This window comes from Zootoca vivipara, chromosome 5, assembly GCF_965207765.1.
Source record: "Zootoca vivipara chromosome 5, rZooViv2.hap1.1, whole genome shotgun sequence".
In the NCBI taxonomy this organism is placed as follows: Eukaryota; Metazoa; Chordata; class Lepidosauria; order Squamata; family Lacertidae; genus Zootoca; species Zootoca vivipara.
The window spans coordinates 5,681,203-5,969,560 of NC_142588.1; the positions used below are offsets into that span (position 1 = coordinate 5,681,203).

Here is a 288,358-nt window from a genome sequence, read left to right on the forward strand (position 1 = left end):
GGACCGTGGAGCAGAACATAGAACAGGGCCGTTAGATAGGAGGAGATAGATACTGAGTGTTGCTCAAGTGCAGTTACAAATCATAGCATAGTATTATGGTTCTTTTTACCTTTCGTTGCTTTTGATTGTAAGATGCTTTGGACTAACTCAATAATATAAAACAGGACAAACTGTGAGAATCAAGCTGCCCAGCCTTGTGGAAAGAGACACCAGCTGGAAATCTTTGTCAAGCATAGGTTTGGGGTCTCCTGCAGTGGCCCAAATGGGTTTTCTGACTATTGTTAATGACAAACCGAGAAAGATACTAACACCCCTAGATTTTGCCAAAGTCGCGCTAGCAGCTGGAACTTCCTGGAGACTGGGGAAGAGGACTTGGCAACATTGCTGTCCCCAGCTTTTTTCTTTTGCTCAGGGCCAGCCTACCCATGAGACAAAAGTGAAGCAAATGTCTCAGGCGGTAGGGTCCACCTGGGCAGCAGATCCTGATGTCATGGAATCATAGAATTATAGAGTTGGAAGGGAATCGTGAGGGTCATCTAGTCCAACCCCCTGCAATGCAGGAACTTTTGAACAAAGTGGGCTTGAACCCGCAACCCTGAGAGCCTCATGTTTTACTGACTGAGATATCCCTATGTTGACCTTTCTTCCCACCTGGTCAGGGCCAGCTCTAGGGCAAGGCTTGGTGGCGCAATGCGCCAGGGGCGGCGCAGCGCTACGCCCGCCCGCCAACCACAGCCTTGCGGTGCCCGGCACAGCCTACAGGCGCGCTGAGCGCGTGCCCCCGGCAGAGCCCACAGGCGCGCTGTTCCCGTGTGCCCGCCAGCCAGCCAGCCAGCAGTGCGGCGCCCTCTGATGTTCTGTGCACTGTGATCCTGCCGAGAAAATTAACCCAGCCAGCCCTCTGTCCCAGCCAGGATATTCTGGAGGTCCAAGAGAAGCAGGTCTGAGTCCCTGGAGTAGCAGAAAGCAAGTATGAGCACAGCTGCTCGGAGTAAAAAATGCTTGGCTTTTAAAAAAAGAAACAGCAACATGATACAAGGCAGCCTCCCCCAAATTAGTGCCCCCCTGGAAGACTTGGGGTACAACTCCCATCAGACCCAGCATCATCTGAATGTGTTATTTGGAGGGCACCAGGTTGGCAAAAGCTACTCTCGGGCTTTCCCAATATTTTACAGTGTTTTGACGCGGAAATTTTCTTTGCAGCAGTTACTTCTTATTTTCTGCATTTGTTCACTTAATATTTGTATGCATGGTACACTTGTAGTGTAGGTGCATTTATTTAAAAATGACTTCCTATATTTCACGGGATTCTCCCTACCTAGTAAACCTTTTTGCATCCCGAACCTGGCATCAGTATGTGTAAATTTTAAAATCATTTGAATGACCTTAGAATACTGGGCAGGGCTGTAGCTTAGTGGCCAAGCATCTGCTTTACATGCAGTAGGTCCCAATCTCAATCCCTGGCATCTCCAGGCAGGGGTGGAAATGTCACCTTTATGAAAACCTGCCGGTCAGTGTAGGCATTACTGAGAGATGGACCAATGATCTGACTTGGTGTAAATGAACTTCCTATTGTGTAGAAATGACTGTATATATTTGGAGGAAGGAATGTAGCTCAGTGGTTGAATATCTGCATTGCATGCAGAAGGGCCCAGGTTCAATCCCCAGCATCTCCTGGAAAGCCGCTGCTGAGAAGCATGTAGATATGTTTGTCAGTCATTTGGTTTTCGGTATAAGGTGGTGTCTATACGCCCATCCTGTATTTTTATAGTAGTGTCCAAAAAACGTATTTCTTGCATAGATTGGTTCATAGTTAGGTTGATGGTGGGGTGAAAGTCATTGAATGTCTGGTGGAAGGTTTCCAGGGTCTGTTGACCATGTGTCCAGATAATCAAAAATATCGTCAATGTATCGCAGGTACAAGAGAGGTTTGAGTGGGTAGGAGTTTAGGAAGCGTTGTTCTAAATCTGCCATGAAGATGTTGGCATACTGTGGGGCCATGCGGGTGCCCATGGCTGTGCCGCTGATCTGGAGGAACAGGTCATCACCAAATTTGAAGTGGTTGTGGGTAAGGACAAAATGGCAGAGTTTGGTAGCAAAGTCCGCTGTGGTTTTATCTGAAATGGTGTTCCTTATGGCTTGTAAACCATGTGTAAATCACAGGCTTGTATGTGTGGAGTGTGTTTTACTTTGATGGGTGGTTTGGGGACCTCGGCACACAATAAACAGGCAACAAAAATAGTTTGTTTATGTTTCCTGTTTTCTTTCCCCAAGCAGAGATAATATGTAAGTGTGGTGTCAGCTCCCTAAAAAGGTCAACAACTCTGGGAAATATGGGGGGGGGGCGCCGGAGGGATCTTCGCACCACGGCGCCAGATATGCTTAAGACGGCCCTGCACCTGGTTACTGTTGTAGACCCTCCCTGATCCCTTTTACGCTGGTGGGGATGGGGGTTCCATTTTGGGGGCCACCTCAGGAGCCAAAATGTCTTCTTGGGCTGGGTCTTTTGCTGCTCTCAGCCTCCTCTGAAGGAAAAATAAACGGGGGAACCCACTGTATGCCATCTAGCCTAGTGAGAGGACCCCATCTCCTCTGAACTGTATTTAAGGCCAGGCTGCTGAGGCCTTTGAAGTGCAGCAAAAGTAGCACCTGGAACTTAATTGTCAGTTAACTTTCATTTTAAACTCACATATTTAAGTCTAAATTCTTTCCTTTGCAATGCTGTATTTCTTCCATGCTTGCTAAATCATTGGTTGGTGTTCTTCTTGAATGATGGATACGTTTTGCAAAACACACTCCTCTCTCTCTCAGCCCAGTGCTTGTGTTATTTTGATATTTTGAAGTTTGTGGCGGGTCTACACAGGGTGGGGAGCAGGGCTGGGTGGCTCATGGCGCTCGGAAAGCCACGAGAACCGTGTCACCAGAAATAGCCCCACACACCTGCAAGCCCCACAGCCCTGCCAAGGGCCAGAAGACATGACCAGGACTGATCTGAAATCATGCCTGGCCTCCTGTGAGCCTTCAAGGAGCCTCCGCACCCATTGTGGGGTCCCACGTGGAATTTCCCTCGCCCTCAGATGTCTTGTGCCAAGGATTGGCTTTCAAAGGGAGCTGCTCTGCTGCATACAAAACACTGACACAGAACCAAGCTATCTATGGGCGATTTAGCCATTGGCTCCCCATTCACATGCAGTGTGCTGAAGGAAAGAGGTGGACTCTGTCTGGTATACTCCATTCCTGAGATAAATGGCTCCCTCTCCACCAGCAAATAGCTTCAAATGCACATTTCTGGACGAATCTACAAACTACTGATTTGGATGGGGGACCCAGGTGGCGCTGATCAGAAGGTCAGCGGTTTGAATCCCTGTGACGGGGTGAGCTCCCATTGCTTGGTCCCAGCTCCTGCCAACCTAGCAGTTAGAAAGCATGTCAAAATGCAAGTAGATAAATAGGAACTGCTACAGCGGGAAGGTAAACAGCGTTTCCGTGTGCTGCTCTGGTTCGCCAGAAGTGGCTTTGTCATGCTGGCCACATGACCTGGAAGCTATATGCTGGCTCCCTCGGCCAATAATGTGAGATGAGCGCGCAACCCCAGAGTCGGTCACGACTGAACCTAATGGTCAGGGGTCCCTTTACCCTTCACCTTTTTACAGTTTTGGATAAACCCTACATTATTTGGAAAGGGGTGTGGAATCAGTTCCAAAGGTTTGAGAAGCACTGAATTAAATGTAAGACATTTAAGAATATGCACACACGCTGACCTTGGAGTGCTTTCAACATCCTTCCTCCCCGTCCATGTTTCTCCCGGTTCCAGATTACTTTCTTTCAGGAATGGGATCAATGTGTTAGCAATATTTGGATCCCAGATTTTGTTCAGGCTGCCTGCGGCTCATGCACAAGTTTTCCAGCTGCAGATAAGAGTGCTGAAGTGCAACAGGGTGTGGGGTTGTGATCGCATCGCAGGAAAATGTAGCGTGCCTGCATTTAATACCAAAGCAGTTGGAAACGACCGGATTGCAATTAACCGCTAGATGGCAGTGATGCACCTTTAAATGTTCTAAAGAACTTTTCCTTCCTTCTTTGAATGTGCAAAGAACCTATGCTCGCTTGCCTCCAGATGGAGTTTTTCCCCCCTTGATATGCAGGTGCACTTAATCTTTTGAAAATATATGAAAGACCCATAAAACCCTTCTTTGCTGCATAAAGTCTAGCACATTCCCTGGAACATAATGTGTACCTAGGAGTACTTTAAGGCACCAGAAGAATTATATGCTGAAAGACGGAAACCTTTTACCCCGAAGGAGCAAGGAGATTTGTCCGTTGTCTCCTTCAAACCCTGCCACCAAGCAATTTCCTTTTTCCTGTTCCGCCGTTTAATGTATGAGCTCCAGCAAGAGAAAAAACATGCTCTTTCCATTAAGGCTTGGGTAAAGATATTATGCCCCAAAGGACTTGAGACATTTAATCCTCACTAGTCTTCTGAGGTGGGTTTCTACAATTCCCGTTTTACAGAAGGTCATGTCCGCAAAATGAAAGCTGGCAAAATGGATCGCAAGGATGTGCTCTGCAGGGACCAGTCCATTGGCAGACCTAGGACTTGACTACATTTGTGTTGTTGTTTTTTTAGGCGTTTTAAATGCGTTATAACACTGTGACACCAGGTGGCGCTGTAGAGTTTGATCCTTCAGCAACGTGATTTCCCATTATGAGCTCTTCAACTCGTTTTCCTGAAATGTTTTTTTTGATGTGTCTAGATCTACCCCAACTCTGTTTTACAGTGATGTCTGCTAACATGACAGGAAGGCTGGCAACATTAACACTGCCATGTGCGAATCCCTTGGAAATGACCACAATGCCTGGAGACAAACAGTCAGGTCAAACACCCACAGCAGTGACCGGAGGAGGAATGGCTGCTGGTAGGGACCCAGGTGGCGCTGTGGGTTAAACCACAGAGCCTAGGGCTTGCTGGTCAGAAGCTCGGTGGTTTGAATCCCTGGAACGGGGTGAGCTCCCATTGCTCGGTCCCAGCTCCTGCCCACCTAGCAGTTCGAAAGCACATCAAAGTGCAAGTAGATAAATAGGGACCGCTCCGGCGGGAAGTTAAACGGCATTTCCGTGCGCTGCTCTGGTTCGCCAGAAGCAGCTTTGTCATGCTGACCACATGACCCGGAAGCTGTCTGCGGACAAACGCTGGCTCCCTCAGCCTATAGAGCGAGATGAGCGCTGCAACCCCAGAGTTGGACGCGACTGGACCTGATGGTCAGGGGCCCCTTTACCTTTTTAATAATAATAATAATAATAATAATAATAATTAATAATTAATAATTTATACCCCACCCATCTGGCTGGGTTTCCCCAGTCACTCTGGGCGGCTTCCAATAGAACATTAAAATGCAAAGGCCTGTGCAGGGTTTCTAAGCATGAAATGGGACTGGCCCCTCCTGCAGATTCTGCACCTGGAGGTAAACAACAACAACAACAACATTTATTATTTATACCCCGCCTATCTGGCTGAGTTTCCCCAGCCACTCTGGGCGGCTCCCATCAAGTGTTAAAAACAATACAGCATTAAATATTAAAAACTTCCCTAAACAGGGCTGCCTTCAGATGTCTTTTAAAGGTAGGATAGCTGCTTATTTCCTTGACATCTGATGGGAGGGCGTTCCACGGGGCAGGCACCACTACCGAGAAGGCCCAGGAGGAAGGAGCAGAACCACTGTATAACAGTGCCCCCAGCTCCCAACCCCTCTAGACGGTCCAGAAGGATGTTATGTTCAATGGTGTCAAAGGCCGCTGAGAGATCCAGCAGAACCAGGAAACAGCTCTCATCTTTGTCCCTAGCTCGCTGGAGATTATTGACCAGCATGACCAAGGCAGTTTCAGTCCCGTGGTGAGGCCTGAATCCCGACCAGAAGGGATCCAAATGGTCTGCTTCTTCCAGGCGTGCCTGGAGTTGTTCACCAACCACCCACTCAATCACCTTGCCCAAGAATGGACGATTTGAGACTGGGTGATAGTTGGCCATATTGGCTGGGTCTAAAGATGTTTTTTTAAGAAGTGGTTTAATGGCCGCCTCTTTCAACAGGTCTGGGAAGGCTCCCTTGCAGGCTATCGGTGGCTGAAGCCAGAGCGGCTATGTTCTGCCTCCAGAGATAGGATACTTCTGAATGCCTGTTTCTGGAAACTGCAAAATGGGATGGTGCTGAGCTCCTATAGGCCTCTGGTTGAACACTCTGCATACAGGATGATGGAGGAGATGGGCCCCTGGCTGGATCCAGGAGCCCATCTTATGTACTTAGGCTGTGCATTTTTCTGACTGAGGCAAAGGGGGAAATGCTGCTTAGAACGTGGGCTGAGCAAAGATTTCACTGCCACAGAGTGCAAAGCTGCTGATATATGAAGCGCAACATAGTTTGCAGTCATTTTCCCTGGCTTGGCTCCTTGGGGGTGGGGGGGGGAGGCTAAGCACCGCCGTATATCTCTGTGGTGGCATGTATCAGTCAGCCATAGTAAAACAAACAGCTGCATCAGCTTCGTGCATTATGAAAAGACAATGCAGATTCTTCCCACAGGGAGTGGCAGAAGGTCACTGAAGATATCGCAACTGATTCTTTACAAAATGCTATTCCACACACCCCTCTCTCTCTCTCTCTCTCCTAATTCTTTGCACGCAAGGCAGCCATAAAGTGTGTGTGTTGGGGGTGGGTGGGACTGAGCTTATCCTTCCATGTTGTGATTGACAGAAAGCAGTGGGAGAGCCTTGTCATCCAACCGTGAGGAACAACTATATGATCATTGTGGAATTTCTAAGCAGAAACGACTTCTGTTGCTTCCGATGTGCAAATCCACTTGGACACCTGACTTTCCCCTTGTGAGGCTCCCATCCCTTTCTCTCCTCTAGCTGCCTCTGTGCAGCGCGCACACACATCCCCGGCAGAAACTTGCAACCCCCTCAAGTGCAAACCAAGGCATATGGAAAAATCATATTTCTCCTCCGTTTGATCAAACCTCTTTCTCGAGCCCATAAAGTATGTGCAATATAAGGAAGGAGTTGGCCAAGGCCCATACCACAAGTCATTTCTGCCATGGAACATGATAGCTTTCAAACCGAGTAATCATACCAAATATATGAAAATGTAGAAGACATTCATACACACACACACACACACACAGAGAAAGACTTTAATCAAATGACCTCTGGCATAAAGCTTACCTGGCTTGATATTAAATATATTGTCTTCAATACATATAACACATACATAGTCCTATGATTTATGAATAGCACATGTGTGCAAACATGTGAAGTAAAATTGTAATATTCTCTGCTCATATCAAAATCTCCACTGCTCCCCCACCCTTTCAATATTTCCGTTACCACCATAGCCCAGTTAGGCAAGTGCGGTGGGGCTGTTAAACTGGGAACTAGAGGGACACAGGGGCCTTTATTTATCTGCCTGTTTAAGACCACTTCCAAACTGCTTCATCTCGTTTTACAAAACCCTGAGCGGTGTACTGCAAGGGTACTCGATGTAAAATAATTCCATCCACACAGACGTCAAAGGCGCAACACAGGATCCTAAAATACAAGAGAGCAGGGTCCATCTTTAGTTGTCATGGGGATGCCTGAGGCAAGAGGAACATCTTCAGAGGACATCTGAAAAGCAGGCAACTGATGGGACTTCCCATATTGCAGGTGCAAGAGAATTCCAAAGGGCAGGACAACAGCAAAAAAGGCTCTTCTTTGGTTCACCGACATACAATGGCCTGTAAGTGTTGTCGTTTAGTCATTTAGTTGTGTGCGACTCTTCGTGACCCCATGGACCACAGCACACCAGGCACTCCTGTGCTCCTGCAGTTTGGTCAGACTCATGTTTGTAGCTTCGAGAACACTGTCCAACCATCTCGTCCTCTGTCATCCCCTTCTCCTTGTGCCCTCCATCTTTCCCAACATCAGAGTCTTTTCCAGGAAGTCTTCTCTTCTCATGAGGTGGCCAAAGTATTGGAGCCTTAGCTTCACGATCTGTCCTTCCAGTGAGCACTCAGGGCTGATTTCCTTCAGAATGGATAGGTTTGATCTTCTTGCAGTCCATGGGACTCTCAAGAGTCTCCTCCAGCACCATAATTCAAAAGCATCAATTCTTCGGCGATCAGCCTTCTTTATGGTCCAGCTCTCACTTCCATACATCACTACTGGGAAAACCATAGCTTTAACTATACGGACATTTGTCGGCAAGGCGATATCTCTGCTTTTTAAGATGCTGTCTAGGTTTGTCATTGTTTTTCTCCCAAGAAGGAGGCGTCTTTTAATTTCGTGACTGCTGTCACCATGTGCAGTGATCATGGAACCCAAGAAAGTAAAATCTCTCACTGCCTCCATTTCTACCCCTTCTATTTGCCAGGAGGTGATGGGACCAGTGGCCATGATCTTGGGTTTTTTTGATGTTGAGCTTCAGACAATATTTTGCGCTGTCCTCTTTCACCCTCATTAAAAGGTTCTTTAATTCCTCCTCACTTTCTGCCATCAAGGTTGTGTCATCAGCATATCTGAGGTTGTTGATATTTCTTCCGGCAATCTTAATTCTGGCTTGGGATTCATCTAGTCCAGCCTTTCGCATGATGAATTCTGCGTATAAGTTAAACAAGCAGGGAGACAATATCCAACCTTGTTGTACTCCTTTCCCAATTTTGAACCAATCAGTTGTTCCATATCCAGTTCTAACTGTAGCTTCTTGTCCCACATAGAGATTTCTCAGGAGACAGATGAGGTGATCAGGCACTCCCATTTCTTTAAGAACTTGACATAGTTTGCTGTGGTCGAAACAGTCAAATGCTTTTGCGTCGTCAATGAAGCAATACACCGTGCCATTAGTAGCTGAGATTACCGTACTTGGGGATCTCTTATCTACCAGGTCTGTAATGGGGCAAATAACACCCAACCCTAAGGCTATTGCAGTAGCCCAATCTCCGAAGCAGCTGATATTTAGCAACAGCCCTGGCACTGTATGCAGGGTGTAAGGTCCTCTCTTTTTAAAAGAGGAATCTGTCCTCTGCCCTTTTACCCTGGGCTCGCTCTTGGTGCACATTCCTGTGTTCCCTCCTAATCCAGGCTGAGCACCTTGCATGGATAACTTCTCCAGATATAAATAAGTATGTGTTTCTGTTCCTGTATTTAATAGATTTATACCCACCCCCTTTCTCCCTCTACAAATGGGTCACTCAAAGCAGCTGAATAAGAAGCAGCATAGAAGCAACAACAATCTGACCACTAAAATGAGCAAAACAAATGAGCAAAACTGACAACAGCAGCAAAAGCACAAAACACAGTTTTAACCTGCCCCCTGCTAATGAGCAACAAAATCCAAATGCCAATTGTATATGTAAGTTTGTGAGACCAAATTGCACTTCTAAGCTTGCAACAAGATTTGGAACACCTGTTTCTCCTGTCCCCATTTGGATGTTAAATATATAGGAGGATGAGACTCAAGAAGCTGCCTTATAGTCAGCGAAAGCGCTGGTTCAGCTGCTTCAGTCCTGTCCACCCCACGGCAGTGACTTCTGGGGTTCTCTCCCAGCCCTATCTGTGGAGGCCAGGAATTGAACCTGGGACCTTCTGCATGCCAAGCATTTGCTCTAGCAGCAAGCCACCACCTTTTCTCTAAATTGTGAATGAAGGAAAGGAGAATGTCTTGGGACTGACCTCCCTCGCCCAAGGCTTCATTTGCCATCCACTGTAATCAGGGCCGGCTCTAGGTAGAGCCCTGGTGGCCGGGCTGGTAGGCAGGGCGCTGTGCGAAGCTGCGCGGAAACCATGCTGCGCCCTGCGAGGGCGGGGGCGCCGGAGCGATCTCCGCCCCTCAGCGCCAGGGCGCCCGACCTGCTCGAGACTGCCCTGACCGTAATAGCTGGCAATGCATTGGCTATGAGCACTGGGCACACTAGATTGGCAGCTTGGCTGATGCAATGAAGGAACAACTAATGCACTTACATTTCCATCAAACTAAATGTCAGGAAAGAAGTTAAAAATAAACCCCACGTTGGCTTAACATTCAGACCAAGCCTTTTTATGAAAGCTCAGATTCCTAGAGGTGTTGGTATGGAAACCTGATTACTCCATGCAGTTTTCCATGGCAGACATACCTGCGTCTTTGAGAGAGGCCACCACAGATCTGTGGAAGTAGAGCAACACTCTCATTTGCCCAGGGCAGTCTCGAGCAGGTCGGGCGCCCTGGCATTGAGGGGCGGAGATCGCTCCGGTGCCCCCGCCCTCGCAGGGCGCAGCATGGTTTCCACGCGGCACCCAGCCTACTGGCCCGGCGCCCTGGCACACCGAGCCACCGGGGCTCTACCTAGAGCTGGCCCTGCATTTGCCACAGCAGGAGATGAGCGTTGCAAATACTAGCATTTTTTTGCATTTGGGCTGGAAGGTATATGACGAGGAGACTGCAAATGCCACAGTTTTTAGTTTTTTAAAATATTTTTATTAAAGATTTCTTGAATTACAAAGGTGTGTGCAGTGTCTCATATTTTAACATGTATCATTTTTGCAAATCAGTTTCATTTGTTAAGACACTAAGAAGAAAGGGAACACAAGGTAGATAGGGGATGGGAAGGTGGATGGGGGTGAGAGTAGGTGACAATGATTCTGTTTTGTTTAATATATGTAGGGCTTGATGTCAGCTTTTTTGTGTTGGTACTCCTTTATTCGCTTGTGTTCTTTTGATGGTGAGAGAGATTGGGGTTGGCCAAGGGTGTGGTTGTTCATTTGTGATTGGTAACATTTATGGTTGCTGAAAGTAGGTGGGTTATGGGGTCTTTGTGGTCTAAATGAGCATTATTATCCTGAAAGATGTTAAGTAGGGCCAATTCTGGGGTAATTTCTAATATTTGTCCGGTTATTTTACATATTTCTCGTATGGTTGTGGCCCAGAATAATTGGATTTTGGGGCATTCCCACCACATGTGAAGGTATGTACCTGCTGAAGTGCACCCTCTCCAGCATTTTGGTGAGGTTCCTGGGAGTATTAGTGCTAGCTTTCTTGGTGTTAGGTACCACCTGTCAATGAGTTTTAAGGTGAGTTCTTTTCTTTTCGTTGATATAGATTTAAAGGGGGGGGGTTAGACCACATTCTGGTCTATTGGGTAGGGTTGATTTCATATCCTATGTCATCCACCCATTGCCTTTTTATTGTGTCTAGGGGGTTGGTGGGATTTTGGAGTAATATTTTGCATATTGCAGATACCATTCCTTTGCCGTGTCCTTTTGTCATTAGGAGGAGGTTTTCGAAAGCCGTCAGAGGTCTAGTTGTTGCTAATTTTACTGTTGGGTTATTTAGAAAGGCATGCAATTGATGTTGTGCTAACCAGGGCATTGGGATATCTTCTAGTTTGTCCTGTATTTCTTGTGTTGACAAAGTTTTGTTGTTTTTATAGAAGTCTATTAAGCGGTGTAAACTTTTGGTTTGCCAGGTTTTTATCTGGAGGTTTTGTGCTGCATGATGAAATAAAGGGTGGTATGCCAGGGGGATTAGTGGGGATGGGGTTGGGGAAAGTTTGCTTATTTCTGCTTTCCGTGCTTTGAACATGGTTTGTGTGTATCTGTTGGATGTTGTGGGAATCTTCCTTAGTTTGTTCGGGAGGAATGGGTATGCTGTGGTGCAGATATTTTCAATTGAGTCCCTCTCTAGGTGTACCCATTGTTTTGTCTTGTCTTCTAATATATATGGGATTATATGGCATATTTGGTTGGCGTTGTATTTGTTTCTATGTTGGGGATTCCCCAACCTCCTGCTGAGGTGGGGAGGTGAAGGTATTTGGTGCTTATTCTTGGTTTTTTATGTGAGAAGTGCAAAGGCCACAGTTGAATAGGGGTATCAGGTATCTTCTCTCCTCCCCCTGGCCAATCTCTTGAGAAAGTTTCTCCAATGCAATTCTGGAACACCTTCAGCAAGATCTTATCCCAAGCTACCCTGACCAAGCTCTTGTTTAAATTGGCTCAAGTCACCTCAAACCACATATTTATTTGCATCTATAATAGTTATTCAAGCAGAGAGCTCTGTGATGACCACTCAGCCAATTCTGGTCTACACATGTGGCAGAACGAGATGCAAAGGAGACTTGGTGCCCTGTGCAGCGGGAACTGCCCACTTTGCCCTCAATCCGGTCCTTAGCGTAGGCACAGAATCTATTCGGTCTCAGACATTCTGGAGTTGGATCTTGAACCAGAATTTGATATGCAACCGATACTGAATCCGATGCTGCTTGGGGTTGGCTTTATTGCCCACCTGAATAACAAATAGAACCCTTGGCAAGATGGCCTGTGAATCCAACCTCTTTTTAAAAAAACTAACCACTGCATTCAGCACAATATAATGAAGACAGGGGTCACATATGAACAGAACCAGCTATTGCTGTTGCAAATGTAGCACACGTTATTATAATAAGTTGCTACACCAGGACCACATAAGAAGATAAAATCTGGATTAGAATGTGGGAGTTCTCGGTTTAGTGACGCTAGACCACTATTCTAAATATAATCAACATAGAAGCGAAAAGCAAACACTTTTGGCTTAGCGAATGGAGAGTTAAAAGAAAAGTGACAGGCTTATATTGGCAGTAATGCACCCCACACTTCCATTAGGTTTACAGGGAATATTTCCATGTAAACAGTCAAGACAGCCAACTTCAAATATTTTGAAGAAATGTTTATTTAACAACTAAATACATGCTAAAAGAAATAATTTACAGCAGCAGTTTCATTACATTCCCTCCCTCTCACTTTTCTCCAGTTTTCTAGTTCCCATCTGAGCTGGAGCAATATAAATACAGAAGTGGCATTGTTTACTCGGAAGGAATGCACCTTGTGGAACGGACCAAAGCGGCTGTGATGTCAAAGCCGCCCTTTTCCTCGCTGGAGGGGCAAGACCTTATGTTTGAGCCTTCTGGCAAATCTTGTTGGAGAGCAATGCTTCTTCACGCGGTGCCTCCTTGCTTGTTGAGAAGGATTTGCATCTCTGCTGGCTAATGGGTAGCTAGCAGAGACCGAATTGGTAAACTCATTCAATTGCTCTTGGTAAATATATATTTGTAGAGAAAGGGATTCCTAGCTCAGTATTCCTATGCATCTATTTTGCTTTTGGGATTTTTAATTAATATAGTGACACGATCCAGTTTAGCGGTCTGAAACTTTTCACATTTAAGATTGCAACAGGAAGGTTGTTAACCAAACCATCTCTCGGGGAAAAATATGTTGGTGCTCAGTCCATGGTGAGACACCCCCCCCCCCGGTTATGTCTGCTCTTTTTATACCATCATGGAAGCAGGACGGGGTGGGGAGTTTCTTGGAAGAGTCCTGCAGGATCAGGTCAGTGGGGCAGCTAGTCCAGCACATAGCTGCCAAGTCTCCCGTTTTCCCTGGGAAACCCCCGTTTTTCCAGCTGTCCCCAGCTGAAAAAATGGATTTTTTTTGTTTTTCCCCGGTTTATTCTGGCGCGGCAGCCATTTTGGAACTGGGCGGAGCATGCTCAGAAGCGACTTTTGATGCTGCTCTGCCCAGTTCCAAAATGGCTGCAGCGCGACTTCTGGTGTGGTGGCCATTTTGGAACTGAGCACAGCAGCATCAAAAGTCACTTCTGAGCATGCTCTGCCCAGTTCCAAAATGGCCGCTGCGCTACTTCCGGTATGCTACTTTCGGTCCGGTCCCTTATTTTTCAGAGAAGAACTTGGCAGGTATGGTCCAGCAGCCAGCTCTCACGGTGGCCAACCAGATGCTTGTGGGAGAGTGGCAAGCGGAACCTGAGCCCTGGAGCCCTCTCTCTTCCTGGGGTTTCCAACAGCTGGTAATCAGAAGCATTGCTGGCTCATATTGCGGAGCCACAGCAAAGACACATTGGCCTAGTGGCCATTGATCGCTTTCCCCTCCATGGATTTCTCCAGTCCTCTGTTGGAGCTGTCCAAGTTGGGAGCAAAGATCCACAGTTTGATTCTGCTTCACTGGATGCCCACAAGTTCTAGAGTCTAGAGTGAGGGAGAAAAGCATTTTTCTACCCACTTTGCATGACCAGGCGGCGACAGCCCCAGCCCCCAGGGATAATAAGGAAGGAATAAAGACTCCTGACAACATTATATGGCATTAAAATTAGGCCACAACTTTATTAAACTTCCGAATGTAGGAAGACCTTGGCTTAGGCCTTGGGTATGTATCCCTCCCAGCCCCCCAGCTGGGGGGAACTGGGGCTCATCAGGGTAAATGGGATATGGGGGTGCTCTGCGAGATGTAAGTGTAGCAGGCAGCCAAGCCCATATCCCCCCAAGGGTAGTTCACTGACGACATTTCAGTGTATGGCCAGTGACACCCATATATATAACCCCTTTAAGAGGGGGACCCTGGAATCGCTGCTGCAGGGGGGTGTCACCACTTCAACACCCCCCCCCCGGCATATAGGGAAGAAAGGACTAAAGGATTCCACCCAAGGCCATAACTGCCAAAGTTATGACCAGTTGCTACGGGGAAGACAGAACCTGCCAATGAAGGAAAATTTCTTCCCTGTCCTACAACAGCAACCAGTCAAAGACCATAGCAGCGCCCACTAAAAATAAATGAATGAATGAATGAATGAATGAATGAATAAATAATATTTATACCCCAGCCACTCTGGGCGGCTTCCAACAAAACATTGAAATGCAATAATCTATTAAACATTAAAAGCTTCCCTAAACAGGAAGAAAAGAGATAACCTGCAAACAAGAAAACATTAAGCTAAGGGAGGGTTGGGTGAGTGAAGCTCCTGAGCCGACTGCCTGGATACTGTCGGCTTCAACCCCTTATATACATAGGGCTGCCCCCACCTCTCAGCAGTGAAACTTGACTACTGAGGCTGGGCGTGAACCTCCAAAATTAACATTGAGAGGCACTGTTTGCCAGTAAGTTCCCTGGGAAGTGTAGCACCATGTGTGATCCAGCGAAGGGCACTCACAATGTAAAGTGTGAGTGCTCATTCTCCATAATATGCATTATTTTATGAACTTCTATCATGTCTCCTTTGACTCACCTTCGCTGAAGCGGCTCAATCTTCCATCTGAGTATCTATTATCAAAGGCAGGTTAAGATGAAGAGTGAGAGAGTTATCCTGTCAGAGGGTCGTCGTGGCTACTCTAGGGTAACTCCGCCTGAGTCCAGTTTGTCTTTAAAGAAGTTTATTGTGCTATCTATTTACAGTGTAGAGACAGCTTAAAACATGACCTCTCATCCCGAATCAGAATCCAGCAATGGTGTACGTCTGTTCCTATGCCAGCAAAGTAGTCTGGGCACCCCAAAACACCGCCCCCTTGACCTGCGCTGCGGTGCTCTCCTCATTTCTGGCGCCGGAAGGAGCGATGCTCTTTCAGTTTCCTCCCTCAGCAGTCGGTTCCCTGGCTCTGTAGTATCCCCAAGCGTCTGCCTGCATCCCTCCGCCTCCGAGTTTTCCCATTGTTCCTCACTCTGATTTCTCTCCCCCTCCGAGTCTCTTCCTCCCCCTCTGGTTGCTTCAGAATCACTGGTGCTCTCCGTACTTGATGAGGTGGACGTCAGGATGATGGGGGCTGGCTCCCTGTAGGGAGTCCCCCTTACATATCCTTATTCCATAGTGGATGTGTTTAGGATCACAGCTTGTGTGGGAGCTCACTATGAAGTTGTTACAGTAAGTCACAGGGCGACTGGGGCAGCCCTGAACAGGTGTCAGTTTGACAACGGCTGCGTTCACCACCCGCGGAGGTGCTAGAAACTACAGCAAGCCATCTCCCTAGCTGGTCTTGGGGTTGCTCCTGGTTCTGGTGCAGATCAGATAAATGCAACCCTCCCTCTCTCAGGTGCTTAGATTCAGGTGGACAGTTGGGTGTCTTGGAAGGTTCCTCGTGCAAATGCGCACATGTGCAAAGGTAGAGGCCTGGCTGGACAGCTTAAAGCCTGCTGCTGCACAGGAGATGTATTAAAGAAAAGGGAATACGAATTGGCCCTGTCCCTTAGCACGGCTAGGTGCTAGGACTAGGTGGAGTCATAGATCTTTTTAAAAGTGTAGACTTGCACATGCTGGCCAGCTTCTGTTTTGACTTCATATGTGTAAGGGGGAGAGATTATAGAGAACCTTCCCCTCTCATAAGGAGCAGTTCATCCCTGAGCAGCCATGAAAGCGCGGGGTCTGAAGGGGCTAGTCAGGAAACGGAGAGAGAGTGCCAGGTCTCTGGCAACATGGGAGAGCCCCTGCTCCACAGACGGGAAGAGAAAGAGGCAGAAAGGGGGGACAGGGAAAAAACAGATCGTAGACTCTTTCCCCCGGCGCTGGAATTAAGGAGGAGGAGAAAGGGGAGGAGATTCACTGTCCCGCGGCTTTTATGTTGGTCAAAGTCGCGTAAAGGGGCAGTGCCGGATTCTGGATCAGAATGAGCAGACACGCACCCAACAGCTCATTACACTGTAAATAGAGTGCACCAATAAAGACTGTTAAAAGACAAGCATGTGGAAAGTCGTTACTCTAGAGTAGTTGCAACAACCCTGACAATATGTTTTGGGCTTCTCAGAAGTACATAAAGGCAAGAAGCAGGAGGGGAGCGCTGGCCCACAATGGCACCCCCTTGAGAGGTGCCGGAACTGCTCTCTCGAATGCTCTGTCTGAAGAAAAGCACTGGCTGTCATGCCATAATTTCCAGAGAGGCAGCCGTGTTTAGTCTGTTGAGGTAACACCACCGCAAAGATTCTTGTTGTGTTCGAAAACTACCTTCCACATAAGCTCATGCCACAAGTCTTTGAGGTGCCGCAAGACTACGTCTTCTTTCTCTTATTGACGCAGGAGACAAACTAATAGGGGAACTTCGATGTTCATGTTGAAATTCAAAACATGTTCAGAGAGTTTGGGGTTACAAATAGTGCACACTTTAAAGTTCAATGTAGTTCAATGAGAGAGAGAATCATCTAAGTACATGCTTAACCCTCAGTGAAATAACAGGGTCATAAAATGTCTTTGGCCTTCAGCAGCTAGAACATGCCCCCCCCCCATTTCATTTTGCTCTTCTCCATAAATTGAACATGAATCTAGTGATGTCTTACTAAACTGCAGCTGTGCCTGCATTTATCTCAGCAAGGGTATCTTCCAAAATCTCATAGCTGCTGGGAATTTGTGTTCTTTTGGATAATGTGAAATACTCAGTGTGCACACAGGGCATTGCTCCTCCCACCTGCAAAACAGTCCTTTGCTTAGCAAATGTTTGGAAGCTCCAGCATTTGAGAGCCAGTGTGGTGTAGTGGTTAAGAGTGGTAGTCTCGTAATCTGGGGAGCCGGGTTCGCGTCTCCGCTCCTCCACATGCAGCTGCTGGGTGACCTTGGGCTAGTCACACTTCTCTGAAGTCTCTCAGCCCTACTCACCTCACAGAGTGTTTGTTGTGGGGGAGGAAGGGAAAGGAGAATGTTAGCCGCTTTGAGATTCCTTAGGGTAGTGATAAAGGGGGATATCAAATCCAAACTCCACTCCCCCCCTGACTGCCAACGGTGATTGTGGGAAAGAGACACGGTGTGCACAAACCATTTCTGCACATGCACTGTTCTCTTCAATCTGCACTAGCAGATTCAGTTAGCTGCTGTGAGAGGGAAAGATACCTTGTGTCTGATGCACAGGGGCGGTTCTGGTCCAGGGATGCAGAATTCTTCTGAGCCTAGGCAGAATTCTTCTGAGCCTAGGCAGGCACTCCTTCCTGTTAACTCTTCTTTAACTGGTTAATCGAGAACAATTCTAGCTGATTAATCTTTGAGGGTTAATTTTAAGTGGCAAATATAAATAACTTGCACTGAAAGGGCATCCGTGGCTCTGGCTGTTGTTATCCATCGGGAATTAGAAAGAAATTAAAATACAGCTTTTACTCATTACATTCTAACTGATATTATACTTCAGCATCTCCAAAAAAAAGACACCAATATAGAGGCCTGGGTAACATTCCAGTTTATTTAAACTACCAGTGTAACTCTAGGCCTCAATGCTCTGTGGAAAGTCCCTTTGAGTTCAGTGGGGTTTGATTGACTGAAGTCCGTGGGACATACTTTCAAATAGGTCTGTGCCAGACAATGCTCTAAGTGAGTCAAGGAATACCTGGATTAGTTTCATAAAAAGGTAAATGGACCCCTGACCATTAGGTCCAGTCGTGACTGACTCTGGGGTTGCGATGCTCATCTCGCATTATTGGCCAAGGGAGCTGGTGTACAGCTTCCAGGTCAGGTGGCCAGCATGACTAAGCCGCTTCTGGCGAACCAGAGCAACAGAAACGCTGTTTATACCTTCCCGCTGGAGCAGTACCTATTTATCTACTTGCACTTTGACATGCTTTCAAACTGCTAGGTTGGCAGGAGCAGGGACCGAGTAACGGGAGCTCACCCCGTCACAGGGATTCGAACCGCCGACCTTCTGATCAGCAAGCCCTAGGCTCTGTGGTTTAACCCACAGCACCACCCGTGTCCCGGATTAGTTTCATGGCAGATGCTAAATCAACTAAAGCTAAAATCCTTTAACTGGTTGGCAGCTCTAGCTTAAAAGTCACCTTTGAAATGAAAGAAACAGAAATTGGGTGATGATGATGAGGCAGCTAAACCGTTTCTGTAATCTTGGTTAAGTGTTATAACAACAGTTTGGATAGGGAAATAATGGTTTGTTTTTAATTTTGAAATCTCTTAGATGTAGTAATGTCTGTGGCACAACTGTGTACTATAGCAGTTCAATGGAAAGATGTGGAAATCCTCAAGGACTGGTGTGGCCACACAAATAGCAGTTTTATAGCCTGAAAACTAAAAAGGAAATGGAAAGTAAGTGTGTCTATAAGAAGGTGCTTTAAGGGAATGTGGGAATTGCAGAAACATGCAAATGAAAGAGGGGGGCCAAATCGCAAAATAAGTTATTGCTAGCAAGAGCTTTTGCGAAGCCTTGAGAAAGATTTATGCCAGTATTTTTTGATGTTTGAGGAAGAATACGGTATGTAAGTCAGAAGAGGGCACTCTTTAACAGGGAAGCTAGTCTGTTAGGACCATGATTAATTCTTACTTCTATTGTCAGTTTTGGATTTGATGATTAGTAATATTAATTATTAATTATTAATAGGACACGGGTGGTGCTGTGGTTTAAACCACTGTGCCGCTTGGACTTGCTGATTGGAAGGTTGGCGGTTCGAGGCCCTGCGATGGGGTGAGCTCCCGTTGTTCGGTCCCAGCTCCTGCCAACCTAGCAGTTCAAAAGCACGTCAAAAAGTGCAAGTAGATAAATAGGTACTGCTCCAGCAGGAAGGTAAACAGCACTTCCGTGCGCTGCTCTGGCTTCGCCAGAAGTGGCTTAGTCATGCTGGCCACATGACCCGAGAAAACTGTCTGCAGAAGCGGACAAACGCCAGCTCCCTCGGCCCGTAAAGCGAGATGAGCGCCGCAACTCCAGAGTCATTCGCAACTGGACTTAACTGTCAGGGGTCCCTTTACCTTTACCTTTAATATTAATTTCAGAATGTTTGCAGTCATTTCCCTAGCTGCACATCAACAAAGAGGTTAAATGGCCTGGAGCAAAAGGAGTTCTTCTTTTGTCTACCTGGAAACTTTGCTCTTCTTTTGTTTTCAATTTTCAAGGAATCCACAAAGCCATAGATGGGTGTGTCAACAGCATGAGCAATCTCTATGCAGGTCTGAAGAATGGCTATTGGACCAAGGAGGCACAGGTGAGTGTCTTCTTCCCACGGAGGAGCATGTGCTGCAGGAGGCTGTGCTGATTTGGAAAAGCGCTTCTTCTAATTAGGCAGTCTCTAATATGCACATGTGGGATGCGGGTGGCGCTGTGGGTTAAACCACAGAGCCTAGGGCAGGGGTACCCAAACTAAGGCCCGGGGGCCGGATGCGGCCCAATCGCCTTTTCAATCCGGCCTGGAGACGGTCCGGGAATCAGCATGTTTTTACATGAGTAGAATGTGTCCTTTTATTTAAAATGCATCTCTGGGTTATTTGTGGGGCATAGGGTTTGTTCATATTTTTTTTCAAAATATAGTCTGGCCCCCCACAAGGTCTGAGGGACAGTGGACCAGCCCCCTGCTGAAAAAGTTTGGTGACCTAGGGCTTGCCGATCAGAAGGTTGGCGGTTTGAATCCCTGCAACGGGGTGAGCTCCCGTTGCTCCGTCCCAGTTCCTGCCAACCTAGCAGTTCGAAAGCACGGAAAAGTGCAAGTAGATAAATAGGGACCGCTACAGCAGGAAGGTAAACAGCGTTTCCATGTGCTGCTCTGGTTTTCCAGAAGTGGCTTTGTCATGCTGGCCACATGACCTGGAAGCTGTACGCCGGCTCCCACGGCCAATAATGCGAGATGAGTGCACATAGATAAAAGACACCACTGTCATTCATGCATCTGGTGCCTCATTTTGGCTTTTTCAGGGCACAGGTTTGACTAGAGCAAGACACAAATGTTGAACGTAGGGGCCATGGGCCGTGATCCCTTTCCAATGCCACCTCCAAGTTTCTGAGACCCTTTCATCAGTGCACAGTTTCTGTGTTGGCTGGTTGACAATTTTAAAGCATTTATTAAAACTGGGATAAAGTGGAAGATCGTGTTCTAAAATAACTGATTATGGAGGTAATTAACTGAATAGTTCAAACTGGAGGTATTGCTATACTTTCGATTCAGTTTAATAGAGTGCTTTCAGATTCCAGTTTCATATCTGTGCAGGCTTCGGGCAGAAAATCTAGAAAGTGCTAAAGTTTTATCAATTGCTTAAATGCCAGTGAAGTCAAATAAAATTGATTGAACATAAGAGTTAGCAAAGAAGATAGAAATCGATGTCTTCTTTAAAACTGGGTAGAGAACTTCTTTACTGATTGAGCATCATTATAATACAAATAGCCCACTTTAGAAGAAGAAAAAAAGAGCATTGGTGCAACAAAAGGATTTGACTTGCCTTCGTGAAAAAATGTGTTTGTCATATAGACTTATATTTACTGCATTGTTATGAGTCATGGGGAAAATGGATTATGGAGTGTCATAAAGTCCATCTGATGGGATTGTATTGATTTATAAAACTGTACTTGGCAAACAAAAATGCTTGCCGGTGCACATTTTCTTCTGCAGTATTACATAGATCAACCTTACCCAATGGTTGAAATGGGAATGAAAGGCCATTGTGTGAGTGGGGCAGGCGAGGGGATGAAAGGGGCCCACTCTGAATTATGCCAGAGCCCAAGAAACTCCAGAGGGCAGCTCCCACCATTTCCTCCCTAGGCGTAGGAAGAGACCAGCCGGGCCTCCGATCTACCAAGAGGCCGGTAGAGGGGCGGCATGGGGTGGTTCTGCCCAGGAGGCAGCAGATGTGACCTACAAGGGGGCAGTGTAGCAGTGCCATCGGGCAGTGTATTCCTTGGAGGCTGGATCTGCTGCTTTTGTGGATCCTGCCACCTGAGATGGTCACCTCACCTTGCTTCATGGGTGGGATAGCCCCACATACTACATATAGTCTATGCACCCTGAATTCTCCTCTGCTCTAGCCTCCTTTTTCTAATAGCCAGCGTGTTCTATAGCCTGTCTATCCTCACAGCAACCCTGTAAAGTAGACCCCAGATCCAGTACTAGCACCTTAAAGGTAAAGGTAAAGGGGCCCCTGACCATCAGGTCCAGTCGTGTCCGACTCTGGGGTTGCGGCGCTCATCTCGCTCTATAGGCCGAGGGAGCCGGCGTTTGTCCGCAGACAGCTTACGGGTCATGCGGCCAGCATGACAAAGCTGCTTCTGGCGAACCAGAGCAGCGCACGGAAACGCCGTTTACCTTCCCGCCGGAGCGGTCCCTATTTATCAACTTGCACTTTGAAGTGCTTTCGAACTGCTAGGTGGGCAGGAGCTGGGACCAAGCAACGGGAGCTCACCCTGTTGCAGGGATTCGAACCGCCGACCTTCTGATCAGCAGCCCTAGACTCTGTGGTTTAAGCGACCGGCAAATTTATTGTGGTGTAAGCTGCCTTGGGCTGGAATCTTTTTTATCACCCATTTCCACCACCCCTCCCCACCCTTTCTCTACATATAAGCGTCTGGGGACTTCTATTTCAGTGTATCTGATGAAGTGTGCATGCACACGAAAGCTCATACCAAAATAAAAACTTAGTTGGTCTTTAAGGTGCTGCTGGAAGGAATTTTTTTATTCTGTTTCGACTACGTCAGACCAACACGGCTACCTACCTGCAACTAGCACCATTCTTGGTAAGCCATGCAATATTACATTTGCTAGGGTTTAAGGTGCTGCTGGACTAGTATGTCATTCCTAATGTAAAACCATGGCTAGTTGGAAATTCTGGGAATGCAAAAGCTGGATGTAGATGGCACAAATTTGCCCATGGGAATTCGTTTGCAGATACCAGTAGGGATAACTAAATAGGGATAAGAGACCCCATATCCAGGAATGGAATATTGCAAAATCCATTCTACTTTTTAATTGAGTGCATTCTGTACTGCATATATCTGTGTGGGCTTGTGTGTGGGTGTACACAGTCTTTTGGTACCCCTGTTATTCTCTGGATAAATGCCAACACTTTGCTAATCCAGCAGTTTTCAGACCTTCTTCTTTGGGGCATTATTTTCACATTAACTTGAACACCCTGGAGGCCCTGTTGCATCAAAGAGATTCTGGGGCATGTTCCAATTTGTGTTGTCCACACAACAACCTGGCTCAAGTCTGTTAGGCTTCATGCTTGCTTTCTGTGTCATACGTATCCAATATTACCCAGGTGCTGCAATGGTGGACAGGCAGCTCTTCTCATTGAGACACCTTAGACATCTCCAAAGAATACCAGGCACTGCCAGAATGCCATCTGAAAACCACGGCATTGACTGTATGAGCAGATCAGATGGAATCTGCATCTTACAGTGTTGAGTTTTTGCCATCCACATAATGAGGTCATGAGCAGAGGAGATATTTTAATGCTATTCACAGTCTTTTGAAATTAAAAATAAAATATACAGCTTAAGTCAACCAAGTTTCCCTTCATTGCTTCAATCCATTTCTGTTTTGTATCAAAGTATTATACAAGCTGAAGTCTTTCATACTGAACAATTAGGGAGAAAAAGAAAGAGAGAGAAATCTGTCCATGCAATACAGACTCGTTTTGCCAGAAAAACTTGGTTCGGAAGGATAAATCAGGTTGGAAGTTACTCATCATAGAGAATGTCTGGCAAGGAGCTGAGTTTGCTGACTGTGTTGAACAAATGTTTGATAACAGACATTTAAAATTGAGCAACAGAAACCTTTGTTTTCCCTGTTTAAAATAATTAAAAATTAGAATATTAGAATATTGTCAGACAAAAGCCTATTCTATTTCCTCCCCCACCCACCCACCAAGAGCTATCTTTGACTGCATATTGGTTGTGGTACATTTAAATAATTGTTTTAATAAAATACATCTTTAGGTCAAAGGTTAGGGGTGTCATCAGTAGTAGGTCAGAATGTTCCACTTGCTGCTGCTTAAGATAATTATTGGTTCACGGCGCTCTGACTTCAGTAAGCAATCAAGCACAGTATTGATTTCCTTCTTCCAGTACATATCTAAACAAGAGGACTTGTAGACCAGAAAGGAGAGGGGGAAACAAAAAACAGTCATGTGTACAACCAAGTGGGAAGGTGTTCATCAGCTGGATAAAAGGTCCATGCAAGTTTTTAGTTAAGTTCAGGAAATTAGCATGGCTGATAAGAGCTGTTCTGCACCTCCCTCTTTTATTCCTTTTTCAAAATGGCAGAATGGCAGGTGACACTTTTATACCTCACAAGTCCAAAGGGGATTGCCGAAACAGCCTTGCTGCAGATCCCATGAAACAATAAGTTAGTTTTGGAACAAGCTTATGTCCCCAAAATGCTGGAGAGTAGAGGTCCAGTGGTTTGGTTTTTTTTTTTTTTAGCAAACAAACCGGGTTCATTTCAAACAAGATGGAAATTTTGTTTGAGCCTCCTAGCTCTTTGTAAACATCCACATAAAATGCCATGGGGAAAGTTCACATATATTGCATTTTATTTCCAGTTATCTTGTCCATGCAAGTTTCTACTTGGATGAAGTTCCTAGAGGTAATTGAAGCTCAGACACTCCGCGGCGCCCTCTCAAACTCATGGGTCCTCCTATTCCTGCCTTTCTTGTTCTCTTGTAGATGCTTCCACTTGTTTGTGTTCACCTGGGCATTGGCGGGCCTCTGGCGCCGTTGCTTGCGGTCCCTTTTCCACACCTGCTCACAAAACTCATCCATGGTGTTGAGGTTGGGGTGGTTGATGAGCTGCATGAAGTCCCTGTACCAGACCTTCTGGCTTGGGGTCATGCTGTTGGAAGCCTCCTTGATCTTGGAGGTCTCTCCCTCTTCCTCTTTATGAAGCAGCTCTTCAAGGTGCTCCGTGTCGATGATCTCCAGGGTCACCTTGAGGAGAGTTTGCATGAAGCCGTGCTCCACAGCGTGGCAGAAGTAAATGCCCGAGTCCTTCCGCTGCAAGCTCCGCAGCAGTAGACCTTGCTCTGTCCGGATCAGGCGATCATCTACTTTGATCTGTCAAGGAGGCAAAGAAAAGGGTCACTGTTCTCAATAGTCTTCTCCGGCTCTCTCACAAAGCCTCAACACCGTGTGCCAGCATCGCGTAGTAGACTTGGATAGCAGAAGACTGGGATTTGAAACTGTACTCAGCCATGAAGCTGACTGAACAAGACTTTAGTTGACTTAGCCTCAACTACCTAACTTTGATAGAAAAACGGAATGCTACTCTAACCTTTTTGGAAGGGATGGGGATCTCATTATGATAAACGCCATGCTCTCTGAAACCATTCAAGAACTCGGTAAAACAACCAAGCGTATTATGAGCCTGTTTGCCCTGAAATGGATTTTCCAGCACACCTCGTCGTATGCTACAGTGTCAGAAATGGAGGCAAAAATGTTACAGGGCAGAAAAAAAATGTTAGGATATCAAATGGCTACAAAAATGAATCTATGGGAATCAGGGCAGCGAAAGAGACCTCCATGCATGCAGCTTTCCACTTCAAAAGTTTAAGCGGAGCTTAGGAGTTATGGGGCAGGAGTAGGCATCCTCTGGTCCAAATCTAGGTCTCTAAGTGAAGCCGTGTCTCCCACTTCCCCACTGCCAATGAAGAAACAAAAGAGCTTTTCAGCCACAGCTTGTGTAGTAATGATACCTGGCCAAAGATCCTTTTGGGAGACAAGGGCTAGTGAAGATGCCCGCCTGCCATCTTCCATTTCTTTGCCAAAGGGTATTGTGTATGTGTGTACACTTTTATAAATAATACACACATTGGCACAAACACTTTGGCTGCAATCCTGTGTCCACTTACCTGAGATTAAGTCCCACTTAACTCAGTAAGCATGAGTCTGAGTGAACATGTGAAGGATTCCACAAATGATAAAATCCACCAACTTTATCCATGTGGCTAAAGAAGGGCAAATGCCAGGTGCTATTTTGTACCATGAGAGGTCATATAGAGCTGCGATCCTCAACCTTGGGCCTCCACATGTTTTTGGCCTACAACTCCCATGATCCCTAGCTAGCAGGACCAGTGGTCAGGGATCATGCGAATTGTAGTCTCAAAACATCTGGAGGCCCAAGGTTGAGGACCACTGATATAGAGCATGCTCTATTCTTCCCACTCCCTTTTTTGGGGGAAAAACCACCCAACCCTCAAATAATGAGCTTTTAGAAACTTAACTATACAAAACCTCTAGCTGCGGCCTTGGCAGGTATTTTTTCACCTGAATAAAATATGTCCCTTGGATTCTTCATGCAAAATAACATTTAACTGTCTTTCTTTCTTTCTTTCTTTCTTTCTTTCTTTCTTTCTTTCTTTCTTTCTTTCTTTCTTTCTTTCTTTCTTTCTTTCTTTCCTCTCCCCCACCCTCAGGTGGCATCTAGCCAGCAGGGGAAAGGTTATTCTGTTAAAAATGAGGTGATGAAGTGGCCTTCCAGACTTGTAGGATGTCTACATTCCTACTAATCCCCCAGAGCACCTGGGGAAATGAAAAGCACAACCATATTATTATATAGGTAACTATGCAAGGGCAGGAGTGGGGACACCAAACTCCTCACTGAACCATTTCAGTCTATAACAACCAGGAAAGCATTTTCTTTCCATCAGGATTACTTCAGAAGCCATTCATCCTCATGAGGGTCTCAGGGCCTCTTTGCTGCTGTTGCTGCTGCTGCAAGGTGCAAAGATAGTGCAGATTGAGGATACGGGAAAGGCATTGCTTTGAGCTCCTGAAGTGAAGATCATCATGGAAGCAAAAAACAAATGGCCATCATGGAGGGATTTTAAGAGCTTACACCAGGCATCCCCAAACTTCGGCCCTCCAGGTGTTTTGGACTACAATTCCCATCATCCCTGACCACTGGTCCTCTTAGCTAGGGATCATGGGAGTTGTAGGCCGAAACATCTGGAGGGCCGCAGTTTGGGGGTGCCTGGCTTACATTAACAATGGGTTTAGCACAGCAGCTGAGTCCCTGAGCTCAAGGAGATCTATTTACCTCCTAAGGATGGGAGAGTCTGGCTCTCTAGACATCTTAAAGCTGGTGCCCATCTAATCACTGTTCCTTATGAGGTAAATATTGGGCCTTGCGGCAAGGATATAGAGGCTGCCACTTCCCAAATGCCTCCACAGTCACTCCTAAGGCTGGCAGGTTTGGAAGCAGCCCAATTTATTTGAGATGCTTCCACACCCAACTCTTCTGCTTTTTTAGCGGGGGGAAGCAAGGAAGGACCGGGGGGAGCAATAAAACTACAAACTTGTGTCTTGGTCATTTCAGACAGAAGATGGAGCCCCACTGTCTGAAATGCAACAACTGAAAGCAACAACTGAATGTTGCTTTATTTTTATTTATTTAAAGTGCCCTGCAATATGTTAGGGAGAAAGCTATACTATAGCCTTTCTCCCTGACATCTCATCTATGTGGAGGGTGTTGTTGTTGTTGTTGTTGTTGTTGTTGTTGTTGTTGTTGTTGTAAGCAGGAGCATTTAATCATGTGAGTCCTGCCCCTACAGCCCGAATTGGTACAGCTGAGACCCACGTGTCCCAGATTCTTGAGAACTGGGCCAGAGAGACTGAACATATTGAAGCAGAAAGTCCTGGGATGCACTTTCAAGAGCCCATACCTCTTCCTTTCGGTCATCATTTTGCTTCTGGAATTGCCAATAGACCAGAGCACGCTGAGATTTGGGGCTGCATTCCAGGAAAGTGCTGCTGTTCTCCACTCCATAGATGATCTTCTCTTCCAGCCCATGTCCACTTGGATTATCTGCAGGGAACAATGAACATCTAAATGTTACTAGAAGAACTGAACGTAAGGCCCTGCATTGACTCTGCCCACCCAGGCTGGCTGTTGCATCCTTCTGGGCAGGAAAGAGTAGAAAGGGCTTCCTGGTCCAGCTGAGACTTTCTTGACCAATGAAGACGTCTGGTGAGCCCCTGTCTTTGAAGAAGGGCTGCAGCACAGTGGGAGGCACAAGCGCCTACGTTCTATCATCTCCAGGTAGGGCTGAGAGAGACACCCACCTAAAACCCCGCAAAGCCACTGCAGATCAGAGCAGGTGATACGGAGCGATATGGACTGACAGTCTAACTCAGGATATGTACAGATTAGCGGTTCAAAACACAGCAATGCCGTTTCCCCAGCTACATTTCGAGTTGCATTAGCCTGCTGCTGGTGTGTACACCAGAGAGGGGATATCTCCACCTGGTGCACATTACCTGCTTGGTTCCCCCACCCCTGTAACCTCCCCAGCTGTCACCTGTCCATGGACAGTGACTGTCTCAAACGTACACACCTCGGCTTAACAGGGAACATGGCTTGAGTTTCCCTTTTGGGTTGAAGCTGGTTTGAGGGAAAACACCTAAAACAGTAGTATTTCTTAATAAACTACAGTGAAATGTCATGTGTAGACCAAATCCTGAGCCAGCAGTGGGAGCGGACTGGAGCCCAGGGGGAAAGGCAACATGGGAGACACCTGGCTTGAGAGCAGTACATGTGAAAAGGATCTAGGAGTCTTGGTAGACCAAAAACTTGACATGAGTCAACAGTGTGATGCAGCAGCTAAAAAAGCCAATGCAATTCTGGGCTGCATCAATAGGAGTATAGCATCTAGATCAAGGGAAGTAATAGTACCACTGTATTCTGCTCTGGTCAGACCTCACCAGAAGTACTGTGTCCAGTTCTGGGCACTACAGTTCAAAAAGGATACTGACAAGCTGGAACGTGTCCAGAAGAGGGCAACCAAAATGGTCAAAGGCCTGGAAACGATGCCTTATGAGGAACAGCTTATGGAGTTGGGTATGTTTAGCCTGGAGAAGAGAAGGTTAAGGGGTGATATGATAGCCATGTTCAAATATATAAAAGGATGTCATATAGAGGAGGGAGAAAGGTTGTTTTCTGCTGCTCCAGAGAAGTGGACACGGAGCAATGGATTCAAACTACAGGAAAGAAGATTCCACCTAAACATTAGGAAGAACTTCCTGACAGTAAGAGCTGTTCGACAGTAGAATTTGCTGCCAAGGAGTGTGGTGGAGTCTCCTTCTTTGGAGGTCTTTAAGCAGAGGCTTGACAGCCATATGTCAAGAATGCTTTGATGGTGTTTCCTGCTTGGCAGGGGGTTGGACTGGATGACCCTTGTGGTCTCTTCCAACTCTATGATTCTATGTGCACAGCCTCCGTCTTGTGTAGCTTCTTGGTCTTGCTTCTTCTTCAGTCCTGACTCGCTCTTTGGGCCCAGCTATTGGCTTGTCAGAGCTTCTGGTCCTGGCTCACCTCAGGCTGCTTGCTACCATGGTCGAGCCCTGACCTTCCTGAATTTGTGTCCCAGAAGGGAGAGGGGAGCGAGTGCATGATCCCAGAGGATATTTTAGCTCATTTACGTATTACTAAACCATCAGGAATGACTGCACTAGTCCTAGGCTTGCTCTTTTCTTAAATGGGAGTCAATTTTATTTACAGTGGTACCTCGACTTACGAAGGCGATCCGTTCTGCGGCGCTCTTCGTAAGTCGAAACCTTCGGATGTAAAAGCGTCCATTTTGCGCATGTGCGAAGTGCAGTTTTGCGCTTTGCGCAGGCGCAGACCGCGCACACGGCGAAAATACTTCTGGGTTTGCCGACTTCGTAAGTCGAAACCTTCGTAAGTTGAGGCATTCGTAAGTCGAGGTACCTCTGTGTGTGTGTGTGTGTCCCACATACTTGGGCATTAATTAATTATTATACGGCAAAGATTTTTTAAAAAACAAATATATTAATTCATGGCACAAGTTGACTCACTTTATCCCTTTAGCTTCATTTCATTGGCTTAAAAGATGAGATATTTTTCAAATGGGTGAACAAGTTTTCAATAGTTTGGGTGTGGTGTCAGAAGATCTAATTGTGCCTCAAGAGGTCTATGATCTACTTCAACATAAAGCCATAAAAATGTAAGGCTTTCAAAAATAAAATAAAATACCGAAGTGTGTTTAGGTCATATGGCACTGCAGTTTGCTGCAGCAGCTGTTAATGACCAGAAATCTTGTTTTTGTGGAAACATTATTCAATTAATCATTTCCTCTTGTAAGCTGTAATAATTTATGGAAACATAACAAGCCTAATAAACCAGACCTTGCGGACGAGTGAAAGAAAGTGAAATAAATTACTTCCTTTTTGTAACAACATTGTTTTCAAGTTATCCATCAATTTGCAAGAATTGTTGGCTAGCCTTTGGATTTATATGGCAGTTGCTTCTGCTGCAGCCCCACAAAGGCATTAAGGTCTAAGATTTCAAGACTTCATTTCAACCGCCCCTCTCCTTTTAAAATGGGATTTAAATTGCAATGGTCCAATAACTATCGGGAGCAAATACACAAGAAAGGATAAGCAAAAACAGAAAGGCAGGTTTACACCGTGTGCTGTATGTTTTTCTACTTGTGAAATAGGTTGCCCAAGAAGCAGGACAATTTCCTCCATATGCCAAAGCATGAAAACTGCTTCCGAGTCCACAATACTAGCCCTCTTGGGCAGGCATTTTGAAAAGGTATTAATGTTTATTTTCCTTCTGCTCATGGCTCTTAAGCTGCCACAGAGGACACATTGTTAGACGAGAGCCTAGGAAAAAAAATGGATTACTCTAAAGAGTGTCATGGGATTGCTGAACATCATTATTTTTTCCTGCAACGGGCAACAGCCCTCAGCAATGTCCAAGGGTGTTTAGATCGCACAGTGTTACTTTGATTAAGATTGGTCTTTTTGGTGGTGGGGTTTGCTTGAATCTTTACAGAACCCCATTTTTGTTTGTTTGTTCTAGAAATGAGGGATATGTGACCAAGAGCCTCTTGCAGTGCAATCCATTGTCAAGTCTTGTTTGACTTCATGTTGGCTGTGTACTAACCTAGCAAACAAAAAAGCTGTTTGCTAAACTGTGGTGCCAAGAAAAAGAAAGCTGGCAGGTCAGTTGCTCTGATGTTGACACAGGAACCGTACATTAACGACATGCAGCCATCCAGACGCAAGTGGGGATATGTGTGAATAAAATGAATTCTTGCCACCCAGCGTGTAGAAACGACATATCAAGTCATCAACAGACACCAAATCAATAAGAAAAATGAATTGTTCCAGTTTTCTTTTCTCTTCGGATTGTGATAACTCGATTCCCAGCAAGTAAATGCAACACTCCCTTAATAGGGGGATGAGCAGAGCGACTTTGAGTTTCATCTTAGAAATGGATCTACTTGAGAAGCATTGTGTCAGGGGATTGGGAATGAACAGCAACATGGAAAACTTTATTTCTAATGGCAGCAGAACAAAGTCTTATTGGGCTGTGTACACACTACAACTTTAAAGTGCACATCCAGAGCACATTCTCCCCCTCTAAGAATTCTGGGCCCTGTAGTTTGTTAAGGGTTGCAGGGAATTATGACTTTGTGACCAGATTTCTTTGAGTGAGTGGGAAGAGTGCTTCAAATGTGGTTTTAAAATATTGTGTTTACATAGGGCCTGGTTGTCTACCCATTCCTGTTTACTCTGTATCCAGCGTTCCCCCTCTCTCGGTTTGGGAAGTGGTGTGCGCAAGACATTAGCCACAATCCATGCCTATGGTGCTGGAGGAGACTCTTGAGAGTCCCATGGACTGCAAGAAGATCAAACCTATCCATTCTTAAGGAAATCAGCCCTGAGTGCTCACTGGAAGGACAGATCCTGAAGCGGAGGCTCCAATACTTTGGCCACCTCATGAGAAGAGAAGACTCCCTGGAAAAGACCCTGATGTTGGGAGAGATGGAGGGCACAAGGAGAAGGGGACGACAGAGGACGAGATGGTTGGGCAGTGTTCTCGAAGCTACGAACATGAGTCTGACCAAACTGGGGGAGGCAGTGGAAGACAGGAGTGCCTGGCGTGCTCTGGTCCATGGGGTCACGAAGAGTCGGACACGACTAAACGACTAAACAACAACAAACAACATATCTATCCTGTATCTGTCTCGTTGTTGTTGTTTTTCTAACGCCTGCATATGAAGGATTATCTAGTCAGACCAGGATTATCTAGCAAAAAACCAGGAATAGCTGCATCTCTCCAGTAGAGGGCAGTGCAGCATAAGATCAAAAGCTGTGTTTTCCACTCTCATACTGTACTGGAATGTGAATAATTGCTGAACTGGGGGAAATGGTTTATGTCCCATCCTGTTGCCTGGCCTGGGAATTTTAAATCAACAACCATATACTTTATAGTGCTATTTAACTGCCCCAATACAAGCAAAACGAAGAGAGACAAGCAGCTATCAATCAACAACCAGAGTGAACCACTGTTGAACCAAAACAAGGTTGTTGGTTGGTTTAACCAACTCGCCCCAGTTAGGCTGCAACCCTCTAGGCTCACTTTCCTCATTGAATTCAGTGGACTTAACTTCCGAGTAGGCAAGCACAGAACTGCGCTGTAAGTGATTTCACATGGCTTGGTGGCAAGCAAGCTCATTTTGAAGGGGACCATCTTGCTTCCTCTGGGGAGGAAGGTCTGGCTGCATCATTCAGTCCCCCACCTTTTCCAGATACGAAGGGTGCAAGTTCAACATACATTGTAGAAGGCTTGCGTCCACAGAGCCTACAGACATGCAAAGCCTCCTTCAATGCCAGGTTGGGCCACTGGCCTCCTGCAGCCCAGAAAGAAACTCTCATGCAGAGATCTTTCCCATCCTTGCCTCCTTTTCACTGGAGTTGCCAGGAGTTGATCCTATGACCTTCTGCAGGCAAAGCATGTGAAGGAACTTTGCCACTTCGTAGTCTTCCATCAGGCAGCGGGGCTCATTTTAAAGTCAGCGCTATGGCTGAACATCATGAACTACTTCAAAATCGTTTCCTCATCATGGGCTGCAAATCAGCCTAACTCCTTAATAATGCAGAAATTAGGTAGCGCGGGCACGGGTGGCGCTGTGGGTTAAACCACAGAGCCTAGGGCTTGCCGATCGAAAGGTCGGCAGTTCAAATCCCTGCAACGGGGTGCGACGGTCCCAGCTCCTGCCAACCTAGCAGTTCGAAAGCACGTCAAAGTGCAAGTAGATAAATAGGTACCGCTCCGGTGGGAAGGTAAACTGCATTTCTGTGCGCTGCTATGGTTCGCCAGAAGCGGCTTAGTCATGCTGGCCACATGACCCGGAAGCTGTATGCCGGCTCCCTCGGCCAATAACACGAGATGAGCGCCGCAACCCCAGAGTCGTCCACGACTGGACCTAATGGTCAGGGGTACCTTTACCTTTAAAGCAACATCTTGAGCAGTCAGGGCAGCATTTTGGCCCCGTGAATAAAATCCACAGAACATTTATGAAAATTATTAATATTTCAGCCATAAAACGGTGAAAAATTCTGGCTTTGGGGCTACAATACTCTGGTTATACCACTTTAACAAAGTTCAAGATTTTTGTGCTATTGGCCTATAACTAAGGCGACTGAATAAAGCAGACCCCCATACCCAGCATGTTTACTTGGAAGTAAGTCCCACTGAATTCAGTGGGGCATATTCCCAGATATGCATTGAACTGCAGCAACTGAATGGACTTACTCCTAAGTAAACACAAACCATTTCTCCACATTGTAATGCAACTCCTTCCACTTTGCATTTATCGTATTAACCAAAAGATACATACAAAATTACACGTATTAGGGAAAAGCATGCCGGGGGCGGTGGGAGTAAAATGAATGCGCAATAATTTAGTAAGGTGTAAATCAGGGCGCAGACAGTTCTATCACTTACAGCACAATAGTAAGTGTGTCTACTCAGAAGCAAATTCTTCATCTCCATTAGGAGTTATTCCTACATAAGTATATCATAGAACCATACCGTAGAATTGTAGAGTTGGAAGGGACCCTGAGGGTCATCTAATCCAACCCCCTGCAATGCAGCCATCGCAATCAAAACACTGCAGCCTTAGGCTACAATTGTACAGTTGAGAGCAGTGCTTTTTTTCTTTCTTTCTAAAAAATGTTTATGGGTACTCCATAGCTGCCAAGTTTTCCCTTTTCTCGCGAGGAAGCCTATTCAGCATAATGGAAAATCCCTTAAAAAAAGGGATAACTTGGCAGCTATGGGGTACTCTCAGGGCCGGATTTAGGTTTAATGAGACCCTAAGCTACTGAAAGTAACGGGGCCCTTTATATGTCCAGCTGTCCTTTGTCAACAACAAATTGTCACTGTTTTTTGTGTTGAATATATGCCATATGGTAGTTTATGGGCTTAATAGGTATCTAAAGCCATTTGCCCCTGTTGCTGCATGTAGGTTTTATTTTGTTTTTTTAATCTTATATTTTGGAAATGTACATCCAGGGTTTTTTCCTTTAATTCCCCCCCCCCAAGAGAGTGGGACCCTAAGCTATAGCTTGTTTAGCTTATACGTAAATCTGGCACTGGGTACTCTCATTTTGACTCAAGGAAATCACCATTTTATAGTTTAAATCGGGGAAAATAAATACAGTGAATGGACCAAAGTACAAAGATTCACAAAATGTTTACCCCTGCGTCCCTCCAGAAAAAAAAAGCACTGCTTGAGAGTAAACCTTTTTGAACTCAGTGGGCTATACCTCCAGGTAAACATATATAGGAGGCTGTTATTATGCTTGTTTTCCTAGAGGTAAAGAGGAATAGATTTGCTCTGGTTCCATTCCTGACCCTTTCCAAGGTGGCTGAGTCAGGATCCACTTACCATGATGCTGTAAGTCAGAGCAGTGAGTCAGGGGGTCACCATTTCGGATGTCTTGTCGTCTAGTGCGTCTAAAGGAAACATATTAGAGACACCAGTAAATCTCTATTGCATTCATTCACTGTATTTTCAACATATATAAAGGGGGGGATACTTTAGAAGGGCAGCCTGACCCGCAGAAACTGAGCTGGTGAATATTTTCTTGGCTTAAAAACAATTTGGGGGAGTTTCTCCTGCTGCATGCCTCTGTCAGGAAAGCAAATGGGTCAAACCGGCAACACTAGGGAGATTATTAGTTATATTCAGAGAGAGGTGTCACCCAAAGATATGGATGCTTGAAGGAAATGATCCATTCCTTTTGGGAACAGCATTCCAAACCATTTTCTGTCAGCGTTCGCATTCAAAATTCAATAATTCCAACCAAAGGGAGCATTGTTGTTGCAGTAGCCGAGGCCCTGAGGGGTATTGATTACAACTAAATTAAGTGTCTGAGATGCAGGCAGTTTGATTCAGGAGAGTTCGGCGTGCGCACCAGGGAGCCATAGCTTCCTTCAATCTAGGGTACGGCCATGTGCACACAATGCCATTAAAACACATTCAGAACACATTCCTTCCCTCCAGTAATTCCCCTCTCAGAGTTACACCTCCTAGCAACCTGTATCAAATGACAAGCACACAATTCTTTGAGATAAATAACACGCTTCAAATGCGCTTCCAATGTGTGGCAAGTATGCAGCCCAATCTCAAATGCTGCATCTTCTCAAGAGATCAGCCAAGATGTCTCTAACCCAGTTTTCTTTAGATTAGATTATTTCATTTCCCCAACAGAGGTATCCAGGCTATGGGTAGCTAACCCCTGGCCCTTTGAAGATCCACTCCCTCAAATAGTTTCCCCCTCCTTCTTGGTAACCAAAACCCCACTGGTTTTGATGGCAACAAAATCTTTTAAAAAATCAAGTAGACAGTGCAAATCACACCTCCCAATGACTGGGAAGGGGGCAATAACTGTCCTCCTCAGATGATCTGCATGGATCAACTGGGAGTTGGGGGGCTGTGAGCCTGTGTGGGACACCCACACTTGCTGCTGTCATGTGACCAAGGGAGGCTGCAAAAAAGGGCTAAGGTTCATACCTTTAAAGCATGCCTCAACTGTCGGGGGGGGGATACACATAAAAGTTATGAGTTAATAGTTATTCAGTATAGCTTGGCCACCAGTTTGGTGATGCAGGACAATGAAGTACTGATGACTAGAGTAAGAATTAAGTAAACCTCAGGTGCTTGTTGTCTTTGTCCCTGGAGTTTTCTTGGCAGGGATACTGGAGTGGCTTGCCAGTTCCTTCTCCAGGTGGATCACGTTTAGTCAAAACTCTCCACTATGACCTGTCCATCTTGGGTGGCCCTGCACGGCATAGCTCATAGCTACTCTGAGTTATCCAAGCCCCTTCGCCATGACAAGGCAGTGATCCATAAAGTGAGAGCTGGACCATAAAGAAGGCTGATCGCTGAAGAATTGATGCTTTTGAATTATGGTGCTGGAGGAGACTCTTGAGAGTCCCATGGACTGCAAGAAGATCAAACCTATCCATTCTGAAGGAAATTAGCCCTGAGTGCTCACTGGAAGGACAGATCCTTAAGCTGAGGCTCCAATACTATGGCCACCTCATGAGAAGAGAAGACTCCCTGGAAAAGACCCTGATGTTGGGAAAGATGGAGGGCACAAGGAGAAGGGGACGAGATGGTTGGACAGTGTTCTCAAAGCCACCAACATGAGTCTGATTGCGGGAGGCAGTGGAAGACAGGAGAGACTGGCATGCTCTGGTCCATGGGGTCACAAAGATTTGGACATGACTAAACAACAACAACAACAGGTGCTTGGGTTAAAAAATCAAAAGCAATACTTGCCACAGAATAGGATGAATTATATGTGTTGGTTAGAACATTAGGTTAAAAACCAGTTAGTGGGTTGAATCACTACCAAAATTATTATTACAACCCATAGCAACATGTCTTTAAGCAATACCAAACTTTCCACTGGCTCTCTCTTTATTTGCTTTAATAATGTTTTGTACCTTTTCAATAAGAAAATGTGCACTGTAGAAAGCAGAACTATGCCTGTGTTTGCGTTGTCCACTTCCTTTGTATCAAAACAGTAGTGGCAAAAAACTCCCTGTTCAACCCATGAAAAAGAGAGGCTTTTGAGCAGAAGAAAGAACAGGGCAAACAAAGATGTTGTGAAGAGGCTGAACACTTCGCTTGGAGAAGAAAAGAAACAGCGAAGTAATGAGAAGTCAGGCAAGTGGGTTGTGGGGGAGAGAAAAGAGGATTCGGTGCCTGAACAATGATGGAAGCTCACATGCTCGCATCACGGAAGCAGGAGTCAAGGAGCCAAAACAAAAAAACAAAAACCCTCACATTTTTCGCCCCGGCATCTGTTGTATTCAGTGAAGCTTCTTTGGTTTTAGTCAAAATCTAAAAGATATTCCTCGGCCGTAAAGCCCCCCCCCCAAAAAAAAAAACCCACCATTAGGCTGTATTCAGTCTAAGTACTACTTAGACCCACTGAAATTCATAGACATGGCCAACGTAGGCCCATTGCTTTCAGTAGGTTTGCCGTTGAAACTTAGCTGAATACAACCCAGTGGCTTTTTACATCAGTGAGCTAGGGTTATACCCATGGATCTAGTCCCACTCACAAATATGGGGGAAATTTATACTAATTAGAAAACCTGCTAATCTAAAGTCATTTGTAGGCTCAATATGAACAGACAAACTGCAACAAAACATGTCTCTCCCATATCGGTCTCTACTGATACATCAGGTGCTGCAACCTCCCGACAGTTTGACTTCACCCCCGAAGGCGGACTTCTCCATTGTCTCTCAAGACAGACGGATGCCACCATGAATGGTGTGTTCAGGAATTTGCTTCAGCACAGGAAGGCTTTATCTTTGCGCTCAGGGACGTGCATGAGGGGATTGGTCCAATGTCCTCAGGTGCAAAGGCTCCTCTCCAGATAGTTGTATGCTTAGGCCTGAAGATGGTTTCTAAGTGAAAAGTACGAGTGACCTGGAACCCTGACTAGACAGGACTCCCAGGTGTCCAACAGAGCATGCTCAGAAACAGTCTTCAGACCTTTGCACTAAACATGCAAAGCCCTGAAGTGGAGCCTGCCCAGCCAGCCTCATTGGCGCAAGACTTCAATGTGCACCCCTGCCTCCATTCCCGGGTAAAGCCTTCTTGTGTTCAGGTGAACACCTGAATGTGGGCACAGTCTAAGCCAGGAGTTCTCAAATTGTGGTGGTTCATAATGTGTCCAGGGATCTGTGGTTGAAGATGCACACGAAATATTTACATTGATTAACTGCATGTTCACCGTGTTACTTATTTCTATGCATTCTTCTGCGGAATTCCCGTTGTGGCGCAATAGAATATAAAAAATAAAAACCGACAATTTTCAAGTGGTCCGCAGGGGGAAAGTTTTAGAGCCAAGGGTCTAAGGCAGGCATCCCCAAACTGCGGCCCTCCAGATGTTTTGGCCTACAACTCTCATGATCCCTAGCTAACAGGACCAGTGGTCGGGGATGATGGGAATTGTAGTCCAAAACATCTGGAGAGCCGAAGTTTGGGGATGCCTGGTCTAAGGAGAACCTGGGTATCACTTGAAACCAGTAGTGGAAGATGGGGCAGCAGCACTCACCTGACTGCTGGTTACAGGGCTAAGTGGTGGTCAGGTGGACAGCCTGACGGATTGTCTCCACCCATTGCATTTGCCTCATGCCACCCCCACCCCCCGGAGCGATGCAGGTGGTCGACAGGCGTGCACTGTTGCCACTAGTGCTTGAAACCGTCACTTAAGGAATCTTGTGAGGACCTTGAAGGAGAAGTGGAAAGACACTCAAATCCAGCCTTACCTCTTAGCGGTGGGAAAGTAACGAGAGCACGAGGCACCATCCCAGGCGCAGTATGGGTCCCTAGCAAGGCAGCACTCGGCACATGCTTTACCATACACATCACAGCGGTGCAAGGGAAGCTGTGAAACGCCGACAGCTGAGCCAATGTAGAGCTGTTGCTGTTTGTGGCAGGGGAGAGAGAGAGAGAGAGAAAGAGAGAGAGAGACATGGTAAGTAAGCCTGCTTCATTCAAAAAGAACCTCCGTCATTTATATCTCAGCACTTTTGGCCCATTCAACATGCAGCACAAATTCTAAAATTCAGTCTCCTTTGACTCTTGTTTCTTCTCTGTGTTATTATGACAAGAAAAGGAAGAGGGTTGGTTAAGAAATTCCATTTGTGTAGATTCCGATGTGGACCGACCTGTCTCACTCCTCCCGGACTAATGTGCAGACCACAATTCTTGGCTCAAAAAGTTTTAGGATTAAACATATTTAGAAATGCACCCATTAAGATAAAATTATTTCAATATGTGTTCTGCAATGAGAACTGTATTTAATTACAATTACAACTGTATTTGAACTGTATTTAATTTTTTAAAAAATTAAATAGGATTTTGCGTGCATTTTTTTAAAAATAAAAAAGGTAAGTTGTAGATAAATACAGAAACAGGGTGGAATGGACTTTTAGGAACAAATATATGCAAATTTGATACAGACCAGAATCCATCAGTCTTTAAAAAGGAATCTCCCAAAGGGAGAGTCATAATTTCCAGCTGTGTCTAAAGTGCTGCGAGGCCCTTTTTGAACATTACATCATGCAGCTGAACATGGGAATGTGGATTCCTGTACATACCAGCTCCCCACTCCACATTTCCATAGTCCACACCTGCCTATCTGCCTATCCTCCCTTCCAGATTAACTGAATCCTGAACACCACCTCCAGCCTGTCAAATCAAGGTTCCTCCTGCACAGCAAGGCCATTTGTTCTTGTACCTGAACTATCACAAAAGTATCAAGCGCTTCATAAACTTCATTCGTTTGGAAGGTTAACTAACAAGCGGCTGTAAGTTTTTGCCCCACTGCGACACTCATTTCCTGGGACCATTTTAATTGGGTCATTTGTTTATATTGGCAAGGTCCTAGGATGTTACAATTAATTATTTTAGTTTCCAACTTTAAGTTGATAGACAGCAATAAAGGTTGATGATCGCTTTCAGTACGCATTCCAATTTTGAAATCCGTGATCAAATTTACAGTATTATAAGGGACAAGGATATAATCGATTACACTGCATCCTCGGGGGGGAGGGGGGAAATATGTGAATTCCCCACTTCTATCCCCTTTTGTTGAACCATTCACAATCTGGAGATTAAAGTTGTTACATAGCTCAAGTAGGCATAAGCCTTCCCATGGTGGAAATGTTGGATTTTGCCTGTCTGACATTGATCATAAGGTGACTGCGGGAGTAGCTGAGTTTTTGGCAGCAGTGTCTCAAGGAGTAGTTTAATAGGAAGAAATCTCAGATTATATATATATATATATATATATATATATATATATATATATATACATACACACACACACACACACACACACACACACACACACACACACACACACATACAATTAGTATATGCAGTTTACTGTTGCCTCTTTGTATGCATTTTAAATACTTTTGTATGTGATTCTTTTTCTTGCGATTCTGTTTGTAAAATGCCTAATAAAGGTTTGATAGTTAGTTAAACTAACAAGCGCCTTCTGCCACCACCTGATTAAGCAGAAAAACAGGGAGAAAACCACTCTGCCTCGACTTTGGAGGTTTGCAACTGCCCCTGTGCTCCCACAGAGCATCTGCAGGCACAAACTCCTCTGTTTGGTTCAGTGGGAAGGGAGGCAGCCAAGGGATGAGTTTTGGGAGGCTGCTTTGATTGTTATCTTTTGCTCTGCACGGGACATAAAGTTCATCACGTCACTCCATGAAAAGCCCCAATTTCACAAAGAACAATGCATTTGATATATAAAGCTGGGAGTGCTCAGGAATCAGGAACCAACATGCTCTCAAAAACGCCTGTAATTCAAAGATGCAATCAATGCCAGAAGCTTGTCATAGTGTATCACCTACACGTATTGTTTATTTGCCCTCCTCCCTTCACTTGGGGCTACACCAACACTTTATAGGCTTCACTTTACGTGAATAACTTAGCTGGAGAAAACTTTTAATATTGTAAATTTGTTTTCTGAGGGATCAGGGAGAATTGTAATCCCTCCTGAATACATAAAGGGGCCTTTGATCGAGAAGTCGTGCTTAAATGCATGGTTCATTATACAGTGTAATCTGTGCCTTTAAAAAGAATGTACTTGTAAAAATAATCAAAAGCAGAGCATTCTGGTACCATATGAACACACACATATATATAACTTGACAGCTTTGTTTTGAAAATAGTTTTCTCTATAATAGCACATTCTTTTAAATCTCCCCCTACCCCTTGTTGTTTTAGGTGATACTGTGCGAGCGAAGTGGCCCCAAACAAAATATTTCATGTCAAACTCATCCATTTTAGGCAAGTTTCCAGTACTCAATGGGGTTCCTAGCTGGACTGCCCAGAATTCTGACTATTGAGATGGCTTTACCCCTTTCTCATCAGAAGCTATATCAATGGATGATATGATACACATCTGTTTTCATCTTCCTTAAAAAAAGATGAACAAACATATGCATCTGAAAGATTTGTTATAAATTTAGAAAAGTTACTTAAATAAAACATGGTCTTGTTGTGTATCTGCAACTTGCCTCAAGATGTTCCAGAAAGCACACACAAAAAAGGCTTCCAAACACCTATTGACGTCTGTCTCACAAGTTTCATTTTTACAAAATGTGTCCATTTCAGCCACCATTACTCTAGTTCTTGTAAGAAGACCCTGCGCCCAAGTGTGATGCTCCTTATTTATGTTAGAGACTCAGTACAATGTCTCCAGCAGCAAAAGAAGACTAATTCCGATATGTAACTGTACGCTATAAAAACAGCCCTGTACAAAGTCAGACCAACAGTCCACGGTTTCAGACAGTGAGTCTGCTGGACCTTCCTGGAGATGCTGGGATTTAACAGGAGATTTTCTGCACGCAGAGCTAAGCTATGGCCCTCTCTCGTAGCCTTTTGCCAATAAGGCTAAATTTTAATGCAGCTTCATCTAATGGATAAGATAACTCTCACATTTTATCCCCAACAGATTCCATGGTGAGCGGCTTTAGAGACAGGCAGCTCAGTCTTCCCATGGTGCGGAGGGTCCAAAGAGAGTGGCCTCACTCTGCAAGCGTGCTATGGGAACCAAGCCCTCTGGGTTCCTTTACCAAAATGGCCCCTCTTTCATGTCTTCCCTTCATCATCTCTGAAGTGCCTCCCAAATTCTCAGAGCCAAAGTACTGTTATGCATTTGTGGAGGGCCACATTCTCCTATATTCCTGAGTCCAAACGAACTAAGACTCAGTCAAGGTTGGAGGAGTTAAAACTGTGCCAAACAAGGAACCCCTGAATGTAGCATGTTGAAACACAAGCCAGGCTGGCTTCCTGCATCCTGGAAATCACCAGCTCATGGTGGTTCCAGATAGGTAGCAATTGCTTGACTTTGATAGCATGATGACTCCCACTTTGTATAAAGCAGTTGCTATACACTGAACACTTCCATTGTGATCAATGGGTCTTTGTAAAAGTGAATTTTGCACATTCATTAGCCCCTAGTTCATGGGTAGGCAAACTAAGGCCCGGGGACTGGATCTGGCCTAATCACCTTCTCAATCCGGCCCGTGGACGGTCCAGGAATCAGCGTGTTTTTACATGAGTAGAATGTGTGCCTTTATGTAAAATGCATCTCTGGGTTATTTGTGGGGCATAGGAATTAGTTCATTATCCCCCTCCAAAAGATAGTCTGGCCCCCTGCAAGGTCTGAGGTACAGTGGATCGGCCCCCTGCTGAAAAAGTTTGCTGACCCCTGCCCTGAACACTTCCATTGTGATCAATGGGTCTTTGTAAAAGTGCATTTTGCACATTCATTAGCCCCTAGTTGGTGTTATAAAGGAAGAAGCAGGTGAGAAGAAAGCATGGAAGTGATTGTGCCAATGCTGGAGAACAGGAGATTTGACCCACATGACCTGCAGCCAGTGACTCCTGCGGATGCAACATCTCTAGGATCTTTGTTTCAGAGACTACTTAGGCAGTTCATTTCCACTTCATAGCTAGCGAAGCACATGTCAAGACTTTCCCTCTTCTTTGTCTGTCAGAATTTCCATAAGAAACTAGAAACATTTATGAAAAGGAACGGGAGGCAGCTGGCATCAATATCTTTTCAGGCAAGCGAGTCAAGATCTCTGAAACATGGGACCCAATAAATATTTAAGAGTCTCAAGATTGTATGTACAGTACCTGCTTTGTGGAAATCTTCATGGCTGAAATAGCTGTGGGCTCCTGGAAAAGAGAGTTACAAGTTAAGGCAAAGATGCTTTAAATAGCTGCTTCCCTTAAGACGATGAGAACTGGGTGCCTCGCCGTGGATTGTTCTTACTGACTTTCACGCTGAAACACCGTTGTTGCTATGGATGCATTCAAATGCATTTGTGCCTGTGCAATTGTGCATGTTGAAACTCAACACAAGAATTAATCAAGCATGCATCCTACAAAGGTCTAGCGGAGGCGTCATAGCAGCCCTCCAAAAATAGCGGTTTGCAAATTGTGAGCCAGCTTCAGGAATGCACACCTACGTCTCTTTCTCAGTGGGAATTCACCCCCCCCCCATACACACACAACCATGGTTTAGCATCATACCGAAGCTAACCAGGGTCCCTCTTCTTCAGGGCTTATCAACTGCTGTGTGATTCCTTTGCTTCATAATATTAGTAACTGCTAGTGGGAGAGGGAACTGCAGATCATGATGATGTTGCCATACCAGTAAATATGCAAAATGGTGTGTAGAGGGGGACAACTCCGAGCACGGCTGCTATTTCTAGTAGGAATTCCACACTGAGGAATATGTGTAGATCTATCTTATGGATTGTAGACCTTTCTGTATTCTTATAGTTTCCTCATATTGGTTCAGTTTCTATCAAGGTATGCTGACATAGCCTTCTTCAAGCTTTCACACTTCACCCCCGGCGAGCCCACAGAGAACTGGATATGGCTCAGTGGATGCTAAGCATGCAGACTCTCCAGTGCAAATGGGTTATTAAACTTGGTATTGGAAGGCATCAATTACAGGCCTTACCGAAATGTTTGCTCAGCTGTTCAGGGAGACACTGCACAAATCAGGTTAAAAAGGCATTTGTTATCAGTGCAATACATCTGGAATGCCTTCAGTTTGGCTGGAGCTGTCAATGGAAAGTGTTGTGTTCGGCATACTGCAACTCAGGCTGTTAAATTCATTCTTTGGTGACATAAAATTAGATCCACCCACCCCAGGGATATGTGAAAACTCAAAAGTGATGGGTTGCATTGAAACTTCGTATCAGATTTCTACCTAGGACTCAATTCCTTTGGTGCATAAACCAACCCCCTTTCAAACTCCAGCTGCACCTGCAAGGAGAATGAGTTCAGCAGTATTTTATGGCAGCCGATAAGGAGCTCTTGGTCATGCTGAATGTTCAGGCGTGTGCATCCCCAGGCACCTGCACACCAGGATGTTCAACGCGGCAAGGGAGCAGAGGAATTTCAATGCCTCCTTCTAACGGTTTCTGCTGGTCCCCTCTTCCCACCTTTTCTTTTTGCCCTTCAAGGGCAAAGCAAGGGCAAATCTGCAGTGCCAGGCCAAAGAGCACCTTTGCCAAGCCTGTCTTTCTCCTACCACTTTCTCTCCTGATTGCTAAGCCGCTTTGGACTTTGGAAGTAGCTTGGGGCAAGCGGAAAGCAAGAGACAAGGAGGTAGCTAAGCACCCGTCCTCCTGCCCACATGTGCAACGGCCAGGGTGGAGTTTCAGCCTGAGTGTCAGCTGTCAAAAATGGTTTTCTGTCAGTTCCATCACTGAGTCCATCCGTTTCTTTAGCTAAGGACTCACCTCGCCAGATTCTGCCAGCCTCTGTTTCTGATTGATTGGATACTGCTCTGGCTCTGCCCCAGATTTGCATGGGTCATCTACCAGTCACAGCTCCATGCCCACCTCAGCACAGGTGGTGGGACACAAAACCAAAAGTTGGAAACTGCTTTTTCAAGGCTGGAGAATGTGATACAATGGTCCCCCCCCCCCACCGGAGTCACCATAGCCTACCTCTAGGCATATGAAGTGTAAGGCAAAATACTCCAGGACAGAAGACATGATTTGTTCCAGAAAGTGAGACAAAGCACCTCTCCATTTAGAAATTAAGCTCTAGGCTTGTCTCTTTAATTTTTGGCTTAACGGAGCATGGCGTTCATTTTGTTTCATTTGCAGAAGCTCATGCAATGGCCAGGTCCCTAGATTACGGTACTTTATACTATAAGTAGGTGATTTGCTGCAGGCAACAGAGAAAACAACCACAGGCCACCAGCTACTCTTGTGATTTCATCTCATGCCTTGAAATTTATTTCTTGTTTAAAACCAGGGGCTCAGATACCCACTACTGTACACAATTAATCAGAGCCTGACAATGAGGCACTCCAGTCTCTTGGTCAGTGACTCATTCAAACGCAGGTTATACTTCCGATGTAAAGCCCAGAACGCTGCATGCAAACAGACCTGGAAAACATGACCCAAATAACATGGTGCCTATTCATCAGGCAAAGCAAGCAAGTGTTGGGATGGGTGGAACCCAAGAAGTCTCGCTTTATAGGATGCTGCTTCTAGGACAGTGATGGGCAACCTTTTGAGCTTGGTGTGTCAAAATTCCCCCAAAACCGAGCTTAACTCGGGTGGTGTGTCACTTCAAGAAAAAAAACCATAATTTTGTGATATTTATAGTTTAAAAAACAAAAATGTATAATTGTAATATATAACTGTATTCAATAAACCAAAAACTATTTGTATTCAATAAACCAAAAACTATTTAACCAAACCAAACCCAAAACCGCTTTTTTATCACAAAGTGCCCAGAGTTGTTGAGCTTTTTTGGGGGAGTTTGTTGAGTTTTTAGGAGGTTTTGGGGGGGGTGCAAAAATTGCTTTGCTTTTGGGGGGATTCCCCAAAGCTGCTGCGTTTTTTAGGGGTGAAAGAGAAGAGAAATAAATGACGAATAATACCTTCGCTGGAACTAACACGCAGCACCGACATAGTTTGCCAAAGTGCCAAAAAACCCAGCACAGAACGGGTTAAAAAACCAATCTCTGGCTACCAGCAACAGCGGAGACAAGCTGTAGCAGAGACAATCTGGAGGAGTGGGAGAACAAATGGGGGAAAACAACAACAACAGCGTGAATGGGCCGATGGGGTGTGTGCCAGCAGTGAGGGCTCTGCGTGTCACGTCTGACACACATGTCATAGGTTCACCATCACTGTTCTAGGAGAAGGGAAAGCTTGACATGGGGACAGCCTGAGAGGATTTGTGAATCAGAACAGGGCTGTCACTTCCCTTTTAAAATCTTGGCCAGTTACATTTTAACAGTGACAATTAATTAAAATTTACAACAATTTGCAGATGAAATTGTTACAACAAGAATTTACAACAAGAATTCTGATGAAACATAGGAAGCTCTCAGACACTTGGTCCATCTAGGTCAGAAGCATCTGCAGCAACTGGCTGTGGCTCTCTAGGGATCCAGGCATCACACCTGAGCCCTTGAATCCCTGTGATCTACCACTGAGCAAGAAAAACAAACAATCCCTTTGTTTCTAGACCATGCTTCCATATGCTGCAGTTGGCATCATCTTTAAAAAAGGCATCCCTTGCTGCGTAAGAGAGATGTGGAATCCCACTTCCAAGATAATTTGTAAATTCTTACATCAAAGTAACTCATTTTTTTAAAAAAAAATCTGCCTGACTGACTATGGAACAAGTTTTTAACTGATCAAAATGTTTATTGAATCAAGCTGATTAATCGGCAGTACAACTCAATCTCAGCTTTATCTTCTCATTTTCTTCATACTCCCCAGGATGGCACGAGATCAGAATCCATTTAAACAAAAACATGCATTGGAAATCAGCTCCTAAAACCATGCCAACTTTTGCCTACATTGTGTACTTTTCATCAAAATTATTCTTAATTGTCATGTCATAGAAACCCTCAATGTCAGATAACAGACTTTTCACTACGCCTTTGTCTTCATGTCATATGCCCAGATGTAGAATTAATTCTGTATATTTTTCTGGGGAGAAGACAGGCAGCAAGACCTTCAAATGTTACAGATGGTTTTCACTGTAAATTGCAAACAGTCAGATCTATTGGTTTTAGCGGCCCAGTGAACAAGGGAAGAAAAAAAAGGAGGGGAGGAGAGTCAGCAATATAATTTTTGCTATTAGCTCACAACTGGCACTGAAAGCTTAGAGGTTTATTTTGACTAGTGACTGAATCTCTAATTGAGAAGCTAATTAGAAAGGTTTGCCGGACTCTTCCACAATAAACGCCGTCTCTGCAGCTGCCTGCAGAGGCTGGCAGCGCAGCAGCAGGGGAGCGAAAACAGATAACAAATTTTTCAATTACACTCACCCGAAAGACTGTCATTTCTTCCAGCAAAACTTCCTCCAAATCATGCCAGGTCTCTTTAGGGATAGAAACTACTTTCAGAACTGTCCCAATATCTGAAATAAAGACAGATACCATTTTCCCCCTTGAGTCCAAAGGCAGTCCAATCTCAGATCTACAGAAGTTTTATGTTTCCCACATTACAAATTATCGTATTTCAAAAAGGGGATTATACAGCAATGTGTTCTTTGGAGTCGGCTCCATAGAATACCCACTTACTTTCAAAATGATCTCAAAAGTTCTTAAAAGTTTCCAAAGGAGGATTATACTGAAATATTTTAATTGCAAAAAAAAAAAACCCAACCCAAAATCTGAACCCTGAACCCATTTTAGCTGACAGCAAATGAACAGGGCAGTGTAATGTTACCAGTGAAATGTCAGCTGCCACAAATGTGTATTTAAAGCCAGGAATACACTGGATCAGCCAGGGCTACATTTTATGATTTATTCTCAAGTCCAAAGTATTTCATGTTTCTTTTTCCTTTTTTAAAATAATAATAATAATAATAATAATAATAATAATAATAATAATACAAGGGCAGATGTGAAAGTGAGACTTCATGGGGACACACAGACAGCTGGAGAGATACTGACAAATTAACTAAGTTGTCGGATCTTTTAGGAATCAGCTGGTGATTCCGAACAGTACAGAGTTTGAGTTGAGAGTCCTGCATTGCAGGGGGCTGGACTATATGACCCCTGGGGGTCCCTTCCAACTCTACAGTTCTATGATTCTTTGAGATACAGCAACCAATATTGATGCTGCATTTTCTCAGAACCTTATCAGGCATAGTGGACATCATCCCTGGAAGATAGTTGTTTGTATGTTTGTTTGTTTGTTTTCTATACCACCCTATACCCGAAGGTCTCAGGGCGGTTCACATAAAATATAAAATACATAAAATCAAAACAAAACCAGCAACCCAATAAAAAAACAACCCAAAAGAGCCAGCATTTTAAAACAGGGTATAGGACGTAGATCAAGTCAGGCAAAGGCCTGGTTGAAAAGGAACGTTTTTGCGTGTTCAGACCCAGAGACCTCCCCCCATTTGACTCAAATTTTAGTTTTGTTTTTTGGCAGAATTTAGGCCACAACTGTATTTATTACAGAAAAGTGAGTGGTTGCATAGGCTCTGGTTCGACTAGCTCCCTACACCCTTGCAGGTAGCACTGACTCAGAGCTCTATCATAGGTCAGCCAAGGGTGAACACCTGATGAAGGTGATAAGCCTGGGAGCAGACTCTGTTCACTCCCCAGATGCTCCCCTGGACTCAGGCATGGGCACAACCCCTTTTCAGGGGTTGACCAAACCAAGTTGAGTCCCTGGATTCCTTTAACAGAATACCCTTCCCATAGGGATGGCGAGACCGTTCTCCCATCCCTATCACATGAACCAGTGCCTATCCGCAACCTTACAAGTTGTGACGAATTGCTACGCGACAGGCGAAATCCAAATGGCAACAGCCAATCAGCCAAGTGGGGGAAATTCCTGCTGTGCCCCTGTCCCAATGGCAGACGACACATGACGGCATAGCAAGGTTAAGCGCAAAAAGCCCTAAAATTAGGGAGAGGTGGGCGGGTGTTCCGATGCACGAACCGAAAGTGGAAGCTCTGGGACACGTGCATGAGTTTATATAGGTCCCTCGATCCATTTAGACTGCGCCCCATTGGCCAGATTACACCCAGCAACAAGGGACCTACCAATCAGGTGTTGTGGCTATCCAATAGACCCACCCACAACCAGGAGGTCAGTCTCCAGGTCTCACCGCAACACGTGCCCTCTTTTAGGGAGGACACGATTTGCCTGGTGCCTAAAGGTGTATGGTAAAGGTGCCAGGTGATAGCTAGTCTGTTGCAGGGTTGCTGAGAACTGTTTGCAAAGGGCAAACGAAAGAGCCCAGAATTATAAGGGAAATCATTTCCTTTGGGTGTGCTTTAAATGTATCCTGTGTGTGCACAAATACCGACTTTTGGCCTTGCCACTGATCATCTGTCTCCAACAGCAGCTTTTCTTTTTTCTTTTCTTTTTTGGCAGCCAGTGATAACATTTCTCCCTTTACTATGAAAAGCTTCCCTTGCTGTATTCAGACAAATCACTTCACCCAACACTGCAGAATAACTGACCTGCAAATTGTCAGTTTTTCTTAACGGAGTATTCCAGGTAGAAGAGGGGAAGGGGATAAAAAACACTTTACTAAGCTTAGAAGTTGCGCGGGGATGCGGGGGGCAAAGGATGTCATTTGGAAACTACCATTTTAAACAAAGTCTATATCAATTTTGTCAGCATCAAAGACTGGAAGATTTAAGTTTTTTGCAGCAGGAGGAGAGAACACCACAAAGAACTGGATTATTGCCACATTTAAAACATTTTGAATTCTACATTTCAGGACAACAAAGGTTTGACAAAGCCAAAGAAGTCAGCCTAGCAGATAGCCACAATCATTGCATTAAATCTTTAAGATAAATAGTTCTATTTTAAGAGGAACCTGCCCCCCCTCATTAGTGGTTTGCTGCTCTCTATAGCCTCTGAGGTCAAATGCACAATGTGTTAAGCCCTACAGTGTCTCAGGCATCCAAAGCGAAGCTTTATCTGTACTCAAGATCAGCCTTACTTGGAATAATATTTCAAACAATTTTACACAAAGTGAATCAGGCCCTCATTTCAGATCAGCAAGCTTTGCTTACAAGATAAAATTACTGTTATTAATTCACGTTTACTGAAAGATGGACTCGAGACTGTGTTAAACGATCCGCTCCTGCCCTCAAGTCAAATTACGAGGGCAAAAATAGGCATTTTGGTCTGCTGGAGAGGGACTGAAGTGAACCATTATTGAGGTGAGAGAGCAAAGTATCCAGATGTTTACTTAAAACAGCAACAATGCTGAATTAATCACATTTCCTTCCCACTAGGACCCAGGGAAACAACACAACTTACTTCCTCCTTAACGTGCACTAGACCTTGGGAAAACATGGTGACATTTTCATTTAGCATTTGTTTTCATTTAAGTGATGCTGCTGTGGCCAAAGCAACCCGATAATCCCTTGCTATAGTGGGAATTATACTCTCACTCTCTGAGATTATTCAACCAGACCACATTGCCACATTGTCAGACTCTGATGAGATTTAAGGTAGAAGCCTGTTGGCGCTCCTTGTGAGCATGGGCGTAGGCAGGGGGGGCAGGAGGGGGCAGCTGCCCCCCCTAGAAGCAAAAAAATTAATGTATTTTACAGACCATAACCAGCACTTTTCCCCTCCAAAAACTGAAGTGGAAAAGGCTTTGCTTTAGCAAGAGCAGCTAAGTCTCCGCTTGCTGGGGGGGGGGGGGACACAGCAGTAACAAAAACACATCAAATAAATAAAGCAAAGTGGCTATCAGTAGTTAAGCAGTTAAGACAATGGAGCATATATCCCCAGGCAAGATTTGATAGCTGACCATTTCACCCTATTGTTCTTAAGTGGGACTTGTTAATGAGCATTCAGGAGCATTAAGAGTTCTATTGGCGATTTAATGAGGGTGCAGACTCAGAGGATTCAATTTGACTAAGGTGGCTCTGCAAGGCTAAAAGGAAGTGAATAAGAAAGGGGGGGGCTGTAGCTTTGACAGACACAGTGATGTTTATAAAAAGCATTGGTGTTCCAGTCTGCCCCTCCCATAGCTGCCAAGTTTTCACTTTTCTCGCGAGGAAGCCTATTCAGCATAAGGGGAAATCCCTGTAAAAAAGGGATAACTTGGCAGCTATGGCCCCTCCTCCTGCATCTGTATACGTAAATCAGGGGTGGCCACCTCCCAAGAGACTCTGATCTACTCAGAGTTTAAAACTGGGGGTGATCTACCCCCTTTTGGGGGGTTCGGGTCAAAGCTGTTGAGTTTTTTTTAAAGGAAGGGAAGCCCTGTTTTTTGGGGTTTAGGTCAAACTTGTTGAGCTTCTTTTAGGAGGGAGGGAGGCCCATTTTTGTTTAGGGCTTCAGGTCATAGTTCAATTTTTTTGAGGGAGGAGGAAAATTTTGGGTGAGCTTTTTTTAGGGGTGCCAGTGACCTACCAGTGATCTACCACAGACATCCAGTGATCTACTGGTAGATCACAATCTACCTGTTGGACGTGCCTGCTGTAAATCAAGCAGAGAGAAAGCTGCTTACAAGGCTCCTGTACATGCAGAGTTACAGCGTCACCCAGAGAGGGGGGGCAGATAAGTCCCACATAGAAAGCCCATCAACATGGGGGGATGACTCTTTCAAATACGGTATTTACCAGTAATTGGGGGGGGGGGAGAGGCACCTAGGCCTCTAGGAGTTGGCTGCTATGCCTAGGAGTAGGACAATTCAAGAAAGCAGAATGATGCATATGGTATGGTAATATATCAATAGAATCGTAGAATTGTAGTCGGAAGGGACCACAAGGGTCATCTAGTCCAACCCGCTGCAATGCAGGATTTTTTTCCTAAGGTGGGGCTTGAACCATGGTTGAAATATTATGCTGATATGCAGCAACGCCTCGTAGCTGTCGTAGCTGTGGTCATGCCTTGCCCCGCCCTCGCCCGCCCTTCCACCCCCTCTCGCCTGCCCGACCCTCCTGTCCTCTTGCTGCAGAGTTCCAGCATCACAGCGTCATCCAGAGACACCCACAAATATGAGTTATCTCTCTATTTCTTCCTTCCTTCCCTCCCTCTTCCATCCTTAATAAAATACGGGGGGGGCAGATAAGCCCCACATAGAAAGCCCATCAACATGGGGGGATGACTCTTTCAAATACGGTATTTACCAGTAATTGGGGGGGGGCACCTAGGCCTCTAGGAGTTGGATGCTATGCCTAGGAGTAGGACAATTCAAGAAAGCAGAATGATGCATATGCTATGGTAATATATCAATAGAATCATAGAATTGTAGTCGGAAGGGACCACAAGGGTCATCTAGTCCAACCCCCTGCAATGCAGGATTTTTTTCCTAAGGTGGGGCTTGAACCATGGTTGAAATATTATGCTGATATGCAGCAACGCCTCGGAGCCGTCGTGGCTGCGGCCGTGTCTTGCCTCTCCCTCGCCCGCCCTGCCACCCCCTCTCGCCTGCCCGACCCTCCCGTCCTCTCCAGCCAAGCAGGGTAGCCGCCAACGCTACCAGCCCCAGAAGCACAAGGTGGCCGCTGCTGCCACCGCCACGATGTCATCAGGCCCGTTGGCCCTTTAGCCCCGCCCACTTTGTGGCCCCTCCCCTTCTGTGCCTTGGCCCCGCCCCTGAACGACCATGGCTTGCCCCCCCCCTAGTTTTGATCCTGGCTACGCCCCTGCTTGTGAGCTGCGTAGGACTGCAGAGAGGAAGACAAGGAGACAGTCTTGGTTTTCCAGAGATCAGAATAAAAAAAGACTGAAGTCACACACAGCTTGAACTTAATTCAAGCTTTAATTAGTACTAAATTGGGAGTCCCCAGGGGTTGGCAGCTCCTGGACCAGGAGGGAGAATGCGGAACTAAAGGCTGCTGTATACAAGATAAAACAAAGCGTTTTGGACTAGTGTGCTCTCCAACGTGCTATATTCAGGACATTTATTTCGGGAAAGTATTTTAGGTATGGGAAATTATTCAAATGTGCAAGCCCCAAGCTACAATCTGAAATGGCACAGTCCAGACACAAGTTTATCATCCAGTGAGAATTTTGGGTCTAGAGTTATTTAAATGGATTTGGTCATTACATTCATCAAGTAAATTGCAGTCCACCCAAAATAGTGTCGAGACTTGCTTGTAAGCCGTTCAGTGAGCCACACTAGAAGACACAAACAGGACTTTTTTGCAGCAAGAACCCACCGGAACTCAGTTCAGGCACCTCTCGGACAGGCGCCATTGCCATTCTAAGAGAACAAGGGAGGTGTTCATGGTGAGTTTTGCCACCTCTTGTTCTAGAAATATAGCACTGGCTACTTTCCATCCAAAACTGCTTTGGTGCAAGTCCATTCATGTTGACGGTACTTGCACAGAAGGAATGCTAAACATCTTGGGCTCTTCTGCTCTGCTTCCCATTCACTATCTAAAGAGGTTGGCGGAGCCTTACCTGTCCCAATGAACATGACGTCATACTGGCCATCCTCCGCATCTACCCGATCGACCACGATTTGTGTGAACTGGTAATCCAAATCTGTTTTGATCATTATGGGGCGGTTATTGATGGGAAATACAGGGTTGTACATCGCTGGGTGGCTTCTTGCGAATGTGATGACTTCATCAGGAAGATCCTTGGTTGAGTCAAAGCCACCAAACGTTTTGCTTGGACACTGGGGAGGGGGATAGCAAAAGAGAATCTTGTCAAAAGATTACAACGGTGAAATTCCCATTTCCCTCTGTGTATACACTGAGGTCTTCACAACAATCTTAGGTCTTCACATGGTGCTACTGCATCATCATCATATTGGGTCCAATGCTAGTCCTACTCAGAGGTTTTATTAGTAGTGTCCATTATTTTAATAGGTCTACTCTGAGTAGGACTAAAGGTGGTTACAGCCTAGCACAGGCATCCCCAAACTTCGGCCCACCAGATGTTTTGGACTACAATTCCCATCTTCCCCGACCACCGGTCCTGTTGGCTAGGGATCATGGGAGTTGTAGGCCAAAACATCTGGAGGGCCACAGTTTGGGGATGCCTGGCCTAGCATCTCCAGTATAGAGATAGATGAGTCGATCTGTGTCAGAATATGCACTCCCTCCAGTATATGCAAGCCAGTGACTTGCTGAATTCAAATCTCAGCATAAGCAAAAGACTGCAAAGTGTCTGTAGGTAAATTGCATTTTATGGGGATAATAATAATACTGGCCTGAGCATTCAGATAAATTGTGCTGTTAAGAAGAGTTCCAATCAAACATCTGATTTGGCTTCACCTCTTTCTCCAACTCCAAACAATTCTTAGCTTGGGGAAGAGGGAGCTGGTACCAGGTGAATTTGAACCAAGCTCAAAGGGGGCTCTACTCAACCTGGACTGGGGCAGCCCTGTTCAAGTTCACATTTCAAGCTTCCCTCTTGCCTCATTCCTAAAGGCGTGCAAAGTGCTTTGAACCCTTGAACTGTAAAATATTGATAGCATTATTATACTTTATGTTCGTTTCCTTTGATTTAAGAACACCAATGCCCCAGTGTTGCAATAACCTGCATCGCCTATGTAGTCCTAAAACATGCAGCCCTTGAAAGCCAAAATGTAATTAAACTACAATCCCTGATCTCGCAACACACTCTGTAGGGAGAAAAATCAATTATCATGGCTATCACTTTATTAACAATTCATCAGGGAGGAAATTAAAAACAACAACGTGTGTGTGTGTGTGTCTTTTAAAAGAATGGGAAGGTCTCCTCCATCGCAGCACCAGTTCTATGTAGCCTGGGTTTTTTATATCATATATTAGGTATCATTTTATTGTGTGCTTTTTCCTAGCAGCAACAAATCTCAGGTATCCACTTTTATTAGTGAATATTAGAGCCTGAGATAATTGTATATCAAACACAATTAAAAACCAGAAAAACTGCAGGAGGTTCCCTTCTTCTGTTTTTTTTTTTTGTTATCAATGCCACATTCTAGCAGTTAAATAATACCAACAATTGACAACAGCTTTTTCATAGCTTATAGCAATTTTGCATTTTTTTTAAAAAAATCCATATTTCACATCCCAAAGGCAATCTTGATTTTCCAGATGGAGTGCAATACTGATTACTTGCATTAATTAGATAATGATTAATCGGATAATGTATGAGAAGTGCTTTGAACAAGAAAAGTAATTTAGAAGTGCTAAGTATTGTTAATGCAGCTGGGAATTCATATACAAGAACATGTGTGAATAATCTTTTTTGATTTTCTAAATGGACTGTCTCGATCATTTTCAAGCAGCCATCTATAAACTTTGAATTTACAAGGAACGAACATACTACGAGACGTCCAAGGGCGTTGTGGCCACTTTCCCCTCTCAAATTCCCCCGTTCAACGGTGCATTGGGATCCCTTAGGAAACCTAAGTGCTAAATCATTTCAAGGAATTCATCCTTCATATACTGTATTGATTTCTTGTTTGCATCCCTAGTGCTTTCACTGGAAGCTGTGAAGATAAAAACCCAGTGTCTCCATGTTGCCTCTGCATAATCCAGGGCCTACCAAAAGCTGCCCTTAGAGCAGGTTAACATGGCCTGTTCCTCTGCACAACATATATTTGAAGAGGCACCAGCCATGTCTTTCCTAGCACTGCACTGCCCTTCCCCCCCCCCCCAGTGGTTGTGTGCAATTGTAACGATCATTTCAACGATTGCTTCATACCACTTTTAAATATTTTTCTCTTGCTGTACACCAGCCTGATGTTTTGCGAAAGGGCGGTAGATAAATACTTTAATACTTCTGTGAACCACCCTGAGACCTCTGGGTATAGAGTGGTATATAAATTCTAATTCTAATAATAATAATAATAATAATAAATATAAATTATTTGTCTGTGCAGACAAGCCTGTGAATCTCAATGGAGTGCAGGTTTAAAGTGCTTAAGGGGGCTGGCAAATAAAAGATTACTAGAGGTGTGCAGTACAATTTCATGCATGTTCACTCTGAAGTCATCGACAGTACATTTAATAGGTCCAGTGGCCAAATTACGTTTGGCTTTTGCTACATAGTTCTGTCCTTGGGTGCTGGGTTGTTGTTGTTTTTAATCAGTACAGTATACTAGGGTTGGGACACACATTAGGAGCCAGTGTGGTGTAGTGGTTAAGAGCGGTAGACTCGTAATCTGGTGAACCAGGTTCGTGTCTCCGCTCCTCCACATGCAGCTGCCTGGTGACCTCGGGCTAGTCACACTTCTCTGAAGTCTCTCAGCCCCACTCACCTCACAGAGTGTTTGTTGTGGGGGAGGAAGGGAAAGGAGATTGTTAGCCGTTTTGAGACTCCTTCGGGTAGTGATAAAGCGGGATATCAAATCCAAACTCTTCTTCTTCTATTAAAAAAAACCCACATGTGTGGACCTCTCAGAAAGATGCCACTTTGTAGTATATGGAAAAACACACTGTGTTATGGTCCTCAACACCAAAAATTCCCTGCCCTTTTCTCTGAATGTATTGATTAACTCAGATTATTACTATTATTATTTTTAGACTTGCGTACTGCCTTTCTCATCATAATATCTCAGGGCGGTTCACAGGATCAAGGCATTTAAATGTGATGTCTTTCACAGTTAGAAGGCATGCAATACTATTTCAATAGGCAATTGAAATTCATGCACTGCTTTGGGTGGATGAAATCAATGTGCATGTGTCAGGGAGCCACCAGGGGTCAGCGGAGAGTCCAGTGAAGCGCAGCGAGTTCTCTCGGACGCTGTCCGAGCCCCAGCACCCAGCACCTGTCAGCTTCCTCCGGAAGGCGGGACCGAGGCTCAGGAGGAGGTGCTGACCCTTAGGGATGTTGGGGAGGTGAGGTTGCCAGAGAGAGGGCTGCAGGGGGCAGACCAAAGCACTCAAGAGGTGGAGGCTCCACAAGGGGCAGAGCGGGTCCCTCAGCTAAGCAGCTCTAGCGGAGAGAGTGCTCCTCCAGCACCCTCACCCCAGCAGATGAGGGGCGACAAGAGTAGGGACCAAAGGAGGAGGTTCAAGGTGCCTAGGGGGTTATGCTGGAGGCGTTCACAAAGGGAGGTGCTTCCAGATTCTGGATCAGATTGGATCAGACATGCTTTTCGATGCTCTGTCTTGTACATGTGTATACAGCGGTAGCACTGCGTACAAGTAACTCTACTTACGAATGTTTCTACTTACGAACGGAGCTCCGCCCGCCATCTTGGATGCAGTTTATTACGAATTTTTAGATAGGGTTGCTTCGACTTACGATTTTTTTCTCCCAATGCATTCCTATGGGATTCGACTTTTTTGACTTACGAATGTGCGTTCGGGACGCATTAAATTCGTAAGTAGAGGTACCACTGTATACCGTAATAAAACCCTGTAAAAACCAAGCACCCGGTTTGGAGCCGCTTACTCGTGAGGAAGCTACACTCACTCGTTACAGCATGTTTCTAGAGCGATTCCTCGACGATTATTCCTACAGAGAGAACAGCGGTATTTCCCCCCAGATAAACGCCTGCCGATACTGCTTGGGCACCACCTGACTGCCCAGTGAGTAGGGCACTTACAGTTCCTGGCCGTGGGTATGGGACTCTTCCTTGGTAGGGAACCCATTGATAGTTGGGACCATCTCTGTGAGCATATGGACCCAGAAACACCCTCCTCACGTCCGTCATGCTGTACATGCACACAGCCGATCCTTTAAAGATGTTGCTAATAATAGACAGGGGTGGAAAAACAGATAGGTGGAGAGAAAAAAAGAAGCAATTGTTTCTAAATTAGAGAGGTTCTAGAAATACCAGCTTTCCATTTATTTATTTTCTGTCGCAAAAAAAAAGCCGACAGCAACCTTGTGCAATTGTTTAACCAAATCGAAATGAAATGCTTTGAAAATGGGATTCGGTCAAAACAATTTACTTGGATAGAGAATTATATCCACATTTTAATTCCCCCTTCCCTCCATGATCTTTAGGCATTTGCTGTCCTTTAAGTCCCCTTCTTCTCCCTAGCTGGCTGTGTTTGCTCCAGCACCAGACCAGCAGCCATGGGGCTCAGCTTCCTTGAGCTTACAAACCAGGCAAGTGACAACCCTCTGAAAGGGTCTGGAGTTGTCGCTTGTATGGTGTGTAAATTCTCTCTGAAGAGCCAAAGCAAAAACATAGGGACAGGATTTGGCTTCCAGCACAAACCTGTCAATGCAAACAAAAAGTTTGCATTCAAGATGCACGAGATGGAAATAGGACTCCTGTACAATACATGCTAAGAAAAGGGTTAATGTAGAGAAACACACACACACACACATTCTTTCAAACTGTGTGGTTGCAGACTTCTGAGCGATTATATATATTGCTCACAGGAAAACTCCAGTTCATTAACCTCTTACATCTACTACTTTTCTAGCGGTTCAAAGGTTGAGAAAATGCCTTCTCTTTTAAAGGGCCATGTTAACAAAGAAAGCTTTTAAAAACGGGCAGCCTCCATGCACTCCCTCCCCCCAAAATAAGTAAAATGATATGTCCACTACCTGGAAGTTGTAAACACTCCATAGATGATTGGGGTTTTAGGGTCCTTTGAGTTCATTAGAAACACATCCTCTGTGAAAATAAATAAAATAAAATAAGGGGCAAGAAGCAAAAACAGCTGCCAATTTAGTAATGTGCATGCAGCTGGCCAGAGAAAGAATGGTTCTGTCTTCAGAAACACTTTGACCACTTACGGAGCTCATCAAAATGAGTGTCAATGCCGTTGGGACCTGGCACCGAACAAATCAGGCGTGCTTTGAGGAAAGTGGTCCACTTGTTGACGAGACTTCTGTGGCCACCAAAGTCATTCTACAAAAGAAATAGATCATGCCAGGACATTAAAACAGAGTCTGCTTATTGTGTAGGAAAGCATGGAGGAAACGTCAGTGTTGAGAAGCCCTCAGTGAAGCTCTAGTGACACATGGGAGTTCCCACTTCAGTGCAGCCATGTGTACAGCCCCACCTCCTCCAAAATAAGCCTGATCCACACATGGCCATGTCCAGTTAGGAACTGGAAGCGGCAATATAGCACCAGAGGTTTGTGACTCTCTGTGCAGAATCGCCATGAGGTTCAGAGGTTCAGAGGGGAGGAAGAAGTCCATTGGCCCCGTTTACAGGTAGCCAAGCTTTACCCCAAAGAGGGAAGGTATATCTCACTTAAAGACAATGAGAGCATTTCCAAACTGTTGCTGCTGTTCCATAAACCGGGCCCCCCCAAACTCGGCCCTCCAGATGTTTTGGGACTACAACTCCCATCATCCCTAGCTAACAGGACCAGTGGTCAGGGATGATGGGAACTGTAGTCCCAAAACATCTGTAGGGCCGAATTTGGGGGGGTGCCTGCTATAAGCATTACACCTGCTTTCACCACAAGTTTCCCAAAAGAAAGACTGGAATATGAGCCTAAAAAGAGAAATAGCTGATCTTTCATGGAGTCACAGGCCCAGTTCAGGTGAACAGAATGCCTCAGTCTTGTGAATTACCCATTGCTTCTCTGCTTCTTTTGCTGTGAGAGCAGGAGAGCAAAAGCTGCTGTTATTTCAGCACAAACTGCAGTTCCATGTTTTGTTTGAACTTGGGAACCGTGGCTTCTTCGAACTAAAGTTAGTCTAAGCCAGGGATGTCCAACTCCCAATAGACCGCGATCTACTCACAGTATTAAAAAACTGGCAGCGATCTACCCATTGTCGTAAAAAAAAACTAGCAGTGATCTACCCAAAGTTTTTCAGCTTTTTTGGGGAAGCAAAAGTTGTGGAGCTTTTTGGAGAAAGGCAAAGTTGTGGAGCTTTCTTAGAAAGCCAAAGTGGTTTTTGGGGTGGGTTTTTTGTTTGTTTTGGTTTTTTGCTTTTTTCTAAGGAGATCACTGGGGGGCCAGAGATAACCAGGATCTACCAGGAACACCCTGTGATCTACCAGTAGATCACGATCTATCTGTTGGACATGCCTGGTCTAAGCAAACCAGACACAAACTGAGCCCAAAGCTTTCCGTTGTTAATTCCTCATCACATAAAACATGGATATGGCCATTGTTAAACACCTTATTATAACTATTCTTTGACCCAGACAATACTAAATATACGGGTATTAGTGAAGTGATCTTTCTTTACAACTGAAAGAATATGATTGTGAGTGTATTCATCAGCCAGTCACAGTTTTACCTTACAGATCTGTCCTATCCTGGCATGTGTAGCCTTTCCAGAATGCTCCCCATCAATTGCATTTTCACGAAAGAAAAAATAGATCTTGTCATCCTCTGGGTTGTCACTTTCTGGAATCAGGTGAACGCTAATAAACCGAGGATCTGGAAAGAAAATGGAAGTGTGCACTATAGTAATGATGGGTGGATTACAGCAAAGGAACAGGGGGAGTGGGGGAATGGAGCTTATAAAGATCATTTGCATAAGCTTCAGGTCATTCAGATTGTAAATATTCCCAAGACTTGGTGAGGGATTTCACAGTTTCTTCTTCCACAAAAACTCTAGCACTTACTAGGATTTGCCCACAGGTCCCTGAAGACTTAGCTACTACACTTTGAGGGTGATATAACTGAGCTATGATTAATGTTCATAATATGGACAAAAACAAATGGATGAAATTTTGAGCAGCAGAAGAAGACAGGGCAACGTAAGGACCAGCCAAAATTGCAAGGTTGATTTAAGATCCTTGGCATGAGTTGGAGTGAGCAATCTTATTCTTCAGTTTCTAGCCATCACCCATTGCTGAGGAGAGTTTGCCCATCACTTTAGCGGGAAAATAAATAGGGAGGCACCAATCACAGGGTAATGAAAGGAGGGAACCTCCAGCAACATAAAGGGAAAAAGCTTCTATTAAGTCCAACTTCTTTCAAACCAAATTCTTTCTCAGGATCAGTGCTTTTTTTTCTGGGGGGATGCATACCTCTAAACATTTTGTGAATCTAAGTTGGGCCTCATTGAAGGGCGGTATTTCAATATGAGTGGGAAAATGAGAGTACGCCTAAACATTTTTAAAGAAAAAACGCACTACTCAGGATCATTATGAATATAAACAGTATAAAACTATTAAACACACAAACATAATCTTTGGGGCAGTTGTAATTTTATCAGCAAAGGAAAGAAAAGGGATTCCTGTTTTTTTATCTTTTAGAATGTTCTAATTTCATACTAAAACACAATATTTCTTTAGTTATGCCTAACCAATGTAAAAAACAACAACATAAAGAAAATGGTGCGAATTAACTTCAGCAGCATGTGCTTCCTGGCCCTGATCCAGCTTTACTTAAACACAAAAAGTGACACAGAAAAGAAACCTCCAAATTTGCTTTGAATTTTGCTACTAGTGGCATCAGCTGGGAGGGCAATATGTCTCTACATCATATCATCAAAGGGCTCAGCCTGCAAGTTGACTGGTGGCAGCTGAGCACTTCAGTCCAGATCTCTTCTTTTCATCAAAATATGTTTGATTTTGAGTTGCTTAATATTGAAACTGCACCCCAGGCTGAAACGGAAAACGAGTATTACAAGTTAGGGGAGTTCTCTTGCACAGCACCGGAATAATTTTAAGGGAATTCACTCTTAAAGCAAAATGTAGAGCAAATTTGGAGGTTCTCTTTCTGCTTTCATGGAATCAGAGGGATTCCACGAGAAACCAAGAGACTCACTACATTACGTAAAGAGGAAGGCACCTCAGCTGGACCAGAGTAACTATGCATGTCATTGCATGAATAAATGGCTTTGGAAAGCACTTTCACTGTTTCTGACGGATCAAACTTTCAGGCTGTTCAGCCACCTGGACAAATCAATATATTTCAAATCAATGAAAGAATGTTTTCATGTCAGGCTGAGCAGCCATCTGTGCTTTTGATCATTTTGTTTCTGTTCTCTGTAGTGCTGCAATTCCTACATAGAGTATAAGAAATAAATAAACAAAAGCCAATAGGATAGGTCTAGAGACATGCATTTATAAGCATGCATGTGCTGCATACGAAGCAACTTAACAGCACAACAGAAGCTTTTCATGTTTGTGATGACCTACAAGAATGAAGAGAGCAGGAAAAAATATTTCAATGTGCGCGTGCGTGCGTGCGTGCGCACACAGAGTCTGCTCTGTCGGTTGGTTTCCATCATGTTGCATTCAAGCAATAGCAAAGCTCCAAATAGCCACACCGAAAACAAAAACAAAACCATCTGCTCATAACTCTGCTTTTGATAAGCAACAGGAAGTGACCCCCAAGTTTAAAAGTCAGAATGTAAGGCATTTGGGGATGTATGAATATAATATTTTTAAAGAGATTTGAAAGGAGAAGAGTTTACTAATGTAAACATATGCAGCTGCCTTATATTGAGGCAGATCATTGCCCAGCAGAATCTCTTCTTACTGGCTGTGTCTCTCCAAGAACACATCAGATTCTGATGAATCCTAAATTCTAAGCTTAGGTCTCATGCCCAGAAAACAGGGAGCCAAGTGGTTGTCCGCTTGTCTCATGCTTTCTAGGTCCTCATCTGAGTAGTTTTTCTTGCCACTTTCCTTTGGAAAACCCACTCTTTAGCACTAAATCAGAACAAACAGCAATCCACACAACACTCAATTCTGGGAGAAATACAGAAGGATGGAAGAAAAAACAACAACAAGCAAGCAACCACTGAGCTGGTTTTTTTTTAATGTATATATATACACTCAGAATAACTCCTTCAACCAAGCACTAATCCTTTTGAAATTTTGCAGGATACTTCCCTAGAGGCACATCAACAGTGCATGCTATTTTTCATGCAAAGGGGCACCCACTTTGACTTTCAAGTGTTATAGCTGTCATCATTGCACCTCAGCATGCCACAACATCTTCCCGTATGGTGGTATCAACAACAGACTTGTACAAAATCCAAAACAAATACTGTACAACTGTAGAATTTCTCCTCCCTAGTCACAAACAATCTGTGTTGAAGTGCATTAAAAATAACAAACTTCAAAAAAAGAAAAAGAGAGAGAGAGGAAAAAATGTCTAGAACATGATTAAGCATGATCAAAGAAGGATAAAGCCACAGTGGTAAGCTTTCTCAACTTTAACCAGGTCTCTGATCTCTCTGCCAAATCTAAAAATAGACCTTGGTTTACAACAATCAAAGCAAATAATAAAATAATGTATACTCCCCATCTCTTTTCTTTAACAGGAAAAAAACCAGCATATTTGTTGTAACTCTAACAGTATTTCCTATAAACACTACATTTTGGGTGCCTTACTTCCATTAACAGTTCTTCCCAATTTTTATTGGCTAGAAACCACAATTAAGGCATCCTTGATCTAACAGATGCAACTGAAACAAGTGGCACGTAGCTGACTCTAAGATTCATTGTTTTCTTAAGCAATAGCAACATGTTTTGCTTGTCTCAGCATTTCTAAGTATTTCAAGCTCAGCTGAAGCTAAGGAAATTTCTTTTTTAAAAAAACCAATCTAATACTTTTTCTTAAGTATTTCTTGCCAGCTACATGACTAAAATATGAAAGGAAAACCAACACAAGAACATAAGGTAGTATTCCCAAATGAGTTATATTGAGGATTTAATTGTGATATATACCACAGATAACATGGACATTTGTTGTTAGTTATCAAGACGTTCTAACAATACTGAGCAAGCACATGTCCAGGAAGTCTAACAAGGGGCCTCTCTTGTAGGAGATGGCTTTCAAGAAGACTGAATTAATGTCCTCTTCATGGCCTGATTTTTGCCCATGTGCTAAATTAAGTAAAAGAATTAATTTTGGATATATTGTTTTACCATTTCGATGTTACAATTACTCTGGTTTAATGTATATTATTGGAGGCGTAGTTACAATAAAATGATAGAGAGGAAACAAGACCGAGATCAAGGAAGCAAAAGCCAACAGTGAGCAACAAAAACAGGAAGCAGCTTGGACGTAGGAAATAGTCTCTTTTTTCTTTCATTTTGATCTGGAAAGGTGAGAGGGGCACAGAGAAGGAATCAAAGTGTCCTCAGAGAGTCTGAAGGTGCACCTCAAGCTCACAGGTTACCAATGCAGAGCCTGCAGGAGCAAATGTACCCACAAAGGTCTTCCCTGGTACCCACATGGTTCTCCCTCTCCACCCCCAGTTGAAATTAGGGTTGAAAGAGGAAGTTATTCCTTGTTTGCTAAGAGCAGCATCTAAACAAAGGAACAGCATTCACTTCCGGTATACCTGAAGGAGCGTCTCCACCCCCATTGTTCTGCCCGGACACTGAGATCCAGCGCTGAGGGCCTTCTGGCGGTTCCCTCGTTGCGAGAAGCCAAGTTGCCGGGAACCAGGCAGAGGGCCTTCTCGGCAGTGGTGCCCATCGTGCGGAACGCCCTCCCATCAGATGTCAAAGAAATAAACAACTATCGGACTTTTAGAAGACATCTGAAGGCAGACCTGTTTAGGGAAGCTTTTAATACTGGATGAATCATTGTACTTTAATATTCTGCTGGAAGCCGCCCAGAGTGGCTGGGGAAACCCAGCCAGATGGGCAGGGTATAAATAATAATTTTTTTACTACTACTACTACCACTAATGTTCTGAAAGGCACTGATTGGTTGCAAATCAAACACCTCCATGTAAAACTAATCTCCCCCCCACTGCCAGCCCACCCTATAAGCCAGGGTGGCCCAACTTTTCCTGCCAAGTGGGCTGCAGGAGTACTTTGACACAGAACACGTGGGCCACACATTGCCTTGTTGTGCGGCGGGAGGAGAGTGAAGCCAAAATTTGACACTCCCCTCCAGTTTGCTACCTTCCCAAAGGTTTAGGGAAAGAAGCACAAGGCACTGGCAGGGTCCTAGAGCTCTCCCATCCAAGCTTTGGGAAGGAGGAAGGAGGAAGCCTCCTTACCTGGCTTTAGAAGGCAGCAAGAGGGCAAGGGGGCGCAGGGGCATCAAATGTTACCAAGCAATAAAGGCTTTGAGATCTGCAGGCACTTTGGACCCCCCCCCCCTATTATAAGCAATTGTCTATGATTATGATGCTCTTTCTGCTCTTTCAGAAGAGCTTGTGGTTGCAGGTGATTTGTATCATATATATTTCTCATTCCTGAAGACAGCAAATGGCACACCGTGGTCTGTAGGAATATTAGCCTGGATCTATGTTCTGCAATATAATTCTTTCGGCATTATTTCCCTCAGATATATTCTCAAGGAACACCATAATATATTGAATTAGAATTCATGACAGATGGAAAAAATAGATTGAAATGGGTCTTTCTTGTACTTGTCCTTTCATTTCAAACATTCACCTCTACCACAACTGATGTATTTGGACTATGAGGGGGATTGGAAGTGTTTAATGTGCATTTTCCTTCATGGATCAATGCCTTGTCGTGGCGAAGGGGCTTGAATAACTCAGAGAAGCTATGAGCTATGCCGTGCAGGGCCACCCAAGATGGACAGGTCATAGTGGAGAGTTTTGACTAAACGTGATCCACCTGGAGAAGGAACTGGCAAGCCACTCCAGTATTTTGCCAAGAAAACTCCATGGACAGGCGTGCTCTGGTCCATGGGGTCACGAAGAGTTGGACACGACTAAACGACTAAACAACAACAATGTGCATTTTCACTGATTTTTTTAAAAAACTGAAATCACTTGCTAAGGCAATGAAGAAGGGGGAGAGGAAGACTGGCCATTTTGGATTTCCGATTTGTTTTACTAGTTGGGGATTGGCGAGGGAGTGGGAGGGAGATGATACTTCTTTGTCTGGAAAATTGTCAAATGCCACACTTTATATTCAGAAAAGCCTGTTGAGAAAGAAGAAAAAAAAGCAAGCAAGAAAATGTTGAGCTGTGGTATAATTATCAGTTCCCAAGGCCTTTGTTCTTAAAGAGACAACAATAGTTTTGATTCTCTGTAATGACTAATTATATGGCGAAGAAAAAAATGAACACAGAAGTTCAGTGAAATTACACTGTAATTCTCCAAGTAAATTAGGTTTCTCACAAAACATTCCATATCAGCTGCCTAGCTTGCTTAATTTTAAGAAGGTAATTATCGGTGCTCACCATGTTTAGATGTGCTAACACGCTCACTATATAAATAAATCTGAATTTACACTGCTGAACTTGTGTGATCTGGCCATGAGATGATGCCTTGCATGTGTCAACCAGCCATTGCAGAAAGCATGTTCAGACTTGTGTTCAAACATGTGAATGTCAAAGTGTGCCATGCAAGCCCTGCCCTCAGTGCCCTTGTGCCCATCTGCCCCACATGGGGAGCATCTACAAGTGGCTTCTACTCATGTTCACTTGACTGCAAGTAAAGCCCACCATGACCCTGGCTCCCTGATCTTGCAGATCTGCTCATGCTCAAGCGAATGTGAGCAAAGTCACATGCAGAGCTTCCCTGCACACAACACAGGGAAGGTTGGGCACTACGCAGGTTGAGGGATGCTGAGATTCCTGCATAGCAGGGGGTTGGACTAGATGATCCTTGTGTCCCTTCCAACTCTACGATTCTATGCGCACAAGTTTCCTAGAGGTAGGGTTTGAATGTTAGAAGATGAGCAATTAAATAGTCCTGAGATGGTATATGGCTTAAACAACTCCTCACCCACAATAATACAACCACCAGACTTAACATGGGCACTGGCCTGCAATAAACCCAGATGCCAACTTTGCTGCCACATACACCCGGACAACATCATTACTGGCCCCAACAACATCCAACATACCATCTCAGGACTATTTAATTGCTCATCTTCTAACATTGTGTATGCCATCAAATGCCAACAGTGCCCTTCAGCTCTCTATATTGGACAAACAGGCCAAACCCTACGCCAAAGGATAAATGGACATAAATCTGACATCAGGAACCACAAGACAGAGAAACCAGTAGGAGAACACTTCAATCTCCCAGGACATTCTATACAAGATCTCAAAGCAGCTGTTTTATTACAGAAAAATTTCAGGAACAGACTGAAGAGAGAAGTTGCTGAATTGGAACTCATTACCAAGCTTAAAACCATGGAGCCACCTGGGATGAATAAAGATATTGGATTCTTATCTCATCATGCATGATCAAACTTTCGTTAGTGCCTCAGCCCTTGCTTTTTCCCCGCAGGACCAATTGCAGCCACCAGCAGTCGTTAACAGCCATCTACAGGTTTACCACTCCCATCAGCCCATCACCCATTTCCCCACCCACCCACCCCCACCCTCTGTATATATATAAGGGTCTGAAGCTTCTGTTTCAAGTGTATCTGAAGAAGTGTGCATGCACACGAAAGCTCATACCAAAATAAAAACTTAGTTGGTCTTTAAGGTGCTACTGAAGGAATTTTTTTATTTTTGCTTCGACTCAGACCAACACGGCTACCTACCTGTATATAAAAGGATGTCATATAGAGGAGGGAGAAAGATTGTTTTCTGCTGCTCCAGAGAAGCGGACACGGAGCAGTGGATTCAAACTACAAGAAAGAAGATTCCACCTAAACATTAGGGAGAACCTCCTGACAGTAAGAGCTGTTCGGCAGTGGAATTTGCTGCCAAGGAGTGTGGTGGAGTCTCCTTCTTTGGAGGTCTTTAAGCGGAGGCTTGACAGCCATCTGTCAAGAATGCTTTGATGGTGTTTCCTGCTTGGCAGGGGGTTGGACTGGATGGCCCTTGTGGTCTCTTCCAACTCTTTGATTCTATGATTCTATGGTTTTGAGATTGCTACGTGATGAACTACATAAAGGATTCTCAGGATATTGCCTACCTGCACCTGTCTTCCACATTCACAGTTTGTCTTGTGTAAAACCATCATGCTGTATTTTCTCCATGCCTGCCTTAACTCCTGTACCTGAGATTCATTAGTTTCTTCATGTTCCACTTACCCTCAGCCCTCACATTTGCATTTTAAACATTTAGTGCTTTCTTCTTTGCAGACTCAGAGCTGCAAATCTGGGGTCACATTGAATATATTTTTTGTGCATCTTATAATTAACTTTCACAGCTAGAGTAGACAAACTTGACACAAAATCTATTAAAGGAAGATTAAATCCACGGTGCCAGTTAAGTTTGAAATAAGCAATGGTTGAATGATTGTGTGTGTTTTTGTGTTTTTTACACTAACCTGTCATGTTAGTGAAATAACACAAAATTCATCAAGAGATAGAAACAACAGTTGGCAGAGCAGAGGACAAAAAATATTCTTCATTACCCCTTTTGGTATTCAGTGTTATCACATCAATTATGACAGCCCTGTTTGGTATTCATGTGGCTAGAATGTGTAATTTCAAATTTAATTTAGCAACAGAAAATGTGAAGAATAAACACCCGTATTTTAGCTCAGAGGATCTCATTTATGGGCTATTCACTGATGTGATATTGCTGAGTTTTTTGTTTTTTGGTGTTTTTTTTTTAAGAGCAAATTTGGACGGGGAAGAAGGGGGGAGTTGTTTGAATCAAAAGGGAAAGATACAGAACAGGCTAGTTTGGTCACACAGTCCATCTTCCTGTCACTGTATGTGTGTTCTCTCTCTTTTGTACTTTAAAGGTCAGCTCTAGTTTACTAAAGTCTGTCAAGTATCTTCCCTAATGCATACTTTGAAAAATCAACACTGATATGCATTCTTGTGACTTTAGCAATGCAGTGATTTTGCAGCTTATCACAACCCATTTCTGCAAAGGGGAGTGTGTGCCTCTGTGAAAGGGTGTGTGGAAATGTTGCATTATAAGTGAGAAGACAGCACTTGTGTAGTCACAAGCCAATTGTGAAATAGGCCAGAAAACGAATCTGCTCTGACTGGTTGTATTTAAAGCAGGCATGCTATTTTTTGTTTAAAACCAAGTGTCTGTCATTGGACAGGTGCACACAGTTTAGGAGACACAGTGCAACTTGCTTCCGAGGAAAAACGCACAGAAATGCACTTGCTCGCATGAGGAAGGTGGCCAGGGAAAAGCTTGATATTGTGACACAGAAATATAGGTACATCCAAATATGGTCAGATCTGTGCTTAGCTCTGTCCCCTGCAGGTATCCCCACCCATTTAGAACACACACTCTGGAAAAGAAAGAAGAAAGTTGGGAAGGAGTGAATAGAGAATAAATGAGAGAGAGAGAGAGAGAGAGAGAGAGAGAGAGAGAGAGAGAGCATACAAGAGAGGAATGAGCAATATGGTGAAAAAATAAAAGTGAGCCCCATGTTGTCAGTTGAAGCAAAATATCAGACAATCTGGAAGACTGATAGGAAGCTTCATTGTGGTATACAATTCTGTGTGTGCCTGAAAATGCATCCGCCTGCAGAATACAAATCAGGGGCTACATTATATAAATGAAAATATCCCCCAAGATTAGTAGTCACGTTGTATCCTTCCACCTCATCTATCTTGCTGCTAAAGTAATTGAAAATACATTTTCTTTACAAAATCAAGACAAGCTGTGCAAGCAACGAAATAAATCACCATGTACATAATTCTGACAGTGCTATTGTTGGCCTAACTTGTTGGGCTCTAATGCAGAATGCATACGGATCATTTTCTCCAGGCTACAAGGCTAGGATATGCTGCTGCTGCTCTCTCTTTCTCCCTTCCCATGTTTGTAGCTCTTATTTTAACCTTTTAAACTCACTTTAGGATACTTTTATTTGCCAGCTTTGCAAGACACTGTATCTGTCTGCTCCCAAATCCTCCTTTTTACAGTTATCTTTAAAACCTTTTATTATTTCCTGCTATGTTTGCCATAAAGTCAATCCGTTCTTTTATCTTTTGATTCCCTGGACTTTGATTTCCTGCATGGAATCCCCCTGGTTGATTTTCAGTCTTCCAACCAGTCAAGGAAATGCTCCATTCATATTTCTATTGTGGAAGGGGGAGATAGATCTATGGTGAAGCATATATGTTGCAGACAGAAGGTGCCAAATCCAACCCCTGGCCGGTCCATTTCAAAAGACCGGCTAGCTGATACTGGGAAACTCACCGACTTAAGACTCTGGGTAACCACCTCAGCCTTCAAAAAAGTGTGGCCTGGGTCCACTGAACAAATGTGAAGGCAGAAACTCAAAACTGAAACCACATTTTGTAATTACCCTTAGAGTGCAGTTGTTGAAGGGAAAGGGCTTGCCCATGTTTTTGTTTAATGTGGATGATAAGCTTCCTTGTATTCATTGTCCATATGATGTTCTCTAGATCACTGCTTACTCAAACTTTTACCTCCTTCAATCTGGATTTTCTCCTTTTTGGAGTATCCCAGGTATGAGAAAAGCTAGATTAAGGAAAGGAAAGCGTAGGAGGGCAGTGATGTAGAAGAGAACATCACATGGACAATTAAAGAAGGTACAGGAAGCTTATTGTCCTCATCGCACATCAGTATGGATGAGGCCAAAGATGGGATCAGGGGCCTCTTAAGGTTCTCTTCCAGGACTGTTCTGCCACAGAAAACCAAGCATTTGACCAAAGGGGGGGATAGTCAAGGTGTTTTCTGCTAGAAGAGCGTGGGTAAAATGTGAAGAAGCTCATTTCTTTCCTATGCTGGTCTTCTATTCAGCTGCTAGATTGTGTAAGAACAACAACAACAACAACAACAACAACAACAACAACAACAATTTTTTATTCATCCCCCAGCCACTCTGGGCAGCTTCCAACAAAATATTAAAATATAGAAATCCATCAAACATTAAAAGCTTCCCTAAACAGGGCTGCCTTGAGATGCCTTCTAAAGGTCGGCTAATTGTTGTTCTCTTTGACCTCTGGTGGGAGGGCATTCCACAGGGTGGGTGCCACTACCAAGAAGGCCCTCTGCCTGGTTCCCTGTAACTTGGCTTCTCATAGCGAGGGAACCACCAGAAGGCCCTCAGCGCTGGACCTCAGTGACCGGGCAGAACGATGGGGGTGGAGATGCTCCTTCAGGTATACTGGACCGAGGCTTAAAAACAAAACAAAGCCCTAAAAAACGGGCCAAGTAGCAATTCCCACAGTGGAAAACCATTGGAGATTCTCTCTGATAAAGTAGCCTTGAACCATAGTTTCACAAATGCCTTCTCCCTGCAATGCAGGAATCTCAGCGAGATCATACATCCAACCTCTGCTTATAAACCTCCAAGGAAGGAGAGTCCACCACATAACCATACATACTTTGAGTAAAAAGGAAAATGAAGCAAAAGCAAAATGCTTCGGGGAGTTTCATCTGTAACTCTGTTAAGGTGATCTGCCTGGAATGGAGTGCTCAAGGAGCAGGACAAAGTTGGTAGTGGAACACTTTCTATAAACTCTTGAAATTGATGCTCCATCACACACACACACACACACATCAAGGGATAAAAGCTCTGATAGGACTATTCCAATGAAAATGCAGCTGTTTCATTTAAAAAGCCCAATGCACAGCGTAATTTTGTTGCCAGTTTTCCTGTAATGCCATGAAACTGTACAGTATTGTATTACATGATATAGTCATTGTTCTTCTTTATGTTAGCAGGTGGTCCACCAATAAGCCAATAAACTATGGTGCATCTCTGACTTAACATTTTAACTGTGCGATAAGTTTTATTTGGCTTTTTATGATGCAGGAAGATCACTTTATCTCTCTCCTCCGCCACACAAATGAAACCAAAGGTGGGGTGAAAATGCATAGATGTGTTTGCTGAACCATTTTGGGGAGCCTGGTCATCTCTCTCTCGCTCGCTAAGGCCTGCCAGAGAGATGAAGCAGAGCCAGAGAACAGTCTCGAGTGATAAAATGGGGGGGGATGCAGGCGGGAGTCCATATTTTAATGCTCCTGGGTACAAAGATCCAGGCCATTTGTAAATGAGCACATACCTCAGAGAGAAAGCTTTTACACAGTCTGAACCTCATATGTGTATTTTTAATTGCAATTAAATAATAATAATAATACATGTAAGGTTTTTGTAACACTGAGAAGTTGTAAAAGAAGGAGGAGGACGAGGACGAGGACGAGGAGAAGAAGGAGAAGAAGGAGAAGAAGGAGAAGAAGGAGAAGGAGAAGGAGGAGAAGGAGAAGGAGAAGGAGAAGGAGAAGGAGAAGAAGAAGAAGAAGAAGAAGAAGAAGAAGAAGAAGAAGAAGAAGAAGAAGAAGAAGAAGAAGAAGAAGAACCCTCACACTCCCAATCTGAAGTGGTAGATAGTTACAGGTAGGTCTGCCATAGTTACAGCTGCCATAGTTACAGTGGTAGATACCGTAGTTACAGGTGTTGGTCTGCCATAGTTGAAACAAAATAAAAAAAAACCTTCCAGTAGCACCTTAGAGACCATTAGTAGCACCTTAGAGACCAATTCGTGTGCATGCACACTTCTTCAGATACATACAAGTGGTAGAGCTCAGAATGCTCTCATTCCAGCCAGATTGGTACACAAGAAGTTGTGGAATGAACTGCAAATGCTAGCTTTTAAAGGGTATAAAAAGTTGTTGCCAAGAGAAAAGTAACCACAGCTCCAGCACATCCCTTTGCAAATTCGGCATTTTAGGCAGTCTATGCTTGTTTTTGTTTTACATTGTTGTTTTGTTGTTTAGTCGTTTAGTCGTGTCCGACTCTTCGTGACCCCATGGACCAGAGCACGCCAGGCACTCCTGTCTTGCACTGCCTCTCGCAGTTTGGTCAAACTCATGTTGGTAGCTTCGAGAACACTGTCCAACCATCTCGTCCTCTGTCGTCCCCTTCTCCCAGTGCCCTCAATCTTTCCCAACATCAAGGTCTTTTCCATGAGGTCTTTTCTCTTCTCATGAGGTGGCCAAAGTATTGGAGCCTCAGCTTCACGATCTGTCCTTCCAGTGAGCACTCAGGGCTGATTTCCTTCAGAATGGATAGGTTTGATCTCTTCGCAGTCCATGGGACTCTCAAGAGTCTCATCCAGCACCATAATTCAAAAGCATCAATCCTTCGGCGATCAGCCTTCTTTATGGTCCAGCTCTCTTGTTTTACATAGGAAACCATGAAAAATTGTTTCCAGCATATGCAGTGCAAAGGGGTGATCCCCATATTACCGCCTCATTTTGTTGTATGCAGTCCTATTTTCCTAGAAAAAGAGGTGCTGGAACTCACCACAGACGCAGCCTCCTCTGTTGTCTTAGAATGGCAGTGGGACCCACCTGAGTTCCAGTGACTTCTGGCTGCAAAAAAAGCTCTGGTTGTGTGTGTAAGCTAGGTCTGTTTTTGAGGTAACCACATCAACATAAAAGCTATTTTCTGATTCTGAGTATAAACTGACATTCCAAAAATGCATTCAAAACTCCATATAGCACAACTATCTGAATGGATGCAGATTCAGGTCCACAAGGGTATGTTTTCATTTAGTTTCCATCAATGTGCTGTGATGTCAAAACCCTCATGCATTGGCCAAATTCAGTTTCAAAGCATTCATCGATGGAAGATTTACACACCCACAGATTCTTATGCTTTAAATGCAAGAGAGTTTTGAAGCAATCTCATACCAGCTATCAGTTTGATATCATCCATGACATTATTTGATTTTCAGAATGGCAAAGGTTGAGCTCACTGAACTATAAACAGTTTGAAACATGGAGAGCAATCCCACGACACATCTCGTCACAAGCTGTAATTTAAATCATGTTGTATGCTAAGCCGAAAAGGCAGCACAGCTCTCAAAGGACACAAGGAAATTTGCAGTCATATTTCCGCTGCAATCCTGTAACTGCAAATTTGTTGTCTTCCTTTAATGCAAAAGGCAGACGTCTGTAATTGAGAACAGCATTCAGTTCATGTTTATTCAGAAGCAAATCCCATTGATTTCTACGTGAGGGTGTGCACTTTGCGCTGTGCATTTGCATATGGAAATGCTCACCCCCAAAGCACTGTCTTGGTTGCATGTTGAGGTCACTGGACATCCTCCCTGGGACAGATCTGCACTGACTTCCACTAGCCCTCTATGGAAGTCAGTAGGTAAACACCCCGCGAGAGAGGACTGAGCTGTGTGTGTCAGGCCCTTCCACCTCTCGCCGAATGTTCCCCGAGGCTCTTTGCTCTGGTATGGCCCAATTCCCCTTGCAGGGGTACTGACGAGAGCCCTTCGAGCCCCAGGATTCCTTTAACGGAATACCTCTATATGCAGCACCAATTTTGAGGGGTAGGCCCAGCCTTTCCATACCCCTCCACCAACCAATTTTTAACCAATGCCTAACCGCCAACCTTACAAGTTATGACGATTTGCTACACAGTAGGCAAAAACCAAATGGCAACAGCCAATCAGCCAAATGGACAAAATTCCTACCAGGCCCCTGCTCCGAAGCAAGTGACGCCATGACAGGAATAACAATGTCAATCGCAATAAGCCCTTAAATAACCACAATAAGCCCTTAAAGAGGGCGGGCGGGCGGGAGATCCGTTGCACTTGGCAAAAGTGAAATTGGCAGTAACACGCAGGAGTTTATAAAGGCTATGGCTGTCAATCAAAACTTGCAACATTACTTTCTGCCCAGCAACACAAAATATGCCCAGTCACCAGGGCCTGCTCTAGGGGTAGACTGGGTGGCGCGGGGCGACAGGGCGACAGGGGGGCGCTGCACGGCGAAGCCGCATGGAAACCACACTGCGTGCTGCACCCGCCCACCAGCCGCGGTAAGAAACGGGGCGGGGTGGGGGCGCCGGAGCGATCCGTGCACCAGGGCACCCGACCCACTTAAGACAGCCCTGCCAGTCACTCAGTGGCCATCATGCCTAACCTACCCAGCAACCCCAGGGGTCGTCCTGTTTACCCTTCCACAATTTGTGCTCTCCATGAATGGCGAACCCGTTTTCCTATATGCAGACTATCAGGATCAGAGGATGTCTTCATACTGTATGTATATTTCTCATCCAACTTACTGGGCCTGCTGTCTTCTACCTGGCTCAGCCCAAAGGGTTTTGCTGAAGGATGGCACCTGCCAAGCCCTGAGCATTCAGACCTGATGATCAGCTCCTTGTCTAGTCTTCTGAAGCCCCTTGCAAAGTAAGACCTGACTACCCACTGACTGTTGAATCTTGTGGAACACCTTGGAAGGCGCTTTGCAGACTTTTACCCACATGGTCTGGTTTCAAACTGTGGGCAATTTTTTTTTAAAATTCACCTGTCATCACTGTGGTGTCAGGTGACTGACACGTGGGTGACCCCGCCCACCTGTCAAACTTGGCTGGAGATTGGGCTGGAGTCAGTTACAATCTGGCCAGTAGGCGGACCTGCCCATCTCTGCCCTATAGTGTTCTATTCAGCTTGTTATTCAGCACTTTGCAATGTACATGTGGATCAACTTAATATCTGTTTACAAAGCTCCCTTAATGGAATAAGTGGCAAGATTTAGAGGAATAATAGATTGCCCCAGGGTAGGAAATATTTTTAAGCTGAGCACACTCTGTCCTGAGAAGAACTATTCCATGATGGAGCACCCTTGCTTATAGGTGAGTGATTGATGAAGGATAGGATAAACCAGTGGTCATAGTCATAGGTACACACACACACACACACACACACACAATTTAATTCGTCTAGATTTCCTGGTACCTGGTGAAGAACTGAATTCAAAAATATATTCACTTTTTTATGCGAGTCATGGAAAATATTGGAGGTGGAGTGGGGTGAAGGTGCACACAATTTAAAATATATCATTCATGTGGGGAGGATCAATTTCCGTATCTTTCGTAAACAGAGCATATGAAGAATATCTTGAAGCGTTTACTTGAAGAAATCACCCACCATAAATTATGGAAGTGTGTTTAAAACATATTTATTCTGGTGTGGTATTTTTTTAATAACGTGCAGGTATGAATCATAAAACCCCATAGGTGCAAACTGCATGAAAGTTTTATTCTGAAAAACAATGCAAAGTTTGCACCCTGGAAATGTTATCTCCTGTTTCCTGTCTATTGTTGCCAGGTGGTTGACCTCCTTTTTGCCACATGAATCATCCTAATGTTGTTGCAGGAACTGAATTTATTGACAAATAAGCTTTGTCAGCTCATTGCTACTCACAAATAGCAGCTTTACATCACACTGGGCAAAATTCAACAGGAAGCTGACCTGTGTAATGAATGGGAAGGATTTCAAAGCACAGTAGGTCTTCACTGTGTAGGCTTTACAGTTAGATTTGGGTATTTCTAGTGTTTCTGAAAAGTATGGGCATGGCAGGTGCCGGTAATTTTCAAAAAGGAGGCAAGTTCCGGTGTTTCTGGTCTGCCATAGAAGAACTTGTCTTCTTTTTGTTTCCATTTTCTCAATACTTTTTCTCTCTTTAGGTCCACTCATAATTTTTCAGACTGAACATTTTAAAGGTTAACTAATGAGATGCCACTTAAATAACTTTACACAACCCCATACCAATTCCAGTAAAATAAATGCTCCATGTAATATTAAAGTATACCTACACATTCTAAAGGTAAAACCAACCCATTATAGGGGCAAGCTTCTTGGCTGCTATACTGCAGAATTAATTACCTGTCAAATTATTTTAGTATTTGTATTAAAACACAGATACAAATTTGAGCAATCGGGGACTACGCGGTTTTTAATTAAAATTACCTGATTGTGCCCATAGGCTTCAGACAGACTGTGGTTGCAATTTTACGCGCACTTGAAAGTTCTGCTATCAGACAGACTTGCTTCTGGGTGAGCAGGAAAGGGATTAGGCAATTAAACTAATTTCAAAATCCTAAAATTTGGATTGAATATGTGCGTTTCCTTTCTGTCTTTCTAGTACAGTATTTCCCTTTGGGACAATTTTTACTGCTCAATTAGAAGGCAATTCCCCACCCCATTGCAGAGCCTCACACTCATCTATGTCTCTCCGGCTCCAAGAGTCAATTAGCATTAACCAGCTTCATGCAGATGGACATATATAATCCATCTCTCCCCCCCCCACTCCACCCCACCTTTATGGCTCATGCGCTCCAGCCACATCACACTTAACCTTTGCCATGGTTTCTCCAAAGAAGAATTTGTTTCACTCCATTCATGTCCTACCCTGTTTGGCAAACCACACTCCGGTGTCGCCCTGGGCCTTTGTATGGAACACACTAATCTGATTGTTCTTCCACTCTACAAACTCTGGGTCAACAATCAGGCTCTTGCCAGAAACTAATTAATTTGCAAACAGTCCCTGTTTTCACAGAGGGGGAGCTATTGAGAGCGATGTCAGCGCCCCAGTGACATGCATTGTGTTCTGTGCAATTCTCCCCACTCATTTCAACCACACACATGAACTCCAATTATGCAGTCAACAGTAAATCTCTGAATGCCCACCAGACTCTGGCCATGGTGGCCAGGAAAGAGGAAATTCATATTGACGAGGTCAATGCTAATTAAACTAATTGTCGCAGAAGAAGGGGGAGGGGAGGGAGTCAAGTCAGACATTCAAGATCCAGTGACGTCGTCACCCATGATGCTTCTTCTTCTCCAACTGAAATCAACATGGTTAAGATTCATGTCCATGTTTATGTCTGCAGACTACTTCCCTGTGTTCAGGAATAAACCACAACTGACTCAAATATACTGGAGAATATACTGTCCCATTGACAGCTTTGGCTCTTTTTGGACAGAGAACTGCCTGGCAGAGCTAGCCCAGAAAGTGGCACAGCAATCAAACACACAGGAGTCCATTGGGTGTAACTTCAGATGACTTAGTCAAGGTAGCAGACAGCTCTCAAAATATTGCCAGAAAGTGCTGTGTGACTGTTATAAGATGATCAAGGTCATGCTTCCCATCCCAAAGGCTGTGAAATTATGAGGGCATTTCCCCCCCCCTCTCTCTCACTGAATACTCCCTCAACTTCTATAGTACTCAGCAGCTTAAGGACAATGTCTCTGGAGAACTTGGCATGGTTATTTTCCCACTTAGTTTTTTCCCTAAAAGCCACAGAAAGTATGCTAGAAACATCAAGAAGCTTTACAAAACTGAATAAAAAGCAAGGACATAAGATGAAAAAATCCCATAACATTTTTTTTTTCTCTCTCTCTCTCTCTCTTTAAACTCAGCTCTGCGTAAAGGGAATACAATTATTTATTTCCTTGCAGAGAGAAGTGGAGGGAGTTGGACAAAAACATCTCTCTGTCTGCCCCTAATATTGAAATTTGCTGAACTTAAGATTTTTTTACAGTGCAAGCTGCCGGTCTGAAGATTAAGAATCTTTTTGTCAAAAAAGTAAAAACTGCAAAAAAAGAAAGTGTGTGTGTGTGTGTGTGTGTTAAGGATGAGGGAGGAATATGTTCAATTAGCATTTTGATGCAAACCTACCAGATATGTCTTTCCTGAAGGAAGATATGAAATGAGACACAGTTCTCCTTCAGAACTAGTCCGAATGGAGATGCAGTTCTTCAGCCAAAGAATGCATTCAGAAATGTGCACATTTATGAAAAGCACATACAAAAAAGTGTACATTAGTAAAAAAATAATGTGCAAAATGCATTTTATTATAGGAAAATTGCTTGCAAAACTTGTGTTAAAATTAGTACGAGTAGAAGTGTACATGAAAATGCATATGAATTTGTGTAGGCTGGTTTAAAAAAAACAAAAAACCTCATGCAGAGAAACCAAACTTGAGAGATTCTTCCCTCCCTAGTGTGCATATGAGTGGGATGAATTAAGAGACCTCTCTCAGTTCCCTAAGGTAGCCGGAAAAGACTTTAGGGGGGGTGTCCTCCGCCCCCACAGCCCCTTCAGCCTGCAAAAAAGAGGCCTAATAGACAGCTGATTTGCTAGAAAGTGCTGTACAATGAACTAGGTTTCCAGGGCAGACAAATCGACCTGGAAAGGGTCCCCTGAGTTTGAACACTATTACTCTAAAGGCACCATGTGCAAGGAGTATAACCCAATAGTCTGCCTTTGGTAAGTCACAGAGATACACACATTTGAATTCCATAAAGGCTTCTGGCTACTAAAGGCTTTGATTTCTAGAGGGGTTGCAAGCTCTGTGTAGGTAATCTTACCCCTCTCTGTCTTCTGGCCATTTCCATTTCCTGATCCTCTCAGATGCATCCTTAGTGCTAACTTGGGAAAATCAGTTCTCACATTCAGCGCTGAGAGACTGGCGAGCGCAATTCAAAAGGAGAGAGGGGAATGCCACAATTCCGGCAACCAGCCATGGGGACAGTGGACAATGACTGCGCTCTCTCACTGCATAAATCCTCCTGACTCAGCTGTCAGTGTGTGGTTCTATGGCACAAAAGCAGCATTTACTTGCATGACTGAGCTAGGGCAGGTTATCCTTGGGATCAATCAGCTGGCGAGAGTTAAGATATTATTCCGAAAGATTCTTTGGTTATAGGTCCACAGAAAGCCAAAAGAATAATAATAATAATCTCCCCTTTCACCCGTTGACATTCTCTGAAGTCCAGCTATCTTGACTAAAATTAGAGTGAAAGTAAAACTAAGGAAATAACTGTTTCCAAAGTATTTCTCACAAATGGCACACACCCCATTCTCATGATGCTAACATCGAGCAGAGCCATATGTTTGGCAGAGGTTCATAGTTGTAATTTATATTGCGTTAGCGCCTACAGGGCTCCCAATCAGTGAGTCATTACATCTGGTGCAGGGTGCCCATTGAATTAAAAGGCATTCCTTCCCCCTCCCCTTCCCTCACTGCCACTTCTGCCTTAGTTTACAGCACAAGTCCAAAGCCATTGTGGAATTTCCTTGTGACAGTGGGCAGCAATTGGTTCTCAAAGGCAGAGCTTTTGTGATTCCGACTTTTGCAGCTGGAGTGTTAAAGAACCCAAAGGTGTGGCGTGAGCACTTGCCTAAAGATGTGGCTTGAAGCAAATCAAACCCACATGGCTGGAATGACAAATGCCACCTCCAAAACGTATTGAAAGTTTTTAGAAAAAGGGATGCGGAGCTCATAGGTGTCGGCAGCATGGGAGGGAAGCACTTAGGGAGATACCGCCTGCCTCCTGAAAGAGAGTATGGGAGGAAAGCTGAGCTAAGCAGGCACCCAGACAGCACAAAGGAAAAGTGTGAATTGAGAAAAGATGGAAGCGGGAACCCAAGAAGACGCCAGCCTGGGGCTTTGTGTGGGCTGCGAATGGCTATCTATATAAGTAAAAATGTAAATGTCCGTTTGTACAAAATCAAAAATCTCAGAAAGTTCTTGACCGATTGCTTTGAAATTTTGACACAACATTGCATTCAAATACGGGAGTGTTTGCATATAATTAGATTATATAGATGTCACACCTGTGACAGGTAAAAACATGCTTTTGTGGGAAAACAGCACCATCTGTTGGACATCAAAGCAACACACCCCATAGTAATTTTTTTACTCCCAGGATGCCTTGGGGTGCATGGTGGCGTCCTTCCGGCATGAGCGCGCAGAGGGTACTGGGAGCGGGTGCCCACCGGCTCCTTCTGGGAGAGCGGGGCCGGCTCCTGTCCCTTTGCCACCGCTGCCTCACCTCTCCCCGCTGCCCCTGACATGTCCACCTTCGATAAGGAACTGCACCTGGCCCACCTGCCCCCTTGCCCGCCGGGATCTGCCGGGGGAAGCGGCCAGGCCCTCCCCAAAATGTGCATATGGTATGCGAGGGGGAGAGAGGGGGATCGGGGTGGAGGGTGACATCCCGTGCGGGGAAGATGATGTCACCCGGTGGGGGCAACAGAGAGAGGGCTGTCGTTACGTCATGTACCTGTCCTGGGAAGCAGGCGCCCTGACTGAGCCACAGCAACGTGTGGCTGAGTACAACTACTTGAAAATAAAAAAGACCTTTCCTCTCTGATAGCATGGTCCGGATCGGTGCAAGGAGGAGCAGGAAGAAGAGCAGGAGCAGTTTGCACAGTGGGACGGAGCTGCAGGAACAGCCTCCCAGCAAGGGAATCACTGTGGAAGGCGAGGGACAAGGCAGTGACAAAATCTGAACTCTGTGGACTCCACTGGTGTGCCTGCGCAGTCCCAACTCCATGCTGTCTTTTGCCTCTTCACCTCCCTCTCCCAATAGTGATGCCCCTGCAAAGGGGCTCTTATGGCAGCTCTGCCCCAAGAGGTGAGCCACAGCCATGGAAGAGGCTCTCAAAGGCCAGGCATTCAAGACCACACTAGGGTCACCAGGATACTGGAATATAGTGGGGAACATCAGGCCTTTCCCCTGCCCAATGCTACCCTCCAGTCCCTATCTGGGACTCACCGAATACCACACCCCTCACTGGCTAGCTCTGTGCCCCCTCCCAAATTTATACCACCAGCCATATCAGGTTCAACTCATTGTCTGCCGCATTAGGGAGATCACATAAGTTCCAACTATCACAGCCAAGTGAGTCATTTCAGCCTACACTCAGCCTCAATCTGCTGGTGACTGCACTGCACTCAGCTAATCTTGCTAAATGAGCTATTTTAAGGCTGGAAATGGATGCATCCTTAAATGTTAGCAGATCCCATTGGACCGGCTCAGGGGAAAAAAAATGATCTAGTTTTTTGTTTGTTTGGTGTGTCTATGTAAACAATCAGAATAATTTCTGAGATTATCCAAGGAGAGCTTTAGAGCTGAAACAGATTATACTGAAACAGGAAAGGTCTTTTCAAAATCCGAGAGTGTGGACTTTATACCAACTGCTTGCTCAATAATAAAGTTCTCACTGGTAGTCCTTTTCTATGTCTGTGATGAAACTTCCTCGGGAAATTTGCTTGTCTAACAGAAGCAGAGCTCCTAAGGCCTTCCAGCACGGTTTAAAGGCAGGATAGTCAACTGGTGGCCTATGAACCAGAACTAACCCCTAAAAAGATTTTTCTCTGATTCCTGGGGACTCACAAATTTTAATCAAGATATAGTAAAAGAAAAGTTACCCATGGCTTTGTTAATGAAGAACAGGAAAATGTACATCTAAATATTGGCATGTGATCATATGCCTGAGCCCATGTGCTTCACAGCTGGGAGGACCTTAGTGCCAAATGTGCCAATTTTATTATGCAGTCTGACTCCACAGTGCATGGGGATGTCGGGGCAGGGAATCGGTTTGCAGAACTGGCTCTCAGTTCACAGAATAGAGCAGCTCTCAATAATACAGAAGCTGCCCCTCTCCATCTTAAGGCAAAATCCACACTCTACAAATAACAATGGGATTAAAATCAAAGCACACATAAAATCAAGCCCAATTCGTTTCATTCATTTGTGGCGATACCATTGTGGTGCTGAGCGACTGTGAATGAGTGTTGCACATTGAAGTTAACTAGCCATCGTTTAAAACTATGGAAAGTGGATAAACGATATTCCTGACTTACCGTTAAGCCACCGGGAGTCGTGCTGCTCTGTCCTGATTGGGTGATGGTGCCCCAGCGTCCGGAAAATGGCAAAATCTCTGCCCATGAAATCTGCTGCCGTTCCAGAATAAAGCTCACCATCTGTAACATTGCATGAAATTGCACAGAATATCAGCCACTCAGTGAACCTATCGGAATTTATTACAAAGGAGCAAACAGAATGCCAGTGTACGACACGCATGGCTGTTGAAAGCTATTTGCACGGGCAGAGCACTGCTCTAGCAAAACACAGAAGATCAGCCTGATAACTCCCCAGTACCAAGACTGAGGAAATGAAGCAGATTTTTGGAATGTAGTTGGCTAGCCACAGATGCGCAAGGAGCTGTATTGGTGCCACACACACACACACACACACCGGCCCCTTGCACCCTTTGCAAGGAGATGTCTCCAAAGCCAGAAGAGACCATGAGCCAGAAACTCAAAAAGTTGGCTTTTCATCACCTCTTCCAATCAGCCAGTGACTTCCGTGGCCAACGGGGTTGGGTCTGCTCTGTTCTTCCTTCGTCAGTCTGCCTGCCCATCTGCCTGCCTTCCTGCCTCCTTCATTCCCTCCACTCGCTGCTTTTACTCCTAGCCACTCTGAGCCAGAGTGGAGATTTTTGTGCCCCGCTGAGCCTGCTCCTTTGGTGGGGCCATTCTGACCATCCCCTAGTTATGCCTCTGGTTGCCAGCAGTCACTTGGCTTGGGGGCTCAAGGGTTGTGGTTACAGATTTCTGCCCAGATGCTTCTGAGTGCCTGCAGCCCCCTTCAGCTGCCCTGGAGGCACAGCAAGTGGGCCTTGGCAACTGGCCTGCCAGGGTTTCGGGCCAACCCTGTTGGCCCACAGCTGAACCTGTTTCTTTAGTATACAGGGGACTGCAGTTGACACTGGAATGACCGTGCTTGCTTTGATTCTGCTTTAGGAAGGCTCATGGAGCGCTGAATAAGGACCTTTGCCTTTCAAAGCAAAAATCATGGAATGAACTGACTGGTTATTAAAGTTCAGGTATTCCATTTGTCACGGCCCCAGCAAATGCCCTCGACAGAATTTAATATGACTTTGTTGGAAACAAGCTTATTAGTTCCAAGGCATGCTCATATTTTCCATGCCAATTTTAAAATACATTTCCATGGTGGGGCAGCCATGTCTGATCATGCCTGCTGGGAAAGTTGAGCCGCCTTCCCTTGAAAGGCTGAAAGCAGGGCTGCGCATCATAAGAGTCGGGATGGAAGAAAACATGATAGTGGAAATAGGTGGGATGAGAGGAAGATTAAAAGAAACAAGGTCTCTTCTACCCAGCTAGGAGGTATAATCAAAATCGAGTGAAAGAGAACAGCACATTAATTACCTATTTATCATCTTTCTGTCTCATCTGCCACTTGCTATTTTTAAAAGGAGAGACAATCACTTAATTATAGCTCTTATTATGTACTGTGCTTGAGAAAATGCCTTTGATGCCTCTGTTAGCCTTTACTTAACTTTACCCCCATTTGCTTGTCAGCTCTCCCCAGAGACTTGGGAGGAATCAATATAAATCAAAGGAAAGACAAGAAGGCTGCTTTCATTTCATCGTTGTCAAAGAGGGGAAGAGGTCACCCAGAGCAAGAGATTTCAGAAGCCAGAGTATGTGTGTGTATATATATATTCATTCATTCGTGTGTGTGTGTGTGTGTGTGTGTGTGTGTGTGTGTGGGCGTGTGTTTAAAACCAGACGTTTGCAGTATTTCCCCCCCCCCATACATTATGGGGCTTCTGTGTAAAAGGATTGTGCTCTGTGCACAGAGAGACATTGAGGTCCCCATCCTTCCCACAGGATTTAGTGGAGGGGGCACACTGCAGACCCCTCCACAAAAGCCCAATGCTTCATTTCCCCCATAGCAATGACAGGCAACAATTTGTTTCTTGGTGCCCTCTGGGATACTGGCCCAAGTTTCATGGATCTTGGATTTTGTTTCTTGGCCATGTTAGCCATGAAGGAGCATCTCCACCTCCATCATTCTGCCCGGACACTGTGGTCCAGCACTGAGGGCCTTCTGGTGGTTCCCTCATTGCGAGAAGCCAAGTTGCAGGGAACTAGGCAGAGGGCCTTCTCGGTGGTGGCACCTGCCCCGTGGAACGCCCTCCCAACAGATGTCAAAGAGGAAAACAATTACCAGACTTTAAGAAGACATCTGAAGGCAGCCCTGTTCAGGGAGGCTTTTAATGTTTAATAGATTACTGTGTTTTATTTTTCTGTTGGAAGCTGCCCAGAGTGGCTGGGGAAACCCAGCCAGATGGGCGGGGTATAAATTAAAAATTATTATTATTATTATTATAGAGAGTGACAGAAAGCTGCGGGATGCACAATATGAGTGGAAAGGGAGAAAGAGAGATGGTTCTTTCAAGCACCTTTGCTGCTGGGATTCAGGTCTCTCCTGGCTGAAAGGTCATGTAATGCTCTGCTTGTCTCACTCTGCATATATCATGGATAATGCTTAGGAGCCAAAAACTTTTCTTTCTTTCTTTTTTACTTGCCCTAACAATGTGCATTGATATGTATGGTCCTTGTCAGAAAAGAACTTAGTAAAGGTATCCATACATTCAGGGAAGACATCCTACGGTAGAAGAAGCCAATGTGTTGCGCTGCCTGAATGTCACATTGTTACGGGTGCGAAACTTAATCCTTTCAAGGTGCCCACTGAAAAACATTGATCTTAATCCACTAGAGGGCTTGCATGGGAATATCCCAAGTTTGGGTGCTCTGTGTATGGTGGCTACTGCTGGTTGAAGCTCTCCTCGGCTTGATTAAAAAAACCGAATCGACCATTGTGAGCAATATTGGAGAATATTAGAAGCAAAGATTGGGTTTTGCCTAGAGTTTGGGACTAACACGTAATGTTGGCTGCCCCTTATGCTGGTTTATAAACAGACATTGTTTGACAGTCCCTTCTATTTTTTTTAAGTTATGGGCACCATCAGGGCTCAGACAGAGCTAAGCAAAAAAAAAAAAAACCCAAATGGTAACCGAAGGGAACAGAAGGAACTTCAGAGGAGAACTGGAACCACAGCAGAAAGGGAGTCACACAATATCTGTGTCTCATTAACCAAGCACAGAGAGCTTTCTCCATATCAAAGTACCTGGAAGCTCTCTTCCGTGTTCTGTTTTTTTTCAAGACTGTTTTCTTTGCTCTTACCAACTTACGGTGTGACCAAAGGCGTCAAGTGTTTTTATAGTCTGTTTGATGCTAGTCTAGTCTTACTCACTGAAGTTAGTGGTCATAACTAGCTTAGGTTCGTTAATTTAAAGGAGCCTAATCTGAGTAGGACTTGGCTGAATACAGCCCAAACATTTCAATATACATCTTAACGGTAGGAGATTCTAATCTGAATGGGCACAATCCCACAGGAAAGTTATTCTGCACATCCATCATTGAGATGAATGGGCATTGAACAAGAGATTCGGAGCTCCTGCTCCACAATTCCGTGGAGCTTGCTAAAGTGAAGCCTAGGGAGTGTCCTTAAAGAAGAACAGATTGTGTAACCTTAGCTATGTTCATTAATAAATAATCTCCATTACTAAAGTACCATAGAAAAATATGCAATTCCCTCTCCCCCTTACTCTTGCTTGGTCTTTAAAATGTTCTCATATTCTTCCTGGACCAGGTAAACTTGATGTGGAAACCTCCTCATGTACACACATAGGGAGGATGCACTAATGAATTGTAGCTAAATGATGCCTCAGAGCTGCGCACATCTCTGCCACAGCTAGCATTTTGCTCAACACACCAGAGTAACGGTTATCATAAATGAACAGCTCTTAAAAGTAATGAAAACCATTTGGAAGGAGATTGAGCAAGAAACATTTAGGGCAGAGGAATTAATAGCTATGAAACATTTAAAATATTGAATTAGGAGTGATTAAAAAACAGTAGTGTGCCCATTTGTGCATTTTAAAAATGTTTTGAGCTTACAAAATTCAATTCCTGACTTGACGTGGCTGGGGGGGGGGAGTTCCTGTTTAGCTGAGATTCCAGTTCACATATTTGTACCTGGCATTGAGTATGCAGGACAGATTAGGGATTCTACTGTTGAATAGTTTTCCTACCTGAGCTGATAAGATACTACTGTTTGATGCATGTTTTTCTTAAACCAACTTCACACGGATTGAAGTCTTTAAGCCGTTCTAAATTTGCAGTGGCGACTGATGCCCATTGAGACTGTTGGGGTGGGAATCAGGGAGCAAAAACAAAAGATGGGAGCCAGAATCATAAAAGGTTCAGCTGAATGATTCCAGTTTTGTCCCCATCCTCCTCATTCCTGCAAGTATAAGGCCGACAGTCACAATGACCCCCCTGGATAGATTTGATGTAAGAAGGTAAGCAAGTGAGGGTTGGCTGATGATAGAGAGATCTTGGTGGTGCACAAATGGACCAGCCTCCCCTGCTCATTCATCTCTAGCCAAGGTGCATGCTGCGCTGATGTGCATATCTATGGGTGCGGGTGGCACTGTGGTCTAAACCACTGAGCTTCTTTGGCTTGCTGATTGAAAGGTTGCTCTTTCCTAGCTCCTGCCAACCTAGCAGTTTGAAAGCACGCCAGTGCAAGTAGATAAATAGGCACCACTGTGGCAGGAAGGTAAACGGCATTTCAGTGCGCTCTGGTTTACATCACAGTGTTCCATTGCGCCAGAAGTGGTTTAGTCACGCTCGCCACAGGACCCGGAAAGCTGAAAGTGAGATGAGTGTTGCACCTTATAGTCACCTTCGACTGGACATAACTGTCCATGGACCATTTATCTTTACCTTTTTCTATGGGTGAAAGACTCCCTGGAAAAGACCCTGATGTTGGGAAAGATTGAGGGCACTAGGAGAAGGGGACGACAGAGGACGAGATGGTTGGACAGTGTTCTCAAAGCTACGAACATGAGTTTGACCAAACTGTGGGAGGCAGTGGAAGACAGGAGTGCCTGGCGTGCTCTGGTCCATGGGGTCACGAAGAGTCGGACACGACTAAACGACTGAACAACAAATAGGTGAAAGAGCTCTGAAACACACTGACGTGGGGGGGGGATTCACTGTGCTCTAAGGCAGTAATGTGGATGCCCCCTCAGGTAGAATAGACAAGATGAGGCTCGATGGATGAATAGTCTGACCTAGTATAATAAGGCAGCTTTCTGACCTCCAGAATAATGTTAAAAGCCATCACCTCTGCTCCTCATATTGATCTCTGTCTTCCTTAACACCTTGCCCCCAATTCCATATGCCTTCCACACAAAGAAAGGATTTGTGAAAAAAGAAAAAAGAGAATACGAGAGGAATACCCCAAAACCCCAAAATCGTTGTAATAGTGTAAGTCCACATGAAAAAGGAATGTGAGAAGACAGCACTCCATTGACTTCATTTGGCTACATGCCATGAGGTTTGCGTAAGACGCCCTTGCCATCATACTCTTTCTTGCCTGAATATTAATGCAAATAGGGAAGTCAGCCTTTCTGGAGAAGCAGCACCACAAATTAAAGTTGCCCCAGGCACTAATTTATATCCCCGTCTTTTCAGACATACTTTCTCTCCCTTCTGTTTTGAGTAAATACGGGGTGCAAGTTGCAGCAAGGCAGTGACCTCAGGGGAGGAATCACCTGAACTTTCAGATGCAGGAAAAAGCATCAAGGGTTGGTTAAAAGTTTAGAATTACTCTTCTTAAGTGCAGAAGAAGTGAAACTCATATTGAAATGCTTTCCGTCCCCTGAAGAACATCTAGAAGATAGGGAGCAATGTTCTTTCTTTAAAAAGCGTATCTTTGTTGCTCAGGTAACATCAAGCCACTAATCACTTTCTGAATTTCCTGTGCCTTCATGATAATGAAATACCAACTGCCTCCACACATGTTCAAATTCTAATTTTGTTGAATGTCCACAATTTTCTAGCAAGGAAACCTGTGAGGTTTTTCTACAGCCTATTCAGGCACCATGCCTCCCAGAATTATTCCTGGGTAAGGGGGTAGAGGGTGGCACAGCGAAGCACACAACAAAGAGAGTCTGAAGGGGTGCGTCTGCCCTAAACACAAAGACCATGTGCATGATTTAAGAACCAGAATTTTGCACTGTTGCCATTGTCCATAAGTTCACATTCATAATGTAATGATTGCACTATTGTAAAGATTGGAATTTCCCAAGTGGCATGTCTATCATCAGAAATTATGGATTGCTATTGTTGTGTAGGATTAAGCGTGTCTTCACTTGTGATGCAGCCAAATAAAACCACATTCCATTTCTCCCTGGGAAGATGTTGAAAGAAGGAAGCAGAGCCTCTGATAACCATCGGGAACAGGAAGAAGCAGGTAACTATAGATAAAGCCTATTTTATGAAAATAAACAAACAAACAAATAACTAAATCCTACCTATCAAAAGAGAAGCCGTCAGCAGTTTGGGGTCATAGGGGCTCTTTCCTCTGCCGTTTTCAAAATGTGAATCTTCCAGCTTAAAAATATTGTCCTGCAGAGGAAGAAGGAAGAAATAATTAATCTAGCCAAACATGGAGACAACTGGGTATGAATTATTAGTCCATCAGTTCAAGCACACTCAGTAAAATTTGTTTGTTACCATAGTATGGATTTTTATGCTTTTATATTGTATTATATTGCCCTGTGATTCCCGTATAAAGTGTGGTTCAGAAATTTAATCAATAATAAAAGAAAGAATAAACCCCAAGCTTTTTGTTACTTCATCTACACTTTATTAGAGTTGGTTTGTTTTTCTACTTCTGCATGCAGAACTTTTGAGAACTGAACTGGAAAGCCAGAGAATGTTATTTTCCTCCCAGTACCCTTAGCAGAAGTTGGCCCGTTACTTGTTAGTGCAGAATTATTCTTTTCTACAGAGGTCATCCCACATTCACAACCTCATATGCATAACTGCATTAATCCATCCCCATGAATTATGGGATGCAAAGTGAAGAGATAACGGAAGTGAAACAGTTGAGGGAAATGTAGGGCAATTGCCACAAAAGAGCAGTTGTCTCGAGTGTGTAGCTGTGGGAAAACACACCAAAACACAAGGTTAATTTGCACAGTCTGTGGGTGATTTGGGATTGTTTAGGTCGACGTTTAAATGCCAAGGATTCATGTTTTTATTTAATTCAGTTTACCCATGTCATTAGTAGAACAGTAGGACTTACTTATTCAGACACCCCAGAAGGGCAAGCTAAGTTTTTTTTTGGGGGGGGGGAGGCTCATAAGAGGAAAGGGTGTCTGGATTAAAGAATGAACTCAACAAATTTTATTAATGAAAGCTCTAATGAGAAACATAAACTACAGTACAGGAATTAAAAGGAGGGAAATCCACATTAAATAAATTTGGACAAGCGAAGCATTTCTGATGCTTGACTCAGTCTATTGCAATATGTTTCATTTTTGTTCTGGTAGTTTTAAAAAAAATATTACAATATGTACTATTTTCCAAACTGGCTTAAATGGCTGAAGGCTGATTTATATATTTAGCATAATCATATGGTACAGCCTTCTGGGGCTATTATTCTCCAGAATGTAGGTAATAGATTGCATTTTTAATACTTCTTGGCATAAAAAACAGGGAGAGGACTAAGAGAAAACTTTTTTGCTATATGCTAGTCAACGTGTGTGTGTGTGTGTGTGTGTGTGTGTGTGTGTGTGTGTGTGTGTGTTGAAAAATGTGGTCCCTTCTCATAATCTGAGGTGGTACAGGCCTGAAAAGACTAAATGTGTAGTTAGTTCTGACTTCTCAGGAAAGGTTCGGCTGAGTCTTTGGCTTCTAGGCAGCTACGTATCTGTGTGCATGGTAGTAAAACACTAAAGAGGAAGTCCTGCCTCCTCAACATGATTCTCGGCTCTGATTTGCAGCAACTCCGCCAATGGTTAGGCAAGAATCTTTCCCATCCAGATTTCCTTTTCATAACCATGGACTGAATTTGGGGACCTTCCACATCCAAAGCATGTGATGTCTTAACCTATGGCCCAAGATATTTCCTTTCTGCTTTGGCAAATAAATAGTTGCACCACACACAAAACACACACTCCATGTTGTGAATAAACTGCAGAATCTCACTTCCATTTTTTTCACCCTTAGATTGATCGTATTCATTTTCAGTTGTTCTTCCCTTTATGAGTCTAATCCCAAACTGTTTCCCACCCCTTGAATTTAGGTGCTGGTGCTGGGATTGAGAAGGAGAGAACAAAGGAAGTGAAACTGCCTTCCCTCACCTGCCTTTTTGGGTGGCGACGACAAAAGTTGTGGTTGGGACAGTAGTCACCAGTAGCACTTCTCCTGTCTGCATTTGGATGGCTGCTGCCATTTTGTTTTGCCTAGAGTGCCCTTAGAACGGTGTTACATGACACCATTCTAGACCCAACAAAATCTTGGCTATCAACAGAAAGCAGTCTGGAGGAAAGCTATTGACACCCTGTTCACAACATTCACTCCATCTCCTGATATAACTGAAATTCATTCTCTCTCTGGCCCCCAGACATCCTCTCCAGCATTAGGCATGCCCACCACCCCTTTTGCCCCTTCATAATTTTGCAGTATGATATCAGTCACCATTTGAGCCAGTGTGGTGTAGTGGTTAAGAGCGGTGGACTTGTAATCTGGTGAACCGGGTTCACTTCCCCACTCCTCCACATGCAGCTGCTGGGTGACCTTGGGCTAGTCACACTTCTCTGAAGTTTCTCAGCCTCATTCACCTGCAATGCAGGAATCTCAGAGGCATCCAGCCTCCAAGGAAGGAGAGTCCACCACCTCTGGAGGAAGTCCATTCCACTGTCAAACAGCTCTTACTGTCAAGAACGTTCTTCCTGATGTTGAGCTGGAATCTCCTTCCTTGTAACTTGAATCCATTGGTATGGGTCCTACCCTCCAGAACAGGAGAGGGAATGTGGGGAATGAGGGGTTGACTCTCAGCTCAGACTGTCCACCTGGGTTGGTGGGGGAAGCCGAGAGGTGCACCCTCAGTTTAGCTTTCAAGGCGAGCAGGCAAATATTATCATTATTTCATTATTATTATTATTATTATTATTATTATTATTATTATTCTGAAGATCACAGGGCAGTTTACAACATAAAAACACCAAACCAAACCAATAACCCCCCCTCCCACAAATGTGTTTAAAAAGCCATAATTGTTTGATCAGTCAAAGGCCTGCTTGTAGAGAAACATGAGACTAAAGTGTCATTTGGAACCAACGTGATGTCACACATTTGAAGGAAAACAGCAGGATGGCACCCTCATGACTCTCACTTTAAGCATTAAAGAAGCACACACTTTTAATGGGCTTGCCAAATTTCTTAGCATGAATAATCTAAGTTGCTGAGATCTTATGTATATGTTGCTGAGATCATTTCAGAGAAAAAGGATCCTCCAAACACCAAAGGATCTCATGCTTCTTCCATCTGAGTGACCAACGTAATCCAGCAGAAACAATCCCAAAACTGCATGAATGTCACGTTATCCTTGACTGATTAGTAAGGACTTCAAAAATGCCATATTCCCGGTATTCCAGACATAAGATACCATCAAGGATATTGAACAATTCTCAGAGGACATTGAGAATTGGAATCTCTTTGTGTAGCAACATTCAGGGTTGTCATGTATAATATATCACTTGTACTGCTGTCTGGCTTACATATGGTGACCTCTGGAAAAAATAAATGCTATGCTTTTGCAATGAGTGTTCCTTCTAGGCAAATTATTAAGTGGACAGCATATGCAAGCAATAAGATCCACTATCCTAAAATCAATCCAACTGAGCGCTTTCCTTATTAGCATTGTACCTTAACTTATTCTCTTCCCCCTCCCCAGTTTTCATGATACATTTGGATGAGGAATTGTGGACTGTAATTGCTTTAACAGATAAGTTGCTACTTTGTTAAATAACCTATTGGTGTATATACAAAACTGCAACATCCCATTATTATTATTTTAGCTTTCAAGATCACTCCATTCCACCTTGTTTTTTTGGATTTCCTGTGTACAGTGAGCCTATGGAGAGAGGTCATGCATCACAGGAAATAACAGCAGCACCAGCACCAGCTTTTTATTCATTATTGAACTCTAGTGATGCAAGGGCTATAGCTCTGTCTTCAGCCTTGGTTTTGTCCCATTGAAAATAAATGCATTTCCCAGGATGCAATTTCATTCAAAGTTCTGATAAGGACACTTGTCAACACACCCAAGAAGATGTGAGACAAGAAAGATGGGTAACAAGTTACAGTTATTAAAATATAACTGCTATAGAATCTGCCAATCAGAATAATTCAACCAAATTCACCAAAACCAATGAGGTTCGGGTGGTGAGGTGGGTTGATGGCAGCATTTCAGCTCCCAAATTGCCCCATGGGCTTGCCCACATTACCCCTGAGCATACCTGCCAAGTTGCTGTCAGAGAAATAAGGGACCGGGTCGGAAATAGCAGACTGGAAGTAGCGCTGCCGCCATTTTGGAACTGGGCGGAGCATGCTCAGAAGTGACTTTTGATGCTGCTTTGCCCAGTTCCAAAATAACCGCCATGCCAGAATAAACCGGGGGGGGGGGGGGAATCCGTTTTTTCCACTAGGAACAGCTGGAAAAACGGGGATTTCCCGGGGAAAACGGGAGAGTTGGCAGCTATGCCCCTGAGGGGCTGTCCATTTCTCTTCTTCTTGCAGGGAAAGAGAGTGTGGCAAATGTGTCCCCCTCCCCAATACGGGAATTAACGGAATTCTCAAGAGGAAGGGATTTAGCAAATTTAATCCGAAGTTCAACCAAACAAAGTCAAAGTTGTTAGACTCAGAATTGCTTTGAAGGAGCACAAGACCAAAATGTCCTAAATGTGAACAAAAAGAAACTTAGGAACACTGATGGAGGAGGAGTTCCTTGGGACTGCTTTCTGCAATTGACTGACTCCATCTGATACTCAACTTGCCTGTGGATCAGAATTCAACTACTTATTGGGTTCTGAACTTCTCTAGATTTTACAATGCTATTTTGGTGCAGACTAAGTGCAAATAAAAATACATATTTTATGTAAAAAAAAAGTATACAAAATGTATTTCATGGAAAAACACATTGGAAAAACACTGAAAAGCATGTCTTTTATGTGGAAAGTTTTATTGCAAGACTGCAGTTCAGGCCTATGGTGTTTGTGTTGTGAAATCTCATCAGGGCCTATTCTGCCTCTCATGCTATTTAATACTGGCATCGGTGGATTTGGAGAATGATGCCATCAGGATATGGATAGGGCTACGTCCTCTCTCCCTATCCATCTAAATCAGGGAGGGGGTATCGAGGGGCCATAATAGTGCAATCTTTCCTGGGTGGGGTGGCACTCCCTCTGAAGGAGCTTGGCGGTGTCTCATTGATTCCAAGCTTGCGCTCAAAGCCCCGGTGGCTTCAATGTCAAAGAGTTGTTAGCTACAGAAACTTCCCCTTTCCTAGACCTCTCCTTTCATAGTCACTAGACCACGTTCTAATAATGTCCTGAAATCATAGTCAAGTCACATGTGGACTGGTCAATTAAATAATCAATTAAATCTGCACATTTTATTTTGATTCATTTATAGAAGTGTTTATATACCACCCACTCACATAAAATGCCATTGTGGTGAACAACATAAAATACGGCAAAAGAATATAAACACAAGAGTGACTGGCCCCTCTAAGAAAGGGAATTATAAACAACTGAATAGGTCTCTTGGCATGAAAAAGTCTTACAGAGGGATGTCTCTGTATTCCACAACTTGGGCCTGGCTGGAAAAACAATTATTTAGACCTTGATATTTGGGAGGCACTCCTTCCTGGGAGAGGAGGAGACATCTTTCTTTTAAGATGATGTAAAATACATTAAAACTATTAGTATTATTATTTTTTATACCAAAGTTGACTCCCTAATTAATTATAGCACATCAAATTTGTTTAGTGAATTAGTTTTAGAAGATTAATCACGTAAATGCTACAATCCTAATATTTACAATGCCTGAAACAGAGATCCACATGTATTTTATGATCTTCCCCATTAATAAATAAGGAATGTTGATAAATCCCTGGACAACAGCTACTGTACGTTCATATGTTAGTGACTGGGATAACCATTGCACCATGTGCAAAGAACATGCTTCAAACAGCCTTACAACCTTTGATCTTCACACCTATTCTTGGTTAATTGCCAGAGGCGATAATAGGCAACAATCCACAATGTTTTATTATTATATGATAATATATACTAGTTTCGCACATTCAAGCAAGGCAACATTATCTTGTGAATAATGTAAGATAAGAACCACTGTGATCAAAAGTGCTGGAAATGTCAGTCCAATTAACTTAATAGCCACAAGATGTTAAAACATCATAAATTTAGGCTTGGTTGATTTCTAAACCTTCAGAGCACATTTGCAAATCCAGGGGCTGGAGGTTTGCATTTTTATATGGACAAAGAGATTTTATCAGCTGCAAAAAGAGACCTCAAGTCAGAGGAAAGTGTTCATGTGGCATATGAGTCATAATGCCTTCCTGCCTATCACAAAAACATTTATCAAATTTGACCATTGTATCAAACGTCCTTGCTGCCGCTCTGGCTGTAATAGGAACAATTAATTTTGGACATGGCAAAATAAATTTACAGCTAGTGGGCAATGGCAAGAGGCTAATTAAAACAGGAGATTCCCCCTACCGGCCGATCTTTCCAGGAGGTCTCTCATAAATAGAAATTCATTATGAAATAGATTAACAATATTACAATCACTGACCATGGGAGAAAGTTCATGAAGCTGTGCATAAGATAAGTGCATAAGATACAACATCAACATCTACAGTTTTCCTATGACCATCATTAGTCCCGTTCATGTCTACTGGCCTTTGTCTTGTCAGTGGAAGGTTAACATCACGGGGCTCTTACAAAATCAAGTCGTAATAACTACACATTCCGTGTGAAGCAATGCCTTTCAGGCACAAGTCTTCATGAGACTATGAAGCAATACTCTGGAGTTACCTAGGAACATGTTCACACATGAACATTCATCACAAATATTGAGGCTGTGCACTGGCACCCTGATCCAGCCCAGGGCCTCAATCCATGGCCCCCCAGTTTGGGTGACCCACCCTGGGCAATCAGGGACCGCCTGCCCTGTATCCAAAGCAATCTGGAGGCAGGACTAAGGGCTTCTAAAACCCTATTTTAAGCATGAGGTTGGAGGTGGGAAAAGGAGGAGAACCTATGTATTCTTCTTCCTCCTCGCAAGTTCAATCCTGCAAGGGGCTGTCCCTTTATGAGCAGCTTCACTGTGTGCCATAGCTGCCAAGTTTTCCCTTTTCTCGCGAGGAAGCCTATTCAGCATAAGGGAATTTCCCTTAGAAAAAGGGATAACTTGGCAGCTATGCTGGGTGCTCAGAGGCCACTCAGGGAGAAGCAAGCAGCACACACAGGCTCAGATCTTGTGCATTACTGTAGCTTTATTTTCCGTATTTCCCCCCCCACACACACACACTCCGCTAACACCAAATTGTGAAATTTGCATTTACGAGACACGCTGCCAGCCCACCCTACACCTAAATAGTATCCACTTTGGGAATGCAAAGGGTATGGATGTGAGATTTGGGTTTTTTCCCTTGCACTAATATAAAACAGCTTTCTCCTTTTGCTTTTTTAAAAAATAAATAAATAAATAAATAAATAAATAAATAAATAAGGGGCAATAAAACCCCACGTACTAATACATGGTATTGTTGAAAAATGAAATTACCTTTGAAAAGATTAATTCCATTGTGTGCCTGGAGATGTAGGTTCTAGTAGACATAATTATAACGTCTTTCCCTGACAAGTTACAATTACTCTGCAGAGTTTTAAGGAAGCCTATAAGTTCCCCCCCCTTCCCTTTTACATACATCAAGAGTACATACACATATTCTCCCCTGAGCAACACAAATGCTTCTTATTCAAAAACAGATGTATTCTGGCACAGGCGGTTTGCTGTGTATTGAAAAAAATATTCATGTTAAAGACAGTTTCCTGATTCAGAAGCCACCCAATTTTTCTTCATGCATTATGAGTGGACCATTAGAACTGGTGATGGTTCAAACCAGTGCTTTTTTTCCTGGGGGGGGGGATGCAGGGGTACACATACCCTTAAACATTTTGTGACTCTAAGTTTGGCCACATTGAGGGGCAGTATTTCAATTTGAGCAGGAAAATGAGAGTGCCCCTAAACATTTTTTTAAAAGAAAAAAGCACTGTTTGAAACAGACTTGCACACATGTATCAGAATTGATAAAACCATTCTCTCAATTCCACTCTATTCTGCAATCCTGGGGGCTCTGCTCCTGTTGTCTCCCAGCGAGAAAGGGGAATATTTGGGATTTTGGCAAGAGATTTTGCACCTCCTAATCATGTTTGTTCCTCCAGATGTATGAATGCAGAAATAATTAAAGGTTGGCTTCCCCAACATAAAAGCATTTTCCTGCTATTGCTGCCTTTCTGCAGAAACACACCACCTGGATTTTGCGGAGGGGGGGAGGTTTATGTTGGCAATTATTTTCTGTAGCCCTGCACCAGCATACTGATGCACAATGAAACAACTAAACCTCCACAACTCTCACTTGGGGTGATTTTTTTTTAAATTACCTTGTCAAGCATATATTTCCCAAATTGGTATATGCCAAATTATCACAATAAAAGGGGGAAGGAGCAGGAAGACTTGGAGGGGAGAGGGGAGAAATACTGCCATTTTTTTCTCCCAGAAGGCGAGAGCAGCTCTTTTAGAGGTATTTCTAAGCAGCACTAAGAGTCACATTTCGTGGGAAATCTCCCATTGGTGGGATCCCTTCAGTGGCAGGATTTCCCCGCAGACTGCAGCAGGGGAAGAAAGGATTAAACTCTCCCATTGCAAATGTCTGCAAAGATGAATTTGACAAAACGTGTAATGCTAAGTCCAGCACTGCACTTAGATGCAACCCTAAACCCATCTCCAAAAATGCAAGAATAGTCTTTTTGCCCAGGTCTGTTTCCATCCTTGAGTGACACGCGTAAGCCCCTTGACAGGCAGAAAACAGGAAACAAGAGAAACTAGGAAGTCCTTATGTTAGCAAAGACAAACCTAGACAGGATCTTAAAAAGCAGAGACATCACCTTGCCGACAAAGGTCCGTATAGTTAAAGCTATGGTTTTCCCAGTAGTGATGTATGGAAGTGAGAGCTGGACCATAAAGAAGGCTGATCGCCGAAGAATTGATGCTTTTGAATTATGGTGCTGGAGGAGACTCTTGAGAGTCCCATGGACTGCAAGAAGATCAAACCTATCCATTCTGAAGGAAATCAGCCCTGAGTGCTCACTGGAAGGACAGATCCTGAAGCTGAGGCTCCAATACTTTGGCCACCTCATGAGAAGAGAAGACTCCCTGGAAAAGACCCTGATGTTGGGAAAGATGGGGGGCACAAGGAGAAGGGGACGACAGAGGACGAGATGGTTGGACAGTGTTCTCGAAGTTACGACCATGAGTTTGACCAAACTGCGGGAGGCAGTGCAAGACAGGAGTGCCTGGCGTGCTCTGGTCCATGGGGTCACGAAGAGTCGGACACAACTAAACGACTAAACAACAACATGTTAGCAAAGGTGGAAATTAATTTTAGGTGGTGTGCTGGGGGGGAAGTCAAGAGCAGCCAAATTGGGTAGCTTTTTTGCATTTTTTTTAAAAAGAAAGGTGACTGGGCTATTGTTATTTTTCATGTTTCTAGCAAGCCACACTGCAAGCTGATGCCTACATCAGAGGCAGATTTTGGTAACGTGGTGCCCTGAGTGAGGACAAATTTTGGCACCCCTCCCCAAAAAAATTCTTATTTTCACAATAATTCTTTTTCCTACAGTTGTTTTTTTATGGATCTTCTCAGTAGGTACCCAGATAAATATAGGTTTTTAATGATGATGATGATGCACCCCCTCTGGAACTGCCTACATAGCAGGTGTTTAATGGAGGCCATTTAAGTGCTATCTTGTCCCTCTTTCTGTCCTCAAGCTGTGACCAGATGCAGAAGCCATGGCTTCAACAGGAGCCAAAACATGTTTCTCACCTCCAGCCTGATGAGATCTTGAAACCTTGCATACAGCCTTGTGAAATTTTGGTTGACGTACTGAAGGTATTACCCTAAAAATTGTTAGGAGTGTCCTACTCTCGTTTAGGACCCTGGTAGAGACACATGCCCGACTGGCATGTTCTCTCCCTCCTGGTCGTTCGTTCGGGAGCTTCAAAAGCTTTCTTCTGCCCGAACATTACAGCAACTAATGCCAAAAGGCATTAGCACACTTAGGGATCCGCAGAGTATTCACAGTTTGCGTAACAGACCTCAGTAGCGCAGCATTTTGGCTAATCTACATTTATTTACATATAATATACTCAGAGCATTCTGCCTTAGCTCCTTCCTCTTTCTCATCAGACAGCAGAGAGAAAGAACAAAGGACAATAGTCCCATTTCACAGAACACAGTAACACAAACACCCTTCCCACACTGTGGAATGAAAACATACACCATCATGTGATAGACAACAATCCCATGACTGCAGACACGGGGAATGAATCTCCAACAAAATTGATGTGTCCAGTTGAGCTGTTTTCAGTAGAACCTGTGTGGTGGCCATGGGGGAAAACCAGACTCTTCCTGCCCACCAGCCCTGGTGCTGAAATCAGCTTTCATCATGTCAAGGGCACACTGTGATAGCGTGCAACAACACCTCACATATGCACCTCACATGCAAGCAAATGCACCTGGCTGGCTCAACAAGATTGGGAGTCAGTCCAGAGTCACCTCCTCCTCTGATCACTATCACCAATGTAGTAAGGAGAACAGCATCACAATCCATTTGATTATATAGCAATGTGGGGTTGAAAATATATTATTTTTTTTGCAGGGAAAATGAATTCCCTGCAAAATAAAAGACATTTCAAACTCACCAGGAGGTGAAATCTTCAAATTATGTAGAGTGCAGTATCCACAACAAAGGCACCTGGTTCTACAAAGCATCTGGTAAAGATATTCCAGAAAACAATAAAGGCTGACAATTTCAGATCCAGCCCCTCAACCCCCTCAACAAGTATGCCAAGGCTGACTATGCATCTGTTATTTGTACTGCTGTTTCTATTTTGGATCAAGCTTCACTTATTTTTGGCTTGAGGGTTTGTTTGTTTTTCTGCAGTGGTTAAACCAGCTTCAGGTAAGTTTAATAAATAAGCCATTTTCGAGAACTACTATTGTATTTAAAGTGGGTAGCAGGTTTAGTGCCCTCTGGTCATTCTACCTAGGGGATACCAACCTCATTATGCAGCCTGGAATCTCTCGAGAGGACCACTTTTGTGGGAAAACACACTTCTCACCCTCAAATCACTTCTGGAGAGCAGACTAGTTCTGAAGAATAACATATGGTCCACCTCTACTTTTGGAGGTAGCACTGAGGTCTTATAACCCATTGGTACTGTTCTGGTTGCGATTGCTGGGAGCTTGAGGTAACTGCAACATATAGAGAACCAAAGGAGGCCACAAAATACTGACTCAGACCATTGGTGCATCAAGCTCAGTATCGCCTACACCAGGGGTTTCCAACAAAATTTTCTCGAGGACCCCTCATCGAGCCGCTATTGTGACAAGGACCCCCATTAATTCCTAATCCTAAAATTAAAAAGTGAGAGCCAAATTAAGAGTCTTTTTATATTTTATATTTATACGTTTTTTACAGTTGCTTGAACATCAAACACATTTTCTTCCTCTTCATCTGTAGGCCTTTGTCGTTTTAACGAACCACTTTTTAACCAACGGTCCATTTTTAACTACGCGAACTGTAGCTTCCGCGAAAAACAACACTTTGTTTACAAACACTACTGTTTTGCAAAGAGGCAGCGCGCGCCAGGGAGGAGGGAGGGGAATGGAGAAGACAGGGTACCTGCGCAGTAGCGCACAAATGAAGCCGACGCGCGCAAAGCATCTTGGGGAGGTGAGCGTTAGTAGAATGCGCACGCTGCCTCTTTGCAAACAGTAGTGTTTGTAAAGCACCACTTAACGGCATACAGCAGAACTACTGCCTCTATCTAATTCTAGTTTTGCGCTAGACTCTGCTCATGCAGGAAGTGGCCAAAACAAAAAATCTGTTATCATACAAAATATATTTAATATATTTTTTATTCTAATAGCATCCTACGGACCCCTCTGGCATAGCTCGCGGACCCCTGGGGGTCCCCGGACCACCTGTTGGGAACCACTGGCCTACACTGACTGGCAGGAGCTCTCCAGGATTACAACCAGGAGTCTCTCGTAGCCCTACCTGGGGATTGAACCAAGGACCTTCTGCACGCCAAGCAGATGATCTGCCACTGAGCTATGACCCATCCCTCCTGTAGAGAACTCTGCCTGAGACCTCCTTAAAGAACCTCCATTCCCAGGGCTCTCTGAGGAAATGGGAATTGACTATGAAACCAGTGCTCATCTGTGATGCAGACACACTCTTTGATTTCAAATGCTGTAACTTCACACCATTAATTCCTTTCAAAATCACTTCCATGGACACTTAAGGTAGCTCAGACTAATTCTTTTGAGCCTCAATAGATGTCGCACAGTGCTGAAAAAGGCTCTACACTGTTCCCAGCATTGGTTTCAAAATCTAGTCTTTCAAAATGATTTGGAAGCATCAACAGCTAGAACACCACGGTCTGTTTAGCAACAGGCCACTTTCATATTTTCCCCACCCAACATTTCATACCTATTTTGTTGCAACTGTTGACACTGAGGTCTGTGGGAGGAGCAGAAATAGTACAGAAGGCCAAGATGGAAGTTGAAATAGATGATAATTCTAACTAAAACATGACAAAGCAATGGATAAGGAAAAGAAAATCACCTGTCTGCTCTTGCTCACCTTTGAAAGCTGCTTTCACCCGAGTCAGGCCAGTGACCCAGCTTGCTCTGTGTGGCCTACTTTGATCTGCATTTTACCACTGAGCTTTCCTCTCCCCCCCCCCACAGAGAGAGATTCATTCCTTTCTTTGAGCATATGCAAATTGCCTTATGAAGTTCCACCTGTGTTTCCTTTTGATTACAAGCTGCCATTAATTTAAGGCCCCTGCAATATTGTCTGGCTGTCCTCATAATGAGTTTAAAACCACCCGCAAATCATTCACGCTCTCATCTGAGGTCTCTCTGGGGAGAAAGCAAAATTATTTTGCCACTTGGGAATTGTTTAGAAGCTGCTGAGCGATTTAGGAACTCCCCACAATGACATCCTCCTTTCACAAACCACTTTGAGCTCCATACCAAAGCTATTCATACATGCTATCTAATGGCCCTTAACGTTAACACTGGCTCCCCGCAGGGTTGTGTGTTGAGTCCCCTGCTCTATACCCTCTACACGTATGATTGTACAGCTATTCACTCTAGCAACAAAATCATCAAGTTTGCTGATGACACCACTGTGGTGGGGCTCATTTCTGGGGGGGATGAGTCTGTCTATCGGGACGAGATGGAGAGACTCTATGGTTGGTGTGGAGATGATAATCTAGTCCTTAACCTGGTCCAGTGTGGTGTAGTGGTTAAGAGCAGTAGACTCGTAATCTGGGGAACCGGGTTCACTTCCCCGCTCCTCCACATGCAGCTGCTGGGTGACCTTGGGCTAGTCACACTTCTCTGAAGTCTCTCAGCCCCACTCAAATCACAGAGTGTTTGTTGTGGGGGAGGAAGGGAAAGGAGAATGTTAGCCGCTTTGAGACTCCTTTGGGTAGTGATAAAGCCGGATATCAAATCCAAACTCTTCTTCTTCTTAATACTGTCAAGACCAAGGAAGTGGTGGTGGACTACAGGAAGAAAAAGGCGGCCATTCAGCCCCTGTATATTGGCGGGGACTGGGCGGAGAGGGTGGCTGTATTTAAGTTATTGGGTGTTACCATCGAGCAGAGTATGACCTGGAGCGCGAATACCACTGCTCTGGTGAAGAAGGCCCAGCAGAGAATATATTTCCTCAGACTTTTAAAAAAGAACAAGCTGAGTGAGAGACTGCTGGTGTCCTTCTACTGAGGCTCCATAGAGAGCATTCTTACATACAGGTACTGTATCTGTGCTTGGTTTTCCAGCTGCACAGTCATGGATAGGAAAGTGCTCCAGAAGGTCATAACCACAGCCCAAAAGATTATCAGCCATCCTCTCCCATCTCTGGAAGAACTATACAGCTCCCGTTGCCTTAAAAAAGCAAAAAATATTTTACAGGATTCATCTCATCCTGGATATAGTCTTTTTGCACTGTTGCCTTCGGGCAAGAGATACAGAACAATTATATAAAAGGATGCCATATAGAGGAGGGAGAAAGGTTGTTTTCTGCTGCTCCAGAGAAGTGGACACGGAGCAATGGAATTCAAGCTACAAGAAAGAAGATTCCACCTAAACATTAGGAAGAACTTCCTGACAGTAAGAGCTGTTCGGCAGTGGAATTTGCTGCCAAGGAGTGTGGTGGAGTCTCCTTCTTTGGAGGTCTTTAAGCAGAGGCTTGACAGCCGTATGTCAAGAATGCTTTGATGGTGTTTCCTGCTTGGCAGGGGGTTGGACTGGATGGCCCTTGTGGTCTCTTCCACTCTATGATTCTATGATTCTATGAATAGATTAAAAAAACAGTCTCTATCCAAGAGCTATAACCATCTTAAATGCTGTAACTAAATAATATGTACCCGGGAGTTGTGATGAGCGTATATGTATGTGTGTGGCTGTAATTCTGTTTTTGTATTATTTTTTAATGGGCTGGCATTCAATTTTGTTGTACTATGTACAATGACAATAAAGTATATTCTATTCTGTTCTGTTCTAATGGGGGGGGGGCGATACCATTGCTATATGACATGTAACTGCATTGTTTTCTTTGATCACGTTTACTTCTGCTTTCCCACATTTTACCCCTTGGTTGTTTTTCTCATTTCAAAAATTGAGGATCGTTTTGACACATATGCTGAACTGCCATTGAAATCAATGCCCTAAAAGGGGGTTGTGTCCAGTTTCAGTCGTATTCAGTGTAGACCCTGTGAAATTAATGGGCTATGAATTTCAATTGGAATTTCAGGACAACTTAGCTAAGTACAACTCAAAGTTCACTGGGTTTTGGAAGTGAAGGCAACCCTGTATCAGAAAAGTTTTAATGACTAATGTTTGGCAATTTTTTAGGTGCTGTAAGACGTCCAGAGTGGCTGGGGAAACCCAACCAGATGGGGAGGGTATAAACAACAAAAAAGTTGTTGTTATTATTATTGTTATTATAAGTTTATTTTGTTGTTGTTGTTGTTGTTGTTGTTGTTGTTGTTGTTGTTTTGCTTCATACGCTTGAAGACTGTAAGCTCCCTTGGGTCTGCTTCCAAGCATTTGTAACAAGTACATACTATGTAGATTCACTGCAACACTGAAACATTAATTGCATCTCCTGCCTCTGGCATTTAACTTTCAGGGATGAAGCATTTTGTTTCTATGTCCTATGACCTGAATTCAGACTTGTCACGATGTGAAAAACATTAATGGAAGCCATCTAATTTCCTCCTCTGCACTGCTTGTATTCCACCTACTATTTAAACATTACATCGTCTTTATTTAAAATAAGTTCCAAAGATTTCAACGGTCATGCTTATGCTATACGGAAATTCTTGCTTTATTGGAGGAACTGGCAAAATTCTCAGCAGTATTCAATACAGTCAAGATTTCACCACTGGAAAAATATATTACTTTGGGTTTCCTTTGAGTTGCTTCTTTCATAAGGCTCTGCTCAGACAAGAGCAAGATCCCATAAATGCTTTAAATCTCCACAGTCCTGCCTTTCTGACACTATTCAGACATCTGTTTAGAAGTATTTATTATGTCTGACACTTATGGATATATACAGAACTTACAAAAATCTTATAAATGGCCTAGCTGATTGCTAAAGGTCAATCAAATAACTTTTTTTAGATGAGGTAATATATACCAAATTATGTAAACACGCTTTTTCTTTATTTTCATACCCATTGCTGCAATTTGATTTAATGATATTAAAATTCCTTTCCTTCCAGTTCCATCACAGACTTTTAAACTGGCTTTCATACAGACTTTTAAACTGGCAGAACTATAGAGATGCAAAGTGTTGAATGCAGCCTCCTAAACAATACGCCCACCCCCCCAAAAGAAAAAAAATAATGTCACCTACTTGATTGTTGTAATATTAAAGCATCCCACTGTGTTTATTACTGTGCAGGACTCAAGTAGGATTACAGGACTGGACTCAAGTAGGATTACAGGAAGAAGGTAGGCTGCCCCCTGGATATCATCTCCAAAAGCAAATAGGAGTTCTGTGATCTCAACACATGCACATTTTATTAATGGATTGTCACTTTAGTAAGGTGCTTTTGAGCCTACTCCAAAGGTACTCCTCCCCCTACCCTTTCCTGCAAACCTTTCCAGAGAAATAAATAACTCTACTAATAAAAGCTGTGAATTCCTTTTACACCCCAAACCACATATTGAATTAGCACACTCTTCTTGGCTCCTTCTAATAAACTTGGTCACTTCAATCTGTCTGTTCTGCTTTCCCCTACGCTCCTTGAAGAGCACAAATTAAATGCAGTTTATATTGCGTTAACATACACGGGCTGACTTGACAAGTATTTTCCATGTTGGAGCATTCATTACTTTCCTGCTTTCTTGCATATTATGAAGCATTTGCTTTACAACTCTCATGGAGCACCATTCCCACGTGAGGACTCAGGAAGTGTGGATTACAAAGAAAGCAAGGCTGCTTCTCAACATGGCAGCTCCATGTCAAATTCCACCTTACCCTCTACAATGGCTTCCCCCGAACAATTCTGGGAGCTGTAGTTTGTTAAGGGTGCTGAGAGTTGTTAGGAGAACCATATTCCCCACACGGAGACACAATTCTCAGAGTTCCCTTTGAAAAGGGTTTGATTTTTAAACCACATGCTGGCATAGCTGCCAAGTTTTCCCTTTTCTCACGAGGAAGCCTATTCAGCATAAGGGAATTTCCCTTAAAAAAAGGGAGAACTTGGCAGCTATGCATGCTGGAGGAGACTCTTGAGAGTCCCATGGACTGCAAGAAGATCAAACCTATCCATTCTGAAGGAAATCAGCCCCGAGTGCTCACTGGAAGGACAGATCCTGAAGCTGAGGCTCCAATACGTTGGCCACCTCATGAGAAGAGAAGACTCCCTGGAAAAGACCCTGATGTTGGGAAAGATCGAGGACACACGGAGAAGGGGACGACAGAGGATGAGATGGTTGGACAGTGTTCTCGAAGCTACAAACATGAGTCTGACCAAACTGCGGGAGGCAGTGGAAGACAGGAGAGACTGGCGTGCTCTGGTCCATGGGGTCACAAAGAGTTGGATACGACTAAACAACAACAACAAGGAATTGTAGCTCTGGGTGGGGAAACTCTCAGCACCATTAACAAACCACAGCTTCCAGAGTTCTTGGGGGGAAGCTGTGACTATTTAAAGTGGTATCGTAGTGCTTTAAATGTAGAGTGCAGATGTGGCCAATGTCTACTTAAATTACCTCTGGTCCCCCTGCATCATAATTCAAGGCTCCCATTCTTTGGTGCACATTATAAGACCAACTAGATGTCATGGCAGCCGTGGGGGGCAAGCAGAAGGAACACTTTTGGCAATGGGGTCATGTTTTTGTGGTGTGTAATACAACACTTGGCAAATCTATTCAAGAAATGAAAACATGAAACCGCTAGTGAATTAAAAAATTATACAAGCATTTTGTGTTTCCCTATGGGTACCTAGACTACTATGTCTGAGCAGTGGCATCTAGTCAAGCAGAAAGTTAAACTTGCAACAAACGGGGGGTGGAGACAATAAAGGACTTATTTGCGAGAGTTGACACATGGTTTGTATTTTAAGTGCAATCACATAATCTTTTTCAAAAAAAGCAGTTGCAAGCTTGCTAATAAACAATGGTTGTAGATGGCTTTGCAAACAGTAAAATACTTCCAGGTTTCAGCGGTGGTGCCATGTTTGCAAAAGTGTGTTTTGGTGGACTTATAAAAAGGTATAGTTATTGAGTAGCAGCTTTGGAAAATAATCAATACCATTTGTCATTAAGGTACAACAACACTTTTTCATTTCCTTTTTGCAAAACATAAAGGAAACCATGCAGAACCATTCATGGTTTTAGCTAAAAATACCTATGGGAAAGGAAACCCCCGGCAGCTCTACAAAGTTAATGCTGCAGTCTGTGCTTTCAATCCTTCCATCAAGTTGGGAGACTTCTAAAAACTGTGTTTCAGGGATGGCTCAGTCTCCAAAGAAGACCTTCAGTGTAGAAAGAGCATCTCGTACCTCCTTTAGGAGTTATGTGACCACCTGCTTTGCTTTTCTGTGTTTTGCCTCATGCAAACCACCTCAGACACCACACACACACACACACACACACACACAGTGCTTTTTTTCTGGGGGGATGCAGGGGTACACATACGCTTAAACATTTTGTGAATCTAAGTGTGGCCTCATTGAGGGGCAGTATTTCAATATGAGTAGGAAAATGAGAGTACCCCTAAACATTTTTTAAAGAAAAAAGCACTGTAAATATACATTGGTACCTCGATTTAAGAACAGTCCGGTTTAAGAACAATTTGCTTTACAAACTCCCCAAAAACGGAAATAGTGTCTTGGTTTGAGAACTTTACCTCGGTCTAAGAATGGAATCCAAACGGAGGAATGGCACCAGCGGCAGGAGGGACTCTGGGGTTGCGGTACCTATTTATCTACTTGCACTTTGATGTGCTTTCAAACTGCTAGGTTGGCAAGAGCAGGGACCGAGCAACGGGAGCTCACCCCGTCACGGGGATTCGAAGCGCCGACCTTCTGATCGGCAAGCCCTAGGCTCTGTGGTTTAACCCACAGTGCCACCCGCGTCCCGAGTCCCAGATAGATACTGTTCAAATAATTATAACAATGCAGGTGACCTTGGGGGGTCATGAAGTCCAACCTGTGCTCACTGCAGAATCTACAACGCTAGCTTTGCAAGGACAGCCATCCAGCCTCTGCTTTATTATCTCCAGCGAAGGGCAGCCCTCCCTCCAACTCCCAAGGCATGTCTGCCTCACTGTTGAACAATCCATACTTCCTGTCCTGCGACTTTTCCTTAGGGAAAACATCTCTTGAGCACTCAATTAGAGCAAATGGCAATTTGGGCTTTTGTATGGAAATGGGTAGCTGAGCAAGAGTGCAAATACAGCACGGTGATGAATGGGGAGCTGTGCTGTAGCTTCAGGGGGTGGGGAGCTGTGGTTTCTGCCCTTTGTGAAGCCTCCAGAGGGGCATCATTGAGGCTCCCAGCCTGTGTGTGGGAGCACACACACACACACACAGATGCACATGAGGGTGCAAAACTGGGTCTTTGACCCAGGTGAAATGAATCCTAGCTTCGTCTTGAATGGCATGGGAGTAGCCAGGGGGAGGCAGGGAGGGACAGTTGCCCCCCCATCAATGAATGAATGAATGATATTTATTACGGCCATTGGCCCATCACATAAAACACATTTCCCAGAACGACATATAAATAACTGTGACTTCCGTCTGGGGTTTACACAAAAATTAAGATCAATAAAAATAAATAAAAATAAATAGCAAACTGAGGTTTTGCCCCTCACAACAAAAGGCCTCCCCCCCCCAACAAAAACCCTGGCTACGCCCATGCCTGACAAGGAGGGACAGGGTCGTGCTGGAAAGGCTTAGGCAGCCTGATATTTCCTGCAAGCCACCTTGTAGAGAATGTCATTCTAATACAGTAATGTCTTTGTTCCATCTACGTTATAAAAGCAAAAAAGGCATGAATTCCAAACTGTTCCCTTTTGCATGATCTTTATGGGCAATACTGCTTTCCCTAAATTCCCTAAATTGGTTTCTACAGACCTGGTAGTTAATTCCATTACATAAACACACCAAAAGCATGGCTGAAATAGTATTATTGAATAGGTAAAGGTAAAGGGACCCCTGACCATTAGGTCCAGTCGTGACCAACTCTGGGGTTGCACGCTCATCTCGCATTATTGGCCGAGGGAGCCGGCGTATAGCTTCCAGGTCATGTGGCCAGCATGACAAAGCCGCTTCTGGCAAACCAGAGCAGCACACAGAAACCACATTTACCTTCCCGCTGTAGCGGTTCCTATTTATCTACTTGCATTTTGACGTGCTTTCGAACTGCTAGGTTGGCAGGAGCTGGGAACAAGCAACGGGAGTTCACCCCGTCACAGGGATTCGAACCGCTGACCTTCTGATCAGCAAGCCCTAGGCTCAGTGGTTTAAACCACAGCGGCACCTGGATAGAGGCCTGTAAAGTAACCATTAAATAGCCAGGTAACCTTCAGCTTTTCTGTAATCAGATGTATCTGCAACATTCATCATTACTGTGCACTTTGCCCCCCCCCCAAAGGAATGTTCACCACTGGGTGGAAGGTGTCTAATACCTCTGAGTCCAGGGAGGTTCTCTTGAGGAGACACACCTTGGCTCAGCGGAGGAGCAATTCTTGCTGGCACCTGGGGCCGGTGAGGAATGCACCCCTCAAAAAAACTGTGCCTGGGGCTATGCCCCCCCCCTGCAGCCTCGCCTATGCTATGCCTCTACCTTGGCTCGTTCTTATCAGCTAAGAAGGGGAAGGGTTGAAAAGGCAAGTGGTAGGCCAGGCCCTTTCAGGGCTATGGTAAAAGTTAAATTTGTCTATGGGGTGTGGTGCTACTTGAAACAGATCCAGCAGCATATGTGTTCTAACAGTCACATATATCTTTCCACAGTGACGCAAAGCATCACCAAGGGACCTGTCTCAAAAACGGTTGCTGCTATGTTTCTTCTGCAATGGTGACACACGAAGGATGTGCTAGACTGAAACATACTCACTGTAAGTGGTCTCCATAGTCCACTTAGAGTCTCTAGATTCCACCAAGGTGAACAAATTTTGGGGAGACCTCTATCTTTAAGCACATTACACTCCCCATCAAAGAATTAAACAAGCCTAAAGGAATTCCCGGCCAAGACCATGCCACTGAAAGAGCCAGCAATTTTTATAGCCACCTGGCAATTTTATTTTCAAGGCTAAAATATAACACGTCAGCCACAACCCAAATCCACTATTTCCTTCCACTAAATGTTTTAAAAGTCTCTTTGACAAGATATTTGTGGGGAGTTATCAACAGAATGCAGGTGCTTCCTTTAGCAGCACAAATTACTTTTGAAATGTGATTTTAAAAATACCAAGGTCAGTCAACCTGCCTTCGTGGCATGATCCTGGAAGTTATATAATGCAGCTTTGGTACAGATAGCCTCAGTTATGTACTTCGTAACTTTCTAGATCCACATTTCTCTCTCTTACTGCCCTAAATCAAAAATCACTTTATCCTATCTATCTTCAATTCATTTCCGCAATTAAACCTGCCCATGTACTGTATCATTGTCTTTTCATTAAATGGGTTTTACCAGATGGTGGGTGGTGTTTGTTTTCTCTGCAGATCAAAGAGTTCAGTCAGGCCTCCCTGCAGTATCCCTAAGGTGTGTGAATGAAACTTTGCATATGTTGTACAAGAACAAGAGTGGGACAATGTTTTCAATTATTTCCCCTGCTCTGAAGCCACATTGCTGAGTTTTTTTGCTGCTAAAGGAAACTCATGGCCTGTCGACAAGAGTGGGTAATATATTTATATCTATATAAAACCTACAATACATAGGTAAAAGTAAAGGAAAAAACACAAGCAAATTTGCAAGGGGTGGCGGAAGGAACTCATTCAGCTCGCTCTTCCCAGCGGACAATCAGAAGGCAACTCTCAGATTACACACCTCAATGCAATTTGGGGGTGCAATAAATGTGGACACACACACATACATATGTATTTTACGTAAAAGTACAAAATGTGTGTTTTATGGGTGAATTAATTGAGCGGTATTTTAAAAGTGGTTATTTTATATTAGAAATATGCGTTTTATGTAAAAACTGTGTGCAAACTGTAGACAGTTTAATTGTGGGCTGGTTGTGTGTTCTTTCAAAAATTCCACACAAAATGAGACCGAACTGATTTAGGATTGAGTGCCACCGAGACTGAAATGGGCTGGAGTTAGGCAGCCTAATTCATCCCTAAGATATCTGGAGTTCTACAGAGGCAAAGACAATTAAAACTTGAGCAACATTTCTCAGGAGCAATTTCTTTGCCCATGCAAATGTATTGTACGATATCAGATCATTCAGTATTGTGAAGCCAACTCTGACTGGAAGCAGATCTTTGAAGTAACAACTTTCCCAGCCATCCTAATCAAGACTGCTTAACATGATCTATGGGTCAGCAGGAATTGATGGAATTGGATGGAAATTGTGCAATTGCGATACAAGCTCTGCAAGTTCAGACGCATGTCCCATTTAGCTGACTATCCTGATTCTCACTCTGGTCAACCAGATGCTTGTCAGAAGCCCCCCCCCCCAGTAGAACATTTTTGTTCCCCATCAACTGGCATTCAGATACTGCCTCTGATTCCGGTGCAGAACATCATCATGGGGACTAGTAGTCATTGACTGGTAGCCACTGATACCCGTATCCTCCATGAATTTGTCTAGCCCCCTGTTGAAGCTGTCTAGCTTGGTGACCATCATCACATATTGTGGAGACCTCTCACCATCATTTAACTATGTATTCTTATGTTGTTATGCATCACACAGAAGCCATCACATCATGTCATGGAGTAACCCTGAAGATGCAGCATGAATATTCATTTTCTAGGAGTCAATAACTCTATATATATCCTAGCTGGCAGGATAAATAATTAACACCTAAATTGCAAATACTGAGAGTGTTTCCAACTCTCGTGAAAAGGATGATGAGAATCCAGACTACTAAATTCTACAGCAAAACGAATAAGTGACATCTCTGGTGTGAGAGAGAAATATTGAAGTATGGGGAGAGTGCTTGTTTCTCCTCTCTTGGTTACTATGGTGCATAAAAGAAATAAAGCAACCGGGAGGGAAATAATTGCACTTGCAAGGAGCAGCACTGTCTGGGGTGGGGGTGGAAGGGTTTCAAAGAACAGCAAAGAGCTGTTATCCTCAGCACCATGGGCTTCCACCATGAAGCTCTTATTGTCTGCCATCTTTTACTCTGGGAGGGCAGTGAAGCAAGGACTCACACAACTAGGGCATCATGTGTGGTCAAATGATAATAATAAAGTATCTAACCCACTGGAAGTGTGTGTCCCGACACATGAATTCGCTTTCATGGCAGCGCCTCCTCCTCCTCCCTTTCCCTCTTCATCAGCCTGGACAAAAGTTTTCCCACAGTTCTGGAGCTTGTTTCTTTGAACCTAATGAGTATGTTGACTGCCTTCACTTTCTCATTCATGAAAGCCATTCAGCTGTGGCATCCTGTATACAACTTGTAGTTGCAATCAACAAGCATTTCTGAGCACTGCAGAGGTGTAGTGGAAACATTAAGGAAACAATGGCAGCACTCAGAGAATTCTGGTGCAGAGACCCCATTCATTCAAAAGAAATGTTATCTTACTTGACACTCAGTTTTTGTTCCACTGCATTGTACTGAAATAATAATATAATAATCATAATAATCATAATTTATTATTTATACCCCGCCCATCTGGCTGGGCTTCCCCTGCCACTCTGGGCGGCTTCCAACAAACATTAAAATACATCAAATATTTGAAAGGTTTGTGTATCTGATCTTGAGCGTCACTTTAGTCCTAAATGTGATTCTAGTGCATATTTTGCTTGTTCACATATTGTGTTTTGCAATGCTATTTCTCTTGAATGAATTCATGTCTATATTATTCATAGCTTGATTCCACCCACCAGCAGCAGGAAGCAAATTCCAGCGATAGGACCTAGTTAACCACACACACTGTATGCAAACAAGGGTATTGTTTGTTGAGGGGATAACAACCGGTCCAAGGGTCCCCTGCATATGGGGCAACTTTGCCCAGTGGTGTGGTGGCTCAGAGACCAGTGAGGAGGTGGGCTCTTGTCTTCCCACAGTGGTCTGGTTAGATCCTGTGGGGCTGGGATTGCCCTGTGGGATCTCACAAAAGGGAGGAGTGGGGAGGTTCTCTAAAACAGGGGTTTCCAACAAAATTTTCTCGAGGACCCCTCATCGAGCCGCTATTGTGACAAGGACCCCCATTAATTCCTAATCCTAAAATTAAAAAGTGAGAGCCAAATTAAGAGTCTTTTTATATTTTATATTTATACGTTTTTTACAGTTGCTTGAACATCAAACACATTTTCTTCCTCTTCATCTGTAGGCCTTTGTCGTTTTAACAAACCACTTTTTAACCAACGGTCCATTTTTAACTACGCGAACTGTAGCTTCCGCGAAAAACAACACTTTGTTTACAAACACTACTGTTTTGCAAAGAGGCAGCGCGCGCCAGGGAGGAGGGAGGGGAATGGAGAAGACAGGGTACCTGCGCAGTAGCGCACAAATGAAGCCGACGCGCGCAAAGCATCTTGGGGAGGTGAGCGTTAGTAGAATGCGCACGCTGCCTCTTTGCAAACAGTAGTGTTTGTAAAGCGCCACTTAACGGCATACAGCAGAACTACTGCCTCTATCTAATTCTAGTTTTGCGCTAGACTCTGCTCATGCAGGAAGTGGCCAAAACAAAAAAATCTGTTATCATACAAAATATATTTAATATATTTTTTATTCTAATAGCATCCTACGGACCCCTCTGGCTTGGCTCGCGGACCCCTGGGGGTCCCCGGACCACCTGTTGGGAACCACTGCTCTAAAAGGTCTTCTTGCTCGCAGGAGTTTAGGGCTATTTTGGCCCTGCTGTTTTGGCCCTACTTGGTTGCTCACTCACTCACACTGTGCTCTGTTCTTGTCTCCACTCCCTGCAGACTGTCTTGTTTTGACCTTCTGGATGCACAAGCAACGTTCAAAGTGACTCCAGCCACCACACCAAACATCATCAGCGCTTCAGTTCCAGCAGCCTTGATTCTGCTACAGTCAACAACCTGACCACATCCAGCCTTGGCAAAAAGGAAAGTGAACCAGAATGGGCTCTGGTTGCCTATCATTGATGGTGCAGCAGCTGCTCCAGCACAAACCATTGGTTTGTGGATACCAACTGCAAACTTCCATGTTATTTTAGCCTCCCTAAAGGTAAAGGGTAAAGGGGCCCCTGACCATCAGGTCCAGTCGTGTCCGACTCTGGGGTTGCGGCGCTCATCTCGCTCTATAGGCCGAGAGAGCCAGTGTTTGTATGCAGACAGCTTCCGGGTCATGTGGCCAGCATGACAAAGCTGCTTCTGGTGAACCAGAACAGCGCACGGAAACGCTGTTTACCTTCCCGCCGGAGCGGTCCCTATTTATCTACTTGCACTTTGATGTGCTTTCGAACTGCTAGGTGGGCAGGAGCTGGGACCGAGCAACAGGAGCTCACCCAGTTGCAGGGATTCGAACAGCCGACCTTCTGATCAGCAAGCCCTAGGCTCTGTGGTTTAACCCACAGCGCCACCTGGGTCCCATAGATGCACATTATTCTTGTCTCCATAAATACATTTCAAGTCATACTTCTGTCTCTGTCAAAATACTGCCCATCGAGGGAAAACCATTTGGGTGGTTTTCACATTTTATTCTGCTTAATAAACTTTTGCTTTCTAACCATAGCAACTGGGGTTTGACATTTAAATGGGCAGGCTCTGAATGTTGAGCTTTACTATAATTGTGGGGGATGGAGGGAATGAATAAATCTCAATTTGGGAGGTTAAACAGAAGCAACTGTAATGAATGGAGAGTGCTACAATAATTTTAAAAGGGAAACCTTTCCTGCTAGCTATAATTATGACTAGAGCTGTAAATATAATGCCATGAAGGCTGCTTTTCCTTTGAAAGCATCATCTCATCTTGGAAATGTTTAAATTACCTGTTTGTTGAAATGATTAGAGAGTGCCCCAATAAATGCCACATACAAATAGAGAGAAATGCCACACATAATGGAGCGAAAGCAGGTTAGCCTGCCCCTAAATGAACCTAGCATAAAATTTAAACCATAATTTGAGCAAATACACAAGCCAGAAGCTGGAGCCTTATCTATATTGCTGCACTCATACTGATGGCACTTTGCAGATTTACATCAGATGAGCACAATAGCTCTAAAATCTACATTATCTGATAATGCATGAAACATGAATATGAGCTGATAACACTTCACTTGCTCTCCATTGTAGGACTGAAACCCTTTTGTGTGGATTCCAGGCTCCTGCCTTGCTCCATCACCACTGCAAACTGTAAAAGAGTTCAAAAAAGCTCAGAGGAAGATGCCAATTTATCCTTTTTAGGAAAATGCATCTAATATCAAAGCATTGGAAACAATGCAGTGCAAATATGGCCAAATGTTGAGAGCTGTACAATACATTTTACACAAGGAAAACCAGAAAACCAAAGAGGTTACAGGTGGTAATATTACAGAACTTCAGAGGCAACAGATTATGGTTGCAACTGTAATCAGGTTCCACTGTAATCTGTTCCACACACACATGATTTTATGAAAGCTTTTTCACAATACAATAAGATAAAATAAAAGAAACTAATCTAAATAAAAACAGAGAAAGAAAGAAAACAGAGTCATGGTAGCTCTTAGCCCTTGTCACCTGCAGAAAGTGGTGAACCCTCCCAACTCTCCTCACCTGGGAGCTTTCCTTTCTTCTCTCAGTCTCTCAGCCTGGGAGATCTTTTCTTCCCTGACTCTCACTCAGGTTCCTTCCATCAACCATCTACCACCTTCAGGTGTGTGTGTGTGTAACCCTTGGACCCAATAATGGCCCAGAGCAGAGGACACCGAAGAGAAGAAGAAAGAAAGAGGTGAAAGAAAAGAAGATACAAAATCTGTTCCCTGGAAATACCTTGAGTACAAAAGGTCCATCTTCTCCCTCTGTCTTGCCGCACCACCTGCGGACTGATGCAGCAGAAGGGCCTCTCTCTGGGAATGTACCAGGTTTGGGTCCACCCATGCTAACATCACTGGGGAGCCTTATGGCAAACAGGAATAGAGCTTCCTGGCCAGTAGAGACCCCACCTAAGCCTAATCTTCTGCAGAAGTGCTAGGGTGGGGGTGGGGTTTAGGATTGCAGACTAAGCCATATTGCATAGAAGCAACATCTTCCTTTGTTTCAGCTGTTTCTTATTTACTTTCTAAGTTCATTCATTCATACATTCTTGGTAATTTCAAGATCTGGAACACCTAAGCCATCTCAGCATTCCTAAGGCAATTTATACTTCTGAATGGACATGTTAGGAGCTATAGCATTTCAAAATCGCATTTCAAAGCTGATGAATGGCATGGGGTTCATTTAATGACACATTCTATGTTGTTAGGCAACTGGTGCTTTCATCGTTTCATTGCTAGATGCAGTACCAGCCAGGAGAGTATCAGGTGGCCACCAAACACACACATTCAGCTATGTTTATTAATGCCACTACACAAAACTGATGTTGGCCAAAGCAGCAGAGGCCTCCATTATGGCGCTTTGTGAGCTCCCATATTCATATTTATGCTTTCATGATTTCCTGCAACAAGGCATGTTCATATTTTTTTTTTATCCATATCAAGGTACTGATTGGCCTTTTAAAGCCCTATGGCTTGGGACTAAGATATTCAACACACTGCTCACACCTGAATGAGTTTATTTGGGCATTGAGAGCAACCACAGACACCCTGCTTTCTGGTGTACCAGTGACAGCAGCTAGCCCAATGGGGACCAGGGATAAGGGTCTTTTGGAATTTTCTCACTGGGTAATACAGGCACCCCCAACCTGCAGCCCTCCAGATGTTCTGGCCTACAACTCCCATGATCCCTAGCTAACAGGACCTGTGGTCAGGGATGATGGGAATTGTAGTCCAAAACATCTGGAGGGTCGAAGGTTGGGGATGCCTGGGGTAATATATATACTCTTATTACTGCTGGATTTTTTTAAAAAAGAGTTCTGAAGTCATTTTTGTTCCAGTCTATATTTGTTTGAATTGCGCTGTACTTGAGAAAACAAAATTAGCTGCTGGTGGCTTTTAATTTATGCTTAAAGGTCAAAATTGTGATTATTGCATTCTTATTTGTTTTGGAGCCTTGTAAACTGCCTTGCAGGGGCAGGACACATTGATAGCTGGGTAAATACAGCGCTAGCCTAGGCATGTTTACTCTAAAGTAAGCCCCAGTATGGTCAATGTGGCACAACCCCATGTAAATGTGCATGTAATTGTTGTAGCCTTAATCTAAAATTAAGTGATTAAACACAACAGCTGTGGAAAGAAGGGAACCTTTCCAACCAAAACAGTCCTAATCGCTCTGGCCACACATAATGTACAGAAAGGAGAGAGTTGGAGAGAGTATGGATAATATATAGTTCCATTTGACAGTATATGCCTGGTGGAAAAAATTATGCTAGCTTCTCTTCTCTAATCTCTCTTTCCATAAATTGTTGATCCAAGTGCCTATGTGTGGGGTGTGTGTGTGTGTGTGTGTGTGTGTGTGATCTTGCATGCTTATAAAACTGTAAAAGTAAATGATCTCATATTTGCCATCTATCTGCAGACAGTCTTCTTGGCAGATACCCAATAATTGACTGACATGCACGGTACTAAGCTAATTAATACGTCTACCAATTCCCAAATGGGACTCAGGAGTAAAAAAAATCTGTTTAATGGAGTAAGCAGTGACTGTGTGTGTGTGTGTGTTTGTGTGTGTGGTCCAGAGACAACTGATAATCGACAAAAATACATGTTGAAATAAATCTCTCAAGAGTATAACAAGAACCTGCTCTATAAAACTGTATGCCTGGAAGTAAGAGCATTTAAAAATTAATAGATGTTTTAATATGGAAGGGGGGGGGGGAAGAGATATTCATAGTCCTTAAGTCATCACTGGAGGAATATGTTAATTTTTTCTACAAGATGGAAATCTGATTTTTAACAACGATTAAGTGTAGCATCATTCACTTGAATAATGATGTCTTTATTTTTGTAACAATTTGCAGACTTGAATGTCAAATTCATGAGGTGGTCTCTGAGTAAATGCATTTTTTTTCTCAGGGGGGAAAAACATAGGCAAATCTGTTTTATGGATTTGAAATGTCCTTGGAAGCATAACTGGACAAGTTACTTCACGGACAAAAGTAAAACATATTTTTAATATCAAACATTTGTTAGTATAATACAATCACACTGTAAATTAGAAAAACCTCAAAGAGAAAATGAAGTGATTGGAGAAACTCCAGCTATTCCTGAGCATGTGAAAGATTAAATTCACAAATAAGTAAAGGTAAACATGCAGACCATAGCTGCCAAGTTATCCTTTTTTTTTTAAGGGAAATTCCCTTATGCTGAATAGGCTTCCTCGTGAGAAAAGGGAAAACTTGGCAGCTATGATGCAGACCCATAAGGAAAATTCCAAAAAAATACTTTAGGAGAACGCCTTTTATGAGGCCTATTATGTTCTGAGGGGCCTAATAAATATATTCCCTTAATATAGATTTTGGAATTTTAATGCTGCTGTTGTTTTAACAGAATGTGATTGTATCAGTGTCAGTTAAGTAAAAAATAGAGAGCTGAGCATCTAGTCTTCCACCCATGAGCGGGGGTTGTGCATCCATGGGGTGGGGAACATTGAAACAAATATGTGGATCTTCTGTCTCCCCCAAGCAGGGGCAACCAGTTCTTACTGACAGGAGCACTCAGTTATTATTATTTATTGAAGATCTATGCCGCCCTTCATCTGAGGATCACAAATATGCATAACACAGTAACAAGCAAAAACAATACCCCCCAGTTTAAAAGGCCATGGGTTGTTTAATCAGACAAAGGCCTGGGAGAAGATAAATGTTTTCACCTGGCACCTAAAGATATGTAACAAAGGCGTCAGGTGAGCCTCCCTTGGGAGGGCATCCCACAAATGGGGAGCCACTGAAGAAGAAGCCCGTTCGCATATTGCCACCCTCTGGACCTCATGTGGAAGAGGTGCACAAAGAAGGGCTTCAGCTAATGATCGTAGGGTCAGGTCGTTTCATATCAGGAAAGGTGGTCCTTGAGATATTGCAGTCCTCAGCCATTTAATGCTTTGTAGGTCAAAACCTACAAAACAGGTGGCGCTAAACCACTGAGCCTAGGGCTTACCGATCGGAAGGTCGGCAGTTCAAATCCCCACGACGGGGTGAGCTCCCGTTGCTCGGTCCCTGCTCCTGCCAACCTAGCAGTTCGAAAGCATGTCAAAGTGCAAGTAGATAAATAGGTACTGCTCCGGCGGGAAGGTAAATGGCTCTTCCAGGCGCTGCTCTGGTTTTGCCAGAAGTGGCTTTGTCATGCTGGCCACATGACCTGGAAAAACTGTCTGCGGACAAACGTCGGCTCCCTCAGCCAGTAAAGCAAGATGAGTGCCGCAACCCCAGAGTCGTTCGCGACTGGACTTTACCTTTACCTTTAGGTCAAAACCAGCACTTTGAATTGCACCTGGAAATTATCTGGCAGCCAGTGCAGTCGGGCCAGGACTGGCACTATATGCTCGAGCCGTTGTACATGAGATTTTCTTTTAGCGATCATTTGCCAATTACCTGGAAGTATGCTGTACTGTACGGAATGGGACTTACTCCCAAGTAAACATGTGTATGATTGTACTACCGGTGCATTTTTTTAAAAAATAACTGCTGCCCTTCTTGTAAATTCTTCTTGTTTCATTGCGGGGACTTACGTTGTATTTTAAATCCCTTGTGATACCATCAAATAAGATGGAAGGACTTTAGCTTAGGGAAGAGTCAAGGCTGGTCAGCTTCCTCTGTTTCTAATACATGCATAGTTTTAGGATCTCAAAGAGCTATTCATGATGCCCAGTCTAGCTGAATGGGGTTGCTCAGCTTCACCCCAGGTAGGTCTCTAGGTCATCAAAACAGCTTTTCCTGTTTTGGGATGTGGCCCTTATTTTCAAGGGCTTCTTTAAATACAGAACATCCTGTCCCCTTCCTCCCTGGGCAAATTCAGGAAGCTATAGGTCCCTGCTTTCCACAGAACACATGCAATTAGATTTATTCCAAACCCTGCTTATTCAGCTGAAAAGGCTCCCAAAACAAAAACAAGGCCATTCTCAGGACATAGCATAAAAGGGGAAAGGGATGGGATAGTAGGAGAGACAAAGAAGAAGTAGGTAGCAATTCTTAAAGTTACTTTCCTTTTAATGACCAGCTGAGAGCCTGACGGAGTTGCTGCTGCTAAATGCTTCAAAAGATCACGAAAGCAGCTGATCTCTTAGCAGAGTCAGTGCTTCCCTTCTCTTCCTCTGCACCTCTATGGAAAAACTGCAGGTAGCCCCTGACAGTTGATGAAGAGCCAAAGACTGAAGGTGTCTCAGTAAAGCCGGCTTCCATTCTGTTGGTCAGTCTAGCCCACTATGGTCTGGCAGCAGCTCGCTGAGGTCTCTGGCAACAGTATTTCCCAGCCTTGCTACCTGAGATCTGGAGGCTGCAGGAACTGAACCTGGGGCCTTCTTCAGGCACGACATGCACTGCTGCCCCACACCATAACTGCAAAGTGGGGTGGGGTTGTTCTCTTTTAGTCAAAAGTGCAAGTGTAGTGTAGTGGCTAGACTAGGACCTGGGAGACCATGGAGTTCATTGGATGACCTTGGACCAGGGTACTTGAAGAGGGGGAGAACCATGGATGCCACCTTGAGCCCTTGGATAAAAGGTGGGATAGAAATGCAATAAATGCCACAAACAAATAAATAACAACTGAACCTTTGGTTTCCATGGGCCTTCACTGGTTAACTTCACTACTGAGGAGCTACACATACTGTACACACAAACATATCCCATAATCTGTGCTTGGTGTTACGCAGGTTTGGGCTGCAACCAACAATGAGGGCAGCAGAGAAAGAAGTGGCAGAATCTGCCCAATACTCTCCTGCAAGAAACCCAGTGAAATCTGTGGGAATTGTGCAGGAGCGCTGCTCTCATGCCTGAAAGTCCCAGGGTTGGGTGTGTGGAACTGTGCAAATGAAACAAGCCAGGCCTTATTTGACTCAACAAAAATCATCTCCAGATAAATATGAAACTGGGGGATGCACGTATGTACACTCCAGATGGGGAGAAAAGAGCTGTGGTGTCAGACTCCACAGACTGGGAGGCGGCCCTTAAGGGGGAAACTGGCACCAGAACAAAGGTGCTGATAATAGGACATGCTTAGATAGCTACCTATCAGTCAGGAGCAGAAACGGAAACGTGAGCAGCTGGCCTTGGAAACCACAGAGGCAATTCTAAACGTACAGTATTTAATCATTAAGCAAGTCAGAAAATGGCTTATGGGTGTGATCTACCAGCTAAGGGTTTTTAAGCCCCACTGGTTTCATTGGGAGGGGAGGGCACATGCTTAAAATGAGGCTTGTTAACTCCAATTGCAGCAGGCCCTGATGCAGCAGCTAAAAAAGCCAATGCAATTCTGGGCTGCATCAATAGGAGTATAGCATCTAGATCAAGGGAAGTAATAGTACCACTGTATTCTCCTCTGGTCAGACCTCACCTGGAGTACTGTGTCCAGTTCTGGGCACCACAGTTCAAGAAGGATACTGACAAGCTGGAACGTGTCCAGAAGAGGGCAACCAAAATGGTCAAAGGCCTGGAAACTATGCCTTATGAGGAATGGCTTAGGGAGCTGGGTATGTTTAGCCTGGAGAAGAGAAGGTTAAGGGGTGATATGATAGCCATGTTCAAATATATGAAAGGATGTCATATGGAGGAGGGAGAAAGATTGTTTTCTGCTGCTCCAGAGAAGCAGACACGGAGCAATGGATTCAAGCTACAAGAAAGAAGATTCCACCTAAACATTAGGAAGAACTTCCTGACAGTAAGAGCTGTTTGGCAGTGGAATTTGCTCCCAAGGAGTGTGGTGGAGTCTCCTTTGGAGGTCTTTAAGCAGAGGCTTGACAGACATATGTCAAGAATGCTTTGATGCTGTTTCCTGCTTGGCAGGGGGTTGGACTGGATGGCCCTTGTGGTCTCTTCCAACTCTATGATTCTATGATTCTATGATTTCTGAATTATGATATGGCTTTACCAGGACTGAAAGAAAAAGCTTCACTGCCATCCACAGCCCAGCAGTATTCCAGCCACTGGAGACAGTGGCGAAGGTGGAACGCAGCTTTGGAAGAAATCGAACTCATGATTGATTCAATGAAAAATTAAGTTGGTGCATTTAGATGCAGACTTACCTCAGGATGACCTCCAACTTCAATGTATGTGCACACGGGATGGAAAGCCCCAGTTCCACAGACATACAAATGAGTTTGGTTATAAGCCTTAAGCACCTTGACGAAGTTGGCACATTCTTTCTACAAAGGGCAAAAAAGGAGCATGAATTAAGTCAGCCTAAATATTGAATCCTCTCTTTGTCACAGGCATGCTACGTAACAATGTCTGCAGTTACTCACCATTGCTTTTTCATTTTAAACCTTCCAAGGCTCGATGTGGCTTTCCAACTAAACATTAATAATAATAATAATAATAATAATAATAATAATAATAATAATAATAATAACAATAATAATCAGTCTGAAACAACAGCTTCACAAGCAGTGGAAAGAAAGGGCTACAATGCCTATGCAGAAGCCATAGGCCTTTCAGAATAGGTGAGCTTCACATCCTTGCCAAAAGGCTATGTGAGCAGAGCATCTTTGAACCCCAAGGAGGTGCAGAGCAATTGCAGTATAAAGTCTCTGCTGCTCAGGTGATGAGACCTTCATGGCAAATGTGGGCAGCAGCTGGGCTCAAGTGTGCTTTGAAGAAGCAAAACGTGACATAAAATGATGGCTAATTTGGGATATGAGGAAAACAAACTCCTGCCCACATTGCTGTAAGTTTAAAACAATTTCATAATGGAACCAGTGAGGGTTGGGAAAGGAGGTGAAGTCTCTCCTCAAAAGACCTCCTGGCTCCATCTCCTCCTGGCACTTCTTGTACATCTGTGGAAACTAATTGCCAGTTTGGAAGCCAGCCCCCTGCCCCCTAGGCAACCGTCTCCTGAATTTCCTTCAGTTTCCCTCATCTGCAACATCTCAGCATTTGATGAGAATTTGGGAAGCCTGTCAAGCACAGGGAATCTGTCAGGGCAGGTGAGATGAAGCCTGGCAGGGGGGCTTCAGGCTATTTCACAAGCAAGCTATAAACAACCCTGTCCAAATGAAATAATAATGTTCCCCTTTGAAGTATGCTGGTCCTAAGATAAGAAGTGAAAGCATTCATATTGTTTTTCTTCTGAAAAAAATAAACCTTGTGATGACATATTGGGATGAAGTTACAGGTAGTCGAAACAAAATAAAAAAATTCCTTCCAGTAGCACCTTAGAGACCAACTAAGTTTGTCATTGGTATGAGCTTTCGTGTACATGCACACTTCTTCAGATACCTCGCCAAAGCTCATACCAATAACACGATACACGAAAGCTCATGCCAATGACAAACTTAGTTGGTCTCTAAGGTGCTACTGGAAGGGTTTTTTTAAAATTTTGTTTCGATATTGGGATGAAAAGATTGTTCCCTACTTTGAGCAGTGGATAGGAGTTCTTTGGGTTTTTGCCCATTCCTGTTACCTAAGATCTTTTGAACTGGATATAACTTTAGGATCTTCCATACGCAAAATATGGGCTCAGCCACCAAGATATGGTCTCCCCCCTTTTGAAAAAGTCACAAAGTAAGAAGCTGGTCTGCTTATTGCTTAGACTGCCTTTAGAATTCTTAGATACTGATTTGCAGACCAATTGCATTTCCAAAGCTACAATGAAGTCAAGGAGACTACAAGCAGTGTTAAGTGGTATGTGAATTGCCCCCTTAGGCTAAATCCTTCCATCAATTACTTCAGATTTACACAGTGCTGCTCTATTAATGTCAACAGAGTGTGTCCAAATTAATGCTAATATAACTGACAGCAAAAAAATGTATCCCACCCTCTCTTTTTAATTTGTCTCTCATCTACAACACATCGTATTTTTAACGATGGATTATAGAAATAAAAGAGCTAATGAAACACTAGGAGGGGCTACTAAGAGCAATAAACCTTCAACTATAAAATAAATTTATTTACCATTGAAAGTTTCCATTCCAGTTGCAATGGCTAAAATAGCTTTCCTGTGTTTTACAGCTGTTTTAAAAGAGCCTTTAAGCTCCATTACAGCCGTATACAGCCACAGCAGATTAGTTTCCTGTATATATTTTATGCAACTGAAAAAAATGTGAGTAAAAGAGGATATTAAACCACAAAAACGACATAAAATTGATGGCAAAGATTTCATCTCCACTGAGGGAAAGAGTTCAAAGTGAAGGTTTTTTTTCACTTTCTGTTTGATTCAACAAAACATACTGGGTGATAAAATAAAAAAAATTCCTTCAGTAGCACCTTAAAGACCAACTATGTTTTTATTTTGGTATGAGCTTTTGTGTGCATGCACACTTCTTCAGATACCAAGGTTGATGGACTTCCATTTCCTGCGGCTCAATGTGGTGCCTTCCATAGTTCTAGTTACAGGTAGGTAGCCGTGTTGGTCTGAGTTGAAACAAAATAAAAAAATTCCTTCAGTAGCACCTTAAAGACCAACTAAGTTTTTATTTTAGTATGAGCTTTCGAAGTGTGCATGCACACGAAAGCTCATACCAAAATAAAAACTTCGTTGGTCTTTAAGGTGCTACTGAAGGAATCTTTTTATTTTGTTTCGACTCAGACCAACACGGCTACCTACCTGTAACTAATACTGGGTGATATTCATTGTTAGTCGGACTCCTAGTAGTAGGTCTGCTGATTTCAATGGGACTCACTCCCAGGTAAATTGAATTAGGGTAATTCTCACGTCTTTGCTTTACTGGGCCTGTCAGGTCCTATGCATTATTACTTGAATGTCACTTTGTTGAATGGAATTTTTTCCTCTTAAATACACACAGGAGCTCAACCTTAGTCATGATGAACGGTGGCTGCATTGTGTCTATTGCTGATATTCTCACAGGCTGGGATCAGACTATAGTTTCACTGATCTTGTCCCTGCACGTGGGGGAGACCAATATCATCACATGCAACCCACCATGTGTCTTTTATTCTGCCTCTGGCACCCCATTTGTCCGTGCATGAGTGCAAGTTGCTCATATCCCAAGTATCTTATCTGAAACAAGCTATCTGTCTTCCCAGTTCCCAGCCAGATGAACCTATCTACAACACCACCATCTTATCAAGGTTTAACTGTGGTTTTTTGGCCCTCATCTAGCCAGCCACCATCTCCAGATATCAGTTGAGTACATCTATATCCCATCTTGATTCAGACAGAATGGAAAGGAAAAGTTGTGTCTCAACAGCATGCTGGTAGCACCTTGCTCCAAGCTCAGTGGTTTTGTATAGATATTAGATAGCATGAAGAACACGGTGGAACATGGTGCACATCATAGCACAACTGCTACGGAAGTGAAATCTCTAGTCTCTAAATGCCGCTCTCGGGTAGTGGCCTTGGAGGGAGTTGCAGCACTGTAATACAGTGTCCCAGTTACAGGTTGGTCTGCTGTAGTCGAAACAAATTTTTTAAAAATCCTTCCAGTAGCACCTTAGAGACCAACTAAGTTTGTTATTGGTATGAGCTTTTGTGTGCATGCACACTTCTTCAGATACCCAGTGTTCCAGTGTCACTCCAGCTGGACACCATGGTTCATGAATTGAAACCCACCAAAACATCAAGAGGAAATCAACACAGTATGTAGTATTCCCCATGTCTCTCACCTGCATAGAAGAGACTCAATGGGCTTACATATGAAAATATGCATTTAATCATTTGCCAGTCTGATATCCCAGAGAGGCAGTCATTTTAGTCTATAACAGCAAAAGACACTGCAGCGACTAGAGTTTTTTGCACTAGGACCTACTTCAGGCATCCCCAAACTTCGGCCCTCCAGATGTTTTGGACTACAATTCCCATCTTCCCCAACCACCGGTCCTGTTAGCTAGGGATCATGGGAGTTGAAGGCCAAAACATCTGAAGGGCCGCAGTTTGGGGATGCCTGGCCTACTTCAACCATTGTATAATCCTCTAATCTACAGTCCACAAAATTTTATGATACAATAAAACAATTTATTGTTAAGATGTGATAAAATTGTTTGTTGTTTCAGACTAGAACGACACCTAGACTTGACCTTCTGTTCCAATTTGAAAGCCACCATTTGAGAGACAGGACCATGATGTCGGCTGTAGAAGGTGCTCTACCTACCGCAAACCACCCCCTTTGTGTGTGTCTGCAGGACAAGTTCTAACAATGGTTGCCACCCAAACAGCCATACTCCATTGGAAACAGGAAGTGCCAATAAAAACTGTATTGGGCCCCTTAGATGCAGGCTGTCATAAAGCCTAATTAAATTTGCATTTGTGAAATGATTGCCAAATGGTATAGGAAAGCCTCCCAGTGGGCTTTGTTATGACATAGCCAAGACTGAAATACTCTGCCAATTTTATTAGGGCTCTCCCCTTCACTCCACAAAGCGATGGTATGATGGTATTCAGACATGTCTTAGCTGTGAAACTTGGCAAACAGTGTTATTCTGGAAATGGGTGACAAAGTATGCTGACTTCAATGCAAAGCAGTTCCTCCCGCTATTCTGGCTCTGAGCCTGGAATGACTTAGCCGTCTTCAAAATGGGCTTGTCCAACTTGGCAGCAGCTCACTGTTGCTGCCTTACCCTCCAGCCGACAGGATATTTGTTCTTTAATGGGAGAGCCAATGCTAACAATACAGAGTAGTTAAAGCTTGTGTGATCTTGGTGTAAGTTGCTGGCAAATACAGCAAAGGCTTTGTGCCTGTGTGTGTGTGCGCGCACACACAAGCTCTCTCTCTTTCTCTCTCTAAATATAACAGATGGGAAGCACATAATTTTGAAGTGCATGAACACTTACTCCTGATCTACACAAATCCCTCAACACATGGGAACACTGTTCCTAGGCTATGTCACTTCAAATTGCAAGTGGGAATCACATGATTAAATGTGTGTGCGCGCACACACACACACACACACACACACAAAATGATCTCTGAAATAGAAAATGATATATGTCTGGGAGAAGAGTTCTAACCTAGCCTGTATATTATATAATAAATTTTATATAGTGTATTATTATATTATATTAATTTCTCAGAGGAACATTTGCACATGTAACTCCACACCAGTAATGATCTTTTGTCCAGCTACAATTGGGAGGTTGCTTGCCAATGGGAAAATAATGTTCTGCATGTCCGTAGTGCTTTCCTTGAACCTTCTGCATGCATTGTTTCATTTGCTATTATTTTTATAGATCTGGAGATCGATCTTTTTTTAACTCAATCAACCAATGTGTGTCATGAAGCATGGGTATGATCCAGCCAAAGATAAGGAATTTTAGTTCCATTGATTTCAGCAGGAGAGAACTAAGCAGGGATCACATCACACCCTTTCTACAGAAGGTGAACAAAGGCTGACAGTGGCTTGTCAAAAGTCCCCAGGAGGAGTGAGAATCTGAATGGCATTATCCCATGTCCAATCAAAGTTATTCATTTGCTCTATTAGGAAGAGTGTGAAAGAGTGCTGATTGCAGTTCAAGTGGAGATTGTTTTCATCATATATTTATTTCCCATCCTGTTGTTGTTGTTGTTGTTGTTGTTTAGTCATTTAGTCATGTCCGACTCTTCGTGACCCCATGGACCAGAGCACGCCAGGCACTCCTGTCTTCCACTGCCTCCTGCAGTTTGGTCAGACTCATGTTGGTAGCTTCCGGTAATCTTAATTCCGGTTTAGGATTCATCCAGTTTATTATTATTATTATTATTACTACTACTACTACTAACAACAACAACAAGAACAGTACATTTACTTTGTGCTTCTTTTGGCCATGATCCAAACACACAGAGATGCTTTGGAAGTGTCCAGTAGTTGCCCTGCTGCTTTCATTGCCCGTCCACCCAGGTCCCATTACGTTTAAGACATGTGAGGAGCTTGTAGAATGGAGATGTTAGATAAAAAATATCCATTGACAACAGACAGATTTCTCATGACAACAGGGTTCCCATTATGACACCATTTGAGAATCAGTAATGTAATCACAGCGCAGGTGGTGCTGTGGGTTAAACCGCAGAGCCTAGAGCTTGCCGATCAGAAGGTCGGCGGTTCGAATCCCTGCGACGGGGTGAGCTCCCGTTGCTTGGTCCCAGCTCCTGCCAAACTAGCAGTTTGAAAGCACGTCAAAGTGCAAGTAGATAAATAGGTACCGCTACAGCGGGAAGGTAAACGGCGTTTCCGTGTGCTGCTCTGGTTCGCCAGAAGCGGCTTTGTCATGCTGGCCACATGACCCGGAAGCTGTACGCCGGCTCCCTTGGCCAATAATGCGAGACGAGCGCCGCAACCCCAGAGTCGGTCACGACTGGACCTAATGGTCAGGGGTCCCTTTACCTTTTAATGTACAATGTTAACTTTGTGAGATATGTCAGTCAAATCCAACATTCTAAGACTGTCTATGTGACAGTCAGTTTTGTCATTTGGTCATTTGGTCTGCTGCTGATAGGAGTGTTAAGTAGTGAATGCTCTGATGGTGTCTTTTTAGGCCTCACTAATATCTGTTATATAGTTTATATGTTATGTAACCTAAGTATGTACTCAATGAATCTGACAGTAAAGTAGTTTATGTTATTATCATTCAGATTCACGTGTATTTTTCTTTAAGAGGGACAAAAGGGATTATCAACCAGGAAGGCAAGAAGGCAGGAAGGTAGAAGGCATAATTATTAAAAGGACTCAAACGAGTTAGCAATCCGCTTGCTGCTGTGTAAACTCAAACAAGGAATCGTTTAACTCTGCTATATTATATAAATGTTCCTACAAACACGAGTCTCTTCTGGCTTCACCAGGCCACCCTTCTGCATTCTTATTCTTCCGCTTTCTTAGTTTCAGATACAGTTCCAAAGTTCTCTAGAGAGACCAGGAACCACCCTAAACCAAAGAATGAAGTGCTAGCACTAGATTTTCCTGCCAACAGTTACCACTTGAAAATTGGTATGTCTTTCTGGGCAGCAAAACCTCTCTATTTATTATTAAGCGGCTCTCAATATTTGTGTATCAAATAGATAGAAGGGATTGCACACACAGCCTGAGCAAACAATGAAAAGGTATATAAAATAAAAACTTAGGAGCCAAGCACAGAAGGATTTAAAAAAAACAAAACACAAAAGGTAGATAATGCTGATTATGTTATGTTATACAGATTTCTCCCCCTAGATGATTACAAAAATAAAGTCCACCCATCTGTCCAAACACCTGCACTGTATATGAATTTATTTATTTATTTATTTTAATTTTTTTTAAAAAAAAAACAGAACTAGGTGTTTTCACTAGATCTAGTCATTCTCTTTTCCTCCATAAGCTTGGAAATTACACATTTAAGCGTCAATGTCTGGAAGAGTATTGCATTTATTCTGAAGCAAGAACTGCCATTTCTTCTTACCAGAACCATTATCAGAACAGAACATTCACTTCTGCTATTTAAAAATAATCTCCCCCCCCCCAAAAAAGTGAATGAACTCACTTGCATAACCTTACAGGCATCTGGAAATCTAAGGGCTGAACTGGACTGAAAGTGGGAGATTGAATGTTGGAAGGTTCCCCACAACTCCGGAAAACTCCGCAGATATACAAAAGTAGCTCTTTAGTGCAGCCTTTTCGCCAACATGCTAATTCTTAGAGGGTAGGGAAGGTGCTCCTTCTTGTGTTCAAGTAATTATTACCACCACCACCCCACTAACTCTACCTGCAAGTTCAAGTGACATGGAAGGAGGAGGAGGAGGAGGAGGAGGAGGAGGAGGAGGAGGAGGAGGAGGAGGAGGAGGAAGGTGGTTGATGGAGACATGCTACAGATTACTCTCCTGTGTTTGAAAATAACTACTTACATAGCCTGGCAAACTGGCCACACAGTGAACAGTGGCAGGACTTCTTAGGGTTGTATCCCACTAAGTCACACTCAAGTTCTTTATAATAAATGGATGATGTCAAGTCCAGTGATTTCAGAGGGTTGGATTCAACTAAATAGTTGTGCTAATGGGTACCAAGGCAAGGAGTTCCATTGGTGCAATGAGGCTTTTACCTCTCCCCCTGTGTGCCACCCTGCCACCCTGCCACCCAGCCTGGCTCCGGAGAGTTGACAGAATAAGAGAGTAGGCCTACAATGTGTGTGCTGGTGAATGTTGCATATTCATTATGTGTGTTAGCTGTCTGTGTTATTCACCCTTTAAAACAACAACAACAACAACAACAACAACAACAACAACAACAACACATTAAATAGTATTTTTCTGCCTGTTTTAAAAAAATCAAATGAGAATAAGCATGTCACAGAGATGGCTGGGCAAAAACCTTCCTCCTTAACCTATAGGGGTTTTATTGGGGGGGCATTAAATTCTGGGGGAGGCCCCGCCTGCAGGATGAAGTGATATAACCAAACGAAGGTCATATGAGAGACAGAAAGAGAGAGCACTAAAATGGGCCCAGTAGACAACATGAATTCAGTGAGGCTGATTTTGAGGCAAGAGCAGAGCACACCTGCATCATTCAATAAATGAGTTTCACCATAAAATAATGTTCCACTATGAGCTTTCTATCAGAACCTGTGTCTCCTACGCAGAGAAAATCATGTCCAGCTTTGGCATTAAAGAGTTGGAAACATAGCTAAAATGGTGAGCAAAAAGGAATGGTTAAATAGACAGCGTGAAACATTCAGCCCTCTTAGGAATGGCATTACTCTTAAGGATGATGAGTATTGTCAAAAGGGAAGTAACAAAAGTGATAAACACAAAATTAGATTTCCTCTTTCTCTTGGAACGTCTCCTGGGAATTTTCAGAATGAAGCTGCTGACGGGGTGTGGACATTGATAAGGTATTTTTAGTAGCCCAGCACATCCCATTTCAAGTCTTGTTATCTCTCTGATTAAGTGTTCATTGACCAGAGAGACTCAAGTTATCTGTCTGATTTTTTGATAGAACAGAGTTCATGGGAAGAATTAGATTTCTTTCCTCTAAAGATACTACCCACGGCCAATTTTAAATGCATGCTGTTAAACAGAGACAGAGAATATATGTAGAAGAGAACTAGTCTGCAAAATAAATTGTGGAGTATCCAGAGGCTTAAGGTAAAATGATAATTTCACACAAGCCACCTATCTAGAGTTGGACATTCCAGAGGTGGAGATTTTTTTCCCTAGCTGGTGGGTCATTTTAACAGCTTCCTAATCCCCACCCCATGTGGGCCATTTTGATGAGTGGGTGGACTAACAACCTGTCAATTGCCTGATTACACAGCTTTACCACTGGACTCCAATGACTGGACTATAGGCTTTTCAGATGATTAGAAAAGTCCCAAGAAGGTTTCCTCAAAGCAATCCGAAATCCACTGCCTAGAAAAAGCCATCCGCTGCAGAAAAATGTACTGGCCCTTTAACTGGTCAGATGCACCATGGGTACAGTGGAAGGGCACTTCCATCTTGACTCTTGCTATGAAACAGGCAGCTGCTCCGACCTAGACACTGCAGGTGCAACCTACATTTTCTTCTTCAGCTACAGGATTGCTAACCATGGTCCTGAACCTGAACCTGCACCTTGGTCCTTGTCCAGGGTCCTGCTAATGTCAATGTTGCTTATTAGGCTACCACTTTCTCTTGGTGGTGGACATCACCATGGATCACAGTATGACCACTGAAAAGGCCCTGTCTATTGTGCTGACCAACCTGATAGATCTTACTAATTAGCCCATGAACATGGCCTCCATGGCCAGTCTTAGCTTTGAATGAGGTTATTTGAAAGAACACTTGAACCTATGTGGGGTTTGAAGGTAACCACCAGCAATTTAATTTGTGCCTGGAAGTGCACTGGCAATCAGTGCTGCTGGCACAGAAGTGGTGATATATGTTTGTGGGTTTTTTTTGTTTTTGGGGTTTTTTTTTTGCACAAGCAAGGAATCAGTACCTGAAGCTTTTCCAAACAGGGCCACAACCAGTGAATCAGTCAAACCTGACAAACAGCAGCCTTGGTAACAGATGCCACCTGCAACTCAACAAATTCAGGAGCACCCACATGGGTTTCTGGGAGAGTGCAGCTTCATACATATGCAGCCTTCCCTGTCCATACAGATCATCGTTTCTCCACTGTAGCACTTTCATCTTATCTAGATTAAGTCAGGTTGTTTGCCCTCATGCACCCCCAAAGTGCAGACATTTGTTCACTGTTTCCATAGTCTCCCAAGAAATAGGTAAAGGGACCCCTGACCATTAGGTCCACTCATGACCAACTCTGGGGTTGCGGCGCTCATCTTGTGTTATTGGCCAAGGGAGCCGGCGTATAGCTTCCAGGTCATGTGGGCAGCATGACAAAGTCACTTCTGGCGAACCAGAGCAGCGCACGGAAACGCTGTTTACCTTCCTACTGGAGCGGTACAGTGGTACCTCGGTTTAATAACACAATTGGTTTCAGAAGTTTGTTCATAAACTGAAGTGTTCATAAACTGAAGCGAACTTTCCCATTGAAAGTAATGGAAAGTGGATTAATCCGTTCCAGACGGGTCCGCGGAGTACTCAACCTGAAGCGTACTTAATCCGAAGCATGGGTGTAATTGGTTCTGGAAATCTGTTCATAAACTGAAGCGAACTTTCCCATTGAAAGTAATGGAAAGTGAATTAATCCGTTCCAGATAATAATAATAATAATAATAATAATAATAATAATAATAATAATTTATACCCTGCCCATCTGGCCGGGTTCCCCCAGCCACTCTGGGTGGCTTCCAACAAAACATTAAAATACAGAAATCCATCAAACATTAAAAGCTTCCCTAAACAGATGGGTCCGCGGCGTTCGTGAACCGAAAATTTGTAAACCGAGGTGTTCATAAACCGAGGTTCCACTGTACCTATTTATCTACTTGCACTTTGACGTGCTTTCAAACTGCTAGGTTGACAGGAGCTGGGACCGAGCAATGGGAGCTCACCCCATCGCAGGGATTCAAACCGCCGACCTTCTGATCGGCAAGCCCTAGGCTCTGGGAAATAGAGGTAGAGAAGCATGGTCATCTGCACACTTCTCTCAGTGGCTTCAGGGGGATGTTACAAAGCTTGGGGGAAGAGTCAGAACTCTAAGGCACCCAAACGTCAATGAGGCAGAACAGGAGTTCCCCAGTACCACATACCACTTAACACCTCTCCAGAAGGGACTGCACCATGGCCTCAAAACCTACCCTGGCTAGGTGACTCAGAAGGTGTCCATGGTTGATTGTATCAATGGTTGCTGAGGGGTTCAGGAGAACCAACATGGTTGCACTAAGCCTGAGCATTCCCCAGCATGTCACCCACCAGGGCTGTTTGGTCCCCAAACCAGGCTGGAGACTAGCTTGAAACAGATCCAAATAATCAGGGTCATCCAAGCCCACCTAGCAGTGGTGACCTTTCCCAGAATCTTATTCAAGAATAGTACTAGCCAATAATTATCCAGAGCCAAAGGGCCAACTACTGACATCTTAAGCAGGGGGCTTAGGCAGGGGGCTTAAGACATCTTAAGCAGAGAGGCATCAACCACATTGCCCAGTCCTGGTGGATATAAATACCAAAGAAGTGCATGGATCCCTAGAGCAGGGGGTTCTGGGAATTGGCTTTTGCAGATCCCTATCTGATCTCATCCTCTGGCTCAAATCTCACCTGCATCAGGCCTATGAGGGATAGTAAACCTCAGGTCAGTATTAAAAGGTGGCACTTGCTATTAGGAAGCAACACCTGTTAATAAGGCAGACACAACTCCTGCCGGCCTGTTATATAGGGCTATAAACCACTTATAAATCGGCCAATCTTTGAAGTCCCAGTTCAGATCATTCATATCCTGTAAAGATTTCCAGCTGCAGTCATTTGTGATAAATGAACTTCAAAGGCCTCAGTCAAAAGTGGAGAGGGAATGTCGATGAAGGAAGTGTTGAAAGGACACGACAGATTGCTGGAACTATAAGAGGTAGTTGCTTAGCAATGTGTATACGTTGTCAACAAACATACCACAGAAGCTCAGGCTGTGAAACTGCATGTGCCCCCCTGTATGCAATCATTTTCTTAAAAAAGCTACTTTGATTTTGATTTTCCTTACCATCCCATAGGAAATGCTAGAATGAAAACACCTTCACTGAAGGAAGTCTAAAATTTCCCTTCAATTAAAATCTGGCACACAGTACCATTTGCGGAAACTAGCTTTGCCAAGTTGCTTTTTCAAACTTGCCTGTGTCACCCTTACAGGATCTAGAGCCCTGGAAATCAGCTAATCAGGAAGGGATTGTCTAAGTGAGGCAGGAAGCAATAGGTGGGTTTGGGTACAACAGAGACCAAGTTGTTCTGCCAGAAAAGTAGATAGGAAGGATCAATTTACCCTTCCTTAGCTCTCACATCTCCATTTTTTTAAAAAAACAAAAAAAAAGAAAGTTTCCAGAAATCTGAAATGTCTTCTTCTCTCTCCATTCTATTTATTATAGGCTATTTCAACATGTGATCTTCTTGCAGTCCATGGGACTCTCAAGAGTCTCCTATGGTGCCGGAGGAGACTCTTGAGAGTCCCATGGACTGCAAGAAGATCAAACCTATCCATTCTGAAGGAAATCAGCCCTGAGTGCTCACTGGAAGGACAGATCGTGAAGCTGAGGCTCCAATACTTTGGCCTCCTCATGAGAAGAGAAGACTCCCTGGAAAAGACCCTGATGTTGGGAAAGATTGAGGGCACTAGGAGAAGGGGACGACAGAGGACGAGATAGTTGGACAGTGTTCTCGAAGCTACGAACATGAGTTTGACCAAACTGCGGGAGGCAGTGGAAGACAGGAGTGCCTGGCGTGCTCTGGTCCATGGGGTCACAAAGAGTCGGACATGACTAAATGACTAAACAACAACAACAACATTTCAACATGTGAAATCAACACACCACCACGAGATTCTGATTGTTATAGAAAATCTTACAAGTTCTACACCCTTACTTTGGTTATTGTTATTTTCATACTCAAACAGCAGAGGGGGGAATCTATGAAAACCCTCTAGAGCAGGCACCCCCAAACTGCGGCCCTCCAGATGTTTTGGCCTACATCTCCCATGATCCATAGCTAACAGAACCAGAGGTAGGGGAAGATGGGAATTGTAGTCCAAAACATCTGGAGGGCCGAAGTTTGGGGATGCCTGCTCTAGAGGGAAGTTCTGGGGCAACAGAATTACCAGCTGCACTTGGTCAAGACTGAACCAAGAGCTTACTTAAATGTGAACAGAATCCTCTTGCATGATCAGGGTCTCTAAGGAGTTACTTGTGTTCAAAGGAACATGTGTAGGAAGCGAATGTAGAATCTTCCCTGAGCAATACAGGGAAGACTTGGGGAGGCATAATGGTTGCAAAGGTGTTGGCTTGCACACCCCTATCCACATTTGAATGCTCACATGTTCAGGCAATACCCCTCATAATAATTAAAAATGGAACCCAGGCCCTCTGTGGATAGGAGGCAAAACCGACTCATCCTGGGAGCAACCAGTTGTGAGCAGCATGACCGGAATAGTTTGGAAGAGCAATTTCTCAATGAAAGATAGTCACAAAAATATTTTTAAGAAGCCAGTCATCAATACATGACAAGCTAGGAGAGGACACCAAAGTATAGTTAATATTTCAAATATGAAAAAGAGCAAACCTTTTAAAGAGGTTTCCTTTTCGCCCTAAAGGTAAAGGGGCCCCCTGACCATCAGGTCCAGTCGTGTCCGACTCTGGGGCTGCAGTGTTCATCTCACTCTATAGGCCAAGTGAGCCAGCGTTTGGCCACAGACATCTTCTGGGTCATATGGCCAGCATGACAAAGCTGCTTCTGGCGAACCAGAACAGCACAGAAATGCTGTTTACCTTCCCGCCGGAGCAGTCCCTATACACAGACACAGACACAGACACAGACACAGACACACACACACACACACACACACACACACACACTGCTTTTCTTTGATGAATGTGAGGCTATCTCTGGAAACAAATACCTGTCGTTGTTCCCATGAATAAAATAATGAGCACTCACACTTTACATTGTGGGTGCCCTTTGCGGGATCGCATGTGGTGCTACAGTTCCCAGGGAGCTTACTGGCGAACACGGGCTGGCTTGCCTCTCAGTGTTAATTTTTGGAGGTTCACGCCCAGCCTCAGTAATCAAGTTTCTCGCTTAAAGTCATACCTTGGTTTACAATCATTGCGGTTTGCGATCAGTCAGTTTGCGATCACCGCAGACCTGGAAGTGCTTACATCCGGGTTCCGCGGCGAAGTGATCTGCGCAGCTCGCACATGTGCAGAAGTGCTCTATCTGCACTTCACGCACGCACAGAAGAGGTGCTCTGTTTACGACCTGCTCAGGGAGCGACCGGCTCCCCAGAACCAATTGAGGTTGTAAACGGAGGTACCACTGTATAAATAGGGGATGGAGCCAACAATAGCCAGACAGTCAGCTCTGGAGATTCATCCTCCCTACCCTCCCTTTGTTTAATACCGTGTTTTCCCTTTTTTAAGACACCGTCTTATAACTTTTTTCCCTCAAAAAAACACACGGTGGCTTATTTTCAGGGGGTGTCTTTTTTTTTTTAAAGTGCTGGTACAACTGGGTCCCACTGGCTCAGGACACTCGGCGCTCTCTTCCGCGCACATTATAAATGTCAGAGGGCCTGGTATGGCTACTCTAGAGTAACGACTCCAGCATGGTCTTTTAAGGCTTTTATTAAGTGCTGATTATTTACAGTGTTCAGAGCAATAAAAATGCATCCTTAAGGTGAGGTGTCAGAACTCCCGAATGGCGATTGGCGCGTTTTCTTCCAGCACCACAACTTTGGCAGACCCAACCTCTTCCCCCTACGTTTGCGTCGCAATTCGGGAGTTGGGGGGATTGGCCTCCCCCCCGTGCGTCCAACTTCCTGTCCCACCTGAGGCATGGGCTCCACAACCCTGCCTGAGCCTCGGACACCACTTCCTGACTCTCCGCTGGAGGCAGAGCTCTCCTTACTCTCTCCCGCGCTTGGGGATGGGCTGGAACTTAAGATGGGAGGGACTTCCCTGTATCCCTCGTCCCTCACATCCACCCCCCTCCCAGGCTCCTCTCTCCTCCTCCCCAGTGGCTCTCTGCTTGCTGGGGACGAGTGAAATCCCAAGAAGTCTGTGGCATCCGAGCCTGTGGGTGTGAAAATTTCCCCCCAATCCTGCGATCTCTCTCCTTCCCCCTGAGAAGACGGAAATCCCAAGAAGTCAGTGGCATCAGAGCTGGTGGGAGTAAAAATGTTCTGCCAGTCCTCTCCTGCCTCTGACGTCGTTGACCTCGGTGAAACCCACACCTCTTCTTCCGTGTCCTCAAATTCCGCTTCCCATCTCCATGGAGAGCTGCTGCCTGCTATCCCTTCCTCCTGCCCCTCCCCCTCTCCCTCCCTTTCCATGTGCCAGGGCTTGGGCCTGTGGGGGAACAGGGCGTGGAATTCTTCCACTAAAAATTCCTCAGGTACTTCCGTGGCCGGTATCCACTCATTGTGGGATGGCGGAGTGTCCTCCCATGCTATCAGGTACTCCAGTCCTCTCACCCCTCTCCTTGAGTCTAAAATCTCAGTTGCCTCATTGAGCTGTCGGGCGTTTCCCGTCTCCCCCCCTCCCTCTGGAGGCTGATCGCTGTCCCTGAACCTGGTACTTTCCCTGTACGGCGACAGCAGTGATCTATGAAACACTGGGTGCACTCTCATGTCCTCCGGCAGTGCTAGCCTGAAGGCTACCGGGTTGACCTGTTGCGTGACCGTGAAGGGGCCCAGCCTCCTGTGTGCTAACTTTCTGCATCGCCCCCTGGTGGGAAGACCTTCCGAGGATAACCAAACCTTGTCCCCCACCCTGATGACCTCTCCCGGCCGCCTGTGGCGATCTGCCCCCTTCTTATACGCTTCCTTGGCCCTCTCCAAGTGTTCTCTGAGCTGTTGGTGCACCGTCTCCAGGTCCTCTGCCCACTCCTCGGCCTGTGGGCCCTCTTCCTCCTCCTCCCCCTCCCTCTCCGGGAAAGATCTGAGGTCGCGCCCATAGTTGGCCTTAAAGGGCGACACCCCTGTGGAGACGTGCACCGCATTGTTGTAGGCAAATTCTGCCAGTGGCAGGCGATCCACCCAGTCCGTTTGCCTCTGGCTGACGTAACATCTCAGGTACTGCTGCAGAATGGCGTTGACCCGCTCCGCCTGTCCATTGGTCTGCGGGTGCCGAGCCGTCGACAAGCTGACCTCCACCTGCAGGAGGTTCATGAGCCGTCGCCAGAACCTGGAAACAAATTGGCGGCCACGATCCGAAATAACTCTTAAAGGCAATCCATGCAGTCGGAATACGTGGTCCACAAACAGTTTGGCCGTCTCTTCTGCCGAGACCGCCCTGGCACACGGTATAAAGTGGCACATTTTGGACATGAGGTCCACCACCACCAACACTGCGGTCTTGCCCCTGGACGACGGCAGGTCTGTGATGAAGTCCATGGACACTACTTCCCACGGCCTGTGCGGTGTGGCTAATGGCTCCAGCAAACCTGCTGGTGGCGCTCTGACCACCTTTGCTCGCTGGCAGGTGTCACATCCCCTGACATAATCCCGAACATCCTCCCGCACCCCTGGCCACCAGAAGTGTCTCATGACTAGGTGAGTGGTTTTGTCCCTTCCGAAATGACCCGCCGTTGGGTTGTCGTGCATCTGCTTGAGAACCTTACCTCTCAGCTGTTTGGTCGGGAGGTACAGGGCTCCCCTGTAAAAAAGCAAACCCCTCTTCTCCTCAAAGTCTTTGGCCTGCTCCCTCCCCCCTCTCAGGTCTCTGAAGATGCGGGTGGCAAATTCATCCGCTGCCGTCAGTGCTGTGAGTTCTGCCTCGCTCACCACTGCTGCACCGCATGACCATGCAGATGGGGGGAAAACGTGCCTGGGTGCTGGTGGCAACTCCTCCTCCATGTACTCTGGCTTGCGGGAGAGGGCATCCGCCCTGACGTTCTGCTCCCCCGGGATGTAGTGGATGGAGAAGTTGAAGTTCGAGAAGAACTCTGCCCACCGTATCTGCCGCTGGTTGAGCACCCTGGCCGTTCTCCAGAACTCCAGGTTCTTGTGGTCTGTGCACACCTGGATGGGGTGCTTGGCGCCCACCAGGAAGTGTCGCCAGTGCTGGAACGCCGCGTGGATCGCGAGAAGTTCCCTATCAAACACTGTGTAGTTGCGTTCAGGCTGGGTCAGCTTCCTGGAGAAGAAGGCACAGGGTCTCCACTCTCTGTTGGCGTCCAGTTGCAACAGAATCGCTCCCACAGCTTTATCAGAAGCATCTGTCTCCAGGCGTAGGGGCGCATCCTGCACCACGTGGAACAGGTGCTGGTCTGACGCGAACACCCTCTTGAGGCTTTCGAACGCTGCTTGTGCCTCTGGTGTCCACCTGAACTTCTGCTTGCCTCTCAGGCAGTCGGTGATGGGAGCCGTGACCCGAGAGAAGTTCTGGATGAACTTCCTGTAGAAGTTAGCGAAGCCTAGTAGTCGTTGGGCATCTTTGCGCGTCCTGGGGCTGTGCCAGTCCAGGATGGTCTGCACCTTGTCCTTGTCCATTGCCAGTCCCTTGTCTGACAGCTTGTAGCCCAAGAAGTCCACCTCCTTGGTGTGAAACTTGCACTTCTCCAGCTTCACATACAGGTGGTTGTCCTTCAGGCGCTGCAACACCTCCCTGACATCCTTCACATGCTGCACTGGGTCATTGGAATAGATAAGGATGTCATCCAGAAAGACCAGGCAGTTCTTGAAGAGGAGGGACCCCAGGACGTGGTGCATGAAGGCCTGGAAGCAGGCTGAGCCCCCTTGCAACCCGAAGGGCATCACCAGATATTCAAAAGAGCCCAGAGGCGTGAACATCGTGGTCTTCCATTCATCGCCTTCCCGGATCCTGATCAAGTTGTACGCCCCCCTCAGGTCTAGCTTGGTGAAAATCTTGCCCCTGCGTGCCGCTGTCAGGAGATCATCCACTCTGGGCATGGGGAAAGCCACTGGCTCTGTCACCGAATTCAGCCGTCTAAAATCCACCACCAGGCGGCGCTGTTGCGTGTCTTTCTTGTCCACCCAGAAGACCGGGCTGCCCCCTGCTGCCTTGCTTTCTCTGATGAACCCCCGCTTGAGGTTCTTGTCGATGAAAGCGCGCAGATCCTCCAGTTCCTGGTCTGACATGGCGTACAGCTTGGCTGGGGGTATAGTTGCCCCTGGCACCAGGTTGATCTGGCAGTCAAAAGGCCTGTGTGGGGGTAGGTGGTCGGACTCCGCTTCGCTGAAGACCTCCTGCAGGTCCCAGTACGGCTTGGGTATCGCCTCACCCCCTTTGACGTGCATGGTGGCCACCGTGGCTATCGGAGGCCCCTCCCCTGGTTGGTGCTGCATGCAATGTTCCAGACAAAAGTCCGACCCAAACGTGATGCATCTCTGGTGCCAACTTATGGAAGGGTCGTGGCGCGCCAGCCAGCTCATTCCCAAAACGATGGGGGGGTCTGAGATGGTCGTGACGTTGAAAGCCAGTGTCTCTGAGTGCCTTCCCACCGTCATTCTCATGGGGGGGGGTTTGATGAGTGATGGCCCCTCCCAGCAACTCTCTGCCATCAATGGTGGCCACATGCAGGGGAAAATCCAGCTGCAGAAGTTGGATTTGGTGCTCTTCTGCAAAGTTTCTCGAGAAGAAGTTGGCAGATGCCCCACTGTCAATTAAGGCGAGGACTGACAGGGGGTAGCCATTTGGGAGCGTCAGCGTGACTTCTAGAACCACTCCTGCTCTGGGAGGGGTGGGCTGGCTCTGCTCCTCTCTGTGCGGGTGGGCGGGCTGGGGCTGTTCACTGCTGACTGTGCCTGGCTGCTGCCCCTTGTCTCCTGCAGCCAGGCTGTCTCGTTTCCCTGCTGTGGTGCTACGTCAGTGGGGGAAGGTACAACCGTTCCCGCCTTTCCTTGCCACTCCCTGCGATGAGGGCAGTCTCTGACGCGATGCCGGGGGGAGTTGCAGAGAAAGCAATTCCCTCCTCTTCCCTCCTTGCGTTTTGGCGCCGCCGGGGTTTGAAAAGCCCGCGCGCGCGCTCCCCCGATCTCCATCGGTTCCGGCTCTGGGCTTGGTCTGGGCGGGTCTGGGGGTGGTCCCTGGGGTGGGTTTTGGTGATGTGGTCTGTCCTGAGAGCGTGGGAACCAAGGTTTTGCTGCGCGCGTCGCTTGTTTGTCATACCATCTGGATTCCTGCCTCACCCCCACCGCTAGCGCCGCTTTGCTGAGCTGATCCATAGTCTGCGGTCTAGGACCTCTTGCCAGCTCATCCTTAACGTCTGCATGCAAACCTAGGTAGAAGGCTGATTTCACTGGCTCACTGTTCAGATCCCACCCCAGTTTGTGCACCAGCATGGTGAATTTCGCCCAGTAGTCTCTAACTGTCGATTTTCCTTGTGTTAGGTCATGAAGCTCCTGTTTAGTGGCCTCCATTTCACTGTCGCTAGCGTACATTAATTTTAAAGCTTCTAGAAATAAAGTTGCGTTCTTCATGCAAGGATTTTTTTGCGCGATGAGCGGTCTTACCCATTCCCGGGCGGCCCCCGTCAAATGCTCTATGATAAAGTAGACTCTGTGCGCGTCATCTGGGAATTCTGCTGCATGCAATTCCAGCGCATAATTTATCTCAGTCTCGAATCCGAGGTACTCCCTCGGGTCTCCGCTGAACTTGGTGACTAGGCTCTGTCCCCTTCTCACTTGGACTAGCTGCGGCTGGGGTGCCCCCCCACCTCTAGCGGCTTTCTCCTCTTCCAACTTTTTCTGCAGGTCTAATACCATCACCCTTAGCTGTTTCTCAGTCTCCTCTTTTGTCCTCACCTGGTCCACCAGCTTGTTCAGCTCCTCCTGCGCCCCTCGCGCTTCCTCCTGAGCGGCATGCAATTGCTGCTGTGCGTGCGCTGTGAGGGTCTGTAGCTCCTGCTTCGCTGCTTCAGCCTCCAGCCTCCAATGCTCAGCCTCTTGAGCGCTCATCGCTGCACTCCAAAGTAGCCAAAAAAGATTCGGGAGTTGCTGTCAGAGGGCCTGGTATGGCTACTCTAGAGTAACGACTCCAGCATGGTCTTTTAAGGCTTTTATTAAGTGCTGATTATTTACAGTGTTCAGAGCAATGAAAATGCATCCTTAAGGTGAGGTGTCAGAACCTCCGAATGGCGATTGGCGCGTTTTCTTCCAGCACCACAACTTTGGCAGACCCAACCTCTTCCCCCTACGTTTGCGTCGCAATTCGGGAGTTGGGGGGATTGGCCTCCCCCCCGTGCGTCCAACTTCCTGTCCCACCTGAGGCATGGGCTCCACAACCCTGCCTGAGCCTCGGACACCACTTCCTGACTCTCCGCTGGAGGCAGAGCTCTCCTTACTCTCTCCAGCGCTTGGTGATGGGCTGGAACTTAAGATGGGAGGGACTTCCCTGTATCCCTCGTCCCTCACAATAAACACCATACTCTAGCCAACTGAGCTCTCCAGGTTTTACTGTCAACCAGGCTGGCAGCAGCTCTCCAGGATTTCAAACTTGGTGGTACCTGGGGGTTAAACCTGGGATCCTTCTGCATACAGAGCACAGGGTGCTCTGCCACTCTGTTATGGTATTTTCCATTTTCTGCCTCTTCTATTTTTTCCCTTTCCCCTCCTACCCATCCTGAGTCAAGGGCTCTCCTTTCTTGGAGGCTTTTAAGCAGAGGCTGGATGGCCACCTGCCTTGGAGACAGATGTGCACACAGGGGGGGGGGACTTTGTGAGGGAGGCCGTGACCCGTCCCACTCCAAGACGCTTGTGAGGGAAGTGCGAGGGGGACGAGGCTTGGGCCATGCCCCTGGCGCGCGCGTGCGCAACCCCGACTGACGGACCAACTGAGGGAAGGGAAGGATGAAAGGGGAGGAGGGGGAGGGGAGCAGCTTCGGCCCTCAGTGAGGAGGCCGGGGCGGCTGAATGACGAGCCGAAGCGGAACCTTTTCTCTGTCGGGGGGGGGGACGTGCGTGCAAACACACAGAGACGCGCACACACATACACACACACACCGAGAGAGAAAGAGACGCGCGCACACACACACACACACACACCCCGAGAGAGAGAGAGAGACGCACACACACACACACACACACACAAAGAGAGAGACAGACGCACAGGGAGAGAAAGAAAGAGACACGCGCACACACAGAGAGACTGCGGCTGCAGCGCTGACAAAGCACGAAGCAGCGCTGCACTTAGGGGAAGATGGCCAGGGAGGGGGGCTGCGGGGTCGAGGCAACGTGTGAAAGGGAGGGATGGCGAGGAAGAAGTGGGGAGTGAACTGATCGGGGCTTTAACATGCCCGGACGCGCAAAAGGGAGGCTCGGAATGTGGAGATCGGTTCTGGCTGCTTCTCTTAAAGTGCGTAAGCAACGAGCCTCTCTCTCTTTCCTCCTGCCGCTCGTGCCCTTGGTGCTCCGTGCGGCGCTGCTTCACACTTTGTCAGCGCTGCAGCCACCACCGCTTCTGGGCACCAACCCGACCCCGCAGGCTTCCTCCTCCTGCCGCGACCAGCATTGCAGGAGCTGGGTCCTGCTGGCTGGTGCTCCGTGCGGCACTGCAGCATGCTTTATCGGCACTGCAGCAGCCACCGCCGCTTCCGGGCACTGACCCGACCCGGCAGGCTTCCTCCTCCTGTCGCGGCCGGCATGCTGGGTCCTGCTAGCTGGTGCGGAAGTATGGCTTATTTTCGGGGTATGTCTAATAGCTCTCAAATGGTGAAAAACCCTGCCTTGGCTTACTTTCTGACTACGTATTAAAAAGGGGGAAACACGGTATTTCTTGTTTGCAGGTTAACTTTTTCTTCTTGTTTAGCTGGCGCTCCTGCGGTCTTTGACTGGCTGCTGTTGAAGGACCAGGAAGAAATTTTCCTGCATTGGCAGGTTTTGTCTTCCCCGTAGCAATTGGTCACAACTTTGGCGGTTATGGCCTTGGGTGGAATCCTTTAGTCTTTTCTTCCCTATATGGGGGGGGGGGGGAGGCGTGAAGTGGTGACTCACCCCCCTGCAGTGGCGATTCCAGGGTCCCCCTCTTAAAGCGGTTATATATATGGGTGTCACTGGCCATACACCGAAAGGTCACCAGTGAACTACCCATGTGGGGATATGGGCTGGGCTGCCTGCTACACTTACGTCTTGCAGAAGCCCCCATATCCCATTTACGGTGATGAGCCCCAGTTTCCCCCCCCCCCAGCTGGGGGGCTGGGAGGGATACATGCCCAAGGCCTAAGCCAAGGTCTTCCTACATTCGGAAGTTTAACAAAGCTGTGGCCTAATTTTAATTCTATATACATTGTCAGAGTCTTTATTCCTTCCTTATGATCCCTGGGGGCTGGGGCTGTCGCTGCATGGTTGTGCAATAGCCTACAGGCAGCAAAATGCACCCCTTAATTTCATATCTTTCATTCACAACCCAAGCATTAAAAGAGATTCTCCCAATACGCAGATTCATATCTCTAAGGTATCACTAGTTAACAATGGCTCTTTCATGCCCCTTTTGTTTTGGGTGTTTCACTTTAGACCCATGTTGTTCAACAGAACACAACTGTGCATTCAGCTCTGCCCCTTCTCTTGTCTGTTGGGTTGGCTTCATAGCAACCTACCCCATTGTTAGAGAGTGCAAGGTACGATTTTCTTTTAGGAACTGGCCGCCTTCTGGTACCCTTTAGGATGGAGTGCAGAAGACTGACTGTGGCCCCACATTCCTCTCCTTCATTAAACTGCAAAATGTTCCCTGTAGTGCAACATGCTGCACACCCCATTTGTTGCTCTGCACTTTCTGAGTGTCAGGCAGTCCAACTGGCTCTAAACCAGAACTTGTTTAAGGGAGAAAAGCATCGAGCGTTTGACCTCACATCGCCTCCAGCAGTGTTTTTCAGCAGAGTCAGCTCATATATTCATCAACTGATCACCAACAGTATAGTAATCAAGGGTAGATAAAGCAGGTGACAGGCAGGCAGGCATTTGTGAACCAGATTGTGGTCTTCCACAAACAGGGGATTCCAGAAATAATCCCAGCATTTAAAAAATGACCTTAAAAGCAATGATATAAAGAAATTTGCGAATGTATCATATATCATCTTTGCACTCTTAACAAAACATTATTTACAAATGATCCATAAAGAAATCCAGAGTTGTAAAGACAGTTTTCTTTTATGTTGGAATTCTACTTCTATCTGATATACCTAGGAGAACATTGCCAAGACCTCTGAAATTTGGCAACTCTCCAGAAAAACACCTACCTAGAGCAAGGTCTGTATTTCAAATCTCACATTATGGGACCAGGAGAAATGGCCATACATTTGAATATTTCATTCTAGTTGCAAAAGTTTCATTGGTGGAACAAAAAATTAAAATACTTGCAAGAGTCTAAACAAACAAAAAAGCATGTTTTGGGAATCATTCATAGATACCAAGCCTAGAAATTTGTGTTCTCAGCATAGGACTTATTCCCTCGTTGCCTGCTTGCATTTCTTTTGCCAAAGTTTGTGTTCCTTGGAGATGTTCACAGGTATGTGTACAAATCCAGGACATGCAGAGACAAGAAGGGATGAACGTTTAATCAACATTTTCTGTATGTGCAGGATTCCCTCCCCTCAATCCACAAGAGGACAATTTTTTATTTGCCTTTCCTTCCCTCTCCCCTCAGAAATGTAAGCTGATGGTGATTCTCCCCAGTTATCAATCTGCAGTACAATTCTGGCATGCTACATGTCAAGACCTCAGACTATATCAGTTTCATGGTCCTGTGTGATTGACACTGAAGCGTAGAAGGAACCATTTGGACTCCAGCAGAGTGAAAATACAGCCTACAATCCAATACAGTTACAAAAGAAACCTTTAGTCTCAGGTCATGTTTGAGGTGACTGGTGGGGTTTGTATACACGACATACAGTTAATATTCATTTCATATAAGAAGTGCAGCTGTTGCAGCTGGCCTATTGCTAGGGAATTTGAATTTTCAGTATGATGGAATTGGTTGTCGCCTTGAGATTAATAATCACATAGTTTAAAATAAAAATGGCTATAAAAAAATAAAGAACTTGATTTACAAAGTTCTAAGCAATCACAAGAGTGGTATCTGCTATCCTGACAAGGATATGCTGGTACTAATATGAAACACACACACACACACACACACACACACACACACACACACACACGTATGGTATTCTCTCCTTCATGAAAGCCCACTGAGATTTCCTTGATCGTCTATATGGGTTTCTGAAGTTGCGCCAACAGAAAGGAGCACATACAAAGTAATTCCCCAAACTGTCTTCAGTGATTTTGAAAAAGTATCATCGTATTTTACTCCCCCCCTGAAAAACCTATGGTTGAAGTAGAGTTCATTTCTAGTATTTCTAAAGTCTAGCTAGACCAATAAAAAGCCTCACTTGACTTGCCTAGATTTTTATGGCAACTGCAACAGTAGAAACATGTTGAACACAACAGACAGTATACAATGGTGTCATTCAGCGGATGGCAATGTCTCCATCAGCGGACCAGAAAGGGAAGCAATTTTTGCTGATCTCCCCCTCCTCCCACCATCTTCCAAAACCCCTCACTCCAAATCTGCTTCAGAGGACTGAGGGGTCCTCCAGAGTATATTTGGATGTGAGTCTTCTGAGAGCTACAGAGGAAGGCGCAATAATCACAGCAAACAGCATCTCTCCCTATAATGCCTTACCATCAGTCGAGTGACACTGTTGGATGCAGCCTATATGTCATAAAGATTAAGGGTGTGATGGCATGGAATTGAACGTAAACATTCTGTTCTCCAGCTTCAACTCGGGCAATTTTAAAAATCTCTTCCTCTGTCTTAGTCCTGCTAAAAGTCCTCTGTTATTTTAATCTCTCTCTCTTTTTTAATAAGAGAATATATGGAGAGAGACCATTGTTCACTAGAGACAATGTTAATAATAATAATAATAATAATAATAATAATAATAATAATAATAATAATAAATTATTATTATTATTATTATTATTATTATTATTATTATTTATACACCACCCACCTGGCTGGGTTTCACGAGCCACTCTGGCCAGCTTCCAACAAAATATTTAAAGGGTAAGTTAAGGGTAGTGAACTCATTTTCACTTATGACCTGAGACACTATTGAGATGCAGACCTCCAGCAGTTGACATTATGAATATTTTAGTGAATTTTAGTGAATATTTTAGCTCCGTTTTCCCTTCACCTATTGCAAACACAGTGATTTCCCTTTTGGCCTATATGGAATGTATTCATTTTCCGTATGGTTAGTAAATGTCCCACTCCCCCCCCCCCCGCTCAATACTCCTACAATTTGCAACCAGGTTTCTCTCCAATAGATCATATGGAAGGGATGAGGAAATGGGGGAGGGAAAAGAGTGGTGGTAAGAAAATGAACGCATAAAATAACTGTTTTCATTTTCTTTCTTTCTTCTTTTTTTAGGGAAAAAAATCACAATAGAGGGGGGAAATTAACATCACTTAGGCATCAATGTGTTCCTGTCAGGGAAGACCCCTGAGGCCTTCATGGCAACTTCTTGACATTAATGAGGTTTATTGCATTCACAATGGTCTGTCTATTCAGCACACACTGCAGATTGAGGGCCTCAGTCATTACAGAAATGAGGTCAAACTTTTTAGATTCCTTAAATAAGGGGACAATTATATGCTCATTCCCTTATATGAAGCCTACCTTCACAGGTTTACATGGGAAGAAAGAAAAAAAAACTGCCTATACACAAACCTAGCACAATGAAGCAATTCTTAAATAAAAGGGTAAGGGGGGGAGAGAATCTCAAGCTTTAAAATTTTAAAAGATGAGAGTTCATGAAATATTGACTAGCTTTACAAAGGACAGGAGAAAAAAGCGAGGCAAATTTGTACTTACCAGAATATCTTTTCCAGCCCACTGGCACTCGTCCCTCCGGGTATGAGATACAGGCCAAACAATCTAAAGATGTAACATAAAAATCACTTTAGGTCATTTCATGCTCCAACAATTGAGAATTGTGCATAATGTCCCCCAAATGCTGGTCACCTACGATATCTCTCTCTCTCTCTCTCCTCGCACTTTTCTTGTGCATTATCGATATCAGCATTTCACCGCATCAGATTGCTATTATTGCTGTTGTACAGCAGAAAATATCCTTGCACATGTCATCATTTCTCTTTGTCTTCTGCTGGCTTTCATCTAAGTGAAGGCCCTGGAGTCATGCAAATATAGTTCAAACCAGATTTCAATTCAGAAACCGGAGCACTATGTCAGAAGCAGCAAATCCCCAGGTCAGCTTGTCATCCCATGTCTCGTGCTCTGGTCACCCCAAGGTAGAACCTCACCTCAAGGGGTAGGTAGCTGAAGCACCCCAACATTATGCTGAATTGTGGCTCTTTGCCATCCATCGTTCACTATTAACATCCAAGGCGAAAAAGGGGAACCAGAAGAGTCAACAAAAAAAAACTGAGGAGTTCTGAAGCCTGATGAATTAATGCTGTGTGTATTAGAGATTGTATATAGGCAGATCACATATATACAATCGCTAATACACACATCATTAATTCATATTAATATAGGCAGATCGGACCCAGGTGGCGCTGTGGGTTAAACCACAGAGTCTAGGGCTTGCTGATCAGAAGGATCAGAAGGTTGGCAGTTCGAATCCCTGCAACGGGGTGAGCTCCCGTTACTCGGTCCCAGCTCCTGCCCACCCAGCAGTTCGAAAGCACATCAAAGTGCAAGTAGATAAATAGGAACCGCTCCAGCAGGAAGGTAAACGGCGTTTCCGTGCACTGCTGCACATAGCTGCCAAGTTTTCACTTTTCTCGCGAGGAAGCCTATTCAGCATAAGGGAAAATCCCTTTAAAAAAGGGATAACTTGGCAGCTATGGCACTGCTCTGGTTCGCCAGAAGCAGCTTTGTCATGCTGGCCACATGACCCGGAAGCTGTCTGCGGAGAAAGGCCGGCTCCCTCGGCCTATAGAGCGAGATGAGCGCCGCAACCCCAGAGTCGGACACGACTGGACCTGATGGTTAGGGGCCCCCTTACCTTTACCTTTATATAAGCAGATTACCATACTATAGACATATAACAAACTGAAAGTTACATTTCTAAATGTTTCTTTTGTTTTCTGTTAACCTAACAAAGCTTAAATACAAGACAATAGTAATGGTCCACCATTTAAAACAACTAGGAAGGCTGTGAGGCCCTGAATTCTGTCCCTGGGTGGGCCTGTCCCTGGTTGTTTAATGGCTTTTCCATGTTCAGAAGGAATCTCAGCTACTGGAACAAATAGGGGTCAGCCATTGCCCCCAGACCCTGCCTGCAGACTCCCAGAGGCATTTGGTTGGTCGCCTCTGGAAAGTGGATGCTCAGCAAGAGGGATCGGATGCCCCTGATGCACTCAGGCCATTTCTGATGCTCATCCTGACCCATGGCTTTGGAGCCAATGACTCTACTGAGATTCACAATCTCACCTCAGATTGCGTTCATGATTAGTTCTTCTGGAACATCCATTTTGTCTTCTACAGCAAAAGCCCAAAGACCCTCATAGTGAATTATTCATGTATTTCAAAAAGCTTTTAGGAATTGCATATAGAATAAAACATGATCTTCCAATAATGCTAGGCTAAGATTCAGTTGGGAGCCTCAGATAATGCAATATGAATGGGAACATGGCTGGATCGTAACCTTCATTTTAAAACAGTTTCCTGACAAAGCAGGAGAATGTTTGTTTAGAAAAATATGGTAGATTAAGGCAAAAGTAGGAAGCTCAGATGGTTTTAAAAGGATTACACAAATTGATAGCTGTTAGTCATTAAAATCTTCTGCTTATTCCCCCCCCCTCTCATTCCACTTTTATCAGAATTTTGGATATCACACCATTTGCACATTTCCAAATGTTATGTTATTTACATCTATGGTATCCCATGCACCCCAGTGCATGGTGTGCACCTGAAAGTGCCTGTTTTGTTCATGCACGGACCTTCCCCTTTCTCCAGGCTTCCAACCATCTGTTATACCTTATAAGCACATAAAGTACTAAGCAGGCTATTGTGTGCTGTTGTTTTTTTAAAAGCTGTCCATCCATAGGAAGTGCTTGATGAACAGTTGCACATGCATTTGATGTACATCATTTCTGTGGCACCTCCACTGTCAAAAACCCTCAAAACTACTGACCAGGATTTGTGCACCATCAGCAAGCACAGGCTGAGGTATTTTGCAATGCTTCTCCTCTTGACTTTGCATGAAGCACCAAGTGGAATGGAAAGTTTAGGGCTGTGTGTCAAAGGACCAAGTTCTGGTTTGGCGCATGGTATCAGAAGAGCAGCACTAGCTGGGGAAGGAGAGAGAGCCCTCTCCCTGCAGAACAACAATTCCAGCATGGGGAAGTTAACACATGGCTCCCTCCCTCTCAATGCCTTCTAGTTTTTACAAAGCTCATTAACCCCATAGGGAATAATGAGTGTTGCGGCCGGCCCCAGCAGAAAAGACTGTGTGTGTGTTAAGGGGTGGGTGTAAGCTCAAAGAGAGAAGATGATTGGAGAGCTGAGTGTTGCTGGGGTAAATTGCATGTATCCATTCCTTGATTGACAGGGTGCGTGCTTAAGTACTCAGCGTTTTCGTATCCAGCTCATTCTTGGCTAGTGATTTGAATCTCCCTCCCGCCCACCTCCTTTTCTTTGCAGGTTTAGAGTGACCTTGCTATGGCGCTGCCTGTATTCAGGGGCCAGTAGGAATTTTTTCCATTTGGCTGATTGGCTGTTGCCATTTGGTTTTTTGCCTACTGCTTAGCAATAGTCACAACTTGTTGGGTTGGCAGGTTGATGAGTTTGGGAGGGGCATCGCATGGAGGTGCATGCCCCTCAGTGTTGCTCTTATAGAAGTATTCCGTTAAAGGAATCCTGGGGCTCCGGGGCTCTAGTCCTTACACCCCCGCAATGGGGCGGGGCTGGGGCCAATACAGAGCAGGAGCCTTGGGGAACATTTCTGGTGGGGGAGATGGCCTGGTCTCAGCTCTCTCCTCCACCATGGGGTGTTTACTTGACTTTTCTACTGTAGGAAGTCAGAGCTGGTCCTGTCCCACTGTGGGGCAGAAGATTAACCAAAGCCTAAGGCCAACACTCAAAAATTAATTGTAATTTTTTTAATAAAGTTGTGGCCAAAATTATGCCAAAAACAAAACCTAAAATAATGTGTCTGTCTGAGTTATTGGGGGGAATTTTCTGGGGGTCTTGGCACACAAATTTAACACATCCTGGTACCATCCCATCTGTTGCATGAGAGATGTATAGCCATTATTTCCACAAGGTTTCTGGGATGATGGGACAGACGAGTTGCAAGCTCATCCCATTTCATTCCAAGGCTCTTTGATGCCTCAGTGGTTTCATTGTGAGATTCCCAAAATGACTGAGCAGGGGTGGGGAGTGAAACTGGCAAGATTGTTGTTGTTGTTTCCTTAATAAATATCCTAGAAACAAAACCCTAGAATAGGCTTTCTGATGCTGCACAAGTCTCACTCTGGTACTAAAAAAAACATGCACCACAAGTTTGTGATTTCCTTTCTCTTTCCACTAAAGGGAAAGCAACAGAAGCAACAATCTTCCCATGCAGTTCCCAGAAAGAAAATATCTCAGGTGTGCCCAGCTGTGCCAAACAGGGACAGAAGTTGGTGTGGCAGCAGAAGACATTCTGAACTAGATGGAGCTTTGATTTGAATGATGCCTACAGAATCAGACCAAACCTCCACATAGTTCAGAAGCCTCTTTCCAACAGCTGCCAGCTAGATGCAAACAGAAAGCCCTAATCAAAGATGAAGGTCCTTTGTCCCCATCATCTGGTATCCTATCTATGTCCATCAGTAGACATACGCTCTTGTGAATTTATCTATTCATGATCAAGAACTACAAGTCGTATGCGAAGAGATGTGGCTCACAGCTCATGTGTGAATTTACCACCGGTTCTCACAACTTAGAAGAACAGGGTTCCTCCCCTCCCATAGCAGCATGCGCTCTCTCTTTAATCATTCCAGATGTTTTCTGCATTGCAGTGTGAATTCCACAGGACATCCAAATAAATAATCAGTTTCCTCTATGGTTTCCCAGCTTTGCCTTCATCTTGATCCTCAGAGAATACAGATGAATGCCCAGAGTTACTTCAGAGTAAAAGACGGATGTATTTATTGCCATCATTCAAGAAAGCAAACAGGCCAAAGGCCAATACCAAGTCAGAAATAACACCCTAACATTGAAACTATACAGTGGTACCTCGGTTTATGAACACAATTGGTTCCGGAAGTCTGTTCATAAACTGAAGCGTTCATAAACTGAAGCGAACTTTCCCATTGAAAGTAATGGAAAGTGGATTAATCCGTTCCAGACGGTCCGCGGAGTAACCGTTCATAAACTGAAGCGAACTTTTCCATTGAAAGTAATGGAAAGTGGAATAATCCGTTCCAGACGGGTCCGCGAAGTACTTAAACTGAAGCGTTCATAAACTGAAACATGGGTGTAATTGGTTCCGGAAGTCTGTTCATAAACTGAAGCGTTCATAAACTGAAGCGAACTTTTCCATTAAAAGTAATGGAAAGTGAATTAATCCGTTCCAGATGGGTCCACGGCGTTCATAAACCGAAAATTCATAAACCGAGGTGTTCATAAACCGAGGTTCCACTGTACTTCTATTGTAATAAGGTTCATTTATAGATTCTGTAACTCTCTCTCTCACACACACTAACACATACATTTCAGTTCTTGACTGAAATGACATACAATTGCTGCATTTAAGCTGCATTTTAGCATAGGCTGAAGGGCTCATTAAAATATATTAAATGATTGATGTATTTTTTATGTTAGGGGGGGAGCACATATGCACCAAAGTGTACTGCTGAAACGTGCATCAGCTTCCAATTTAAATCTGCAACTTCAAGTAAAAGCCAGGTCTTCCATCATAAGAAAAGAGCTCTCTACCCATCCATCATGCGTCTATTAGTGGCCCATCTATAATGGTTTATTAACAGAAGGAACACATTACATGGAAGTGCCCGGTGTCAAGGAAGGGAGAAACGGAACAAGGGCTCATGGTCCCTTTACGTAATCTGCTCTTTTCATCACCCTGGTCTTGTGTAATAAGGAATATTTAGAAGAGGATGCTCAAAAATTAGCTGTTTTAAGTCAACAGGCTGCAGTTGTCTTGAGCTAATCCTAATATTAAGGCTTCTGAATAGACATGCATATCGGATTGCACTATAGGGCCACATTCTTAAACATACTACAATGAAAGCCCCATTGTACCCACCCAGTGGGGGGTACTGACAATATTTTTGCATTCTGGGGGTTCCAAATGAGGGCCACAACAATTGAAAACAACTTCCTTGCCACACACAAAATCTCCAGGAATGGAACTGGTATGTTCCATCTGTTATACCTCATAAGCACATAAAGTACTAAGCAGGCTATTGTGTGCTGTTGTTTTTTAAAAAGCTGCCCATTCAGAGGAAGTGCTTGATGAACAGTTGCACATGCATTTGATGTACATCATTTCTATGGCACCTCCACTGTCAAAAACCCTCAAAAATACTGACTAGGATTTGTGCACCATTCCTAATTGCTGGTGTGTGGGAGCTGACTGTAAAGGTAAAGGTAAAGGGACCCCTGACCATTAGGTCCAGTCGTGACAGACTCTGGGGTTGTGCGCTCATCTTGCGTTATTGGCCGAGGGAGCTGGCGTATAGCTTCCAGGTCATGTGGCCAGCATGACAAAGCCTCTTCTGGTGAACCAGAGCAGCACACGGAAACACTGTTTACCTTCCCGCCGGAGCGGTACCTATTTATCTACTTGCACTTTGATGTGCTTTCGAACTGCTAGGTTGGCAGGAGCTGGGACCGATCAACAGGAGCTCACCCCATCATGGGGATTCGAACCGCCGACCTTCTGATTGGCAAGCCCTAGGCTCAGTGGTTTAACCCACAAATTTATAGGTTATATCCAGAGGAAATCTGCCCCTTCAGATGTTTTAGAATACAGCAGCTCAACCCCAGCCAGCAAAGAGTCATGTTCCACCACATCTGGAGTGTACCAGGTTGAGAAAGGCTGTAATATAGCTAGATCAAACCTAACTTGAAAAGTACCTTTTGATATTCCTTGATGTTGACTAGGTTGAAAGAAAATATGTGATCCTTTGCTCCAACGAAGAGTTTACTTCGCTCCTCATCCAAAAAGAATGTGTGGTAACTGGAACTATTGATCAGTCCATGGAAAGTGATTATATTGTTGGATTCATACATTTCTGCAGGATGAAAGACAAGAAACTTTCAATTAATTTGATTAACAAAGACCTTGTCTCTAATCTAAACAATCTTTATTTTGTCAGAATATTGATGTTACTAAGGAACGGTGATGCTTGATACTGCTTTAGCTTTTAACTCATTGTTTTACATCTTGCATTTTCGACTACCTTGTCTTATTATCTGTGGCAAACCTGATGCTAAAATATCCACACACACACACACACACACACACACACCCAGTCTCTTGCGCTCCATTCTACATCATTGTTGCAGCGGACCCTGGGGCATCAGTGCCCACTGCAGCTGAACCGGTCGTGCTACCCTAAAAGAGCCTCTCTTGTTATATTGCAAACCACATGGGGTTTCTCAATAGCAAAGCAGACAGAAATTAACCACAGTCCTCCCACCACCATTTAAAGCACTTGGTTTCCTCCAAATAATCCAGAACTATGCTTTGGTCCCCAAAGAGTTTAGGAGATTGGTCCCCAGCAGCCTTAACCAAGTACAGTTCTCAGGATGTTTGGGCGAAAGTAATGTGCTTTAAATACATGGTGTGCATTTGACCTGTGTTGTCCATTCGCACAAGTAATGCAGAGGGAGAGTTTGTGTGATAAGGGATTTCAACTCAGATACCCCCAGCCCAACACACTACCCCTGCTGTTGGAGGCAGCAAGGATAGATCTTGGCAATAATCCATCCTGTGGAAGGCCAACATTTCACCCAGCCCTTGTGGCGCGGGCTTAAGCCAGACTTTGGGGAGGAGGGGCAAGGCTCCTAGAGGCCTCCTACCTCCTTTCTAAAGTCCAGTAAGCACTTGATTGGCTTTGGGAAGGAGGCCAGAGAACTCTAGGACCCCGTCAGAGCCTTCATGCCTCCTTCCTGAAGCTGGATAAGCACTTACTGGGCTTTGAGAAGGCGCCTTCGGCTGCATGCCCAGGGTGGCCACACTGCTAGGTAAAAGGTAAAGGGACCCCTGACCATTAGGTCCAGTTGTGACCGACTCTGGGGTTGCGCGCTCATCTCGCATTATTGGCCGAGGGAGCCGGCGTATATCTTCCAGGTCATGTGGCCAGCATGACAAAGCCGCTTCTGGCAAACCAGAGCAGCACATGGAAATGCCGTTTACCTTCCCACTGTAGCGGTTCCTATTTATCTACTTGCATTTTCATGTGCTTTCGAACTGCTAGGTTGGCAGGAGCTGGGACCAAGCAACGGGAGCTCACCCCGTCACAGGGATTCGAACCGCTGACCTTCTGATCAGCAAGCCCTAGGCTCAGTGGTTTAACCACAGCGCCACCTGGGTCCCTTGGCCACACTGCTAGCAGTACCCTAAACCCGCCTCTGAGAACCAGTTGCAGGGATTCCGCAGTGGGACGGCTCTGCTGCTATCTCACAGGCATCTGTTTGGCCCCTGTGAGAAGGAGATGCTGGTCTAGATGGCCTCTAGATGGCCTGATCCAGCAGAGCTCTTCTTATGTTTCTCACCATGGGGTTTGGATCATCTTTCACCTTTTACATTTTTTAAACATAGCTATTCAATCAATGCCTGCTAGAATACCCACGAAAGGCAACTGAAGAGCGCAGCAATGCCACAGTTTCAATCGATGCAAATTCAATCAAGTTCAGTCCACTTCCGTAAATTAATTAGTTTCAATGCATTGTATTATCTAATCTTGGTTTTATTTTATTTTTTTAGCACCACGAGGGCACAAGCAATACAAAGGGAAAACTCAAATGCTAACGATAAGACAAGGCTGGGGACAAACGAAGATGACCTTTTTAAACAATGCTAAGTTCATAACAGAACCAAACCAGGCAAGAGCCCTGAATTATGAATGCCTTTAAAGAATCACGGGACTTAATGTTGATCTTCTAGGATCTGGTTTTAAGGATGGAGACATGCTGTGAACATGACTTGTACAAACATTGCCCACCTGTTCACAAAATCATTCACGGGCTTCCTCCATGCTTTCCCCAATTATTTCTGCTAGTGACTGTAACTGTACTCCAGCACTTGCTGTAATTAGACAAGGGTTGTTTCTGGAAGAACAGTTTGAATATCATTTTCCTCCATGTTGCATGCTTTTGACATGTTGAGAAAAGAAAACGCTGAAAAGGAGGCTAAGGAATTAAAAATGGAGACTCATAAGCTGAGCATTAAAATTAGAGACTTTGGACCAAACTCGACAGGGTAATAAAACAGAAATTTCCTCCCGGGGGGTGGGGTGGGGTAGAGAGGCTGATAAAGATTAAAGCCCCATCCCACAGTTTAGTATTTTTCATCGAGGAAATGTTATGTGGTGGAGGGAAGTTTGAACACTCAAGGTCAGGCTTCCTCAACCTCGGACCTCCAGATGTTTTGAGACTACAATTCCCATCAACCCTGACCACTGGTTCTTTTAGCTAGGGATGGTGGGAGTTGTAGGACAAAAACATCTGGAGGGCCAAGTTTGGGGATGCCTGCTCAAGGTGGTATTCAGCTATGTTTTACTCAGCGTAGACTCATTGAACATGATGAAGTTATGGCCATTGATGTCAACAGGTCTACTCTGAGTAAAACCTAGCTGAATACCAGCCCCCTTCTCCTCCCCATCCCAGTTGCTGCTGCAGATATTGTCAGATCTACTGAAATGGGGGCTGCAAGAAAGATTGGTGCAACTCAATATTTACAAGTCCAGTAATTTAAAGAGTTTCGGGATTTGTCTGCTTTGAATAAAATCGCTTTCTGCTGATAACTTTCTGTTTTTGTTCTCCAGTGCTAGTTTGACAAAAATGTAAGCTGTACACAAATCACACTACTTATTAACATAATTAAATTCCTTCTTGTCTTAAATGAGAATTGGATTTGGTCCAAATGAGAATTGGATTTGGTCCAAACATATTACTGTGGTTGATCAAGAGAAACAGCAAAAGATATTAGGTGCATAAGTTAAAATTTGCTTGTGACCTAAACAGGCAGGCTGTGCCAGTTGCACTAAGTGCTTCTGGCACTTTTCTTCATTGTTATGTTTCTTCTAGTACAGTATTAGATAAAGGATCAGTCAAGAAATACCATTACGCAATCACAATGGGGATTTTACTAAATTGCTTCTGATACTTTCTCATTCAAATATTTCCTCCTTCAATTCCCAGGCTTTTGTTTTACTGACAGTTTATCCAGTGGGTCCTTCCTTCCTTCCTGCAGAACCTTAACTTCATTAGCATGCTATTTTACCTGACAATTAGATCTTCTTTCTGTAGGTGTAAATTAGACCACTTCTCTGGCCATTTCCTTAGCTCAGAGGTATGAAGGGGACCCTGCAGGGGAAACAGAGGTGTAAAGTCTAGTTCTTCCACCTCCACTCTTTCTCTTTCAACATCTTAGAGGTGAAAACATTCTTGGATGCTTGCAAGATAAGACCTTAGTCATGTCACAGGGGATGGTTACTGGAAGCTTTTGCCTCTTACTATTATAAATGGTTAAGGAATCTACATATGATTGGATCTTATTCTGATCCAGATCTGATTTTAGGATGTGTTTTAATTGATTGCCTGATTTTAATGTGTTATACCAGGCATCGGCAACCTCTGGCCCATGGGCCAGATGCGGCCCACAAAGGCCCTTTATCCGGCCCATGAGCCACTCGGTCACCAAGCAAGTCCCCATGCCCCACCGTGCTAAACTGGCGTGGCGTGGCGCAGCGACTTGCCAAGTGGTGCTGAAAATGGCACCTGCACATGCGCAGATGCCAGAAACAGCATCTGGGCATGCCCAGACGCCAGAAATCGCTTCTGCACATGTCAGGGCATGCGCAGAAGCGATTTCCGGCGCTCCAAAAATGGGCAGCGCAGCACCGGAAATCACTTCTGCACCTGTCAGTGGGAATGATCCAGCCCATGGCCAGAAAACGTTGCCGACGCCTGTGTTATACATTTGATGTTAGCCGCTCTAAGCCCGGCTTTGGCCAGGGATGGAGGGGTATTAATAATAATAATAATAATAATAATAATAATAATAATAATAATAATAACAACTGTTGTATACTCCAGTCTGCAATAGCTGGTCCTGAACTTGCTATAGAAGCAGGGCATGTTGGTAAGATGACCATAATAAGTTTTCTTTAAGAAAAAAATCTTAAGGAAGTTAAGTATGGTGTTTAATTTCACAATGGACCTGGTTCTGCTCATTGCAGGAGAGCTATATTATTATTGTATTTACTATATTGTTATATAATATACCGTGTTTCTCATATTATAAGACACGTTTTATATTTATTTTTTCCTCAAAAAAACACACTATGGCTTATTTTCAAGGGATGTCTTATTTTTTTCCTCCTCCTCCTGCCGCGGCCGGCATTGCTGCGGCGCCTATCACTATGTCTTATTTTCGGGGTATGGCTTATATTCCTTGAATGCTTAAAAATCCTGCTATGGCTTATTTTATGGGTATGTCTTAAAATATGAGAAACAGGGTAATATCATCATCATCATCATCATGGATTACTGTCACTACAACTATACCAGCTATGCACATGGTACTTTACAAGAGAGAGAAAGAAAGAGAGATAGAGAGAGAGGTGTCTTTAATTTCAAGGCACATGAAGCCATATGGCCTGAATCCAACTGAGGCCACCCCTTTTCTGAAGCTAAGCCAGTCTAGTCCTGGTGGTGCTTAGATGGGTGAAAGCCTGAACAACCCTTTAAAAAAACAACCCTTCAACTTTTCTATCCCAAAGTAGGAAACTTGGATGTGGAGATGATGTTGGAGGTTCCACACATTATTCTGCCTTGTGTTCTCTAAAGGTAAAGGGACCCCTGACCAATAGATCCAGTCGTGACCTACTCTGGGGTTGCGCGCTTATCTCGCATTATTGGCCGAGGGAGCCGGCGTATAGCTTCCAGGTCATGTGGCCAGGGTGACAAAGCCACTTCTGGCGAACCAGAGCAGCACATGGAAACGCCGTTTACCTTCCCGCTGTAGCGGTTCCTATTTATCTACTTGCATTTTGACGTGCTTTCGAACTGCTAGGTTGGCAGGAGCTGGGACTGAGCAATGGGAGCTCACCCCATCACAGAGATTCGAACCGCTGACCTTCTGATCAGCAAGCCCTAGGCTCAGTGGTTTAGCCCACAGCGCCACCTGGGTCCTTCTAGAGAAGGCTAAAATCTTGAAAGTGGCTCAAATCCTGAGAGCTGTTCCTTCCCTCTCTCCTTTCTGCACCCAGTCACCCACTTCTGTCTGCCAGGTGGGCCGCGGGAGACAGGTGGCAGTGGGCAGGGCACGTCCATGTGTGTGGCAGCATGTGGTGGAGGTCACACAGTCTGGATCTGCCACCCTGAGGCAACGGCCTCAACCTCCTGGACAGGCTGGCCTTGTAAATGGTAGGTTAGAAATTCCAAAGACGAACACATTTTCTAGATCCTTCTGAAGGTTCAGGGATTAAAACTTCTGTACAATCTTGAAGGATAATCTCCGTGTGGAATAGCGTATTGGGGGGGGGGGCGAGCCACCCTTTAATTCTCCCAATTCTAATTCTGTACACACACATAGGACAATGCAGAACATTTATAACACACAGGCACAACGTGAAACAGCCAATCTACATCTACACTGAATGTGATTTTTCTTTCTTCAAAATACTTGTTCTGCTTCTATTATGAAGTCAATGGCTGCTTTTAAAATTCAACTTGCCATAGGCTAAATCAGAAGTTCCCATTTCAGTCTCTGCTCAGTCATTTCTCATGCCAATCTATATGCAATAAATAATTCAGAAGCGTGTGTTTGGAGGGCACGGAGCATGCACATATAAATATAGCAGCAACGGGAGAGAGGGGAAGCAGAATTGGCCGTATGATACACTGATTTGAACAGCACAAGGTTTTCAGGCATATCCGAGAGATCCACAAATGTTGTTAGGTCATTGTGAACTTCCACTGATTAGAATAGTGTCACTGTTTCAGGAGGGGAGAGTAGCACGTACCCAAGAATCTATTGAAACAAGTCAAGTCCATTCTGACCTGAACGGATCCTGAATATTTTGGCTTATGTTCTCCTCTCAACTACGACTGTTTACAATTAGGGTCGCCAGGTCTGCTTCCAAAAAATAGCGAACAAGCACGCGTGGGGGGGGGGTTAAATTAAATTAAATTATATATTTTCTTATTTGCTGCTGCTCCTGAAGAGGCGTCTTTTTCTTTTGCGCCTCTCCTTTTTGTTCTCCCCGCGAGTCAGGAACAGGCAGGGCAGAACTCCGGCAAGAGGTGCCTCCCCCCCCCCATTTTTTAAATGTCTTGTGAAACAATTGAGTATGATTAATATTTTTTTTGGAGAATCAAGTTCAATGGATATTCGATCTTTGTCTCATTCTTACTCATGAAAAAAAGACCAAACACGATTCTCCTATCCTTATTCTCTTAGACTGTACAGCTTTAGATTACGTACCATTTCATCATAAAACTTTTGAATAAAAAAATATGTCCACTATTTTGTGGGGGAAAAATAGTGAACATAATGTGAGAAAAGCGGACTGTCCGCTCAAATAGTGGACACCCGGCAACCTTATTTACAATGCCAGATTAAATGTCCTAAGGACTAGGATTTTAACCTAGCCTTGAATACATTTTACACGGAGGACCTAACTAGACATACTGGTGGCAGCTGTGTGTGCTTGGACCATGGATAAATCAGCCCAAAGGGAACAAGATTTGCATCTAGTGCAAATCTGTGCATCAAATGGGATGCACAAGTGAGGAGAGCTGAATCCTCCTCTTCAGGCACCTCTATCCCAGTTTGCCAGCATGTGGGGCAGTGGGCAAGGTGAAGGCTGGAGCAACATTTGGTACCCATTTCCACTTTATACTCAAGGGCAGAAGCATGAACAAACACGGCTGCCACCATTACATCTAGTTTGAACCTCAGAACAAGGGACTTGCTCTAGTCTTAGACCTGCACCGCTCATCTCTGCAAAATGGTTCGTTATCAACCTGAAGCACTTTGTGCTGAATGTAACAATGCCCATCCTTCCATTTGATCTGCCTTCATGTGAGCAAAATAAGGTGAGGCACTATGGGTAGATGAGGGGCCATGTTGATGGAAACTGCCTGAGGATGGGAGGGAGAGTAGAGAGCAGGCTAGCAGAAGGTGCAAGCAATGGAGGAGAGAGAGAGAGAGAGAGAGAGAGAGAGAGAGAGAGAGAGAGAGAGAGAGAGAGAGAGAGAGAGAGAGGTTGCAAATGTACTGGGGATGGTGAACAATCTGTAGGCATTATCAAAATGATGACATCAGTTGGAAAACAAACACAGTGTTTTGGACTATGAGTATAGATGATGCAATTTGAATTTTAATGTGTTGTTTAAAGCAGCAGAGGAATGCGGTGCAGAACCACCTGTCTGGGGGATTATTAGAAGTTTTTCATAAGGGTGGGGAGGAGCCCTTGGATTTTATGCCTCAGGCACCAAATCTCCTTGGATCGGCCCTGAATTCCGATGAGTAGAATTCAGATGGCAAAGTGGGTGGGAGCGTAGAAATAATAAACAGCACAGTGGCTCATGTGATCCTCTACAACACTGAGTATAGATGCAAAGGGCACACAGCCAGATTTGCATGTTGAGAAATGATGTTGTCGAGGGATCCAAAAAACTTATCTATTTAGTGCCCAAAATGGCTAGGGGCTGTTAAGTATGACACACAGCCAAAAGATCGACAAGACACAGAGGGTACAGGAAAGTGGATCAGTGAGCAAGGAAAAGCAGGCACACTTTCAAGAGTGTGTTTTAAGTACAGCAAAATGCTCAAACCATTTCTAGTCTACCGACCCAGTTAAGTCTCAACTACTGTGCAACCCAGAGGTGGCTCAAGGGATGCTCAACTAGTGCGATCACAGCGGGGACGGAGCTTCTGGAGTGCCGAAGCATAACCACTGTTATGTCCAATAGAAGGTGAGAGGTGCGGGGGGGGGGCTTGGGCATTGCACAGGGCACCCTGAAATATGAGACGCCAAGGCCCACCACTGGTACAACCTCACTGTTGTTTCTTAACAGCTCTGCAGCGACTCCACATGTCTTGGCCTGTATATACTGAGCTACCAAGCATGAGCAATTCTGGTCCCTGAAGTCAAAGTAAGGCATACATTTAATAAGCTCTCTGTTTTAAAGAAGCAAACACATTAAAGAGTTTTAAGTCAGACATGGGGAACACGTGGCCCTCCAAATGGCCAATGGAGCTGTAGCCCAACCCCATGGGGACGTCTGAAGCACTGAGCAAATGATATAAAAAAAGGTACTTCCTAACACGGAGCAGGATAATCAATGTCCCTGAAGTACATATGTTGGAATCGTTCTGGAATCTTAATCAGACCCTCCCAGCTGAACAGTTGCTTGACTTTTCATGACTTTGGAGGTGATTTTTTTCTTATTGACCTCAGAAATCTATGTGTCTTGCAAGTGATGATTTGCTTCGAATACATATATTTATGTGAGAGGACTGGGATGAAACACACGTGCTCAGCAACCCTGAGGAGTCCATACAATGACAGCAGCCACCACTCATCTTGTCTGTAGGTAAATCACTCTCCTCAATAAACCAGCTGGCCTAGATGGCCCATGTCCAGGTTCTCTCCCAGGAGTGCAAGGCTGTGACTTGGCCCCCACTCCATGACCTCCCTATCAGCGCCATTTCCTAGGTTGGAGTCTGGTTCATCTATCCCTATTCTGCTCTCTGATCACATATCCAGCACATTGAGAAAGTGTCATTTTAAATTACCTTGAAGGCCAGCTGAAATTTACATCTTCCAAGTCTCCTGATAACTTCTATATATTCTCAGTTACAGCAGAATTTGGATGAATATCAGTAGTGGAGAGACCGACACCATGGGCTCAGTCCAGAGGAGGGCTTTGCAAGCAGCCTGCTCTGCTCTGGTAATACACTTGACTTGAATTGCACAAAAGAACGGGGATTTTTTGCTTTGAGTCACAGACCTATGCAGAACTGAGGAAGATGCCAAGTTTCAAGCAATGAGACCCAGATCGGTTCTCTGTTAAGACAAGGCTGGAACATCGGCCATCAAGGAAAACCAATTCTGTGACAGGATGCAAACTGGAATCAGGGATGAAAGACAGTTAATGTAATAGCTTGTGGGCTTGGGGAGGTTTTCCTCCACATACTGTTTAACCACAGACTTCCTGTGTTTTGCACATCATGGCTTTTAAAGAGGCTTTGGCTGAAACCAGCTTTTGCTTTTCTTTTTAAGCCTGTTTGTGATCAGCATTCATCAGGCTACAGGCGCATTCTCACATGCATGTCTGATGGACAAAACATCTGACAGACCTACTGGCATGATTCCTCTGTTGTTGGACTGCAACACTTTACAGACTCCCATGCACTTGGGTTAGCCTTCTGTGCTCTACTTTCTTAATGGTAATCCATAAACAAACCTCTGTGTTGCAATATAGACAAGCTGAACAATATAACACAACAGGATGGCCAATAACAATGGCACTAAACACTATTTATAGACTAATACAAAGGATCAGAAATTACAACCAAAGTTCTAAATCTTCTTCACCAGTTGCGGGAGAATAATTCAAAAGTTCGATATAGCGTGTTCTCCTTCATGGAGAGCACGTGTTTCATTGGGGACAAACATCCCTCTGTTGCTGGGTGGGTTAGTTTGGACGGCCACAAATCTTATTGGGCACCTCTTGGTTGTTGGGGAGAATGTGATGTTGCAATTTATGATTGACAGCCAAGGGGCTATTTATTCCCTGTGTGCAGCGTTGAGCTGCCTCTTTTCGCTGCACACATAGGATCACCCTCCCACCCTCCCTACGGTATATTTAGGGCTGTTCACGTTGACCTTGCTATGCCTGTCATGGGGTCGTCTGCTTTGGGGCAGGGGCCTGGTAGGAATTTTTCCATTTGACTGATTGGCCGGTGCCATTTGGTTTTTTGCCTACTGCGTAGCAAAATCGTCACAACTTGTAAGGTTGTGGTTAGGAATTGGTTAAATTTGGTTGGTGGAGGGGGTATGGCTGGCTGTGCCTGCCCCTCCAATGCTGCCGCTGCAAGGGTATTCCATTAAATGAATCCAGGGGCTTGCCATGCTCTTGTCCGAATCCCTGTCAAGGGGCTAGGGCCATGCATTTGGCCTGGTGAGGGCCTGGCACCCAGCTCTATTCTCTCCCCAAAATGTTTTCCCTTACTGACTTTCGCAGGGTTGTGGGTGTCAGTTCTGTTCCTACCCCTAGGTGGGAACAGATAGTCCCAGACTAATGCCTAAGAAACCACTCACATTCTGTAATCAATAAAGTTGTGGCCAAAAAACTATGCCAAAAACCTTAAACAAAAATTCTGTGTGAATTGTGTTTTATTTGAGGGCGGCTTACATAGCTGCCAAGTTTTCCCTTTTCTCACGAGGAAGCCTATTCAGCATAAGGGAATTTCCCTTTAAAAAAGGGATAACTTGGCAGCTATGGCGGCTTAGGGACCTCAACACACAAATACATAATCTGTCACCAAATATCGCCGGAACAGAGTTTCCGGATAACCAATCTGTTTCGTTCAATGTCAGTGGTACTACAGTATCATATGAGCACTGATCCAGAGCATATTTTCTACAGTGTTTGTATTTGCTTACATGTAAGAATGGCTTGTTAAGAATTTGAACTGCATCCTTCTCGTATTAATTCTTACAAGTCTGGCCGATGAAGAATTGATCAAGATTGGCTGATGAAGCATTGAATGAAACATAAGTAATGGGTGCAACAATGGAATGGCTAGGTGCACTTTTTTAATAACAAGAATACGAAGCTGAAAATGAATGAACTGCAGTTGAAATCTTATGTTCATTTTTCACATGGTCTGGTCCTTCCCCAGCCCACCCCCCTAATATTCTTAAGAGGGTATCTTCTCCTGTCTTCAGAGAGTACCCGTAGCTGGAAGTGGGGAGGCAGAAAAAGGTCCTCCTTTCCTTCCACTCTGCAGTTTTAATCTGAAATCTTAGGCATGGTACTGTGCCCAAAACTCAGAAAACTGCTTGCCCTAATGAAATTCCCTGTCACAAAATGTGCCTAGAACAATGGGAGTTTTGAACACTGCTTACTTCAATCCATCTACATACCACATGATGCAAACCTTGAATGGTTTCCTACTGGCCAGTTGCTCCATTTGATGAAGTCATAAATGGGAAGTCAGTCTTCTCCACTTACCACTGCTGCCTTGGGAAAAAAAAGGTATTTCCATAGGCACTGCAATGTTCTGGTTCTAAATGGTCATTCATTTAATCTATGTTTCCATCAGACAGCCAAAGGACTGAAGGGATAACATTTTTTGAAACTCAGCCAAAAATTTCCGCCTGCTGGGATAATTGCCTCTTGCCCCTTCCAACAGAGTTCAAATTCAAATCTCCCACTGGTGGAAAAGCAACCTTTGGAAATTTCTTTACAAAAATGAAAAATCTTAAAACATAAATAAATCAGTGAACCAAATCTCAATGAAGTAAAGTACAAAGGCATTACTTAATATTAGACTTTGGTCAATGCTATGATCACTTCTACAAGAATGCACTGGGAATTGATGTCTAACCAACCAGCTTCTTTTACAGTAGTTGGAATTTTTAAAGTATACATCCAATTTCTTGCTGTCCTGTCAGAACCTTAAGTATTACTTCACCAAGAAATCTAGGCTTTGCTTAGCAACTATATCCATGGATATTTATCAATCTTATTATGTTCAGAGGCCTGAGGACTGCCATCAATGATCCATAATATTATTCCTATTATTCAATCATTAATTTCATTTATTTGTCTAAAACTTGCATCACTTTTATCACACAGCATATGGTAATACAATATCCAATATTTATGAAAGTCTGAGCATCTCCTAGCTTCTAGTCTTCATAGCTGTGCTGAAAATGTGTGTGCGTGGTTTCTGCGAAACTCTTTAAAAATACATTTAGTTTTTCAGCATAATTCTGCCCCGCCCCCAAAACTGCCCATCTACATTGATTTATGACCTGCCTAACCAGGCATCTATGACCCAGTCTTTTATTTTCAAAATTGTGGCTTTAAAAAACAAAAACAACAAATGCTGTAAAGCAAAATGGTGTGAGCAAAATATGGATGGGTGAAAGTTTTATGTATTCATTCATTCATTCCATTGTAATATTTACAAGCAGTTAGCGGGGAGTTCCACATACCCACATATATATTTTGAATGAGAGTGTAGATGTTAAACCTGTGTAGACAAAGGCATCACTGTGGCAAGATTCCTCCCCCTTCTGTGTATTTCTTAACCGAACTCATTGGCACATAATTCCTGTTGACGCTCCATGCAAACATAAATCCCAAATACAGATGGATTACATATGCAAGAAGAACTGAAAATCAAGAGTGAGTCAGTGTTTTCCTGTAATACCAAAGAAATACTTGGGGATTAAATGGCTCCCTGGAAGAATTTCCCAGATACCAAATAAAATATTTTTCTGCAATTCTCTTTTACTAATATTTTGTGAAAGGTAAGACTACAATACAGTGTAGTTACTTCCTGGACAAATCTAACATTCTCTATTTGTACATGTTTAAACAATCCTTTTAAAATATAGATTGGTACAGGGCTTTAAAAAATATTTTAGAAGTAATCCTCACGCCCTCCTTCAATTATACGACTCCTGTCTAACTCCCTGGCAGGCGGTCTCCAAATCATTAAGGTTCTTTCATGGTAGATGAAAAGATAAGAATGTATCTGTACATAACTGAAGACTAGAAAATAGGATACTTTTACACCAGATACATTGAAAACACACCCTTGTAGCAAATGCCAAACACTCCAGCAAAATGCAGGTCATGACATTGAAATGTTTCCTTCTCACATGGAGCCAGCCTTGGATTAAGAAGGACTCAGAAGATTTGGGTTGCAGTCAGGACAGTTTCTTCCATTTTATTAACATTGCCCCATCTGTTAATAGCTGCATTATATTTGCACATTCACACACTGTAAAAGCCACTTCCAGAACTAGAGAGAGAAACACAGTGCCAGTTTAGACCTCATTTATGTGTTATTTGCTTCCAGATAAAATCCATTTGGTAGTAGTGGGGGGAAAAATGGCAGAAAAGAGAACAGAAACTCAGACCGCAGCCAGCTCAGTGTACTGGTCACAGCCATCAACAAGGCATTAAAGCAATTGACAAAGGCATGAAAAGGGCAGCTCAGTAACAGAATGTGGCATGGATATATGCCTATTCCAAAAGTTTCAATTGAAATTTCGGTGGCCGTCTCCCTCAGAATATCGATCTCACCGAGGTCTAGACAAGGCCCATAGGGCTCACAAGCGCTGGCGAAGCACACTTCTTACTCTACAGAGTTTCCTGCCAGCTTGCCTTTTAAAAAAGAGAGCTTGGGAGCATAGTCTGGATCAGGGCTGTCTTAAGCGCCCCTGGCGCCGTGGAGCAATGGATCCCTCCGGCGCCCCCCACCCTGTTTCCCAGCGTGGTGGCCGGGCGGGCAGGCGCAGCACGGCTGCCACAGGCGCTGCTGCGCGGCGCCGCAGCGGGCACAGCGCGGTTGTCGAACCGGCGGACCGGGCAGGCGCAGCGCGTGGCGCCCTCCTGGTGGACCGGCGCCGTGGTGCCCTGCGCCACCGGGGGTCTACCTAGAGCCGGCCCTGGTCTGGATAGTGCATCCACCCAAAGAATTTAATAGGAAATTTGTGGTTACTGCTCTGAAAGCAGGCATGCTGATACACAAAAGTAGCGTTTACCCATTTAGGCTGCTTGGAATAAGGCACACGGCTGTATAATAATAATACCCACGCGGCTGCTTGGAATAAGGCATATGCCACTTGCACCCAGCCATATCCAGACAACATGAGCACACCAGCAACTCAGGCCTGCACAATTGCACACAACTGGGACAAGAGCACGGGAGATGGGAATCACGCAAATGCCAATGCTCCCTTGGCTTTTCCTGGACAACTGAAGGTATTCACTTGGTCACAAAAAGCTGTTCACTACAGATTGTAACTCAAAAAGATGCTACAGAAAGCCAGGGCCGGATTTAGGTTTGATGAGGCCCTAAGCTACTGAAGGTAACAGGGCCCTTTATACGTCCAACTGTCCTTTGTCAACAACAAATTGTTGCTGTTTTTTGTGTTGAATATATAAAGGTAAAGGTAAAGGACCCCTGACCGTTAAGTCCAGTCGCGAACGACTCTGGGGTTGTGACGCTCATCTCGCTTTACTGGCCAAGGGAGCCGACGTTTGTCCGCAGACAGTTTTTCTGGGTAATGTGGCCAGCATGACTAAGCCGCTTCTGGTGAAACCAAAGCAGTGCACGGAAACACCGATTACCTTCCCACTGGAGTGGTACCTATTTATCTATTTGCACTTTGACGTGCTTTCAAACTGCTAGGTTGGCAGGAGCTGGGACCGAGCAACGAGACCTCACCCCATCACGGCAAGCCCAAGAGGCTCAGTGGTTTACACCACAGCGCCACCCCATCCCTGTTGAATACCGGTATATGTTATATGGTAATTTATGGATATGTTATATCAGTGTTTCTCAAACAGTGTGCCTCCAGATGTTTTGGGACTACAACTCCCATCATCCCTAGCTAGCAAGACCAGTGGTCAGGAATGATGGGAGTTGTAGTCCCAAAACATCTGGAGGCACACTGGTTGAGAAACACTGCGTTATATGGTAATTTATGGATCTGCTCACTGGAAGGACAGATCGTGAAGCTGAGGCTCCAATACTTTGGCCACCTCATGAGAAGAGAAGAATCCTTGGAAAAGACCTTGATGTTGAGAAAGATGGAGGGCACAAGGAGAAGGGGGCGACAGAGGACGAGATGGTTGGACAGTGTTCTCGAAGCTACAAACATGAGTTTGACCAAACTGCGGGAGGCAGTGGAAGACAGGAGTGCCTGGCGTGCTATGGTCCATGGGGTCACGAAGAGTCGGACACGACTAAACGACAACAAAATTTATGGATCTAATAGATATCTAAAGCCATTTGCACATAACAAAATATGTATTTTATCAAAGTAATTGTTGAACTGAAATACAACGGAAATGTACATCCATTTCTTTTCCTTTACCTTTTTTTTGGGGGGGGGCAAGAGAGTGGGGCCCTAAGCTATATCTTGTTTAGTTTATACGTAAATCCGGCACTGCAGAAAGCAAACACCATGCAACTAGATATCTACACTGATATCCTTGCTTTAAAAGGGGGCGGGGGGGGGGGAGATACAAAACACATCCATACCTTTCCCCAGGACATCAACCCTGATGTTTCCAGTTGCCTGATGGGCTTCTACCCTGGTGCTGCATGAAATTCTAGAGAGAATTTCCTTGAACAACAGGTAATGTTGAAATCCAAGCCACTCACATGCAGAGTATAATCAAAAAACAAAGGCACGTGGCCATTCATTTTTGACTTTTTGCTGAGAGCACTATGAGCAAGTGATGTCCTTTAAGCATGACAGCGATGTTCTTGCACAAGTCACCTCAAAGTCCGAGCCCAGGCTTCCTCAACCTCGGCCCTCCAGATGTTTTGAGACTACAATTCCCATCATCCCTGACTACTGGTCCTGCTAACTAGGGATCATGGGAGGTGTAGGCCAAAAACATCTGGAGGGCCAAGGTTGAGGAAGCCTGTCCTAGCCTATCAAAGATCACACAAAAGGACTTTTGCGACCCTTCAACAATGACCTGCCCCCACTGGCCAAATTTCTGAAAGAAGGCGCTATTGATTCTAGCAAAGGTTTTGGTGATTTAACAACCCCTACTTCAGCTTGACTCACAATATGTTGTGAATGGAAATGCTGATATGCACCAAACGAAGGGTGGATTTTGAAAGGAGTAAAAGCTCGGCTTCCACCTTAGTGGCAAACAGGAACACTCCACACTCCACACTTCACAGCTCACCCCCTTGGATATGTTATTACTGTATTTTAAACTCAGCATTTTATGGGCAACTCACCAGAAACACACACACACACACAAACACACACAAACACACACACACACTATTCTTCAGCTATAGAAAATATAAATGTAAATGCTGCCCTTCAGCTTTTGGAAAGTTTTCTTCTCCCATGAAAGGGGCTTCTGTTTTTCATCCTCAGGGCACTTTAGTATTTCAATGCATACAGAGTTGATCTAACATTATTGTTGCAAAGTAGACAAGGGCAGTGTGTCTGTTTTTCTTTGCATTAAAACATTTATCCGGCGCTCAGCAGCCTCACTGGCTGTCCGCACTTCCTGATTGGAAAAAAAAGTCCCATAGGAGGAGTTACCGGGTGACATCTTCCTGGGATTTCACTGAAGCACCCAAAAGTCGGAAACGGCTGAGAATCAAATGGCTGTTCACTGATTTTTCAGAAGTCCTTCTTGTTACTTAAAAAAAAGTCATTTCTTCATAAGTAAAAGAATAACTACACATAAAAACAACAATGAACGGATCTCAGAAACATGGCAGACTACTTCCTAGACTTCCTGTGGATAAGGAAAGCCCAGCTGAGGATATCATGGAGTTTTCAGAAAGTGTGGGCATCAAGGAAGACTTCAGAATGGGGACCTGGAAACCTTTCAACCCAGATTTTAAATTCTTCAGAACTGTGACTAACCCATCCACAGTATTGCTATGCTTTGGATAATTTGCTAATGACCATGAGTAAGTAAAATGCAATCCTTCACCTACACAATATTTTAGTTTAACTCTTGTCCACTTTTTTTTCAGCCCATGGATTCACAAACCCTTGGCTAGGTCTGTAGTGCTTTAAACAAAAACCTAAACATCACACAGAATCTCATTAAAACCTTACATATTATATGTGTTAAATCCCACCTCTGCTTCCACAAGAGCATCTGCTACTGTTCCAAATTACACAACTGGTCTTAGCATTTGCACTAAAACTGCTTCATGGTCACGAGGAGCTGCTTCTTCAAATAAACAGACGCTACCTTCGGGTCCTTATTGGATTACTGTGAGTAGGATGTTTACATTACAAAAATACTGTAGTCACATAGCCACTGCTACTAACAAGGGAGGAAATTATATTTAAACTCATTTTATTTCAGTCAGTGTATATTCTGGTACTTGGATCAGTTCTCCAGAGAGATCAGCTAGGTGCAACAACCCTCCTACTAAAGGAGCCTATTTTTTATATTAGCAAAAAAAGTTTTTAAACACTCTTTATGTATTCTCTCTCTCTCTCTCTCTCTCTCTGTGTGTGTGTGTGTGTGTGCGCACACACACACATGCTCAATGAACACTAGCAGTCTTGTTAACAACAATAATGACGATTTTGCCGTTCTTTGCATGATTTAGTGACACTGTAAAAACAAGTCTGATTTAATTTAATGCAAAAGAAATATTTTGATGCAGAGCAGTCTGCAAGTGTGTGGAAATAACAGATGGAGCACTTAAGGAATTGACCAGAAGAACTAAAAGGAGAAATAATTCATGAGCAGTGCAAAAATACTACAATCAGGTTTATTGGTTCAAATCTATTATTCTAATTTTGCATTTTAACGATGGGGTGGAGACGCTCCTTCAGGTAGCTGGAATCAATAAAGTTATGGCCAAAATTAATGCCAAAAACCTTAAACTAAATTCTGTGTCTATTGTGTCTTTTTGGGGGTTGGGGGGTCTTCACACGCAACCATCAAGGTTGTGTGGCATCAAGGGGATATTACAAACTCGTACATGAAGCTATCATGACCTGAACCCTTGTTGCTTTCATATTTCTGCTTCACTTTTCATTGTTGTCATCACTGGATTAATTTCAGATATCAGATACGTTTTGCAGCCTTGATTTCTCTGCTCACAAAATATATTCACTTGTGAGTCTCATTAGTTCTAATGGAACAGATCTGCTAGCAACAGATTTCAACAAAAATGGCTAGCCTTACAAGTTAAAGAAAAGCATATTTAATGTACTTATGAAAGGGCAATTCATGAGACATGCTTTTATTACTGGAACAGTGCACAGAACAGCAGGATGAAATAGCTCCGCATAATTTTGTGGGAATGAAAACCGACAGACAGTTCCAATTACCTTGTCACCATAACCTCTATTCAAAAGTCGCATGAATAGAGCTCTGGAACCATCTAGAGTTGCAATGATACCCAAGAATAGGATGATATGTCAAAGAGACACACTGTAACTAATGTGCTTTTAGGTAAATACAATATTTTACACAGAGGATGATTATCTTACGGAGTTTCCCATTTAATACAATTTTAATACTTTCAAATGCAATTCTTATGCTTTCATCTACACCATGAGCATTTAGTCACTAACAGTGCAAGCCAGTGCATGTTTACTCAAAAGTAAAGTTCAGTGAAGCTTATTCTCACATAAGTATGTGCAGGAGTGCAATCTACAGGTGTCTCCACAAGCTATTTCAATGAACAGTGTCTCTTACAAAAAAGAGGACCACGTTGCATACTATGGTAGATATGCCATCTGCAAATGTTCACCACCCATATCTCTATCTGTTTGTAGATGGCCTAGTCTTTATCAATGACCAGTGGAGTCCTGATTTAAAGGCCTTTGATGGCCTCAAACACAGAAATCTCATCCTACGTTCCTTTATTGAATACTCTTTATAGTCTTGCATTTCCACAATGGCTGCAGAAGATTACTCAGTGGCAGGAGCAGGTTCTGTGACACGAATGTTGCTTTGGAACAAGTATACTGTATTGCCTGCCTACTCGCTTGCCATCTACTCAACCTGCCCATTCGACAACAAGCAAAAGCATCCGATATTTTCGCCTTACATGGAACTTCTAACATCATTTTCCTTGGAGCTTTCTATTACTTGAGGAAGTGGACGACGTAAAACAAGACTTCACTTACTGGAGGTAAGTTGAATATGAAACATTGCCTGGGTCCCATCAAAGCACCACGAGAAGAAGCAAAAAGGTGTTCAACAATATAAAATATTTTCTTAGCTTTGCGCAAATATTGACAGTGGGGTTATATTCCCTTGGTGTAACAATCACAGGCACACTTATATTGCTGCTTGCCTTTATCATTCAGAGCAAGGCTCAGGAATAACTTGAATGTGACAGACAAGAGAAACCTCATTAAATACACGGCATGAAATCATTTCCCTCTGGATCACCTGATTACACGAACATTTCTATTATCCAATTCCCGATTAAGTGCTACCAGCTGTTTTGGGGACTAGTAAATATTATTTTGACACAGGCAACCCAGACCCCCCATTTAACCTTTGGACTATGCCTAAATGTATGGAGTGTGACCCACTTTTGATATACACATCCTAATTCTTTTGCGGCAGTCAATGTAAAGAACTGAATGGCACGAAACAAAAACACCATTCAGAAAAAGCACACTTCCCTGGTTCAGATCTAAATCAATATTCACACAACTTTGCTTTTTACCAGGTGGATGTCATTAGTTGGGTTTATAGCCTTTGCAATTACAGATACACCACCAAAATGAAGTCTTAGGCCATTGTCACAAGAATATATATAAATTGGTTTTTCAATGTGCCGCCTCAGGAAAAGCCTATTCTGACTAGAGAATTCCATCCACATCCTATTTTTCTTCCTGTCTATTAAATTCTAAGGGGGCTTGTGCTTTTCAAAATTCGTACTTTATATGGAGCAGTAGTAATCATTTATATAAATTTAATGAAGGTAATGTTCTGCATTGCGTAGTGTGTTGAAAATGGTTTCAACACACAGTATCATCTGCATTCGGAGGAAAATGTTTTCAGGGCAGCAACTGTTTCAAAATTGCTTTTTCGCCGCTTTAAATATTTCACCCCCAACAAGTGACCGACTCTGGGGTTGCGGCACTCATCTCGCATTATTGGCCAAGGGAGCCGGCGTACAGCTTCCAGGTCATGTGGCCAGCATGACAAAGCCACTTCTGGTGAACCAGAGCAGCACATGGAAATGCCGTTTACCTTCCCACTGTGGTGGTACCTATTTAACTACTTGCACTTTGACATGCAAACACACTCCTCAGCTCAGCTCTATATTTAAAAAATGGCAACCAGTACAAATAGTGAGATGATACTCAAATGAGGGTGGCCTAGTCAAGTAGTCTAGCATGGACTTAACAGCAGTCAAGGAGAGCATTGAGATAACACTAACGTGCAGGTGTGTGAATGTCCCAACAGAGTTGCCCTGTCCACCTTAACACCAACCAGGCATAAACCTCATTTTACCTTCCAAGTTAGTGCACACCTTCCGGTCTCCACCACAGCCTAACCAGGCATTTGCCAAGAAGTGATCCAGCTATGTTTGTGGTCTACTGATTTGCGCTGCATTTTATATTTGTTAATGCAGTGTTATCATTGATCTCCTGCTGTTCACCCCCATGATATTTTTTTTCTTAATGTTGACTGTACTACTTCTTCTTCTTCTTCTTCTTCTTCTTCTTCTTCTTCTTCTTCTTCTTCTTCTTCTTCTTCTTCTTCTTCTTCTTCTTCTTCTTCTTCTTCTGTGGCCTGTCTTCTGAGGTGGTGCATAGTATCAGGATTGCAGCATTGCAAATAAATTAAAGGATAGCAGACTGCCAGTTGCTTCTTTTGTTGTTCTTGTTGCTGGCATCCGTCTGTTGAGAGAGAGAATGGAATGCATCTCCAGGGGTGAAGTCAAACCGCTGTGTTAGCAGTACCAATGTGACCTCCCTGGGGTGCAAGCCTGGCCAGTGTTTCTGGAGGTCCTGGGCTGCCCAGACAACAAGACCCCCCCTCTTGGCCTCACAGATGAGGTCCAAAGGAAGGAAAGCAGAGCAAGATGTTTGGCACCCGCTGGGTTGCAGGAATTGCCAGAAGGAGGCGAAGAAGAAGAAGAAGAAGAAGAAGAAGAAGAAGAAGAAGAAGAAGAAGAAGAAGAAGAAGAAGAAGAAGAAGAAGAAGAAGAAGAAGCAGCAGCAGCAGCATTTGGATTTGATATCCCACTTTATCACTACCCTAAGGAGTCTCAAAGCGGCTAACATTCTCCTTTCCCTTCCTCCCCCACAACAAACACTCTGTGAGGTGAGTGAGGCTGAGAGACTTCAGAGAAGTGTGACTAGCCCAAGGTCACCCAGCAGCTGCATGTGGAAGAGCGGAGACATGAACCTGCTTCAACATATTACGAGTCCACTGCTCTTAACCACTACACCACACTGGCATACAAGGCGCCATCCAACCACCTTAGGGACTCCAAATTTGTGTAGGGTTTTCTCCTTAGGCTTTTCTTCTCCCAAAGACATTCCACAAGGCAGTGAAGGTTTAGGGGCAGAGTTTTTCTTCTTCTATATGTGCTGTTGTTGTTGTTTAGTCATTTAGTCTTGTCCGACTCATGACCCCATGGACCAGAGCACGCCAGGCACTCATGTCTTCCACTGCCTCCCGCAGTTTGGTCAAACTCATGTTTGTAGCTTCGAGAACACTGCCCAGCCATCTCATCCTCTGTCATCCCCTTCTCCTTGTGCCCTCCATCGTTCCCAACATCAGGGTCTTTTCCAGGGAGTCTTCTCTTCTCATGAGGTGGCCAAAGTATTGGAGCCTCAGCTTCACGATCTGTCCTTCCAGTGAGCACTCAGGGCTGATTTCCTTCAGAATGGATAGGTTTGATCTTCTTGCAGTCCATGGGACTCTCAACAGTCTCCTCCAGCACCATAATTCAAAAGCATCAATTCTTCGGCGATCAGCCTTCTTTATGGTCCAGCTCTCACTTCCATACATCACTACTGGGAAAACCATAGCTTTAACTATACGGACCTTTGTAGGCAAGGTGATGTCTATGCTTTTTAAGATGCTGTCTAGGTTTGTCATTGCTTTCCCCCCAAGAAGCAGGCATCTTTTAATTTCATGACTGCTGTCACCATCTGCAGTGATCAAGGAGCCCAGGAAAATAAAATCTCTCACTGCCTCCATTTCTTCCCCTTCTATTTGCCAGGAGGTGATGGGACCAGTGGCCATGATCTTAGTTTTTTTGATGTTGAGCTTCAGACCATATTTTGCGCTCTCCTCTTTCACCCTCATTAAAAGGTTCTTTAATTCCTCCTCACTTTCTGCCATCAAGGCAGAAATACAAGGATGTTCTGTATTTTACTGAAATTGGGGAATTTAGATTTTCTGCCCCAGGCACAGAAATATCTCAGCTTCATCTCTTCCCTTCCCCAGAGGTCTCCTACAGAGAGGTGGCAATCACTTTATGAAGATAAAGTGGGAGGGTCTGTATCTTAGTAGAGCAGTTGCTTTGCAAGCAGAAGGTCCCAAGCTCAATTCTCAACTTCCCCAGTTAGGTCTGGAGAGCCACTGCCAGTCAGTGTAAGAAATACTGGGCTAGATGAAACCAGTAGTTGGATTCAGTTTCCTATATTTCTGATGTGAGTTCCAGTTTAGGCTTTCACAAACTGTTGCCTCATTATATATATTTTTAGGACGGGCTTGCAGTAAGTTAATATTGACCTTCTTGTTTTGATCTTAAGGGGGGAAATAGACACTCCTCCTCTGTGCTACAGACTCTTATTTATACAGCCAATTAAGAGAAATTTGATGCAGACCCGTCTGTAAAACTTAATATACTTTGTTATTAATGTTGGCCCACAATTTCACTGACATGCACCTTACCTTTTGGAAAGGTATGTGATCTGTCTTTATCTGATGGCCTCTCATGATGGAGAGGCTTCCAAGTGACAAATAACATGCATTCCAGACTTTCATGTTGTAGGCTGTCTTATCTAGACTGCTTTCATTTAATGCTGTTTTTGAGATGTGCAGTAGAACGTGACATGTTGAGTCCATTAAAGTAGCCTCGGAAATGGGCTCCTCCCCCCACATTTCTGTCAGCTGCGGATCTAACATAAGATACCCAATTCCAGATAACAGAGAAACAAAAACACCGGCAGAGATGTTAGATAAAAAGGGGGGGTGCAAATACAGACACAACTCACAAGCGAGGATGTGGGAACCTTATCAGTCTGCCCAGGAAGATGAATAGGATTTTCAAGTGAAAACAGCACTCTCAACACAATCCTGAAAGGTGTGCAATAGAAACACGCCTTTGGTTTGTGGTTTTGAGAAGGGTTTTAGACAGGAATCTTTCCTGGAAGTGCTCAGCTTTGAACCTGGAGCCTTCAGCACACAAAGCATGAGTACTGTAACAAGGAGTTACAGCCCTTCCCAAGAGAGCCAGTGTGGGGTAGTGGTTGGACTAGGACTAGAACATGGGTGACTAGAGTTCAAATCCCCACTTGGTCCCAAAGTTGACTTAGTGATAATGAGCCAGTCATAGTCTCCCCGAGAGTTGCTTTGCAGACAAAAAGGGGAGGAAGAGAACCATGTATGCCACACTGAGCTCCTTGGGGGAAAGATGCGCTATCAGTGCAACCAACCAACCAACCAACCAACCAACCAAAAACTCATTTTTGCTGCCTACCTGGGACTGCAAGAAGAGAGGGTTATCAAGTGCCACCCATATCACAATGCACCACTGTTCAGTTGCATGTGAGTCAGTGGGTCAACGAGGCTTGCCGGATCTTGATAACATTTTGGGGATACAGTACCTGTATGAAAGTCCCCACTCTGATCTCTAGGGTGACACCTCTTCCAGCCCAATTTAATTCACATGTTGCAAGGATAAAATGGGATCACACAATATACAGTTTCCTAGGGCTTCTTCGGTGAGAGGAAGGGATACGGACGTGGTGGAATGCATATAAATAAATTCATAGAATAATAGAGTTGGAAGAGACCACAAGGGCCATCCAGTCCAACCCCCTGCCAAGCAGGAAACACCATCAAAGCATTCCTGACAGATGGCTGTCAAGTCTCTGCTTAAAGAGCTCCAAAGAAGGAGACTCCACCACACTCCTTGGCAGCAAATTCCACTGTCGAACAGCTCTTACTGTCAGGAAGTTCTTCCTAATGTTTAGGTGGAATCTTCTTTCTTGCAGCTTGAATCCATTGCTCCGTGTCCGCTTCTCTGGAGCAGCAGAAAACAACCTTTCTCCCTCCTCTATATGACATCCTTTTATATATTTGAACATGAAGTTAATGGTGCAAGCTCATTTCCCCAGTTTTAGGATTATCCTTTTATTCACTGCGTGCCTGCAAAGGTTGTGTGCACTCTGTGCTCAATAATAGAAAATCTAAATTACATGCCTTGTTGTTGTTGTTGTTGTTGTTTAGTCGTTTAGTCGTGTCCGACTCTTTGTGACCCCATGGACCATAGCACGCCAGGCACTCCTGTCTTGCACTGCCTCCCGCAGTTTGGTCAAACTCATGTTCGTAGCTTCGAGAACACTGTCCAACCATCTTGTCCTCTGTCGTCCCCTTCTCCTAGTGCCCTCAATCTTTCCCAACATCAGGGTCTTTTCCAAGGATTCTTCTCTTCTCATGAGGTGGCCAAAGTATTGGAGCCTCAGCTTCACGATCTGTCCTTCCAGGGAGCACTCAGGGCTGATTTCCTTCAGAATGGATAGGTTTGATATTCTTGCAGTCCATGGGACTCTCAAGAGTCTCCTCCAGCACCATAATTCAAAAGCATCAATTCTTCGACGATCAGCCTTCTTTATGGTCCAGCTCTCACTTCCATACATCACTACTGGGAAAACCATAGCTTTAACTATACGGACCTTTGTCGGCAAAGTGATGTCTCTGCTTTTTAAGATGCTGTCTAGGTTTGTCATTGCTTTTCTCCCAAGAAGCAGGCGTCTTTTAATTTCGTGACTGCCTAGGTAATCCTAACGCTGAACTATGAGAAAAGCTTCACTTGGCAACATGAAGGACAACATGATCCTAAATAGAGGGGGTTTTTTTGGGGGGGGGAATGATGTGGTAGATCTACAACCGCATCCCAAGCCATGCCAGTTCATGCCAGCCAGGGCAGAAAGTTTGGACATTTTCACTCAACTTTCTGCAGGAGATCTAACAATGATAAGAATCCTAACCCTACAGCACACCCAACCATCTGGAAGGTATGGCAGCACTGTGCAAATTAAACTGAAAAAAACAAGAAAATATTCATAATTTCTCTTGGGTTCTCTTAATAATTTAGATACTTAATTTATTCTGCAATGTTAATTGTTTTGCACCATTTACTCTGGCTTTGCCAGGCACGGGTAGGGGGAAAGAGCCACACGGCAAACTGAATCCCTGCTCTCAGCTAAAGGGTAGGATTTGACTACTCTTCTGGCTCCTGAGATTTTTGCAGGCATTAAAAATACAAACCCTTAAAACATTTTTTTTTCCAGTCACAAGGGCTGTTTCTTTTTTAAACAGTTCATGTAATCACTGTGCATCATCAGAAGCCGAATTCTGGGCTCATCCCGATTTCTGCTTGTCCCGCCACTTCCCCCCTCGGAAACCCTCCATACAAGACCATATCACGCACAGCCTTCATGAAGATTGAAAAAATGAAAGAACCACAGTCTACTTCTCTCATTCATTTCACCAGCTCCTTTGACTATGCCTGAGCCCCCCTTCCCCCTTGGTTAGGTCTGCATTAAAGTTTTTGGTTTAAGAGCCACTTGTCTTCAACAGATGGTTGCAGTTAGCAGAATTCATTTATATGAGCAATTCTCTTTTCTTTTAAATTATGGTGGCAGGTCTTGTCTCCAGCACCATTTTGCCTAACTGTCAGATTCCCTGAAAATATTAATCATTACCACTGACTAGGCTTCTCATTTAGGAGTCTGAAGCACAAAAGCTGAACTAGAGAGAGAGCAGAAAATGTGGGGTCTGAATTCTGGGATGCCACGGATGCGCCAGCTCCCGTGGCTTGGTGGGCACCCATGGTAGAGACAGCTGCAGAGTTGAGAGCTCACATATGTCATGAAGTCAGGTCTTGTGATGTAAGCCAACGAGTGAGTCATGACGGAGATCATAAGCCTTTCCTGTTATAGCCCAGTGAGATTACTGGGGAACCATTCACTGAAATAGGAATAGATATTATTGGCCCAATGCCACAAGCCACAAAATCTGGCAAGAAGCATATTTTAATTGTTATTGATTATTGTACTCTCTTTTGTGAAATGATTCCGTTATCACAAATTAGTGCCCCTTTTGTGGCAAGAGCTTTATTAAGTGTTTTTTGTCGCTGGGGCTTACCAAAAACTATCGCCAGTGACATGGGTGGAAACTTCATGACCCGGTTAATGCAGCATATTTTTGAAATAACCAAAATTGAACATAGGACAAGCCCGGCGTCTTGTCATTGGTCCAATGGCTTAGTTGCAAGGTTGCATGTTGCTGAAATATGCTTTAGCTCATGGAAAAGAATGGGATCAGCACCTTATGTTTTTGATGTGCGCGTATCATGATTCAATGCAGGAAAGTCTGGGGTACTCCCCAAATGAACTAGTACCTGTATAAGGGAGGTCTTTGCACAATCCATTAAGTTGTTAAGACAACAATAGGAGGGAGTGTTGCAAACAAACCCTGTTCAAGATTATATGCAGAAGCTATGGACAGCCTTGAGTGATGTTTGGAATACTTTCCAAGAGAGTCTGAAAGTTGCCCAGCAGGTGCAAAAAAGTTAGTATAATAGAAATTCTACAGTGAGGGAGTTTGTTCCTGGAGCTAAAGTGTTGATTTTGAGTGGAGTTAAACTGCACAAATTTTGTGTGGATTGGGTGGAACCTGGAGAGGTGGTCAGGCCCTTGAGTACAGTTAACTATTTAGTAGCCTGCCCTCAGAAACACCCTAAACCTAAGTTTTACCATGTGAATTGTTTGAAGGAGTATCATGTGCGTGCTTTGACTGAGCAGTTTAACAATCATGACCAACCTGTTGATTTGTTAACTGAAATTATAAATACGGGAGGTTCAGAAAATGCAGTTTTTAGCCCTGCTATGAGGTTGTCTCAGCAGCAAGAGCTTATGCCATACTGGAAAAGTTTAATAATGTTTTTCCCTCAAGTAAACCTAGTAGTACACATTTAGATTTACATAGTATTAATACAGGATCTGCTTCTCTCATTGTAAATTACCCTTATCGTGTTTTAGAGCAACATCATAAAGAAATTGCTGATGAGATTCAAGCTATGTTACAGTTGGGAGTTATTAGGCCCACCTGTAGTTCTGGTGCTTAAGAAAGATTGGGGTATAAGATCTTCTGCACAATATAGACATCTAAATGCTATTATTGTTCCTGATCCTTTCCTCTTACCATGTCTTGATGATCTTATTGATCGTTGAGGAAGTGCTAATAAAGTTGCTGACTGTTTATCTGGAATTTATGTGGAGTATGAGAATTAAAGCTACTTTTAAATGGTATGTTTTATTCTGTACTTATGCATTACGGATATTTTCTCATGTATATTTCCTGTTTCGTAATTTTTTTTTTTGCTTGGTTATCGTTGGTTGTAAAATGGTTATAGTGAATATATTGTTTATGGCCCTGGTCTACTTGAAGATGGAAATTCAAACCTCAGAATTTCATCTTCAGAAGAAGAAAAAATGGATGCCATGAAGGAGTGTGTCAGAGGGCCTGGTATGGCTACTCTAGAGTAACGACTCCAGCATGGTCTTTTGAGGTTTTTATTAAGTGCTGATTATTTACAGTGTTCAGAGCAGTAAAAATGCATCCTTAAGGTGAGGTGTCTGAACTCCCGAATGGCGATTGGCGCGTTTTCTTCCAGCACCACAGCTTTGGCAGACCCAACCTCTTCCCCCTACGTTTGCGTCGCAATTCGGGAGTTGGGGGAATTGGCCTCCCCCCTGTGCGTCCAACTTCCTGTCCCACCTGCGGCCTGGGCTCCACAACCTTGCCTGAGCCTCGGACACCACTTCCTGACTCTCCGCTGGAGGCAGAGCTCTCCTTGCTCTCTCCCGCGCTTGGGGATGGGCTGGAACTTAAGATGGGAGGGACTTCCCTGTATCCCTCGTCCCTCACATCCATCCCCCTCCCAGGCTCCTCTCCCCCCCTTCCTAGTGGCTCTCCGCTTGCTGGGGACGAGTGAAACCCCAAGAAGTCTGTGGCATCCGAGCCTGTGGGTGTAAAAATTTCCCCCCAATCCTGCGATCTTTCTCCTTCCCCCTGAGAAGACGGGAATCCCAAGAAGTCAGTGGCGTCAGAGCTGGTGGGAGTAAAAATGTTCTGCCAGTCCTCTCCTGCCTCTGACGTCGTTTACCTCGGTGAAACCCACACCTCTTCTTCCGTGTCCTCAAATTCCGCTTCCCATCTCCATGGAGAGCTGCTGCCTGCTATCCCTTCCTCCTGCCCCTCCCCCTCTCCCTCCCTTTCCATGTGCCAGGGCTTGGGCCTGTGGGGGAACAGGGCGTGGAACTCTTCCACTAAAAATTCCTCAGGTACTCATTGTGGGACGGCGGAGTGTCCTCCCATGCTATCAGGTACTCCAGTCCTCTCACCCCTCTCCTTGAGTCTAAAATCTCAGTTGCCTCATTGAGCTGTCGGGCGTCTCCCGTCTCCCCCCCTCCCTCTGGAGGCTGATCGCTGTCCCTGAACCTGGTACTTTCCCTGTACGGCGACAGCAGCGATCTATGAAACACTGGGTGCACTCTCATGTCCTCCGGCAGTGCTAGCCTGAAGGCTACCGGGTTGACCTGTTGCGTGACCGTGAAGGGGCCCAGCCTCCTGGGTGCTAACTTCTTGCATCGCCCCCTGGTGGGAAGACCTTCCGAGGATAACCAAACCTTGTCCCCCACCCTGATGACCTCTCCCGGTCGCCTGTGGCGATCTGCCACCTTCTTGTACGCTTCCTTGGCCCTCTCCAAGTGTTCTTTGAGCTGCTGGTGCACCGTCTCCAGGTCCTCTGCCCAATCCTCTGCCTGTGGGCCCTCTTCCTCCTCCTCCCCCTCCCTCTCCGGGAAAGATCTGAGGTCGCGCCCGTAGTTGGCCTTAAAGGGCGACACCCCTGTGGAGACGTGCACCGCATTGTTGTAGGCAAATTCTGCCAGTGGCAGGCGATCCACCCAGTCCGTTTGCCTCTGGCTGACGTAACATCTCAGGTACTGCTGCAGAATGGCGTTGACCCGCTCCGCCTGTCCATTGGTTTGCGGGTGCCTAGCCGTCGACAAGCTGACCTCCACCTGCAGGAGGTTCATGAGCCGCCGCCAGAACCTGGAAACAAATTGGCGGCCACGATCCGAAATAACCCTTAAAGGCAATCCATGCAGTCTGAATACGTGGTCAACAAACAGTTTGGCCGTCTCTTCTGCCGAGACCGCCCTGGCACACGGTATAAAATGGCACATTTTGGACATGAGGTCCACCACCACCAACACTGCGGTCTTGCCCCTGGACGACGGCAGGTCTGTGATGAAGTCCATGGACACTACTTCCCACGGCCTGTGCGGTGTGGCTAAGGGCTCCAGCAAACCTGCTGGTGGCGCTCTGACCACCTTTGCTCGCTGGCAGGTGTCACATCCCCTTACATAATCCCGAACATCCTCCCGCACCCCTGGCCACCAGAAGTGTCTCATGACTAGGTGAGTGGTTTTGTCCCTTCCAAAATGACCCGCCGTTGGGTTGTCGTGCATCTGCTTGAGGGCCTTACCTCTCAGCTGTTTGGTTGGCAGGTACAGGGCTCCCTTGTAAAAAAGCAAACCCCTCCTTTCCTCAAAGTCTTTGGCCTGCTCCCCCCCCCCTCTCAATTCTCTGAAGATGCGGGTGGCAAATTCATCAGCTGCTGTCAGTGCTGTGAGTTCTGCCTCGCTCACCACTGCTGCTCCGCAGGACCATGCTGATGGGGGGAAAATATGCCTGGGTGCCGGTGGCAACTCCTCCTCCATGTACTCTGGCTTGCGGGAGAGGGCATCCGCCCTGACATTCTGCTCTCCCGGGATGTAGTGGATGGAGAAGTTGAAGTTCGAGAAGAACTCTGCCCACCGTATCTGCCGCTGGTTGAGCACCCTGGCAGTTCTCCAGAACTCCAGGTTCTTGTGGTCTGTGCACACCTGGATGGGGTGCTTGGCGCCCACCAGGAAGTGTCGCCAGTGCTGGAACGCAGCGTGGATCGCGAGAAGTTCCCTGTCAAACACTGTGTAGTTGCGTTCCGGCTGGGTCAGCTTCCTGGAGAAGAAGGCACAGGGTCTCCACTCTCTGTTGGCGTCCAGTTGCAACAGAATCGCTCCCAGAGCCTTGTCCGAAGCATCTGTCTCCAGGCGTAGGGGCGCATCCTGCACCACGTGGAACAGGTACTGGTCTGAAGCGAATACCCTCTTGAGGCTTTCGAACGCTGCTTGCGCCTCTGGTGTCCACCGGAACTTCTGCTTGCCTCTCAGGCAGTCGGTGATAGGAGCCGTGACGCGAGAGAAGTTCTTGATGAACTTCCTGTAGAAGTTCGCGAAGCCTAGTAGGCGTTGGGCATCTTTGCGCGTCCTGGGGCTGTGCCAGTCCAGGATGGCCTGCACCTTGTCCTTGTCCATCGCCAGCCCCTTGTCTGACAGCTTGTAGCCCAGGAAGTCCACTTCTTTGGTGTGAAACTTGCACTTCTCCAGCTTCACATACAGGTGGTTGTCCTTCAGGTGCTGCAACACCTCCCTGACATCCTTCACATGCTGCACTGGGTCATTGGAGTAGATAAGGATGTCATCCAGAAAGACCAAGCAGTTCTTGAAGAGGAGGGATCCCAGGACGTGGTGCATGAAGGCCTGGAAGCATGCTGAGCCCCCTTGCAACCCGAAGGGCATCACCAGATATTCAAAAGAGCCCAGAGGCGTGAACATCGTGGTTTTCCATTCATCACCCTCCCGGATCCTAATCAAGTTGTACGCCCCTCTTAGGTCGAGCTTGGTGAAGATCTTGCCCCTGCGTGCCGCTGTCAGGAGATCATCCACTCTGGGCATGGGGAAAGCCACTGGCTCTGTCACCGAATTCAGCCGTCTAAAATCCACCACAAGACGGCGCTGTTGCGTGTCTTTCTTGTCCACCCAGAAGACCGGGCTGCCCCCTGCTGCCTTACTTTCTCTGATGAACCCCCGCTTGAGGTTCTTGTCGATGAAAGCGCGCAGATCCTCCAGTTCCTGATCTGACATGGCGTACAGCTTGGCTGGGGGTATAGTTGCCCCTGGCACCAGGTTGATCTGGCAGTCAAAAGGCCTGTGTGGGGGTAGGTGGTCGGACTCTGCTTCGCTGAAGACCTCCTGCAGGTCCCAGTACGGCTTGGGTATTGCCTCACCCCCCTTGACGTGCATGGTGGCCACCGTGGCTATCGGAGGCCCCTCCCCTGGTTGGTGCTGCATGCAATGTTCCAGACAAAAGTCCGATCCAAAAGTGATGCATCTCTGGTGCCAACTTATGGAGGGGTCGTGGCGCGTCAGCCAGCTCATGCCCAAAACGATGGGGGGGTCTGAGATGGTTGTGACGTTGAAAGCCAGTGTCTCTGAGTGCCTTCCCACCGTCATTCTCATGGGGGGGGGGTTTGATGCGTGATGGCCCCTCCCAGCAGCTCTCTGCCGTCAATGGTGGCCACGTGCAGGGGAAAATCCAGCTGCAGAAGTTGGATCTGGTGCTCTTCCGCAAAGTTTCTCGAGAAGAAGTTGGCTGAGGCACCACTGTCAATTAAGGCGAGGACTGTCAGGGGATAGCCATTTGGGAGCGTGAGCGTGACTTCTAGAACCACTCCTGCTCTGGGAGGGGTGGGCTGGCTGTGCTCCTCTCTGTGCGGGTGGGCGGGCGGGGGCTGTTGTCTGCTGACTGTGCCTGGCTGCTCCCCCTTGTCTCCTGCAGCCAGGCTGTCTCGTTTCCCTGCTGTGGTGCTGCGTCAGCTGGGGAAGGTACAACCGTTCCCGCCTTTCCTTGCCACTCTCTGCGATGAGGGCAGTCCCTGACGCGATGCCGGGGGGAGTTGCAGAGAAAGCAATTCCCGCCTCTTCCCTCCTTGCGTCTTGGCGCCGCCGGGGTTTGAAAAGCCTGCGCGCGCGCTCCTCCGATCTCCATCGGTTCCGGCTCTGGGCTTGGCCTGGGCGGGTGTGGGGGCGGGCCCTGGGGTGGGGTTTGGTGATGTGGTCTGTCCTGGGAGCGTGGGAACCAAGGTTTTGCTGCGCGCGTCGCTTGTTTGTCATTCCATCTGGATTCCTGTCTCACCCCCACCGCTAGCGCCGCTTTGCTTAACTCATCCATAGTTCGCGGTTTGGGACCTCTTGCCAGCTCATCCTTAACGTCTGCGTGCAAACCCATGTAGAAGGCTGATTTCACTGGCTCACTTTGCAGATCCCACCCCAGTTTGTGCACCAGCATGGTGAATCTCGCCCAGTAGTCCCTAACTGTCGATTTTCCTTGTGTTAAGTTATGAAGCTCCTCTTTAGTGGCCTCCATTTCACTGTCACTAGCGTACATTATTTTTAAAGCTTCTAGAAATAATTTTGCGTTCTTCATGCAAGGATTTTTTTGCGCGATGAGCGGTCTTACCCATTCTCGGGCGGCCCCCGTCAAATGCTCTATGATAAAGGAGACTCTGTGCGCGTCATCTGGGAATTCTGCTGCATGCAATTCCAGCGCATAATTTATTTCTGTCTCGAATCCTAGGTACTCCCTAGGGTCGCCGCTAAACTTGGTGACTAGGCTCTGTCCCCTTCTCACTTGGACTAGCTGCGGCTGGGGCACCCCCCCCCCCCACCTCTAGCGGCTTTCTCCTCTTCCAACTTTTTCTGTAGGTCCAAAACCATCACCCTTAGCTGTTTCTCAGTCTCCTCTTTTGTCCTCACCTGGTCCACCAGCTTGTTCAGCTCCTCCTGCGCCCCTCGCGCTTCCTCCTGAGCGGCATGCAATTGCTGCTGTGCGTGCGCTGTGAGGTTCTGCAGCTCCTGCTTCGCTGCTTCGGCCTCCAGCCTCCAATGCTCAGCCTCTTGAGCGCTCATCGCTGCACTCCAAAGTAGCCAAAAAAAAAGATTCGGGAGTTGCTGTCAGAGGGCCTGGTATGGCTACTCTAGAGTAACGACTCCAGCATGGTCTTTTGAGGTTTTTATTAAGTGCTGATTATTTACAGTGTTCAGAGCAGTAAAAATGCATCCTTAAGGTGAGGTGTCTGAACTCCCGAATGGCGATTGGCGCGTTTTCTTCCAGCACCACAGCTTTGGCAGACCCAACCTCTTCCCCCTACGTTTGCGTCGCAATTCGGGAGTTGGGGGAATTGGCCTCCCCCCTGTGCGTCCAACTTCCTGTCCCACCTGCGGCCTGGGCTCCACAACCTTGCCTGAGCCTCGGACACCACTTCCTGACTCTCCGCTGGAGGCAGAGCTCTCCTTGCTCTCTCCCGCGCTTGGGGATGGGCTGGAACTTAAGATGGGAGGGACTTCCCTGTATCCCTCGTCCCTCACAGAGTGATTCTGCAAGCAGGTATCACTGGGTGGGGCCACTCATGTAGGTGGGAATAATTAGTCTCCAAAGTGGGGGCTGGCCAGCTACTAGCATCTTCCAGTCCCTATAAATCTTCAAGTTAACTCGCCAAAAGGGGGGAGAGAACACGCTGTAGATTAGACTGCCATTTGATGTCTGTAGCTGGTGCCAGAAGAGACGCCAATAAAGCCTGGTAACCTGTTCGGTTGGAGAAGGAACTGGCAAACCACTCCGGTATTTTGCCAAGAAAACTCCATGGACATAAAAAAGGGAGAAGCTTTGAGAAGGAAGTGAGAGTTTCCAAGCCATGCTCTGGTTCATGGGGTCACGGAGAGTCGAACACGACCAAGACGACTAAGCAACAACAAAACCCATTTGGTGCCTACGTGTGAGTTATTAGCAGTTTGGAGGGAGGACTTGGGAAAGCGACCCCCTCCTTGACAGTATATGTGTATACCTTATCTAGATGGGAAGTGCATCCTGGTCCTTCGTCCAGTGCTGGTTCAGCAGGTGTCCACGTACAAGAAGAACTTGCTTTTTTTCTGCGGAAACTGAATTGTGCTCTGAGGAAGTGAGAGCACTTGCACATTTTAGAAAGGCTGGCATAAAAAGGCACAAAGAATGGGAGGATGACTATGGGAAGAGATAATATTTGAAGAGGAGATATTGCTTCCTAGAGCGACAAGAACTACAAAGGCAGACATTGTCATCTTCCCAGAAAAGTGCAGCACGGCCACCTACTTAGCAATTCCCGATTGATGTCTAAATTTGAATTTGGAGACAAAACAGAGTGTGGCAGGAGATGCTTCAGCTTCACAGCTTGTAGGAAACAAGCAAGAAAAATCAATATTTGGTGAGATGTCCGTAGGCAGTGTTTCAGTTACACAACCAGTTGGAAATCTCCAGCAGCAACCAGCCTTGGCTTCTACATCAACCAGACCCTGTGAATAGGCTGCATCTGACAGTCAGCATCATGGAGAACGGCACTTAGATCCTACTCATCGGGAGCTGCAACACTCCAGAAATATGGTATGTGATAATAATCTACTCCACCCTGCTGGGAGCGTAGCTGCCAAGTCTCCCATTTTTCGCGGGAAACCCCCATATTTAAACCTGTTTCCCGCTGTTATCCCGAATAGAGAAAAATCCCGTAAATCCCCCGGATTTCCTGCCTGCCAGGGAGGCTCCTTCTGCGCATGTCTGGACATGCACAGAACCGATTTCGGGTGCCGCTCTGCCCATGTCTGGGCACCAAAAATCGGGCAGCACCGGCACCGGAAGTTGCTTCTATGCATGTCCAGACATAGAAGCGGCTTCCAGTGCCGCGCCGCTGCTGATCCCAGATTTTTCTTACCGGGAGTTGGAGGGTATGGCTGAGAGCCTGGGGGCCCTGCTCTTGCCTCTCTCCACCTGGCGGGGGGGCGGGGGGCGACAAGCTTCTTTGGACTGCTGCTGCTGCCCAGCAAGGACCACCCTGCTGAGTGCCTGAGGGCCCTGCTCTTGCCTCTCTCCATATGGCTGGGGGGGGGGCTAATAGGCTTTTTTGGACTGCTGCTGCTGCTGCTGCTCAGCAGAGAGGGCTGCTTCTTTTAAATTGTTTTTATATCCTTTTACATTCTTTTTAGTGTTTCAAGTGTTTTTACCTGAGCTGCAAGGGTACTTGGTGGGATGGGCTTGGGAGGAGAGGAGCGGGGGAGAGGAGGGGGAGGCCCAATTACAGTGGTTCTGGGTAGAGGGAGGTATGGCGTGAGAGATGGGGCAGGCTGGGTAAGGGTCACACAGCCCAGGCAGTTAGTGACTGTGCCTTATGCCAGCCCCTCCTCCAACCTGGGGAACTGCGGTTGCCATATCAGCCAGCCCTCAGGTCTACAACTGCTGATGTTGAATGCCAGGTCGGCCCAGAATAAAATCTCCCTCATCCATGATTTGATTCATTTTTCTCTTGGAAGCCGCCCAGAGTGGCTGGGGAAACCCAGCCAGATGGGCGGGGTATAAATAAATTATTATTATTATTATTATTATGTATCGTTTCAAAGAATTTATACACGGCTTTGATTATTATACAGTGGTACCTCGGTTTATGAACACAATTGGTTCCGGAAGTCTGTTCATAAACTGAAGCGTTCATAAACTGAAGCAAACTTTCCCATTGAAAGTAATGGAAAGTGGATTAATCCGTTCCAGACGGGTCCGCGGAGTAAGCGTTCATAAACTGAAGCAAACTTTCCCATTGAAAGTAATGGAAAGTGGATTAATCCGTTCCAGACGGGTCCGCGGAGTACTTAAACTGAAGCGTTCATAAACTGAAGCATGGGTGTAATTGGTTCCGGACGTCTGTTCATAAACTGAAGCGTTCATAAACTGAAGCAAACTTTCCCATTGAAAGTAATGGAAAATGAATTAATCCGTTCCAGATGGGTCCGCAGCGTTCATAAACTGAAAATTCATAAACCGAGGTGTTCATAAACCGAGGTTCCACTGTATATAAAACACACACACACACACACACACACACACCTCACAGTGGCATACAAAAAGCATAAAACAATAAAATGATCACTAATTAACATTAATAACAATAATGTAAAACTTTTGAACGAGCAGGAGGGGGGGTGAGCGCTTCTTCTCCCTGGTCTCCTAGAACTCCCTCCTGCCTGTCCGTGGCACCTTGGTTGTGGTCAGAAGTGGGATACAAACCTATCATACAGAATGATGCCACAGATAACAAAATTGCACCACAGTGAAAATTCATTCCTGAAGTTGAATCTCACTATCGGCAGTCGCAGCTCCAACGAAGTCACTTACTGAACAGCTCGAGTTTAATGGGCGGCATTTATTTATTTATTCCTCCCTCCCGACAGCAGACAGGAAGAAAAAGAACAGATGGTGCAAGAAACAAATTAGGCTGCCAGTTTTAGAATACAGTATCACACCAAGTGATAAAAGAAAGAATCCCTTTAACGAAGCATTAGTATACAGTACTTCATTGTGCAACCCCTTTATCTGATCATTTTGAAACCTCACACATGGCTTATCTGCTGCTTTTCAAAGACGGGAAGCAATATTTCTATTCAAACAAAATTCAGGATGGCAACACAAGGTATCTTTGTGTGCGTGAAGCATGCAGTGTAAGCCTACATTGGTTTACTCGGAAGTAAGTCCAAGCCCTGTTGAACTCGGTGCCACTTAATGCCTGACTTGTGGCCACAGCCCACCCCCTCCTGCTGCTTAGGGTTAAGGAGTACAGCTTCCCTGGAAGCTCCTGGCACCTCAGACTTTTTAGAGAATAAGTACTGAGGGCAGAGAAATACTGATCTGAGTTTCAAAGGATCTCATGCATGCAGCCGTGCAGTTTCAATTAAATGCTGTCACTGGAAATCACCTCAAGGGGATGTCATTCGCTGTGAGTGTACAATAATTAGACTTCAGTGGAACCCTTGGAGTGATATTTATTAAAGCCAAAAACAATTAACCAAGGCTGCATTTTATCAATTTTAACAAACACAAGCAAAATCTTGTATGTTAATGGCAACAAGAAACACAGCAACAAACGTCAAGGAGAAAGCAGCAGGGAAACCGAGTTGTTCCTGCAAACAGAGCGCTTTCTTTCCGTTTAAATCGCAGCTTGCTTGGGGGGAAAAGAGAAGTCAGAAAACCTACGCAGGGTAATGTCTTGGGCTGCAGATGTGGGAGAACCAGCTTTAAGCCAGTATAAATCCCATGGCTTTGATCCTGCAAACCTATGGATCAGTCTTGGAGCTTAGCCCTGATTGACCTCATGTCATGATACAGTAAGGCTACATCACTGTCTTATCTCGATAGTCTAAAAGGGAAGCTCACACGGCATTACACAGCCTAAAAGGTCAAAACAGTCCAATGGCTGCCTATTAAGCTTGTCAAGGATGGAGTGACTACTCTTGAGTAACGACCTTCCACATTATTTACAGTGTAACGGACTGCTGATTCCATGTCTACCTGCTCGTGTCAGATTCCTGCACTGCCCCCCTCCGCGTTCTTGACCAACATAAAAGCCTCGGAACTGAGAAGCGCCTCCCTTTCCTCCTCCTCCTCAATTCCGGCGTCGGGGGGACGGGTCTTCTGTCTGACCAATTCCTGTCCTCTCTGTCCGCCTCTCTTTCCTCCTGCCTATGGAGCAGGGGCTCTTGGATGCTGCCAGAGCCCTGGCACTCCCTCTCCGTTCCCTGACTCCCTCCATCAGACCCTTCACTCTCATGACTGCTGGGAGACGGGCTGCTTCGATGAAGGGGGGGGTTCTCTATAAGCCCTCCCCCTTACAAAGCTGATTCAAGACTCTACGCGAGCACCATATAAGGCATCAAGGAGACAATTGTTGGATACCTATTATTATTTATTACTATTATTTCTATTACCACCCTTCATCTTAAGGTCCCACTGGGCAGGGGTCCATTTTCTCCTCACAATCAAAAAATGTTTCCGTGTATTTCCAGGACACCCTCCTCCTTGCTTTGTCTTAATACCCAAAGCTGCCCACTTCCCTCTGTCAAACTACCTGTGGTAAATGGGACGTGGGTAGTGCTGTGGGTTAAACCACTGTGCCGCTTGGGCTTGCCGATCGAAAGGTTGGCGGTGGTTTGAATGCCCACGATGGGGTGAGCTCCCTTTCCTCAGTCTCAGCTTCTGCCAACCTAGCAATTCGAAAGCACGTCAAAGTGCAAGTAGATAAATAGGTACTGCTCCGGTAGGAAGGTAAACGGCATTTCTGTGCACTGCTCTAGTTTCACCAGAAGTGGCTTAGTCATGCTGACCACGTGACCTGGAAAAACTGTCTGCAGACAAACACCAGCTCCCTTGGCCTATAAAGCGAGATGAGCGCTGCAACCCCAAAGTTGTTCGCGACTGGACTTAATTGTCAGGGATCCCTTTACCTTTACCTGTGGTAAAGTGAAGCTATAAAGTTTACCTCCAAGCAGAATGATGGGCAAGAATTTTGCCACAAACAACAACCAAGCATCATATGCAATCCTTTAGTCAAAAGAGAGCACATTTCTATGCATTTGGTTCAATACACCAGCTGAGTCCCCAAGGACTCGAGGTGAACCATAACATAAGTTATTTCAAAGTAACACATAGCTTGTCACTTGCTATTACTGAAATGGGCTATGCCGAAGCAAAGCACGGATACCTACGAAAGCATAAATCCTGGAAAGCGGAACTCAAGTCAAGGAGCAATCCTCCTCAGGTTTTCCACATGGAAAATAAAGGAAATCTTTTCTAACTAAGGACCATTGTTCCAAATTTAACTCCTGCAAAAGGTTAATCCCTTTGGAACAAGCAGATGCCTTGACATACACATACACACAGCACGAGCTTATATTTTCAGAAATGCTTTCCATACCTCGCAGCGCTCAGCAGAAACAGGTATGCTAGAACCAAGGAGATTACCCAGCTTGTTTTGGGAAACAACAGTCCTTATTGTGTGACCCCTCCTGATAATAGCAGGTCTCCAGTTTATTTGACATTTCCAAGCACACCTGAAATATCAGGCTTATTAAAGGAAATAGGCGCTTCCTATTGAAAAACAAGAATACCCCTAATGGAATAGCTTTCTCTCACTCACCATGAGGATCTAGCAGGGAGGTACTTTCTTAAATTCCCAAATATGTTTCTATTAATTTCCCCTTGCCTATTGGAAATTAACACATAGCATTTTTCTAGCACTTTATTAATGTACTCATAGGCATACAATATCTCAGCAATGCTTAAAATAGCTCTGCCACATAAATCAGTTTTGTTATCATCCTTCAGTTGTGGAGGGAAGAGCAGCTCACCTAACGAGCGCATAAAGGAGACAACATTTAACCTAGATTTCCTGGTACTATGCACCACCTCAGAAGACAGGCCACTTAAGAGGCCCACACTGATCCTCAGGAGAAGAGACAAAGCTGGAGAGAAGGCAAGCCTCTGCCCCCTCATGGCTCCCTCTACACCAGGAAGGAGGAGCTGCTAGCCAGTCCAAGGGGGAAAGGGCTCTTAAGAAGCAACACCATGACCAAGTTTCTGGTAGAGCAGCAGGAGGAAAATGAAGCTGGATCTAGACCCATCCAAGAAGCAATTCATTTAAACACATTGTAAACTCACACAGGGAAATCTGGTTGGGAAAGAGGGGACTCCACAGCGCCATCTGACGTCACAGTGTTATATTGCAGATACAACACATATAAAAACGCTTTTTCTTTACCAACTTAGCTAAGTCAGTAAGGGGGGGGGAGCCAATGACTACTTTCCCCCTGAATGTTTGACTAAAGTCTCACCCACAACCAGCTTCTCTGCATATCCACAAGGACTGGTACAACGTTTCCCAGGGCACAAGAACTAGAACTGGATGTAAAGGCATGAACAGAAGCACACGCTCTCAGCCATGGTCTACAAATCACATGGCAAAACATAGTCACATCTATGTATGTAGCATGTTATCGAGAGATGAAGGTAAAAGGTAAAGGAACCCCTGACAGTTAAGTCCAGTCACAGACAACTGTGGGGTTGTGGCGCTCATCTCGCTTTACAGGCCAAGGGAGCTGGCGTTTGTCTGCAGAGAGTTTTTCTGGGACTAAGCCACTTCTGGCGAAAGCAGAGCAGCACACGGAAAACGCTGTTTACCTTCCTGCCGGCGCGGTACCTATTTATCTACTTGCACTTGGACGTGCTTTTGGTTGGCTCCTGCTACGTGGGCAGGAGCTGGGACCGAGCAGCGGGAGTTTAACCCGTCGCGGGGATTCAAACTGCCAACCTTTTGATCGGCAAGCCCAAGAGGCTCAGTGGTTTAGACCACAGCGCCACCCGTGTCCCATTATTGAGAGATTAGACATTTGAAAAAAACGGGGTACTGTATATATTTTTCAGCCTGTCTTTAATTTTTTTAAAAAAACTAATTTACAGACAGAATATATTAGCAAAGTTATGACTAGTTCAAAAGGAAGCAAGTGAAGCTATGCAGATTTACACACAGAGAACAGTAGAAATATGAATCAAGCAGCCCCACACTACAGATCGGCTTCCCATGCACCCATGCCATTGGGTCAAGGAATGAAGCATGCGAATCAAGAGGTAGGAGTCTGAGGGCCAAGTGAATCCGCCCAAACTTTTCGTTTCATTGCCTGAACATTTTAACTTCATTTTTTTAAATTGTTTTATTGAATTTTATAAAAAGAAAGGAATCACATCCATATAATTGTACATTGTTATAACATCCATTTTTTAAAAAAAAGACAAAAAAGAAAAAAGAAAAAAATAAATAAAGGAAAAAAAGAAGAAAACAACAACACAGCATCATATACGTTCCATTTTTTTCTCATTTTGGTAGGGGACTTCCCCGAGTCCCCCTTCTAACGGTTCATCGCATAACATTCTTGGCAAGTTCTATATCTTATTTTCCAAACCCACCATAATTACAATTACAACATCCTTTCCTCAATTTTACAACTCATTATAATATTCTAACCTATTTTCAATTCTATCTCACTTAATTTCTTAACCTGCAACTTCACAATTGCTTATAATTCTCCTCATACATCAATTCTACAATATTTTTTATAATAAATTCTAAATTTCTTCCATTCCTCTTCCACCTTCTCCTCTCCCCTGAACATTTTAACTTCAAGCTTTGCCTACTAACTTCAGTTTGCTCATACAGAACCATGAGAACACCATTCTTATAATTATTATTTATTGAATTTATATACCGCCCTATACCCGGGGGTCTCACTAAGCTGCAATATTCTTGCTGGAAATAATGCAGCAACAACTGAAATAAAATACGGGCAAGTGATTAATCGGGCAAAGGTGAGGAAGCTCCAGACCAGGCATCCCCAAACTACGGCCCGGGGGCCGGATGCGGCCCAATTGGCCTCCCAATCCGGCCCGCGAAAGGTCTGGGGATCGGCATGGTCATTATGCACTTTTTAAAAAATTTCCCAGCGAGAGCCATTTTACCCCCCTGCGTCGCCTCTTCCTCGCCGCCAGGAGCCTGCGCCTGTCCTGAGCGCAGCAGCAGCGCCAAGGAAGGGAAGCATGGCACGGGCTCCTCCTGGGCGCCGCCTGTGGCTGCTCCTCCTCCTAGTGGCGCAGCGTCTCTCTCCTTCTCCGAGGACTCCGCGCCGCACCTCCTTCTCCTTTCCCCTGCGCTGGGTTCCGCTCAGTCGAGCTTCACCCACCAGCGCGCGCACAGCTCTTGCTGGTCCCGCGGTGTGTGCGCTGATGGCGAAGCTTGACTGAGCGGAACCCAGGGCTGGGGAAAGAAAAAGGAGGCGCGGTGCGGAGTCCTCGAAGAAGAGAGACGCAGCGCAGCTTCTCAGCCCGGAGGAGAAACCTTCCCTCCTCCGCAGCTCGCTTTAAAGCAGCGAAGCTGGGCAGGAGCCGGGCTGCTCGTTCCTCCCCGCCCCTTTGCTGCCTCCCCCAACTGCGGCTCCTGTGCCTGCGCTTGCGAGAGGCAGCAGCAGGACAGGAGCCTTTTCGGGCTTGCAAGAGCAGGCAGAGGAGCCCAGGGGGTGCCCAGGAAGGCGGTGGGAAAAAGCGGCGCTGCGCCTTTAAGAGGCTCTGAACGGAGCTCCTGGCTCGCCCCTCCTGCCTCCGCTTGGCTGCTTCCGCTCGCTCGGCTGCTTCAGTCAGCTCCTCAGCCCCAGAGCCGAGTCCAAAAGGCAGCTCCACTGACTTTTCTCCTCCTGGCTCCGCAGCCCTGGGCAGCAACTGACAAAGGAGACCTGCCTAATCTGCCCTAGGACCCCAAAATATCAATCTCCCGCTTTTTGTGTGTTTTTTCATCCCGGTGTTTATCTCATTCATCTCTTAAGGCAGCTGGGTGGCTCCCCCCTCTCTCAGTGCCAGGCTAAGAGCTTAGTTACTTTGCAGTAAGTTCAACGGGAATCAGGTAGGGCTGCCCATGAAACGTGGCTAAAGCCATTTGTCTCTTCCAATGTTTTTTATGATGATGAAATTCAGTTTTAAACTTTCAGATACAAAGTTCCCCCTTCCCCTCTCCAGACGCCAAAGACCAGTACAGTTATAGTTTTTTGCCATCTGTTTTTAGAGCAATACTGTATTATAAAGAATTAATGGTGTCACTTTGGACTGCTTTGAATGAATGTGGCAGCATCTCCCTCCCTGACCCCACACCCCCAGTCTTCGCTCAGTGAAGGCAGCATCTCCCTCCTTGACCCCACACCCGAGGGAGAGGTGTGCCCGTGGGGGGCTGAGCCGCCTCTTAACAACTCTGGAAAATGGAGTCTCTGTCCCTCCGGACTCTCTCTCTCTGCTGCCCACCCTGAGAGAAACATGGGGTGGGGTGGGGCGCAGCAGGGGTCCTTGCGCCAAAAAAAATATATAGTCCGGCCCAGCACAGGGTCTGGGGGCGGTGGACCGGCCCCCGGCTGAAAAAGTTTGGGGACCCCTGCTCCAGACAAACGAATCCTGAGCATGCTTTGCCCCAGCCAGCAAAGACCCGGCAGTTGGATTTGCCTCAGCTGTAGAGCTCCGGGTCTGGCACCTCATCTTGTTTACAGTCTTAAGAACCGGTTGGCATGGGATTTGATCAAAGTCAAATTAAAAGTCAACTGAATTTTAATTTTCTAAGTTTTTGTATTGTTCTCTGCTAACCTAACACAATTTAAATGTGAAATAATAGGAACATAACACAAGTAACCTATTAAACACATGACAGAGTACCTTAGCTATGCTTTTCATGGAAGGTATTATCGGCTTAATAGGTAACAGACCACATTTCACTTTGTAATTTAACTTTAAAAAGGTGTCACTTTCTATAAAATAAGCAAACAAGACGAGGCTGCTTAGCTTTGTTTTGGTCTTGCTACTCTGAGCAAAAGGGAGAGATGTACATTCTTGGCCTGAAGGGAAAACCTGCAAGTTCAGAAACGCAGGCATGGGCCCTGAGAACTCATCTGGAGGTTAGTTTCATACCCTCATTTTCAGCACACCCAGCTTCCAGAAACTAGTTTAAAACATGGTGAAATACAAGATATGCCTTCACTGCAGAAACTCAAGCACAGGAAGATGTCAAGGGGAAACCATGAATATTACCCATCAGAAATATTTTGAGTTGCACATTTTTGTCATTGGTCATTATATATATGCCTAGGCTTGTAAATACTAGACTTACAGAGCCCGCCCAGCTCCCAGGATCCCTCTGGGCACCATTTTTTAACTCCCCAAAGGAAATAATAGATAAATTCAAGGTTTTAGAGGAGCAAGTGGAGCAGGTAAGCTATAGAGTTGAAGCTGCAAAGCCTATAAAGGGGTTGCACTCAACACTAATCTCAGGGCAGCATGGGCCAGAATACTCCAGGATAGATGTATGTCCTCTAGTGGCAATGGGTGCAGTGACAGTTTGACCGGGAGGAACAGAAGTTGCAAATACAGTGGTACCGGCTGTGGACAGGATCTGTTCTGGAGGTCCGGTCAGATGCTGAGGTTTCTGCAACCTGAGGAGCGCTTCTGCGCATGCACGCACGGCAAAACCCAGTAAAATACTTCCGGGTTTGCCGCTTTCGCATCCCAAAGTTTACGTAACCAGAGAGTTATGTAACCGAAGGTACTAGTGTAGTAATAAAAGCAGAGGAAGCAGGCGACAGTTAAAGCACTGTGAAAAGTGCCTGTGATTTCAGCCTGTGTGATTCCCAGCAAACTTCATTGGGCTCTTCTGCTGACCTCTGACCGGTTTGGTCCTTTGGCTTTTGCATTGCCTCTTGCCCACAAGCACAACCAGCCCATGGCTCTTTATATAGATACAGACTGTTTGTTGAGCCCTAATAATGTTTTGACTATGGTCTGGAGAGCGACCCTAGTCATCCATCAATCCGTTTCATTTTTGAACATAAACATAACGTGGATTGTTGCAGTGCGTAACTGACAGTCCATTCATATCTCATCCAGACTTTTGTCTTTCTTCACATTAATTATTTCTTAACTGAACTATTTTATTCTTTTCCCTTTCCTTCCCCCCCTCCCCACATTGCAGGGGGTTGGACTAGATGACTCTTGCGGGGCGGTCCCTATACAATTCTAAGATTCTATGAAAAGGAAGAGGCCCAATCCATTTCTCATTGCCACTTGGCAACCTTAGCAAAAGAATACTGATGTCTCTCACCGCTGCATGGGCTTTGTTTCAAGAGCTATTTCCCTTGCACTTTGGCAAGCTATCTCTACGGCTGCACAAGGGCTTAACAACACAAATTCTCTCGGCAGCCCTGTATGCTCACTGAGCCTGAAAGTCATCACTGCCAGAACTTCAGATGACTTCATCAGCCAGTGGCTAAGGCGGTCTTCATTTCACAGCACAAACTGTGCAAAACGGGCTTCCTTAACACTTTAAATGAGCATTTACCCCCAAAAAAGAAAGAAAAAGAAGCAGCGAGGGATTAAGTTCTTGCATTCTTTGGAACATCTTGACAATGTTGGGAGAAACAGACCATGTGCTTATTCACTCCAAACATCTTGCTGGATGGATGCCTTTCATAAAGTAGCAAGAGAAATGTCCCATTTCTAAGTCACTCAGACATGGATTCCTTTGTGTGGACATTTCTAGTAGCCAGAGATTTATTACAGTTTATTTCATACAGGAATAAACGGCAACAAATCTCATGCAATATAAGGATCGATGGGCCATAAAACTGCCACGTTTTATGACAGGTAGACATCTAAAGGACAGAATGAAAAGAATGCTTTCTATTAGGAAAAGGAACCCAAACTAGCTGCTGTGACATAAACCCCAATAAGAAACATATTGCACTGCCTCTTATCTCTGTGGCATCTGGAAGCAAAGGCTTTGACAAACACACACAGTTGACTCTGCATACATGCTGATACAATTTTCACTAATTTGATCTACTTTAACTGCTATTGGTTCATTGTAACATTTTAGCAAAAGGACCTCCTTTAGGCAAGTAGCAGAACCAAGCACTGAAATTGTCCCTGGACTGCCTTGCTTTTAAATGCAGTAGAGAGAGTTTCATATTTGAGAGTTCTTCCAAGGAAAGCAAAATGACATGCTGGAAATAATCAGATTGATATGGTCAGCTGCGGCACCCAAGACAGAGCCGACTATTGAGTAACAGTGTCCACACAGAGTCACTGGAAATCAAAATTCATGTGGTGGCCAAACATGAAAAAGTATGTTAAGCAACAGATGATCAGCAATTAGAAGATTTCCCAGGGGAGCCTATTACATTCCCAAAACTGAATGACCTCTACAATGGAATGTTTAGGATTCACTGAGCACATTTATCAGGAACTTAACCCTGTGCAAGCCTCACCGAAATGCTGGAATCTTGTGCATGACCCATTCATTTCAATGGAATGAATTTCCTCTTCCCTGGGAGCGATGGGACTCGATGACATTCCATCAATCTCGGAGGGAACTTTATGGCAAAAACATGGGTGTCCCCTTATAAATACTGCAAGCAGCCATGCTTCTGCCATATAGCTCCTCTAGGAGGGATGGAATGTCATCAAGTCCTGTCCCTTTGGTGGGTCACAGTGGGCTTGCTCCTCTACTCATTTCAAAGTATGCGCTCCATCAGCTGCTCAGGTGATGGGTGGCTTAAAGACTAATCTGAAGCTTTGTAAATGGAATTTTAAAATAAACCAACAATTGCAGTGCTGGAGCACTCTGGCTGCACTGTGAGTAATTACCACTACGACTACAATGGTTTTACTTTTCTATTTCCACATGGATTTTACAGGATATTCCCTTTGCAATCCACATGGAAACAAGACAGAGTGGACGTAGTCCCATCTTCATGTTGAACTGGGATGTTCGTTCCTAGTCTGAGTTTTCCAACAGCTCTTGGCTCTCTGCTGTTTTATGTTTATTTCCAGAGCTATTATGCCTCCCCAAAGGCTCTATGAAGCACGCCATCCTTTTAAACTTATACCTAAAGTAAGTGATGCTGACCAAGTCTAAGAAGGGTGGTGGTGGTGGTCAAGATGGGGACAGGGATGGAGATGAGGAAGGCTCAGAAGGTGAGTGTCAGGGTTGTTGTGACTACTCTTGAGTAACGACCTTCCACATGCTTGTCTTTCAGATGTTTTTATCAGTGCACATTATTTACAGTGTAACAAACTGCTGGTTTCATGTCTACCCACTCGAGTCAGATTCCTGCACTGCCCCCCTTCGCATTCTTGACCAACATAAAAGCCTCGGAACTGAGAAGTGCCTCCCTTTCCTCCTCCTCCTCAATTCCGGCGTCGGGGGGACGGGTCTTCGGTCTGACCGATTCCTGTCCTCTCTTTCCGCCTCCCTCTCTCCCTGCCTATGGAGTAGGGGCTCTTGGATGTTGCCAGAGCCCTGGCACTCCCTTTCCGTTTCCTGACTCCCTCCATCAGACCCTTCGCTCTCATGACTGCTGGGAGACATGCTGCTTTGGATGGGGGGGTTCTCTATAAGCCCTCCCCCTTACAGTGAGCCAGGGAATTTTTTTTCTTCAGAGGGAGGTGCAGAGGTTTCTTTCTTTCTCTTTCTCTCTCCCCGCCCCCCCGGTCTTTCAACCACCCAGCTTTACAGAGTGGAGCAAGCTTCCAAATAGGATACTGGGAAGTTCACAGAGGGTTGGGTATTCCTTAAGGCCACCTGGTCTGAGACCATTCAAAGCCCCAAGGGAAGGGGAGAAGAATGATGCTTGGAGAACTGCCACCACCCAGCTCACATAATGGACCTTCCTTCTTCCAATGTTCACCAAAGGGGCTTCTGAAAAACCATCTGGTCTGAGGGGATCTAGAAGCAGCAGCAGCAGCACTTTCTTCTAAACACAGTTGCCTGTTCTGCTGTTGTTATGTGAACCATGTTGTGAAGGCAGTACATAAATACCACCATGCCATCAAGCACTTTAAATTGTCCCAGGACACAAAAGGGAAGAAAATCATAAATTCTGTGCACCACACACCTGCCAATAGTCTTTGCTGCTGCATTCTGGAGCTCTCATTTCTGAACATTTCCCCAGAGCAACCCCAGGTTGACTGCATTGTGCCAGTCTAATCTGGAAGTTACCAGGGTGTGAATGACAAAAATTAGACCAGCAGTCAGTAACCTTTTTCAGCTGTGGGCCGGTCCACCATCCCTCAGACCATGTGGTAGGCCAGACTATTTTTTGGGGGGGGGGAAATGAATGAATTCCTATGCCCCACAAATAACCCAGAGATGCATTTTAAATAACCCAGAGATGCATTTTAACACGCTGATTCCTGGACCGTCCATGGGCCAGATTTAGAAGGCGATTGGGCCGCATCCGGCCCCCAGGCCTTAGGCTGCCTACCCCTGAATTAGACCTTTCTGTAAGAAGTTGCAGTTGGCTTACCAGCCTGAGATGCTACAAGCAGAAGGGAGATGAAACCTCTCAAAAGTTTATCTAAGAAGTTTGGGGTGGGGGGGTCTATAACACCCCACCCTGCCTGCCATGCACAAACAATGTTGCAAAGCAATGTTTAGTCTGGGGCAGGGGTTCCCAAACTAAGGCCCGGGGGCCTGATGCAGCCCAATTGCCTTCTAAATCCGGCCCGCGGACGGTCTGGGAATTAGCATGTTTTTACATGAGTAGAATGTGTTCTTTTATTTAAAGTGCATGTCTGGGTTATTTGTGGGGCCTGCCTGGTGTTTTTACATGAGTAGAATGTGTCCTTTTATTTAAAATGCATCTCTGGGTTATTTGTGGGGCATAGAAATTCATTCATATTTTTTCCCAAAATATAATCCGGCCCCCCACAAGGTATGAGGGACAGTGGACCGGCCCCCTACTGAAAAAGTTTGCTGACCCCTGGTCTGGGGCATTGAGGAGTGTGCAAAATTGTGACCAGGCTGCTGCTGCTACAGTACTAGTACTGTCAGTAGTAGTAGTAGTAGTAGTAGTAGTAGTAGTAAAGATTGGGGAAAGCATTTGTACTACTCTCCCTGCTAATGATGATTTCCACATCCCTGAGAAACTATGGGGTATTTATCCACCTGGTAAAACGATCTCCCCAATTCTCTGCCCACCCATAGAGTGGAGCCCCGTGAAAGGTTTTTTGGACACAGCTCTGATGGGAAGCACTCCTGGGCACCAATGCCATCCACACATCCAGGAGAAGGCTTGGGTCAAAGAGCAACGGTGAACCCCATCTTTAAAGTCCCATTCAGAACAGATTGAGTCCTGGCCCCAAAGGCAACCACTCGCCCAGCCATTAACAAGTTTGCCTTCACTAGGTAAAGTTTTACGACAGTGCCACCTTGAATAAAATATTGGGGTGGGGGCAGGTAAGCCCCACCCCACATAATCAATTTGAATGGCCATGCCCATCAACTTTGGGGGGCCCTGCCCCCTCTCCATCATTAGGTGCCTCCCGTGTGACCAACATTAGCCAATCACATGAGAATTACTAGAGAACTCTCTAGAATTCAGTTACCAACCAATCATATTTAAATACATAGTAATGTGTATAATTTCAGTTATATATATTCAGTTTTCACAATACAGTGGTACCTTGGTTCTCAAACTTAATCTGTTCCAGAAGTCCGTTCCCAAACCAAAGCGTTCCAAAACCGAGGTGCGCGTACCCATAGAAAGTAATGCAAAATGGATTAACCCGTTTCAGACTTTTAAAAACAACCCCTAAAACAGCAGTTTAACATGAATTTTACTGGTATCTTATGAGACCATTGATCATAGCTGCCAAGTTTTCCCTTTTCTCGCGAGGAAGCCTATTCAGCATAAGGGAAAATCCCTTAAAAAGGGATAACTTGGCAGCTATGCCATTGATCCATAAAATTAAAGCAATAATCAATGTACTGTACTATAAAATAAATAAGACAGTATTGTAGATGTTAAAAATTAAAATTATTTCCCCCCCTAACCTGCACTGATGATAGTCATTGTTTGGATGGGGAGCTTTTATCCATTTCCACAGTCACACAATCAATCAATCAATCAGTAGCTGAACTGGGTTCCACATAGTCAGAAAAACAAATTAACCAAAAAAGCCTCAAAAACAAAAACGCAAAATAAATAGCAAAAACAAAAGCACCAAACTTAATCCATTCCAGAAGTCCGGAAGCATTTGACTTCTGAAATGCTTGAAAACCAAGGTGCAGCTTCTGATTGGTGCAGGTGCCATAGAAACAATAGCTGACAGCCACATCAGACATTCAGCTTCCAAAAAACATCCAATACTGGAACACTTAGACTTCTGGATTTCTGGCGTTTGAGAACCAAGGCGTTTGAGAACCAAGGTGCCACTGTATTACAAATACACACCTTGCAAACACATATTTCAAATACAATTCCATATTGGATTTCCTCCCCCCCCCTGGTTCCTTTTCTACTTTAGTTTTTTAACACTGCATATTCCACTTTACCCAATTTGTAAATTATTCTTCCTTTTATCTTAGTGATGTTTTTAACTGCTTGATTTAAGTTAGTCCTGCTAATGAAATTGTTTGCATGCCAAAACGTTTCAGATATTCTACAAACTTTCCCCATTCTTTAATAATTTTTCCCCTCTTGGTTTTTTTTTTATTACACCTGTCAGTTTTGCCATTTCGGCATAATCCATCAATTTAATTAGCCACTCTTCCTTAGTTCTTTCCACCTCTGGGCAAAAACCATTCTGGGTGCATTTGTGGCATTCAAGAACAAACCCTTCAGAATCTCATTGTTCATAATCCCTAAGAGAAAAGCTTCTGGGTTTTTTTAAACTAAAGGTTATCTTAAATATTTTTTTCAATTCATTACAAATCATTTCCCATAAAGCTTTTGTTCTTTTACACGACTACCACATATGCTAGAAATTACCTTCCCTTTCTTTACACTTCCAGCATGAGTTCGATTTTGATGTGTACATTTTCGCAAGTCTACTAGGAGTTAAATACTATCTATACATCATTTTCATAAAGTTTTTCCCCCCAGCGTGTAACATGCTGTAAATTTTAAATCTACATTCCACAACTTCTCCCACGCAGCCATTTCAATATTATAAGCAATATCTTACTTTGCACTTACTTAACAGGTAAGCGTGAAATTTAGCAAGGCACTGACATACAATATGCAACTATTGATTCAAAAAAGAGGTGCCCAGTTCCAGTTATCAGCTGAAAAAAAAAGAACAATAACAAACGTGTCTTCAGGCACATAAAAGACCAACATTAAAGATGAAAACCTCCTTCAATGGAGGTTTTCAAGCAGAGGTTGCATGGTCAACTGTCATGGATGATCTAGCTGAGATTCTTGCATTGCAGGTGAGACTCGGGGTCCCTTCCAACTCTACAAGTCTATGAGATTTATTTTTATTTTTTTGGCATTAACTTTCATGAGCTACAGCCCATGTTGTCAGGTGCATCTGAAGGTGGGCTCTAGTCCACACAAGCTAATTCCATAGTAAATGTGTTAGTCTTTCAAGTGTCACAAGGCTCTTTATTCTTTCAACCACTGGCCATTAATTATTATTTTTTAAAAAAAACAACCGATGATAATACAGGCCCTTAAATGTAAAGTTCCATTCCTGGTGTGTTTTTAAAATGTTATAAGCAGACATTTCCTAGCCTGGCAATTCCACCTCACCTTCTCATATAATTTCCATACACTGATCACCTCCATATGTCTGGCAGAAGGTAAAATAGCTCATGTGGCTTCATAGTACTGGGGGGGGGGGGGAGGGCCTGCCCTAGGGAATGCAGCAGAAAGATTTCAAAGCTCTCTCCAAACTTATTTGTGCCAATAAAACACATTTCTTCAAGCAGCGTATCTTTCAGAAAGAGAGGAATTGTTGTTGTTTATTCGTTTAGTCGTGTCCGACTCTTCGTGACCCCATGGACCAGAGCACGCCAGGCACTCCTGTCTTCCACTGCCTCCTGCAGTTTGGTCAGACTCATGTTGGTAGCTTCGAGAACACTGTCCAACCATCTTGTCCTCTGTCATCCCCTTCTCCTTGTGCCCTCCATCTTTCCCAGCAAGAGGGTCTTTTCCAGGGCGTCTTCTTTTCTCATGAGGTGGCCAAAGTATTGGCACCTGCTTTGCAGTTATGGGGGATCTCAGGTTCCACTGTCAGGACATTTAGTTGAAAGCCAGGCCTTCAAGTGTAGATGCCCTGCTGCTTGTTTAAGGGCACCAGGCACCATCTTCATCACTGGAGCCATCTTTCACCAGCCAAGAGAGCAAGAAGCTGGTTGCATCACTGCAAGATCCTTCCCCACGTTATCAGGACACATGCACTTATTGAAATCAATCCAATAAAATATCAGAAGGTGTTGCATTGGACACCCCAACTGGTCTTGCAAAATCTACTACATCTACCCTGGAAACTACCCTGGAATCGACTTCATACCAGCCTGTGTTTCTATGTCACAATTCTCTGGTCAAGATATGAAACTGTCACATATTATCCCCATATCAAACGAAGAGAAAGGGCTGGTGCCTCTGGGCTTTGCTTGTGATCATCTGGCAGGATGCAACAGTCTTGGTCTGATCAGGAAAGGCAGCTCATTAATATGGTTTCAGCACTTCTATGAGGTAACGTGTCTGGGAAATGGAAATTTGCCCACAGCCAGCTTTATGGCTGAGTAAAGTCTTCAAGCCCACCACACTTTTCACTATTCCAGAATGTGAAATTGCTCTTTAGTGAGTATTTAATAGCTGCACCGGTTAGTTTCCATATCACTTGCATGTCTTGAAAGGGCCTTTTGTGGATCAAAATGAGGGAATAGAGGGAGATGAAAGAAACAACCTCATCCGATTGCACATTTAATTTGCTTTAGTTCAAATGAACACTTTCATAAAAGCAAGTCTTTCGCCATTTCACTCATTTCGGGTTGTCCATATTTAGCACAGCAGTCTTAAAAGCAGAGGCATTTACTGTGGAATAAAATTCTAGTATGAACATTACAGCACATCCTGGGATATGAGGTAAGCACAGATGCAACTATAACCAGTCTTTTCATTGCCTTTAAATGTAGTTGAGACATTAGGCAGAATGACAGCTTGAGACCCCAAGCCAAAGGTCTGAAACTGGGCGTTTTCTTATTCAACGGGCAGATCTTTAGTGAAATTTATGAAAGCCACAGGCCTGAGGTCTCTGGCGCCAACCTTGATTGTGAGGAAGTGGGATTTTAAAAGGATCAAAATCAAGGTCCTGAATCTTGTGAGATTGTATAACAAGTTGTGTAATGGGTTGGGTTGGGGCCAATCTAGCAAAGAATAATATGCAGGGAAGAAGATCAGGAGAGCCCTGCTGGATCTGACAAAAACCAACCACCTAGTGCAGCATCCTGCTCTCTTACAGTGGTGAGTCAGATGCCTAAGGAAAGTCCACAAACAGAACCTCAGGGCAGGCAACTCCCAGTTTATTCTTTATTCTTGAATGCAGAATTAACTTTACTGCTCCCCTCTGTGTCTCCATGCTGCCTTGCAGCTGAAACAGCCCTGACAGCATCTAACAGAAGACCAACTTTACTGCTAGGAACAGTCTAGAACAGCAGCATAGTGGACTGGCTTGGAACAGCAACGTAACAGGGATAAACCCAGCATTGCAGTACAGTATAATACTGGACATCCGGCAGCCAGCTTTTGGTGTGTGGCTGCGCCACTCCAATCCAGATCTGTACACGACTTGTCTTCTGTGGCACTGACAGAGCTTTTTTCTCTCTCTCCCCTGCAGTCTGCTTCAATCCTCTTCTGCTGATTGCCAAAGGGGTGTTCTCATGAGTGTGAAATTCAAGGAGTGTCAAATCTGTTTTCTCCGTACACAAGGAGTTGAGCTGTATATTTGTACAGTTGTTCACATGTAACGTTCAACAAGTGTACAGCCTGTGTACCTGCTTTCGCAATTATTATTATTGTTATTATTTATTATTTATTATTATTTATACCCTGCCCATCTGGCTGGGTTTCCCCTGCCACTCTGGGCAGCTTCCAACAAATACAAAAATACATTAAAATATCACAGTTTAAAAACTTCCCTAAACAGGGCTGCAATAGTTGAGCTGTGTACACTCTTTCACACAAACTCTTGTGCGAAATTTTGTAAAGGGAGCTAAAATGATTATGAACCATTTCTACCTTCACATTTCCAAATAACATGTGGAACCATAAACTGCATTCTGTTTCCAGTTTTACAGCAAAGCAGGTGGTTTCACCAAAGTATACAGCTGCCTCTCAGCACTGTCATTATAAATGTCTTTTTTTGGTTATTATTACCATTCTGAAAATAAACTAATTAACACTTAACTGAAACACAGATTTGGAATATATTGGGACAATGTCTAGAGCAAGGTGTTATTCAATGTTAAATTTGATGAATCAATATATAAACCCCAAGGTAACATATGTAACTGCTTGCTATGTAAAAAAAAAAAAAGACTGGTGACTTTTGCATCAAATTAAATTGCACTTCTCAAATTTCTGAACTTCTAAAAATTAAACATTAAATGTAAGTGTATATATTAAATTAAGTCTTATATTACTGAATATTTTGAAGTATTCTGTAATCTTAAAATATATGAGGGCATGTTTTATTAGGAATCTAAAGCAATATATATACTGTACGTACAATTCTACAAATAGCAGTTTGTTGTTTTTGCTCTTACACTTACACTTATTCTATTTAGTTATTTCTCTGGCTATACATGACCTTTTTTACACAGTAACACAGAGAATGATAGGCCCTGTCCTGAAGTGTTTAAATCTAAATTTTGATGGTAGCTGAGAATATAAAGCAGAGGGTTTCCAAATGTGCCCAGTGATGTGTAGCTGAATAGTACTGTGCATGAGAATACTGAATACTGACTGTCAATTATGCAGAGAACATTTCCCTAGGGATGAGGAGGAAACTTCAACTAGAACAGTCAGGAGATTTTCCAACGTGTGCTCTCCTCCTACATATCTAAAATAGACTCTCCTGACAGATGTGTTCTGGTACTTGCTGAGATATCAGGTATTTGTGGATTTATGTCTATGGAGGAGGTGGCTTAGCTGCTCATTTTACATCCAAGTAGATTTATATAACACTCACGCCCAGAACCAACCCCAGACATTTTCCAGACTGAAGTGAAATAACAAGGCTAGGCTCTTCCTCGGCTCATCTCCCACTTCTCCCCAGCAAATCCTTACTGCCTGCTTGTTCTTTGGTTGTTTCATCACTTCTACTGAACTGATACTAGATGGGTCAATTTAATATACTTTCTGACCAAAGAATGACAATTTGAACCCATGAAGTAGCTCCCCACATAATATTACCATTAGAAAAATTCAGAATTAATGAGGAATCTGGGTCTGGTACTGCTTTGATTCCTAGCAGTGTAGGCTCAATCTGGAACGTTCTAATAAATGAGTTTAAAGTCCCATACTAAAAGAAAAGAAAAATAACAAATCTGTCTCAGGGTGTAGAAACATTTCTAGATTTGCATAAATGCATATGTTTTACGTGGAAAACACAGTACCAGAATCTGGGTCATGCAAGTGTTTTGTATAACTTTAAAAAGTAGTGTTTGAAAGATAACTCTTTTAGTCTTAGAAGATGACCTGATTTGGAGACTATGGATTGCCTTGCAAAGGTTAATAATAATAATAGTAATAATATATTATTTATACCCCGCCCATCTGGCTGGGTTTCCCCAGCCACTCTGGGCGGCTTCCAACAGAAACATTAAAATACACTATTTTCTTAAACATTAAAAGCCTCCCTAAACAGGGCTGCCTTCAGAGTCTTCTAAAAATCTGGTAGCTGTTTTCCTTTTTGACATCTGATGGGAGGGCGTTCCACAGGGCAGGCGCCACCACCGAGAAGGCCCTCTGCCTTATGAGAGAAGATCCCATGACTGATTGTAGAACTATTGCCTTAAAGAACTGTGGCTGTTAGGCAAAGGTCTGTAGACACAACCAGACAGATATAGCAGCCATCTGAGGATCTGGAAGAAGGAGCCGGTAAAATAAATATGGCTCTATGCAATACTCAAAGCCACATGTACACAGTAGACTTGATTCTGAACTACCGTGTTTCTCATATTATAAGACATGTCTTATATTTACTTTTTCCTCAAAAAAACACACTATGGCTTATTTTCAAGGGATGTCTTATTTTTTTCCTCCTCCTCCTGCCGCGGCCGGCATTGCTGCTGCGCCTATCACTATGTCTTATTTTCGGGGTATGGCTTATATTCCTTGAATGCTTAAAAATCCTGCTATGGCTTATTTTATGGGTATGTCTTAAAATATGAGAAACAGGGTAGTACCCAAGCCTTGTTTGTGATGAGGGGATGTCAATGCCTTTCCAATAAAATGCTGCCTGGATATCATTCCTCAAATGGATAAGCAGCAGGAGAAACTGACCATCACTAATGGAGAAGAGAATCTTCTCAAACCCAATGGTCGAGGCCTGTAGCATCATGGCCATCCCTGAGGACTCTGATGAGGGCAGGGAAGAGGCCATGGAAAAGGACCCTTCCACTCAAGACCCCAACTCAGAGCTGAGCCCTTCCACTATAAATAATAATATCTTTATTACGGTCGTAGACCAGCAGAAAAAGAAAAAGAAAACCAATAGTACATAAAATAGATAGTTCTTGAGTATCATCTTTGAATAATACTGTTTCATAATCCTATTTAAAATTAAAAGTGGGTTAAAATTTAATGAGGGATAGTTCCCTTTAACTATTGTCCGCTGAGAATTAATAGGCGGCTTTATCATTGCTATTGATTGCTGTCACGACGTGTCTTAGTCTTGACGCGTAGTAACAGAATTTAGCTACATTCTTAGTGCACTCTGGGTTAAAATCCGCTCTGGAAGTATTGCAGGCACCCTCTTCCTTGGCTCAGGGTGAGGAGATGGGGACATCCAATGCCTAGGAGGGTGCTTCTACATCAGACGTGTGTGTGTGGCGGAGAGAGGTCCATGGTGCAGCCTCTTGAGGCAACAGTGGCACATCAACAGGCAGGACCAGAACCAGTCCCCATGAAAGAACACCCAGGCTCAGACCAGGAGTTACTGACAAAACAGACAGTCTCCTGAGAAGTTGGACTTTAACTGCCTCTCTTTAATGTGTGGTGGGTAGGCAAGGCCAATTGTTGGGACAATTTGACACTCCTATGCAGTCTCCTGACCCTGGAGTCCTGACTCTGGGCTTTGTCCCTGAACTATGTTTAAGGAATCTTGACACTCCTTCCCTAATTTGACTGATTGCTGCTTCTCTTGTCAGTCTTCTGGGATGGCTTCGTTATTTACCCAAAAAGGTGCACCTGCTATTGTTCTTGGATGGCAGCAGGACATCTAGTTAGAAGGAGCCATGTAAACCTTGAACCTTCATACTTTTAGAATGCAATCAAGTACTTGAAAATCTCTTTCACATCTTTTCATAGCAAATTAGTTAACTATTTTATCAGCAAACACTGTTTTAATGACGTTCACCTAGCTGAGCATTTGAGCAAAGCAGCACAAAGACAGCAAATATTTTAAATTATACAGAAGTAATCATACTTCTTACAGAGTTCCAGTGCTGCTATATTTTATAAAGCCTTGTTTATGGCAAATCTATAGGATCAGTGAAGAACTCATAGACTGACAAAAATAGGTAGCAAATATCAGATTCACCAAACATGGTTTACAGTAGAAATAATTCTGCATGAAGGGTATGTAAAGCTGAAGCCTAGTGCCTCTATATTATTAAATGCTCCAGCAGTACAGGTTCTCTCCCCCCCTTCCCTAATTTTGCTACAAAATTTCATCAGCAAATGAGTAGCTGACCTAATCTAGCCAAGGTATCATTGGCAGCCAACAGTAGACCTCTGAGATGCACACTTGCCACCTTTTCAAATGCCCAATAAAAATCCAAGATTGAATAACATGACAACATCTTTAAATATTGATTGGAGCTTACTAGTCCTTTAATAGTGCTAACCAGGAATTGCTTCAAGCCTCCCTTCTGCAGTGACAAGTAGTTGAGGTTCATCTCATGCTTGGCCTTAAAGATTCAGTTGCTTTGGAATTTGACTTACATTGCAGTTTGGATAGCAGCAAAATGGATTTGAAGACTTTGTTCCATTAGTTGCAAAGGTTTGTTCAATGTCACCCTCTTTACTCTCATAAAGGAGAACTTTGTTTCTTCTTCCTTTCAAAAGTTGTGGGATATAGACCATGTCCCACCCTTTCATTTCACATTTTTGGAGTTTGCATGTAACATCAAACCTGAATGCACACTTACTCTGAAGTGACAGAATTTTTTTCACGAGGGGATAAGACTACCGGTATGTGGCAGAAGACTCTCCTGGGCCTTGGATCTCTGTCTAGGGAATAGAGCAGCCTCTGAAAATATAGACACTGCCATTCCTGATGTTAATTTTGCATGCTTGTATTTGCCACTCTGTTTCAAGGGGGGGGGGGAGCAGGAGAAAGAAAGAACATGAGAAGAGTCAGGGAGGAAATGAAATACATTTGCAGCCTCCAAAGAACAAATAGGAAGATCTGAAGCAACTGCAAAGATTAAAGTCTGCATGTCGAAGCAACAAAAGCTCATTCTAAAGATGTAGCGATCAGACCAAAGAAAGATAAAAGTTCAAAACCAAAACATCACACAGGAATCTGAGCATCATAGCACGGCACTAAAGAAATCTTGGAAAAGAAACCTAGTTTTAAAAGGAATCCCCAAAATAGAAAGAGTTGGTTGGCAGTTTCCTTCTTTGATGTAATTTCACACATACACACAAGTAAGAGATTGGCCTGAAGAGCTGGCTCACATTACAGTTATCCCACAAATATGTTGCTTGTTTTAAAATGTGGTTATGTCATCTATATAAACAAGCATGGGGGGGGGGAGGAGAGCAAGAGAGCACACAGCAAGCACTAGGGCCCCAATATAGCCCAACGAGTCAGCCTGTTTCGCACACCAAGACAAGGGTCTCGGCTACAGCTGGTGATTAGGAAGAGAGAGCCTAACCACAAGGCCCGGTTTAGATGACACACCAAACCAAAGCATGGCTTGGCTTGGTTTGGCATGGCATGGCATGGACCAGCAGCAAAAGGGACTAGCTAAGGCAAAAGGAGCGTATCTGGAAAGCTCCTGTCCAGAAGTGTGCATGTTTCTGCTGTTTGATTTAGCAAGTCCTGCTTTCCATTTGCAGCTGCAAGAAGGGAGGTGCAGAGGAGGGTGTTGGAAGGGATTGCTTCTCCTCTTCACCCTCTCCCCACTGAGTGCCAAGCAAAAGATGGCAAAAGTCCAGCAGGTTCACCCTCCTTCTTTCCCTGCTTCTAGTGAAAAGGTGTCACACCATTTCGCTGTTAAAGCTAACCATCAGAATGACGAGCCCCTGTACTGCCTTCGTAAGTCACAGGATTGTTTGTTAGGTAAAGGTAAAGGGACCCCTGACCATTAGGTCCAGTCGTGACTGACTCTGGGGTTGCGTGCTCATCTCGCATTATTGGCCGAGGGAGCCGGCGTATAGTTTCCAGGTCATGTGGCCAGCATGACAAAGTCGCTTCTGGCGAACCAGAGCAGCACACGGAAACGCCGTTTACCTTCCCGCTGTAGCGGTTCCTATTTATCTACTTGCATTTTGACGTGCTTTCGAACTGCTAGGTTGGCAGGAGCTGGGACCAAGCAACGGGAGCTCACCCTGTCACAGGGATTCGAACCGCTGACCTTCTGATCAGCAAGCCCTAGGCTCAGTGGTTTAACCCACAGGGCCACCTGGTTTGTTAGTTTACCTAATTTATAAATCACTTCCCAAAACAGAATGTCTCCTTGCTGCCTCACTCTTCCTCTTCTCGGCAGTGCCCCTGGTGTTGGGGAGGCAGGTGAGCATCACAGCCCCAGAAAGAAAAGGTCACACACACATACACACACACAGCTGTCTTAGGCACATGTGTGTGCCCAGACCAAGTTCCATGGTGCTGGAAAGTACAGAAATGAAGGTTTAGGTGTTTCAGTGTCACTGTTTAACAACCAGAGATGCAAAGGAGGGCCTATGTCTTTTGGCCCGTGCCTTAACAACTGAGCCAGCAGGTCACAAGGATAGGAAAACTTGCAGCAACCTTTTCACCCATGTTATAATAATGTTATAATTCATGCTTTTGAATTATGGTGCTGGAGGAGACTCTTGAGAGTCCCATGGACTGCAAGAAGATCAAACCTATCCATTCTGAAGGAAATCAGCCCTGAGTGCTCACTGGAAGGACAGGTCGTGAAGCTGAGGCTCCAATACTTTGGCCACCTCATGAGAAGAGAAGACTCCCTGGAAAAGACCCTGATGTTGGGAAGGATTGAGGGCACTAGGAGAAGGGGACGACAGAGGACGAGATGGTTGGACAGTGTTCTCGAAGAGTTTGACCAAACTGCGGGAGTCAGTGGAAGACAGGAGTGCCTGGCGTGCTCTGGTCCATGGGGTCACGAAGAGTCGGACACGACTAAACGACTAAACGACTAAACAACAACAACATAATATGAAGGAGTGCACCTATGCTCAAATTGTATAGAATTGTCATATGGAAGATGGAGCAAGCTTGTTTTCTCCTGCTTCATAGGCTAGGGCCCAAACCAATGGATTCAAGTTATAAGAAAGGAGATTCCATGCCCGTCAACATTCCTCAGATGAAAATAGGGATATTTCTCACTCCAACCCCCCTGACCCTCCTGGACCCCCCCCAATTCCCCCCCACCTGGAGAGCATTTCCTAGCAGAAGAAGGGCAAGAGACCCCCCCCCACTTCACCAACGGGACACAGCATGCACTCCCTCCACTGTCCTGAGAAAACTACTCATTCTCAGCCTAGCCTTCCTCACAGGGTTGGTGTGATGATGAGCAGGGGAGTAAAAGTCTAAGCCAGGGGTCAGCAAACTTTTTCAGCAGGGGGCCGGTTCACTGTCCCTCAGACCTTGTGGGGGCCAAACTAAATTTCGGGGGGAAATATGAATGAATTACTATGCCCCACAAATAACCCAGAGATGCATTTTAAATAAAAGGACACGTTCTACTCATGTAAAAACACCAGGCAGGCCCCACAAATAACCCATAGGTGCATTTTAAATAAAATGACACATTCTACTCATGTAAAAACATGCTGATTCCCGGACCGTCCGCGGGCCAGATTTAGAAGGCGATTGGCCCCTGGGCCTTAGTTTGGGGACCCCTGGTCTAAGCCATCTTGAGCTCTTTGAATGATAGGTGGTGTATAAATGTCAAAATAAAATAAAATACCAGTCCTTGCTGTCCACCCAAATATACTACCATGGTGCATCCCTTGTCGTAGCCACAATTAACCATTGTTTGTGAAATGGATTATTAATATTTTAATGATTTTATACAAAGTGCTTTGTAAAGTTTCCCTGAAAACTTGTAGGGACTCATGGAGTTGTACTGATCTGTCACTTGATAGGAGATTCATATGCAGTTTTGCTAATTTTAATCTAAACTGTGTCCATTTATTGAGGTTCAGGCTGCTTACTCTTTGCTACTTCTCACATATTGGTCATTTGTGGACAATTATGAGCCAGGGTACTTTATTGCAATGAGACTTGAAAGAAAGACTGTGAAAAGAAGAAATGAATATGCAGGGAATCATTTCCCCGTTAATTGTCCTGAAGCAATGTGCATTCAATTGTGTAACAATGGCAGCAACAATAACAAAAAGAACCACACATTTACTCTTCCCAAACATCCTTAAGAGAATTGAGAAATGTTCAATAAACAAATGGGATGAGACAGATGGATTTGAGAAACTTTTGGTTTACACATGAAGAGACTGAGTGTGGTTCACAAGTTCTGGAAGGGTTTGGAAGTCATTCTAAGTGGATGTCCAAAATCTGGCTATCTGCTGGTTCTCCCTTGTTGAACTGTGTCCTGTGTTTTAATGTGTTACAAACTGCTCTGGGAGTTTTCCCTCAAAATTGTAATACGGTATAGAAATTAAATGCATAATAATAATACTACGGTAATTCAGTTTGAGACAAGTTATTGAGACTCAATTAATGTACAGCCCTTGAACTGTACATTATGAAGCTATCTTAAGCACAGTGTTAGAAATCCATTCCGTTTATTGCAGGCATGTCCAAAGTCCGTTTTGGGGGGCCTAATCTGCCCCTTGTGGCAGTTTATTTATTTGGGTCAAATCCTAAAAAAAAGCTCAACAATTTTGGGGTAAAATTGTATAAAAAGCTCAACAACTTCAATCTTAAAAGAAGCACAACAACTTTGGCGGCCCTCACGCATGATATTCACGTCATCAAATCTGGCCCTCTTTGAAAAAAGTTTGGGCACCCCTGGTTTATTGGGAGGGAAGGAAGTTTATTGAGAAACAGCTGGAATCACCTACACCAGATCATAGGTATTTGCTGGAATCCACAGCACGAGGTGTATGCTGTCTCTTTTTCTTCTCCAAGCCCAAGGATATATGCCTCAGGATTATGGTCAATGTGCTGAAGACCACCTTGTTTAAATAAGATTTTGAGTGTGTGCATAGAAATCACCTTAGCTTACCATTAATTCTTATGTCAATTTCCCTGGGAATAGTTTGCAATTACCTTGAGCAGAAAACAAAACAGTCCCTCACACCTGTGACTGTTAGAAACTGCTGACTTTCGGGGCTTAACATTTTCTTTCCTCACTTTACATCCAGCATAAAGAAGAGTTTTGAGAAACTTGGAAGCTTGCTCACAACTTTATGACATTTTGGGTGGTCGTATTGAGCTAATGAACCAAGATGGCTATCTATAATTTATGTGCATTCTGCTGAAAAGTAAGTGTACATTGCATCATATTGCAGCATTAATTGTACTGTGGCTGCTTTGCGGGGGACATTTGGGACAAAATCCTACCGTATTTACATAAAAACTTACTACTGGGCTCCAAATAACAACTTTAGCCTTAACCAAGGACCTGCATGGGCTTACTGAAATGTTTGCCTTTTCCCTCCAAAAGCAACTGAGTATCACATGCAGTATCACAAGGAGTTTTTAAAAAGCTGTCCTAAGTTTCAAAGGGGTGTGTGTGTGTGTGCACGTGTATGCTTGAGGGTGAGAAAAGCTAGTCTTAGAAACCTGTTAGCCTCATGGAACTAGTCATAAGTTATTTGAATCCTGGAAACCTAGATATGTCTTAGCACCTGCTCTTTCCAATAAACAGTCCATGACTCTGAACATCTAAATTCATGCTCTTCATATCACTCCCTCCCATAATATAGGATGGTTCTAATTTGGTACAAGTCTGAGTGAAAGGCAGTCACAAGGATTCAAGAAAAGAGAGGTTGTGGAAACTTTGATCTCTGGCAACCTGAGAAATGGCAGAGCTAATGGCAGACCTTTGAAAACAAGCGACCACAGGAAATTAACATTGGCGGGGATTTAACCCTTCATGAATTAGTCTTAAAAAAAAATGTTTCCAGGCAAGCCTCTTTCCCATTAGTGGAGTTAATTTTGTTGTTGTGTTTTACATCTTTGTTGCCCAGAAATGCAGGTTAGAAATCTTTCAGAAAAATAAACAAATCTATGAAGTTCATCTGCACTTTAACACCTAATAAGTCAGGAAGAAACGAGCTGCTTATACTGAAACCTTTAGCATCAGTTATCTGACAACTGACTGCAAGACAGCTGCTCATGTGTAAAACAGAGTGTGTGTGAGAAAAATATTAGTCAGTAAGATAGGAGAAGGAAAATGGCTTTGCATGTTCCTACACACCCACCTGCTCATTTCACAGTTTATGTTATTAAATTACCCAGCACCCTATGCCTAAGACAAACCTGCTGTGTAGCCAAAGGGCAATATCTTCACATTGTTAGCAGTGTCTGAAAAAGGATTTCCCCCCAACCCTTCTCCAGAGTTAGCCCTGGTAGTTAGAAAATGTCTTGTGGTGCTGCCATGCAAAAGAACCACCGTCCTCATTTGCAGCATATTAATCTCCTGCTCAACAACATCTCTCTGTTAATAGAGAGCACTTACAGCGACTGCTGTGCTCATTTCACTGAGGAAATATTCACAGCGTGCGCATTAGAAGGACAATTAATTATCCAAAGCTTTATTAGCTCGTGTTCTTTATTCTTCCATGTCCCTTGGTAACTAGATATTAATGGCATTGCAGGCACCGCTAGAGCACATTCCTCACTCAGATTGCCAGCCTGATCCTGTACCAAAAGCTGCACAGAGGTAAGCAAGTAGATCAAAGGAATGATAATGCTGGCATAGTGTCGATGAAGCATATTAAGAGTGTTTCAAAGTATTTAATGTATGCTGCCTACTGGAGCATGTGCTTAAACACTCGATTTGATTTATTAATGAAGAACAGAGATTTGGGCACTAATGTGGTTCTTTCGTTGGTTTTGTTGTTGCTTGTTTAGTTTTCCTATTAGATTCAGAGCCAGGATGTTGTAGTGGGGAGCTTTGGGCACTGAGCAGGGAGATACAGATTTGACATCTTTGCTTCAACCTGAAACTCAGTGGGTGGCTGGGTTCAAATTAATATCATCACTCGGATCTAACCTCCCACAGAGGGTTGTTATTGGAATGATCATCTGGTATATCCCATCGGGAGGCTCCATGTAAGGCAAAATGCAAAGGTGGGAAACAAATAACAACCCAAAGCAGAAAGATCACCAGGGTTGCAACTCTACACAAACTCACTTGGCAGCAAGTCCTTACTTCATGGTAAATAGGTATGCATGCTGCACATCCTCCAATGTCCCGTTTGATGTCTAAGCTGATGAGTATTAACGGAAAAAGCAAAAGCAGGAAACCACCGTTCTGGTATAGTTTTCACCAAAACATGTATGAAGTGTATTGAAGCAACACAACAACACTGATATCTCAGTCTGCATGCCAAATAACCATGGGATACACCACCCAAACCCATGGAATAAATGGTCTTTCTTTCTGCTGAGAATTAGGACTTCCACTAAACTCTAGCAGCACAATCCAATGCTTGTTCGCTCGGAAGTTAGTCCTGCTGAGTTCAGGGAGGCTTACTGCCAGGTAAGTCTGCATAAGTGTGCAGCCTAACAGGGCACACCTGTGTATGTCTACTCAGATGTAATTCCCAGTGGATTCCAAGGGACTTGCTCCTAAGTAAAGGATTGTCGGCTAAGATAGTTAGAAATAGTTTTGATGAGACATTGTTCTTGTTAACAGATCAGTTTAAAGCAGCTACTTAAATAATCACAGTCGCAGTTCAATAGATGCATTAAAGTTAATTAGATCATAGCAATCAAGTGTCAATTGGAATTTAGGGGTCTGATGATACAGTGGTAACTCATATTAGAAAGCAAAAGGTAAATTGCCTGCATTCTTATTAGCCATCTTTTCATGGCAAATTAACTAGCATATTCCAAGAACAACAGAGTGTTGCTTTCATAGATATGCACATGCATACACAGGGTTGTTTTAGGATATTTCCGCACACTGATTTCACTCTTAAGTCAAAATACACGTATGTCATTGTTGTCATTTTTTAAATCAGCCTTTAGGTTGCTCAGCCAAGACATGGTGGTGTTGACTGCCTGGCATCAGTTAGTCCCTGAGCAGCTAATGGGCAGGTCCCTCCCATCCTCTCCTTCACCAGCAGTGGACCTACCCCAAGGTTTATCAAGCTCCAGTTGCAAAACTTAGGCTGCAGTCCAAACCCACCTGCCTGTGAGTAAGTCCCACTGAATTCAATAGGCTTTACTTCTGAGTAGGCCTGGTTAGGAGTGTGCTGCTACTTGGTCCCTGAGACTTTGCTGGACTTTCCCTTTATAAGCAAACTAGTGGAAACAAGGGCACACATCTTCCCCATTGAAATTGGGAAACTGGAAGACCCCACCTTCTCCTTTCACTGCCACAACTTGCACGAAGGCCGCCCATAGCCATAGACACAAGCGCTTTCTTTTCTGCATTATGGGAAATAAGCTATGCACCTCGCTTCCCTATCTGAAGCCAGAGTGATCTTCTCCCCTATTACAAAATAATAACGAGCTGATTTTTTTATTTTTATATCGATTCCTTATGATGGAGCAATTCTGTCTTCTTCCCACCCGTGGACCAAATGCAAGTGCGAGGTAAACCTCCCACGGCACGCAGCCCTTGCGCTTTTCAAGCCCTGGGAGGAGGAGGGGGGAGTTGGAGCAGGGAGGGGTGTGACTAGGGGCCTGAACTTGCAATAGCAGCTTAACTGCTGCGTGCAAGATTCTGCACGACGATGTTGTTCTGCGGGGTGCGGAGAAGTTAAGGATCACGTGCCAGTGTCCTCTCTCTCCATTGTCGCTCTTGCGCTCAGATCCGAGCCATGCGGGCGACGTGTCCACACACCACAGAAGTACACGGGTCTGAAACGCAGTACTGTTTGTACAGTATATAATCCTCGCGCGCACCTCTCCAGTACTGCGTTTTTGCGCTTCCTCCTTTTCCTGGCAAACGCCCCCCTCCCCCGGCAACCCCGCTTCGGCTCGGCACCCGACTGTCAGACTTGCGCCCCTGAATATGCCTGGCGACGGCTTAACTCTTCCCTGCTCGCCACCATCCCAGCCGAAGTCAGGCGCCGAGAGAGAGAGCGCTAGGAAGCCTCGGCAGTCAGCCACAAACGATCAATGCAATGGGGAAAGCAATGCAGAAAGGGGGTGAGGGGGAGATAGGAATGTTGGGGACCCTGCACTGGCTGGAAGTCCGAGGGAATCCACTACGATCCAGTGGCAGCCAGCAGCGTTCTCCGCGGAGAGCCCCAGCTGGTTCTCCCGCCCCGGCGCGCTTTAGTGCCCGGGCGAACTCGCTCCTCTTTGTCTGCCCGAGCAGAACTACGAGACCAGATACCTGGGAGGAGGAGGCTGGTTTTGGCCCCGCCGAGCAAGGAGCAACCTCAGGGGAAAGGGGGAAACGGCAGGAGCGGGAACCACCAGCAGGAAAGATTAAAAAGAGGAGGAGGGGGAAAGGAGCAGGCTTACCTTTGTAGGATAATTTGAGGCGCGGCACGTTGTCCTTCTTGGCATGTTGGCAGCGTGCGCTTTCTGCTAGTAGAAATACTCCCCAGACAAGGCAAGCCGCCCGGCGGGTGCAGCCCATGCTGCAGAAGAGCACCGGATAGTCCTCCCCCCCGGCGCTCCCTTCTGGTCTCCTGGGTGTAGGGAGTTTTTTTTGGGGGGGGGGCGGGCGATGGGTCCACGCAGAAGTTCAAAGCGATCTAAAAACTGAGAGGTAACAGGTGACCCGGATCAGTTTCGTTCAGGAGCGCAGGGTGATCCAAAAACCTCATGGCCAGGTTTGTAACATCTCCTCCTTCTGTTAAGTCACCGGAGCGGAAGGGGACACGCACAGACACACATGGGGGGGGGACACACAGACACACACACAAAACAATTCGCAACGATTCGACACCCTCACCCCGCGCATGCAAACACTCGCGGCGTGGAAGGAGAGGGATGGCGAGCCAAGGGCGCAGCGGCTGCGAGAGAGGCGCAACCGGTGCAGCAGGGCAAAAGCGAAAAGGGGACCAGAGTGGCGGCTTCTTGGCGCTTTCCCCCGCCAACCTCTCTCGTCTTCAAAAAAGAAGAATCATAACCAAAGCCGTGCTCGGCGGTCGCCTTGTGCCCCGAGCCAATCCCGCTCTCGTGCTCCCCTCCGGCTTCAGTTGCAGGCAGCAGGAATGCCAAACGGGGGCAGAGAGAGACGCAGCAGCAGCAGCACTGAGTTTTCCTGCGCACATGGAGAGGGAGAGATGACACAGGAATCTGCAGAGTTTCTCTCTCTCTCTCTCCCCTCCTCCCTTCCCCTTCTTTTCAACCCAACACTCTCTCCAGAGTGTCTGACAATGGGAGAACAAGCACAGCACAGCCCACTTCCCTTCCTCCTGCTGTCACCAAACACACATGCAAAAAACATCGAGCCAAGGATTTGCGGAGGGACCAGTTTGGGAAAAGGCAGGGAGCAATAAATTTCGCCATCAAATGCGCGAGCTTTCTCTCCCACTGCCGTTTCTCCCTCCCCTATCTTAAAGAAAAGTTTCTTCCCCCCCCCCGGTGTTAGTCCTTGACTCTTTCTACTGTCATAAATAATCCATCTGAACGATAGTGTAATTTTGTTTTTACTCCGTTGCTGATAACAAAGGGGGGGGGGGGAAGAGTTAGAGAGCAGCCTTCCATCATCATAACTTTACTACCGGAGTTTAATTTAGAAGTCTTGTTAAGAAACCTTCCTCCCCTCCTCCCCAAGAACCTCCAAGCCAGCAAGAGACATTCCTAGTAAAAAAAAGAAGACGACGTCCTCCTCAAGACACATATAAGCCCAATGAGACTTGTAAATTATGCAGGGAATTCTCTCAAGATCTCTCCCCCCCCCATCTTAAATTAAAAATATCAATTTGTCCCTCCCTTTTGGGAGGCTCTGGCTTCATGAAGCAATCTATTAGTGAACTTGCTCCCCTCTCTCAAGGGGCAAAGGAAGGTCCAATATATGTGCACATTTCAACATTCATTTGAATTCATCATGGATTCAGTTTTGTCAAGATTTTGAAAATATTTGTTTGATATCTATTTATGCTGATGTCTATTAATGAAATATTGTTAACACGTCCTCATCAGGGCACATATTCTCAACGAATCATTATTACTGAGAGTCAATGTGGAGGAGTGGTTCGATGAGTATCACACCAGGGCTGGAGAAGCTTAAGTTCAAATCTCCATTCAGCCATGAAGCTCGTTCCATGTGAATCTTGGATAGCCTTCAACTAGTCACTGTGAATGATATTAAACTATGTTTTACTCAGAGTAAGGTCACTGAACTTAATATATGTTCAAATTGCTACTTTTCCCACTTTCAGTGTGTGCTCCCACTGCATATTCATACGACTTCAGCCACAATCCATATAAATAATGTCGTTACTTGACAAATACTGCTGTCTGACGTGTTTCTTCTCCAATTTAAGCCACATTCTCTTTGTACTTAAGAATGGTGCAAACATTTGATAATGAAGTTTTATTAAAATTTTACAATACAATAAAAGAGACTCAAACTGAAACAAAGAATAACAAAAAGAAGAAGGGAGGGAGGGAGGGAGGGAGGAAGAGAAATAGAAAAATACAAGATTCTCTCTCACATGTGCATCCCAACTTTTGTCCCATACAGAAAAAAAATATGTCTCCTCCCAGCTGTCACCTGGGAGCATCCCTTTCTTCTCCCAGCCTCTTACCCTGTGAAGAACTCTGACACAAGGTTCTTCAAACTGCCCATCACCTTCTCTGTGCCATTCTTACCCAAAGACAACATGAAAGAATATTAAGAACGGTGCAAACACTTGAGACAACCATCGCTCATGCACAGATGACAGCTTCATGAAATAGGCGTCCTGGGGTGTGTGGGTTGCAGGGCTGGCGAAACCAAAAAGGTTATTTGCATCAGGTGAAGGCCTCCCTGTTCCTTCTCGGTGAAATTGAGTTTTCTCAGACTGAACCAATGAAACTGTTTGGACCGTGTGTCCATTGGCAAAGTCAGCAGTGGGAAGATCAGAGAGCAGGCTGCAGTGCCTTCTTCCACGCATGTCTCTGCACTGATTCCCCCCCCCCCAAGAAGCAGTGGATATCAACCTTACAGCACCAGAAGCTCCCCCTTCTGGCAAACCACTGCAGGGTGGTGCAGGGAGGAAGCTGTCAGAGACTCCTATTCGAACCTCCCAGCATTTTAGAGGATAACTTAATGAAGACATCTGGTGTCTGGAAGAAAGCCTCATGCAGACATGCTCATACAGAATGTTCTATTTTTGCATTCCCAGATTTTCCAGATCCTTCACAGCATAAGCAAATAGATGAGAAGCCAGCTTTTTCTAAACATGCTTGTTGTCCAAAAGTGTTTATGGTGCCTTGCCCCGATGTTTCCTTGCTCCAATGTTTCAAACTGTTCCAGGATGAAATAATTGACATATGTTTTAGACTAGCTAAATACAAGAATGCAGAGACTGCGTCGGTTGCAACGCAAGGTTACTCACATAAAAGGGAGCATCTATTGATTTTAATCACTTTTTAAAACATTGTCTTTAAAGTCAGAGAAATCTACATGAGAATGTGAAGGTTTCAATGTAACTGCAAAAATGACTTTAATGAGAAAGGAAGGATTCTGTGTGCAATTTGGATTGAATTTGGATGAAATAGCTATTAAGCCTCTTGCAACTTTTCTGAAATAGAATAGAATAGAAAAGAATAAAAATGGAGGAGATGGAAATTTGAATTCTTTTGAAAAATAAAGATTGATAAGTGTGGTTGGAAGGAAATGAGATTGGGGGGCATGCACTTGGGTGTGAATTAAGGACCATGGGAGCTAACTCTTAGGGGCCATGGGGACTTTGGCCCGAACAGTAAAGTATTTGAGGGGGCTAGGCCCGCACTAAGTTGATTGGCATTCCCATTCAAATGGTGTGTGTGTGTGTGAAGTTGGCACCCCTGTTAAAGACCATATAATAATTAAATAATTATGCATCAATGCCCTAATAAATAAACACAGTGAAGAAATTTTGGAGAATATAAAGGAGAAGGATCAAATGTTTCCTGATATTTTAGGTAATGCTGTGATGTTGGAGAACTTTTGTTGGTTCTTATATATAACAACAATGGGAAAATCTTCTTTAGACTTCTTGTACTTAAAGAAATGAATGAACTGGAGAGTCCCATATAGTAGACTGGAAAAATATCACCTAGCAGAGGGAGGAACAACTGAATATGAATTTAGATTGAACATTTGACTGTCTTGAAGAATTATTGTATATATAACTGACAAGTGGATAGTTGGAAGTTCTTTTTACCTGTTTCTTTCTTTTTATCTATCTTTATCTCTTTATTCTTTTATTACCCTCTTTAATATTCTCTATTATTGTATTTTGAAAAAAAACTCCAATAAAACTGTTTTATTAAAAAAAGAAAGCAGAAATGGCACAGTAATGGCTATAGGTGTTTTTGCAGAGTTACTGGATGCATGGGTTGTGATGGGCTGCATGCAGTTAATTTATGCAGCATCCTACTGCAGAGAGAAAATTCAATTCAAATTTTAGTCTTGATTTTTTTCACATTTTTCTTTTGAAATTCACCTCTGAGGTATTTTAAAAGCTTTAATCTTGTAACTAATTTAAAAGCAAGAATGACAAGTGATGAAAAGCAATTCAGATTAGGAAAATATAATCTGATTTCTTGGAAAGTTAATTTGAGTTTAACCCCTGCCCCACCAAAAATAATAACCCATTTGATCTTTCTCCTTAATGGCATTTCAGCCACCACAAAGTCAGCTATACTGGAACAATGCAATCTAAGATTTGATGGAAACTTTGTTACAGTATAATTGTACTCTGAGAAGCAGAAAGAAAGGATGGAGCTGGTACGTTAAACTGGAACAGAATGCCATTCTAGCTTTCTTCATACACACTTCTTTGTGTGATGTCACAGGTGCCACATACCAATAGGATTAGTTCATTTTACTCCTTGATTCCAACTGCATGCTGTTGTTTCTTATTTTGCAATGGGATTTTAACTGTTATGAAGCAAAACCTTAGCATTTTGTTGCTTCCAATTTCATCGTTTAATAGGCAGCACAGCAACGGGATACAAAGGAGATCTCCTTGCATGTTCAACAAACCCCTTCTGCTTCCTGAGTTTAATTCATTAATCCCACCACATCTTATCTGACACACTCAGCAGTTCCATTGATCTCTGGCATTGTTGAGAAAATAAGATCCAAACATAATGTTAGTTTTGGTCATTCCCACACTTGTTATCCTTGTGGACACTCATGCTCCGGGGGCAATGGATTAACACTCCAAAATGACAAGAGACGCCTGTCTGTTTTCCAAGGATTACTTACTGCAGACATTCACAAAATAGAACAACCCTTGACACAATGAGATTATCTGGAGAGGTGGCTCAGCGAACCACACTTTTTATCCGAGGGGCACAATGCAAACAAAATGCGAAATCAAGACTTGACCCACAATCAAGACTTTTGTAAAAGGTGCCATTTGTACTATGCTGTTGGCGGACTGTGGTTACACTGCACGTCTATGTGGAAATGAAAATGCTTTTTTAAAAAGTATATCTCCAGCTTCACTTGCTCAAAGAAGGCAATGGTATTTAAGCATTTTCGAGCTGTGGTTTTTCTAACTTGTACCTTCAGGAAACCATTTCACACTGATTTCTCTGCCAAGAAACATACACTGCGGAGGGTTGAATCTGGGACCTTTATCCTAGGGTTTGCATGGCTTACTTGGTCACATCTGCTGGGTTTGACTCTCTCCATGCCTCAGCTGATAGTATACACTTGAACCTATACAGCCCCCCCTTCATTACTGTGCATGCCAGAGCAAAACCTATAGCGATTGGGCAAGCTGACATTCATACATTTTTTTCCACCGTCCTGATCTTCAAGGAATGCCAATGAGCTCCTAAGGAACTGCAGGGTTCCCATGATTAAAGCACACTGCTATAGAGTACACACAAATATTTTCATTTAAATTATCTCAGATTTTTACAAAGGATGAACAGTTCCTGTATTGCAGATAAGTGGGTTTGAGGCTGATGGAAGCCACCCAAGTGAGTTCCTGGTTGAGACAGGATTTGATCTGGAAACCCCCTGGTGCAGAGCTCAGCACCTTCCTGGCCTCAAGTTCTGTTTGCCACATTTCTGCACCATGAATTCCTCATGAAAATTCACCTGCATTCATTTCTCCTGATGCAGTTTTGTATGCAAATTTATCTAACGTACACATTTTTTGCAAACAATCTTCCTAATATAAGGTAGAATCATAGAATCATAGAGTTGGAAGAGACACAAGGGCCATCCAGTCCAACCCCCTGCCGAGCAGGAAACACCATCAAAGCATTCTTGACATATGCCTGTCAAGCCTCTGCTTAAAGACCTCCAAAGAAGGAGACTCCACCACACTCCTTGGTAGCAAATTCCACTACCAAACAGCTCTTACTGTCAGGAAGTTCTTCCTAATGTTTAGGTGGAATCTTCTTTCTTGTAGTTTGAATCCATTGCTCTGTGTCCGCTTCTCTGGAGCAGCAGAAAACAACCTTTCTCCCTCCTCTATATGACATCCTTTTATATATTTGAACATGGCTATCATATCACCCCTTGACCTTCTCTTCTCCAGGCTAAACATGCCCAGCTCCCTAAGCCGTTCCTCATAAGGCATCGTTTTCAGGCCTTTGACCATTTTGGTTGCCCTCTTCTGGACACGTTCCAGCTTGTCAGTATCCTTCTTGAACTGTGGTGCCCAGAACTGGACACAGTACTCCAGGTGAGGTCTGACCAGAGCAGAATACAGTGGTACTATTACTTCCCTTGCTCTAGATGCTATACTCCTATTGATGCAGCCCAGAATTGCATTGGCTTTTTTAGCTGCTGCATCACACTGCTGTCATATTCATCAATATAAACAGGGCAGTTGCAGTTGTGCACACTTTCTCTTTATACACACAGCTTTGTAAAAGAAAAAAAGGGTTGAGAACTGTGTCATAAAATTCGGAGAAGTGCAAATTTCTACAGAGAGCTGCATCTCAGTTCACATTATGTTTTAGGAAGTGCAAATTAAGTAGGTGAAGGGCATCAAATATTTTCTCCATTGCTTTTAGTCATATATGGTATACCTGAAAAATGTGGAGATTGAGACACTTTTTATTATAGATTGAGACACTTTGCAGCTTCCTTACCTGGTTACCAAGATACAATCTTCTCCTATCACAGGCAACCAGGAGAGTGGTTATAAACAACTTCAAATTATTTCTCTAATTCAGAAACACCTAATGTGAAACCACTCCTGCCCGCCCCCCCAAAAAACTATAGACCTTATTCCTTATACTATATCTGGGAACAGATATGTCTTCCTTTACCCCCATCTCAAAGCTTTGTTTCCAAAAGATGTTAACATTTAAAACATGCACCTGTGGCTATGAGGTAATGCACAATACATCTGAGTTTTGAACAGAACACACAAACATAATGTTGTTGTGTTGGTGTTGCTAATGACTGAAGGCTCCCTGTTGTGGGGGGGGGGGAGCACAAATAGCCCATGTACAGTTTTTAAATAATCTAGACCACAGGGGGGCAGAAAGCTTCCTTTCTTCAGCCCCACATCAGCAAAGTACTTAAGCAGATGCTCAGCATTTAAACCCATATAATGGTCCAAGGGAAGGGAGTGGTGGTGGAATAAAGCTTGGTTGAATCAGGATATTAATTCCCAATCACTCTGCTGCCTTTTCCTGGACCCAAAGCTAAACTTCAGAAGATAAGGAAGCTGTGGTCATTCTTCTTAGTTCTGTCATCAACATGGATCAGGGGTCTAACTAAGCAGGAGACACATAGCACAACCACCAGTGTTTTGTATGCTTGGGTGGGGATTAATTAATTTATTCAGATTCCTTTCTACCTCTCTTAAGATGATTCAAGGTGATTGCAAAGGTCACATCATTCCAATAATTAAAATAATAGGGAGGGCAACCCAAAATAACTGAAGCAGATAATGTGCTAGAAATTATGAAGGAACTTTGGAGCCAACTCCAAGGGAGCTCTAATCCTTCCCATGGATGTTCTGCTCTCCTTCAGAAAGAGATCAAGGCCCTTCCAGACTATTGGGGGGGGGATATTACTTAAAACAGTACAGCTCTTTTTTTTTTTGGTCAGGTTCACAGTGCATGCAGAAGGGAGATTTAACTCTTCTTGCTGGTTCCTGTCCCCATTAAATTGCAACCCACCCAGTGCAATTGTCAATGGAAGGAAAGCTTCTGTTGGCCCAATGAGAGCTTTTCTTCCACGGAGAGGGATTTCCATTGGGACTGCAGTGAGGGAGGAAAAGGTGAATACTGCCCTCCCCATTCACTGTGGTCTGATGGATATCCCCTCTCACCTACTATTAGTTTTAAAATAAAATGCAGACATTTTATGACACTGTTAGTGATATGTCTCATTTGTCCCTAAGTCACTCCTGTTTTTACTATAACAGGGTGGCCGACTCCCAAGAGGCTGTGATCTACTCACAGAATTAAAAACTGGCAGTGATCTGCCCCCTTTTTGGGGGGTTCAGCTACAAGTTGTTGTTTTTTAAGGAAGGAGGAAAGCCCCATTTTTAGGAGTGCAGGGCAAAGATGTTCAGCTTTTTTTAGGGAGGAGGAAAGCACAGATTTTTGTGAATTCAAGCCTAAGCTCAAGGGAGAAAGGGGAACAGCCACTCACTAACAGGTCAATGGGAAAACAAACAGCCTCACTGAATAAACTCCATCTTCCTTTCTGCAAATTGTGCAACAATGGAGGGTGGGGTGGGGCCGGATTCTATTTTACCAACGCTGAGGAAAGGGACCCAGTGATCGACTGCGATCTACCACAACCTCCCGGGGATCTGCCAGTAGATCACAATCGACCTGTTGGACATCCCTGTACTATAACTTCCAGATCTTAGTACAGTACCACACTAGTTCAAATACTGCCCAGTTTGCTTCAACTCTCCTAGCTTTGCCCAAGGAACTTTTGTTGCCGTATAATATATTCTCGAGAAGAAGATCCACTCCATTTGTCCATGTCTCGCACTTTCAGCCTCTGAAATGACTGAGGTGTGTGCAAGACAAAATCTCCACAAAACCCACAAGAGAATCTCTGAGCGCAACATCTGCTATTTTCATTGCTCTTTCTGTTGCTACCCCTCCTTCTCTCTCCTCCAGAATGGTTCATTAGTATGTGACAAAAATGCTACAACAAAATTATAATAACAGGTTGTCATCGTTGCACATATCTGCTGTAGTTGCTTGCCTTCTCAGGCTGGAGAGAAGAACACTTTTTTTAAATGAGGCATTTTCTGATATTGAGAATTAGAAACAGTGATTCTGTTAAACTGTGTGTGGGTTTGAGAGTGCAATGTTCTGAAGATCAAAAGAGATCATGCAGAAAGAGGAGCAAAATAGTTGATAATAATAATAATAATAATAATAATAATAATAATAATAATACTTATTTAATCACCCCAAAGACATTCAATAGAAGTGGGGAGTAGTAGGTAAACTGTAGCCATTCGGGAAAATTCAAAGCAAACTTTTAGTAATTTGATGTTCCAGTAATAGGTGAAAGCATGGATGCTGGCAGTGTGAGTTTCTGTGATCAAAAAGAAAGCAAACTCAATGACAGCGTAAAATGATAACACACATTATCTGTCTTGCTTTTCTTAATAAACACCATAAGGATTTATTTTTTTTAAAGGAAAGAAGGAAAGAAGCAAAAGTAAGGGAAATAAATGCTTCCTTTCTGCTGGGCTAATTCTTCAACAAATTGGAAAATGCTACTTTCTTGCCTCTTTGTGTACAAGTGCTTCCTGTGACATTAAAGTTCCAAACATTTGAGATAAACAGGGACAAAAGAATCAAAGCCTCTTTTCAGGGATGTTATATAATAGTGACTCTAACGAAGAAGAAAAGGGTTAGGTTAGTCACAAACCCCAAATAAGTGATATGCTTCACAATTATACCGGAACCATTTATTATCAATTCCCTTCTTGCCATTCAAACATAAAAAGGTAATAATAATTAGATGTCAGGGCAACATTATCAGTGTGACGAAGTCGTCATTTGAGTAGTGCCTTCCTACTCAGGAGTAAGCCCCATTGGGTTTATTATGGGGCTAACTCTCAGGTAAATAGGTATAGGGATTCTGCCTAAAACATCCAACTTGTTTATGAAGATGACTTGATTTGCGAAGCTGCATAAATTAATAATAATAATAATAATAATAATAATAATAGTAATAGTAATAGTAATGAATAATAATAATACCTTTATTGTCAATGTACAACCTGTGTACAAGGAAATTAACTGAACTGTGCTGTGTTCACCACCCTCTGTAAAGACTTTCTGTCCGTGGCTGTCAAGCCAACATACCACACTGTGATACAATATGAGAGGACACTTTCTATTTTGGACCGGTTGAAGGAGGTTATCAATTGTTGTTTAATTGATACAAGACTCTGAGAAAATGAAGTCTCTGTTGGCCCTTCCTAACCACCTGAGTTATATTGTTTTTCCAAGTGAGGTCTTCACTAAGGTAAACTCCCAGGAATTTAAAGAAGAGACTCTCTCCACACAACCCCACCCCGATATACAACGGGGCTAGTTCCCCTCTCTTCCTCCAAAAGTAGATAAATTTTTGAAAGGAATACTTAAGGGGGGGGGGACTAGAGCTTAGTTTGCTCCATCTGTCCAGTACCAGTGACCACAAGATCTGGAATACAGTGTCCACTTCTGGGTGCCACATTTTAAGAAAGAGAAAAGTGGAATGGGGAAAGTTGGAAGGTGAATGTTTGGAAACCAAGTCCCACGAGGAACAGTTGAAAGAGCTGGGTACAGTATGTTCAGCCTGGAGAGAAAAAAATTAAGAAGACACATGATAAAAAGGTAAAGGGACCCCTGACCATTAGGTCCAGTCGTGACCGACTCTGGGGCTGCACGCTCATCTCGCATTATTGGCCGAGGGAGCCGGCGTATAGCTTTCAGGTCATGTGGCCAGCATGACAAAGCCGCTTCTGGCAAACCAGAGCAGCACATGGAAACGCCGTTTACCTTCCCGCTGTAGCGGTTCCAATTTATCTACTTGCACTTTGACGTGCTTTCGAACTGCTAGGTTGGCAGGAGCTGGGACCAAGCAACAGGAGCTCACCCCGTCGCAGGGATTCGAACCGCCGACCTTCCGATCAGCAAGCCCTAGGCTCAGTGGTTTAACCCACAGCACCACCTGGGTCCCTAAGACACATGATAGTGGGCTTCAAATAACTGAAGGGGGTTCCCCAACTCCAACCCCATGGACCATTTGAAAATGGTTGAGTGTCTGAGAAGGTGCAATCTGTAGCAGAGAAGCTTGGGGTAGAAGGGGGTTGCCCCCACATAACTTGTTCCTGACTCACTGGTTTCCCCTACAAGTTCCACTAGTGCCTTCTCACCCTCACTACCAACCAAGATTTCAGGAATGTGTTTGCAGGAGGAAAACCCGCAGGCAGTAGGAGGACTAACTAGGAAACGTTATTCCCTGCCAGTTCAGATCACAGGGTAAACAAGAAGTGAGCTTTGAAAGGCATGGAATTGTTCTGTAAAGCCTGAAACACAAGTCTTTGAGGAAAGGGTAGGATGCAAATGGGAGGAGGGGAAGGAATATTTCAGAAAAACCAGAAATCCTCCAATTGCATACTCCTTCAATGCAGGCCAACGTTACTACATGTAATGCTTGGCTGATTTCCCTTATGAACATAGGAGTGTAAAAGGAAGCTGCTGGATGAAGCCTATGCCCCATCTAGTCCAGCATCCTGTTCTCTCAATGGCCAACCAGGAGTCTGTGGAAAACCCACAAGCAGGATTCAAGCTCGAGAGCACTCTTTCCTCCTGAGGTTTCCAGCAACTGGTATTCTTACACCTGACTACTGAGTTAAGAGAATTTGAGGGAGCACCATCAAGTGTTGCCCTTCTTGTTCTGTTTTACCACACACACACACACACACACACACACACACACATATTTGAATATACAGCAATTTTTCTATAAAAAGAGAGAGAATGTTCTTGTGATGGTTCGTGCAAAGGCAATTATTCTTCTGTGCTTTGATATTATGTCTAAAATTATTTAAGAACACATATAAAGAATGTCACTTTACATCTGTGATTCACATTAAATAGTATTTTAATGTGTCCATTTGAGATTATTCTGCAAATCATTTCTCTTTCATTTCTTCCTCCCACCATCATTTAAACTATAACCACCCTACAGATACCACATATCAAAGTTATCAACAGTTTCTGAAAGCTTTCTGTATTTTTCTTTTAAAATTATAACTACCTCCCTGTGCATTCCCCCTCCCCTTAAGTGTTTATCTCCACCTTCAAGTGAAATGGAACAAGAATACATTCACGAGAGACAAAACTTCCATTGTTTATCCTCATCAGTACAGACTAGGCAGTGAGGAGGAAAAAAGGAGGCATCTGTTGAATACAGATGAAGGCAGCAAAGTTGTGGGCCTTGAAGATTTGAAACTAGAGATTTCATTTGCTTTTAAGCAGGCTGCTATCTCATCTTATTTCCATGTAGACACACGCCAAGTACCATGTTGGAGCTCTGGCTCCATCCAGCTCAATATTGTGCCTTTGACGGGTAGATGCTCTCAGGGTTTTCAGACAGAACTGTGCCTCCGGTTACTTGAATTAAAATTGCCAGAGAAGGACTGGGAATGCCAAGGATTCCATATTAAAAATAGCAACTGGAAGCTCTTAGAGATGCTGTTGCAAAATAATAATAATAACAACAATATGCAATTTTCTGACACCAATATAAAAATTATGCATGTCCTCTTATAAATCAGTTTGAGAATATTATCGGTGGCATCATCAATTTAAAAAAGGGTATCAGTGATGGGATATACTCACAGACGTTCACTGCAAAAGCAATTTTCTTAAATAAATAAGCAAGAAAGAGAGATGTATCTCAAAGATGCTCGAAGGGACAGCAGTTTATAGTTCAATGCGTTGTCCCAAGTGCCTTTTCAAAGGCTTATTCACTCACTCCCCCACCTTTTACAAAATCCTTGAAAATCTCGTTAACTGGCCAACAACATAGTGGGTTCACACTGACTGTCCCTACATTTGGCACCAGACATCATTGTGAAGAAAAATTAAATGGCCAGAAACATACAGACAGTGCAATCCTAGAAGTAAGTCCTATTGAACTCAACAGGGCTTACTTCTGCATAGATATGTATAGGATTGCACAGTGAGATTTGAACACTTTATATCCTTCTTTGCATCAGGTTTGCATCAGAGTGGGTGACAACAACCCTCTCGTGCATTTAAGCTGTGCTGCAAGTCCTCTCTTTGTTCTTTTAAAGAAAAGGATGCCATATTATTACCACCTTAATTTCACTTTAGGAGGTCCTTTGAACTGCTGGTGAAGAACTTTAACTTCATTGTGTTTCAGTTAGAAGAGTGCGTGGAAAACTAGAATTAGATTCCCCAAGGGGCTTATTGTGTTGGCAAAGAAGCAAAGTGCCTACAAAGCTCCTGAGCTGCTCTAAGGTTTTGGGGTTTTGTTTTGTTTTCACTTTGGCAGAGGGCATGGAGGAAAAGGAAACATCTTCAAACAAAGACCTTCAATTTTCTGCTCAGATATTTAACAGACCCTGCCTCTTAGTTCTCCCTCCAGTGACTAGGGATGGGGAGACATTCAATTTGCTTTGCGCTTAAAGCAAAGCCATCAAATTCACCCTTTCCAAAGCAATATTAGAACTGAAACAAAGCCATGATTCGAAATTTGTACTTATCCGAATTGTGCAATGTAGTTCCCCAACCAATGTTTACAAAGTGCATATATTAAAGGAAAGGGGTCTTTAAATGAATATATTTGTGAAAACAAGTCAAAACGTGCATTGCAATTAATAAAAGTATTGCAAAAATGTGTACATCAGTCAAAGCTACAGCTACAACTACAGCATAGGCAAACTCGGCCCTCCAGATGTTTTGGGACTACAACTCTCCTCATCAAATGGGGTCTTGCGAAAATACAACCCAGTCAGTTTTTGACCGAGGTGAGATTTGAACTAGGGACCTCCCTGCTTACAGCCCCTTCTCTTACACTGCAGTACATTATACCGTTCATATAGGATTGCATGGTTCATGACTATGCTAAACTGGTTCCGTTAGAATGATGTGAATCTGGAATAACAAATTCAAAACAAAATGTGGCCCTTGAAACAGCCACTGTTGCTTAACGGAAACTTCTGTGAAGGGGGAGAAAAGTATATACTATTAAGGAACAGGAGTCCTTTTGTAGCCATCACAACTTATTTACTCTGGCTCCCATTTTTCATTCTGCCTTTTCACAAAGCCAGTGCGTAAAAACAGAATTGCTGTTGTTCCATAGGAATGTATTGGCTTTTTCTCCTTGTTCCCCACCTGACATCATAATCCACTGTTTGTGACATAGTAATCATTTCCACAGTGCTCATTTGTGAGAGCCAAAAGCAAGGGTTTAAAACTTGATCTGAAAAATGCTGTTTGCTATGATACCTCCCCTAATATCGTATTGACTTACAGTCCTGACATGCTAATTTCAGCCAAGTGACATGAAATATCCTTGCATACATGGGAGTGGTGCACTTGAAACAATTCCTTTCAGAGAATCCCCTGCAGAGTTTATGGCTTTATCAGTTTCCCTACCACCACTATCCAACCCCAGAAATATTTTGTGGTTGCTTGTTTAAGACATGTCAAACTAAGAGTTGGAACATGATTCAGTACAGCCTTATTTTTAAATCACTCCTTAAATCTCTCTTTCACACTCACACACTGCTGCAACAGTTTGCGTAGCATGCCACCAATTTGTGTTGCGATGACAGCCACCTGCTCAGAAATAATTCAATGCAATTTTCAGGTATGCTTTTATGCGATGAAGGTTTCAAATGGCAGTGGCTGAGCTACTGACAATCACTTGGTTTGGGGCTGGGGCAACCAATGTGGGCTTCTCCAGATGTTGTTGGCCTTCAGCTTCCATCAGCCCCAGCCAGAATGGCCAATGGTTAGGGATGATAGGAGTTATAGTCTAAAGTCCATGAGGGATAGCTCAGTTGCTAAAGAGTGAGAATCTTCATCTCAGGGTGGTAGGTTTGAGCCACACAACACAATCCAAAAGATTCCTTCATTGCAGGGGATGGAATGCATAATCTTCATGGTCCCAACTCTACAATCCTATGATTCTATGACATCTGGAGGGCACCATGTTGGAGAAGGCGAATAATTTCCTTGGGGAAATTAAAAAGGGAAATTGGCTGAAATCGAGTTCAAATTGAAATCTACCTGAGCCACCCTACATAGACTAGGCAGGAGGATTCCACAGTTTCCCCTTGGTAGAGTTTGTCCAGCTTCAAAGATATGGGAGTTGCACATATCTTCCAGTCAAGGCTTTTTCTTGCACGGAATATTTGCACTTCAACAGTTGGGTAAGGTTGATTTGAGCCCCCCCCCCTGCCCCGTTCCCATCATAGATCTTCACTCACCCCATCCCTGGTGGGATGCCTGTGCCATTTTGTGGTTCACTTCCAGTGCCAATATGTCTGAGCGTAAGATGGAAGGATCCACCTTTCCTGCTGGCACCTAAGATGATGTGAAGGCCCTTCTTCAGGTACCTCCTCACTCTGATGTTCAAGGAGAGCTTAGAAGAGTTCTCTGTAGTTTTGGAATGCCATCCCCAGTTTGTTTGGAGCTTATAATAATTATCTTTTTGGTGTCGGGCAAAGACTTTTCTGTTCACCTAGCTTTCTTAGGATTTAATTGATTGAACACTGTCATACTTTACATCTACTACTGAATTGTACTCTCCGTCAACTGGATTTGTGTTTTAACCTTATGAAACTGTCCTTGTCTTCTCACATCAGTGGATGTGATTAGAGCTGCATTGTGCTTCCTCAGTTATTGCCTTCTCAGGTTTATTTTCTGTAATGTTATTAAGCTGCTTGATTTGTTCACTCTTTAGAGAATATTGCTATCGAATGATCTATAAATATAAAAAATAAATGACTATCTGCATAAATGACTAGCTACAATACTTCCCTTGTTCCTTTCCCATTTCTATTACGTTCAGACATAAAAGATTTTGCAAAATCCCAAATAATGCAAATAGAATATTATATGAAGATTATAAAAATATGTGCAGTACATTTTCTTTGTCAGTGAAAGCCTGCTAGGCTAAGTCTCAGTCCCATTCTGTGAGACCCCTGGCTCTTTCTCCAGGTAAAGGTAAAGGGACCCCTGACCGTTAGGTCCAGTGATGGACAACTCTGGGGTTGCGGCACTCATCTCGCTTTATTGGCCAAGGGAGCCGGCGTACAGCTTCCAAGTCATGTGGCCAGCATGACTAAGCCGCTTCTGGTGAACAAGAGCAGCGCACAGAAACGCCGTTTACCTTCCCGCCGGAGCAGTACCTATTTATCTATTTGCACTTTGACATGCTTTTGAACTGGTAGGTTGGCAGGACCTGGGACCGAACAACGGGAGCTCACTCCATCGAGGGGATTCAAACTGCCGACCTTCTGATCAGCAAGCCCTAGGCTCAGTGGTTTAGACCACAGCACCACCCACGTCCCTCTTTCTCCAGGTAGCTTGCCTCAACTAGCCTTGGCTTTGCATTTACAACTTGTTTCAGAAAGAGAAACCCTAGTCTTTTAGAAAACCATTGATTTTTCATAAGCCAGGGTCTTATCCACATATTTTGTATGAGTTAGCGATCAACATATGTTACTTTGAAAAAGTAATGATATTGCGGGAGGATACTGTCTAGTCATATCACATTACAAAGCTTTTTGTGTGAGTCTTTTTTATATTAAAAAAAACACACTCCCCAAACCAAAAACTACAGTGGAATTAGAGCTACCAGTCCTGCTTGCCACACTTTGTCATACTGTGACAAGCCACCATAGATTTATTGGTTGCAAATTACTGGGAACGTGAAATAAATTTGATGGAAAATGAAGCCTATCTTTATGGCTTTCAGCACATTATCGGTGGAACCAGCATGAAAACAAAACAATACAGAAAGCTTCTAGCAGCCTTCAGCCAAAGAAGGGGCTTCCAAGTCACAATGCTGCAGTGCCAGATAAGTGCACAAATGGCAGGATCCTTCTTCCACACAACGCTTTAAAGATATAGCAGCCCTCTCAGATTCTAGCATGCTATGCCCCCTGGGCTACCTGCTGCCTAAACCCCCTCAGCTGTCCACTTTGCTCCTGCTAATAATGTGAAGTTTCACTTCTCTCTGTCAGTTTCAGACTGGCTGGGGAACGATCACCTCTGGAATGTGCTTTCCAGAATCAAAGTTTTACAAAGCTGACAGATGTCTAACCGTTTACTAGTGACACTGGTTCTACTGTCTTTGCGACAGAGGAAATAAACAAACTATGTACCCAGTGAGTGAATGATTGTCTAGTCTAAAATATTCTGGAGGGAAATGTTGAAATGATATAATCATAGAATCATAGAGTTGGAAGAGACCACAAGGGCCATCCAGTCCAACCCCCTGCCAAGCAGGAAACATGCATTTCTTATTCTTTTGAAATTAGAAAATTAGAGAATATATTCCACACCATCACACTTTCATTTTTTTTCAAGAGCTCAGCTTAGGCAATTCAGAGCTGAAAGTAGTTATCTACTATTAGCACCAAAATACGTAGAAGGCCTTGAACTCATTAGCTTTCAATAAAAAAAATAAAAATTAACTTTTAGAGGGTGGTTAATGGTATACTTATCTTTCATGTTAAGTGAAAAAGTTGACTGTGATTCACTTCCTATGCTTTTTTTTTTTTGGCACACTTAATGTTGATTAAATTATTTGCTCCTGGCAGTTTTTATCAGGACAGACACTCTGAGGATGGAAGTCATTACAACTAAACACCTTATTTTCTCTTTCTTCCTTTATAAATTTTACTTAGATGTTATTGGTTCAGATTATGGCAAAAATAAACCTTGAACAATACAAGCAGAAATATTTAAGAAGCCTTAACAAAGAATACCAAGAAATGTGAACTGCATTCTTCGCCCAAGTTAATAAAACAGAAATGTCAGGAAATGGGTTATAAATCAGATAAAGGGAAATTTAGGTTCCAAATTCTTCATATTTATAGTTGATTTTTAGGACAACAACAGTTTGAATGGCTTAGATCTGAAAGGTTGGAAGTAGATTCACCAGGCCCTGTAAAGAGTTGAATGTTGTAAAATGAAAATATTTGATTTTGGTATGGATGTGTACATTCAGTCTGCTCTACCATTCTTAAAACATTTTGCACATTTCAAAAACCTACAAAACCTGTTGACCAGAGATTAAAATTTGCTCTGAGACTCTACAGTCAGTGCAGTCCACACATGTCTGAATATGAGCCCTCCTGGTGAGATGTTTGCAGATAATAATATTTGCAGATCAATACAGGAAATAAAAATGGGCCAAGGTGAGGCAGAATGTCCTCTCTAGAGGTTCCAATGCAATGGAATAGGCTCCCTGCCAAAAGGTAAATGGATTATTATTATTTTTAAGGAAGAAATACAACATCTATTTATGCTAGTCTACCTTTCAAGAACTTACTTCCCATCCTACTGCTGCTATATTGACTGGCTTAAATGCTCCCCCTTCAATTCATGGATATTTTATTGACTGAAATGATTATTTTATTACCCCTTTGGTGGGGGAAGGAAGCATTGGGATGAGGACATAAAAAGGAGAGGTCAGATTATAGTCCCCCTGAAGTCATTAAGACTCACGCAAGTGACTTCAACTAAAAGATGTTCAAGGCCTAATGAGCCTTAGAGGAAACATGACATCATTTGACAGCTTGAAATTGATGACACATAGATGCTCTGATGAGGTCATCAGCAATATGTTTTTTTAAAAATAAATTGGGCATCTTTAAAAGTGGAATTTTTTCCTATCTTGGACAGATGATCCTTTTCCTTCTCATCAACAATAGGAAGGGGGGAAATATAAAATTCATTGAATGTACTTTTTTTGGGGGGGGAGCAATGTGTTTGAGCCAAGTAGTCTTGGAAAGGCCATAAATCTAGATAAAACGCAGTGAAGACTTTAGCAAAGTAGCTGAATTATAAATAAGCAACTGCGTGCCTGTGGATCATTGCGCTTGTATGTTATTATGGTTGGTATATTTGTCTGTTTATACTGCAAATTGTCCTGTGATGATCAGGTGAAGGGCAAGTATAGAAAATTAATTAATTAATTAAATTAATTTGACCAAACTGCGGGAGGGAGTGCAAGACAGGAGTGCCTGGCGTGCTATGGTCCATGGGGTCACGAAGAGTCGGACACGACTAAACGACTAAACAACAACAATTAATTAATTCAGGTTAGTTGAGGCCAAATGTCTGGACAGAAGCACAAAGACATGTTTAAAACAGAAAAAAACATACAGTAAGAAACATCAGTGTTTTTAGTTCTTTTATGCAAAAACATAATCTGTAACCTTCCCCCCCCCCAAAAAAATACAGCAATAAATCTAAAGCTTCCAAAGCAGAATTGGGCCTGTATTTTTTTTTTTGCTTTTTATTTTAAAGATGTTTAAATTAATAGAGCTTTCATTTGGCTTGGTGACTCACATAGGAGGTTGTGCATTTGAGCAAAATTCCTTAAGCAGGAAATGAGCAGCCCTTACCTTACATCAGTGAAAAACGTTGCGCATGTTAGAGACGTGTCTAGATGTCAAACGTTAATTTTAGAAATAATTCTGTTTGATTCTATAAAAAGCTGACCTCATAGGGATTAGATTTGAACTTAATTGATTACCCCGCTGTCAGAAACAAAGTATGGCTGATGTAAGCCTAAAGCATCCCTGTGTCATTTCACAGCTACGTGGAGTGGCTCAACAATAAATTTCTCTGAGAGCGACCACATGGAATCACCCAAATTTGATATAAATCTCAGTTACCGACTGCAGCCAACAGCAGTCATCATGTGCAACTTGTGATCTCATGAGACAAATACAGCCATTTAAAGCATGTAACCAAAGCAGGACGTTGTCAATTGACCAGCACCCAGAAAAGTGTGGTATCTGACAGAGGTGGGGTCATTGTGTTGGTTTTCCTGGTTATAAGGCTACAGCTTCTTTCTAACATTCCTTTTACCTATTGCACAATGAAACTATGGATTTTTGATCGATATGCCACCATAACATGCTAAAAAAAAGGCAGCGATTCCTAGTTGGGAAAACAGCTCGGGAGGGGAGGGTCTTTGGAGCAGAGAAGTAGCAAGATGGAGGAGACATTTCCTTCCTGGCGGCTAACAGATTGAGGCTGAATCCTGACAAGACAGAAGTACTGTTTGTGGGGGACAGGAGGAGGGCAGGTATGGAGGACTCCCTGGTCCTGAATGGGGTAACTGTGCCCCTGAAGGACCAGGTGCACAGCCTGGGAGTCATTTTGGACTCACAGCTGTCCATGGAGGCGCAGGTCAATTCTGTGTCCAGGGCAGCTGTCTATCAGCTCCACCTGGTACGCAGGCTGAGACCCTACCTACCTGCAGACTGTCTTGCCATAGTGGTGCATGCTCTAGTTATCTCTCACTTGGACTACTGCAATGTGCTCTACGTGGGGCTACCTTTGAAGGTGACTTGGAAACTACAACTAATCCAGAATGCAGCAGCTAGACTGGTGACTGGGAGCGGCCGCCAAGACCACATAACACCGGTCTTGAAAGATCTACATTGGCTCCCAGTACGTTTCCGAGCACAATTCAAAGTGTTGGTGTTGACCTTTAAATGGCCTCCATCCAGTATACCTGAAGGAGCGTCTCCACCTCCATCGTTCTGCCTGGACACCGAGGTCCTGCACTGAGGGCATTCTGGCGGTTCCCTAATTGCCAAGTTGCAGGGAACTAGACAGAGGGCCTTCTCGGTAGTGGCGCCCGCCCTGTGGAACGCCCTCCCATCAGATGTCAAAGAGAAAAACAACTACCAGACTTTTAGAAGACATCTGAAGGCAGTCCTGTTCAGGGAGGCTTTTAATGTTTAATAGATCACTGTGTTTTATTTTTCTGTTGGAAGCCGCCCAGAGTGGCTGGGGAAACCCAGCCAGATGGGCGGGATATAAATTATTATTATTATTATTATTATTATTATTATTATTATTCCCAGCAGTTCCTCCTCTCACTGCTTTTCCTGCAAGTTTTCCAGACACATGTTTGTGAAGGTAAGGTAGAGCTCACCCCAAATGCCCGCCCCTTTACCATCAAATCTGCAGGCAGCTGAAATGGGAGACTCTTCTGCTTACTGTGAGAGGAGCTGAACAGCACAGGAAGGTTTGTGGCGGGGCTTACTGGCCAGACGAATTATCTCAGTGGTCATGGGCCATGACCTTCCCCCTCAGAAGTCCTCCTGTTTGGAGCCCCAGAGGGGAAACAGCTGGCGTGGACATCAGAGAGGCTACAGTGGAAAAGTGATGAACAGGAGAAAGGCTAAGCCAGATGTGAGGAACTCTTGGCTTTCCAGATGTTGCTTGACTACAGCTCCCAACATCCCTGGTCCTTGGCCATGTTTCCTGAGGCTGGTGGATGCTAGATTTCACCCCTGCCACTTCTCACCTCACTCCAAATCACTCCACCTCAAAAGTTACTTTTCTCTGATAGAAGCAGCCCAGGAGAGGCTCCAGCTCATGTAATGAAATGCCATTTATATCCAAAGAGGTGTGCCATGCATCAAGGGGTAAGAGTTCAGCTAAAACTCTGCCATCCAAATATCATTTGAGGCCATATGGACACAGTTGCATTCATTCATTCTGACTTTAAGTTTGCATTATCAGCTGTTTTCGATCATGCTGTGACTGAAAACTTTTACTTTACATTAAGAGAAATACAAAATAGAAGGAGTAATAATATGACTTCTGTCATCATCGTGTCTTTCAGTAACCGCAGCTTTTTGAAGGCTTACCCCTGGCCCCCAGCCATTTGGTTGCAATAGAAGTAATTTTGCAGATCCACCACAAAATTCAATAACTGAGGGAGACCACCGTTACTCGTACTTGCCAACATCTCTCTAAAAGGATATGAAACGTTGCCTAAACCATAGAGAGCACAAAAAGTCATTGACCGCGCTCAGAGATTTAACTGCTTGGGTGGAAAAAAAACCCATATAATACCATTCTTTTGTCTTTCCCAAAGCCCAGGCAAGCAAGCTCAGGGACTGTTCAGCTCCCTTGTACTCCAAGGTAGGTTCCTGAGGAACTCAGGAACAAAGAATAATAATATATGCAATTTTGAGGGACACCTGAAAACAAGGCCCTGTGATAAGGTGCAGCCAACATTATGAGCCACAAAAGAACTGTGAGGAAAACAAGAGAGCTTCCCCCCCGCCATCTTCCCCCACCTGAAGTTCTTTGAGGAAGCTCTTAAATAATAATCTGATTCTGAATCAAGAAGAGCGGATGAGTCTGGCAGTCTGCTCATCAGTAGTTATTATCTCCCACCTGCTGAAGTTTAATAGGCATATTCTCTTTTCTCGACCTAGCACTAATATTAATTTCTCTCATGGTAGTGTTCTCCCCCCCCCTTTTTAAAGGAATTATTTCTGTGCACAGTAATAAAGTAAGCCGGGCTCTGCCTCATTCAGTGAAAATTATTTCCATATTTTCTGCATTATTTCCTGCCTGTATGCTTCTCTTTGCAGCTGGCAATAACTGCTTCTCCAAGCCTAAGAAACCTCCCACAAACCTTAAACCTAAGCCTCCCCTGTCAAAATCCAATGATTTGGGTCAAGGAACTCACTGGGCAAAACATGAGTAGAAATGGGAATGGAGTATTACACACACACACACACACACACACACACACACACACACACATATATATATATTACATTTTTTAAAGAAAACACATACTGTATATACATTTATGTATATACATTTATCTCGCAGGGTGCAGCATGTTTTCCATGCGGCTTTGCCGCGCAGCGCCCCGCCTACCGGCCTGGCGCCCTGGCACACCGCGCCACCGGGAGTCTACCTAGAGCCGGCCCTGAGTATGCATTTAAAGCTGAATCTGTGAAATTCACACTTTTCAACACAATATGCTCAGTGAAACACAGCTATCCTTTGCAATGTACACTTATCCCAATTTTGTGGTGCAGTTCTCCAACCAAGCCATGCTTGCAAAAAGTGCATTATATTTGTGGAAATTACTGGGGGGTGCATTTGTCAAAACTGCATTCGTAAAAAAAAAAAAAAGGAAGGAAGGAAGGAAGGAAGGAAGGAAGGGAGTGTCTATTAGGAGAAATTTGCACTAAAATGCTGGTGAATTTTCAAGAGAACTTTAAAACAATAAATAGATTACAAATTGCTGCAAAATGTGGATAACTGAATATAAGATTGGGAAAATTGAGAAACTGAGAACTGAATTTGATGGATCCAGCCCTAGCTGAGATGCACCTAATAAGGGCAGGTCCTTTTACGGGGGGGGGGGGAGGGGATACAGATGGAACGTGCTGAAGGCCCATCTAATTTCCTATAGTGGTGACTAGATAGCTGTGGGAAGCCCACCACAGGGCACAAGCACCACAGCCCTTTCCTGCTTGCCTTCTCTAGTCTGAACTGGAAGCTATTCCCCTTCACCAGAGACAAGTGAGTAAATGCTAGCTGTATTTACTTTTGAGTGATGAAGAATGGACCCTCAGAGCACACATAAAGCAACTGCTGTTGGCATCTGTCTGTCTTGAGAGGCAATGGAGTTGTGTTAACAGTACCAAAGTGACCGCCCCGGGGCACAATCCTGGGCAGTGTGTATAGAGGTCCTGGGCTGCCCAGATGACAAGACCCCCCTCTCGGCCTCACTGATGTGTTTGGCACCAGCTTGCCTGCAGGAGTTGCCATAAAGACGTGTAGAAGACCCCATCGAACTGCACCCAGCCTGGGTGCAAGCCAAGAGACTACAGAAATACAGAGGGCTAGTTCTGAAGAGAGGTGACTTTGTATCACACCTTCTTACAGCAGAAGGGGTTTTTTTTTGAGTGAAGCATGCCTCCAACTTAAGTTCAGAGAGAAAATGTGCCTTGGTCATCAACAGATGTCTGGCAGCAACCATGTGTACAGAGTTTTTTGTTAGGACTGGATTTGAAATAAAGCTATGTGGCTAAAAATCATGTCTGGGATTCCCGAAGCACTAAGCCACAAGAGGGAAGAAATTAAAAATTGATTGTGGAAAATAAATGCTGTTGTTACTGCCTAAGCAACCTTCCAAAACTTGGATGAACTGAGGTCAAACACGTGTTCCTGAGCTATGCAGGGCAGCATCACAAATAGCTGATTACGCTGAACTCTGTGGAAATCTTTGCATTCATAAAAGCACCCAGAAATACTTTATGCATGCTAGGAATTCAAGGGCATTTGATTGATAAACCCCTCTAGGACGCTTCCAGAATTAGAAATCAACACTAAGTTGAGAGCACATATTTCCTAAACACCCCCCCCACACACACACAAGTAACTTACAGACTATCAACAATGTCTTCTTTATGTCTTTGACATATTTTGTCACCACAGCACATCTTATTATAGGACAATAGAACAACCATAATTAAAATGTAATTCTTTTTTTCACTTTCAACCAAGAGGCTTCTGATCTACATTATATTGTGCCAAAACAGAAGCGGCATGAATATTAAGCTATTGGCCAAGTTCACAAACTGGGGCAGATAGCCAGGAATTCAAACTAATAATGGCAAAAGAGTTTGCTACAGCTGTGAAGCATTTTCAGCTTGTACAACTGAAACCAATATGAGTGGTGAAGAAACCCGTGCTTGCTTTGATTCCACTGGGTTTTGGCAGGGTGCTGGCAAAAAGTCCTTAGTTCATCCGTTCCTTTCCCTACAGTGTGTAGACACATCAGATGTCCCGCTGTCAGGATAAATGGGGAGAAAAATAAATGACAGGGGTCCTACCAATGCAGGGACTGAAAAGGAACAATTGGAGGTTGCACCACAGAGTAATTTCCTTCTCTTGTTGGTTGTTCACTGTCAAATTTGACTTCTTTTCGAAACAAAATAAAAAAATTTCCTCCAGTAGCACCTTAGAGACCAACTAAGTTTGTTATTGGTATGAGCTTTCGTGTGCATGCACACTTCTTCAGATACATGTTTTGTTCAGCTAATGAAAGCACAGGAAAGCTGCTAGATAGTCCATGGGATTGGTTTTGACACTGCAAGAATGCTAAGAATTACTGGGGAAATTCTTGTGAGACTTTATAACTTTGAGGGTGAAAATCTTTGCTGGTGTCAGGAAATTTACTTTTTGAAATATGGCAATCCTAGAGTTGCAGCACCTCTTTTTCTAGAAAAATAGCACTGGCTTAATATAGCAGATTAAGCCATATGCACCACCCATAACTCCAAAGAGTTCAGAGAGGGAGAGAGAGGGGGGAGGGAGAGATCCCAGATACACAGTATGGTTAGCAGGTGTTCCCCCACCTGCAGCTAACAGGATGAGATCTGCTTAACTTCAGAACAGAATTGTAGAACACAAATCTTCTCAGCCATTCTAGGGGGTCCAAATGCTTTAACAATGAAGTAACTTCTCCATTTATAATAAAGTCAAAAGTTCTGTAATAGCTTTGCTTCCACAGTAGCAGGTTAACTGGTACTTTGGTGAATCACTATCTGGCTTAATTGAAGTGCCCTGGGTTTGTTTTGTTGTATTCTGGATCTGTGGAAAGGGAGCAGTCCATGCTTCCTCCAAGGACCTCAGGGCAGTGTAGATGGTTTTTCTGCCCATTATTTTTTTAAAAATGATTATGCATGCAAAGCTGATAGGCACCATCCCAAGGCAAGGTTGATGGCTGAGCAGGGATTGGAATCTAAGCCTACCTGTGTGGTGTGCAAAGGATTTTAAAACCATACTGAAAAATGTAAGCAGGATATCAAATGACCAAGTGATTTTGATATCCTCAAGAAAGCTTGCGGAAATATCAAGGTTTTCAGTGGTGCCCCAATGTCAACCTCATGGTACCAGCCTAAATTCATGAGGCTGGGAGTGCCACATTCTTCCGGCCGCCATGCTAAAAGCCCTCCTTTGAGTATGGCCAATGCCCTTCAGCAGTTTAGCCGCTGCATTCTGCATCAACTGTGCTCTCCAAACCAACTTCAGCTCCATGTAGACAGCATTGCAGTAATCGAGCTTTGAGGTTACCAAGGCTTGAATCACAGAAGCCAAGCTATCAAGGACTGACTACAGTCAAAGGTGGCAAAAGGGATTCTTAGCCACAAAGAAAACTTGAACCTCAGGTGACCACCATATATGTCATGTGAAGTCAGTGCTATCTCCACTGTTGCCTTGGACAGTCATTAGACTGAATTCCATCATTCGGGTGGCTGGAAAAATGGAAAATTGGCATCTTTCCTCCTCTTTATTTTCAAAGTAATGGGTTCCCTGCAACCCAAACTAAGGCTGTAACCCAAAATAATTAGATCACTACCTTTGCATGTGGACCGTGTGGCACTTTGGGTGCTAATGGACTACAGCTCCTATCATCACTGACGACTGACCACATCTGATGGAATTCAATAAAATCTGAAGAACTACCAGCCCTAATACAGCGTGTTATCACACATTCAGAGACACTATCTAGGCCAATGAATTCAAGCACGACTGATAACATTTCTCCAGTGCCCTGGGCTAGCATAATGCTAAAGAGATATAAGAAATCCTATATTCAAATTTTTGCTCTTCCACGAACTCATTACTACCTAGGAAATCCCTGGTTCAAACCATTACTTTCCTGAACTCATTACTTTAGGAAAGCAGCTCTGTCTCGGCTTCATTACTGCCGCCTGGCTTGTAGGGTTGTTGTCTTTCCACATATATGCTGAAATAATGTTAATACAGCATCATTTGAGCAATTCCTAAAACTGTTCAAGCTGTAAAAGCATTCATGAAGAGATGCAGATGTGCCAAAATTTGGTAGGGAAGGTAGAAACACCCTACAAATTACTCTAGCTTTATATCTTTTTAATGAAAGTGTTTGGGGTGCCTCCCCGCTTCCTGGAAAAGCAGTAGAATTGATAAAATAATATTTTGTTCAAATAAACAATACACACACACACACACTTCCAGCCAAAGAGGCAACTCTGCATTACAGAAGTATGCCTGCCAAATTCTTCTAACTTTGAATTGCTAACTATGGATTTATGCAGAAAGTGATTATCCGGTCTGGTTCATGTGTCTGTTGGCTCTCACATGATCATCATATTTAGGCTGTTGCAATTGCACAGTGTTAATAGCACCTGTTTGTACAATTAGCACTTCCATGCAGTCCTTGCTGGCTTGGGAGCCCAGCAGCAGCCCTGCAAATAGTAGGCATTAAACTGACCCAGATTGAATCGGGGTTTACGGTCGACTTCCGGTCTGCTGCGCTGGCGAGAGGGTGCAGAAGCCTCAGCTCCGAGGCTTCTGGCTACTGCGGAGGGGGGGGAATCCGCGGGGGCACGCGGATCCCCATTAAACCCCGGGTTGAGCTTCCCGGGGGCAAAAGCCTGGCGCTGCTCCAAAAACGCGACTCCTCCGCTGCCCAGGGAGCTCGGCAGAGTCCCTGAGAGTCAGCGGGGTGGCAGTTGCGGGAGCCATTTTGGGCACTACATCACCTCCAGCAGCGAAGCCCTGAGCCTTCATCCAGTTAGTGGCGGATGCCTTCCGAAAAGAAAACGATTTGGAAAAAAACTCCACGTGAGCAAAATCTCTGATTGGCATTATTGAGCAAAGAATTGGACACGGTGGGAGATTCCAAAATTTCGGAAGTCAGTCTCCTACATTGCTTTGTAACGACGCAGCAATCTGATCCCTAACAGGGGAACGAGAAGAAGCAACCAATTTGCCAGAAAGTAGACGTTTAAAACCCCCCCAGGAGACTGGATCTCGGTTCCTGGAGTGATCAGTAAATGGATTTAGAATTCTTATTGGAAACTTGATGGGACTATGTTATTTAGTTGGATTAATGGTATAACCAGAACTGGACTTAAAATGGCTTTCACTATGGAAATTGACTCCTGCCACATCCGGTCTTTTTATCTTTTGCTTTCCCACGGGATTTGAGAGGCAAGGACAATGGCAGTCCTAGCATTAACACAAGACTTTTATTATCAAAAGATCTATTTGGAACTCTTGAATATTAAAGATGAGCTGGCTAAGAATAATATGCAAATGAAACAAACCAATAAAAGACTTGATGAGCTAAGCAACAACACGAATAATGATGAGAGAAGAGAAGAATACAACCTTAAGGACTTAGAGGAAGAATCACAAACGCTAGACAACACGGATAATTCAGAAGAATTTCAAAACTGCAAAGAAGAGGAAAAAGAAGGATGGCAAAATGCTCCACAAGTGGGAGATGTGGGGCAACTTCAGGACTCGAAAAAAGAACTCCTCAATGGTGAACCAGGGGGGTTTCCTGCACACCCAGTGAGAGAGGGAGGGCAGGAAAACCGCTGGGGGGAAAAGATGGAAGGAGGGTGTTGGGAAACAGCAAGAAAAATGGGGAAACAACAGGTTGGTTTGAAAAGGTATGGTTGGAAGTTTGCGGAAAGGGTAGGAGTGGGATGAAAAGTTATAATTAGGTGTTTTTAGGTTGGATTGATTGGAAGTCCGACACTGGTATGACTTAAGGAATTTGCTGAGATATCTGGGTAAACTGAGTCCAGGGGAAGGGGGGGGGACAAATGATTTTTAAGATAGTATTTCATTTTTGGTAAAAATTTAAGTTGGGGAAATATTAATTAGAATGTATGTATATTAAAAATTAGGATTTTAAGATAAAATTAAAAGGTGGTAATTTGAGAGGAAATGTTAATTGATTTTAAAATAATTGGTATTTTGTGAAAACTGCTCTATAAGGATTGAAATAAGAAACCAATGAGGGGGGAACCGGGGGAGTCCAAATGAATTAAGAATGATATAAGATTATTAGATATTTTTATTCTTTTTGTAGTGGTTTCTTTTTTGTATTTTTTTTCTTTTTTCTTGTTTTTTTCTTTTTTCTTTTTTCTTCTTTTTTTTGAGCTTATTTTTCTCTCTTGTATTTTATGTGTAAAATAAATAAAGATGGTTTTTTTAAAAAAAAAATTAAAAGGGGTTTACGAACATGTATCCTTTGCTTTTCCATCTGGTATTTTCTGTTCGATTGCAATTGGTCTATTCGGCACAAGTCTCTCTTCCATATCATTGGCCACTGATGTGGAAATATACATGTTTTAAACGTATTCTTTTTGTAACACGCAATACCGTAGACTCATATCTTAGCCATCAACAGATATTTTCCAATCTATTACCTGCCTTGCTTGTTTTCTCCAGCTCTGGAGGCTAGGAGATGCCTTCAAGTTACAAGAAATGAGATTCTGACTAAACATCAGGAAGAATTTTCTGAAAGTAAGAGCTGTTTGATGGTGGAACGGTGCTAGACTCTCTTTCCCGGGAGGTTTTTCAGCAGAGGTTGGATGGCCATGTGTCACGAATGCTTTAGCCAATATTCCTGCATTGCAGATGGTTGGACTAGATATCCCTTGGGGTCCCTTCCAACTCTACAACTCTATGATTCAATGAAAGTCCTAAACCCATGTACCTGAGGGAAATCACCACTGAATTCAATGGGATTTCTTCTGAATAGACATTGTTAGGACAGCAGTCTTATTGCATATTGGCTGCCTTTGGCAACAAGCAATGCTTCAGAAACAAGAAAAGGAAACAGGTACCTGCATACAATTAATATGTAAACAACATACATTGCAAAGCAATTTACATACTATTTATGTATGAAGTGTGCATGTTTTTAAAACGATCACTGTAGCAAATAGCTTTCACAGAAGGAATCAGTGCTGCAATTGGGGTTAAATGAGCTGACAGAAGGGAATTCCCTTGATATTCCATTTCAGTGGGTTCTTCCAAGTTCCCTATTCTAGATTCCCACATGTGTTCCAGTACATACACCGAATGCTTGCGAGGATGGGTTTCTCCATTCACTGCAATAGAGGGTGAAGATTGCATGCATGCGAAAATGACAAGTGAGGGCATCAAGGACTGCCTTCCATTGAAATGAAGATGAGAACCTTGAGTTATTGAATGAGTATGTGTATGGGATTGCTGGGTTGGAGCAACTGGCTTGGAGTTTAAGAATCTTTGCTCCCATTTTTCAAAGTCTTAAAAAAAAGAATAACTTTGCAATTTGTTTTAATGGGCAAGAAGCAAGAGTTTTAAATTCAGTTTAACAGGAAAGTCTAGTTTAAGAGCAGTCAGGCGCTGAAAGTCTTGTAGAGCTGAGCAAGAAAATGACCAGATCATTTCAAAGCTGGATGTGATAACTACTATTGTTTCATTTAAAAAACAAAAGAAAACTGAAATGCAAATGTTCTCTGTTTTCCCAGGCTCCTTATTTCCCTGTCCATAATCCAACTAATTCATCTTCTGTGAAATCTAACTCTTCATCGCTTCATGTTTTATTCAGCATTTATCCTAAGGTGCTTAATTTACCCCCAATGCCAACAGAAGGGCTAAGAATGGCCTGTGTAAGAAGAGATGCCTTTAAGGCTATTATATATGCCCTTTGATCTTGGCAAGTTCACGGAGGGACTTTTGATTCGGTGCCTAGTTAGAGATTCACTGTTGTCGCTTTTATAGATTACACTAAATGTGAACAAAGCCCAAAGACGTCTGAGAATGCTCCAGCACTTCAATATATCCCATTTGAACAGCAGTTCTAAAGATGCTTTAGAGTTTCCAAGTTAGCTCCAATCATTTGCTACAGAACTCAGATGTTGGATATAGTAGCCTCAGAACTTCACACAATTGTTTATTCTTTTCATATCTGTTGTGCCAAGCAAAATTTACTTGGTCATGAGCCCTATTAACTTCAGGGAACCACACATCCAATTAAACGTGTCTTAAAGCTGAATTCCAAAGATTTGGAAGTAGTGTAAAATAAGGCTGAACTTGCATGGAAAACATTTGCCTCCACTGCATAAGGAATTAATTTCTTTGAGGACCCAAGGAACTACATGCTATGTTATGCAAGCACCCCTCCCTTCTTAAAGCATAACTTTCATTATGGGCTCTTCTAGACAACCTGTTTGTTGAACATCCATCCTGATTTGCTATCTTTATGGAATATTTGTTCTGATTTGTTCTCAGGGATGTTATATGACAATGGGCATTCATCCTGATTTGCTTACATGGTGTTCACACATCTTCCATTAATCATTCATTCATTCCTCACTTTTTAGTGCATTCCCCTTTTTTAACCATCACTTTCTTAACCACAAGGAGACTGGTTTTTTTAAAGTGGATTTGTTACACCAGGTTGGCAGAGTCCTCTAATCCATTTTAAGTCTGCAAAGCAAAAGTTCTGATTTGTGCACATTGCCTAGTTAGAGCACAATGGAACAAATTAAATATGTGTGCTGTCAAGTTGTCGACTGGGTAGCATATGGTACTTCAATAACCGTCCACTTGTGCACTTCCAAAGGGATAATTCCACAAACTGCCATCCTGTGTAGTAAAACTGTTTAAATCTCCGTGGTCTTCAGTGAAATCTAAGCAGCTTATCTCTGAGCTCAGGATTACCATCCTCTCCAATTTTCAGACAAATGATAATTATCTGAGAAGAAGTTAATTATGACAGTGTGCTTGTTGTACATAGAGACAGTGGGGGGTTGTAAGACGTATACTTACACCATGTATATGTAAGAGTATATTACCCTCTAGGCATTTTATAAAATTCCCATTTGTATGTAACTCATAATTCTTCATAAAGGTTTGTCTTGTGATCCACCCTGATTCCTTCAAGTATATTAAGAAGTAAAGTAAACAGGCAAGCCATTCATTCCAAAGGAAGCAAGTTAGAGCTGGCAAGAAAAGAGCTGACGTCCTTATCAACTAATCTTTGAAGCAACATGCCGATTCTAGACCAGACCTTCATACTGTCAATATCTGAGATCCAACTGGAATATTTCCAGTGAGATTTCATCTTCTGATGAATTTCTCCAAAAAGACATGCTAGGTCTTATTAATAAACGTCATTTGTGTTGCCATGATACTGTAAGCTGTGAGAGTGCATTCTGCAGGGTAAAGGCCAACAAGGCAAACCCTGAAATTTCCTGTGAAAAGGTGACAAGCCAAAAACATCCATCTTCTGATGCTACGATTGTCGCCCGAACATTAGCCTATCCCTTTCAACATTTCTAATCAATATATTGCTGTTTTGGGCGAGAGACGTACAGAATAATAAGGGACAAAACGAAATACCATACTTTTATATGCCTAAATAATTTTAAGACTCGGTTTGGATTAGGCCTCTATAATTGTACAATATCTGCCATAAGCCCCTTGAGATCTTACTTACCATACATTGCTCCATTGGTGTGATAGATGCTTGCCGGTAAAAAGCAGGAGAAGCAGGCTTCTCCCCCACACCTCCTTTACCACTTATGTCTCTTACTCTCATTTCAAGAAAACAACAGGTGATCACACAACAGGATCACACAATATTATTCAGGCTGCAGCCTTGAAAACTGAATGGGGGTTCTACTTCTAGAGGCAGTATGCCTCTGCCTATCAGGAGCTTGGTACCTACAACACAGGAGGGATTTTGCCTAAATGCTCTGCTTGCTTCAAGTTGACCACTCTTGGAAACTGAATGATAGGCGAGAGAGACATTTGCTCACATTCAACAGAGCTCATTTATGGCTTCATTTGTTGGCTGTCAAGTGTTTGTATGCAGAAAAGCCCAAGCAGAATGGGAATCCTGCACTTAGCAGACAATGATGCAATATAAATTTTAGTGGGGGTGGGTGGTGGAAAGGCTGCATTATTGTACAAATTTGAATTATTAGCAGAAGCATGTGGAATCACACACTTTAAAAATTAAATGCACATTTTACAGAATCAGATCTTAAATATACATTCAGAACATTCCAGGAAGTATTTCATGGAGGCTGTCATTAAAGTAAATCCCCAAAGGAAGGGCATTTGCAAATCAAAAGCTATAATGAAAATTACATGTTGTAATACAAGCCGAAGACAGGAAACACAGAATTCCGATGATACGGCATCCTCAGACTTGAGCCTTTTGTGCTTTTATCCACAATGCTAGGAGGCTGGGACTGCACATCAGCTTTGATCAGCCTTAATTCACTCTGAATTCTGCCCAGTATGTGTGCAAATTGTTTATAATAGATGGGCTGCAACCAAAGAACTAAACCAATATGTTCGGCAAAGACTAGTACAAACAAATTTGACTCGCAGGATGAGTGTTTTGCCAACCATGTTCCCCAAACCCTAAATAATTTGTATGAGCTTGGGTGTATTGATATTATTTTTCTGAACAAAGTATTTATGGCTCTGCCATCTGTGTGCAGGGCTGCCACTCAAATGAGTGGTGCACAGCTCTCCTCATTGCTAGGGTGTGACAAACAGCTGATCCAGGCCTAACTGTCAAACATTGGAAACTCTGATTTGTTGTGGAAGCTGCCAGTGGGTTACTGGGTGGCTTCCCATGCTGGCATCTACTTGAACTTCTTTGGCTTGAGACTGTTGCTGGATATTTTGGCAGGGCTAGGGCAACAGTGCTCCACTGGAATGCTCATCTGACCTTCTTGGTGTTTGCATTGTGACTCATATGTGCCCGCAATGTTTTTTTATTTGGCGTCCACTCCTATTAAACAGTCATGTGCAAGGTAAATCCATAATCCTCTAATAAGTGCCAAAATCTACCATTAATTTCACTGATTTCAGTAGAAGAGCTAAAGAACTGAAGGCATGTGCTTAATTTTGAATTGCAAGGAGGTAACCCAGGCTCTGGGACCCAGGTGGCGCTGTGGGTTAAACCACTGAGCCTAGGGCTTTCTGATCAGAAGGTCAGCGGTTCGAATCCCTGCGACGGGGTGAGCTCCTGTTGCTTGGTCCCAGCTCCTGCCAACCTAGCAGTTCGAAAGCACGTCAAAGAGCAAGTAGATAAATAGGAACCGCTACAGCGGGAAGGTAAACAGCGTTTCCATGTGCTGCTCTGGTTTGCCAGAAGCAGCTTTGTCATGCTGGCCACATGACCTGGAAGCTGTACGCTGGCTCCCTCGGCCAATAATGCAAGATGAGTGTGCAACCCCAGAGTCGGTCACGACTGGACCTAATGGTCAGGGGTCCCTTTACCTTTACCTTTTAACCCAGGCTCTGGCAATGCTAGATAACACCCTCTCTGACTCCTCCTTCAGTTGCATTGCTCACCTTCCAACCTACTGGGTGAAGCAGGATTTGCATATTACCATACCTAAAGGGGAGACTTGGGGAGAACTTAGGTCTCACCCACAGTTATCTTTTGCCCTGCTCTTTCCAAGCACAGGTCCGCACTTTAAAGCTGCATGTCCAAGCACTCTTCTTTTTCCTCTGGAGCCTTTTCTTATGAAAACCTGCTCTTTAAAGCTGACACGCAACAAACAGCAATTTGGGTTTTCTGCAGAATGTCATTTGCTGCAATCCAGGCACTTTAAAGCCTTGACCATCCTGGGAAACAGTAGAGGAAAAGTAAATGTGAACAAGCCTTTCATTAAATAAATGGGATTTTTAGTGCTAATGTTGGGCTGGATCATGTCCCAACTGAGCAAGACAATGAATCCAGGGTTAAAATTGTGACTGATGACTTAATAGCTCTAATACAGGAATTGCATATTGGTTGTAAATCCTTTAACTTGATCAGAATTATCCAGCAATTCTGCTGATCAACTGCACCATCTACCATTCCAAGCATAACATTTCAGATCTCATTTAGATGAGCACAAAGAGATGTGAGCACAGGAGAATGATTCTATAGGTACATCTTATCTATGTTGATAGTGCAATCGATGCTGCTCCCAGGCAAGTGTCCATAAGATTGCATCCACAATATGCAGTTGAAAAAAAGTGGAATATTCTAAGAGCAAGCACTGTACAGTGGTACTTCGGGTTATAGACGCTTCAGGTTACAGACACTTCAGGTTACAGACTCCGCTAACCCAGAAATAGTACCTTGGGTTAAGAACTTAAGAACAGAACTTAAGAACAGAAATTGTGTGGCAGCGGCGCGGCAGCAGCGGGAGGCTCCATTAGCTAAAGTGGTACCTCAGGTTAAGAACAGTTTCAGGTTAAGAACGGATCTCCAGAACTAATTAAGTTCTTAACTTGAGGCACCACTGTAGTTTATTCATACCACATAATGCCTGGGGAATGTTTATCAATACAAGCCAAGGAGTCACTCTTATATTCTCCTTTCTACAGCACAACCCTATACATGTTTACTCAGAAGTAACCCCCATTCAGTTTACTGGGGCTTATTCCCAGTTAAGGGGGACCCAGGTGGTGCTGTGGGTTAAACCACAGAGTCTAGGGCTTGCTGATCAGAAGGTTGGCAGTACGAATCCCTGCAACGGGGTGAGCTCCCGTTGCTGGGTCCCAGCTCATGCCCACCTAGCAGTTCAAAAGCACATCAAAGTGCAAGTAGATAAATAGGGACCGCTACAGCGGGAAGGTAAACGGTATTTCCATGTGCTGCTCTGGTTCGCCAGAAGCAGCTTTGTCATGCTGGCCACATGACCCGGAAGCTGTCTGCGGACAAACGCCGGCTCCCTCGGCCTATAGAGCGAGATGAACGCCGCAACCCCAGAGTCAGAGACGACTGGACCTGATGGTCAGGGGCCCCTTTACCTTATTCCTAGTTAAAGGGGTATAGTTTATATTAATTGTTTATATTAGTAGCAGCTCAATGAAGTTCTGCTCATGTTTACTCAGAAGAAAGTTCCACTGTTCAACAGGGCTTACTCCTGCAAAGCCCTGGAGTAGGGAGTATGGCTTGTTTACTTGTGAGTGTAGCCAGTGAGTTGGGTAGAAAGAAAGGTGAATTGCAGAAACAGAGAAATAAAGGTTAATTTCAGTTAGTTTGGCCTAAGGGGCTAGGTGGAGCAGACACTCCTCCTACCCCCCAATGAATAGCACCCCTAACCCTTCCCAAGCAATCAGAAGTTTCATACTCAAGGGCTAGTTTGGAGAAATGTAGAGCGGAACATGGGAGACCGTGTGTCAATGAATGAAAGAAAAACCTAGTTGTTAGATGGCCAATATCCCTGTAGAATGGGAATTTGGGATATATGACAGAGAACGTACTGTGGATCCTGTTGTTGAGGGAGAAATAGAGGTGTCAGAAATCACACAGGTTTCTCCTTTACAGAAACACCCTCTAATTAATAGCAAGGCATCTCTCAATGTATATAAAAAAATAGGAAAGGGTAGACTTTCAATTCAAAACCATGTTAATCAGTTTTTTTAAAATAGCAGGTCCTTTCTCCTGGGTAACATAATAGCGCATCTACTGTCTGCTGGTTTTATTAAAATATACTCCCCACCAGTTTTACAGTGACCAGCAAAATAATTTCAGTGCTGTGTATATACGCAGCAAATGTCATGGTAAAACCTCTGAGCTGTCCCACCAGATTGCACGCTGGAACTCAGAGTTTGGGAGAAGGGTAGGCTAGAACATTCTGACATTCAGTTTTCTATGGGCAGGGAGTTCCTCTATGGGACAGCATTCAAGCCTATTATCTTCCCCTTACATTTTAAAGTCCAGAAGCAATCTTAAAATATTGTTTGCTGTTTGCCAAGGCAGGGTCTTAATTTCCATCCAGAAAATAAATAGGACGTGGTTTTTTAAAATTAATGCCAGCACTACTGTGCAGTTGTGACATATAAAAGGGCTAAGAGGGATTCTCCTCCACCGCATTTTCTGATTTCATTTGAAAGCAATGATGTATTTGGCAAGAATCACTGCGTTATTCATCACAAATTACATTTTATTCCGTGTAAACAACCTCCTTCAATGGTTTGGGGGGCTTTCAGAATCTAGGCACAATCCTTTTCCTGAACACGGCAATGGAAATAGGAGCATCTGTTTTGTTAGAAGGTGGATTTAAATGAGAAAGGTTTGTGTTGCTTTGTTTTGTTTTGAAAAAAGAATGTACTTTATATAGGTTACTGTTTAACAGGTTTTGGCAGTAAACCAATTCCCTCTCCAGCAGGGGAAAATGTAGAGAATTTGCAGATGAGTCGATTGCCCCAGGATGTCTCTCTCAAGATGGATTAAAGACACACAGTGGGACATTTTTTTGCCCAATCCCAACAAAAGCATGATTTGAGTTACAAGTGTTTGCCCCTCTGAGTGTGTTACTGATGAACACACACAAAAAAAGCAGATTTCCTGCTCTTCTCTCTCTTTGCTCTTATTCTTACCGTGGCAACTTCAAAAATGCCAGATGTCCTGGGCTGATTCAACCCTTCCAAAAGGGTGTGTGGAGAGAGAGAGACTTTCAAATATTCCATCACTAAGCCAACACAAGTAAGACATTAAAGCTGTACACAAATCTTAAATAAAAGGCTATGTATCCAAACAGCAAAATGAGGAAGAAATTTCACTCTATGAATTCCACTTAGGGTTTTAACAGTACTCTGTCATTTTGCTGTGGTTAGCTCCACTCATATATTTCATTGCAGGCAAATATGTGCACTTGGGGGCAGCTTTGGGTCAAACGTGCACGAACGGCTCTTCTTCCAATTGTGGTCAGGGAGGATTCTTCTCCCCACTCGGTTGAGACCAATCAGGAATGAGCATCCAATTAATGCCTCTCTTGTATATTCAGCAAGAATCAAATGGGAAACCACCCTGGAGCCCACACCCACAATAAAGAGGTGAGATGCTTATACTGGGTTAATTAGGATAGCAACCTTTTCACCATTAACAGAGCAGATCTGTAAGTAATATTACAAGTTGTGCACAACTCCACCTGCTTGCGTAATTGAAGGAGAGAGAGTTACCCTTCCTTGACCTTGAACTGTGCACAGCCAGCTTCAGCCACATCTGGCCACACCTTTCAAGGGGGGCTGTCCTGAGTCACCATGCCCCACAACCCCCCAGTGTGGCTCCGGGAAAATCCCAGAGGAATTCCTTTTCCTGCCTCCAGACAAGTAATGTTGTTTGAGAAGTGCAACAGGTGAGGAAGTGTCCTCACTGTGTTCTGTTCAAATGAGCATCTTTTTATCAGAACCCAGGGAATATCATACTGGCAGGAGTTGGTTGTGTCGGGGGGGGGGGGTCACCAGGAGGTAGGACAGGCCCCAAGGCAAATGACATATACGTGCTAGCGTGTCTCTCCCTTCTGCATGCCGCTCAGGAGATCCATCAGTCTTCTTCCCCGACGTGCTTCCGTGACTCATGTCTTGGGACGTGAGCACAGATTGACTTAGCAGAGTCAACAACAGCAGAGCTAGACTCGATATATGAGTACCAAGCTATGGTACTTTTATTATGTACAAATCAGGACAAAGGAAAACATGGCTCCCCTCCCTCTTCTTCCTCGGAGAGAAGAGAATTACAAAAGTACAACAGAACGGAACTTCCATTCCCATGACTCCATCAGTGATGGAATGTAAATACAGACATGTGATGAAACAATCCCACATATCCACACAGCAGGGGAATGGAATGCCAACTGGTTGTGCACAGCACTGATTGACTAGCACCAGTGTTGTCACCTTCCTCCTCCTCCTCCTCAGAGCTGTAATCCCAGAGCTGTAGGAAATACACACAGTAGGGGTGGGGGAAGGTAGGTGGCCTGTCTGAAGCATAGGGAAAGGTTAGCAAGACTGATGACTGACTTAGCAGCCCTTGAACTGCTGGTAAGAACAGTTACATAGAAGAGCCTGGGGAAAACTGAGCTTGGTGGTGGCGGCTAAAGTAAATTTTAGTGACAAAATTTGTAACATAATGTTTGTATGCAGAATTATTCTCTGGGCTCATGGAGTCTGATCAGCAGTACAGCCAAACCAAGAGGCATTCCAAAATGAAAGCGATTAATTGTAGAGTCAATGGCTTAAAGACATGTTACATTCATTATCTTTCCTCATTACACATTTCTAGTGGGCACAAAATCCACTATAAAAAAGATATATTTTTCAACGTTTCCCAAAACAAATAAAATGTTGCTTGAGGGTGACCATAAGCATCTTAAATGAAAGAAAGAATGTATTTGCAAATGCTTGACCACACTTTGCCCCTTGAACATAAAATAAAGCATTCATATTTTTTCCCTCACTTAAAAAAAAAACATAGCTTGTTCTGCTGAATCATTTTTTAAGTATTAAGCAGGACAACATTGCTATCAGCCCAGAGGCTCCAGGGAGGCTTCATTCCCACCAGGCTGCCAGACCCAAATTTCAAAACAAAGAAGACAGTGACAATCCAAGGACAGCGGTATGAGCTTCTTTGAAACCGAAGTGATCTGGAAAAGGGGCTGCAGAGTTTGGAACCAAGAGATGATCATTTCTCAAAATGAGAAACATATGGTGACCCCAACAATAATATGTTTAAGCCAGGCACATTACTCATACATTTGACAGTGATGAGTTTGTTCGTGTGCTGCCTTTGCACAGTATCCAGTTCTGATACTATTAGTACTGATTTCCATATCGAAACAAAAAAAGATGGGGATGGTGCCCCAAAGATTCTCTGGTAGCTCTATTTTCTCCATCTTTTCTACTCCATATACATGCCTTCCTCATCTTTCAGAAGCAGCTCCATTTTTCTCCATATTGCTCTCACTGCACTGAGAGCCTTAAACAGATACTGTGGGCTGATGCTTGCAAAGGCCTCCGAAGCCTGGAGAGTTTAATTCCTCAGGCACAATAAGTTGCATTCACAAGTGCCATCCTGTGATGAACTGGCCTAAAATTATCAGTAGCACACACTTCTGGATACACACACACACATACACACACACCCCTCTCATATCCATGGACATCTGTACATACACACAGGGGCGTCGCAATGGGGGGGGCGATAGGGGCGGTTCGCCCCGGGTTCCACTCTGGGGGGTGCCACTTGGTGCCCCCACCCCCGCGACTCCCAAGCCGAGCTTCGAGCTTGCCATGGACTTTTTACTGGGAGGCTGGAGGCTCGGCTTGGGAGTTGCGGGGCTGGGGGCACCAAGTGGCAACCCCCCGCCGCAGCGCATGGACTGGAGTCACTGGGGGGGCAGCGATACCCTGCTATGTAACACGCATGCATGGCGGGATGCTGCGCATGCATCGTTACATGGCGTGGTATCGCCACTCCCCCCGTGCCTCCAAAGCCGCGCGCCTCCAGCTACAAACTCCAGGTAAAAAGCCCACATGTGTCGTTATGTAGCAACGCCCCCCCCCAGGTGCATGGCAATTTGCCACCCTGGGTGTCGCAGCGCTTCACTACCCCCCTGCATACACAATGTGCCCTTGGCTTCGGGTTTGTTTCACACCTAGCCAATTAACCCGGAGAAAGTTAGGCAGGAGCGCAGGCCTGTCTACATACCAGCCAGAGCCACACAGCCTCCTATATTGCGCTGACAAACACTCACTGCCTAGTTCATTTGGGGCAGGCAGCCAGGGTCATAGGAAGGGGGTGCGGGGTGTGTGGTCCGCCCCAGATGTCATCCTTGGGGGGGGGGTGACAAAATGGCACACCGTGGGGGGGGAGCGGCATTTACCGCGGGGCCTGGCCTGCAGCGTGTCCAAGCCACTCGTCTCTCCTGGGAGTGACACGGTGGCTTGGGGCCCCACGCTGCCAGAAACGCCATGCGGACTCTGTGGGCAGCTCCCCGCAGCGCCCCCCTGGGTGGATCGTCCCACCCCGCCCCTCCCAGTGTCAGAGCAGCTAGCTACGCCCCTGCTGGCAGCCATGCAGGAGATAAGTTCTCTATGATTTAGGATCAGAACAACAGCTGTCCCATTTTGACACCTAAGAGAGCCCACCCCTTTCAATCTACCACTTGGGGAAAGAGCTGCCTCATGCCAGAGCTCATCCCCACCACAGGAATAGCCATTAAAGAGTAACGGATGGAATGTGGCCTAAGCTTCTGTGGAGTAGAGATCAGATTCACCAGATGCATCTGTGACACCTGAACCCATGGAACGAGGCTCAACCAGCTTTGCAGAAGAACCAGGTCAGTTGCAAGACATGTGTAAGAGTCGGGCCACCAGGCAGGATCACATTACTCTTCCCCCAGCATACATGATGAATCCAAATACATTGTATGTTGAGGAATAGCACACACTTTAACCAAGTGGGATCTAAAAGTCTACTACTGTATATTCTTTCCCTAGTAAGGTAAAGGGACCCCTGACCATTAGGTCCAGTCGTGACCGACTCTGGGATTGCGCGCTCATCTCGCTCTATAGGCCGAGGGAGCCGGCGTACAGCTTCCAGGTCATGTGGCCAGCATGACAAAGCCGCTTCTGGCAAACCAGAGCAGCATATGGAAACGCTGTTTACCTTCCCGCTATAGCGGTTCCTATTTATCTACTTGCATTTTGATGTGGTTTTGAACTGCTAGGTTGGCAGGAGCTGGGACCAAGCAACGGGAGCTCACCCCGTCACAGGGATTCGAACCGCCGACCTTCTGATCAGCAAGCCCTAGGCTCAGTGGTTTAGCCCACAGCACCACCTGGGTCTTTCCCTACCCCCACCCAAATGTATATTATTTCATCTGAGCCTGAATGTTTTAGCTTTTCCTCATAGGAAGATACCACTCTGTTCCCTCAATCATTTTGATCCCCTTTTGTGGTGCTCATCTTCATCTTCATCATCTTCTCTGTTAGAGATGGGGATGGCCAGAACTGTACACAGTATTCAAAATATTGGTCTTGTGGAATGGCCAGATTGCTAGAATTACTGCAAGATTTCTTTCCAGGGTAGTATCTGGAAAAATTGTAGGCAAAGTTACTGTTTCTAGGGAGTTGGAAAGTTTGGTGAGACATTTCCTTTAGTGTTTAGGAATGGATGGACTGGCTCAAATAAAAAACAGCAACCAGACAGCTGAAACTAAAGAAGAGTACCAATTTTTTTTCTTTCTGGGGTCTAAGTGAGTTCACTTCTGAAAAGAAAACTGATTCATTCATGTAACTCTCCCTGGTTTGTGGTGAGGCAGAGCTTGGAAGACAAAACTACCGTAGGGTAATCTATTCCTACGCCATTTCTAAAGCAACCAACCTGTCTTTGCTGCAAAACTCTAGAGACCAGCTCTTCCTCCAAGGAGGCAGGCAAGATTTCATGTAAGATCTGTTTTAATAAACAGAAGCCCATGAAACTGAAAAGTCCACATGGTCTTTGTCTTGTGAGCAATTCAACATATGTTAAAAATTATATGAAAAGTGGGTTGAATGCAGAAATGCATTCTGGGCATCGATCAAACCATTCTCATAAGGCCCAAAGCAAAGGTGTAATCGAGCAAAAAACCATCACCTTGAAGTTGCTTTCTGAACTCAAATCTGCTATTGTACGCTTTAACTATTTTTAAAAAAGGTTTTTTTGATTCACAATCCATGTAGATGCATGCATGCATGCACACACGCGCGCGCGCACACACACACACACCACATTAACAGCACATCCCTAGGCATTTGTATTTGCAAATAATCTCACAAAGGCATAATTCACACAGACAGCAGGTGAGATGGTTCCTGAAGTACACTCCTGCAGGTTGAAAGTGGACAAGTGCATTGTTACAGAATACTTTTTCCTGTGTGTGTGTGTGTGGGTGGGTGGGTTGTGTGTATATGTGTGTAATCCTTGCAGATGCATGCCAGGGAGAAAGCTACACTGAAAATCCACTCTGACATATTTTCTTTATATGTTCAGGATCTGTTTAAGTTTTCAAAACAGATCAAGCAACAGTCAATCAACAGATTGTTACTTCATTGGTCCCGAGTTAAAGGGACTAACTGCTTACTATACAAACATTTCAGCTTTCGTATTTTGTTATTGGGTTGCTATTTTTATTTTGATTGTATGTTTTGTGGTTTTATATTTCGATTTTGTTCTGTGAACCACCCTGAGACCTCTGGATATAGGACAGTATAATAATAATAATAATAATAATAATAATAATAATAATAATAATGCCTTCCATTTTCACAATGTGTAAATGATACTTGTAACTGACATATACCCAGTTTCCTCAATGAGTTCAATGGGAATTAAGTTTGAGTAGACATGTAAATTAATTTTTTTCCGGTGAGATCATTATATATGTATCGACCTATATATATGTTTTAAAGTTGTAGGAAAAAAACAAACAAACACCATTTCACTTAAAAACATACACAGAGAGGCTGAGAAAGACATTCTGAAGAGTTATAACGGGAGGGAAAAGGCAATTATTGAGAGGCAGGATGCTAGCTGCAAGCATGACTCTTTATCACTTACAAGAACTGGTTTTCATTTCTCAGTACTCCATCCCCCATATGCTGTCAAAAAGAGCCATGGCTAAATGTCACTCTCAATAGCTGACCTATTATAGTGTCTCAATCCATCACACACTGGCAAATGTTGCCTGTGCAAACCAAGACATGTGAGGCATACTTGCAACACAAAGGCAAATATCGGAGAGTTTTCTATCAGGACTGCAATGTCCAGTCAATTCATCCGTAAGATTAATTTGTTCAAACAATTTGATTGACTAAAAGGTGCTCCCAATTAATCAGGCAGCCAAAATGAATGAATGAATGAATGAATGAATGAATGAATGAAAGCATCTTCAAGATGCATCTGCCTTTGATGCTCCCATTCCTGCACATGCTTGCTGTGACATGCACATGCATTCTCAAAACAATTATGTTTTCCCCATCCAGACCCCCATTCAGACCCAGAGGGTTAAGGATGAACCTCAGGGGATCAGGGTTAGATTTGAAGGAGGGACAAGGGATGGTGAATTACTTGGTGGATTCTGGCAGACAAAATGTCTGCCACTAACTCTGAACAGAATAAATGTTCTGAAAATCTTTTCTAATTGTAGTCATCTTCCTCTCAGCATCTGGTTGTCACTCTGTCTAAAACACAATTCCAATTATATTTTATTGAAAACAATCTCTCTCTTTTTTTTTACCGTTTGAGAATCCCTTTGACTTGGACAATAAAGAAGAAGAAAAACTTTAATAACAGAGGTTAGAACCTTTACATGTATTTGAGTTACAGCAGGATGAGATCAGAAGGAGTGACAGAGATGGGTTGTGATTAAAATATCTACTACAGACACTGCGGTTTCAAACTAGAGCTTTCCCAAGAGAGAAAGAGGGGTTGTGAGTCCATAAACTTTCCTGCCTCTAAGATGGAGGGGATAAAATTGTAAGACACAACTAAAGGATTCTTCTTTAGTATGTCTTGTAGGGGTGAGGTGGAAGAAATCAGCTCAGCTTTCTTTCACCCCCAAACCTACCAGGCTCCACCCTCCACCAGGTTCAACCTCCCCCTTTCACCAAGACCACTCTGAAGGATTGTGCTCCAGATGGAAACAGTGGCTGAGCAAGACTGAGTTTTAGAATAAGAACTTTGGGGACAATTATGATTGGTCACTGTGGTCCAAGACAGACCACAATTACACCACACCCAGGACACTGGGCTGCCACCAAAACCAAGAACTCCATTTTGAGTTTCTATATCCTAAGAAATGTATCAGTTGATGCAGCTGCAAAAGAGAGCAAGTAATATTTTGCCTTCTAGGGGATATCTTGGTTGCTAATTTCGTTGTCAGCCCCCTATTCTGTGTAACATTTTCCAGGTAAGCGACTGGAAACCTTGGAATCTCACACTGCTCAGAGATGTGTGTGTGTGTGCGTGCAACAATATATTTCCCTTGGCATCCCACCATAACCAAGCCATTTTATTCTGCCAACTGTGTTGTTGTTTAGTCGTTTAGTCGTGTCCGACTCTTCGTGACCCCATGGACCAGAGCACGCCAGGCACTCCTGTCTTCTACTTCCTCCCGCAGCTTGGTCAATCTCATGTTCGTAGCTTCAAGAACACTGTCCAACCATCTCATCCTCTGTCGTCCCCTTCTCCTAGTGCCCTCAATCTTTCCCAACATCAGGGTCTTTTCCAAGGATTCTTCTCTTCTCATGAGGTGGCCAAAGTATTGTAGCCTCAGCTTCATGATCTGTCCTTCCAGTGAGCACTCAGGGCTGATTTCCTTAAGAATGGATAGGTTTGATCTTCTTGCAGTCCATGGGACTCTCAAGAGTCTCCTCCAGCACCATAATTCAAAAAAGCATCAATTCTTCGGCGATCAGCCTTCTTTATGGTCCAACTCTAGCAACCCCCAGCAAACCCAAATCTTCTGTTGCTTAACAGTTTTTTTCATATGATCCCTTCCAGAGCTTGAATTGAATGCTGTCTTTTCATTTATTCCATCCATCCAATATCTCTTGAAAGGACACACCTTTTCAATAAAGTCTTAGTTCTTGGGCCCAGTTGGTGTGAATCCTATGCCTATTCACTTGCAAGTAAATATCACTATGTTCACTGTTTACCACTGCAACCAAAGTACTGGTGAGACTATTATTTGAGAGTCTTCAGCCTTATTATCCTTCCACCTTCCCTTATCTCCTTTACAGACAAGCTTTAAGGAACAAGATCTTGGGGGCAGGGACCAGCCTCTTTTGTTGCTGTTACTCCAGAGGGGAGCTGGGTCTTGTGCAAAGGGAGACATCTGCATGTCCTCCAGAGCAGGTCCTGCTCATCAAACCAGACCAGCAGAGGACCATATTGTGTAAAACACCATGTACACTGATGGCATGATGTTAACAACAGTTATACATGAGTTGCACTCCAACATAGACACTAATATTAATACTATTGGCAGCAATATTAACTCATGGGTTGCACCCCGTCATCCTTGCTAACTACAAAGTAGCCTGGCTTTCCAGTTTAAGTGCTGAGTTTAGGTATCAGTTTTTCACCCCAATTCCTACATGGACTACTCCCTGGGTTCAATGGGGTTTACTCCCTAATCATAGGATTTCAGCCATATTTCTCTTTGGAAAATGTTGTTACAGGACAACAAACGTTATGGGAGAATCTGAATCATCAAATGTCTGTTCCATTCCAGTCACCACAGAACTTGGTAGTTTGGATTGTGATGGGATTGTTTTCAGTTAAAAGAAAAAAAATATATTTCTTGGATGAAACTTTCCAAGTCTGTCATGCCTGTATCATATCTAACTGATGGTGTCACTTTGCAAGCTTGTGACACTCACCCCAAGTGTCACCCTTCTTCTGCTGAGCTGGCAGCCTACAGAAGCTCTTTTACAATTTATTCTACAGTTGCAGGTTCTTGGAAAGTGTGGTACGAAGAGAAATGTAAAACTGGCTCTTTGTAAGAATAAAAATTATAGCAATCAAGGGATCTCTCTACGTTTTTCACACAAAGTGTCACAGCTAAACTGTCAAGACTGGCCTTTGAGTGACCTGGATCATATGCAAAGGGGTGGGATTTTGTCCTACAAGGTTTAAATTCTCTCTTCCCCCCCCCCTTCTCTAAAAATGGAAGTAGCATAAACAGCTTTCACTTAAAGTGCAAACCCTGCCATATTCTGGCTCTAAATGGAGGCTTTATTGAATTCCCTCCAGGGCCTTTGCTGTGAGGCAGAATGAAGGGGGGGGGGGAGAGAGAAAATACATCAAAGAGCTTTGTGTAAAAGGAGGTATGTTTAAAGGGAGAATAAAATGGAAGTTCTTTTAATTCTATAAACAAGAACTGACAGGGTGTTTATTGAAACTTGTCTGTCTGAAAAAGGACCGCAGCGTCTCCAAAGATAACCCATCCCGAAGGCTTACACATTTAATTTTATCATTAGGTAAAATTGCTGCAGACAGGAAGGAGCTGAACTATCTGATGCTCAAGCAATTTTGTACACTGCTTAGAAATTACTCTGTTCGGTTATGGAAAAATGTTGCTTGTAGCATTAACGAAAGGTGATTTTCTCAAAAAGATTAAAATTGCCACAAAGTGTCTTTACTTTGCTACAAAGTCAAGGTGCAGTTTTTCTTTCTATTTTATTTTGAGGATATGCAAAAAAAAAAAGGTGAAATGAGATCTTTGGTCTAAAAGAATTGCACCTGGATTTGCATTACTAAAAGTCCCACTCAGCACCAGATATAGGGTGGTGCAGACAACTCCCCTGCACAGGACACCAAACCAAGGGGGCACGGAATGGAGAAGACCCATTTGGGGGGCACCAAATTTTGGCTGTAGGAAAGATTTCCAAAGTCCGCCTCTGTCCCAATCATTGGGGCCCTTTGTGAGAATGCAAACTGCAGCTGTGGGGGGGGATCTGGATTGGGCCCATAGTGAAAATACTCCTACCACCCCACCAACCCATGTTAGGGTCCCAGGTGGGATTGCTTAAGGGCTATGCGGTCGAGCTAATGTGATGTCTAGCTTGACTCTCGATTTTCCGTGTGGAATGATTCAGTCATGTGCATTCTTGCAATGGCACAGGCAAAACACAAGTTTGCCAATAGTGATGGCTAGGACACTATGGAGGGGCAAAGGAGAGCTAGACGTGTTTGCTGCTTTCAGCTGGAGGCATGCAATTAGCACCTAGATGCACATTTAGCAAAATTTACAGCCTACATTTTGACTGGGGTGGGGTACGAGAACAACAGAAGGGGTGGGGATAAAAACATCAGCATTTTTTGTCGTCGCAAGCACCTTGGTTTTATTTTCTGCCAAAGATCTGGATTAAAGGGTTACACCAAAGGTTTCACCTAAAAGTTGGGCTTTAGGGAGGATTTGAAGGCAGGCATTGAAGTCCACAACACAAATCCCATTGATTTTAATGGATTACAGTGGTTTAAGCCATTTTTGGAACAGCCTGCGGATTGCCCTGAAAGACAAATGGGGCTATGTTACCCGGGGCTGTACAACTGCTTTCATTTATGTTAACACAGTTTAACCTCAGTTTAACCCTCTGCCTACTGTTTGCGGCACAGCAAAGATTACTTTGATGACCCCCCCCCCTCTTGCAACAATGGCAATAAACCCTTTGGGTAGTTTAATCCTCTTTGCTTTCAAAAAAGAACTGATGGCTACTCGCAAATACCTTCTTCTTTTTGGTTTGTGATTGATAATGGGCAGCTTAAGTTTCTTCTCCCCATCCTAATACACATGCATAAAGGAGGGCTTTACCCAACTGAGCAGCAGATGCAGATCTCCTCTAAGCACAGAGGGGTTCAGTGTTGGGGTGATTGGGGGGGGACAAATGTGGCACAAAACAAGCAACACCTCTAGGATTCAGAAACACCCCATAGTGAACATAATCTTTTTAAAGGGGCACCTTCAGTCAATGCCACTTAATTCAATCTCAGCTGGGATGCAGAGAGATGTAAGGAAGGCAGAGTCTGAATGCCCACAAAAGTATGCAAGGATTACATAGTGTTTGTAATGCAATGCAGTAGTTATTTCCAAGCAAAATTTTCTGCAGGAGTAAGCAACATTTAATTTTTTAAAAAAGGGGGGGTGTCAGTGTGTATGACTTTCCAGACCAAAACACCGGCTTCAGAAGAGCTGTCATAAATGTAAAACTTGACATACTGTATGGCATGGAACTGTGGTGACGCTGTGGCCTAAACCACAGAGCCTAGGGCTTGCCGATCAGAAGGTTGGCGGTTCGAATCCCTGTGACGGGGTGAGCTCCTGTTGTTCGGTCCCAGCTCCTGCCAACCTAGCAGTTCGAAAGCACGTCAAAGTGCAAGGAGATAAATAGGTACCGCTCCAGCAGGAAGGCAAACAGCATTTCCGTGCGCTGCTCTGGTTTCACCAGAAGCGGCTAAGTCATGCTGGTCACATGACCCGGAAGCTGTACGCCGGCTCCCTCGGCCAGTAAAGCAAGATGAGCGCTGCAACCCCAGAGTCATCCACGACTGGACCTAATGGTCAGGGGTCCCTTTACCTTTCATGGTGTGGAACAAAAGCTGCAACGTGCTGCATGCAGAGCAGGAATGGCAGGGTCCCTCATGCCTGACATGCACTGGAATGCAAAATGCAGGTTTGGGTCTCAGGTTCAAAGAGGTCCTGTAACTATATTGGCCTTGAAGTCACAAACTAGAGGATGACATAGGCTTGGCATCTTTTGGTTGTATTTTTAAACACAGAGACATAAACACACAGGATTCTGAACTGTATGTGCGTACTCTTTTAAAAGCATTTTTTTCCTGCTTATGTTATGGTTTTCTTCCCCCTGACTCCTCTGAATCAACTTTTTTCTGTGGCCTTTGTGTCACTTGTCATTTCCATGTTTGGGACATAGTAAATGAGCAGCATGTGATGTAAAATGTTGAATTTGCAACTCCTGCAAAGTGTTCAGTAATAGAACAGTCTGTGTTCTATGCTGTGTGTTGAAGTCAGTGTTTGCCGCTTGCATTTGTAAGAAGATCAGAGAATTAAGAAAGAGTTGCATGAAAGTGAAGGAAAACCTGAAGAAGGGTGAGTCATGGCAAAGAAAATTGTGATGGTGTTTGGCGGGAAGGGGTTACATGATATCAAAGCAGGTCTAAAAGCCATGATATTTAAGTAGAACCTCCATGGACAGAACCAGTGTAGCTCTGAATGCCAGATACTCGGGACAAACAATCACCTTCATGTCCTGCTTGTAAGCTACCCAAAGATGATTGTTGGAAAGAGAATACATTGGCATTATTCTGATAAAGAATTGTAATTTTTGTTTTTTAAGTGTTGAGCTGAAGTTTCTCTGGAGACCTCCCCCCCCCCCGAGAAAATTGCTGAGATCCCCCCCCACACACACAATGGAAGCAAATTTGCACAAAATATTGCCCATTATTTTTTGTTGGGGCTGCCACTTTCTCTCCCCCTCCACACATTCAAATATCCGAAGGGCTGCCGCATGGAAGATTATTCTCCTGCTCTGGAGGGTAGGACCCGAACCAATGGCTTCAAGTTACAAGAAAGGCCTAAAGAGCAAGAAGAACTTTCTGACAGCAAGAGCTGTTCAACAGTATAATGGATTCCCTCGGGTGGTTGTGGACTATTGCAGGGGGTTGGACTAGATGTCCTTTGGGGTCCCTTCCAACTCTATGATTACATGATTCATACATGATGCCCTGAAACAAGACTAGGTCCGGGGCCTTGTGGAGAATGCAAAATGGTGGTAATCATGCAAAAAAGTAAGGAAAAGGGAAGAAGCTGTGCTATTGCCCCACCTAATTGTGACTCCCACTCCCCAGGAAAAAATAGTGAAATAATCTCCCCAGTCTTTAAATGGAGAATTTTCAAACAGCTCTAGTTTTCTTATATGAATAAGTTCAGCAGATCAAAGGTAGCATTTTTGTATATAATGGATGCTGGGGACGAACAACAGAATCACTTTCTCACCTTGATGCCCTATTTGCAAGGACTGTTTTTCATGGGCATCTACTGCTCTCAAAACATAATGTTTGGTCTGAGTCTGCAAGCAATGGGTGTGTGCACATGTGTGAGTGGGGGGGGTGTCACAGGTGCCGGCTCCTGGGGGCCGAAGCACTGTGGGGGCCCCTCAATGTTTGTTTGTTTGTTTTAGGGGAGGTGGGCTCTCCATTGTTGAGGCTGAACGCTTCAAAAGATGGCACTTCTGGTGTCTGTGCATGGATAGAAACACTTTATTCATTCATTCATTCATTCATTCATTTATTTATTTATACATACCCCGTCCATCTGTCTGGGTTTCCCCCGCCACTCTGGGCGGCTTCCAACAAATACAAAAATACATTAAAATATCACAGATTAAAAACTTCCCTAAACCGGGCTGCCTTTGGGTGTTCTCTGAATGTCAGGTAGTTGTTTATCTCCCTGGACTCCGATGGAAGGGCGTTCAACAGGGCGGACGCCACTACCGAGAAGGCCCTCTGCCTGGTTCCCTGTAGCTTTGCTACTCGCAGTGAGGGAACCGCCAAAAGGCCCTCAGCGCTGGATCTCAGTGTCCGGGCTGAACAATGGGGGTGGAGACGCTCTTTCAGGTATACTGGACCAAGGCAGTTTAGGGCTTTAAAGGTCAGCACCAACACTTTGAATTGTACTCGGAAACGTACTAGGAACCAATGTAGGTCTCTTAGGACCGGTGTTATGTGGTCTCGGCGGCCACTCCCAGGCACCAGTCTAGCTGCCACATTCTGGATTAATTGCAGTTTCCGGGTCACCTTCAAAGGTAGCCCCACGTAGAGAGCATTGCAGTAGTCCAAGCGGGAGATAACTAGAGCATGCACCACTCCGGTGAGACAGTCTGCGGGCAGGTAGGGTCTCAGCCTGCGTACCAGATGGAGCTGGTAGACAGCCGCCCTGGACACAGAATTGACCTGTGCCTCCATGGACAGCTGTGAGTCCAAAATTACTCCCAGGCTGCACACCTGGTCCTTCAGGGGCACAGTTATCCCATTCAGGACCAGGGAGTCCCCCACACCCACACGCCCCCTGTCCCCCCAAAACAGTACTTCTGTCTTGTCAGGATTCAACCTCAATCTGTTAGCCGCCATCCATCCTCCAACCATAGTGTTGTGTCTGGATATTTTTTTTTAAAAAAAAAGACACTACCAAGTTCATCCAAGAGCAATTAAGAAATGCTGGATTATGGGCCACGGTGGCTCTGACCAAGTAAAAGCTGTCTCCAACATCCAAGAAAAAAGAAAAAAAGAAAAAAGAAAAGAAAAGAGTCAGTGCCAATGATGCTCATTTTCAAAATTTCAGTTGTTTTGAATAATTTTGTTTTGTGTTTTACTCTAATTTTAGTAGTCAGAGAAAGGAGCAGAGGGATACGTAGGGAACTAAACCAGCCCATCTCCGGCTATTAGAAATATCATTCAGCTTCCCCCTAGGGACATACATTCTTCAAACAAGATTTCAGGCATATTTTCACAGCCATAAGAGCAAAAGACTTATTTTATCATCACCAAAACCCGAAACTTTCTGGAAGCAGAGCCCGGCCCCAACCCTTGAAGTGCACCATGTGTCACCCCTCTGTATAATGGCTCACATGTGGCTAAGCCAAACCTATCAGTATGTAATATTTTTAAAGTCTTGATTGGAGGAAGTATCCTCGGTGGCCAGCATTAAGGAAATTCCTAAATACACTCGTATTTTTAATTGGAGCATAACTAAACAGGGTCCCTGGAGAATCTCTCTTTTGGCATGATGATGCCGTAGAGCATCGCTGTCTTTCTGTGTGTGCTAGTTTATGCAACGTGCTTCCCAAGTCCTTGGCATCTGAGACCCCAGGACAAGATATTTAGCATTGCTATTAGTCCGGTACATCTATAGATCCTAGATGGTAAGTGTGAATCAAAAGTACTTGACTGAGTCCTAGTCCATTTCTTAAACCTGAAAAGCTAGCGTCCCTAAATCACTAAAACATTTATTTTAAAAAATGTAATAAATGTCAACTAAGCACCAGAAAACAGGGTTTAAAATACATGTATTCTGCTGCTGTTATCTGAACCTTTTCAATGGGTTGCTCATCTGCAGTTCAATTCTACTGGATGTTTGCATAGCTCACTGCCAAAAACGCACTTTTTTACTCAATGAATGAGTAAACACCCCAGCCCCAAATAACGATTTGATCATTATTGAATCGAAAATTACATTTCTTGAAGGAGGCGCCTCCACATCCTGCCCAGGTTTCATCCTTTGCATTTGGCCGCCAAGATACAGACGTGGAGGAAAAGACAATGAAAAATGGAATGTGTGTTGTATGTAGCTTTGGGTTGAAGCCCTGAAGGTGGGCTTTGCCATCTGAAAAGTTTGACAGCTGGTGGCCTGGACCATGTTCATTCAGATTTCAGAACCCTGAGTAGGTTCCCAAAGAGCAATGCTGTATTTGGGGGCAACCGAAAACAGATGAGGCCAGGACACTGATGAACTGCAAGGAGGCAATGGGAGTCCAAATATGTCAACACTACCAATGAAACATTTTGGCAGCATCTACTGTCCCCCGTTTTAAGGACACCTCCAATCTTACAGCGGAACATGCAGTGTTGTGACTTGGCTGCTACAGAAGACACACTCTTTTAATGCTGCTGCTTCATAAGCACAGCAACTGTTTCCATCTCGACGCAGAGATACCTTCTTGAGCCCTTCCTTTCAAATCTCAATCTCTCCATCTAGCCTGTCAACACTCTTCAGCTCAGGGTCACAGAGGGATCTGTTCCACCTCCCTTATCACATGGACCCATATGTAGCACTTCATTTACTCAGGGAAAAATGTCTTTCTTCCTTTTTTTTATCGAGGAGCCGCGGGCGGTAACTCAGTCCTCAGAAGTTTGGAAGAGCGAGTCTTTGGACTCCAAAGGGTCAGATGCTGCTTGTTTAGTTGTGTCACTCCATTTACAGGCACCTCACAACCCGTCCAAAATGGACACTTGGTGATTGATGCTTGCTGAAGGAGATTCCTATTGAACTTCATTCTTTTCCTCCACACGAGACTTCAAAGAAAAAGGAAGGAGTTAATCCTCCTGTTTTATTTATTGTGTGTCAAAAAGCCCAGAATCCTACTGTTGATTATAATTATTATGATTTTTCCAAACACTGATGTAGTAGTTAGGTAGCCCTGGACTGAAAAATCAAATGCTCATCCTCTGAGCACATGAAATTGGCTATATAAAGGCCAATAATCACCGTCATTATTTAATTCCTCATCAGCATGAAATCTGCATACCTGAAGCCCTAACATGTGAAAGTGCCACAGAATGAGGTGGTACATTTTGCGAGTCTTTCTTTGTACTCCAGTTGTTGTTGCGGGACTTGACATGGGAAGTTTCACACAGAGTAATATCTCATGGGGAAAGAACTAAGCCACAGATAAAATAGCATAGAGATGAGCTTTATTGCCTAACACAGCACATCACTTCCAAGTACTGCAGGAGCGGCTGGCTCCTTATACACAAAAAATGGCCATCTTGCTAAAAAAGAAAAAAGAAAAGGTATATTAAATAAATGTAACTCTCTGGGAGTTCTGATTAACATTAGGAGGCATCCCAAACTGCTGGCAAACTGGAGGCTTTAGTGGATAATTATATATAACGTAGGAACCCAATTACCCTTTTTATTGCTGAAAGTGCAGCAAAATGTTGCCCTCGGTAACCTACAGATCCACCTCTTGCTCAAGGTCATAGATTTGGAGCGTGCTGGAAGGATGGCAACAGAGGGGTTATAATTTAAGAGAAACAGAGTCAATTCTCTATTTACATGCCGATAAAGCCAGAGAACTGCAGTTCCCTTGTGTAAAATATTTCTGAAATGTATTTCTGAACTCTTTCTCTCTCCCTCTCTGTTAAGACAGCGGCATGGATGGCCCCCTGCCTTGCTTGCTACCACCATGGAGGGGTTTTTCTCTCCTTCTGTCATGCACACACAGACACACAAGTGCAGATTTCAGAAATATTTGCAAAATATCTTTGCAAAGTGATGCATTATTTTTCACTAGTTACAGTGGAAATTAGTGTGATAACAATACAATTCTTTTCACAACTCAGAAGAGGAAACACAATCTCCATTCCCTTGCCTTGGGAATTCCATAAATAATGATCATCATTGCAAGCACCCCTATCCCTAGCACAGTACAATCCAGTAAGCCATGGGACTCTCCTTTGTCTGACATAGATTCTGACCCATATGCGGGGAACCTATGGCTTGCAGATGGCACCTAGCCCTGATCCACTCATGTGGCCTTCAAGCCCTGGGGAGCCCTGCCCACTTTGCCCTGCCCAGCTACCAATTAGGCAAAGAACAATCTCCAAATGTATCAGAGTGTGCCAGGATACCCACTGAATGAAAGAAACTGGTTTGACTTTTCACTGTCATTATTGTTCTTTTTGCAGTCCCCTTCTTGAGCTGCAAATATTAAAACAGGTGCAACATGATTCTTTATGTAATAGGAAAAAAGGTAGTTAGTTAGTTAGTTAGTTAGTTAATCAATCAATTAACTAATTAATTTCTACACTGCCCTTCACCCAAAGATCACAGGGTGCTTTAAATTTTAAAAACACAAAAATACATACCATAAAAACAAACCAAAACAATATACCCACCCACCCTAGTTTAAAGGGCCACTGGGATTCTTCCGCATGAAGACCATGCCTTCGAGTTAATGTCATGCTAGAGCGCAAGACTTTCGTTCACATTCCTGCTCACTTATGAAACTTACTGGGTGATCCTGTTACACACACTCAATCTAATCCACCTCATAGGTTTAGACTGGATGAAACGGGATCACCGCCACATGTGGCACGCTGAGTAAGCAAAAGCAAATTTCAGCAGCATCCCGGACAACACAGCTCTCCCCTGCCTCTCACGCTCTGTTCTACATCATTGTTTTGGTGCCCCCTGCAGCGGAGTGCCTAGTGTGACTGCACCGATCACGCTGCCCTAAATTTGCATCTGGTGGGATGCCAACAAAACTGTAAAATTTGCTGCTCAGGGAGGGCAATAGTGCAATCATATTTATTTTATGCATAGAAAAAAAATGTGAGAACCATACAATAATGCAATCGTCTTGATTTTAACCATATAAAAAGCAAATGAGGTGGAATTTCATAATGCACCACTTCAGTTAAGAAGTATGGGGCCATATTCCCAATGGCTCCCCAGTGCAAAAGCTTTTGTGGCAAGCTAGCACATCAGAGAAAAGGCTCTGCCTGAATTTGTCTTTCTGGTGTGCTACATGCAGGGAGCTTTCTCTGTGTGTGAGCATTTGAAAGCACAAGCCACCTGCTGCATGAATTGCTCCAGACCAGAATTCTACCACTTTCGTCTGCTATCATGTGTAGAATGGCTTCTGGAATCAGGCAACCTGAGAACAGGCTTTAGAAGAAATGCCAGTCACTTGCTTAACAGGCTACAGGATTCATTTTTTTCTCCTACTTCCCACCTTGCCAGACACCGTTCCTTTCTGTGGCTGGTGGGTTACCCCTGCTTCTGTTGTTATTATTATCAGTTTCTTCGTTGTCACTTCCAAACAGATTTTTAACAGTGCCATTCACATTGAAGTTCAGCCAAGATTCGAAAGACTTGTGCACCAAGAGGTGTTGACCTCATGTTTCTTGAACAGGAGTCCCTGCCCTTTACCCCATGTGGGACCACTGGACTTTCAAAGGCTGTTTGTGATTATGACTACGGTTGCTACTCCCACTGGGATTCCAGCAATTTTCCCAGTTGAGGACAGATAAGCTTATTTCACTTTTATCTTTGCAACAACTCTGTGAGGTAGTTCAGGCTGAGAGGCTGGCTGGCTCCAGGTCACAGGGTGATCTTTGTGGCTGCGGTGGAAATCCAAACCATGTACCCCAGTCCATTTCTAACACTCTAACCACCAGATGACACTGAACCTGGGATTTGGGAGTTGGCTGCTCAAAGCAGGGGAGGGAAGTCAAAACGTCCAGTTGCCATACCCAAATACCTTGGCAAACCTGATGTAATTCTTTGTATCATAGCATTTGTTAGCCACAGCATTAAAACATAACGAACTCCAACCAGTACATCCTATCACAGGGTTCCCAAACTAAGGCCTGGGGGCCGGATGCGGCCCAATCGCCTTCTAAATCCGGCCCGCGGACGGTCCGGGAATCAGCATGTTTTTACATGAGTAGAATGTGTCCTTTTATTTAAAATGCATCTCTGGGTTATTTGTGGGGCATAGGAATTCATTCATTTATTAATTTTTTTCAAAATACAGTCCGGCCCCCCACAAGGTCTGAGGGACAGTGGACCGGCCCCCTGCAGAAAAAGTTTGCTGACCCCTGTCCTATCACATCATTTACGGTCCAAACCTTTTATATGCATAAACCTTCTCTGCTTATCCCATGAAATTTAGATTGCATAGAATAAATTTCAACTTTATTCAATCACTTTCATTTTCAATGTGTCTCAAAAGCTCAACAGCATGTTTGTTTCTTGTATCACCATTAAATGACCAAGATCACAATCCATTCTTTTCACACCATGTAGCTGACATATCCAAAGAAGCCACAAAGGGCCAGAAATATTTCTGTATCAGCACCTGAGAGGCAGCTTGATTTCGACATTTCAGGCCTAATCGCTTGAAAGAAAGACGAGAAAGAAAGGCACTCAATAACACGGCTTGCCTTTATGGAATGAAAGAGAAGAGGAAAACCTGAACACTGGATTGTCACCAGGTACTTTGAAAGTCTGCATATAAGGCGCCTCTCTCCCCACCCACCTCAAAAAACGCCCTTGAATTTAGCCAAAATTAAAGAATCATAATTAGATCGATGCCACACATCCTGTGGTTACACTTTGGCTGCCAGGAAATTTGATTACAATTCCTTACCTAATCTGTAAGATGTTTTCCGAGTGGTCTACTTTCTTCAAAAACTTGAGCAAAGTAACATGCCATCAAGGTTTCTCCGATGAAAATGGGAGCAGTTATATTTGTAGCACTGACCTGCCAATTATTAGACCAATCACACATTGCATACGGTCCCTTTTCTCCATGCTGTGCATTGCACTTATTTGCTCTGCAACAGCCAGGGCTGCACTGACTTCTAAGCTGACCATTACATCCCCCCAATGGTTAATGTCTCAATGGATCTGGGGGTGTTCCATAAAAAGAGCAGCAGCAGCTCAAAGCCCATCTGTTCCTCATTCAGAGACTTATCTTTCGGAGATCCCAGAGAACGGGGCTAAAGCCTGACAAATGGCAACTCTGATAAATTAAGGCACCTGCCCCTCACCCCCCACTGCAAGACAAACTAGGAGGAGCGGTGTTTTACTGAGGACTAGCATCTTAAACAGGAACATCCCAAAATCTGAAGTAGAACATAAATAGGTGCCACAACAACCCATGTTTTAAGAGGAATGATCCAAATTCTGCCCTGACAAATGCCACAGGAATTCTCAAAGGTACTCCTCAAAGGGATCTATAAAATTTATTTGGCGGGACTTCCAGGAGTTTCTGCCATACTTAGCCATCTCAATCGGCTAGGCATTTCTAGTCGGCCAAAAGGGGAGAAGCAGAGACTTCGTTTTTATCGTGGTTGCTCAAAAACAGTGTCTTAAAATGGCTAGAAGTCTGCAATAACGTCACTTTCACTTTTTATTATCTAAGCTGCTTCAAGGGCAATGAGATGGGTAGAAATAAGATAAATAAAAATAAGGAAGCCCCTGTTTCTTCAGCATCACATTCCATTCTGGAAAACATCCACTTCCAAAAAGTTAAAGCTAGCATTCACTATTTTGGACTAGTGAAGAAGTACAGGTGCACATCTCTAAGACAAGAAGCTGACTTGCACAAAACAGATCTTTAGACATCCATCTTCCAGGTCCTGCACACCAGTTATGGTCATCTCTATAGCAAACGATTTCGAAACAAGTACAGGACCAACACGTTTGTCCCCAAAGTTCACTTTAGGTGAAATTCATTGGCAACTTTAACCCTCTTATCATTTTTTTCCACTGCATGGAAAGTTTCTTACTGAGCCTCAAACCCAAAGCTCCAACAGGACATCCAGTGCTGGTTGAGAGGCAGGCAACACCCAGATTAACACCCCTTCATGTTTTGGTTTTTTTATTTGTGAATTTGTGGTGAGAGAGGCTGCTGGTTACAACATTTTCTTTTTACGGCTCCCTCCATGATTTTCCAAAATAAAAATATAGCAACACTTCTAATTAGGGCTTTTGGAAAGGGAAAGACAGGCAACAGTTCTTCTGACACCACTTTCCCCCATGCAATGAAAAGGTTGGCCGCAGCAAAATATTCTCAGATTAAGGCTGTCAAAAAAGGGAAAAAAAGGAAAGAAAAAAGGAAACAGTCCCTTTTGGGAAATATTTAGATTTCTTTGCATGATGTATAGGACGGTCTGCTTCCAGGACAAAGTTCTCCAGATTTGCATATATCCCTCTTCATATATTTGGGGATTTCCGTTCTGAATCCATACTTTTTTCTACTTTGGCATGAAGATACTGCCATTAGCATAAAGGAACCCATTTGCTGCCATGTGGTGGAAGGCCATGCCAATTAATTCTGGGTGGGTTTAGTGGCTAGAACAAAAGATCGGGAGTCAAGTGGGTGGTAGAAGTTGACTCTGAATGCATGCATTGACTCATACTAACTTTGGGGATAGCCATTTGACCTCTCAGTGTGCTTTCGCAAAGGCAGCCACAAGGAGCATTTTGCAAAAAAAAAACCCAAGCTGCACATTGCATGCTTCTTCATCTGCATGGAGCTTTGCTAGTGAAATCGCTTCCATCCTCTCTCTATCAGCCCCCCCCCCCCAAGTAATAATCTGGAAATATTTCTGAGGTGATTCACATGCTTCTTTTGATGGGCTGCTTTAGGAATGAGCATGACCAGGAAGTGACAAGAGAAGCTGGAGGAGCCTTCATTCATTCATTCACAGCGGGTGGGCTACACTTGCTCCCTGCATTTCTGTTAACCATCCAAAGGAGACTGCCAAAAGTCTTGATTGCCAATTGAGAGGGGAAAAGAAACTTCTGGCAGGGCAAAGGATACAGACTAGAACACCTGTGCGCATGATGTACACAGCCGTGCTGTTATGTGTGCCAGACAGTTGTCTGACTGGTGTCCTGGTCAAAAGAAAATGAAGCAAAAGCAAACAGCACAATCAGCACATATTTAGGCGCAATTGAAGAGCAATGTCATGCTCATTATATCTGTTTGCCACCAATGTCCCTGTATTAATCTGTGAAATGCTGGTTTATTATTATTATTATTATTCCCCACTGAGCTGATTTCTTCCTGATGGCAGCAGATTCACACGAAACTGTTGCCATAATGGAGGTTCCTCAGAATTGCTCCTTTTGGCAAGAGGCTTGTTTGCTGAGACTTGATACAAAATGTCTCCAATTTTCTCTGAACTGAACTGATTGTTCCCTATTTTGCCCTTTTCACTATGGAAACCCTATTTTGAAGTCATTTCATCTTCTCAAATCCCTTCAGTACACAAATCGCAACTTGGGCTGTGTACACAACTTGGGCTCCCTCATGGGCTGCCCTTGAAACTGACCCGGAAACTCCAGCGGGTGCAGAATGCCGCGGCGAGACTCCTTACGGCAGGCATGTCAAACCTGCGGCCCTCCAGATGTTTTGGACTACAATTCCCATCTTCCCCAACCACTGGTCCTGCTAGCTAGGGATCATGGGAGTTGTAGGCTAAAACATCTGGAGGGCCGCAGGTTTGACATGCCTGCCTTACGGGGTCCTCACCACAAGATCACATTCATCCAGTGCTTTACCAGCTGCACTGGCTCCCGGTGGAGAACAGGGTCAGGTTTAAGGTGCTGGTTTTGACCTTTAAAGCCTTATGCGGCTTAGGACCCTCGTACCTGCGGGACCACCTCTCCCGGTATGCCCCGCAGAGGACATTAAGGTCCACAAATAATAACATACTGGAGATCCCGAGTCACAAGGTGGTTAGGCTGGCCTCGACCAGGTCCAGGGCCTTCTCAGTACTAGCCCCGACCTGGTGGAACGCTCTCTCTCTCAGGAGACTAGGGCCCAGCGGGAGTTGTCATCTTTTCATAGGGCCTGCAAGACGGAGCTGTTCCGCTTGGCCTTTGGACTGACTCAGCCTGACCCCAGTGTTACCCTCCCCTAAGGCTTTATCCTACAGATATTTAAATGTGATTGTACTTGTAGATTCCTAATTTTAAAATTGAATTTTCACATTGTATTTAATCTGCATTTTAATTGAATTGTTTTTTTAATGCTTGCTTTGATATTCCTGTTGTTAGCCGCCCTGAGCCCGGTCTTGATTGGGAAGGGCGGGGTATAAATAAAATTATTATTATTATTATTATTATTATTATTATTATTATTATTAACCAAACTTGCCACAAACATTGGTCGCACAGAAAAAACCCCAAAAATTACAATTCAGTGGGAAATGGCCTGAAGTTTCCCGCATTTTCAGATGAAACTTAAAACTTTAACCCTGGCCACTTAGAAGCTATTAAAGGTCCCATGGTATTTCCCACACAAGTAGGAGTGTTAACCCCCTAACCAGATGCCTAAGTTAGCAATTACGTTGTGTGTCCGTGAATTCCCCATGAAGTTTCAACTGGGTAAGCCATTGTTTCACTTTTGCTTCTGTATTATTCTCATAGGATATAAGAATTATACTTATAGGATATATTTGCTTCTTTATTATTCTTATAGGATATTGCTGGGGGAGAAGGGGTACCGACCCAGATTTCAAGCCTAGATATGGCTACCATTTCAAATGTTCAGTTTTGCTCCATGAAGCCACTTCATTTACCATTATAAATTGCCAAGTGTTCCTTAAAAATCACCATCAGAATATATTATACGCTCTGTATCTTAGTATAAAATAGGGAAAATCTTGCAATAAAATTTGTGTGTCGAGGCTTCCCAGAAAATTACCTTAAATAACTCACAACTGACAACAGAATTATGGTTTGGTTTTTGGCAAATAATTTAGGGCCACAACTTTATTAAATACACAATTTTAATCCGAGTGTTGGCTTAGGCTTTTGGTTATTCACTCGTCCTTCCTAAAGAAGGACTATCCCCATCTGTCCATCCAGGACAGGACTCAATCAGCTGTCCCCTTAGGACAGGACTCACCTCATCTGCCCCATGTGGCAGGACTCACATCAGCTGTCCCCTTAGGACAGGACTCACCTCATCTGCCCCTCGTGGCAGGACTCACATCAGCTGTCACCATAGGACAGGACTCACCACTGTCCGCTTGGACAGTTCCTGCTCCGACTTCCGCATGGAAGTCAAGTAAACATACCTGGGAGTGAGGAGGTGGCTGCGCCCAGTCATTCCCTCCTCACCTTCACCAAGAATGTTCCTCAAGGCTCTTGCTCTTAAAATTGGGCCCACCATTCCCGCCAATGGCGGGATGGTAAGGACAAGAGTGTAAGCCCCGAGATTCCTTTAACGGAATACTTCTATATGGAGCAAACGGAGGTGAGGGTAGGCATCCGTGTGCCACCCCCTCTACCAACCGATTAACCAACCAAAAGCCTAACCGCCAACCTAACAAGTTGTGACAATTTGCTAGCGCAGTAGGCGAAAACCAAGAGGCACAGCCAATCAGCCAATTGGAAAAATTCCTACTGACCCCTGAATACAGGCGGCCCCGAAGGCAATAGCAATGTCGTGCTAACCTGCAAGAAAGAAAGGGCGGGTGGGAGGGGTTCAAACGCCAGGCAAAAATGTGACCAGAAAATGGTGGACGCAGCTTTAAGAGGGGCCCCAACAACCAATCAGATCCAAGGAATTTGCATACACACGCCCCCCCATTACTCAGCATGAGCTGTGGCCTTACACAAACCAAACCCTAAGCTAAATTTCTTAACAGCCCTACCACAATCCGCTTTATATTATATGATATAAAGCGCTATATCACCACACTGTAATTTTTCCTGTTAAGGACATACAATAGGCAATTCTAAGCTAGGTTCACATTTAGGCCTCTAGCTACTTGAAAGGAGATGATAGATTTGATTTAAAAAACAAAGCAAGAACCCTTCTCACCTGGCATCAGGCCTGTGACGGTTTGGCTAATTTGGGGTGTTGGCAGCGAGAAGAGATTTATGCTGAAAAGGCTGCCATTCCGCCAGGGCTCTTAAGAGAAAAACACAGCTCCTTGCATTGCACATTGGGCCGAACAGAGCAGAAAGAATAAAGCAATTGACTATCAGGAGAATAGCACCAGATGCTGCCCTTTTGACTTCAGCCAGTGGGCCGTGGCTGAGCACTTCCTTAGTGCAGCAAGCTTTCAATCTGTACAGCACCATTCAGAGACAGTTTAGATTGAAAACAACATCAGCAATACTAAAGGCACTCTTAGGCCATATTAAAATGAGAATTTTATTTATTTTTTTAAAAGATGAGGAATTAATGGTGGTGGAAGTTCTTTTCTTTCTTTCTCAGCATATTTGCCTCCATCATGGGATTTGAGCAATAATACGGTAGTAATAATAATAATAACAATAATAATAATAATAATTAGCATCAGTGTACATGAAAATTTGCAGGATGACATAAGTAAAAAGATAAGTCTATGCCCCAAATGGCTTAGAACTAGTAGTTATGTAAGGCTTGTGGTGCATTTTCTACTTGTTTTATGATCATAATTTTATGCTGTTCAGTGCTGTTTTCTTAACAGTGGTGTTATAGCTCCCCCCCCCAAAAAGCAAACAAGCAAACAAAAATATCAGCAGTGAAGGACATAAAGGAAGTGGGCAGAAAAAAAAATGTTAATATAACAAATGATGAGTTTGAGCACTTTCCCCTTCGGTAATTTTATTTATCTAAAGTGAATGTGAATACCCAATTATTTTACACATAAGTTAAATCTCTCAGGTGTGCTTCACATGCTATGTATTTTACGTGTACACCTAAAAATGTGAAGTATGAATGCAACAAACAAGTGCATGCAGAAAGGGGCGAACGAAGGCTAACCAACACCCGGAGTAGGAGCTAGTCGGGTGTTGCGTCGCTATGTACAACGTATGCATGGCGTCACTTCGTAGGGCGCATGTGTCAGAATAATTATCCACATTGCAGAAGAGTTGGAGGGCTCAGAGCTCACACAAGACCACCTAATCCTGGCAAAAGGTAGAATGTGTCCCAATCAGCTCACCCTATTAGTCACGAAGTCATAAACATGCCATATCCAGCTCTCTAATATAACCAAGGGCGGATGGAAAAGAAAAGTAATGCCACACAGAGCTGAAAACACTGGTTTTGTTTTGTTTTGTTTGCAGCTGACCTGGAAGCTTCAGTGTATGAGGTTGTTGTTGTTTAGTTGCTGAGTCGTGTCCGACTCTTCGTGACCCCATGGACCAGAGCACGCCAGGCACTCCTGTCTTCCACTGCCTCCCGCAGTTTGGTCAAACTCATGTTCGTAGCTTCGAGAACACTGTCTAACCATCTCGTCCTCTGTCGTCCCCTTCTCCTTGTGCCCTCCATCTTTCCCAACATCAGGGTCTTTTCCAGGGAGTCTTCTCTTCTCATGAGGTGGCCAAAGTATTGGAGCCTCAGCTTCAGGATGGGAAGTTTCCCTTAATGTCTTCGGTATCGAGGACAGTTCCACAATGCCTAGAATGGACTCCAAGGCCAAAATTATTGTCCTGTCTGCACATTTGGCTGCAGAACTTTGAGTGGATTTGAAGATCAAGCTAGATGCTAAGCAGGGCCGGCCCTAAGGCAAGGCTGGGTGGCACAATGCGCCAGGGCGCCGGACCGCCAGGGGGCGCTGCGCTGCTCTGCCCGTGGCAGCTGCGCTGGGAAACGGGGGGCGGGCACCAGAGGGATCTTCGCGCCACAGCGCCAGATATGCTTGAGACGGCCCTGATGCTAAGCAAGAAGACGAGAGCTCCTTGAGAGTTGCTTGTGCCTTCCCTCCTGCTTGTCTACTCTGAACGTCCCGCCTCAAGCCACTTTTCTCTCTACAGGGAAAAAGATATCTGGACCTTGCATCTTTTCTCTCAAGGGAAGGAAAGTAGAGCAGGTGGGGAGAGTTTGATTGCGGAAAGAGAAAGGCTTCAGCAGCCCTTCCTTCTGCTATTTTCCCCAGTTTCTCTTTTCAAAAGACTGGGAGATTCCCCAGACCTCTTTTGTGCTCACTACATATTATATTTTCTCATTCTTGATTCATTTTTTAATAGTTTGCAATATGTATACACAGCTGGCATGGCAGCATTGAGCCAGAGTCAGGGGGAAAACCACCTTTATATATATATATATATATATATATATATATATATATATATATATATATATATATAATGTGTGTGTGTGTGTGTGTGTGTGTGTGTGTGTGTGAGAGAGAGAGAGAGAGAGAGAGAGAGAGAGAGAGAGAGAGAGAGAGAGCATAGGTATTTTCATTTATGGAAATGGAAATTCCTCAAATATAAACCAAATCAGTTCTTCTTTAAAGACAGAGACTTTATAAAGCAATGCACACCACAACAGTGGAAGTCTTTGTAAGATAATTTTGCCAGCATTCAAGGAAAAGAAAGGGGAAAAAATATGATTCTATTGAAAACTGTGAAAAGGACTTTATGATCTGAAAACAGAGACAATGTATGTTTCTTCTGTAACCCAAGAAAATCTTTAATAAAAACATATAAAAAATTAAATAAAAATAAAAAATGTGTTGAACCTATATTTGAAATTGTAGGCAAATGTTATGTTCAATGCAATTTCAGAATCTAAAAATACAATGGGGGTGGGTGGGTTGTTCTTTGGGAAAGGGGGGTTATTACAGATTCCCATGTAGCATTCCTATAAAGGTGTGTTTTCATTTAATCAGCAATGCCAATGCCATCCATTCTAATAAACATGCTAAAATAGCAGGTGTTGAGTTCCTGGGAGAAGCATTAAGCAAGACCAATTTAAAACAGTCCTGATTAATAGACTGCATTGAAGCTTTTCTCATAAAAATAAATAAAAAGTATGTTAGCTGTAGCATATCCCTGCACAGAAAAGTAAACTCCATTCCACCTGGGTGTGTTAAAAATAGTAATATCCCATGGTATATTTTAATGGAGCAAGGAAAATATATATTGAATTTCTTCCACGTGAAATTTTCTGGCAATAACAGTAAATAATTTCAGGGCAAGGAACAAGAAGATTGCATTACTCAGGATACAGCCATGCGTTAATCTTTTCAGAATTAAAAACAGCTTTGTTGAATACCCCACTATTTTCAACTACAGAATTTGAGGTTTGAAACAACTGCATCACTGCAGACAGGACAAATGTGATATATACACAAACACATACACACAAACAATTAGTACTGCAACCAACATTTAAATCAATTACCCTGTTACCCATTATTCTGGGAAGGGCATTCAAAAGGTATAGGAAGAATTGGATTGGATTAATTCCTGCTGCTCTAAGCAGTTTCTAGCCTTCAGTGTTTGCACTTTTTGAGGTTTGCAGTACAGTTATTGTTTCAAAAGTGTATAAAAACGTGTATTTTAAGATAAAATGCATACAAAAATGTGTGTAGAAAAAACGGCATATTTTGTGGGGAAATGCACATAAAAATAATGTGCATAATCATGCAGTTCTTCAAAATTGTAGATGCAGAAATAGGACCACTAACATCATAGACAATTTTTATAATGAATTAAAGAGAGTGTTGAAAAACACATTTATTAAGAAACCAAAATCCTTTCTATTGGGTATAGTTGGAAAAGAGATCCCCAAGAAAAATGTTAATTTCTTTATGTATGCTACAACGGCGGCAAGGGTATTATTAGCTAAGAACTGGAAGACCCAAGAATTACCAACAGTGGATGATGATTGGCAAATGAAAATGATGGAGTACATGGAACTGGCTGAGATGACCGGGAGAATTCGCGACCGGGGAGAAGAAACGACTGAAGAAGAGTGGAAAGATTTTAAAGATTATCTAAAAAAGTATGGTAAAATTGTATATTAAGATTAAACTTAGAAGTTTAAAGAAACTGTGGGTTTAAGTATTATGTTAAGTAAATTGATGTATGAGAGAATTGAAATTGTAAAGAGTTTTAAATAATGAATTGGAAATTGCTAAAGATGAATGAGAAATGAACCGCAGATAGAGGGAACTCGAGGAAGTCCCCTCTAATAATGGAACGGATTATAGTCTTTGGATCTTTGTGTTATTGTTTTGTTATTCTTATAATGTTTTCTTCTGTTATTTTTGTTTGTATTTGTTGTGTTAAAGTGCTGTGTTTTCTTTTCTGTAAAATTAATTAAAAATATTATTATTATTATTATTAAAAAACTAACATCACAGACAATTGCATTTGCTCAGTAAAATCTATATTTTCCATTTATAATCCTTTAAAGAGCCACTTCCATTTTCTAGGGTCAGGGAAGAAGAAGAAGAAGAAGAAGAAGAAGAAGAAGAAGAAGAAGAAGAAGAAGAAGAAGAAGAAGAAGAAGAAGAAGAAGAAGAAGAAGAGGAGGAGGAGGAGGAGGAGGAGGAGGAGGAGGAGGAGGAGGAGGAGGAGGAGGAGGAGGAGGAGGAGGAGGAGGAGGAGGAGGAGGAGGATCCAGTGTCACCTAGAGAACACTGACTGGCTGGCTGACTCTTTCTCTTGCTCGCTTTACTGGGAGGCAGGAAATTGCACCTCACTTCTAATTTGCTGTGCCATAATCACAAAGTGTCATTTTATTTATTAACCAGATGTTGACATTTGATTGCAATCCCTGAAAAGGGCTGTAAACTCCAAACACAGTGATGATTAACAGCTTAGATGCAATTTAGAGGCCAGAACTGCCTGCGGTGGAGACAGGTGTAGCCACACTCAGGGCCCAGCTCAGCCCCCTCCCCCTGCCCTGCCCTGGCCAAAAGCTGCACCAATCTTAACAGTAGCAGGTGATCCTTTGAATTCCCAGGTTCTGGTCTCAAATTTTTAAAAGTAAAGCCCTCGCAAAAGAATTGCAAACCGCTTCCAATTATCCCCCCCCCCCCTATTTTATCCCTAGGGGTACTTAAGAACTAGTATTTATTGCTACCAATAAGATTGGCCTCGGAAACCTTTTGCATCTGAAACCAGCATTTAGTAACAACAGCCCTCCTAATTGCTAAGTGACAATCAAACAAATAAAAGCATTAAGAAGGGCAGCGCACAACAGTTGCCTTTGCCTTACCTTTCATGCCAAAGAGAGGTACTGTACAAAAGGAACAGCTTTATTTGAAATCCCCCCCCCATCACTCCATAATGTGTAGAGCTACAGAAATTGAACCAAACCTATTTGGATGTGCTCAGCTGTGCATTTTGTGGGTTAACATGCAGGTGGCAGACTTAGCGGACCTCAGCTCCTGCAGCCCTGCAACCACAACAATGGTTCTATTCCTAGCCAGGTCTACTCAGATGTAAGCCCTATTGTGTTTGGTGGCGATCCCTCCAAGCTAAATTGGTTGCCTTAGAGGTAGATTGGGGTGCTAAATATATCTGCACATGTTTAAAATTTCAGTTTTATTTATTAAAAAATAAATTATTTTTTATTACATCAGTATTCTTCAAGGGGTGGACGCGGGTAGCGCTGTGGTCTAAACCACTGAGCAAAGGGCTTGGCGATCAGAAGGTCAGTGGTTCAAAACCCCGTGACAGGGTGAGCTCCCGTTGCTCAGTCCCAGCTCCTGCCAACCTAGCAGTTCGAAAGCACGTCAAAGTGCAAGTAGATGAATAGGTACCGCTCCGACGGGAAGGTAAATGGCGTTTCCATGCGCTGCTCTGGTTTCGCCAGAAGCGGCTTAGTCATGCTGGCCGCATGACCCGGAAAAACTGTCTGAGGACAAACGTCGGCTCCCTCAGCCAGTAAAGCGAGATGAACGCCGCAACCCCAGAGTCGTTCACGACTGGACTTAACTGTCAGGGGTCCTTTACCTTTTTTATTCTTCAAGGGGCTCAGGACTTTCTTTATACTGTTTTATCCCCAAACTGTCGGATCAGTTATATCTTCTCGCTGTAAAATATAGACTATAGACAAGGCATCTTAGGATATTTGAGCCTTTTCTCGGCTATGGAATTGTCTGCTGAACTTTTGGAACAAAATAATGCAACACAGCACCTGCAAGCGGTAAATGGAGAGCAGACGACAACAAGGGAGAAGACATTCAAGCCGCAGCATTGATTTGCAGTCACTGAAGTGTGTGGCCAGGACATTATGGCACATTAGGTAGGCATTGATCCCCCCCCCCCCATTTATGAGCTCTCTTGCAGCACTGTACTATTTTCCACTGAAAAATATATGGAGCAGAAACTGCAACTTTGGACTAATCCATTTTCAAATTACTGTCCAATTGTGACTGAAGAGCTCACTGAAAAATCAGCTTACCTAACTGAAGCACTCAAAAAGGAAAGAGAAATCAATCTTTATTCACTTTTACTGTGTGCTTTTATTTTAATCTCTTTGTAGTAGTGCCCATTGTAACCTTCCATGTGGCTGAAGTTCACATGATAAACTTCATAAGCAAAATGAATGCTGCTGCAGTTTATGTGGTTTGTAGCTGAAAGGTAAAAGGTTTACCTAGAAAGTAGCATTAAAACATGTGCTGTGTGTAATTCATGATTTTGCATTCCCAGGTAGAGCCAAAATATGTATCAGAAATACCTTTGCTCCAGCTAAGAGCACCAACCAGGGCCGTCTTTACCTGGGGGTGCAAGGGGTGCACCGAATTCTGGGGGGCGCCAGGCGCCTGCCGCTGAAACCACCTAAGCTCTTATCTTTATGAAATAATAAATAATTTTGATCAAGCTAGAAAAACAAAATACATATAAACCTAGGTATTACCGAAATGTATACCCATTAAATTTTCCACTTTAAATATCCAATCATATCCCAAATTATACAAAATATACAAATATCAATTAATCAATTAATCCAAATATTATGCCTAATTATAAAATTTTAATCAGACTTCCCATGCTTCAGATTCAGAGGGCAGCACTTGTCATTCACGACAGCAGCGCTGGGCAGATCTTTGCACTGCGGCGGCGCATATGTTAAAGGTAGCGTTGGCACCAACTACTTCTGCTGATCTTCAAAATATATGTGAAAGTATTCATGCATGCAGACTGGGGCCAACACAAGGCAGAAAGGTTGCCTTGCATCTGAAATTGCTATGCCTGCAACAGATTTCTTTAGCTAGGTGGCCTTGTGATTTGACCACAGCCAGTGTATGAACTTTAGATGGCTCAAAGTTGTAGAATTGCTGATACTTTGCCTAAGGGTATCAACTGATTATTTACACGATTGCCTGCCTTTTAAATCATTAATTGTTTAATTAAATCTAAATAAGTTAAATCTAAATACATCTGCATGCTACAAAAAATTATGTAGCAATGCACTTTTGAAGAAAGTGTGAGTTGCATTTTTTAAATAATAATAATAAAGCTAATCATTTATTGTGAGCTTTCTGTTTCCTATTAAATAAGAGAATAAAAATACCCTAAGAA

The 288,358-nt window shown here is 44.2% G+C and overlaps 1 protein-coding gene across 1 annotated transcript; it reads right to left on the bottom strand.

Annotated features, from left to right (window-relative positions):
* Window positions 1-22,921: 22,921 nt before the first annotated feature.
* On the bottom strand, window positions 22,922-219,856 carry SEMA3A (semaphorin 3A). The gene is made up of 17 exons (XM_035137741.3): window positions 218,970-219,856; window positions 152,664-152,821; window positions 146,427-146,489; window positions 120,651-120,770; window positions 87,822-87,915; window positions 81,426-81,545; window positions 59,460-59,602; window positions 57,996-58,110; window positions 57,804-57,873; window positions 56,848-56,992; window positions 52,761-52,980; window positions 46,685-46,776; window positions 42,502-42,543; window positions 38,103-38,260; window positions 34,197-34,264; window positions 27,153-27,295; window positions 22,922-24,546 (listed from the first exon to the last, which is right to left on the bottom strand). The coding sequence occupies exons 1-17, from the start codon at window positions 219,085-219,087 to the stop codon at window positions 24,091-24,093; spliced, it is 2,325 nt and encodes a 774-aa protein (XP_034993632.1). The 5' UTR covers window positions 219,088-219,856; the 3' UTR covers window positions 22,922-24,090.
* Between the last annotated feature and the right edge of the window lie 68,502 nt (window positions 219,857-288,358).

What these genes read in the sequence shown, in the direction of transcription:
- SEMA3A (XM_035137741.3), bottom strand. Translation starts at nt 219,087, where the DNA reads ATGGGCTGCACCCGCCGGGCGGCTTGCCTTGTCTGGGGAGTATTTCTA. An exon ending in GGGCTGGAAAAGATATTCTG is followed by an intron (nt 120,771 to 146,426) that starts GTAAGTACAAAT and finishes TGCCCTTTGTAG; the next exon opens with AAAGAATGTGCCAACTTCGT. An exon ending in CACTCATTTTGATGAGCTCC is followed by an intron (nt 57,874 to 57,995) that starts GTAAGTGGTCAA and finishes TTATTTTCACAG; the next exon opens with AGGATGTGTTTCTAATGAAC.